This window comes from Ascaphus truei, chromosome 8 (genome assembly GCF_040206685.1).
Source record: "Ascaphus truei isolate aAscTru1 chromosome 8, aAscTru1.hap1, whole genome shotgun sequence".
NCBI lineage: Eukaryota > Metazoa > Chordata > Amphibia > Anura > Ascaphidae > Ascaphus > Ascaphus truei.
In genome coordinates, this window is record NC_134490.1 from 7,967,956 (window position 1) to 8,256,313 (window position 288,358).

A 288,358-nucleotide genomic window follows, 5' to 3' on the forward strand; every position below is an offset into this window, starting at 1 on the left:
TGTTAGTTGAGTGTAGTGCTGATTTTTGACTTTGCGATCTATTTTGTTGACTTGTTCGTGAAACTTGCATACGTAAATCATCAAATAAACTTGTTTTAGCAGAAGTTAGAAAGAATAGATATGGCTGCATATGTTTTCATGCATATCTTTTGCATCATCTAATTAATTTTTGTGAAATTAAAAATGTCTTTTATTCATTTATTTTGGGACATTGTAGCCCAAAGCAAGTACAAAGCCTTAAGTGATATCATTCATTTTCTTCCAAACAAGTCATATTGAACCAGTGTCTGTTTTATGTGTTAAGCATCTGTTTTAGACGTCATTTCCCTGTTCAGAATCATTTGTACCATTTAATAGTAATAACACAATTCTGCTGTTTATTATAATCAATGGTTTGCAAGAACCTCAGAAAATTCTCAGAATAGCATTGTTCTTAAAGACCATTGAAAGCCTCAATCTTAGCCTTCAGGTTTAATTTGCATGTATTGTCCTGCTCTTTTAAATTAAAAGGAATGACTTGGACTTCTGCTACATTAGGATGGGATTGGTGCAAAGAGCTATGAATCATTGCTCCATTACAGCATACCTACACAGTGTCTTTTCTTGACCAGTTTAATGAAAGACTTGAACTGTGGAGTGACTTATTGCGTGGGCTTGGGAACGATGTGTACAATTTTACTGAAACCTCCCAGTATGGAGTCATAATGCCAATGGAATAAAACTGGATCTTTCAGTTGAAATGTTACAAAACAGATGTTACTTAATATTCCAAAAATATTGTATTGTCTTATTCTAGAGCAAATAACACGCATCAAATAAATGAACCAAGGAAAGTAGAAACTGATAGATAAGTAACTCTGGCTGTATTTTAGTCATGTGACTGTCGTCCACTATCAACTCCTATTGCTTTATAAAAAAACACTCTGAGTCTCCAGGTGGAAATAACTATAAGTGAGCACTGGGAAAAAATGCTCGAAGCAGCACATGAACCATTTATGGAAATGTAAACTAAGTGGTGCTAAGCATCCAAAATGCATCCAATTGAGTTGATACTGTATAATTCTCCAATTTGCTCGATATGATTTATACTATTCAAGAAAGGGATGTCATTTTATGTGAATTTGCAAGAGTTTCGTATGTGCATCTGTTTGAGAAAGAGCATGGCTAATCTATCATATCTGGACTTTCCTATTTCAGCTATTATTGACCCCCCACTCCTCCTGACTCAGATCTGCAACTTAAATTCAACAACAAAATCGCCTCTATCTTACATTTCTCATCTCTTTCAGCAGTATTATCATTTTTCCCACTTTGCATGTGCTTCATATTTCTGGAGCCTACTTTAAGAGTCATCCTATTAAATTAATGTTTCATACTCTTGACCTCTTACTACTTGCTTTGTTAATTTATACCATAGCCACCCAGAAGCTTCTTGTGCAATTTTATTTCTTGTTCTAAAATGCTGGGGCATCCTGCTTATTTTCTAGAAGTGCTTATCTTTGACACTTACCCTATTCATCCATAGGAAGGGGGATTACACCTAAAACCAGGGGTTCTCAACTCCAATCCTCAAGACTCCCCAACAGGTCAGGTGTTGGCACATCAAGCAGCTGGCAGAAAAGTTTAAAACTCCACAAGTTCAAATGTAGCAGCTGCAGAAATCAGCATTCGAGCTGAAGGAAGGAGAACGAAAAGTCTCAACATCCAGCTGACTGCCCTGGTGAGTGCTCAGATGGAGATGCAGGTGATAGATTCAATCTATACGCTTGTTTGAGTCCATGTAAGTGACTACGTTTGGCTTGATGATGTCACTACCCTACGCGTTTCGTCAACACAGGGATGACTTCATCAGGGGTGGTGGTCAACGAATGAGGGAGATAAGTATTTATAGAAAACTCAGAAACGGGCAACAATTAACTGATAAAACACAGAAAATAAGTATCCAAGGTTGACACCAAGAGGGATATACCTATCAAAAATAAAATAAACATATAAATGAATTTATTATATATAATTAACAACATAATGATCATAAATATAAAGAATAAAGAATAAACACATGTATATAAATGATTATGAAATAACACCTATATGAAAACTGAACATATCAAATAATATGAATAACTAATGAATACATAATGGCAACAACATTATCAATAAGCATTAAAACATTTTGGTGAGTGACCCCATTCTGGGAGATCATCTTAGCAAGACTCCAGCTGTTATTTACAGGAGAACCAATCTCAACAAGGATATTTGGGCTCCAACGAAATTGAAACTGTCCCAGAGCTCTACATCTATGTTTGGTACTAGACCTCTTGTACAGTATAGTACAGTGAAAAATTAGTGAAAAAGCGTTAGTTAAGGTACTAGACCTCCTGGTAACGTTGGGTGCCATAGAGGAAGATGTATTACATGCACATTTTTAGATCGTAAAAAGGAATTTAAATCTTTCTCTAATAGTGAATCCTTTTATGTGAAGGGTTTTAGAAACTATTTAGCTATCTGTATTTTATATCTACTAACATGCAGCTGTGGCCTTCAGTACGTGGGACATACCACTCACCCTTTATGCACCAGATTCCTTGAACATAGGAGAAATATCATTCATGGTATTACCAGCCATAGCGTTCCCAAACATTTTCTTAATTGCCACAACAAGAATCCTGAAGGTATTGAGATCATGGTACATGAACGCATCCCCCAATCAGTTTTTGGGGTGACAGGTTCAGACTTCTTAGTAGAAGAGAAAATGTCTAGATTTTCATTCCAGAAAGTTTGAATGAGAATCTAGGTACCAGTAAAATAGTATAAATAGATATAATAGTGCACTTTTTCTATCTTGCACTTTAGAGATTTGTACTATCATTATATCATTGACTGTGATATATATCCTTTGCCATCCTTATTGCACTCAACCAATTTATTGCACTCAACCACTTTATTGCTATTTCCATTTATAATTTGTCATATGCTGTTGCTATTTATTATATTTTATTTTGTTGCCATTATGTATTCATTAGTTACTCATATTATTTGATATGTTCAGTTTTCATTGAGGTGTTATTTCATTATCATTTATATACATGAGTTTATTCTTTATTATTTATATTTATGATCATTATGTACTTAATTATATATATTAAAACATTAATTTATATGTTTATTTTATGTTGGATAGGTATATACCTATTGGTATCATCCTTGACTACTTATTTTACCATCTGTGTTTTATTAGTTAATTGTTGGTCTTGTGATATTTTTTGGAATCCGGTTGAGGACTAGCTTTGTCCAACGATGGTCATTCTACTTGCAATACTTTTTTTTTTTTCAACTTTCATTTTTATTTGTGGAAATCCGATCTACAGACACGCACCGCCCATGGGCGTACATTATGGTCAAACCACATTTTTATGAGAAAACAGCTGTCGACACTGACAGCACCAAACGAACCCCAATTAGGGATTTAAGACAGGACGTACTTGACTTACAGGACTGGGGAGGAGACGTATGGTGGAGGGGGAAGAGGGGGGGGGGGCGTTCTTGCGATATTCTGGCGAGGGGTTGAAGCGACTACAAGTAGCTGGAGATTCACTTTGATAGGCCTGTTGCTCATTGTAGTGTGTGGGTGGCCCTAAATAACGTCTCCCTACGTCTATGTCCCGTCTGTCCCATCCAAGGAGAACGCATTTTTCATACTATTAGTGCAAAATTGAGGCGGCGTCCACCCCTGGGATGTTGGTTTGTTCCAGCCACGGGCCCCAGACTTTTAGAAATTTAGCGCCAGAGTCGTTGACCCAACTCGTCAACTGCTCCATCTGGCAGACGTGCCAAATTCGGTTCCTGATTTTGGGGATAATTGGGATCTCATTCTGCTTCCACAGTGCTGCGATCTCGCATCGGGTGGCGGTCGCAAAATGCATGACCAGTTTATGTGTTGTTCTAGACATGCCCTGGGGCCGCCTGCCCACAAGGAACAGCCACGGGTCCAGGGGGATCTCTAAGTCGAGCATCCCTTCCAGCCAGTTTCGAATTTTTTCCCAAATCGGGACCACCCTTGGGCAAGACCACAGCATGTGTTTAAGGTCAGCCAATTCTCCGCACTGTTTAGGCAGAGCGGCGAATAACCTTTGACAAATTTAGATAATTTGACTGGGGTGTGGTACCACCTCATGAGGACTTTATATGCGTTCTCCTTTAATGTGACACATATTGAACTTTTCGCTGCAGTTTGCAATATGTATTTCCAGTCGTCGTCCTCTAATGTCTCCCCTAGCTCTGTCTCCCACTGTCGCATGTATCGTAGGCGGGGGGAGTCCTTACCAGCCGGACAGACTACCTCCCTATACATCCGAGATGTCAGTCCCCGTGTGTCCGTTGGTCTGGAGCACAGCTGTTCAAAATTAGTTCGTGCAGGACGAACAGGAAATTTGTTATAAAATGCCCTGACCTGGAGGAATCTAAATAATTCTGAATTTGGGAAATTTGATGCCTCTTTAAACCAATCGAACGTCTTGATAGATCCCTTACCCCCCAGGTCCTTTAATCGGTTGTACCCTGCCTGCGTCCACTTTACAAATTTATCACTCGACAGCCCCGGAGCAAAGTCCGGGTTGCCCCATAGGGGGGACATTAATGTGTGGGGGGTGGTTAAGTTAGCTTTAAATTTAGATGTCTCCCAGACCGCTAAGGAATTCGCCACTGCGCAGAGCGGCGTTCCAATGCCTTTCTTGCATTGTTTTGGTAGCCAGATCAAATCTTGAAGTGCCACTGGGGCACAACATTCCCTTTCTAGCTCTGTCCATCTTCTGTTTGTGGGGTCCGTGTGCCATTGAATGATTTGGCCTAATTGTGCCGCTTTATAATATGCCATCAAGCAAGGTACCGAAAGTCCCCCTTTTACTACTGGTTTTGTCAGTAGGCTTTTTGCAATTCGTGGGCGTTTTTTGTTCCAAATAAATTGGATGATGTGAGCTTGAAGGGCTTGGATCTCAGATTTAATTAAAGGTATTGGTAGGGTCTGAAACAGATATAACATTTTGGGCAGTAAATTCATCTTGACACTATGAATTCTGCCGAACCATGATATCCCGTACCCCGCCCATACCCTGAGATCTTCCTTGAGCTTCTTCATCATCTTGGGGAAATTTGCCTTATATAAAGTATTATAATCCCTAGTGATGTATACCCCTAAATATTTGATAGCGGAGGATTGCCACTTAAAATTGAAATTTAATTCTAATAATTTTTCGATTGGTTTAGGTAGATTGATGTTGAGCGCCTCAGACTTGGCCTGATTAATCTTGAACCCTGAAATCCTGCCAAAGGCGCCCAAGATCTCAAAGACATTGGGCAGGGTTGTCAGCGGTTTAGAGATGGTCAGGATCACGTCGTCTGCATATAGCGCAGCTTTGTGATGCTGTCCCCCCAATTGGATTCCTGATATATTAGGGCTTAATCTAATGTGGGCTGCGAGGGGTTCGTTAATGTGTGGGGGGTGGTTAAGTTAGCTTTAAATTTAGATGTCTCCCAGACCGCTAAGGAGTTCGCCACTGCGCAGAGCGGCGTTCCAATGCCTTTCTTGCATTGTTTTGGTAGCCAGATCAAATCTTGAAGTGCCACTGGGGTACTTGCAATACTTTTAATACTCTTTGGTTTGTAACTGATTCATAGTTTTTTCTGTCTCTTTGGGTAATACCAAAGATAATACTCTCCACACTTCTTTCAGTTCTTTTAAGCTTTTAAATTATCTTTGTATTAAGTGTAATAGTTTCATATCCATACTGCTGCGGCCAAGTTTATTCGAGCATTTGCCCGTTCTTGGCCGCAGCAGTAGCCTGGCGCGCGCCCGAGGGTGACGGGCGCGCGCCGAAGCAGCGCAAGAGCGCCCTCCGATCGGGGCGCTCTCCCTACCGCTGCCGGGTCCGCCGGGTACCCCGGAACCCCCTGCCGCCGTCCCGCGATCGCGGGACACCAGGGCTCCATCGGGGAGCCCTGGACGCGTGTGCAGGGGGCGCAGGCTCCCGAAGACGCGTGACCGCGCATCTATGACGCGCGGCACGCCGAGGGGCGGCCACTAGCAAGCCGGGAAATCTCCCGGCTTGCGGTACCGGCCACACTTTAATAAAGTGTGTCGGTAGTGTACGTGAGCACAGGCAGAATACACTGGTCAAAAACTTTCCTCTTGAGGAACAGTGGAAGGTTCCCTTGCAAGATTCTGTTGTTTCTTCCAAATGCTCTATTCCATCTTCATTCTCCTATTAATTTCAGTAAAATGCTTAAAAAAAAAAAAAAAAAAAGAACTCAAAAGCCAGCAACTTGGAATACCCCAAAACAGGGGTCTAATGACTCAAAGATAGCAAAGAAGGGTGCAAAGACAAAATATATCTTGGTCAAGATAGAAGAATCATCAAAAGGCAGGAGTCAAGCACATCAAAAAAATAGATCAATTAGGTCAAATCAAATTAATTTTAATCATCATAGCAGACAACATTTTGTGCATAGCAGCCCCTTTATCAGGGCTTGAAAGGTTCCCATTCATTGTTACTTGCCGCTATGGTAGACATAGTCTTCAACTTCTAGTTCTATTCCTCTAATTTTGATCTTTCTAGAGTTGACACATTTGTTGAACATTACTTTGATCTTGCTGAGGTTCATCTGGAGGTCCACCTTCTTACTTGCTTCGGCAAGTTCTTTTACTGGTTGCCGGAGGTCTTCTGAACTTGTGGCAAAAATAACAATGTCATCTGGAAACTTAAGTGACTGAAGGTTTTCAATATTGATCTTGATTCCATTTTTCTTCCAATTCCATATCTTGAATAATACTTCAAGTTTTGCTATGAAAAGCTCTGGTGACACGGTGTCTCCCTGTCGCATTCCCTTGCTGATCCTTATCTTGCTTGCGAATACATGTAGTGCAACGGTTGATGTGGCATTCTCATAAAGTTTCTTCATAATATCAATATACGCTTCTTCAACACTTCTTTTTTAAAACCACTGAGGTGTAGACAGAATCAGATGCTTTTTTGTAATCTGTGAATCCTAACCTGAGTTGTAAATTGTCTCCATTACTTCAGGAAATCTCTTCTTGTACGACAGGAATGTGGTCTATTGTGTTGAATACACTGAAGTCCTGCTTGCTCTCTAGGCTGGGCAAAATTCAGGGTCTGTTGCAGATTAGTGAGTATCTTCATTAAAATCGTGTAAGTGATTGGAAGTACAGTAGACTGATTGGTCTGTAGTCCTTGAAGTCCTTTCGTGTGGATGAGGATAATATGGCATTTCTCCATTGTCTTGGAATTTTATAGTTCTTCAAGTAACGTAAAAAGTTTTGCAAGGATTTTCTCTACTTGTTCACCAACTTCTTTCAAGATGTCACTTGTAATTCTATCTATACTCATTCACTATACCAGTTAGCATCTGTGTATTCCAAGTGCCATCTGGTTTTGTAATTACTTAAACAATAATTTTTTTAAATATTAAAATAAGCAGGAGTTGGAACACTGGAGGAGTTGCGCGCAGCATTGACAATAGCGTATACATCTGCTACAATGTTTGGTGTTGTCCAGTGAAGTGAATGCAAGGCGGTATTGTTACCTACTTGCAGTGTGTACAGCCAAACATCGGGCAAAAATTCTATCACAGAAATGTACAAATCGATTCACCCTCTTATACGTTTTGCTTTTTCTTGTGACTTCATATTAACATTTACTTAAAAAAAAGAAGATACAAGTGGAACATTCTGAGATCACAGAAGGTCTGATATCTTTGGGAACTCCCAAAACTGGGGTTATATTGGGGCAGAAAAAAAAGCATCAGATTTTTTTAAAAATCCAATGAACATTTTTTCTTTGGTAGAGTTTTCCAATGGAGTCTTTGGATAAATAATGCTTATTGATGTTAACCCCTTGCTGCCAGAGAGGCATGACATGCATTGCAAAGCAATGAGTCGCAAGCCACTCTGGCATCAAAGTGCTAAGTAAGTTGCAGTAAGGAAGTAACTAATTTGTGAGCCTCCTTGCAGCAAAGAGGTTTTTATACAGAATATAAAAAGATCTCAACATCAAAGTAGTAACATTATATTTTTTTATTTAGGAAATAGTTTCTGAAACACAACTTTATTCTAACCAGAATGTCAGTCTTACACTCGAGCATAAATCACCTAAAATTGAGTTTTGTTCTAAATATGCATCCCTGCTTATATCTTTTAATCTAATGTGATCTCTTGGTTTGCGATGTTATTTCTCAAGCTTATTAATGGTATTATTGTCAGTGTCAATGTTATTGTCGGAATGAATATTTATTCTCAGAATACTCCCTATATTATTCACAGTTTCCAAACTAACACTTTATATATACATATCATATTGTACAAGTAGCATCTCAATGTTGACAGTTACAGTACCTTCATTTACTAGACGTGTATTTTATGTATTTGTCTTTCACCGAAATGTAAGAGGCGGCAAATAAGAACACATATCTCATGTGTATAGATGCCTTTGTTTACATAACAGATAGAAATGGAAACTGACACCAGATTACAGGAACTTTGACCACCCAGCCTGCCCATGTTTCTATTGTGAAAACACAGGCTCCAAAATCCTTGACTTCCTTCCATATTTCAGAGAGCCTTGTGTCTATGCCAAGCTTATGTTTTATTATGTTTACTGTATTAGCCTCCACAACTTCCGCATACAGGGAGACTATTCCATGAATCTTCCACCTGTTCAATGACGAAGGACTTCCTCGTATTTCCCCTGAACCTCCTGCTTGACCTCTTGTTCTACTCCTTCTCTCTCTGTAATATGCTTTCCGCCTGTACCTTTTTTTAAACCCTGGTTTGAAAGTTTGTAACATAACTGCCCTCTCTCATCTCTTCTCCAATGTGTCGAGGTCTTCAAATATTTTCTGGTACCTTTTTATGATGTTGAGTAGATCATACAACATTTAATTAGTTCTTCACTGTACGCCCTTTTATCAACGCCTTCTTTGCCCTTCTGGGAGATAAGGGGTGAGTTTGGGCTGCAATGTGTTGATTTTGCTATTCAGTTTCCATGACCCTCCGGCATTAAAGGGATTTAACAAAAAGTCAAGTGGGTTCAGCTATGGCACTTACAGTAGATAAAATAAAAGTTGTAGAAATACAATTGGCACGATCAGAATATAACCCTGACATGACAGAACCCAAAATGATTTAGAACCAAAACCAGAACATCGGGTCATGTGCCCAGGTCATCTCTAGGTGATTCTCGACATTAACTTTTTAAATGTATTCAGTTATATTATTTACATTTTCTAATGTTATTTTTTTTTCTGGAACCCAAAGTAAAACACCAGTAAAAGTGCTCACCCTAATAATGCAGCACACAATGGTATCTGCATCAATTTGCCCCAGCAGCAGATGTACATCTTACACTTTGGACAGATACTTTAAGCGCAGCGGTTATATCAAGTAAAGATAGAGAAAAACTGAACCAGTTTTAGGTGCAAATTTTGATACATCCAATATAATATGGCACTGACTATCTGCTCCCCAAACTACTCCTAAAGCACAAAGAACTACTCAAGATGTTACAAGAGGTGTAAAATTGAAGCAAAATCCCTCGATACACTGATGCAGAATCAAAATGGCAGAATTTGCACTTGTTTTGGAGCAAGGCTCCAGTTGCAACACTTGTGTGTATGTATATATTTGTGTTTATAGTGCCATCCATGTGCTGTATATACAGTAGCACTTCACAGCAGTACTACACTTGTATGTATGTATATGTTTATGGGTATAGTGCCAATCTATGTGATGAGTATAGCACTTCACAGCAGTAATACACTTGTATGTACAGTATGTAGATGTTTGTGTATAGTACCACACATGTACTATATATAGCACTTCACAGCAGTAATATACGGGACAAAATAATGGGAGACATAATGGGAATAAGCGCGATAGATATAAAAGTAGATATTAGGAAAATAAGTCTGCTCATAAGAACTCACATCTAGATCTAATCAGTAAGTGGGGAGAATTTACAAAGACAGTAGGTGGGATAATTTACTAGCCCTTTGACACTTGCCCGTAGGCCTGTAGATCAGCCCCCTACGTCTATGCAATATATATCCCTTTCCCAGTTGAGCCTCGGGAATTTTCTAAGCTTTTACATGGATTCAAAGGGATTTTTTTCCTTTGATAAATCTGATACCGTTTCTTTAGCACCCGTCTTACTGACCGAAGACTTTGAGAAATGATTCCCTTTGAGAGCATGTATCAATGTGTGGTTTAGAGACGGGTGTTATGTAGCTAGAGGAGAACTTAAGGTGTTATGTTGAGCTGTACGTGTTGTCCAGTATGTTGCACTGCAAGTTTGCTTGTGAGAAACACTAGAAAGCAGGTAAGCGTGTTGCATGTTAGTCTAAAAGCCTTAAAGCAGCGATACTACATTCCCACTTTATTTTATTATTATTTGTATATGTAAAGCGGGTGACAAAGTATAATTCTACATTCGTACCTAAGATGGCAATCGTTTGTTGCTCCTGTTATAAATTTGTCAAAATCCCGATTGTGTGCCTAACATAATGGCTGCTTCAGTCGGTGTAACTCAGCAGCTACAATGTATCCTTACATTACTAAGGTAACATTATTTATTGTTACAGTTTGCAGCTCAAACTGCTGGGAACATTTGCAACAAATGATCCAAAACAGGAAAGTGTTGCAAAGATCTTGCACTGCAGGGGAGGTGGGTTAAAACCTGCTATAGAAATCAATGGATGATAAAAAAAAAAAAAAACTAATTAAAAACGGCATTAAGAGTTGAATAAAAACAAGAAACAAAATACAAAAAAAAGTCACTATTATGTAATAATACAGAATTGATTGATTAAAAAAAACCCCATAAGATCTCACGTTTTGTGTTGCTTAAATAGGCTCATTACTTGTAAATTAATTTAGCAGAATTTATGTAGCAATTTGTTAACTAAACAGAAGGTGGCAGTAGCACAGCAAGTGCCGCCAACCATTCAAGATGAAATGGAAGCTCTGAGGGGGGAATTTGCATGAACAAGATACTAACACGACTGGCTGCAATTCTGCAGATCTTTGTGAACTGATGAGTGTATATTGGAGCAGGGGCACTCAACTCCTGTTCTCAAGAAGCTCCCCCCCATCACCAACAGGTCAGGTTTTCAGGATATCCCAGCTACAGTACAGGTGGCTCAATCAGTCCCTGCTTCAGCTTATTTGACCGAGACTCTGATTGAGCCACCTGTGCTGAAGCTGGGATATCCTGAAAACCTGTTGGGGGGGAGCTTGAGGACTGGAGTTGAGCCTCCTGTATTAGAGGACAGTGAATTTACACAACATTGCAATATACAGTAGTAGCTGAGACTAAAACAAATAAAAAAGGAATTTACTTCCATTGAGCTCAACTGTTTGAGTCTTTCACTGCCTGAATGTCTGTGGTACATATTGAATATGCTTCTCCCCAAATGTTTGCTCATTGAAATGAATGAGAAGCCCATCATTACATTATTTTGCTGCATACAGGATATGCCAGGGATATGATTTATTTCCTCCTCACCCACTGAGGAAGGCTCACGCTGACTCTTCCAGTACTGAAGAGGTTAAACACACAGCAAATTGCATGAAGGGAAAAAATCGATTAGTTAAACAAATCCTGCATTTGCTGTGAGACTGTTACACTGTGCTGCTGGAACGCAAACAGGGGAATTGTCAGTCTCTGCTTCTACTGCTTACACACTGTTTGATGGAGTGAATGGGGCATATTCATTAAACTCAGAGAAGTGCATTTGTGTGCGAAAGCAGGTTTGCATCTCGTATTCATTAGAATCTGATCACATGTGCAAACCGTGTGATAATGGCTTTTTTGATGCCCTTTTCCTCTAGCTGTACAATTCCCTGCCAGCTGCAAATCTTCTATGCAAGCTCACAAACTTTCATTTTTACTAGCTATTCATTTAGCTGCAAGTTTACTCATCGCCCGGAAAAGCACGGCCAGAAATATCGCCTCCCACTGGTGGGCAAAATAGGCCTTTTATTATAAAGGAGATGCAGGACACACGTGAGCACTCCTAATGCACGTACTTACCTCAAATATGTTCTATACTGCACTAGCTTTATTGTATTCTGTAATTCTCCCATTATTCTATTTAGATTGTAAAATCTGCCAGCAGAGACTCCCTAATTCCTTTTGTTTAACTCAGGGCTGCTCAACAGCAGTCCTCAAGAATCCCCCCAACAGGTCAGATTTTCAGGATATCTCAGCCTGTGCTGAAGCAGGGACTGGTTGAGACACCTGTGCTGAAGCTGGGATATCCCAAAAACCTGACCTGTTGAGGGGTCTTGACGACTGGAATTGAGCACCCCTGATTTAACTCACTTGTGAAACTGTGTACAGTATATTATCTCTTTGTACTGTCTGTAGTATAAATCTGTATGGCACTGTGTACACGGGTAGTACTATATGAATAAGAATATACAAACCTGAGATTCCTAGGAAATATGTAAACTGGAATAATTGTAATATATTTTCCATATTTAAATAAGCTTATTTCCCAGGTATTTCAGGTGAAATTACTTTAATTATTAACTCCTGGAAATTATAATGGCAATGAAGGCATGAATGACCCCTAATATCACTTCATCTAACAATTGTATTTATTTTATTTATAAAATGTTTACCAGGAAATAATACATTGACTTACCTCTTGTGTTCAAGTAAGTCCTGGGTACAGACTCATAATGACAATACATTGTTACACATTACAATTACAGACATTTCATGGACAGTAGGAGACAATATATGTTATGGGCATATTTAACAGTTACAGACAGGATAAAAATGTGAGACAGCTGGAAAGAACTGAAACTGGAGGCGGCTCTGAGAGTCTATGGTAGGTTTCTCCAGTCATAAGGTGCATGGTAACAGAAGGAGGTGCGACCGGATTCTTTGTTAAACTTTGGGAGCGTGAACCGTGAACAATGGCTACTGGCTAATTAGTCAAACATGACTAATAATAATGATACTATTTCACTGGGGGTTTTTGTTTGCCTTCCTCTGGATCAATATACAGTAATGTACAGTAAATACAAATATAGGATAAAGTATCCATCGTCTAAATTTAGCATAGGTTGAACATGATGGACATCTACTATGTAACACATCTGTATACCCCAGCTATGGAATTTGAATTTAAAAAAGCAACACACAAACAGTGATCTCTCTCATTATATATATATCAACCTGACCCATGCGCCCTGCCCACCGGACAGCCCTTTTGACCAGTCTTATGAACTGTGGGTAACGTGGCTATTCGTGGTTTTTTTTGTTCCCACGAGGGGATTGGATCCACATGTTAAAGATAGCTTTGGCCAGTCTATAACTGTGCCCCCCCCACCCCCAGGTATCCCCTGTGTGATTCCTGAATTTTAATCCATGATGTAAAGATGCAAGACTTTGTTCCAGTACAGCAGCAACCAGTCCAGGAGTGAAGGGGTTAATAACCACATAACCACAGGACTTTTAAAACCAAGGCTGCATTTCTTGCGCTTGCAAGCAGAGGACAATTTCTTTTGTTTCAAAGGACAATTTCTTTCATTTCCTTATTCCAGTAAGTGTTATTTTCAAGTGTATTCTGCAGATGTCGTGTGTTTGTCTATTAAGGAAATAAATCAGAATTTATTTTGCAACTTGTTCTGTTCAATCAAGTACCCAGAAATATAAATGTGTTGATAAAAGTTGGTGTCATCGTGACAGGCTTTTAAAAAACTATATATATAAATAAAGCAGAAAATAGCCGTGTTAGTCCAGTTGTGATAGTGCAGAATAAATGAGTTCTTCAGTATTAGGTGATACCTTTTTTATTGGACTAACAATTTATGTCATAGGACAAGCTTTCGAGAGTTCTCCTCTCTTCTTCAGGTCAAGAAAAGCTTGTCCTATAACATAAATTGTTAGTCCAATAAAAAAGGTATCACCTAATACTGAAGAACTCATTTATTCAGCACTATATATATATATATATATATATATATATATATATATATATGTAGAGGTATCAGTACCGTGTTAGCCGAGCTTCAATAATCAAAAAAATAAATAGATGATACCGTTCTGTGGCTAACGAAATGCTTTTATTATAAAAGCATTTCGTTAGCCACAGAACGGTATCATCTATTTATTTTTTGATTATATATATATATATATATATATATATATATATATATATATATATATAAATATATATGTATTTATACATATATATAAATATAAATATATATGTCAGTAAGGGTCACGTTAGTGATCCTAAATACCAGCAGGGGACAGGAGTGGAAAATAGAGTATTTATTTAGTCCAACAAGCAAATATTTAGCTCAATGTTTAAGTCCGCATGGGGACCTTCTTCCTCTCCAGGGGACCAATACATTGGCCTAAATGTTTGCTTGTTGGACGAAATAAATACTCTGTTTTTCCACTCCTGTCCCCTGCTGGTATTTAGGATCACTAACGTGACCCTTACTGACACATTTAGCCCCTCTCTACCTTGTATCATATCTGCTTGTAGAGGCACTGTACTAGTGTGTGCGGTTATCTTACCTTGAGATATATGTATATATATATATATATATATATATATATATATATATATATATATATATATATATATATATATATATATATAAAGAAAATAGTAGTGCAATCACCTAATGTCATAATATATTGGTGAATATTTCAACTGATGCAGTCTCTTCTAATGCAAATACTAAATAGAGGAGCAATAACTAAATATAAAGAAAAATTATGCTTATAACAAGATAAATAGACACACAACAAACAAACAACATGAAACATATAAAAACCAGTCCCAATTGTCCAGTCAGTATGTAGACGATTATAAAGTCCAATCTCAGCAGTGAGAATAGGATGCTGCTCCCAATAGAATAAACCAGATCCTGTGGCTAAACCTAAATATGGGGAGAAAAGAAGAGAGCACAACCCCACAGCGTAACAAGTACATTTAATAGGGGGGGGGGGGGGGGAGGTGCACTTATAAGGTATATAATAATTATGAGCGATTTGTGAATATATCACCGCCAAAAAGAAGGAAATCCTCAGAACAAAATATACTGCACAGCTCTGCAAAGAAACAGTTCACACGCCTAGATGTTAAAATGAACACCCTATAACACCAGCTAAATGAGAGTGAACAGCCTGTACATAGAGTGAGGCACTGTATGGGGCTCCGCCCCTGATGAAGCTCTGCAGTGAGCGAAACGGGTAGGGTGTCATGATGTGATGAACGTCATAACCAGGAAGTTCAGCATACTACTGTAGCTATAGGCAACACATTAGCATTACAGCAACAGATTTACAGATTAGCAACTAAGTAACTTCACTTTCATCATACTGCTGCTGTATTGAATGGCAAGAGCAGCCGTTTGAGGCACTGTTATTAGAGATAATAGATACATAGATTCCACTGGGACTACAGTATGTTAGCTAGTTTAAGGAGCCTGCTCCATACAGGGCATCACTATATCTACAGGCTGTCCACTCTCATTTAGCTGTTATAGGGTGTTTATTTTACCCTTGCTCTCAAACCTTGCCGAGTTGTTAGAACAGGTTTTAGATCTAAGTCCTTCCCGGTTTATTAATGTGCAGGATGGAGGTAATTGTGTGGTTTGTTAACCCATTAGGGTGTGTCACAATTTTGTCCGTGTCCCTGTTAAGCTATTACTTGGCAAATTTGAGGTTATAAACTATTAGAACGCCACACGCCTGGATTGAAACTGCCTGAATTCGTTTGCGGATTTTACACAGCAAAATGCATTTTGAAGGTAACAGAGAAAATCCGGGAAACACATTTGGGCGGATTCGCCCATCTTGAATTGATTGGTCGGTACTTCTTGATGTCGTCTTTGTGTCATTTCTTGTGAAGGAGGTTTTGCTCCATTTTTCTTCACGCAGCGTGTAAAAAGTTTTGCAAGGATGTTTTGTGGTTCCTCAGCTTCTTTAAAGATTTCAGTTTTACTTCTATCTTCCACGGGGACCTTCCTAATCTTCATGTGTTTTATTGCCTTTGCCACTTCTTTTAGGAGGATGGACGATACGCCACTGGTGGTTTCTTGGCTCTCTTGCTCTGCTGGATTATGCCCTGTTTAATCTGTGTTCTTGTGCACGTTCATGTACAAGTCCTCAACTACCTTTTTGATAAGTGCACAGTCTTTAATTGTTGATCAATTATCTTGTTTGAGTCCGATAATTTGCTGACTTTATAAGTCACTACTTTGTGTTTAAGCTTTTATCTTTGATATCAGTTAAATTCTCTCACATCTTCAGTTATACGCTTGCAGATCATCTTGCATAGCTGTGCATATTCAATTCTTGTTATTGCATGTTAGGATTGCTTCATTTCTTGCAGTTTCCTCAGTAACTGATTTGTCATCTGATATTTACTTAAAGCATAAGTAAGACCACACCTTTAATATGGAGTACAATTTTGTCCACCACTCCATAGAAAATACATTATGGAACTAGAAAAAGTGCAGAGAATAGCCACCACATTAATAAAGGGGATGGAAAATCTGATTTATGGGGAGAGGCAAGCTAAATTAGATTTGTTTACATTAAATAAGAGGGGATGTGATTATATACAAATATATTTAAGGTCAATACAAGGAGCATTCAAAAGAACTATTCATCCCTTTGACAGTACCTACAGTACACAGATAGAGGATGAGACACGCACTCAGTCACATAGGTAATAGAGGTGGGGTACTTAGCTGCCAGTGCGCTGGTCCTGGGGAGCTCCTGAAGTCCCAATATGATCCAGTATAATGAAGAAACAGGAACACGGTCTCCATCATCAAGGAGGTTTATTATGCCATAAAGACCAACGTTTCGGCAGTCTAATACTGCCTACAGTACAACATGGAATAATCTCTTAAATTTGGATGAAAAAAGATTTTACTAGCAACAAAGGAAAGGGTTCTTTACAGTAAGGCAGTTAAAATGTGCAATTCATTACCCATGGAGACCATGATGGCAGACAGCAATAGATTGATTGAAGTTGCAGACACCTCACGTGATCCCCTGGCATTTAATTTAAATCCCTCGGGGAAGAGCGCGGGGCCTCTGCAACCGCCCGTGCCCCCCCCCCAGAAAAATCCTGCGCCCTCCTAGGGGGCGCACCCCCAATTAGCGCTTCGCTGCTATATATAAATATAGTGTAAATACAAATTTAGGATAAGTAACATAGGTTGAACTCAATGGATATGTATTTTTGTTTCAACCTCATCTGCTATGTAACATCCTGTATTTCTCCAATTTTTTCTAAACTTTCAACTACGATCTTCATAAGTTCTTCATAATTGATTGTTAATGTGTCCCTACGCAACTGTCTGAAACTCTCTGCCATTATTCTGGATGTTGTTTTTGTATTCTTTTTGGTAAATTTCCTCTTTTCATCTTTGCATCCAGATAATCCAGTACCCAGTAATTTGCAGAGAACCGATCGTTGATCACACTTTGTGTCAAAACGGGTAAGGACTATGCAGTCTTCAATTACATGTTTTTGTTAGCTAGGATATAGGCAATTAAAAATCTTTATTCCATTGGGTCCACGCAGGGCTGCCGACAGATTTCCTGGGGCCTAGGACTAGATCTTTGTCCAAGCTTCCCACTGTGTCGGTGCTTCCCCTACCCCCCCCCACCCCCCCCCTGTCTGTCAGTTTCAACACCGTGCGATCCCACATCCCCTGTTTCAGCGGCCTTGCGAGCCCTCCTCTTTTACACCTGTATTCCTCTACCCCTCTCTCACTTTTCCCATTCTTCCTCACTGCCCCTCCCTCTCTCCTCTATCCCCCCTATGCTATCACTCAATTACCCCCTCTCATTCAATCCCGCTCCCTCAATCCTCCCCCCTCCTCTCACTCATTTCCCTCTCCACCCCTTGCCACACACACAATTCCCCCAATAGCCATGCAATTTTTCTTCCCACACTGCTCATACAACCCTCCTAACACACACACAATACCCCCTCCCATTACAATACTACCCACCCAAATACAGACAAGCACTGTATTTGTGGATAGAAATTAGCAGTGGAGGTAAAAGTATAAAGAAAATGTTTGTGGGAATATGCTATAAACCACCAAATATCTGTGAGACTGAGGACGCTAAAATACTTTTGCAAATGGAGAAGGCATCAAAACTGGGTCATGTTTGCATAATGGGGGATTTTAATTATCCAGAGTAATGGGGGATTTTAATTATCCAGACATAGACTGGGGCAATGAGATTAGCGTTACAACAAAAGGAAACAGGTTTTTGGGGGTGCTTAAAGACCCATTATTTATAATAATAATTTATTGTTTATAAGAATTATATGACCCAAATTATTGAGGAACCAACCAGGAGAGGGGCAGTTCTGGATTTGGTCATATCAAACAATGTAGAAGTAATAACAAATATTCAAGGCCTGGAACATTTGGGTAACAGTGATCATAACATGGTCTCATTTGAAATAAATTATCAAAAAACAGATTACTTGGGTTCAACAAAGACCTTAAACTTTAGAAAGGCAGATTTTAATAAACTGAGGTCTAATCTAGTAGTAATACAATGGGATGATGTTTTTGCAGGGAAAAATGTAGAAGATAAATGGACAGTCTTTAAAACATTGCTAGAAAGCACTCTTATCAGTGTATACCCTTGGGTAATAAGTATAAAAGAAATAAGTCAAAACCAATGTGGCTAAATAAACAGGTAGGGGAGGAAATGGACAGGAAGAGGAAGGCGTTTAGATTATTTAAGTCAGAAGGGACAGAGACATCGTATCAGAATTATAAGGAATTACACATAAATTGCAAAAGGGCAATCAAATTAGCAAAAATGGATAATGAAAAAAGGATTGCAATAGAAAGTAAGGTCAACCCTAAAAAGTTCTTTAAGTACCTTAATAACAAAAAAATGAGAAAAGAAAATATAGGACCCTTTCAGTGTGAGATGGGTAGGCAGATTATTGGAGATAAGGAAAAAGCTGAGGTATTAAATAAATTCTTTGCCTCTGTGTTTACAAGGGAAGAATCAAGTTCAATAGTAGTGCCGCAGGAGGAAGCCACAACCTCCATATTAATGAACAATTGGTTAACTGAGGAAGAAGTTCATAAGCGACTTGAAAAAAATAAGGCACCTGGCCCCGATGGCATACATCCAAGAGTTCTCAAGGAGTTAGCTCAGTAATAGCCAAACCATTATATTTAATATTCAAGGACTCCATTTCTACAGGCTCAGTACCACAAGATGTGGTGTCTATATTTAAAAAGGGAGCTAGATCACAACCGGGAAATTACAGAACTGTAAGCCTGACTTCAATAGTAGGGAAACTACTTGAAGGTTTAATACGGGATAATAGGGGGGGACAGGAGGGGGGGACACAGTGGACAGGAGGGGGGGAGGGGGACAGTGGACAGGAGGGGGGGACACAGTGGACAGGAGGGGGGGACAGAGTGGACAGAGGAGGGGGGAACAGTGGACAGGAGGGGGGGACAGTGGACAGAAGGGGGGGGACAGTGGACAGGAGGGGGGGGTTGCTTAAAATTTCCGTGCCCCTCCTCTCCACTCCCCCTGTATGTTTCTCCGCTCCCCCCTCTCTCTCCGCTCCTCCCCCCCCACATGCACAGCTCCGGTCCCCACCCTACAGTGTCTGACACACACAGTGTCCCCCCCCACACACAAACACAGTGACACACACACACAGTGACACACACACAGTGACACACACACACAGTGACACACACACACACACACACACACACACACACACACACACACACACAGTGACACACACACACACACACACACACAGTGTCACACACACAAACACACAGTGACACACACACACACAGTGACACACACACAGTGTCACACACACACAGTGACACACATACACAGTGACACACATACACAGTGTCACACACACACACATATGTCACCTCTCCGTTTCCCACCTCCCAGCGGTGCCGCCGCGAGGCAGATGCAGGAGGAACGGGGTCCTTCCGGGCACCGTCATCTTAGGCACTCGGCGCCGCGAGGCTGCCCACTGCCTGTCCCCCCGCCGGGGAGGGAGGTAAGTGAGCACAGGGGAGTGAAGTGAGCGCCGGGGAGTGAAGTGAACGCCGGGGAGTGAAGTGAGTGCAGGGGAGGGAGGTGGGTGAGCGCCGGGGAGGGAGGTGAGTGAGCGCCAGGGAGGGAGGTGAGTGAGCGCCGGGGAGGGAGATGACTAAGCGCTGGGGAGGGAGGGAGGTGAGTGTGATGGGGGAGGGAGGTGAATGTGATGGGGGGGAAGAGTGTGTGTGTGTGTGTGTGTGTGTGTGTGTGTGTGTGTGTGTGTGTGTGTGTGTGTGTGTGTGTGTGTGTGTGTGTGTGTGTGTGTGTGTGTGTGTGGCCGAGGGGGAAGAGAGTGGCAGTTGGGTGAGTCAGACCCACCAATCTGATTGGCCAGAAGCTGAGGACCAATCAGATTCACCGCAGATAGCACTAACCTTTTATATATTAAGATAGTCAGCATGGATTTATGAAGGATAGATCTTGCCAAACTAACCTTATTTGTTTCTTTGAGGAGGTAAGTAGGAATTTAGACCAGGGTAATGCAGTTGATGTGGTCTACTTAGATTTTGCAAAGGGTTTTGATACGGTTTCACACAAGAGGTTGGTGTACAAAATAAAGAAAATTGGACTCAGTAATAATATATGCACCTGGATTGAAAACTGGTTAAAGGATAGACAACAGATGCATGTCATAAATGGAACTTTTTCAGGTTGGGCTAAAGCCGTGAGTGGAGTACCTCAGGGATCGGTACTGGGACCCCTGCTTTTTAACTTGTTTATTAATGACCTTGAGGTTGGGATCGAGAGCAAAGTCTCCATCTTTGCAGATTATACTAAATTGTGTAAGATAATAGAATCAGAGCAGGATGTAATTTCTCTTCAGAAGGACTTGGAGAGACTAGAAACGTGGGCAGGTAAATGGCAAATGAGGTTTAATACAGATAAATGTAAGGTTACTTTATGCATTTGGGATGCAAGAATAAAAAAGCGACTTACAAATTAAATGGAGATATATTGGGGGAATCCTTGATGGAGAAGGATTTAGGAGTGCTTGTAGACAGCAGGCTTAGCAATAGTGCCCAATGTCATGCAGTAGCTGCAAAGGCAAACAAGATCTTATCTTGCATCAAACGGGCAATGGATGGAAGGGAAGTAAACATAATTATGCCCCTATACAAAGCATTAGTAAGACCACACCTTGAATATGGAGTACAATTTTGGGCACCAATCCTAAGAAAAGACATTATGGAACTAGAGAGAGTGCAGAGAAGAGCCACCAAATTAATAAAGGGGATGGACATTCTAACTAATGAGGAGAGGCTAGCTAAATTAGATTTATTTACATTAGAAAGAGGCGTCTAAGAGGGGATATGATAACTATATACAAATATATTCAGGGACAATACAAGGAGCTTTCAAAAGAACTATTCATCCCACGGGCAGTACAAAGGACTCCGTGTCACCCCTTAAGGTTGGAGGAAAGGAAATTTCACTAGCAACAAAGGAAAGGGTTTTTTACAGTAAGGGCAGTTAAAATGTGGAATTCATTAACCATGGAGACTTTGATGGCAGATACAATAGATTTGTTCAAAAAAAGGTCATCTTTTTAGATGGGAAAGGTATACAGGGATATACCAAATAAGTATACATGGGAAGGATGTTGATCCAGGAATTAATCCGATTGCCAATTCTTGGAGTCAGGAAGGAATTAATTTTTCCCTTTAAATGGGGTGTTTTGTTTGCCTTCCTCTGGATCAAAAAGTAAGTATAGATATAGGATAAAGTATCTGTTGTCTAAATTTAGCATAGGTTGAACTTGATGGACCTAAGTCTTTTTTCAACCTCATCTACTATGTAACTACAGGCATACCCCACTTTAAGGACACTCACTTTAAGTACACTCGCGAGTAAGTACATATCGCCCAATAGGCAAATGGCAGCTCATGCATGCGCCTATTAGCACGTCCTGAACAGCAATAGCGGCTCCCTACCTGTACCGAAGCTGTGCGCAAGCGGGAGACTAAAGAGCCTGTTACAAATGCGTTATTTACATCAGTTATGCACGTGTATGACATTTGCAGTACAGTACATTCATCGATAAGTGGAAAAATGTAGTGCTTCACTTTAAGTACATTTTCGCTTTACATACATGCTCCGGTCCCATTGCGTACGTTAATGTGGGGTATGCCTGTATGTAACTATGTAACACTACAACCTACCAGATACAAACACCACTACACAGCACCCAAGATACAAACACACCTCAGACGAGGTACAAACACCACTACTACCCCCCTCAGATACAATTACAACTCCCCCCAGATACAATTACAACTACCTCCCTCCCTGATACAATTACCACTATTTCCCCCAGATGCAATTACCAGTACCCCCCAGATACAATTATTACCACCCAATACAATTACCCCCAATACAATTATCACCCCCACCCACAAATACAATTGCCATTTACCTCTGGTTGCCGCCGTCGGGCCCCCGGCTCTCCCCAGCTGCTGCCGCCTCTTCCAACGCTGGTGCGCTCTGGAAGGTGGGCCTGACTTCCGAGTGCACCAAGCTTCTGGTGCACATCGGCGAGAGAGACCCGGCATAGGAAGAGGAGGCAGCAGCTGAGGAGAGCCGGGGCTTGGCCGCAGCAATCAGAAGACTGGCAGCTGGACGCAGAAGTCGGACCAGCCTCTTGTTACAATTTTAGTGTCAACGCTTTATAAATTCTGCAAAACTGTGTGTGACTAAATAGCACAATATTTAATAAGCAATGCTATGCAGTAAGACACCTTGGAATGAGTAGACTGTAATGTGTCATGTGAGTCAACACTGCTTAGTAAGCATGGGCAGATGTATTTGTAATATTAAAGTGCATGTCCGCAATGCAGAAAAGACAAATTAACAGATGAGCATCACTTCACTAAAAATGTCTACCTGTGGCACATACTGATTGTGAAACTTTGGACATCAAAGCTTTTTCAATGATAAGGTTTTAATGTGTACAGTATATCCCAGTATTTGTATTTGCTCTACTGTATTCATGTCTACCATCTCCGCAGTTTGGCTGTTACATTCATATACTACTCTTTCAGCAAAGAATAACCTTCTCACATTGCCTCACTGCATCGCTTGTACTACTGCTGTAAACACAATATAGCATAGCCTGAGTGAATCAGTAACATCCATTCATTATGTTAAAATGTATGTCAGCAAATGCCGAACATCCAGGCCTCAGTGTGACTTTCGTAGCTAACACAAATTCAGATACTTAGACGGTGACCCAGATACTGATTTGCACTTGATATCTGTTATCAAAGGCTTAGCTAAGATCTCAGAAATACATTGACTTATTCATCTAAAGTACATTTCCAAAGTATCTTATTTCTGAGTCTTAAAGTCTGTTATTTTAAACTATGCAAGAGCAAAGTGTGTTCAGGTGCCCTAAATAACAATTTTAAAGGGTTACATTTTGGGGATTCACTTATGCACTTAGATTGTGATGCCAGTATTGGCCACAATAATTCACCTGTACATACAATATATATTCAGCTTCTCATAATTTCCACAACAAACATGCAGTTAAAATCACCAGAAGATATTGTTTTTTACTAGACAGTTGCCTGAAATAATAGCCATATAGTTTATTTTCTTTCCTAAATGTATGAGCCATGTTGCTTTGGGTGAAAGCATTAGGAAATTTGTGAATGGACATTTTTATCCTGATACCCCCTTAGGCTGAGTGCCCGGTGGTCACGGCAGTGCGCGATACGGTGTCTGCGCCACACCAAAGCCCAGCCCTCTACGGGATTCGGAGGGTGAAGTCATCTAAAGGTAAGTAAAAAAATTAAATGTATGTTATTTTACTTTTACAGGTTTTTGATTTTTTTTTAATTGTCTTTGAATTATTTTTGATGCCATTTATTGCCCCTGTGTTGATGTATGTTTCTAAGGATATAACATCATAATGGTTGTTTTTGCAAATGCTTGTTTTGCTTGTTTTGATGTATTTTAAATGTACTGTAGTTTGCTTGTTTGTTTAGAAATGTTGGTGTTATGTAATTTTTATTTTTAATTAGTTAGACGTAATTTTAAGTGATGTTTTAAATAGTTTATTTCAGGGTGGGGAGGGGGGGTTGCTTGCTTTTTAATAGTGGCTTCTTTTTGGTAGTTAGATTTTGTCTGATGGTGGTTACTTTGAGCTTTCATTTATTTCATAATGGTTTGGTTTTGGTGTTATAATTGTGAATTATGTAATTTATTTTGCATTGGCTTAATTGCTGGTAATTTATTTCTGTTTACTTCTTGCTTTGTTTTTTATTTTCTTATTGTTTGGATGGCATTGAATGGCATATTGTAACATGATGCACAGATTATTTGCATCATGTACCCACTGTACCATTCAGTTGTTTGATTGGCATTTTTTATATATTTAATTGGCTATGTGTTGTATTTGATTTTGAGATGTGCTGTATTTGATTTTGCAATGTGCTGTGTTTTATTTGGCTATGTGATGTTTTTATTTGGGCATGTTTATGTAATCCTTACCCATTTCTTTGAATATTGGTTAATCATGCTATATTACTGTATATATTATATATGGGCATGATGTACCCACTGTACAAATTAATGGGTGAAGGGTGGGGGTAGTTGCCTGGGGAGGGTGGTTAGGCCTCCCGGCTGGGTAGCGGAGCAGGGTGGGTTAGCCCCTGAATTACTTTCGCGATTATTAACCGCTATTGTGATTAAGGGGCTAGGGGACATTAGAATGTATTTTTGCTATGTATTTTTCTGCAACAGAGGAAAGGGACCTTGCAGAATCCTGACGAGGATGTCCATGATATTGCAGGGGTAAGTAGCATGGTTTTATTTACTTTATTTATGCTGGTTAATGTGTTTAATAATGGGCAAATAGTTTATTATCCATATCTGGATAATAGTTATTTTGCCCGTTACTGTACTGCATGTGTTTGGTGGGTGGGGGATTATGTATTGAAATGTATGACATGTTTATTTTTTTACATACAGGATTGGTACCGCAGGCCTTCAGGCACCCATGGAGACCACCTGAGGACCTCTGGACGCCCACGGGTACCATCTGTGGACCCACGAGGGACATCTGCGGGGACGAACCATAGTCCCCACAGCTGTGGGGGCCCCTCAGACCTGAATGGACAACCCGAGAGCCCCAGACCCCTGTGCAAATCACTTGAGGGCCCCCAGACACCTGGGGGGACGACCCGGGGACACCCAGGTACCCACAGAACCACCAGTGGACCCCATTGGGGCCTGCAGTGACCTGCGGAGACCACATGGAGGCCCACGGCACCTAGTGGGGACCAGCGTGGGTACCCCATGGGGTGCACAGTGGGGCCTGCAGACACATCGTGACCACCGGAGACTCCCATTGGCCTGGGGTATTAAGCCTGTATGTAAAATAATAAATCATGTTTTTATGGGGGGGGCACAGGGGGTGGGTGGGTTATGTATTGTTTATTAAATATTGTAATTTTTATTGTGGGGCCTAGAAGGTGGTTAGTGGGGCAGTTCTGTGTATTGTTTTTATTGTGGGTAGTGGGGGTGGGTGAAGGGTGTATTGTCCCCAACCATGGGTGGTTTGGCCTCCTGGGTGGGTAGTGGGGGAGGGTGGGTTAACCCCTTAATTACTCTAGCGTTACTAACATCTAAGGTGATTAAGGTGTTAGGGCACATTAGATTGTCGCTTTTTATTGTTCTGTATTGTTTGCAGCACCAGAGGGCATGGACGGGATGAGGATAAGGACGGCCTTCATCGTGGCAGCCTGGCAAGGGTGAGTGCAATATTTATTTACTTTATTTATGCTGATTAATGTATTTTAAATGAGCAAATGCACTATTATCCATATGTGGATAATAGAAATTTTGACCATTACTGTACTGTATGTGTTAGGGGGCGTGGGGGGAGGGGATGTATTTATTTTAAAGTATTGTTTATTGTTTATTTTTTGGGGGCACACCATTGGTACCGCATGCCAGCAGCGACCCCCGGACTCCCGCGGGGATCATCCGGGGACACCCGTCGGCCTGTTGTATGGATGGTGTGCCTGAAAAAAGGTAAACAAAGATTTTTTTCTAAGTCCAGCTCCTTTTGCGCCTGCCTTAACTGGTGCGTTTATCTGGCGGGCTTTTAAAGCACGATTCAGTAGCACTGTTTAGAGAATCCTGCGGACTGTCTTTTTTTGCCTGATCAGGCGGATTTTGCTCGTAGGCCAGAAAAAATGCATTTTAAGGCCAATAAAGTGCTGTTATCACTGCTTAGTGAATCACATAACAGGATGTATCGGGCATAAAAGCCACTTTGCGCTCTTAAAACGACTTATCACTGCTTAGTGCATAGCCCCCATAGTATTAAGGGAGACAGACAGACACAGACAAACAGATACAGACAGACACAGACAGACAGTCAGACACAGACAGACTGACAGACAGACAGAGAGACACACACACAGAAACAGACAGATAGATACAGACAGACACAACTTTGTCATAAAAATAGGGTGACCAGATTTTCAAAATGAAAAACCGGGACACAATAAAAATTATTTATAAAACAAATTACATCACGTGACGCACCCCATTGCCATGACAACGAGACACTAACGTGAGGCGGTGACATGTTGCCATGACAATGTGGCATCACGTGATGCCTCGGCACCATTATGCGTCCCGTTGGTGGGGGCTGCAGTGTGTGTCTGTGTGTATAGGAGGTGGGCCCTGCAGTGTGTGTGTCTGTGTATATATAAATAATGAAGACATTAATTAAACTTAAGACTTAAAAATGTGACCTTCCTAACCTTACACTTTGCAAAATAGGGTCTCTTGCTCTCCTCATGGCAGGCAGTGACATCACTGCCATGCATTGCCGCAGACAGATTTCCTGGGGCCCAGGAAGAACGTTTTCACTGGGGCCCTCTACCCACGTTTCGGCGGCCTTGCGAGAACCCCCCCTTCTCACACACCTCCTCACTCTCACCCCACCTCACCCATTCCTTCCCCCCCTCTCTCTTACACCCCCACCCCCATGTATTTTTCTCCCCTCCCGACACTCAACCTCCCTCCCCAATATACGTACACACACACACACACACACACACACACACACACACACACACACACACACACACACACACACACACACAGCCCCCCCCTTATACTTCCCCCTCCTCTCGTCATACCTGCCCCCTCATACTTCCCCCTCTCCTTATACCTCCCCCTCTTCTCCTCCCCTCATACCTCCCCATATACATCCTCTCCTCATACCTCTCCCTCCCATCCTTTCCTCATACCTACTCTCTCCCCCCTCCTTATATCTCCCCTCCTCATACCTGCCCCATCCCTCCTCATACCTGCCCCATCCCTCCTCATACCTTCCACATCCCGCCTCATACCTGCCCTATCCCTCCCCATACCTGCCCCATCCCTCCTCATACCTGCCCCATCCCTCTTCATACCTGCTCCATCCCTCCCCATCCCTGCACCCCATCCGTCCCCACACCTGCCCCATCCCTCCTCATACCTGCCCCTCCCCTCCCTCCCTCCCTCCCCATACTTTCCCCTCGGCTCCTCATATCTCCCCTCCTCATACCTTCCCCTCCCCTCCTCATACCTTCCCCTCCCCTCCTCATACCTTCCTCTCCCCCTCCTCATACCTTCCCCTCCCCCTCCTCATACCTTCCCCTCCCACTCCTACCTTCCCCTCCCCCCTACCTTCCCCTCCCCCCTACCTTCCCCTCCCCCCATACCTTCCCCATCCCTCCGCATACCTGCCCCATCCCTCCTCATACCTGCCCCATCCCTCTCCAAACCTGCCCCATCCCTCCACATACCTGCCCCATCCCTCCTCATACCTGCCCCATCCCTCCCCATCCCTGCGCCCCATCACTCCCCATACCTGCCCCATCCCTCCTCATACCTGCCCCTCCCTCCATACCCATACCTTCACCTCGGCTCCTCATATCTCCCCCACCTCATACCTTCCCCTCCCCTCCTCATACCTTCCCCTCCCTCCTCATATCTTCCTCTCCCCTCCTCATACCTTCCCCTCCCCCTCCTACCTTCCCCTCCTACCTTCCCCTGCCCCCCTCCTACCTTCCCCTCCCCCCTCATACCTTCCCCATCCCCCCTCATACCTTCCCCATCCCTCCTCATACCTTCCCCACCCCTCCTCATACCTTCCCCTCCCCTCCTCATACCTTCCCCTCCCCTCATCATACCTTCCCCTCCTCATACCTTCCCCTCCCCTCCTCATACCTTCCCCATCCCTCCTCATACCTTCCCCATCCCCCCTCATACCTTCCCCATCCCTCTTCATACCTTCCCCACCCCTCATACCTTCCGCTCCCCTCCTCATACCTTCCCCATCCCTCCTCATACCTTTCCCCTCATACCTTCCCCATCCCTCCTCATACCTTCCCCATCCCTCCTCATACCTTCCCCATCCCTCCTCGTACCTTCCCCATCCCTCCTCATACCTTCCCCACCCCTCCTCATACCTTCCCCACCCCTCCTCATACCTTCCCCATCCTTCCCCATACCTTACCCTCAGCTCCTCATATCTCCCCCTCCTCATACCTTCCCCTCAGCTCCTCATATCTCCCCTCCTTATACCTCCCCCTCCTCATACCTTCCCCTCAGCTCCTCATATCTCCCCCTCCTCATACCTCCCCCTCCTCATACCTTCCCCTCAGCTCCTCATATCTCCCCCTCATACCTTCCCCTCAGCTCCTCATATGACACACACACAGACAGACAGGACACACAGACAGACAGACAGACAGGACACACAGACAGACAGACAGGACACACAGACAGACAGACAGGACACACAGACAGACAGACAGGACACACAGACAGACAGACAGGACACACAGACAGACAGACAGGACACACAGACAGACATAACAGGACACACAGACAGACATAACAGGACACACACACACAGACATAACAGGACACACACACAGACAGGACAGGATACAGACAGGACACACACAGACAGGACACACACAGACAGAGCACACACAGAAAGAGCACACACACACACCTCTTTCTCTCTCACTGAGAAGCAGCTCACTGAGAAGCAGCTCACTCCATCTGGCCCAGTACTAAGCCCCGCCCCCGAGATCCTCTGACCTCAAACCAATCCCCTGCTTCTACTCTCTAAGCCCAGCCCCACCGGCATTCTAACATGAACATTTTTTTACCCGGCTGCCGCATCCTCCTCCTCCTCCTCGGCGCCGCCGCTCGCTCCCCCCGCGCATCGTCGTCGACTCCCCCGCGAACCAGGGAGAAAAACCGGGATATTCCTGGGACGGACGGGCAACTGGGACAGCCCAGCAAAAACCAGGATTGTCCTGGCAAAAACGGGACGAATGGTCACCCTACATACAAACCTACATGTATTTAGCTTTACTAGTCTTTCAGATGAATGATTCATCACCTGAAAGTCTTATCTTGTGTACCTTGTTATGAAGGTGCTTTGCTACAGGAGGGTTACAGGAGGACCTAGTTGAAGACTTATTTTTGGAGCACTATTATAATAGGATGTATGGTTGTGTGTTTTAGGTCTGAAGTCACATTAACCTCTGTGTCTGAGACATCAGAGTCACATGTAAAAAACACAATCAGAGATTTACAGTTAGAAGTGTTAAAATGCCCCTTCAGCAGTAAAGGTGTTTAAAAAAACATAGACATACAAGCAAGGTATTTTAGCCACTCAATCAGCCCAGAGCGCTGTGGTTAAACTAGGGAAAGTTCAAGCATGAACAAATGATGTTATAACATATTTCAGGCATTAATTAACTAGATCATTTATTAATCCCTTCATGCATGCTGTGCTCCACTGGAGAACTGTGGGTCCATCATCTCATATAATATAAGGTATTTGACACAAGTTTGCTAAATTTACAACAGAGCATTTTTTATTATAGAAACTGGTGTTGTTTATGGATCAACTAAAGCAGTGGTAACCAACTCCAGTCCTCAAGAGACACCAACAGGTCAGATTTTCAGGATATCCCTGCTTCAGCAAAGGTGGCTCAGTCAATGACTGAGCCACTGTTTGAGACCCCTGTGCTGAAGCAGAGCCTGATTTGAGCCATCTGTACTGAAGTAGAGATATCCCTAATACCTAGCCCGTTGGTGACAATTGGGGACTGGCCTTGTCCACCCTTGAAATAAAGCATCTTTTGACCCATCTTATATTATAATGTGTGGGTGACCTGCAATCTGCAACATTTTTCTGTGTGAATGATACAAGCGTCTTCAAAAATCAATAGGCATTTTCCATTGAAAGAAGTGGAGTGTGTCTTTTATAATCGGGCTGGACTTTATTTCTAGCTCTGTTCAGCTTTCGTTTTGAACCCTTCTTTGTTTTCCTCTACGCAATTTCAATTGCTACAGAAAATAAAACTTGAGCCAGACTTTTATATCAAGCCTAGATTCCCTATCAGAACTTTGGTTATTAATTCTGTATACGCTTGGGCAGCAGGATGACCTAGGCCTTTGAGTGGCTTGTTAATATTTTACAAGCGATTCCAAGGTCTCTCATTATCGCCCAGTCAGGATGACCTAACTCTTCTTATGTATACAGACTCCTCATTAATAATAAATCCGCTGAGGGAGAATAAAGATAAACTTTTGCCCCTTTGCTGTAAATTGTGGATTTCGTTTGGAAAACATAAAAGGCATTGGTTGGTTGTTCATATCTATAGGTTGTTATAAATAGGCTGCGTCAGTGTTTTTTTGAAGGAGTAACTACTGTAACACAGAGATTCTTGTTAAGGGGTGGTTCATATCATATAAATAATGATTAGGTATTTAGTTCCATCTGAAGAATGTCTCAGTGAGTTCTTCTTGCTGCTGAAGTACAGCCACTTTAATATCCATGTCTTCATGATCAAAAACTGGTATTTACATTATTTTAAAGGGTTGAGGCTTAGGCTATACACACACACACACAAAACACACACGTGTGTGTGTGTGTGTGTGTGTGTGTGTGTGTGTGTGTGTGTGTGTGTGTGTGTGTGTGTGTGTGTGTGTGTGTGTGTGTGTGTGTGTGTGTGTGTGTGTGTGTATATATATATATATGTATATATATATATATAATATAATATAATATATAAAAATAAAAAACCTCTTGGTCTTACTATAATCCTTACGCTCACACACATTTTTAACACCTCCCTCTGCTCTGGAACCTTTCCATCCTCCTTCAAACATGCAACAGTCATACCATTACTCAAAAAAGCAAGCTTGACCCTACCTGTCTTTCTAACTATCGACCTGTCTCCCTCCTGCCTTTTGCCTCTAAACTCCTTGAACGTCTTGTATTCTCTCGCTTGCTCCATTTTCTCAACTCCTATTCTCTCCTAGACCCTCTACAATCTGGCTTCCGCACTGCTCACACAACGGAAACAGCCCTCACTAAAATAACTGACGACCTCCATGCTGCCAAAGACAGAGATCATTACACTCTGCTCATATTACTCGACCTCTCGACCTCTCTGCAGCATTTGACACAGTGGACCACCCTCTTCTCCTTCACATTCTCATAACTCTTGGTATTTGTAACAAAGCTCTATCCTGGATCTCATCCTACCTCTCCCATTGTACTTTCAGTGTCTCTTCTGCTAACACCTCCTCCTCTATTGATCTCTCTGTGGGGTACCCCAGGGCTCTGTCCTGGGACCTCTTCTCTTTTAGATGTACACACTCTCTCTAGGTGACCTAATAACATCTTTTGGGTTTAAATATCACCTCTATGCTGACGACACACAAATGTACTTTTCAACACCCGACCTTACAATTGCTGTACAAACCAAAGTTTCTGAATGTCTCTCTGCTATATCATCCTGGATGGCCCTCCGCCGCCTTAAACTCAACATGGCTAAAACAAAGCTCCTCATAATTCCTCCCAAACCTGGCCCTACTACCGCCTTCCACATTACTGTTGGAACTACGATAATTCACCCAGTAGCCCAAGCACGCTGCCTAGGGGTCACACTCGTCTCCTCTCTCACATTCGCCCCTCACATTCAAAACATATCTAAAACCTGTTGCTTTTTCCTCCGCAATATAACAAAGATACGCCCTTTCCTCTGTTGCTCGACTGCTAAAACTCTGACTCAGGCCCTCATTCTCTCCCGTCTTGATTACTGTAACCTTCTGCTGTCCGGCCTTCCTGCCTCTCACCTGTCTCCCCTACAATCTATCCTAAACGCTGCTGCTAGAACCACTCTTCTCTTTCCTAGATCTGTCTCAGCATCTCCTCTCATGAATCCCTCTCTTGGCTTCCGATCAAATCCTGCATCTCACACTCCATTCTTCTCCTCACTTTTAAAGCTTTACACTCTTCTGCCCCTCCTTATATATCAGCCCTAATTTCTCGTTATGCAGCATCCAGACTCTTGCGTTTTTCTCAAGGATGTCTTCTTTCTACCCCCTTTGTATCTAAAGCCCTCTCCCGCCTTAAACCTTTTTCACTGACTGCCCCACACCTCTGGAATGCCCTTCCCCTCAGTACCCGACTAGCACCCTCTCTATCCACCTTTAAGACCCACCTTAAGACACACTTGCTTAAAGAATCATATGAATAGCACTGTGGATATTCTGAACACATGATACATAAAGCTTGGCCCCCTGCAGACGCACTTACCAGAACTCCCTCCTACTGTCTCTGTACATTCTCCCTACCTACCAATTAGACTGTAAGCTCCTCGGGGCAGGGACTCCTCTTCCTTAATGTTACTTTTATGTCTAAAGCACTTATTCCCTTGATCTGTTATTTATATTATCTGTTATTTATTTGATTACCACATGTATTACTAATGTGAAGCGCTATGTACATTAATGGCGCTATATAAATAAAGACATACAATACAATACAATACTATATATATATACTAGCTGAGAGACCCGGCGTTGCCCGGGATGTAAATGCGTAATAGGTAGTATTATTTATAAATTGTGGAACAATAGGTGAGTATTTGTTGTAAAGGTTGGATAATAATATTGAAAGAAAGATGGAAGAAAATGTAATACGATGTTGTATAAAAATGGTTTATTGTAACCACACCACAGTACAATGTATATTTTGGTGCCATAAGTGATGTAAAAATGTGAGGCATGTGTCCTGCTAGGGTGTGAGGCGGCGGGTGGCGCGTGGGTTGTGAGTGCTGTCTGCGAGTGGGGGTCCTGCTAGGGTGTGAGGCGGCGGGTGGTGCGTGGGTTGTGAGTGCTGTCTGTGAGTGTGGGTCCTGCTAGGGTGTGAGGCGGCGGGTGGCGCGTGGGTTGTGAGTGCTGTCTGTGAGTGGGGGTCCTGCTAGGGTGTGAGGCGGCGGGTGGCGCGTGGGTTGTGAGTGCTGTCTGTGAGTGGGGGTCCTGCTAGGGTGTGAGGCGGCGGGTGGCGCGTGGGTTGTGAGTGCTGTCTGTGCGTGGGGGTCCTGCTAGGGTGTGAGGCGGTGGGACAGTGATGTCGGTGCGTAGGGGCGGGAGGCAGCAGGTGTGTGTGGCGGCAGGTATGTGTCGAGTGTGGCAGGTGTCTGTTGAGTGCGTGCAGCGGCTGTGAGGCGGTGGGTGAAAGGCAGAGGCGGCCGGAGTAAGGGCGGGTGAAAGGCAGAGGCGGGGGTGGGGAGGCGGTAAGGCGGGCAGGAAGGCGAAGGGCGGCGGGAAGGGGAGGAGGGGGTGGTGGAGGGGGGCAAGGGGTGGAGGAGGGGGGCAAGGGGTGGAGGAGGGGGGCAAGGGGTGGAGGAGGGGGGAAGGGTTAGAGGAGGGGGGAAGGGTTAGAGGAGGGGGAAGGGTTAGAGGAGGGGGGAAGGGTTAGAGGAGCGGGGGGGGAAGGGTTAGAGGAGCGGGGGGGGGAAGGGTTAGAGGAGCGGGGGGGGGGAAGGGTTAGAGGAGGGGGGGGAAGGGGTGGGAGGGGGTGGGAGGGGAGGGGGGGTGGAGGGGATGGGGTGCAGGGGTGGAGGGGAGGGGAGGGGGGGGTGGAGGGGAGCGGAGGGGGGGGTGGAGGGAGCGGAGGGGGGGGAAAGGGGAGCGGAGGGGGGGGGAAAGGGAGCGGAGGGGGGGAAGGGAGGCGGAGGGGGGGAAAGGGAGCGGAGGGGGGGGAAAGGGGAGCGGAGGGGGGGGGAAAGGGAGCGGAGGGGGGGGAAAGGGAGCGGAGGGGGGGGAAAGGGGAGCGGAGGGGGGGGAAAGGGGAGCGGAGGGGGGGAAAGGGGAGCGGAGGGGGGGGAAAGGGGAGCGGAGTTGGGGGAAAGGGGAGCGGAGGGGGGGGAAAGGGGAGCGGAGGGGGGGGGAAAGGGGAGCGGAGGGGGAAGGGGGAGGGGAGGCGGTGGGAAGGGGGGGGGGGGAGGCGGTGGGAAGGGGGGGGGGGGAGGCGGTGGGAAGGGGGGGGGAGGCGGTGGGAAGGGGGGGGGAGGCGGTGGGAAGGAGGGGGGAGGCGGTGGGAAGGGGGTGGGGAGGCGGTGGGAAGGGGGTGGGGAGGCGGTGGGAAGGGAGGCGGTGGGAAGGGGCGGTGGGAAGGGGGGGGGGGCGGTGGGAAGGGGCGGTGGGAAGGGGGGGGGGCGGTGGGAAGGGGGGGGCGGTGGGGGGGGGGCGGTGGGAAGGGGGGGGGAGGGCGGTGGGAAGGGGGGTTGGCGGTGGGAAGGGGGGAGGGGATGCGGTGGGAAGGGGGGGGGAGGCGGTGGGAAGGGGGAGGGGAGGCGGTGGGAAGGGGGAGGGGAGGCGGTGGGAAGGGGGAGGGGAGGCGGTGGGAAGGGGGGAGGGGGGGCAGTGGACAGGAAGGGGGCAGTGGACAGGAAGGGGGGGCAGTGGACAGGAGGGGGGGGCAGTGGACAGGAGGGGGATGCAGTGGACAGGAGGGGGGGGCAGTGGACAGGAGGGGGGCAGTGGACAGGAGGGGGGGCAGTGGACAGGAGGGGGGGCAGTGGACAGGAGGGGGGGGCTGTGGACAGGAGGGGGGGGCAGTGGACAGGAGGGGGGGGCAGTGGACAGGAGGGGGGGGGGCAGTGGACAGGAGGGGGGGGGCAGTGGACAGTAGGGGGGGCAGTGGACAGGAGGGGGGGCAGAGGACAGGAGGGGGGGCAGTGGACAGTGGACAGGAGGGGGTGGACAGTGGACAGGAGGGGGGGGCAGTGGACAGTGGACAGGAGGGGGTGGACAGTGGACAGGAGGGGGTGGACAGTGGACAGGTGGGGGGGGGCAGTGGACAGGAGGGGGGGGCAGTGGACAGGAGGGGGGGGCAGTGGACAGGAGAGGGGGGGGCAGTGGACAGGAGAGGGGGGGCAGTGGACAGGAGAGGGGGGGCAGTGGACAGGAGAGGGGGGCAGTGGACAGGAGAGGGGGGCAGTGGACAGGAGAGGGGGGGCAGTGGACAGGAGAGGGGGGGCAGTGGACAGGAGAGGGGGGCAGTGGACAGGAGAGGGGGGCAGTGGACAGGAGAGGGGGGGCAGTGGACAGGAGAGGGGGGGCAGTGGACAGGAGGGGTGGGGCTGTGGACAGGAGGGGGGGGCTGTGGACAGGAGGGGGGGCAATGGACAGGAGGGGGGGCAGTGGACAGGAGGGGGGCAGTGGACAGGAGGGCGGGCAGTGGACAGGAGGGGGGGCAGTGTCACACACACACACACACACACACACACACACGCGACACCTACCTGTACTTCCGGCCGCCGCCATCTTCTCACTCGGCGCCGCGAGGGAGGAAAAGGGGTCCACCATCTTACGCGCCGCGTGGCAGCCTGTTCCCCCGCCGGGGAGGGAGGTGAGTGTAGCGGGAGGGAGTGGTGTGTAGCGGGAGGGAGTGGTGTGTAGCGGGAGGGAGTGGTGAGTGGAGCGCGAGGGAATGGAGCGGGAGGGTGGTGAGTGGAGCGGGAGGGAATGGAGCGCGAGGGTCCGCCATCTTAGGCGCTGCGTGGCAGCCTGCCTGTTCCCCCACCGGGGAGGGAATGGAGCGGGAGGGAGTGGTGTGTAGCGGGAGGGAGTGGTGTGTAGTGGGAGCTACACTGTGTGAGGTAGCGGGATAGGGGGAGGGACATTGGGGGCATGGTGTAGCGGGGTAGGGGGCCTCGCGGTCTGGTTGCGGTAGGGAGATGTGTGAGGTGCAGGAGATGTGAGGCGTGCTGTGCGGTTCGCGGGAGCTACACTGTGTGAGCTAGCGGGATAGGGGGAGGGACATTGGTGGCATGGTGTAGCGGGGTAGGGGGCCTTCCGGTCTGGTTGCGGTAGGGAGCTGTGTGAGGTGCAGGAGATGTGAGGCGTGCTGTGCGGTTCGCGGGAGCTACACTGTGTGAGCTAGCGGGATAGGGGGAGGGACATTGGTGGCATGGTGTAGCGGGGTAGGGGGCCTCGCGGTCTGGTTGCGGTAGGGAGCTGTGTGAGGTGCAGGAGATGAGGCGTGCTGTGCGGTTCGCGGGAGCTACACTGTGTGAGGTGGCGGGATAGGGGGAGGGACATCGTTGCAATGGTGTGTGAGTGGAGGCCGCGGCCTCGCGGTCCGGTTGCGGGAGGGAGATGTGTGGCGTGGAGGGGAGGGTGGGTTTGAAGAGGCAGTCTGCAGTGTTTGGTGTTGTGTGAATGTGTGTGTGTGCTGTGTTTGTGCGTTGTGTGTAGATTCTGTACCTGATTCGGCAGTCTGTGGTAGCAGACGTGAAGGTTTTGATAGCTGTGAAGCGTGGCCCCAGAGCAGGTTGAGGATTAGAGGATTAGGTGTTGCAAAAGCAAAGCGTTCCCAAAACTCAGTGAGGGGTGGGACAGTGTGGAAGTATTAGGGCAGTGGTTCCCAAACTTTTTCGGTTCAAGGCTCCCCAAGGCAATCAGAATTTTTTCAAGGCTCCCCAAGGCGATCAGGATTTTTACGCGGCGCCCAAAGTAAAAACAAAAGTGTACATACATACATAGGTGTACAAACATACCTAACAGTTGCAGTGCGCAGTTGGTGTCTCTCTCAGACACTCTCACTCTCTCTCACACACTCTAACTCTCTCTGACCTCACTCTCTCTCTCTCTGACCTCTCTCTGACCGCACTCTCTCTCTCTGACCTCACTCTCTCTCCTCACTCTCTCTCTCAGAACTCTCTCTCTCTGACCTCACACTCTCTCTCTCTGACCTCACACTCTCTCTCTCTGACCTCACACTCTCTCTCTCTCTGACCTCTGACCTCACATTCTCTCTGACCTCCCTCTCTCTCTCTCTCTCTGACCTCACACTCTCTCTGACCTCACACTCTCTCTCTCTCTGACCTCACACTCTCTCTGACCTCACACTCTCTCTGACCTCACATTCTCTCTGACCTCCCTCTCTCTCTGACCTCACACTCTCTCACTCTGACCTCACTTTCTCTCTCTCTGACCTCACTCTCTCTCTCTCTGACCTCACTCTCTCTCTCTGACCTCACTCTCTCTCTCTCTCTCTCTCTCTCTGACCTCTCTCTCTCTCTCTGACCTCACTCTCTCTCTCTCTCTCTCTGACCTCACTCTCTCTCTCTCTGACCTCACTCTCTCTCTCTCTGACCTCACTCTCTCTCTCTCTGACCTCACTCTCTCTCTCTCTCTCTCTCTCTCTCTCTCTCTCTCTCTCTCTCTCTGACCTCACTCTCTCTCTCTCTCTCTCTGACCTCACTCTCTCTCTGACCTCACTCTCTCTCTCCCTGACCTCACTCTCTCTCTCTCTGACACTACTCTCTCTCTCTCTCTGTCCTCACTCTCTCTCTCTCTGACCTCACTCTCTCTCTCTCTCTCTGACCTCACTCTCTCTCTCTCTCTGACCTCACTCTCTCTCTCTCTCTGACCTCACTCTCTCTCTCTCTCTCTGACCTCACTCTCTCTCTCTCTCTGACCTCACTCTCTCTCTGACCCCCCTCTCTCTCTCTCTCTGACCTCACTCTCTATGACCTCACTCTCTCTCTCTCTATGACCTCACTCTCTCTCTCTCTCTGACCTCACTCTCTCTCTCTCTCTCTCTGACCTCACTCTCTCTCTCAGAAACACAAATAAATACACACATAAATACACACACACACACACAAATACACACACACACAAATAAATACACACACACACACAAATAAATACACACAGATACACACACACTGATGCAGATACACACACACACACAAATAAATACACACAGATACGGGGGGGTGGGGGAGGGTATGGCTGAACGGCCCGGTCCCTGCACGGGGGAGGTCAGTGGTGCGGGGGCCTGTGCCACGTGGGGGGAGGGCCGGTGTGCTGCGGGGAGGGAGGGGGGGGGTGACGCTGCAGTGCTGCTGGGAGACATCTGTCTCCCGGTGCTGCTCCTCCAGCGTGAGCGCCGGGCCTCCCTCTCTCAGCGTAGGCAGCTCAGCGTCGCTGAGCCGGGCTGAACAGATGCACAAAGCCCCTGCATCTGTAATCAACGCGGCTATAGTTCCTCCGGCCTGGGACATAGTAAGCGCTTAGGTGCTGCTGCTCGCTCTTGCTTGCTGCCGCTCGCTCTACCAGGAGCTTTTTGCTGTCCTGGCAGAGGAGACAGCAAGCGCGCTTGGGAGGCGGGTATCACTGTGTGTGTTTGTCACTTGGTAGCTGTGTGTGTGTGTGTGTGTGTGTGTATATTATATAATATTTTAAACATTTTAAAAAAAAAGACATGTGAGAATAAATTATTAACATTGTGCAACTTTGATAAATATATTCACACACACACACACATCACACATATATATATATATATATATATATATATATATATATATATATATATATATATATATATATATATATATATACACACACACCACACATATATATATATATATATATATATATATATATATATATATATATACACCACACATACACCACACACACACACACACACACCACATACATATATATATATATATATATATACACCACACACACACACCACACATATATACATATATACACACACACACACCACACATATATACATATATACACACACACACCCTGCAGGCCGTTTTACACACACACACACACACACACACACACACACACACACACACACACACACACACACACACACACACACGACACCTACCTGTACTTCCGGCCGCCGCCATCTTCTCACTCGGCGCCGCGAGGGAGGAAGGGGGTCCGCCACACACATATACCACACATATATACACACACACCACACATATATACATATATATATATATATATACACCACACATACAACACACACACACACACACACACACACACACACACACACACACACACACTGCTGTCTGGTGGCTTTGTAGTTGCAATGCCGGGCACTGAAGTTGCAATGCCGGGCAGGCTGCAGTCCCATTGGATGGGAGCGGTCACGTGACCGCTCCTCTGCTTCCCCTCAGAGGTTTTTTTTTTTTTTTTTTTTTAAATGAGCTAGCAGCCCTTGTTTCCCGCTGCTGGCGGCCCTGATCGCGGCGCCCCTCTAGCCAAGCCGCGGCGCACCAGGGCGCACAGTTTGGGAAACACTGTATTAGGGCATTGGCGTTGGACGCAGGCCAATGAGAGGTGTGCGGGGGCGGGCATTGGACGCAGGCCAATGAGAGTCAGTGAGGGGTGGGACGCAGGCCAATGAGAGGTGTGCGGGGGCGGGCATTGGATGCAGGCCAATGAGAGTCAGTGAGGGGTGGGACGCAGGCCAATGAGAGGTGTGCGGGGGCGGGCATTGGACGCAGGCCAATGAGAGTCAGTGAGGGGTGGGACAGTGTGGCATTGGTGTTGGACGTAGGCCAATGAGAGGTGTGCGGGGGCAGGCATGGCCTGAGCCGGAGTGACAGGGCCAAGGTCCAATGCGATTGACCCTTGGGACGCAGACATACAGTGATTTCACAAATATATAGTAGATATATATATATATGTATATATATATATGTATATGTTTCCCCTCCTGTCACATAAGTCCTTAGCAGTCAAGGCTGTGACAGGCAGTCTTGTGGGTAACTGACCCCCCTCATGCTCCTCCCTGAGTGACAGAAGAGATGATGATGACTCATGGTCTGTATGTAACCTATTAGGGTACAGATCTTGAGCCCTCCCCTTCTAATTCCTCAGGGAAGCAGTGCCAAAGTTAGTAAGTGCTCTCCCACACTTCCAAGAGAGTGGAGGTCTGTGGCCTGCCTCCTCCCTGTGGAAGAGAGAGGCCAGTCAGGGCCTCATGGCTGGCTGGCTGGCTCAGAAACATCTAAGGCTCCACATTAGAAGAGCCAGCACCATCCAGAGACCTAGTATTCTCTAAGAACCCTGCATCCACTGTATGGATAAGAACTGCAGTGACTGCCTAATAAACCCCCTTCTGTTCTACATACCCCTGCCTGAGTTTCCAGTCTGTTATGCATGGGTGCATATGATTGATTCGGTGGGGACTGCCTCTGATACTCCTAGAGCCTGCTGAAGCTGGAGGCACTGATCACCAGATAAAGAACATCAGCATTTCTCCGAAGAACCCTGCATCTGCTGTATGGATAAGAACTGCAGTTACTGCCAATAAAGCCCTTGTTCCTTTTTACACCTGCCTGCATTCTAGTCTGTGCCCATGGGTGTATGAGAGTTGCTTCAGAGGGGACTGCCTCTAAGATTTTTGGAGCCTGCTGAAGCTGGAGATGCTGAACACTGGATACAAAACATTAGATGACACCAAACATCATATGACACCAAAATCCTCTCCTGGTCTCCACTACAATGCAGACAGCTTACACCACTGACACCTGTACCCGCAACAGTATCTTCCAGAGGGTGAGGGTACATGGGTACATGTGCTATTCAGTTACCCTTTGACACCTCTAGCCATAAAACACATCCACACCGGGGGAAGGACAAGCACAGATAACATTCCAAGAGACACTGTTTTCAAGTTATCCTTGCTTCATTCATTGTAACATCGCCGGAAGAAGAGATCAGTGTATCTCGAAAGCTCGCACAAATAAAAGCATTTCGTTAGCCACAGAACGGTATCATCTATTTATTTTTTGATTATATATATATATATATATATATATATATATATATATGTAACTCCAGAGTATGTTTGGACCTCCCAAAGCAGAAGGTTCCCTGTGCATTCCTGATCGAATAGATAGGGAGCAAGTATGCAACACATAATAGCGGGTTGCTAATCCAGGAGCCCAAAGGGTATGTCTGAAAGGCCCATTCTAATAGTGGTGGGGCATTACTAACTTTATGCAAGAGACTGCCAATTTGGCCTTTACTACAGGTAACAAATCAAATACCTCACCAGCGTAGGAGTGAGAGCTACCAGTGGAGGAAGTGTATACTGTATGTATGTATTTATGTATATATATATATGTATATATATATATAGCTGTGGTCGCCTTTACCCTAGTGCGGCTGTAGCGGCGCAACTCTGATAACCACGGGGAGATGCAGTATGTTTTTTTTTCCGGAGTATATTGCGGTATTTTAGCGCTCGTAATATTAGCATTTTATTAGCGCTGTCTGCAATACTGCAATACCGTCTAAAAACTCAGGGGGGCGTTCGCGAGCTGGAGCCTTCAAAGTCTAATACTTTAGCAGTTCAACCTTCGTCAGTACACAGTCTGCGTGTGCGCGCGCAGTAATTGTAAATATGCATATTTATACATGCATGTGCAGTGCTGTATGTCTCATTTGAAAATTGTTGAAATGCATAGGCGTGTACTGTAACAGTATCACATTTCGGCATATACCGCGCTCTCCCCTCGCTCACCCCCGCACACACACAGGATAATTTACTGCACTGCAGTATTTCAACTTCTTATCTTATCTACAGTACAGTATACCTCTCCCACACCATTCCTTTGAATGTGTGTCTTTCTGGTTTCAATCACATTCCTGCTTGATTACTGCGCATGCATCTGTAACTTCACCACTGCTTGCTTGCGAAGTTCAAGAGTGAGAGACCAAAAAAAAATTATTTTTATTTTCTCCACAATCCTGCCTAAACCATCTTGATATTACCATATTCAATCTGTGCTGTAGCTTTTGCCTGCGACACTGTGCATTTGACTGCACATTGTTGATTTGTGTGCTTTTTATTTATTTGGGGGTGTAGGGATCAAATTATTATGATGACCTGCCTTTTGAAAATATGTGTTTTTAATCGTCCGTCCCTAGCCGAGCATCACCTCTCTGCGTCTGCGTGCCTAATTTTCCTATTGTTGGCTTTGAGTCACCTCTCTGTAATCCTCTTTGGGATGGGAGCTACAGTACATAGCTGATGATTACTGCGCATGCGTCTGTAACTTCACGAAATCCGGCTCAGGCTACAGGTATCCGGGCGGGGACAGATAGCAAGGGTTGTTGGTCACCAGGTTTTCACTGACGGTCGGACCGTTATTGGAAGCCAGGGCTGGTGCTGGCACATTGCTTGCCTGCGACTGACGTTTCTTAGTTGGTTTTAACATGACCTTTCACCTTTTGAAGTCTCCATGATCATAGATACGGGCAAAACCCGGTGATATACACCAATACCCTCCAATAACATCGGGATCAATACGAAAAAAACATGGATCGATACATAACTTTTTTTCCTTATTGCACGCTTCCACACATGAGCATCTGGTGAAAATTTGTAAAAGTCATAGTTTTCGATAAAATACTGATAAATTTGAACAACTGTTGCCATCTTATCATCTGTTGCATTAATCGCGGCCCATATTAAATAAGCGTACGTTCTGTCGGGTTTTTGTAACACGGACTGCAGTTGTGCACTCATCTCTGAACTCTCAAGACAATACTGTAGAACACCAGACACTGCGCATTTAGTTTTAATATGAAAAGCCTAAATTGATACATTATTGTAACTTCTTCAGTCCCAAGGCCAATTTACAATGGACCACTGTGGTATTCTTTTAAACACCTGCAAGTCGACACATTACTGAGGCGCATGCGCATTACAATTCATGAATATCTGCCATCTGTCGGATACGCGAAGAATTGCAACCAATTAAATCGGAACCATTATCAATAAACACATCAACCGAGCATCAACCGCGGGTGTGAATGCATCATGAATGCGGTCAGAATGCGAAAAATTCGGAGATGTTGGAGAGTAAAAGGGGCCGCGGCTGTATATATATATTGTTTGCCACAAAAACTTTCTGTTAAGAATCGAGTATGTTAATATCTGTGGAACATTATTGACCGCTGTCAAATGAAGCACCTTTTTGTTTAATAAAAGTTCTTGGCACCCATGTTTTTCCTATCTCATTCACACCCAAGCCTGCACCTACACATACTTTATTAAATACTAAAAGAACACAAAGGGATATAACGGGTGCAAATAATGGAATACCAGATAGACCCTCGCTGGTGTTCATGCCTTCCCACTTCCTTTCCTGTGCCGTTTGATGTCTCTATTACACAGTGTTGCCCCAGTGAAGATGACCAATTGATGGATTGTACAATGGGGACGATTCATTAAACCCTGAAATAGGATATGGCACGCTGACCCAACTTTAATGGCAGTTAACACCAGATCAAGGTGTGATACCCCACATCAGTGCTTGACGAATCTGCTCTAACCTGCAGTTCCTTTGATATCTTCATGAATCATGTTCATAATCTCTGGTAAGGATGTGCCTGTATACAGTGTATACTGTGATTGCTGTCATCGCGGTGGAGAATTAACGCTGCAGTGGGTCCCATTAAGAAGCATGGATCCCCCACATGCAATCGAGCAGATACTGTCTCCGGCACTGTGGACATTTGCTTCTGTGACTGCAGCGCAATGAGACTGTAAGTATTACTACCTCTATATTCATTTCTAAGCATGTATTATAAACAAATATAACCCCCTGCTCTATACATTAAATTTCTTCGTTTTTGGTTTTGAATAAGTCTTCATCCTATAACATAACTTGTGTGTATACCAAGCGCAGTAAAAACAGTAATTTTCAAGAGCTAGAGATTGAAATGGCTTTGGAAGACTGCTTATAAATCCCCTCTGGCCTAATTACATCATGCCTTGTTAAGCACTGATTTTTCTCCTGTGTCTAAAGAATGCCAAAATGTGACTTTATCTCGAAATCATATATTATGTACCAAAGGTTTTATTTTATGTGATACAGTACAATCAAACCTGTCATCATACAGTATGTTACTTGTAGACGTCTTTTCATGACAATAAAGACCATTTTTCTCATTCTAATTAAAGGTTTCTACTAACAAGCTGCACAAAATAAATCGTCCTTCGTTGAAAATGATTTCTGTTTTAGTCTTAGTCCCTCAAAATTTAAGGCTCCATCCCCACAGCAAGCTCTTCATATAATAATCTGTCTGTGATAATATTCCAGGTATCTTCATTTTCACCTGTAATACCTTTCTAACCTTCAACAGCTGCAAAATGACCTGAAATTCCTGTAATTGGCCCGTGTGTCAGTTATTCAACCTTCTGCGTGTTTTATATCCATATTATCCACTTCCCTAAAGACCGGATTCTTACAAAGTCCCAATAGTTCTTCTCCATTTCTGAAGAAGCTGTTATTTGTATAACTTTACAATAAGTCCTTTATCGCATTCTTTGATATGAAAATTCCTTAACATATTGACATATCCATTATTATGCATCAATTCACAGATTCCTTAATGCATGCATACTGTACTTATATAGGCATTGTCAATCATTTAATACACATACTGTATATTATGTCACACGTACATGCTATGATGCAAAAGGGACAATGGTCCATATTTGCTTAGTGGTGCTATACCGTAAGACACCCTCTGACGCCGGAAGGTATCGTATAGTCTTTGACTGAGTTTCTGATTGAGCCACCTGTGATGAATCTGGGATATCCTGAAAACCTGACCTGTTAGTGGGGCGATGGGGGGTTTGAAGACTGGAATTGAACACCCTACCTTAATCTACAGCACACCAGTTTCATTACTTCTGAAAAAAAGGAGTCTTCCCTTTATCTCAAAGATTAAAACACAGTTAATATATAATGAAGTGACACTTTTTTGAGGGGAGTAGAGACAATTCCCATTTTTTTAGTTATTCTCTTTTTTTATTCATTTAGAAAGTTTCTATAATGTAGTCAGTACAGGGCATGTTGTTGAATGAAGGAATCATTTTCTTTCCAGTTGGGTCTTTTCTCCCTAAATGTGCTGGTTGAAATTAACACTCATTACATTCTTTGAATGCTGTTTAAGTCCTTTTAGAGGCAGCTGAGCAGCGCACGGTGTATTGTGCTGTTAATGGTTTGTCTGAATACATTTTCTCTCTCATTTCAATGGGTGCATGAAGGAGCAGTAAAGGATGTCTGTTGTTGCCATTGCTTTATACCATGCCTTGCATACATTGCAACAATGCATACACAGTCTCCCCAATTAATCTAAACATTCTAACCCATAAAGACCAAAGTGCTTGAACATGCTGTTATTTATTTATTTTGCTTTGAATATTAATTGTTGCCACCAACAGTAAAATGCTAAAAATCCTCGTCAACATACATTTGAGCTCATATTTACTGAGAAGTCTCCTGCCATAAGATACTTTTGATGCTGGAAGATACCAACATTGAACTGAATGAGTTGTAAGGTGTCTCCCAGAGCCCGCAGGGGTGTTATGGCAGAACACTGCTTAGTAAATATGGACTTTGGTGTTATTATGTTTGAGACGATGCTTGATATTTGAGTTCCCATTCCAACTTTGTATCTGCTGTCGCCACTCTACACCACTGTACCACAATGGTACCCTGATGACTTGTTTTTTAGTCACTCCTGCCCAGACTCTCTTAAAATATTAAGTGGTATGAGGACTGTCATATTCCTGCATCTTTTTCTTTTTTTTTTGGAGCTTGAATGGCATTTCCTGCGTGCTTTTTTTGTGTGTGAAAACCAAGCCTCTGCATGAACTAAACAAAGGTTATCATCTTCATGCTGTGCTTTCATGGTTTCAAATTCTACCACCTGACAGCCCAATCTCCTCTTAGTGGTAGGGAGTCCAGAAACAGAACACAGAACCGATGTAAGACCAGGCATATCTGTACATGTTTGTAATCACTTTTGGAATCATGTTAATAAGTGTTGCTATTCTAGCAGCGTTTGTGTGGATTGCTGCTGTTCCATTTTGACAGTGCATTTTTTAAGATGAGCTGCTGCATTTCCAGCTTCGTCCTATTAAAATATACGGAAAATATTACAGAGGAAAACAGAATGCGGGGTTTAGCCAAAACAGCCCAAAGTACATGAGCAGAGGCAGGTATAATGACAGAAAACATTGCCCATATGGTAATAAAATAGCTAGTAAAAAACATACAGAACCATAGCCAGAGTTCCATATGAAAGTGTCAGATCAGTTGAGTCAGTAATGCTCATGTATATGTTGCATTTTGTGTCACAAACATCTTGAAAATATGTGCAAGATTTTTGCATGTAGCAAAAATATTCATGTTTATTCTCCTGTGTTTGAATGTTTCAGATTGGGCCTGAGAAAAAGACAGAGGGGCATATTCTACTAGCTCCAAAGTGCACTTTATAAGGGGATTGGCATGCGTTGCTAGTCTGTAAGCCCGTATTGCATGTCCAAATCGCATCTAAATGGCTTTCTTAGAAGCGGTTTCACTCTGGCTGTGACAATCCATTTGTTTTGTCAAAAACGCCTCAAACCCGCATTCTTTTGCCCTCAACTGCTATTGTCGTAGCTCCGTTATGCTTCTAAAAACGTGCTTTTTTAAAAACATGGTGGAGAGATTGGGATTGCGAGTTACAGTACATCCAGAGGCTGAAATATGGTTTTGGCTGAGAGAGCAACACCCATAAATCAGACTGTGGATGGAGGTAGCACCAGCTCAGGTCATTCCGCTTCTAAAGCGCCATAATCCAGGCGATTTGTCACTTTTTATGAAAGCGGTTTAGACTAAGTGATTTGCAAAGGAGAATACGATTTTATCTCAAATGTCATTCTGCTTCTTGTTAACATGCCAAACCATATTTGTGTCTCCCAACTCCTGTTATTGACAGTGCTCAAATCCCACTGCAAAAAAGGTGCAAAAAATCAGGACCTTATATGCGTTCTCCTTGAGGGTGGTACATATGGAGCACTTTGCTGTGGCTAGAAAAATAGCACTCCAATCCAATCCTGGTACCTTACCCCACTAAAATTATCAAGGTTCGTGCCGGGATCCTCCCCGCGGTGCCCACGCCAGTGTGGAGGATCAGCAGACCTGCTACATATGCTGTGGTCTTGCCCGCGGATCTCCTCATTCTGGGAGACAATTAGACTTTGGATACAGAGACTGTTTGATCTCACTATTCCCCCAGATCCGTGGCTGTTTCTCTTGAACAGACCATTAGCGGGTCTCTCTAAAGCTCACAATAAACTTATTGCTCACTTTGCACTCGCAACGCGGTGTGAGATCGCAGCACTATGGAAAAGCTCAGACATACCAACCATCCCAAAAATTCGGAATCGTATTTGGTTTATCTGCCAGATGGAAAAGTTAACGAGTCTGGTTAACGACACTGGCGACAATTATCTAAAAGTCTGGACGCTTTGGTTGGCACAGACAGACATCCCGGGGATAGAAAGGGCATCAATTTGGCTATGATAGTTTCCAGGTCCGTTCTCCTTGGGAGAGGTGTGCTACACCCATGCTCGGCATAGGATGATCATATTTCAGCCAGGTAACATACCTAGAGAGGCAGCGTAACAACTCTGAGACACACTCACGATCACTAACACCCATCCCTACCCCCCTACTTCAAACCCACTCTTTCCCACCCCCCCTCTTCCTCTTGGATCATTGTTTGTCTACCGGTTTGTCCGTCCGTATGGTTGATTGTTTGTCGGTCTTCACGTTTGTTTGTCTACCCATGTAGTTGTCTACCTGTCTATGTATACGTCGTCTGGATGAGTCGTGTGCCAGCCGGTTAGTCGGCTGGGCGGTTAATGAATCAGTGACTGAGCTTTTGCACCTGATCCCCCCCAATTAGAAGGGGGGTTTGACATCATAATATGGACCTCGGAAAGCGAGCCGTGTCTCGATACCCCTTTAGGCCCACCAGTCTGACCACAGGTTAAAGTTATACTGATATTAGTAACGTTATACTTCCGGATACAATGAGAATCACCATGACATAATGTATTTTGTAATGTATTGTACTGTATAATAATATAAACTAATACAATTTAAGTTACAAAAAAAAAAAAACTGGCACACAAAGAAAATAATATGATGCAAAAAAATGTACTATTAAAAGAATATATGTAGCAATCCAAATGCTACATCTTCTGTTACATTTTGCCCTAAGTGTAGAGTTCATGTCCCCCCAACAATTGTCACTATGTATTTAATGTGAAACTTTGCTTCAACTGTACTGAACTCCGTCAATAAAGTCCACACCATGAAACATGTTTCCACATGGTTAGATTGGCTGTATTGTTAGATTGGCTGTATTGGTTAGATTGGTTGTATTGTTAGTTTGGCTGTATTGGTTAGATTGGCTTTATTGACATTAAATATCTCTAGAGGAAACATTTTACAATCATGGGAAATCCTTATCACTGAAGTCTGAAGGTGAAATGTTAACTGTTCAGGTCCTCTTTAGAAGACCTTACATCTGAAACTATGTATATATTCTCTGTTGGGGTTATTCATTAAATAGCCGTTAAAGTCCATGGGATAGTGCAGTGACCAGCACTAGCCCATGTGTCTCACACTCTTTACCCATGCTACAGTATAAACAGTCTTATATGAACAACCCTACTGCACTTGGCGATCATATGACCACCACTAGGAGCCGTCATGTGACTGCAGCGTCACTGATGACTAGAGATGGGTGAATGTTTTGGGTGGCTTTGGATTCGCCTCGAGCAGTTCCTTTGGTCTGCAGATTTCCATGAATCAGTCTCGAAAAAGGCAATTCGTCTTTCCGGATTTTTTTTTTTTAATCACTAAAATCCAATCCGCAGATTCCGCAATCCGTCGGCAGATCTGTAAAAATCCTCCAACGGATTGCGAAATCCGTGGATTGGCAAAATCCACCAATGGATTGTATCCAATGGCGGTTTTGGATTCAACCGCACAGATTGAATCTGGAACAATCCATCTACGTATTGAGGAACGGATTTTGAAAGGAAGGCTCGGGAAATTCCAGGAAACTGATTTTGACAGTCTCACCCGCCTCTACTGATGATGTGAACGGAAGAGGAAGGAGTTTTGTTCACCTGCCTTGCAAATAGAGTTCTGTGCTCAAAAGGAGCATAGAAAGAGATCTCACCCTAGAAAGAGGAGCTTAAAAGCTATGATATGATGGATACGTCTTTGAGCACTCAAGGGGATACAATTGCAGAACAGCTGACTGTAACTACAAAAACAATAGGACAAATAATGTTTACAAAATGCTGAACTTGCAGATGTCTGAAAGGTGTCTTGACTTTGTGATAATATATACAGGAATATCCACAGATATGCAGTTATGCAGATTTGTATGCAAACATAATAATTTCCAAAATTATGTTCGTAAGAAAGTTTCCAAAGTTTCTGTCGGTTCTGTCCTTAAAATGCCTTGTTTATCACATGAGTTAGTGCAGATGATCAGAATCCATGAAGTACACAATGTGAACAAGAATGAGACATAACCTTTGAAAAAAAAAATAACATTTTGCTGAAAAATATCTCTATTATTTGAAGCAGCTTTGCAGAAAAAGCCTGACCTTCAAAACCCATTTCAGAATATACACTCACATTCAGGCTGGTGCACCAAGGTTGAGCTTAAATGTAATTTAAAATAAAAAAAAGAACAGATTTATTTCCCAAAGAATCAGGGTTACTAATAAGAGAGTAAGCACATTCTTTAGATTTTTAACCCTTCCCGCTTAAGTACTTGGGATGCATGAAATGCTCTTTAATATCTCATGTTACTAATACTGTAACAACCTAACCTTTGTCTCCCCTTCTAAGTGCCACATACATAGATATATATTTATCCAAGACTGCTGGCTTCAAAACTAAAGCAAACCACAACCCTGAGTTTATGACACATAGAAAGTAATAGGATTTTATCCATTTGATAATTCTAGTGCTAGTTTTTTATCAACTTTTCCAGATTGAAGTCTTTCATAAATAAACTGCATTGTCTCTTAGAGCGTATCATAAAGCTGTCCCACAAATGTTCTTTTACCCGTGACTGTCCTTGAAATAATTGAACTGATTTTTATGTGATAGATATTACCAGATACAATAAATATCTTTGCTACTGTAGTAAACAAAAAAACAATTCTATTAAGGTTTTTTTCCATTCACTTCCTTAAATAAAATAATGGTAATCATTTCACATAGAGCGTTTAAATACACAATGAATATTTGACTCGATTAAGTAAACTCTAAGGCCACGGATATAGTAGGAGCTTGCGCAGGACAGAGCACATGGCGTCATGCGTGCCTGTCAGCCAAGTGTTTTGTGGCCTGTGATCCACAGCAACTGGGAGGTGTGGCAGAGGCGTGGCCATGATGTCACGTGAGGGGTTAGCCCTCATTGGCTGAACCGCGCAGGTGATCGGACCGTCGCACGCCATAACTAAAATTGTTTTTCTGAACGCAGTTGCCTGCTCTATTGCCTGCCTCATAGTCGCGCTTTCGCAGGAAGTATGGACGCAGCCTATGGCCAGGATCCACAAAGCTCTGTTAAGCCACTTAACATGGCATTAACCAAACAATGTCATGTTTAGACTAACGGTGTATTCTCAAAGAACAATAACATCATGCTAAGTCATGTTTCCTCCCATAAAGTGAATATCATTAACTATAATGACCATTAGTGATAATGAATGATGTGCAAGTGAAGCATTAACATAACATCGCCGAACCACTGAAGCCCATTATTGCACATTAACACAGGGAGATAACTAAGAAAAGACGAGGTCTCAGCTAAACATAGTACTGCCATCCAGACCGTGAAATAGGACACTGACAGGGTGTGGATGGGTTTAACCAGGACCGTTTTAAGATCGTCATAGGCCCAACACCACGCCGGACACGCATGCCACCACGTGAACTAGTGCATATTGTGATTGACCCATTTATGTGACACACATGCAGTACAGATCAGACGCTACCTTAATAAATAGAATTTTAATGTGTTTCCAACTAAACAAGTTATTGATAACAACACGAAATACAGTGCAAATTTATACACGTGTTATGTTAACCGCTGAAGTTATGGATAATACTGATCCACTTATCCGAGTTTAAGTCTGAGTGTCAGCGACAAATTCCATACACAGTCTTTCTATTCTATAATAGACAGTGCTGTAATTGAGATGGGTAAATGGTGAGCAGCATACTTAACACTATATGAAAGGTTTCATTTTCTTTTTGATCTATGTCCAGTGATGAAGTGGTTTCTAATGCAAGGGCATTCATTGATATATATCCTTTAGATCTCGAAGATGCATTTATTGATGAGTTTCTATTGTTCTCGCGAACGTACTGTATGCAGACAAGAAATGTGTGACAAGTTTTCCAAATGTAAACATTGCTTTTATAATATATATATAGTTACATAGTAGATGAGGTTGAAAAAAGATGTAGGTCCATCAAGTTCAACCTATGCTAAATTTAGACAACAGATACTTTATTCTATATCTTTATTTACTTATTGATCCAAGGGAAGGCAAACAAAAAAACCCCAGAGTCATATTATCCCATGATATCTTATATGGGGAAAAATAAATTCCTTCCTGACTCCAAGAATTACAGTAGCAATCGGATAACTTCTTGGATCAACATCCTTCCCATGTATACTCATTTGGAATATTCCTTTCTAAAAAGATGCCCAACCTTTTTTTGAACAAATCTATTGTATCTGCCATCACATTCTCCATGGGTAATGAATTCCACATTTTAGCTGCCCTTACTGTTAAGAACCCTTTCCTTTGTTGCTGGGGAAATCTCTTTTCCTCCAATCTTAAGGGATGACCCCAAATCTTTTGTACTGCCCTTGGTATGAATAGTTCTTTTGAAAACTCCTTGTACTGTCCCGAATATATTTGTATATAGTTATCATATCCCCTCTTAGACGCCTCTTTTCTAATATAAATAAATCTAATTTAGCTGGCCTCTCCTCATGTTAGATTGTCCATCCCATCCCCTTTATTAATTTGGTGGCTCTTCTCTGCACTCTTTTAGTTCCATAATGTATTTTCTAAGGAGTGGTGTCCAAAATTATAGTCCATATTCAAGGTGTGGTCTTACTAATGTTTTGTAAAGGGGCATAATTATGTTTATTAACCTTTCATCCATTGCCTGTTTAATGCAAGATAAGATCTTGTTTGCCTTTGCAGCTACTGCATGACTTTGGGCACTATTTCTAAGCCTGTTGTCAACAAGCATTCCTAAATCCTTCTCCATCAAAGATTCCCCATTTTATCCCCATTTAATTTGTAAGTTGTCTGTTTATTCTTGCTTCCCAAATGCATAACCTTACATTTATCTGTATTAAACCTCATCTGCCATTTACGTACCAAGTTTCCAGTCTCTCTAAGTCCTTCTGGAGAGAAATTACATCCTGCTCTGATTCTACTACCTTACACAATTTAGTATCATCAGCAAGATGGAGACTTTGCACTTGATGCCCTATAGTTACATCGTTACATAGTAGATGAGGTTGAAAAAAGACGTACGTCCATCAAGTTCAACCTATGCTAAATTTAGACAACCTCAAGGTCATTAATAAACAAGTTAAAAAAGCAGGGGTCCCTGTACCGATCCCTGAGGTACTCCCCTCACGACCTTAGCCCAACCTGAAAAAGTTCCATTTATGACAACCCTCTGTTGTTTATCCTTCAACCAGTTTTCAATCCAGGTGCATATATTATTACTGAGTCCAATTTTCTTTATTTTGTACACCAATCTCTTGTCTGGAACCATAACAAAGCCTTTGCAAAATCTAAGTAGACCACATCAACTGCATTACCCTGGTCTACTGTAAATTCCTATTTCCAACCTCAAAGAAACAAATAAGGTTAGTTTGGCATGATCTATCCTTCATAAACCCATGCTGACTATTACTAATAATTTTGTTTTCTCTCGCACTATGTTCATTTGAAAATTATATCATGCAGGAAATGACATTTGAAGACTTATATGTGATTTTGCTGACAAAAAGAGCCGCAAAGTTAATATTGTTTGAGTTCTGTTAAGATGTATTAGTTTTGTTTAGAGTATAAACATTTAACTATAAAGTAATTACTTTTGATTTAGAAGTCTATTGAGAGTTGTGACATGTTACGTGTCCTAAAGATATTTAATGAAAAAGTTATTCATTTTTTATTTTCCTTTTCCTATTTTCGGATCAATACTTTTTTTCCCCAGGTCTCAAACTTTTTTGTTGGCCCTTGAAAGGCTTGTACGCCCTACAGCAGGTACTCTTCCTGTGCCTAATGGATAAAATGGCCCTGCGTGTAATGTCATATTTAACATTGAATAGAAAGTAGAAGATCACCCCATAGAACGCTCAATAATGCAGCAATTTTAATATATCCAATAGGAAATTTCAAAAATACATTTATATACATGTTCACAGTAAAAAAAAAAAAGGTTAATCTGTGAGGCTTTCAGTAACTCTCTTCGCTTCCTTTCAGTGTTTGATTATCTGAATCCTCTGCCTCTGTGCTCACGAGCACTCCTGGCACTGTCCGACGCCATGTGATGGTAATATCTGGCATCTGACACTGGGGATGCCCAAACTTCAATACCACCTCCTACAGTCTCTTGCTGCCCCAAGCATTCGGGGCAGATCCACAAATCTCAGGTACATCAATAGTTAACGGACGTTAGCTTCACTGAGTTTAACAGACATCCACTAAGCTAAATATATGCAAAAACAACGTCCATTATGGCCCTCATTTGTACATGGCGACGCGACTTTATCCAGCTAACGTCAGGATAAAACACTTTGTGCTAACTGGAGTAATACCGGTTTGCATTAACCATATGAAATTGAAGATACCAGGTATATATTGCAATGCAATATATACATTGCATCTGCCTTCCCAATGAAAAAGTATTGATTAACCCCTCGGAAATAATAGTGGCTTTGAAGGCATGCATTATGCATGCCTTAATGGTTACTAAGGTAGGCAAGGGGTTAATAGCTAGCAGTCAAAGGTGGCTAAAAGGGCTAATGGCCAACATAAACACAATATACAATTACACCCCAAGTACCCCAAAAACTACAAAAATACCATTATACATTGTGTGTGTATATAATATAAGTAGGCCTACATATATACAGAACATACACATACAGAAACAATCAAATGGTTAAAGGTAATTGATTTATTGTCAGTGGGGCTAGAGGAGATCCTAGATAACCACAATCGCACTCAATGGGTAGCTGAAATAAATATTTTACTCAACCCAGCCTAGTTGATGGCCCCCATCTTCAGGCCAACATGTCTCCCACCCCCAAAAATCCACCCAAAGGGGCTAATGTCCAACATTAAAAAGTTTTCCAAAGGTTGATGGCCAAAAAACATTATAAAAGTAAGAAATCGACAAACTAGCAAAGCAAAAATATATCCAGACACCCGATGGCAAAAATAAGCATAAAAAAACAAGAAAAATCAAGAAGTCAATCCAGGCCAGACCGATGTCCTTGATCCTTAATTGCTTAAAGATAATATATCCATTATTTCTTGTAAAATATAATTTTCTTTATCTGCTGCTCTTGACGGCCTCTTTCCTAGCCACCAGATGTGGCCTCTGCTTCAACTTCTGGTCTTCTGTAACAGCCTTGGCCTTTTATGGGGAAGGGAGGGGCAAGGCTGGTGCAAAGACTGGTAATGGCATCACATTGCATAGAAACCAATGGGATTGCTTGCTGCACCATGTGATTGCCACCTTTAATAATGACATCCCATATTTGGCCACACATTTGGGGTCACACATCTGTCCGTATCTTGTGTTATTTTAGCTTTTTTTTTTTAGGTGCCTGTACCTTCTCGTTTGGTAACTTTGTTCATAATACATGTTGCTTATCTCTTGGACATGAGCCAAATGCATAAGTATATTTTACAAAGAAATCAAGTCCAAGATTAAATAGAATAGTACAAATTGTTGTTTATTTTGGCTCATTTGTAAGCAGTGTCGGTGTCGGCGATGGCTACACCCCCACCCCCCTCCTCTCTCAGACACAATGAATGTAGCCCTGGAAAATGACCCGGGTAATGTAATGTAACTGTCTGGCTTTGTTTGTTCTGTTTAGTCATTAAACTTGTAGCGCATTGCTTATAAATGTAACATGCTAAAAGGCAAGTAGACCAGTTGGTGATTTGTCTTTGTTAATTCAATCCACAATCCCAATGAGCAAAATTAGAATTCTATTTTCTTGTAATTTACTCTTCTAATTGAGAGAATTCAAGAAACTAGGTTATTAATGTAAGTAAGGATTTATTTTTAAAGTTAGCTTTGCATACAAATATTACATGTGCCTTTTATTCAGAGGAGTGTTCACAAAGAAAAACAGAAGATGACATTTTTGAGTTTCTTTGATTTCAAGTGGTCTACAGAAAATCCAAATTGGGGGAAGTTAGTTTTTAAACATGTTAAAGTTTTCCTAAACCTTCCAGTATGAAGAGAATGCTATTATGAGTTCACAATGTTTAATTTGTTGTTGGTGTTTGGCCAAAGGAATCATCTCTACAGCCTAAAGTTTTTCAAAGAATAAATCTACAAGAACGCATGCTGTATCACCAGCATGAGAAGACAGACAACTGAATGGAATGGTATTATTGTGCATTTCTCAGTATGATACAGCAGAGACCAACAAGTGACCAACCTTATATTAACCCCTTTGGTATGTGTAACCCCTCTATTTCCACAGTCTATAAGTGCTGTGGGGGACTGGAGTCCTTCCTCCCTTAGTACACAATAACTGGACCAAAAATGGCATGTAGTTGTGTTGCATGCCTGTTAAGGGTGAAACATTGGGAAAGTGCTTGTGTCATTTGAAAAGCATACTCAAATTGCGGAAAGAGCCTCCCGAATGTCTGTTATCAAGTCACACTTTAACAGCCCGGCAAGTATCTGGATCTCTCTTACTGTGGGCTCTTCTCCTCCTAATCCACTTCTCTTTGTGTGTAGGGAAGTCTCACTTCAGTTCTCTCTTTCTCTCTCTGTATAGGATGTGTTTCTGCTGCTGTCTCTTACTTTATTTCTCCTTGGCTAGCAGTCTCCTACTGTCACGCTGTTCTGCCCGCAGACCAGACTAACCCCCAATACTGAGGTGGAAAGTGAGTAACCACGCACCCGCAGTAGTGAGAGCGTGCCCGGAGTGTGGATTTGGCAGTGTGGTCAAGGCCAGGGATACCAGGGTAGGTAGTGTACTTGATATCTATTAAATAAAATGGCCTTTTAGTTTAACATTTTGGCCAAATTGTTGTAGGCCCCTGAGCCACTGCACGGCAGACCACACCTCAAGGGTCCCTACACTAATATAAATTCTTAATAACCTGTGCATTGCCAGGAAGAATGATTTATAATAAATCTGTCAAAATTAGTTGCAAAGTTCTAAGTCTGATTGAAGCTTTTATTAACCTGTACATTAACAGGAAAAGCACTCTGTATTAGAGTTGTCACAATCACACTGCAAGCAGGCAAGTTCCCCTGAGAGTGGGAGATGCAATGGAGTGAGCTTTTAACCATTTAAAAGTGGGAGCGGGTGAGCTTAAATTAGGTAGGAGGTTGCCACCCTCCAATCAGCTAAGACCAGCTGAATAAGAATTTTAACACATATAGAACACCCACAAACTCATGTTGAACCCCCCAAAAAACCACAACATATATATATAAGCATATAAGTGTCACAGAGGAGTGCTACTGAGCATGGCAATATACATTTAAAACCAGAGACTAACATGAAACACAGACAGAGCTCAATGCACATCAGTAGCACTCCTCTGTGACACTTAAAGGCTTATATATATGTTGTGGTTATTTTGGGGGTTCAACATGAGCTTCTATATTAGGTAGTGTACTTGCCAGATCCGGGCGTAGAGAAGGTGCCGTAGTAGGGTCCGAAGCCAGTGGTCGAGGGTAACAGAGTTCCGGGTAGTAGAGGTCCAAGTGCCGAGTTCGAGGGAGTCCGAGAGGTAAGCGATGTCGAGTGGAAGCCAAGGTTGTAGAACCAGAGAGAGCAGGAAGACAAGCCGGTTCGGTAATGAAGCTGAAACAGAGAGAGAGCTGGGCACAGTATGAAACAGCACTAGGCAGACGAACTATGCAGAGCGAGGTTGGAGAGGAATCACAGGGGTAATAAAGTGAGGAGGACCAATGAGAGGAAGGGGCAGAGCAGAGATGCGCCCAGGAGCCCTTTGTGATAGGGCAGGGGTTAATGACCTGGTTTGCTGCAGGTGAATGGTAGGAGGACCTGAGAGTGTGAGCTGATATGACCGGGGGCGGATTTACCCGGCAGGTGTAGTGCATAAATTAAGTTGCACGGCGCGTGTCCTGTAAGAGGAGCGACCGCGAGTCAGCGTCGGCGGCGTGCGTGCGAGCCGCGGGGGGCGGAGGAACGGGCCGTGATGCCGAGCGGGGACAGAGGAGACCACAGCCAGCGGTATAGGTAAGGAAGGGGAGTGCCGCGGGTGGCGTGTGCCCTGACTCCAGACACCTACAAACTGGCTCTTTTACCACAGTGTCACCTGGACTGTCACTCTATGTGCCTCTCAAACTGTTACTACCTATCTCTGTCTCTGTATCTGTCTCAGACTGACAGTTGGTCTCTCTCTGTCTCTCAGTCTGACAGTTGGTCTTCCTCTGTGTCTCTCAGACTAATAGTTGGTCTCCAGATTCTATATGTTTTTCTACTTATCCAATCCCATACTGTATCTCCTGTCATGTGTTGCCAGGCAGATCAGGGACAGTGCCTCTTATTACTTATCACACTCTGATAGGTGGAACAGATAAATTCGGTACTGTCCACAGTATACATATACTTGTAGCAGTGGCTACGTTTGTTTTAAGCACCATTTAGAAAAGCAAATTGACGGGCTTGTGTTTAAGGCAAAGATTTGTACAGTGAGTTACCTACTATTTGCAAGCCCTTACGGTACTGTATGTCCTTTTTGGTTAAAATGGATTACAATAGGAGATAATGGGACCAATCTCCATCCTATGTACCATCCCCCTCCCCCCCACCACCCCCAACCTTAATGGATTTAGCTGTCAGACTGGGCCATATTCCAAACGGAGCTACACTCCATCACACAATGAGCAACCACCTTACCTTCTAATTTCAATATTGTCCCTCATACCCTCTAGATTATAAACTCTCACAAGCCCTCATTACCTCTCGGTATCTGTTTGTACATGTTTGCACTTATTTATATGTAACTGTTTATGTAATATACATAACTCTGTACCCCATTGTAGTTAGCTGCGGAATATGTAGGTGCTTCACAAATAAATGATAATAATAATAATAATGCCCTGGTCCACATTGGTAAAAGGGACTTCAATGGGAGTTTCCGTGTGGTAATTCCCCGATGCGCACTATCACACATGAGATCTGCACTTTTCTAACATGCATGGGTTGAACTTGATGGATGTAAATCTTTTTTCAACCTCATCTACTATGTAACTATATAACTATAAGTAACACTCTAAAGTACTGTATTATGTGTAGTGCATGTGTCTTCATTCCATAGGCACACAGAATACTACAGTAGGAGTACTTCTCCATAGTACTGATTTTTAAAGTATACATTTCCACTTACTAAAGAAAGTCAAAGCTACAATAGAACCTATTTTTATCCGTTCTTGCACCATAACTTTTTTTTAAGTATTCTCTAAAGATCTTTGTACTCCTTTATTTTTAAAGTTTGTGCTCTCCTGCATTCAAGCCCATTCCAGATACTTTTAAAAGTCATGTTTCAGCAACGATACCATAAATATTGCTCATCATTCCACGCTTTGGTTAAACCAGAACCCAATATTTATAATATATATGTGTCATTACACAGTGTCATAATCATGAACATTAGAACGCGCATACATACTGCAATTTTAAGGCAAATGTGAATAGTAAAAACTCAGATGGGGGGTCCATATGATCTTGAACATCACTCAATCGTGTCCGGATAGCATCCAGTCCTTCGGTATGTTGAGTCTTCGTATATAAACTGGATACGTCTAAAGTCACCAGTAGACTCTGTCGGATCAAAGAAAACATTAGTAATTTTTACAAAAAAATCCGTAGTATCTTTGACAAAAGATTCCATGCGCATCACCAACGGTTGGAGAAACCGAATAAATTTATGTATTTTTGGGAGAGCATATAATACCAGCATTTTTGTATGGATCTGTGTAAGGAAATTTGTGTTATAACAGCATATCTCTTTCTTGTAGGAGATGGTCAGATCCCCCTGTAGACGTCTGTACTGACTGGTATTATCTAATTGCTGCTCAATCTCTTGCTTATAATATGCATATGTCAACACGACTATGCTGCCACCCTTATCCGCTGCACGAATAATTTTTATTTTTTTATTTTTCAGTGTCCTTGTAACTTGCTGTTCCTCTCTTGATAGATTGTAATAACTTGTTTGATGACTCTTAATCTCACTACGAGTGTCATTTTGTAGAAGGCTTCATGAAAGTGGAGATATTATGATTAGTAGACTGTGGATCAAATGTGCTCTTGGCCCAAAATTTCCTGTTGTTTATACTATGAGAGCTCGGCATGGGGTCTATTTTATTATAGAAATCTTTGAATTTTAGATGTCGATGAAGCTTAAACATGTCTATTTCCCAATCAAAGAGATTTTGTTTACACGTGGGAACAAAGGAGAGACCCCTCTGTAATACACTTAGTTCTGCCTCTTTCAGTGTATAATTTGAGAGGTTGAAGATTACCATTTCACAGTTGGTTGTTTCATTCCTCTTCCCCCCTTGTTTTCTCGTTCGAGATATCGACAACTTTTGCCCGCCCTTCTGGGCTGCATTTCGGTGTCTGTGCCATGTAGTGGTGGTTTTGTTGCTACATCCGCTGCCTTTCCTAAAAAAAAGCTCCCCAGAAGTATTATCGGTTATGTGGGACAAGTCAGTGTCACTAGTAATGTACCCCGTATGTTTACGCATTTCCCGTTTGGAACGTGACATGTTTCTCCTGTCCCCTCCCTTGCCAATAGCAATTTCATTTAGGCCCAAGACCCAGCGGTAGACTCTATTCTCCTTATCTGCTGTTACCAAGCGTAATTTTTCTTTTTTGTATTTAATTCAATTATTACGGTAAGTGTCTATGGTGGTTTGGATCTTATCCCTCCAATCTGTGTTAGTATCAGTCACCAACATGTCACCGTGTCGTGTCATAATTTCATCAATCTCCTTTCTAAGTTTAACAATCTCATTGCTGGATTGCTCTATTACTAAAATCGTAAGATCAAAAGAACACCCTCTTTGAATTCTATGGTTTTACATATCAGGACATAATAACAATCATCTGTTCCTTAGCATGTCTTAAAATTAGGTAAATACAACCTCAGATGAATAACAACACATGACATATTACACCGTGTCATGATTTATTTAACAAAAATAAAGCCAAAATGGAGAAGCCATGTGTGAAACACTAAGTATACTAATCACTAATCACAGAATCACTAATTATATGCGTTATGTTTTCAATTACATAGATTTCCCATGATTCAGCAAGACAGTGATTAATAGGAAGGGACTCGTTCAAAGTAAGGGAAAACCCAAAGATAATTCAAAGTACCTATTGTTTTAAGAAAGAGCTATTGTGCAAATATGAGGCTTCTATATATTTCAGTGCTTTAAATCCACAGATTTACCCATCATATCTGATCAGAAATAATGCACGTCCCAATCTTGTATATGCTGGATTTAAAAGTCTAACAAGATTGACACTGCTGGTTTAAGCTACAGTTCTTATGCAAAATGAGCTCAAGCTGTTTACTGTAAATGTGGCTGGATCACAGAGCACAAGATCTTACCCCTCTCTGTTACGAGAAGCAGCCACAAACATTGTTGCACTTTACCCTCCAGAGATACTGGATAATTTATGTAGAAAATGTATTTATAGGATGCTTATTTGTATGTTCTTGATACTAGAAACTCTCTACAGTTCTTTTCAAAACAAATAATTAATTGACTTTGCTTTGGTAATATCTGTTATGGATATAGCTATACTTTGCTTTACACTTTGCATTGATGCACATTCTACATGTAAACTATGTCTGAATATGGAATTCCAGAACACATGTAACTGAAAGCATTTGTTAAAGTGGACAGGTGGATGTAAAAGGTGATCATTGAGCAGTAGATAAGAATTTAAAGAGCCTGCAGTAAAGTATACTTATTTTATACTGTCTATTTTTTTTTACAATGCATACAAATTAGAATGGAAAAGGGGGGATGGGGTAGTACAGTATACCTTTTATTATACTTATAAAGGTTTTAATACAAATATTGTTTTCTATTTTATAGAACACTAGACAAGCAACCGGCTGAGAAAATATTGTGTCACTTTTCCCTACCCCTGAAAAATGACACAGCGCCAATACTTTCTGTTCAAGCAGAGTCTATAAAGTCAAGAAAGTCACTGCTCAGTTTTCGCTATCCGTACTGCGTATGGGGCAGAATTTTAACTGGTGGGGAAGCATAAGTAGCATACAGAGCACTCAGCCTCAGGCGGAGGAGCTATCCAGGTGTCTGGTGCTGAATGCTACAATAGTGTTGTTTGCCCAGACTAGCAGTCATTTCCCTGCCTCATCGATGAACGTTTGTCCTAGACCTAATTCCTGTTTGCTTTTGACCTAGTTAACTGCATACACCACAGTATAGTACATCAGCTATCTGGCTATTTGGATCCTGCCTCTAAACTGCCATGTAGCTGGGGGGGAAATTACCCAAAATGAAAAGCATTCAATTCAGCCTGCTTTGTGGATTTTTCCAGCAAATTGCTCAAAATAACAGAGCCCATCATTTTTGTTTGCAAAAGAGTGACAGAGATAGAGACAGAGAGAGGGAAACGGTGAAAGAGAGAGGGAGAGATCACCAAATACTTGGGGACAGAAGCATATTCATTCTATGTGTGAATTTATTTGTGATTTTCTGATTTCTGCTGTGATATCAAGATGCAGACCAGACCAGCCCAGGTTCACCCAACTATCTTAAAGGTCAATACCCATATGCAGTTATAATAGGTCAATCTTCTGGATTGTTCCTACCATAATGAGAATATTTTCCTGACTAATATTGTCTGCCCTCTGAGTGTATGAAATAACCAAACACTGTAATATTCTTACATTGTCTCCCTGAAAATGAGACACCTCTTCAGCTTGCTGCTATTCACGTACTAAATGAAATATTGTTCAAATACACATTTTCTCTGAAATCTTTTGAATTTTAAAATGTATTAATCTTTTTCTCACAACATTAGAAAGAGGCAAATATATCACACCTAATTATTATCCACTAGAGCAGGTTTAATTTAATATTAAGATTGGCTTGCCATCTATCTTACAGTAAGTTTGCAACCTCTCATTACTCTCTTTGTGATTTAATTTACTGTATGCTCTGGTAGAAAATTTCCATTCTCTAAGGTACCAGGCAAGCTCCGTTTAATACAGCGCTGGCAAGCAATCACCTTCTGTGATATGGATTTTGTCAAGCAGTGGTATTGATATCTTTATTTATGTTGGTTAATGAATGATAATTGTGAAACACCTCGAAATGTAAAGTACATTCTATCTCTAGGATAAAGAAAGCAGATCAAGTAAACAGGCTACTAAAAACATAAATCCTGACATCTAGTTGTTTTTTTGTCATTTTCTAAGCTAATCTGTTTTAAGTGCATTTGTAAAGGTGATATTCCTTTATTTTCACTATATATTTTTTGTAGGCTTTCCAGTGATACAGTATACATCCAAGAACGTGAAAATAATCACTCATATAAAATACTTATAGTTTACATGCTGTAACAGCAATGTCACATGCCTGTGTACAAAGGATGTTTGTTTATCTAACTAAACATTGAACTTCTGTAATAGCCCATCGTGTAGTGACTGTGTCATTTTTAATACATGTTTGATCTAGCGTGTCTACTAGGTAATATTTCAGAAAAGGGAAACAAAATGTGCCAAAGAGTCTCTACGCATAGTATGTAAAGAAAAAAACAGGATTTCATTTTGTACAAGTGTTAAAAACTGGTTGAAGGATAGACAGCAGAGAGTTGTCATAAATGGAACCTTTTCAGGTCGAGGTAAAGTTGTAAGTGGAGAATCTCAATTTTTTATACTGGCTTACTGGGGACATTGCTTTTTGACTTGTTTATTAATGACCTTGAGGTTGGCATAGAGAGCAAAATCTCTACATTTGATAATACTAAATTATGTAAGGCCGTAAAATCAAAGCAGGATGTCATTTCTCTCCAGAGGGACTTGGATGGTCTGGACACTTGGGCTGGAAAATGGCAGATGAGGTTTAATAAAGATAAATATAACACTATGCGTTTGGGAAGCAAGAGTAAACAGATTACAAAGTAAATGGGACAGAATTTACCAATCCTTTAAGGAGAAGGATTTAGGAGTGCTTGTAGAACACATGCTTAACAATAATGCACAATGCCAGGCAGTAGTAGCAAAGACAAATACGATATTATTTTGCATAAAACGGAGTATGGATGGAAGGGAAGAAAGCATCATTTTGCCATTGTTTAAGTCCTTAGTTAAACAACACCTTGCATATACAGTTAGGTCCGGAAATAATTGGACACTGATATAAGTTTTGTTATTTCGGCTGTAAAATAAATTCAAGTTAAAGTTAAATAATGAACATGGGCTTAAAGTGCAGTCTATAAGCTTTAATTTGAGGGTATTCACATCCAAATTGGAGAAAGGGTTTACGAATTACATCTCTTTAATAAGAAGCCCCCTCTTTTTCAAAGGACCAAAAGTAATTGGACAATTGACACAAAAGCTGTTGGCTATTCCTTCGTTATTTCATCATCAATTAAGCAGGTAAAAGGTCTGGAGTTGATTCCAGGTGTGGCATTCGCATTTAGAAGCTGTTGCTGTGAACCCACCACATGCGATCAAAGGAGCAATCAATGCAAGTGAAACAGGGCATTCTTTGGCTGCAAAAAAAAACAAAATCCATCAGAGAGATAGCAGGAACATTAGGAGTGGCCAAATCAACAGTTTGGTACATTCTGAGAAAAAAAGAACGCACTGGTGAGCTCTGCAACACAGAAAGGCCTGGACAACAGTGGTGGATGATCGTAGGATCCTTTCCATGGTAAAGAAAAACCCCTTCACAACATACAGCCAAGTGAAGAACACTCTCCAGGAGGTAGGAATATCATTATCCAAGTCTACCATAAAGAGAAGACTTCACGAGAGCAAATACAGAGGGTTCACCACAAGGTGCAAACCATTCATAAGCCTCAAGAATAGAAAGGCCAGATTAGACTTTGCCAAACAATAGCTAAAAAAGCCAGCCCAGTTCTGGAACATTCTTTGGACAGATGAAACTAAGATCAACCTGTACCAGAATGATGGGATGAAAAAAGTACGGAGAAGGCTTGGAACGCTCATGATCCGAAGCATACCACATCATCTGTAAAACACGATGGAGGCAGTGTGATGGCATGGGCATGCATGGCTTACAATGGCACTTGGTCACTTGTGTTTATTGATGATGTGACAGAAGACAGAAGCAGCCGGATGAATTCTGAAGTGTATAGGGGTATATTGTCTGCTCAGATTCAGCCAAATTCAGCAAAGTTGATTGGACGGCGCTTCACTTTACAGATTGACAATGACCCAAAACATACTGCGAAAGCAACCCAGGAGTTTTTAAGGCAAAGAAGTGGAATATTCTGCAGTGGCCAAGTCAATCACCTGATCTCAACCCGATCAAGCAAGCATTTCACTTGGTGAAGACAGAACTTAAGGCAGAAAGACACATGAACAAACAACAACTGAAGACAGCTGCAGTAAAGGCCTGGCAAAGCATCACAAAGAAGGAAACCCAGCATTTGGTGATGTCTATGCATTCCAGACTTCAAGCAGTCATTGCCTGCAAAGGATTCTCGACAAAGTATTAAAAATTAACATTTTATTTATGATTGTGTTAATTTGTCCAATTACTTTTAGCCCCTGAAATAAGGGGACTGTGTATGAAAATGGTTGCAATTCCTAATCAGAAAAAAGAGTGGTGTGATTAGCGCTAAAAAATGTGTACAAATACAATTCAAATATTAACAAAAACGTGATAAAGCTTACAATAGACAAGGCTGCCAGGAAAAACTAACCCAAACACAGTTAGTGGTGAACAAAAAGAAAAACAATACAGACCGGCGCCTTAGAGTCCAAATGGGAGATATAAAAGTTCAATGGATGATTAGAAATGTCCAATGGATGTTGATCTGGTCCAGTGGACAGCAGGTACCTCAACAGCAGGATAATTAGGACATGCAGGGGAGACAAGAGGATAAGATCATAGTGCAATTACAAAAAACACATAGACATAGACAGACATATACATATAACACTAAACAGTAGGCTGACTAATATATGGAGAAATATTTAATGAACAATAAAAAAGCAGGTACTGGTGACAAGCAGGTCTAGGATCCGGTGTTTTAAAATCGGAATCCTACTTACAGCAGGTCCCTAGAACACAAGCAGGTAGGATGTTGTAGGTGTCCGACGGGCAGTGCTGGTGGACACGCGCCACGTGTAGGTGCCTGTGGATGCTTCCCTTCACTCCACGGGATTCTCCTTCGCTGGCGTCCGGAAGTGCGTCACAGCGGGCGGGACTACACACCGGGTACTTCTGCCGATTGTAGCACTTGTATACTGCGGCTCCAGGGGCTGCTGAAAAGGTCTGCTCCTCTGCCAGTAATGCTGCTATATGATTCTCAATGGCCCAACGCGTTTCGTGCGCATGCGCACTTCTTCAGGGGTTAAATGAGCACAGTCCATGGTGACTTTAAATACAGACAGGGCATACTTCATTGGTTGATTAAAGTGTCACTCACAGTTCGTTTTGCAAACCGTGATTGGATGCACTGCCTGTCAATCACGTCCTGTGTATAAGTCAGCCTTAACATACAACTAGACAACATAAATACAAACATTGATACACATAAACACCTTAAAAATACATAAAATTCAACAGTTATTACAAATAATGTATAATACACCAACTTTATCAGATTATAGCAGATAATATAATGGATGCACATAGTGCAATTAGTGCTGTTTTAAATAGCTTTTCTCCATATTGATGTGAACTCCATTGGCACGCTATAGGCTTTAATTGCAGCAGCTAATAATTGCTGAATACCCATTTTGAAAGATCTAATTAGAATATATTATAAAAATATAGATATATATAAAAATGAATACCTTTCATTTGAATTAATAAAAAAAAAATTTTCTTTTAAAAAATTCTTGTTTAAAAAACCCTTTTATAAAATTATTTTAAAATTATTTTAAAAAGACGCCTAGATCAAAATCAATGTTGAGTCCATTAGGTGATAGTGTCTTTAATTCATAGATCCAGTAGGCTTCACGCCTACTGATCTGTTTCAATAAATTGCCACCTCTCCAGTTATGTTGTACAATTTCAATGGCTTGACATTTAAGACCCATCGGGTTTCTGTTATGATAGATGTTAAAATGGTGCGACACACTATGTGTATTTAAACCTCTTTTTATATTATAGATGTGTTCATACACTCTTCTTTTATAACTTCTTCCAGTTCTGCCCACATATTGCAGGCCACACGGGCACTGCAATAGGTAAATTACGAATGTGGAATCGCAGTTGATTGATGTTTTAATAGTGTATATTTTATCTGTAACATTAGATTGGAAGGTGTCCGTGGTATTACTAAATGAACAAGCCATACATTTGGTGCATTTAAAAAAACCCTGTCTTATGCTTTTTGGTTTTAGTTCTAATTTTTCCAATGGACAACTAGGTGCTAGACGCATCTTAATGTTTGGTGCTTTTGTGAAAATTATTTTTGGTTTTTCTGGGAGACATTTAGATAGAGTCGTATCGCACAAGAGCATGGGCCAATGTTTGTTAAAAATCTGACGAATTTTTGGCGCCATCTCATTGTACTGGGTTATAAAAGAGACACCATTGTTTTCATTAGATGCTTTTTTGTTCTTATCTTTATATTCCAACAGTGTGTCTCTCTCAATTTTATCCACCTGAAGGGAAGCTGCCTCGAGTAAATTGTCTGGGTAACTTCTATCGCGGAATTTATCTTTCAGCTCACTCGCCTGGAGCGCATACTCCTCTGAATTTGAACAGTTGCGCTTAAGGCGGGTGAGCTGACCCTTAGGAATGTTCCGGATCCAGCTAGGGTTATGCTGGCTGTCTGACTTAAGGTAGTTGTTAGCCTGGACAGACTTGAAGAAAGTTTTTGTTTCTATTTTGTTGTTACTGATATAATTAGCGAGGTCTAAAAATTCTATATGTTCCTTGTGGTGGTTGAATGTAAATTTCAAATCCCTATCGTTAGAGTTTAAGTATATAAAAAACGACTCAAGCTGTACCTGGCTGCCTGACCAAACGAATATGAAGTCATCTATGAAACGGCGCCAGAGCACGAGGTGGGCCCCGAGTGGACAGTTGTTCCAAATAAAGTCTTCTTCCCAACTGTCCATGAATATATTAGCATAACTCGGGGCAAACCTCGTGCCCATCGCCGTTCCACAGACCTGTAAAAAGAATTGTGAATTAAATTGGAAGTGATTATGTGTTAAAATAAAATTAATGCTGTTAACTAAAAATGACTTAAGTGCTGGTGGTGTAGTATTATCCGATTCTAACTTGCGTGTGATGGCCTGACATCCTTTCACATGATTAATGGTGGTATACAGTGATGTCACATCTGCTGTTACCCAGGTGTATTCGGGTTTCCACTCTAGATCTCTCAGTAACTGGAGGACATGTGTAGTGTCACGCAAGTAGGATCGGATCTGGTGGACTAGTGGTTGGAGATGGTGATCTATAAATAAAGATAAATTTGATGTGAGTGACCCAATACCCGAAATGATAGGCCTGCCAGGAGGATTTGTGAGGCTCTTGTGTATTTTGGGGATGAAATAAAAAATAGGAGTGCGTGAAAATTGTGTATTTAAAAACTCAAATTCTTGTTGTGTGATGGCTCCCTTTTCTAAACCAATGTCTAGCATTCTAGCATAACTATTTTCTTGTTATCCTCCAGTTCTTGTAGAGCTAAGATAAGATCTATCAAAACATCTTCAATATCAGTCAACACACTCTTACACCAGTTGAAAGGAAAGTGTTGGGCAAGGGTCTCACCTTTGCGCCAATATGTGGCCCGAATAGCTTTAACCTCCATATTGATGTTCATAAATTTGCACGCAAATTGGCACTTAAAAAATATTTTTTAAAAGATGCAGTTACCCACCAGCTAGATCATAATCTTACTAATGATGAGTCCAATAAACCGTGCAATAATTTTAAAATAAAATCCACATTTTACCCGAAATTTGCGCAGGGACATCTGGTGAACTCATTTGTAGAGATTGTAACCAGAGAACTGGAGGAGTCCAGTAGGGCATATAAAATACACAAAGATAATCTTAATACTAAAGAGAAATTAGCTCTACAAGAACTAGAGGATAACAAGAAAATAGTTATAAAACCTGCTGACAAGGGGGGGGGGGTATAGTGGTGATGGATAAAGAGTATTACCTACGAGAGTCTATGCGATTGCTCGGGGATACTGCCACATACCTCCCCCTTGCCAGTAATCCATTAAGCCAGTTTGAGACTGAACTCACTAGAATGCTAGACATTGGTTTAGAAAAGGGAGCCATCACACAACAAGAATTTGAGTTTTTAAATACACAATTTTCACGCACTCCTATTTTTTATTTCATCCCCAAAATACACAAGAGCCTCACAAATCCTCCTGGCAGGCCTATCATTTCGGGTATTGGGTCACTCACATCAAATTTATCTTTATTTATAGATCACCATCTCCAACCACTAGTCCACCAGATCCGATCCTACTTGCGTGACACTACACATGTCCTCCAGTTACTGAGAGATCTAGAGTGGAAACCCGAATACACCTGGGTAACAGCAGATGTGACATCACTGTATACCACCATTAATCATGTGAAAGGATGTCAGGCCATCACACGCAAGTTAGAATCGGATAATACTACACCACCAGCACTTAAGTCATTTTTAGTTAACAGCATTAATTTTATTTTAACACATAATCACTTCCAATTTAATTCACAATTCTTTTTACAGGTCTGTGGAACGGCGATGGGCACGGGGTTTGCCCCGAGTTATGCTAATATATTCATGGACAGTTGGGAAGAAGACTTTATTTGGAACAACTGTCCACTCGGGGCCCACCTCGTGCTCTGGCGCCGTTTCATAGATGACGTCATATTCGTTTGGTCAGGCAGCCAGGTACAGCTTGAGTCGTTTTTTATATACTTAAACTCTAACGATAGGGATTTGAAATTTACATTCAACCACCACAAGGAACATATAGAATTTTTAGACCTCGCTATTTATATCAGTAACAACAAAATAGAAACAAAAACTTTCTTCAAGTCTGTCCAGGCTAACAACTACCTTAGGGCAGACAGCCAGCATAACCCTAGCTGGATCCGGAACATTCCTAAGGGTCAGCTCACCCGCCTTAAGCGCAACTGTTCAAATTCAGAGGAGTATGCGCTCCAGGCGAGTGAGCTGAAAGATAAATTCCGCGATAGAAGTTACCCAGACAATTTACTCGAGGCAGCTTCCCTTCAGGTGGAGAAAATTGAGAGAGACACACTGTTGGAATATAAAGATAAGAACAAAAAAGCATCTAATGAAAACAATGGTGTCTCTTTTATAACCCAGTACAATGAGATGGCGCCAAAAATTCGTCAGATTTTTAACAAACATTGGCCCATGCTCTTGTGCGATACGACTCTATCTAAATGTCTCCCAGAAAAACCAAAAATAATTTTCACAAAAGCACCAAACATTAAGATGCGTCTAGCACCTAGTTGTCCATTGGAAAAATTAGAACTAAAACCAAAAAGCATAAGACAGGGTTTTTTTAAATGCACCAAATGTATGGCTTGTTCATTTAGTAATACCACGGACACCTTCCAATCTAATGTTACAGATAAAATATACACTATTAAAACATCAATCAACTGCGATTCCACATTCGTAATTTACCTATTGCAGTGCCCGTGTGGCCTGCAATATGTGGGCAGAACTGGAAGAAGTTATAAAAGAAGAGTGTATGAACACATCTATAATATAAAAAGAGGTTTAAATACACATAGTGTGTCGCACCATTTTAACATCTATCATAACAGAAACCCGATGGGTCTTAAATGTCAAGCCATTGAAATTGTACAACATAACTGGAGAGGTGGCAATTTATTGAAACAGATCAGTAGGCGTGAAGCCTACTGGATCTATGAATTAAAGACACTATCACCTAATGGACTCAACATTGATTTTGATCTAGGCGTCTTTTTAAAATAATTTTAAAATAATTTTATAAAAGGGTTTTTTAAACAAGAATTTTTTTAAAGAAATTTTTTTTTTTATTAATTCAAATGAAAGGTATTCATTTTTATATATATCTATATTTTTATAATATATTCTAATTAGATCTTTCAAAATGGGTATTCAGCAATTATTAGCTGCTGCAATTAAAGCCTATAGCGTGCCAATGGAGTTCACATCAATATGGAGAAAAGCTATTTAAAACAGCACTAATTGCACTATGTGCATCCATTATATTATCTGCTATAATCTGATAAAGTTGGTGTATTATACATTATTTGTAATAACTGTTGAATTTTATGTATTTTTAAGGTGTTTATGTGTATCAATGTTTGTATTTATGTTGTCTAGTTGTATGTTAAGGCTGACTTATACACAGGACGTGATTGACAGGCAGTGCATCCAATCACGGTTTGCAAAACGAACTGTGAGTGACACTTTAATCAACCAATGAAGTATGCCCTGTCTGTATTTAAAGTCACCATGGACTGTGCTCATTTAACCCCTGAAGAAGTGCGCATGCGCACGAAACGCGTTGGGCCATTGAGAATCATATAGCAGCATTACTGGCAGAGGAGCAGACCTTTTCAGCAGCCCCTGGAGCCGCAGTATACAAGTGCTACAATCGGCAGAAGTACCCGGTGTGTAGTCTCGCCCGCTGTGACGCACTTCCGGACGCCAGCGAAGGAGAATCACGTGGAGTGAAGGGAAGCATCGCCATCATCGGCAGGAGCTGAGGGAAGCTCCCACAGGCACCTACATGTGGCGCGTGTCCACCAGCACTGCCCGTCGGACACCTACACCATCCTACCTGCTTGTGTTCTAGGGACCTGCTGTAAGTAGGATTCCGATTTTAAAACACCGGATCCTAGACCTGCTTGTCACCAGTACCTGCTTTTTTATTGTTCATTAAATATTTCTCCATATATTAGTCAGCCTACTGTTTAGTTTTATATGTATATGTCTGTCTATGTCTATGTGTTTTTTGTAATAATCTCACAGTATTGCACTATGATCTTATCCTCTTGTCTCCCCTGCATGTCCTAATTATCCTGCTGTTGAGGTACCTGCTGTCCACTGGACCAGATCAACATCCATTGGACATTTCTAATCATCCATTGAACTTTTATATCTCCCATTTGGACTCTAAGGCGCCGGTCTGTATTGTTTTTCTTCTTGCAATTCCTAATCGTTACATACGATATTTTTGTTCAACCCCTTGAATTAATGCTGAAAGTCTGCACTTCTATTGCATCTTGGTTGTTTCATTTCAAATCCATTGTGGTGGCGTACAGAGCCAAAATTATGAAAATTGTGTCAGTGTCCCATTATTTCCGGACCTAACTGTATGGTATAGTTTTGTGGACCACTCCATAAAAAGACATAAAACTTGAAAATGTACAGAAAAGAGCCATCAAATTAATAAAGGGTATGGAAGGTCTGAATTTTGGGGAGAAGCTAAGTAAATTAGATTTGTTTACATTAGAAAAGAGGCGTCTTATAGGGGATATGATAACTATTTACAAATATATTTAGGGTCAATACAAGGAACTTTCAAAAGAACTATTCATCCCAAAGAACAGTACACATGATGTAGGGTGATCCCTTAAATTGAAGCAAAGAATATTTCACTAGCAACAAAGGAAAGGTTTTTTTGCAGTTACAATGTGGAATTAATTACCCCTGGAGACTGTAATGGCAGATGTAATAGATATCTTTAAGAAAAGGTTAGATGTCTTTTTAGAAAGTAACGGTATGCAGGGAAATACAAAATAAGTATACAGAGGAAGGATCCTGATCCAGGGAGAAATCTTATTACTGGAGTCAAAAAGTAATTATTTTTTCCTCTTATGAGACATCATTGGATAATGTTCCACTGGGGATATGCGAATAGCTATATGAAGTATATTATTTGCTATAACCTCACTTATTTTCAAATTATGCACCTCCTTCCACCAGTCTTCTTATGTCTCTAACTCTATTCATATATCTCCATCTCTCCTTTCTTCCCCACTTCTCAGTTCACATGAACTCCTTTCTTACCTGCACCCTCTGTCACCACACAGCTATACACCCTGCACTAAACCACACCCCTACAAATCATCCTCACACATTCTCTTTCTTTCCATGCTTCTCCTCCTTGCATCTGGGGATATCTCTCCCAATCCTGGTCCCTGCCTTATTTCTACATGCTCTCGTCCTCGCCTCCCACATGCAACTTCTACTCCTTCTGGTTTTAACCCCTCCAACCTCATACCCATCCCCTGCCACCCTACCACCTCTCTCCCTTTCTCCTGTGCCCTTTGGAATGCTCACTCCCTCTCTAACAAGTTCCTCTCTGTCCATGACTTCTTTCTCTCTCACTCCCTGCTTCTATTTGCTACAACTGAGACCTGGCTCACTCAGTCTTACTCTGCTCTGGAAACTGCACTCTCCTACGATGGCCTTTCCTTCTCCCACACTCCATGCCCTGATGGCAGGGGTGGAGGCGTGGGCTCCTACTCTCCTCTCTCTGCCGTTACCAAACCTTCCTATTCCCCCCTCTCTTGCTTTTCCCTCCTTTGAGGTTCACACTGTCCAGATCTTCTCTCCTCTCCCTGTCCATGTGGCGGTCATCTATCGCCTACCTCTACTCATCCCCATTCTGCCTTTCTCGCTCACTTTGAATCCTGGCTCTCTTTCTTTCTCTCCTCAGACTCCCCTGTTCTTCTCCTTAGGGTCTTCAATTGCCACATTGATGACCCCTCTCTCCCTTGGGCTTCCCGCTTTCTTTCTCTAACCTCTTCTTTTGGCCTTCAACAGTGGACTGAAGCCAGCACCCACAAGGATGGCCACTACTTAGACCTGGTTTTCACTAAAAACTTCTCTCTCTCTGATTTCTCAATTTCCCCATTTCCTCTCTCTGACCATCACCTCATCTCATTCTCTCTATCTCGCTTCTCTCCTTCTCCACCTCCATCTACCCCCCAGTTCAGCAGAAACCTGCGCTCTATTCACTTACCTGACTTTGAGTCCACTTTACACTCCTCCCTCTCCTCTCTAAGCTATGCTACAGACCCTGACAACTGGTCAGGAACTACAACGCTGCCTTGTCCTCCTCTCTTGATCTACATGCCCCGCTTTCTCTCTGCCGCACTTGCCCTTCTAACCCTAGACCCTGGCTAAATTCTCACACGCGCATGCTGCGTTCCTCCATTCGTTCCTCTGAACGCCCTGGAGGAAATCTCATACTCTCGCAAACTTCCTTCACTACAAATTTATGCTATCCTGTTTCAACTCTGCCCTGTCGCAAGCTAAACAAGCCTACTTTTCTTCACTAATCAACATGCACAAGTCTAACCCACGCCGACTGTTCTCTGTCTTTGATAGTAAACTCAAACCACCCTCAGCTGCCTCTCCTTCCTCCATCTCCGCTCAGGACTTTGCTGACTATTTTAAGGAAAAGGTGGAATCCATACGTCAGAACATCCCCTCTGTTTCTTCCTCCCATCCTACACCTCTTCCTAACTCTCCTCCTGCCTTCATTGACTCTTTTTCCACTGTCTCAGAGGAGGATGTGTCGCTGTTGATCACCTCTTCTCCCTCTACCACTTGCCCATTCCCTCCCATCTCCTAAACCTCTTGCTCCTACTATAATCTCTATGCTCACACACATTTTTAACTCCTCCCTCTGCTCTGGAACCTTTCCATCCTCCTTCAAACATGCAACAATCATACCATTACTCAACAGCAAGCTTGACCCTACCTGTCTTTCTAAATATCGACCTGTCTCCCTCCTGCCTTTTGCCTCTAAACTCCTTGAACGTCTTGTATTCTCTCGCTTGCTCCATTTTCTCAACACCTATTCTCTCCTAGACCCTCTACAATCTGGCTTCCGCACTGCTCACTCAACGGAAACAGCCCTCACTAAAATAACTGACGACCTTCATGCTGCCAAAGACAGAGGTCATTACACTCTACTCATATTTCTCGACCTCTCTGCAGCATTTGACACCGTGGACCACCCTCTTCTCCTTCACATTCTCCATATTCTTGGTATTCGGAACAAAGCTCTATCCTGGATCTCATCCTACCTCTCCCACCTTACTTTCAGTGTCTCTTCTGCTAACACCTCCTCCTCCTATATTGATCTCTCTGTGGGGGTACCCCAGGGCTCTGTCCTGGGACCTCTTCTCTTTTCTCTGTACACACTCTCTAGGTGACCTATTAACATATTTTGGGTTTAATTATCACCTCTATGCTGACGACACACAAATATACTTTTCAACACCCGACCTTACACCTGCTGTACAAACCAAAGTTTCTGAATGTCTCTGCTATATCATCCTGGATGGCCCTCCGCCGCCTTAAACTCAACATGGCTAAAACAGAGCTCCTCATAATTCCTCCCAAACCTGGCCCTACTACCTCCTTCCACATTACTGTTGGAACTATGATCATTCACCCAGTAGCCCAAGCACGCTGCCTAGGGATCACACTCGACTCCTCTCTCACATTCGCCCCTCACATTCAAAACATTTCTAAAACCTGTTGCTTTTCCCTCCGCAATATAACAAAGATAGGCCCTTTCCTCTGTTGCTCGACTGCTAAAACTCTGACTCAAGCCATCATTCTCTCCCGTCTTGATTACTGTAACCTCCTGCTGTCCGGCCTTCCTGCCTCTCACCTGTCTCCCCTACAATATATCCTAAACGCTGCTGCCAGAGTCACGCTACTCTTTCCAAGATCTGTCTCAGCATCTCCCCTCATGAAATCCCTCTCCTAGCTTCCGATCAAATCCTGTATCTCACACTCATTCTTCTCCTCACTTTTAAAGGTTTACACTCTTCTGCCCCTCCTAACATCTCAGCCCTAATTTCTCGTTATGCACCATTCAGACACTTGTATTCTTCTCAAGGATGTATTCTTTCTACCCCCTTTGTATCTAAAGCCCTCTCCCGCCATAATCCCTTTTCACTGGCTGCCCCACACCTCTGGAATGCCCTTCCCCTCAGTACCCGACTAGCACCCTCTCTATCCACCTTTAAGACCCACCTTAAGACACACTTGCTTAAAGCAGCATATGAATAGCACTGTGGATATTCTGAACACATGATACATAAAGTTTGGCCCCCTGCAGACGCACTTACCAGAACTCCCTCCTACTGTCTCTGTACGTTCTCCATACCTACCAATTAGACTGTAAGCTCCTCGGGGCAGGGACTCCTCTTCCTTAATGTTACTTTTATATCTAAAGCACTTATTCCCATGATCTGTTATTTATATTATCTGTTATTTATTTGATTACCACATATATTACTACTGTGAAGAGCTATGTACATTAATGGCGCTATATAAATAAAGACATACAATACAATACAATATATGGATCTAGCACTAGTATCCTCGTCATCCCAAGGGCCCTTAGACTAATTGGTCTTAAGAATATATTTTAGGAGGTGAGACTCATTTAAATACACTTTATATACCTATTAGCATATCTCCCAGGGTATCTCAGGTGTGTTCCTTTTTCATCACAATTTATTCAAAGTGTAGGTCTCCTCTAGTGATAGAAAGTAGAGATCTACTCACAAGTTCCTAATGCAATTCTCCATTTAATGTGACAGCCAAGAACAGTGGAAAGATAACATTTCAGGTCCCATTTGGACCTATCATCAGTGAGTAGAGCTCTACTTTCTATGTCTGTCTTAGAGGACACTTGCACTTTGAAGAAATGTTTGTCTATTTTGTGTTGGCTGCACAAACAGGATTCTACTCGTCTGAAACTGTTTCCCCGCACCTTGGAATTGTACTACCTTTTTCATTACAGATATCTCTCCCTAACTTATTTGGAGGGATGTTTGAGGTGACATATATTCTAATGGAGATACTATTAAGCTTAAAGTCCTGATTGCTGTCCTCACCATCCCATGTTAAACCATGCGGTTTGTCAGTTTTATAGAAACCGTTTTGAAAATCCGATTGGCAAAAGAGAATACTGTTTTCCTGACATATCATTCTGCTTCGTGTGAACATGCCAAAATGTGTGGTTTGACAATGACAATATTGGAGCTACTAGAATAAGTCCTTAAATTTATATGCACCTCTCACTCCGAATGTAACACATTGAGGGGCTTATGCAGTAGGATAGATATGGAAATTGCGCCATCTTCTGGCCAAAAAACTCGCCACAAAACCTTTTACTCGTGAGAAAATGGCGCGATTTTTAAAATCCGCCAGAACTGTTTTCTGAAGTGTAAAAGTCGCCAAACACGTGGCGAGAACCTGGAACTCGCCATGCTAATATAGCGTGCAACTCCAGAAGGTCCGAATCGCGTGAACGCGCCAATATGTGCCATAGTATGGCGAGTTTTAGGTATCCAGGAAAAGTTGGCTATACAGCTCGCGCTACGGTATGGCAAGTTTAAGGCAAATCGGAACTCGCCGAAATTGACACCACATGTGTAAAAATAGGTAACGACGTTTTCAGCATATGACCTTAAGTAACGGCAATTCTGTGGCTATTTTATTGCCGTTTTACAATTATATAACGTTCCTTTCTGCATAAGCCCCTCAATTGTTCTGTCTTTCAATCCTTTGGGGTTGCAGTTATGATGAATAAAAATTGTCTGGACACACTATGCATTGGGAATCCTATTTGAATATTCCTAATGTGCTCTTGCATTCGAACTTTAAAGCCTCTCTTAGTCCTGCCTATATATTGGGTTCCACAAGGGCACTCTAACATATAGACTACATAGTTGGTTAAACATCTGGTAAAGTGTTTAATTCCATATGGTTTCCCTGTAACTTTAGAATTGAAGGACGTTTTGTCTTTGTCTACTTACTCGCACATAGTACATTTCCCACATCTAAAGCACCCCTTGAGTTTATCTTCCAACCAATTGATGTTTATGTGGTCTTTATTTAGTGGGGTATTGTGACCATGGATTTTATGTCCTTTAAAAAAAAAAGGGAAGTGATCGGAGGGATGAAAGATTTAAGCACTTATTTCTCACAGCATTTCATTTACAGTACTTCAGCATACTGATAATAAAAGAAATATAGTAATGACATTTCCTATGTAGCTCTTTGCTCTTAATAGGTACATTGTCAAACATGTTGTAATGTATGTGTTGATAGCCAAAGAAAGAATATGGAGTTTTAATGATTACAGTTAAATGCATTACTGCTTATGCCCATGCTGTGGGAAGACACATTCTAAGTTCAGCAAAAGTCTAATACAAATGTTATTTTTGTAGGAAAGCAAAACTGGCTATATTTTGTATTAAAGTCTAAAGCCAGTGTCCAATAGAAGAGCCATATATACAAGGGCTGTGGGAAGAGATATTTTGGGGCCTATACTATAAGCCCTCATAAAAAAAATCGCTGGGCCGGTTACACCACCAGTTTTTTGAGCGTTGGTAGGCCAAACCATCCGTCCTTGGGGCACCTAATACCTTCACCCACAATAAACAAAAATATATACAACAACCTTACTACCCACCTCCTCTACCCCCAACAATCCCATCTCCCCCCCCCCCCAAAACATTCAGTACCATAATGGACAAAATAACTATTATCCAGATATGGATAATAGCTAATTTGCCCATTCAAAATCAGACATTAGCCAGCCAGCATAAATAAAGTAAATTAAACTTTCTACTTACCACTGCCATCATGAAGGGCGTCCGCATCAGCATACTGCAGGTCCATGTCCTCCGTTGCCAGCAAGAGTACATGAAAAAATACAATCTAATGGCCCGTAACCCCTTAATCACCTTAGCAATTAATAAACGCTATAGTAATTAAGTTGTTAACCCCCATCCCCCACTACCCAACCGGGAGGCCTAACCACCCACCCAGACCCACTATACTTACCCTCTACCCATTGATTGGCACAGTGGTATATTATACCCATATAAAATCGGCATGATAAGCCACTATAGCACTTAATGGTCACATCCTTTAAACGAATGTGACATATCACAATGGGATTGTCTTCAATCCCACTGGCTGCAATACCATGTGATGTGAGACATGTGAGACTATTTATGTTTATTGTTAGGATTAAATTGTTTGGAATTTGGATGGCTTGTTTTTAGTACATTTTACGATTGGTTGCGTTTTAAATTAATTAACTGTTTTGTTGGCTAGTGGTTTTATTTATTTAATTGATTTGTTGGCTACTGGTTTTATTTCATGAATTGGTTGGATAGGTGTCTATTTAATTTAATTCTTATGTTTTGGAATAACATAATTTTTATTATTTTGCTGTCTTGATGATAGATAAATGTCATTCATGTGGACTTTTTAATTCTTTTATTGTTGGGGTGTTTAGGTGCTTGTGTATTTCTTTTATTCTTGTGTATTTTTGGCCTTAATGTTTTTATTTGGTTGACCATTGAAAAAGATACACACAAAGCGCACCAGGGATTAGTGTCTGAACTCACTAAAGGAGTACAATATACAAGTGCAAGTACAGTACACTAGATACTAATATATAACAATCATCAGACTAATGCACAAAACACTAGACAAACACTTAACATATACAATACAAATAAACACAAGCTAATGAGAACAGTTAATCTGATTTAATAAAATGTAATATCAATTAAGTAATAATCCCCGAAGAACAGGGCATTACTGGCCAATAATGCCCTGGCTGGAAGAGTTGAAGGCCCGAGGCGAAGCCGAGGGACTTTAACCCAGCCAGGGCATTATTGGCCAGTAATGCCCTGTTCTGAGGGGATTATTACTATTATAGGCTAAATGTAGACTTTTTTCAGAAATAATAGACACTTTTGTAAAGTTATATAGATTTTTTTATTAAAATAAAATGGTAAATACATGAATCCACCTCTATATACTTTTACACTGCAGATATCTATATCCACACACTGCCACCCCGTGTACACACACACACACACACACACACCACAGCAGCTCAACACACAACACAGCTGATCTACACACACAAACTGCTGCTACACACACACAGCACCTCTACACACAACACAACACAGCACCTCTACACACAACACAGATCCTCTACACACAACACATCTACACACAACACAGAACCTCTACACACACAAACTGCTCCTACACACACAAACTGCTGCTACACACAAATACAACACAACAGCACAGCACACACACAGCTGCTGCTACACTCCAACACTGCTGCTGATGCTGCTGCTGACACTGACACACACACCACACAGCAGATCTACACACACACAAACTGCTGCTACACACAAAACACACACACAACACAGCACCTCTACACACATCACAACACCTCTACACACAACACAGATCCTCTACACACAACACAGAACCTCTACACACAAACTGCTGCTACACACAAATACAACACAACAGCACAGCACACACACAGCTGCTGCTACACTCAAACACTGCTGTTGATGCTACTACTGACACTGACACACACACACACACACACACACACACAACACAGCAGCTCAACACACAACACAGCAGATATACACACACACAAACCGCTGCTACACACACACACACACACACAACACACACAACACAGCACCTACACACACACACACACACACACACTTGAGCTCTACACACACACACAACACAGCACATCTACACTCACAACTCAGCACCTCTACACACAACACAGCACCTCTACACACAACACAGAACCTCTACACACAAACTGCTGCTACACACAAATACAACACAACAGCACAGCACACACACAGCTGCTGCTAAACTCAAACGCTGCTGCTGCTACTGACACACTGACACACACACACACACACACACACACACACACTGACACACACACACACACACACAAACACACACACACACAGAGAAACTACAGCCAGAAACAAACTGCAGACAGACACTCACTTGCTTTGCAGACTCTCTCCCCCACCAATTCAACTGAATCTTCTCAGTTCAAGGAGCAAGGGGGAGGAGTCAACCCGTGGCTGATACTTTTTAACCAATCCCTTGCCCTGTCTCAGAGCTATGCCTAATTTTAGACCAATCCCCTGCCCTGTCTCAGCTCTTCTGAAATTTGATTGGCTGAAAATAATCACATTGAAATCAGCATTTTACAAGCAACTAAATTTCCGGGCATTACTGATTGGATAATGCACGGAATTTTAACCAATCAGTGGGCAGGAATTTCAATAATGACTGGATTTTGACTGCTTTAGCTTATAATAAAAATTAATAAATAAAAAGAAGAAGGCTTCTTGTAGGCATCTGGTGGTAAAACCAGAATCCTACTTACAGCACAGCAATGATAATAAGTGTGGTAGTCCAGCAATAGCAAAACAGGTCCTGCTCCTGCTCTTTCCTCCATCACCAGGGTGGAGGTAGGAGGGGGGGGTTCTGCAGCACGTCCCACTGTCTGGTACACTTCTGTGTGGAGGGGCAGTTGTAAGCTTTAAAGCTGGATTTTTCTTTACTCCTGAAATGCTGCGCATGCGTATCTCTAAAGTCGCCACGAGAGGTATTCGAGCTATGTGCCCCATTAAATTGAGTTATGAAAGCTGATTCTTTTTTAAGCATAACAAAGCCTTTAATTGCTCCATGTCCAGCATTGGCTCTCTTGTCCTTCCCTATTGTCCTGGAGCCATATTTATACGAAAGACATTTAACTTTTCTTAACTTTCTCCAATGAATGGTCAATCAAGTTCTCCTCATAATCTTTTTGAAGAAATCTATTTTTAAAAACAAAGATTGCTCTTAAAAGTTTTGCTCCGTAGAGCTATTCCTTTTCAGTCAAAGACATTTGTATGGAATATTTCTTATCCATCTCTTATCGTGACAACTTTTTGAATGTAAATAGGAATTCACATTAGTTGCCTTGACCATTGAGTACTATAGTGGCTTATCATGCCCATATTATATGGGTATGATATACCACTGTGCCAATCAATTGGTAGAGCGTTGATATAGTGGGTCTGGGGTGGGTTGTTAGGCAACCCGGGTGGGAAGTGGGGGATCGGGGTTAACCTCTTAATTACTATAGCGGTTATTAATCGTGAATGTGATAAGAGGTTAGGGGCCATTAGATTGTATTTTTTCATGTACTCTTGCTGGCAACGGAGGACATGAACCTGCAGTATGCTGATGAGGACACCCTTCATGATGGCAGGGGTAAGTAGAAATTTTTATTTACTTTATGCTGGCTTGCAAATGTTTTATTTTGAATGGGCATATGAGCTATTATCCATATCTGGATAATAGTTATTTTATCCATTACTGTACTATATGTGTTGGGGGGTGGTGTTTTGGGGGGTAGAGGAGGTGGGTAGTAGTGTTGTTGTGTGCATTTTTTTTAATTTTGGATAGAAGGATAGGGTGAAGGGGGTAGTAGCACAAGGATGGATTTTTATGCCTATCAGGTGGTAGGGGAAGGGATTAACACCTTCATTTCCTTAGCGGTATTAACCGCTAAGTTAATGAAGGGGTTAACTCCACCTGCAACCCCCCCGCAAGGACTAAACACCCAGCAAGGGCCAAATACCACCTTCACCCACCCTCTCTACCCACAATAAACATGGCACTGGTAGTTAACCCCTTTATTGCCTTTGCAGTTAGCCGCTAAGGTAATGAAGTTGCCAGTAAATGCATTTTTATTGCATGGGATTCATGCCGGGGGCCTCCGGAGCTTATATCAACGGGTATCAGTTCCGGAGACTCGCAGCCTCAATCCGATACAGGAAAAATGCATTTTTCTCTCTCACCGCCTTCTCAGCAGGTTCTCCCCAGCCTCAAGCCAACTTTTTCCATTTGAACGAGACTGCAGGGACCCCCTGCTGTGTTAATCCAATGGGCCATTAGTCTGCCTGCAGAAATCTCACAGAAATGTTGCAGTTTATAGGGAGATTGCCCCAGATTTTCAAAGGAAAGTGATCTAATACTGGTGGCTGCATCTGTAGTTTAGCTCAAGCAAAAGATGCACTAGATAAAGATTAAGGTGCTCTACTAAATTCTGAAAATAGTATTGCACTGTTAACAACTGTTCACTCCCATTGTATTGACTGTGAATTTGCTTGTGTCAACAATGCCTTAACAATTTTAAATTCCACATGAAGGAACTGCCCCCCGCCCCCTCCCACTCCCCCACGGCATCCACAGCAACTGCAGTCTTCAGTCTTTTATGTATAACTTTGTATTGTGCACATTCAGTATTACTGTTTTAAAACTAAGTGAGGGTACAAAGCATTAGGCCAATCTTATCATTTGGCAGCAGTTTTAGGAATACTGTGTACTTAGTATTACATTCCAAATATTGTAGTTTCCCCTAACTGCTCACAATAAACCATTCTTACTTGCAGATATTCAACCATTAATTACTTCACATAACAAAACAAACATTCTGATTCATGGTTGTGTTCTGCAGAGATGTTGGCAGTAAGTGAGATAATAGTGGTTTTGTTTGTGAGCTATTTCAATTTAAGGTTTTCTTCTCAGCCTGTTTATGAACATAGAATGTTCCTATATCTCCTAGGCCAATATTGGGCAGTGATATTAAATATAACAATACTGTAAGTGTAACCTGGAATATCAACCTAGGAATTCAATTTTGCTAATTATTTCCGCGGGCAGCATAGAACTGGACATTAACTACTTGTTCCAGCGTTTAAATGTGTATGTGAATTGGAATTTCATGTTTCCCTAATCTCATATTTGCCGTTTTCAATGTAAAAACACATGCAATAATGAAAAGACATTAATTAACATAATGTAGTTGATTATTAAGTCAATTTGGAAGACAAATTTGCCGTAAACTGCAATACTCTAACTCTGGGCACTACTGCACAGATGCAAATAACACATATGTGTCACCAAGGGGCCACGAAAAGATTCCCATATACAGAATTGCACTCATTATGTATATAAGGGTAAGGACTCAATGTCTCCAAGTACCATTGAGACCATTGAGTCCTTACCCTTGTATACATATTACTGAATGAGTGCAATATATGGGAATCTTTGTGGCCCCTTGGGGACACATATATTTTATTTGCTTCTGTTTCTTCCCAATGCACCTCAGCTATACCTATCTTCCACACTATACTTAGTGTAGCCAAGTCTCCATGTGCTACTAATTCACTGGCCCCTCTTGCATTGTAAGTCCCAGTAAAGAGTGGGCAGTGCTGGAGCAAATTCTGCAGGGCCTAGTTGTATTGTTACAGTATATGTGTGTTACCTAATAAAGTTCAGGAGTAGCCTGCTATTACAAGGGGGGCCTATGACTGGTAGGAGGCTGGCTTACAAGCCACTCCCATGGGAAGGAGGGGGTTTCCCTCTAGAAGTTAGAGTAAGGGTTCTGTGAGTTAGTTCTGTGCTGCCCTCCCTGCTATGAGGACACAGCAGTAAGTCTCTCCTGGACAGGAGTTGACTGAGGCCTTGCCCTGTTAGGGGGTAAGGTATGCTGAGGAGGGTGCTCAGGGCTGCAAGCACAGGATACTACCTTCAGGGAATGGAACCTGTAATGATGTACTGAACCTAATAACCTCCAGATATACCCTCTCTGGTGTGATGTCTGGAGTGTGAACACTAAGAAGAGTTGCCTATGAGGTTCATCCTGGCTGCACCAGGATCCTCCTTGGCTGGAGGTGCTACGCTGACCGACGAACCATCCTTGATTGCTTGTCCCGATGCCTCCCTACACCATACCATCACGGAGATCTCAGGCCTTCTGTTCTACCCAACAGGTATGCACCACAATACACTGGTAGCTATATGATCTCACTTAGGGTGGGGGAAAAGGTGCTACATAAGGTATTGGGGTTGAGCAGTAGGACACCTGTTTATATATACACTACCGCACAGCAGTTCCCATTGACTTCAAAATTGGATTTCTGTGCAATTTTTCCTCAATCAGCACTATCACAATCTAATGAATAACCCCAAAGAGTCTTATTTTTATCTTATATCTCTCAAGGGGTAGATACACCGAGCTCTGTTAAATCTGAGCTACTACCGTGACCTCACCTAAATTGGTAAAATCCCTTAGCTTGCCTGAGTTTAATGGGTATCTATAAAGCTAAATATATGCAAATACATTGACTGTTAGTGCCCTCATTTGCATATGGCTACCACAGCATTAGCCAGCTAACGTTGGGCTAAGACAGTCCCCAGCACTAACTGGCTGTAATGCTTGCTCACGTTAGCCATTTGCAAGGTACAGTAATATATACCTGGCATCTGCCTTCCCAATAAAAAATATTTTATTAGCCCTTAGGAGGCCATAGTGACATGCGTTATGCATGTCTTCATGGCCACTAAGGTAGCCAAGCGGTTAATATTAATAGCCTAATGACCATACAACCCATTGTATATCATAGAGTTTCAACAGCTATGACATACAAGTGGTTAAACCCTCACCATAACTCCCCTGGATGGCCTAACCTCCCTCCCTGGGGCATCTAACCCCATAAAGCACATCTCTAACCCCACACCGCCAACCTGTCTACCTCCACCCCACTAGACTAATGGGCAATAGCCCTATTAGGTAAGCATGGGTAATAAGGATAATAAGAATCCTTTTATTCCATTGATTTACATTGTGGCTACCTATGCCCTCAATGGGGGCCTTGAAAGCCAAACTGGCAACATTGTTAACTATAAAAAAATGTTTTCTTACCCCACCTAAAATGAACGCCATTCTCATCTTCAGGTCAATAAAGGGATGATGCCCAACCATTAAAAAACCCATAAAAAACAAATCCTAGACTGATGGCTAACAAAATAAATAAATAACAAAACCATTACAAAAATTCCAAGATCCAATGCATACGTTCATGGCAACTATTGCTTCAAATGGGTTAATACACAGGTCTTTAGTACATTTTTTTTTAACCTAATCCATGGTATTCACTTTCTCTTTCAATATTGTTTTGGATTAGGCCCCCAAAAAAGTTTCCCACTTCAGGACCCTGGACAAGACCAAAGAATTTTCTGCTACAGTACACCAGGTACTGTATAACCATAACCTAACAAACAATGCATTAAGTCCAGCATTAACTTTAATGGACTGCTGTGGATATGTATTGATGTGTTCCACACCTCTTTTGAATATCATTAGCACTAAACTTAACGGCATTGGCATTCCCTTTTAGCTTTAGAACGGCACTTAACACCATGTTAGTGAGCTTTGAAGATCCCATTTAGCACTTAATGATGTTATCTGAAGTTAACGTCTCATTAGATTATTAACGCACTTCTGAGGATCTACACCCTAGTGTCAATGTATCAAGCTCTTCCCTTCAGTTTTTGTCCAATGTGCATCAAGTTGTGATTTGGGAAGTGTAAAAAGGAAGAGGTTGGGAGGAGCTACAATGCTACATGATGACCCGATTGTAATGAAATGTATCAAATTATTAATCACGTTTACTTTCTACAATCTACAAAAACATATCCACCATGTTTAAGGTGGCATCACTTTCTGGCGTCTAATATTCAGCACCAGATGTTTCGTACATTTGATGTAACTGTGCAGCAAAAAAAAAAACACTTTCTCTGCTCCCAAATTACCTTGATTTATAGCCCTGTGTGACTGATCTGAGAGTTGGAAGTATAACAGAGGAGGTTTGCATGCAACAGTACACATGTTATTGGTTTCAACATGTACTGCTGTGTTGAAGCTGTGTTCCTGCAGTATTTACTGTAGCCGGTCAATTTTGTTTACATTCACTTTATTTTTCCTTTTTATATTTTCCATTTTCTAGACTTTACTTTTCCCAAGATATTATGAAATTCATCAGTGGTTTTGACAACTTTGTCATGTAAACTGATATTTCTGTTGTGATTTGCTGTATACTGTCTGTAACTCCATCAGCTCATTGTAACTTTGGAATTGCTTCAGCATCTTTTACCTGATGTTTTCATTAATCCTGTCTGAGCCACCAGGTTGCCTCTTATAATAACATCATGCACTATGGCCCATATTTACTGAGTGGTGCAATTCCATAAGACACCTCCCAGTGCCAAGACAGCTTATGGTCCATTCAAGTGAAAATTTGAATGGGCCATAAAAATAAATTCAAGAAGCTACTAAACTTATGAAACGAAGTTGGAGGTGAGTAAGAATTTAGACAGTTGATGTGGTCTGCTTACATTTTGCTATTACTTTTGATACGGATCCACACAAGAGGTTAATGTATAAAACAAAGGAAAATGGATTCAGTAAAAATATTTGTACCTGAATTAAAAACTGATAGAAGGATAGACAACAGAGAGTTGTCTTCAATCTAACTTTTTCTGGTTTGGCTAAAGTTCTGAGTGGAGTACCTCAGGGATCGGTACTGGGACCCCTACATTTGAAATTGTTTATTAATGACCTTGAGGTTGGCATAGAGAGAAAAGTTCCATCTTTGCTGGTGACACTAAGTTGTGTAAGGTAGTAGAATCACAGCTGATCATTTCTCTCCAAAGGGACTTGGATAGACTGAAAACTTGGGCAGGTAAATGGCAGATAAGTTTTAATGCAGATAAATGTAAGGTTATGCATTTGGGAAACAAGAATATACAGGCAACATAAAAATTAAATGGGGATACATTAGTAGAATCCTTGATAGAGAAGGATTTATGAGTGCTTGTAGACAGCAGGCTTAGCAATAGTGCCCAAAGTCATGCAGTAGCTGCAAAGGCAAACAAGTTCTTATCTTGCATTAAACAGGCAATGGATGGAAGGGAAGTAAACATAATTATGCCCTTTTATAAAGCATACAGTAAGTAAGACCACACTTTGAATATGGAGTACAATTTTTGGCACCACTCCATAGAAAAGACATTATAGAACTAGAGAGAGTGCAGAGAAGAGCCACCAAATTAATAAAGTAGATAGAAAACTGACTTATCAGGTGAGGCTAGCTATATTAGATTTGTTGACTAGAAAAGGGGCGTCTAAGAGGGGATATGATAACTATATACAAATATATTCAATACGATGAGCTTTCAAAAGAACTATTCATCCCAATGGCAGTACAAACAATACAGGGTCATCCCTTAAGGTTGGAGGAAATGAGATTTAATCAACAACAAAGGAAAGGGTTTGTTACAGTAAGGACAGTTAACATGTGGAATTAATTATTCATGGAGACTGTGATGGCAGATGCAATAGATATTGTCAAAAAAATGGTTGGATATCTTATTTAAAAGGAAAGGTATACAGGGATAAACCAAATAAGTAAAAATGGGAAGGATGTTGATCCAGGGAGTAATCTGATTTGGAATCCAGAAGGAATTTGTTTTTCCCCTTATGAGATATCATTAGATGATATTTCACTGTTTTTTCCCCTTCCTCTGAATCAATATACTGTAAGTAAAAATATAGGGTCAAGTATCTGTTGTCTAAATTTATAACAGGTTGAACTTGATGGAAGTATGTATTTTTTCAACCCCATTTACTATGAAACTATGAAACTATGTAACGATGTAAAATTAAATGTAGTAGATAATGGTCCACTGAATTCTTAACTGTATTGCAATTCAAATGTACTTTACGTTATGATGGAACATTTCTATTAAATGAAACATATGATGTTCCATTAATAATATTGTACTTGTTCTTATTGTGCACACTGAATAAGATGGGATAAAATGTGTGCGTATAACTGACTAATCTCTGTTTGCCATTCATGATGACTGCAACATGCATTGTGATTGGGAAAATGCCAAGGTCGTTATCCTGAACACTGCAACATACACAATGCATCAGAAGATCAAGTGCTTCGCTCTCCTCTAGTGAATATTTAGACTGACGTAGTTAGAATGACTTTCCTTGACATCATCATATCTTTTTTACTCTCTAATGTGAAATACTTCATCCTATTTTGTATATACTCTGAGTCCTTTCCAAAAGGAAATGTTTGATTGTCTATGCAAATTGAACCACATGCAAATACTTTAACTAAATAAATTCACAGCAACTAATGGAATGCTATTGTACTAGGAGGTAAAGAATACCTTTTTGATTTATAAACCTACACGATATTGTCAACATCGTCATCAGAGCTCTATCTCATTGATCAACAGGTTTAAGTCATCTTAAAATAAGACACAGAATGACTCATTGTAACGTAGTACAGTACTTTGACCACTGTCTATAGTTTCATTGTGGTTCCTTTATTAATAGATCACAAGGATATGCAGATGCAGCACCACACAAAGGCACCATTTTCAGGATGTGTGTGCAGAGTCACTGCTAGAATCCTGGTTGCTTAGCAACCTCAGTATCTCTGTACTTTACTGACCACTGCAGCACTGGAGTCTTGACACATCCACTCTCACAGGTGTTGCTATGTAGCCTCTCACTGATGCTGGTCCAACCTTGCACCAATGTGCAAGACATTTTGGGGGTGGGGCTTTTAAAGGGGCTTTTAAACTATTTAGCACAGCCACACACTTGCTCTGACTGTATAGACAGAAAGGGGCATATGCAGTAAAGGTTCAAAAAAAATATCGCCGGGCCATTTAAATCACCGTTTTTTGGAGCGTTGCTGTCACCGTAATCAGAAAGCCTTCATTACCTGAATTCCCCAAATGGGCGAGTTGTCACCAGCGATAGGCTCGACCCTCTGAAAAGGCCTAACCCGGCGATTCATTTCTGCGCAGAGAGAGTCGCCTCTCCCAGCGAAAATCTTGTCCGAAATTTATATTTATTAATATATATTTTCATCCTAGTGTAGATGTGTGGTAGAACCACGTTGGTTTTATGTCCAGGGACCCCCTGCTTCCCAAGATACAGGCCCGGTTAGGGGGTGCCAGTATCTCCTATGCATTTAAATGTCCCGGTCACGTGACGTGGGAATCCAATGCATAGGAGATAACAGCACCCCATAACGGGGCCTGTATCTCGGAAAGCAGGGGTTCCCTGGACATAAAACCAATGCAGTTCTACTCCGGAGACCCCCTGCTCATCTAGGATAGGAATAAAATGTATATTAAAAAAACATTTACTAAGCATAAATACACCACCCAACCCCGGGCCCCCCATAATGTAAAACCATGATTTATTTTTTTACATACAGGATTCATACCCCAGACCGACAGGGGTCCCTGGTGGGCCCAATGGGTGTCCACAGGCCCCACAGTGCACCCCGGGCGGTGCCCACAGGTGTCTGGGGGCCTCCAGGTGTTCCCCGCTAGGCACCGTGGGCCCCAATGGGGTCCCCGGGTGGTCCCATGGGCATTTGGGGGTCCCCGGGACATCCCTACAGGTTTCTGGGGGCCCTCGGAAAAAAGGCCTTACTGTACATCTTGCAAACTTTGGGGTAAGCGTTGCTCCCTTTTGTTTTAGTATCAGTGTTACCCTACTGCTGGGTTCTTCTGTTTTTCTGGGTATGCTAAAGCAATTTTCACCATCTAATTTGCTATGATATCCTGGTGAGGGAGAGCTCAGTGGCCGGCATTCATCAAGCCATGACGGGGTATATCTCAGGCCCATCTGGTGGTAACTGCCATTCAAGTCAATACCGCTGAACCAGGGGTGTTATCCACATTGATAAAGGCAGCATCTCACTGCCGAAACGTTGGTTTTATGGCACATTAAATTATCTTTTGCTTAAGACCATGTGCCTGCCTCCTTACTGCATATCTGGCTATTTCTGGGACCCATGGAAATCCCTGGATACAGAGCACCGGCAGCTAAGTACCCCTGAATAACCTATTACTGAGTGCCGGCATTTCTTCTCTTTTGTGTTCTCCCACATTGGACATAATCAGTGGTTGACAAATCACCAAAAAATCTACTCGCCACACAAAAAAATCTACTCGCCACCTAGTACCAAACGTGTGCTGCTTGGGCCAATATTTACTCGCCCGGGGGTTAAATCCACTCGCCCGGGGCGAGCAAATGTATAGGTTTGTCGAACACTGGACATAATTATCTTGGTCTCTATTCCATTTTATAATTTTCTTACCTAAAATTAGGCCATTTAGCAATGTGTGAAAATGTTCATATCAATTAAAACTGCAAAACCTGTTAGGAAAAGAAGAACATAGCCCAGCTTCCCAACATAAAACGTGAAGGAAGGGTAGACATGGTGCGTGAAAAATGCATCCAGTCTTGATCTATCATAATTAGCTCTGCCAGTTCATCAACCCAAACAGTTTAGCCATATGAAGGTTGGTGGGTAAACGTAAAACATTGTACATTTATTATGGGAAAAACTTTGGCTAATGGGTATGCGCTAAAGTTAGTGGCAATTGTTTACTGTTTCGATAAGTCTCCGAAGATTACAGGCAATAGGAAGGATAGTAAAAACGGTGAAAATATGTTTGGCTATTTTGCAATAGACACATTTATTACGAGCTATAAACTGTAGGAATTTCCTTGGTGTTGTAAAGCTAGCAGCACATATTTTGGAAAAGCTTATTTGGGACTCTTGGGATAATGTAGCTGTAATGGGCAGAGGGAAAGAACCATTTAACGCCTTCGAGGCTGAAAACCACAGCTCTAACATCAAAGTATGTTTAATGGATACATCTTTTTTCACTCTCACTGTCTCTTTATTCTACTGTATCATTATACTGTATCTGCTACTAATGAAAGTGTGCTAACATATATTCATATGGAGTAGGAGTGGCTCAGTGAGTAAAGACACTGGGGCCTATTCACTAAGCTCCGTTAAGGGGCTTTAAGAGCGCAAAGTACCTTCTAAGCCCGATAAGGCTGCAGTGAGATTCACTAAGCAGTGATAACTGCGCTTTATCGGTCTTAAAAGGGCTTTTTTTTGCCCTCGGCGCAAAATGCGCATGATCAGGCTATTGCGCTAATTTTTGCCAGTACTACCGATTCACTAAGCAGCGCTAAGTGAATCGGCCTTAAAAAACGCGCCAAACAAACGCGCCAGCTAAAGGCAGGCGCAAAAGAAGATGGACTTAGAAAAAAATTATTTGTTTACCTTTTTGCTGGCACACCATCCATACAACAGGCCCGCGGGGGTGTCCGGGGGTCCCCGTGGGGGTGTCCGGGGGTCCCCGCGGGCATCCACAAGCCTGCGGTAGCAATGGTGTGCCCCCAAAAATTAAACAATACTTTAAAAAAATACCCCCGACCCCTAACACATACACTACATTAATGGGCAAAATTACTATTATCCACATTTGGATAATAATGCTTTTGCCCATTAAATATACATTAATACAATAAATACATTACATACATGTTGTACTCACCTTTGTTCGGCACCCACGATGAAGGCCACCCGCATCTTCCTCCCCGTCCATACCCTGGGGTGCTGAAAATATGCACAATAAGAGAAAAAGCAAAACTAATGTCCCCTAACCCCTTAATGACATTAGCGGTTTTTAACCGCTACAGTCATTAAGTGGTTAAGCCACCCTGACCCGATACCCACCCTTCACCCATTTAGTTTTACAGTGGCTTCATCATGTATTTTTATATATATATACGAGCTTGAGACAAAAGGTGGCACTGAGTGCTCATTTTCATGTCATTTCCCAGAATCCCTTGCTGCAGTGGCAGCGCTGTATGCTGGGCGATAATGGGGAAAGACAGGGTTTATATATATATTAAATATATATATATATATATATATATATATATATATATATATATATATATATATATATATATATATTATATTATAATATATTTATATATACTGTATATGCATGATTAACCAATATACTGTACAAATAAATACTGTACATGGCCAAATAAAAATCTCTCCAAATATCAAACAGCAACAAGCAAAATCAATATCTAATAAATCAAAATACAAACACTCAATTTGACAATGTGTACATGATACAATTAATCTGTGCATAATGTATACTATGTCAACCAATGCTTCAAATCAAATACACTAATCCAAACAAGATACAAATACAATCATTAAAGAAAAACAAAGCATCAACACAATTAAATTACCATCAATTAATCCAATCATCAATCAATTACAATCCAAATCAATTACACACTTCAAATCCTACAAGCAAACCATTGTGAAAAATAATCTATGTCAAAGTAACCATCAAAAAAAAATCTATCTTCCAAAAATAAGCCAATAAAATTATCTATAGCAACCAGCCTTTAACTAAACATTTGCAAAAATGAAATGTACATTAGCAACACATTTTTACACAAATCAGCAAATTGCAATTCAAAAAAACATCCAAACAAGGCAAGCCAACAAGTTTTTATTATACCTGTATGTATGTCTATCTATAGTTGACAGACATAAATACAGGTGCAATAAAAGAGCATTATAAACAATTGAATCACATTCAAAATCAACATACAATACAACCACTGATTTGTCCTGTACGTATGTTTACCCATAGTGACATACATACAGGGCAAATAAATGGACATTAATAAAAAATGGACGCCAGGAAAAAAATGGCAAAAAACCTGTTAAATAAAAATAAAATACATTTTTTTTTTACTTACCATTAGATGAACCACTCACAGAAATCAAGGGGAACCAGAAGCACTGCAACAACTAGTCCAACAGGAACCAGGTAACCATAAAATAATAAACCCTTACAATCCATAAGTGTCTGTATCTTCTTTCTTCTATTTGTAATTCATAGTGGGGGTCTTCTCCGTCTTCTTCTGTCTTCTTCCGGGATCTTCTTATCTTCATCTGCCACGCCCTGGTCTTCTTTCTTCATAGGAGGTCTTTCCTCCTCGGCTTCTAGCTTCAAAATGAGATGACATGGGCTTTTATAGGCCTATGACGTCACATTTTCGTCATATGGTTCTCACGGTCCTGATCCCGTGAAAACCATGTGCTTTGGCCGACCAAAAAAAAATGATGACGTCATTTAAAGGCAATCAGAATGGCAATCAGAATGGCTATGCTTTAATTGCCTTTAAGATGACGTCATGAATAGAAAGAATACATCCCAACTCTGATTGGCTCAAGTACCATGTGACAGGCTTTCAATAACGTCACATCTGTTCTCCCCAAAGCCTCTGCCACATGGTATACTTGAGCCAATCAGAGTTGGGATGGAGTTCCCACGCTTGTTCCCACTGCATTGATTTGTGGCTCAGGGACCCCCTGCTTCCCGAGTTACAGGCCCCGGTAAGGGGCATCAGTGCCAGTGTCACCGCCATCTTTATTGAGCCCACGTCGCGTCTTTTACGCTATAAAGAATTATTTATTTTATTTATAAAATATTTTACCAGGAAGTAATACATTGAGAGTTACCTCTCGTTTTCAAGTATGTCCTGGGCACAGAGTAAAACAAATAATACATGGTTACATGTACAGTTACATAAATGAACAGGGTATACATTATATACAAGACATTACGTGCACAGTTAAAGAAAATATATATTATGAGCGTATGAAACAGTTACAGACCAGGTTAAAATGTGAGACAGCCTTAGATTTGAAAGAACTTAAACTGGTGGTGGATGTGAGAGTCTCTGCTAGGTTGTTCCAGTTTTGGGTGCACGGTAGGAGAAGGAGGAACGTCCGGATACTTTGTTGAGCCTTGGGACCATGAACAGTCTTTTGGAGTCTGATCTCAGGTGATAAGTGCTGCAAGTGGTAGGGGTGAGGAGCTTGTTCAGGTAGCTGGGTAGCTTGCCCATGAAGAATTTAAAGGCAAGACAGGAAAGGTGAACTTTGCGCCTAGACTCTAGTGTTGACCAATCTAGTTCTTTAAGCATTTCGCAGTGATGTATGTTGTAGTTGCATTGGAGAACAAAACGACAAATTGAATTGTAGAGGGTGTCAAGTTTGCTAAGGTGGGTTTGAGGTGCCGAGCAATATACTATGTCTCCATAGTCAATAATTGGCATTAGCATCTGCTGTGCGATACGCTTTCTGATCAGGAGACTTAGGGAGGATTTGTTCCTGTAAAGTACCCCTAGTTTGGCATAGGTCTTGGTTGTCAGGGTATCAATGTGCATCCCGAATGTTAAGTGGGAGTCAAACCATAAGCCCAGGTATTTAAAACTAGTGACAGGTGTTAGGGTGGTGTTAGCGTAGGTTCTAATCAGGAGCTCAGTCACTGGAAGCTTTACAAATTTAGTCTTGGTCCCAAATACCATTGTTACAGTCTTGTCAGTGTTTAAAAACAGTTTGTTTTGGGAAATCCAGTTTTCGAGTCTCAAAAAGTCAGACTGGAGTATGTGTTGAAGGTCAGAGAGGCTATGGCTGTGTGCATATAGGATTGTGTCATCTGCATACATGTGTATTGAGGCTTCCTTACAAGCTGTGGGAAGATCATTAATGAACACTGAGAAGAGTAGGGGCCCCAGAACAGAGCCTTGCGGGACACCACAGGTGATATCCAGGGGGTTGGAGTTAGAGCCTGAGATGGACACATGTTGGGATCTTCCTGACAGGTAGGACTGAAACCAGTTTAAAGCATGCTTCCCTATTCCAGAGCTCTGGAGTTTGTTAAACAGGATAGCATGATCAACTGTGTCAAAAGCCTTTGCAAAATCTAGGAATACTGCACCAGTGAGTTGTCCCTGTTCCATTCCACACTGGATTTAATTGCAAACTTTTAGCAGGGTAGTTACGGTGGAGTGTTTGGGACGAAAGCCAGATTGGAATTGGCTAGGGAAATTTGTCTTGGTATAGAAATCGGTTAATTGGGAGAGGACACATTTTTCCATGACTTTGGATAGAATTGGGAGAAGTGAGATTGGCCTGTAGTTTAAGACAGTGTTTTTGTCCCCACTTTTGAAGATTGGGACAACTCTGGCAGTTTTCCAGGTCTTAGGGATATGGCCTGCAAACAGGATAGAGTTGACTATGGACGCAATTGGTTTGGCAATGGCTGGGGCACCAAGTCGTAGGAACCTAGATTGTAGTAAGTCGGGTCCACATTGGCTGCTTAGTTTTAGTTTGAGGAGCGCTTGTATAATCTCCTCTTCAGATACTGGGCCAAATTGAAAATTGTGGGCAGTGTTGGGAGGGGGTGGGACTATAGGTGTACTCCCAGGATGAGATTCAGGTTTGGGGTTTGGGCTGCGTTTCGCTAATAATTTAGTGGCACACCCCACAAAGTAATCATTGAATGCATTTGCAATGTCAGTGGGGTTTGTCAGAGTAATATCCCCCTTAGTGATATTACTTGGTTTTTGATGGTTAGGAGGCTGGAATATATTATTGATAACCTTCCAGAAGTTAGCTGGGTTTGATGTATTTTGTTGGAGATTGTCAGAGTAATATTGTGCTTTTGCATGCTTTGTTTGCCTTGTGCACATGTTCCGCATGCATATGTAGTGATTGAGATCCTTGGTAGTGCTAGTTACTTTGTAGCTTTTCCACAAGGCATCCCTGAACTGGTAGAGTGCTATAAGGTCAGGTGTAACCCATGGAAGGTGGGCCCCCCGTACCCTTATTTTGCGTAGTGGAGCATGGGTATCGCAGAGTTTTAACAACTCAGATTGGAAATAGTCGAGCTCAGAATCAGGGTCGGGAATTAAATCGATTCTGTGCCATGGGCAGTTGGGAAGGTCATCCAGAAACTGTTGTGGGTTAAAGTTTTTAAATGTTCTAGTGAGGAGAACTTTAGGGCTTGAATGGGGCGGTTTAATTTTCCTTACACAGTACACTATTGCATGGTCACTGAAAATATCAGGAAGGATGCCAGAGGATTGGATTCTGCTGGGGTTTGAGGAGAGAATCCAGTCTAGCAAGGAATGGTTATGCGATTTTAGGTTTATCCGTGTGGGTTGGGAAATGAGTTGCGATAGGTTAAGTGACTTGAGTTGTATCTGGATTTTGTGGTTTTTAGGGTCAAGCCAATTGGAGTTGAAATCCCCAAGAACTAGCAGCTCACTCTTCTCATTCAGAGAGGAAATGGAGCCAAGAAATTGGGTGATATCAGTCAGGGATTGTAGAGGGGCTTTAGGGGGTCAGTAGATGCCAGCAAGCAAGATGGGCTTAGAAAAGGGGAGGCAGATTTTGCCAACTAGAATTTCAAAAGAGGGTGGGCTTGGTGGGCAATTTAACAGTGTAAATTGTAATGTGTCTGCAAAATAAAATAACACCCCTCCTCCTCTCTTTGACCTATCTCTTCTAAAAATGGAGTATCCCTGAATGGCGATATTTGCATCAGGGGTTTTAGGGGATAGCCATGTTTCTGTAAGAACGATGGCTTTGGGTTTATGCATAAGGCACCATGCCCTTAGTTCGTCCAGTTTGGGCAGCAGGCTCCGGATGTTTATATGGGCGACAGATAGCCCTTTTTGGAATTTAAAGGTGGAATTCTCAGGGGCATGGGACAGAGCTGAAATGGGAGGACCTGGGTTATGTTCAATATCACCTGCTAAAGAGAGTAATTGTATGAGTAGAAATTTGGGTAGTTGTTTGCAACTTGTAAATTTGTGGTGTTTGCCATTTGAGTGAGCAGTGGTTGGTGTGCTGGTTTTTAGACTTCTCCACCAACATTCAGTAGATAGTGAAAGGCTTTTGAGTAGTCCAGGGTGTATGGTGATGTTGGGTGTGGGCCAGGATGGAGGAGTTTGTAGTGGATAGAGGGAGTAACATCTCCATGAGACCAGGAGAAAGAAAAAAGTTAAAATACATAGCAGGTTCATGATGCCAGAGATAGGCAGTGCTGCAAGGAGCTGTTGTGAGCAGATTGAGTGTGTGCAGACTAAACAGCAGGTGTGTGCCTGCTCCTTGTCAAATGTTTAGCTGTATTGCAATGCTAGAGTCAATCAGGGTTTCAGTGTATTGTGCAGTGAGTTTTGGGAGAGACTGCAGTGAATAAGTTGTAAAGGGGTGGGGGGTTGAAATATGCAGGTTAGCAAGCATGGGATCATAGTGTGATCTGAATAGCTTATCGTTTGTTGTCTTGAGTAAAAGAGTTTGCAGTAGATCCAGTCCCCAGTCACCTCTAGTCAAACTATAGTCTAACTATTACTTCTCACTTAAAAGCTCACTTTAAATGTCTCACTATATCATGGCAAAGCAGTTCTTGCAAATGCAGGAAGGGTCATAGTTATATACAGCTAAAGCAGTCACATGACCCTCCCCAATAAATCAGCTTGTTCCAGTTGGTCAATTAGCAGCAGAGTTAGAGGGGAAAAAAAACACCTTTTGCTATTCAAACATACTAACTTCTATCAATGCTAGAGGCCAGAGTCAATCTTTTACACAGGTCTTGCATATCAGGAACCTACTTCTATCAATGCTAGAGGCCAGAGTCAATCTTTTACACAGGTCTTGCACATCAGGAACCTACTTCTATCAATGCTAGAGGCCAGAGTCAATCTTTTACACAGGTCTTGCACATCAGGAACATACTTCTATCAATGCTAGAGGCCAGAGTCAATCTTTTACACAGGTCTTGCACATCAGGAACATACAGATGTTGCCGACGCTGGCACCGATGCCCCATACTGGGGCCTGTAACTTGGGAAGCAGGGGGTCTCTGAGCCATTAATCAATGCGGTTCAGCTCAGGGGACCCCCTGCTCCAGCACAATATTATTAAAATGTACATTAAAGCAGCTTCATCACCATAGCGGCGGTCCGCTATGGTAATGCATTATTATTTATTGTTATGTGTTTTTTAATACTAATGTAGATGTGCAGGGGGTCTCCTGAGCTGAACCGCATTGGTTTCAGGTCCGAGGACCCCCTACTTCAGGAGATATAGGCCCCGCTATGGGGTGCCGGTATCCCCTGCACTTTAAAGCTCCTGCGTCACGTGACCGGGACATTTAAATTCTGCAGAGGATACCAGCACCCCAGATCGGGTCCTGTATCTCCTGAAGTAGGGGGTCCTCGGACCTGAAACCAATGCGGTTCAGCTCAGGATACTCCCTACTTATGTACCCAAGTATTAAAAATCATATTTGGACAGCACGATCGCCTGTAAGAGCCGTGCATTGAGACGCAGCGTCTCCATGCAGTTCTTACAGGCTGCTTTGTTTATAATAGTTATCGTGCTAAATACGTTTTAGCACGATATCAGGGGGGAAGAAGGTGATCGCGCTTTGGCCCTTTTGGGCAAGGCAGGCCGTAAATGCGCCAAACAGCCTTAGTGAATAGCGCTTATGGCTTTAGCCTTTTGCGGCCGAGCAATATAACCCATTTTAGCGCTAGTTAACGTAGCTTAGTGAATCGGCCCCACTGACTCTGGCACTGAGTTCTGAAGTACTGTAGGAGAACCTGGGTCAATTCCTTGTGACTTTGGGCAAGTCACTTTATCTCCCTGTGCCTCAGGCAATAAAAACATAGATTGTAAGCTCTATGGGAGACTGTATCTGCAAATGTCTCTGTAAAGCGCCACATTAAAAGTAGCAGTGCTATACAAGAATAAACAATAATTATTAATAATTATAACAAGAATCTGGGAAGCAAAATGTCAAGTTCATCATACTTGATTGCTGTTCTTGTGTACATGCCATGAAAGCTAAAGTCATGTTTTAACCAAGGATTTATGAGTTTGAATCTATGTTCGCGTATTTTGACATTTGATTAAAACTCTGAGTCAAAAAAAGTTTTTTTTTTTCCATGTCAAACTTCATCAAGCAGTTCGAGAATTCAGCATATGAGCCGATCGTCACAATGCATTTTCCAATCCTGCTACATACAGTAGGAGAGAGACTCCGGGGCACCAAAAGAAGCACACCGGAGATACCGGAGATATATGCTATTAGAATATGCAACGTATATTTAAAGGACTCCTATTAGCATATATCCCAGGTATGCTCCTTCTTTGGTTCACAGGTGTCTCTCGCTCTCTCCCACTCCTGCTTTCCCCCTCTCTCCTCCTCTTGAAAACCCATATTTTAAGGTCTAGAACTTGTGGACGAATCGAACGCAGAAACATTCAAAATCGAATGTCACACGTTCACGGACGGTTGTTATGACATTCACAGAAAGGGGGACGGGGAAGTGAAAATGATGGCAGTTTTGAGAATCATTTGCCAGCCTGCAAATATCCGTCTGCGACTTTAACTTTCTAAGAACACCATGAATAATTTTTCACCCATTCTCCCATATCTACCATTGTCTCTGTTGTGGTTGTGTTGAGGGTGGTTGAGGAAGGGGAGATTCCCCAGCAGGGGGAGCGGGTGAGTGAGAAACACCCACCACTGAACAGCTCCAAGGAGCTCTAGGAGGGTCCGATAGCGGTGTACGCTGGAATGCCACCTTGTTCTGGAAGGATTGGGTGAGCTCTCACTTCTAAGTCAGAGAGTGCTTACTCTGCATCTCTGATATTTAATGCACATTTTTGCTAAACTTTTCTTTGCAAAAACATTTCCAATTTTTGTGTGAATTTTTTTTTTTTAAATAAAAACGTTTGCATAAATCTGCACATTTCAATGTTCACACACACCTCTTTTGTTTTGGCAAGTCTCACTTCCTCACTGCGCTTAAGGCATAGAATAATGCCATTCTCAGATTTCTGTGAACACAATTTATTGTGCCCAAAAATGTGGTGATAGAGCTATAGTAAAATAAAAAAATAAAAGTGCACGCCAACTTTTGTCCTTTTCACATAACTATAAAATCTAGGCTTAAATTATACGAGAAATTACAGAAAACATCACATTCCCTATTACAGTGTAAAATAACACTGATTGCTGTAGTAGTTGCAATCATGCGTGAATTACAACTTGGCATAGAGGGATATCAAAGTGAACATCCATTTACCTAAAAGTTCCCTTTTCTTTCTGAACGTACAGTAATTTAAAAAGTTAGTTCTGTTTCATTTGACCGATACATTAGCAGAAGTAGAAAAGGGAGACAAAACTGCTGATTATTGTAGCAGTAGAAGCTTGAGAGCATATAAAACCATATAATAAACCGTGTATTTGTATTATAATCACTGAATTAACAAGGTGGTTTGTTCAACACAATGAAGAAGCTAAGTGCATTTGATCTTGCAAGAACCACCGTACAGTATGTTCCGGCACTGGAAAATTGCACAAGACTTTTGTGTGCTCCAAAAAGATAATTAGACATGTGACATGGCTAAAGGTCGGCTCTAAAAGCATTGGGTCAGATTTAAAGGATTCTTTCTTTCATTGTGAAAAGGAAGATGTTGAATTGGAAAGTAAAAATTGGTATTGCTCATAACCACAAATATATTCTTGGGATGAAGATTTTTGTTCTATTTGTTTGAATGGAGCTAACCTCTTCCCCAGCACTGGGGAGCAGCCACAGCAGGTTGACTAATTCCTTGTACTTCTTTTAAAGACATCTTTTCAATGTGATATGAAGCCTTCTTTCCCATGCTGAAAGTCTGTAGTCCTATTGATGTTAAATTAGGTGAGCTGTTCTCCGAGGGGCCTATTCACACAGCAGTGATAAAATCAGTGCATTTGCGCCCGAATTTGCATTTATTTACCACGCACTAAGACATGAGGCCAAAATGGTATCAACTAAGAATGAGGGCCATTTTTTTAAGGCCGATAAAGAATTGCACTATCACCGGAGAAGTTTTTTTTATCAGTGCTCTCGCGCTATAAATCATAGTGAGCAGCAACTGATATTACAAATAATTGTAATAATTTAGCGCCACACACTGAAGTTTATTCCTCTCATTGCTACTAGAAATAATTGTAGCCTGGAAGAGCTGCATGGAGACACTGCGTCTTCTTCATCTGTATCTTCACCTGTATCTTCCTCTGTGCTGCCCATCAGGACAGAAAGAGATTCCCTTGCACTGAAACAAAAGGTTATGTTTTTCACATGAACTGTAAGAAGCACAGGCCGACATTTAGTATTTGTTGAATCAAGAGCTCCAACGAATGTGTTATTGTGCAAATACCGTCTGATCAACAGGTTATGTGAACTCAGTTGCAGTGACTGTAATATATAAAATCAGAAGCGCAGCGTTATTAATCTTTAGTAGGATTGTAGGAATACTGTGTGGTTATGTGGTCATAGATATAGAAATATGAAGTTTGTCATAATTCTTCACATTTGAGTTGTGTCTAATTACACAAATTAATTGTGTCTAATGGACGGGGACACACACACACACACACACACACACACACACACACACACACACACACACACACACACACACACACACACACACACACACACACACACACACACACACACACACACACACACACACACACACACACACACACACTATTGCTCTGCTGGTGCATATTAGGGTGGGATATATTTGGCTTTTCTACATTATCACCAACTTGATTTCTATGAAAATGCTGGGATATTCTGTGTTGTAAAATAATATTCTGCATTATCTGTAGGTAATACAACTTGCCACTGTACATCTGTGTCTGGGTGAGTGCGAGTGGGCTGAGAGATTATGACAGTTAAGGCAGTGAGTGAGGCAGTTAGTCAGGAGTCAGTTTGTCAGTTAGTCAGGAGTCAGTTAGTGAGGAGTCAGTTATTGAGTTGGAGCCAGGGCAGACAAGGGGAAGGGAGGGTCTGAGTGTCAGTGGCATTCAGACCTGATTAGAAACTCCCCTTAGGTCCCAATAACGTGAAGTGGGTGACTGCATGGAAGGCCCCTTAGATAGGAACACTTACCCATTTTACTATAGTGTCAGGGGACACAAGGAAGACGCCGTGTGGTGATCGCGGTCTGTGGTCTGGGACCAGACCACCGCGGTGTTAACAAAGACAAGTGCACCAACAGTTCACGGGAGAGCGCTACTCCTTACACTTTTGGGTGGGCTGGACACTGGGAAAGGGACAGCAGGGTATTGGTGCCTAACACCCAAAGTACATTTGGGACACTCACTGGTGGTACTGGGTGGGGTGCTCGTTATACTCTGATGTGGTGTTATGTTATGTTGCATAGTTGTTGTTTATAAGTTATGGTTCAGTAAATACTGTTACATATACCCTTGTGGGCAATTACTGACTGTATTGTCTTGGGAGGGGCTATCCCACTGTGTGAGGATCCTTCCCAGGTGGAGGCGCTGTTAGAATATATTTATTACATACACCCCAGGCTTCCAGTGGCGGAGGATCAGGCCTCCTGTTTGCCACTCAGGTAATAGCATCACACGTGGTCACCTTGGACAAGGGGGGAAAGGGGGCTACATATATATATATTTTTATAGATTATTACCTACAGATAATGTAGAATATTATGTTACAACACAGAATATCCCAGAATTTTCATAGAAATCAAGCCAGTGATAATGTAGAATAGCCCAATACTGTATATCCCACCAGAATGCACCAGCAGAGCAATAGCCCTTCTACATCTGTGTGTGTGTGTGTGTGTGTGTGTGTGTGTGTGTGTGTGTGTGTATATACATATATATATATATATATATATATATATATATACGGGACCAGCTAGGGCGGTGCGGTGATTTAGCCAGCAGCAGGAGGCGTAGTGAGGCTCCGGTGGCTCTGCACTGGTTGGCGCCACCATTCGGTCAGGCGCCGCCATGTTGGACTTGAACGCTCGTGCGCGATCGCTTGCGCATGTGCGGACGAGTACGGCGGCCATCTTGTGTGTGGCGAAATGGCCGTGCATGCACAGCAGAGTTCTAGGAGTTGCGACGGCCATCTTAGAGGTGGCAGATAGGGCACAGGAGAAGGTAGAGAGGCAGGAAGGCCCTCTAGAGATTGCACATGCACAGGGAAGTGGCGCGGCAGCCATTAGGATAGCGCAGGCAGAGATAGGAAAAGGTAGGCGGCCATTACAGAGGCCCCCATGTGGTCTCCATAGGCAGGAGCCTCCTTGGAAACTACACTTCCCAGGAGGCATAGCAGCAGGCCGTCAGGTGTTTTAGCTTAGCCAATAGGGCTGAGGGATCCTCCTATTAAGGGGAGGATTTAGTTAGGGATATTAGCAGGTTGACAGGAAGGAAGTCACTCAGGGTGGGGAAGCAGACAGGGAGCAGGTAGGTGTGCAGGGCAGGGACCCATGCACTAGGCCAGAGTACCCTCCCCAGGCCCCAGATTGCCCTGAATCCCCAGTGAGGTACTGCAGCTAGGGACAGACCCCAGATAGGGAGGCTGCCTCTTTAACTGAGCAGGATAGCAAGTTGCAACAGTGTTGTTTGCAGTGCAGCCAGAGTAGTTGGCTTTGGCTGTGTCAGGGAAAGGCCCCTCATAGAAAGAAGGGGGGTTGCTTTCTAAGTTACACAGTGTTATGTAATATCACCAGTGCCAGTTGCACGTGGTGAGCTGCCAGAGTCTGGGATCAGACAGAATCTACAGCAAGAGATCTTCTGCATGCAAGGACTGGGGTATAGGTATACCCCCAGGGCCCAGTTAGTCCCCTGAGACACTGTAGAGGAATACTGTATGTTATAGGGACTGCCTTAGGACAGGGACTCCTTCATCATACTCAGAGAGGAAGAGAAATGCTGCAGGACATTGCCTGAATGCCCGTGCAGCCTGAGTGCAGAAAGAGTATCTGACTCCATAGCAGAGACTGTGGTAAAGGATCATTCCGGCTGGTGATCCCTCCCCTGTGCAATCAGCGTGTGTATCCATTCCTGCAGAGAGCAGCGCAGTGCGGCGTGGGATCACTGTGCGGTGTTGCTGAGTTCCAAGGATTATCCTGATCAGGAGCAGTGATCAGGGAGGTAGTATAATAAGTGCACCACCGGGCCGCAACACAGGGAAGCGCTATCCCTCACACTCACACTCACCTTATTGTTGTGGACACTCAAGGGATAAGTGCCCAAGCACATTATTATCAAAGGGACTGAGGGTGATGTGATGATGGACATGTGGGCTGAGGGGATGGTATGCATTCAGGGTGATGCAATGTTATTCATATGATGTATTGATGTTATGCAAAGAAAGTTTCATTGAAGTTACCGTTCACGCTCAGTAAATACTGTTTATTCCCAATGTGTGTATTTACTGTATGGTTGTTCTGGTGAGGGCACACTCCCACCACATTGGGATCCCTCATCAGTGGAGGCGCTGCACCCAATGTATGTATATACCCCAGGTTCCCAGTGGCGGAAGCTCAGCCCTCCTGGTTGCCAAACAGGTACAGCACCACACTGATAACTAGTCAGATACACCTACCCACCTCAATCTCACTTAGGGTGGGGGTAAGAGGGCTACATATATATATGTAGTGGTGTTCCCTGGCTCTCTCTCTCTGTACCTCCGCTGTCAGGGTCGCACGGTAGATCTGCGGCACATTTGGAAGGTGGGGGCTGTGCAGGAAGCGTTCTGCGGCGGCCCGATAGTACAGGGCACCGCCATGTTGTGTGTCACGCATGCGCAGTGAAAAGCACGCGAACGGCTGGCCAATCACCAGGAGGCTCATCAGTAACCTACAACCCCCAGGAGCCTCAGCAAGGCCACCTGACGCCAGGGAGCGAATAGGATTGCAGGGATTGCTGACAGGCAGGAAAGGGAAGCATGTGGGAGAGACCACGCTACTCAGAGGGCACCGGAGGAGCAAGGGAAGAGGTGGTGTGTGTGCAGGGGTCAGATTTCCCCTCAGGCCCCGGTGTATACCCTGAGCCACCATAAGCTTGTTGTGCTGCAGGGAGGCCCTACTGTATATAGAGAGACACCTATCCCATTACTGTAGCACAGCTAGGGAAAAAGTGTCGCGGAGCTGCGGTGGTGACAGTGGTTTGGGCTCAAGATGCTGGACATGCTTAACTCGAGTGAGAGACTACGCTGGATCGGCGGATCCTTTTTGAAGTCGGTTGCAGGAGTAGCCGGAAGGTATTTAATAAGTGCACCAACACCGGTACCGACAGGCGCTGATCCCGCCTTGGGGGAGGACTCTTTGGGGACACTGGGTTGAGTGACCAAAGGACTGAGCCTATATATATATATCATTGGACACGGTGTGGGGTGCACGCGGTGACGGGTAAGGACATTTCTCTTTAGGAGAGTGGCTGAGCCACAGGTGTTATATTGCATGTCATTCAGTTCTATGCTGGGTTCTATGTATGCTATATGTTAGGAATATGAGATAAGGTTCTGCTATCACATAATAGTAAACGAGTCAAAGGTTGAAGTGTGTTATCATTATTCTAGGTTAGGGGAATCTCACTTATTGGGGATCCTGGGTAAGTGGAGGCGCTGCCAAGACAGAAATATTACCCCAGGCTCCCAGTTAGCGGAGGCCCAGATCTCGCTGAGCCAGCAGGTACATACAGCACTAGTAGTCGCTCTAGAGCAGCAGGAAAGAGGGCTACATATATATATATATATAGTGAGAGAAGTCTGCAGAACTCTCCAGACAGTAGATAAAACAGAATAGATGTATTCAATACATGAGGCAAATCAATGTATCCAGAGCAACGTTTCAGACTTCACTCGGTCCTTTCTCAGGCTCTAACTGAGTTAGAGCCTGAGAAAGGACAGAGTGTTGGCCGGAAAGGTTGCTCTGGATACATTTGTTTGCTTCGTGTATTAAATAAATCTATTCTATTTTTGCTACTGTCTGGAGACTGCTGGAGACTTCTTTCATCTTATTTCTACTGGACCTGCTGGTGATTCCTGTCCTTCTGCCTGCACCCCACCATCTGTTAAATACTTTTCTAGTTGATTTTTTTTCTGTCTGTGCTTAAAAAAAAAAAAAAAAAAAAAAAAAATATATATATATATATATATATATATATATATATATTTATATATATTATCAATAATCTCACACATAACTTTAATACTATCAAATCTGAAGTTTGGGCTGATTTTGGCCCAAAATACCCATTGAATTAATTTAGAATAAGGAGAACATTATCTCTTTTCCAACAAGTCTATTATCGTTATAGAGTTTCATTTATTTTTAAACCTCCCAGTGCTTAAGTGGTTAAAATGATGATTACGCTTCCCTTAACCACTAGTGTCAAAATATATCTCATCAGTGAGCTCAAGAAATGAATTCCTGCTGAATACATGACACCAAATTACCACCTGCCTGGCAATCCCTTTCTAAAACTACTCCCAGCATGCTCTGTTTCCAAGCTAGCATTTTCGCTCCTGTTGAGAATTGAGAAAAAACAATAATAACAGCAAGCAAGCGATTACTGGATTCTAGCATTTATCTACTTGCCTGAGTCATTCATTACCAGAATCTGTCCATCATAAATATTTAAAGGCCTCTCTGAAGAAAGTCTGGGACTGGGAGCACTTAGGTCCTTTAACAGTGCATCCCTCATTCTCTGTATGACTCAGGGTATGAACCATTATGCTCTGACCCAAGCTGGAATAATTTCCATTCATAAAAATAAGTGCATTAACTTATTAAAGGGAGAGTTACACACAGCGGGCAAAAAAAAAGTGCGTGAAACATTTTATCAATGAAATCAGTTTCTTAGACATAGGGAAATGACTATGTTCCTACTATTTATGTATCTCTATCCGAACGTATCTATTTTGGCTAATTATGGCAGCAGTATTAGTTTGCATAGAACAAAGGGAAACGATTAGGAATTAACAATGTGCCTGTATATTAAAGTGTTTGCAACCATTTTATTTCAAGAGAGATTTTGGTAAATGATAAAAACACTGCAAATAACTAGGGTGAAAAATGCTTTTTTTCCCCCCTTAATGGGTACCAGTCATTTACAGTTAACCTGTTAAACATGTCACTGCCACTTTGATCCTAGGCTAGGATTGACCAAATAATTCAGACCATGGTAAAAATATTAAAACAATTGTGGTATAGACAACGGGCAGCAACTCCTTTGATAACGGTTTAAATCCATGGTGCAGAGGCAGACACTTCCAGGTAATAGCACTCGAATAATTACAAGAGACAGTAACCAGAGGTAGGAAGCCACACTGCAACTGTAAATCATTGCTTGGATAAAAGGCTGTTACACCTTCTCTATCAAGCTGCCATTTCCCTTATTTAAAAAGGAATAAATAAGAGTGATATGGTAAACTGTGAACTAGTTCACCAATCCGGCGCTCAGAAGATTTTTGTTGTTGGGCTGCTGAATAATATGCTGCAAAATTCCATATGTCTCCAAGAATCCCATACGCAGGGGAAAGAAAAACGAGGAGCATACAGGCTGACCATGAGTGTGAGCAACAATGGATATGAGTACTCTCCTAAACAACTGGCTTATATGCAAGCTCGAATGTAGTTGTAATTAGACTCACGGTTGATGATCTAGGTACAGCCGTCCTCTTTAGTAGATGAAAATCCTCCGTCCGGGTAGGCACACCGCAACCCGCAGACGACTGCTCAGTCCCGGTGGGTGGTCTGTATCCGGCAGGGTTTGTGCTCGTCAGCCGATTCAGCAGCCCGGCGTGCTTCCGATGACGTCACAAGTAACAGCAGCACTCCTCCCACAGGAAAAATCGGTGCACCGCCGACAGAAAGATGCAAAGGCTGGGATATGTGACTTATAAAACTTTATTGGAGCATGTCAGTGGAGTTCTGGCGGATCCTCCAACGCGTTTCACGCCAAAGCGCTTTGTCAAAGGATCCGCTCCAATAAAGTTTTATAAGTCACATATCCCAGCCTTTGCATCTTTCTGACGGCGGTGCACTGATTTTTCCTGTGGGGGGGAGTGCTGCTGGTATAAATAAGAGAACTGGGCATCAGTAGGAAGCCGTTACCATTTAATAATCTAAGCCAGTCCTCAAGGGCCAGCAACAGGTCAGATTTTAAGGATATCCCTGCTTCAGCGCAGGTGGCACAATCAGTGGCTCAGACTGACCACCCCTGACCTAAACCCTCCAAGAAAAGGTTGTAGGAGAATGTTGGATCTACTTTTGTAAAAAAATGAAACTAATTAATACGATGAAGCATTTGTTAGATTTCTTTCTTTATCTTTGTGTTTAGCAGGCTGTAATTGTGAACACGTTGCTTGCATTACAATTAGAAGCAGTAGGAATTATTAATCACTTTATTTGATATGAGTTAATTTGCCTTTTTAACTGGATCTTACGGGGACGCATTTTAATGTAACAAAAAGCTCACACAATGTACACATAGTAATTATGGTTTTAGATTTGAGTTTCAAATACTTGTTGTCTTGATTACCTACAGATACACTGTACCCATAATAATAACTGGTATTTTGAATAGGTCGTATTGAAACAAGTCATTAGTAGAACTTTTTTAATGTTCTGTAAATAGCTCATACCTTTAACTCAATTTATAACACAATTTATTGCAATACATACTGCTATTTCAGTAGTATGAAGAGTCTCTAACATGCACAGCACTGCCACCCAGTTCATTGTCATCATATACTGCTGTTGTGAACCAGCAGTTGCCGATCTTTGACCTCTGCTCTAATGGGTTCAGTATCTGCAGTGATTGCTTTTTCAAGCTCTAAGGAGGGTTAAGTACTTAGATAAACATGTGATGCTGTGCAAGTTTCTGTTGTTAAATTGCTGCCTTTGCCCTGATATTATGGAGATAAGGCTGGATTTCTTCTGGCCATTGAGCTGGTAAAGTACTTTCTAGGAATCTATTTGCATCTAAGGAAAGATGGTCTTTTCTCATGTCTGTGAAGATTCAAAGTCCCAAATTGCTAACATTTTTGGTCTCTTAGAAAGGATGTGAAGGCTTTTAAAGTAGCACTGCAGGTAAAGATGTGTGAAACTTCTGAACAAGTTCATCACATAAAAATATCACTAGTGGCATTATTTGTTGTACACTGTGCGGTGGAGGGTTTTTAGCACTTTTTTTTTTTTTTTTTACCAACCATCGCTTATTTAATGTTTGTTCATGAAATAGGTGAATATTGGATTTTTTTTTTGCTGCTCTCAAAAATCCACTTAGCAAGAGAGAGCGAGAATTTTTTTGGTGTGAATATCGCCATTTTCAAGACTGCATGCAATGTCCTGTATATTTTATGGTGTTTCCCCCACCCCCTGGGAGATTCCCCTGTTACCAGGTGTGGTGTAGTGATGAGTACCTGCTGGTTCACAGAAGCACTGAGGTGCCGCTTTTGTTGTTGGGGAAGACAGGACAGGCTTTTGGGGTGATAGCTGGTTCTTTCTCACTCGTGGTTCAGCGCCTCCATCTCTTGCAGGCTCCAGGAGTGCTGGAGGCAATCCCTGCAGGAGAACCCTCTGATACTCCCCCCGATAGATTGCAGACTCAGGCAGGAGTATATTATATAACACAGGAACAGCTTTATTGTCCAACAGCAACAATCACCATACACCGCATACACTTGTTTCCAGCCTTGTGATGGTCCCTGGACTCAACCCCCAGGCATGGGCCCCAAAGGTTGGTCCTTAACATTACCCTACTTCCTGATGGAGTAGGAGGTGTAGTCCTCACTCCCACTCTGCAAAGGGAAGGGATAGAAGGTGTCCAGAGCCCTGCACACACTCTTCCATGGGACCAGTCTCTCTCAGGGGGTAGACAACACTGACTAATTTTAGGAAGTGCAGCCCCTTAAGTACCCTGGGGGAAAGTCCAAGGTCTGAGGCCCTGATAGGGCAGAACACAGGCCTTAGCCCGCCTTCCCCTTGTCACTCAAGGGAGCTGCCCCAGAAGAAGCCAATCAAAGATGAAACTAGTTGGGCATTTTGGACTACAGAGGCCACCGTACCAACTCCACCAGGAATCAGAGCGGCTGACGTGAGACTGATGCAAAGCAACCCAGGATACGACTGAGAGACGCAGAATGGGGAACCCATGCACACGGACACGCACACAGCAAGGATCTGAGCCTGGAGCTGAGTCTGGAGTAGGGTTGGAGTGCACCCAAAGTCACTCTCTGCTTTTGACCAGCGGGGAAAGTTCAGTTGTCCTTTTCCCACCTGTGTTGTTTGTCAATGAAAGTAAAATGTTAATGCACCTGTGCTTGCTTGTCTACATGAGGTTTTTCAAGGAATAACCACTTCAGAGGACCCTGTTCCATGGAGTTGCAGTATAAGTGATAGTGTTTATTTGTATTCACTGGGTTTATTGCACAGTTATATTGCACTGTTATATTCACACTCTTGCTTGCGCCACGTACACCAGTTTATTTAGTTTAGATTAGTAGCCAAAACCAGACATGGCTACATATATAATATATATCCTGTTCTCCTATGTAACTATGGATTTGTAACCATGTATTATTAGTCATCATAACTCTGTGCCCAGGACATACTTGAAAACAAGAGGTAACTCGCATTGTATTACTTCCTGGTAAAACATTTTATAAATAAATAACGTGGATAGCCAAGATTTGCCAATATATATATATATATATATATTATATATATTATATATATATATATATATACATATATATATATATATATATATATCTATATATATATATATATATCAAGCAAATGGAAATACTACTGTATGCTCATTTGCATGTCTTAGACAGGTCTGCAACCCCGCCTTTCACCATTATCACCCAGCACACAGTGCTTCCACTGCAACAAGGGATTCTGGGAAATTACATGCAAATGAGCACACAGTGCCACCTTTTGGTTCAAAACCACATCACATGGTCTCCTATAAGCTTATGCTTGCTGCATTTCACAGCTTTTGAGCACAGCCTGGAATAAGATGTATAGCCAGTAAACCTACCCACAGACAGCTGTTTCGACCTTAATTTGTCTCATCAGTGTGGGGTTGGTTATACTGGCCTTGCAAAATGAAGCATGGGATAGGTTTCACCACACTTAGTTAAGATATTGTGGGTAAAATAAGTCAATGGTGTTTTGGTTTTTAAATGTTTTGACATTTTGGATTTGAACAAAAATTATATTAAAAACATTTGGAACTTTTAAACTTTTCATAAAACTTTGAATGTTTTCCAAAGATTCGACAATTTTATTAAAAAAAAAAAAACAACAACATGATAAATTATGACACAGAATCTGTCGATGACAATTTGTTGGGTTTTGGCTTGTATTTCATTCACAGTTTTACATAACATTATTGAATGGTTTGGCTCAGATTTATATATATATATATATATATATATATATATATATATATATATATATTTATATATATATATATATATATATATATATATATATCCACAGTAGTGTTAAAGTTAGCAACAGCATGTGAATATGTACAAATCTTACAAATGTTGCTAACATTTTCGCAAACCAAACTCAGACATTTTCGCACATCACTAGCTGCAAATGGAAAAACGTTTGAATCTAATCTTATTCTGCAATGCCCCCAGCGCTAAATTTTAAGAGCAAACCAAGCAATATCCTACATGTGTATTTTTTAAAATAAACAGTTCTTTTGTATTAGACAGTACTTGCTGCATTTTTTAACCAACTCTTAAAGAGGCATCATTTTGTTTTGTTTTAATATATGCAGCCTTTGATTACCTTTATTGAAAACAAATTACCCAAGCTGACGATCGATTCGTTCTCCCGTGATCGATTAGCAAAAATCCGGCTTCCCAGGGTTCACAAAATGTCTAACTTTCAATTTCAGATCGATCCTTCAGCCAGTGTAACTCAGCAGCTACAATGTATTCTTATATTACTAAATTATCATTGTCGATTGTTACAGTTTGCAGCTCAAACTGCTGGGAATATTGGCAACAAATTTTCACAAACAGGAAAGTGTTACAAAGATGTTGCACTGCCGGGGAATTGTGATAAAACTTGCTATAGAAATCAAAGGATGCTTATTCTATTTCGAATCATTTAAAATGGCATTAAGAGTTGAATAAAAAAATGTAAGTAGTATCTAATACTAACAGAACTGATTTAAAAAAAAAAACATGTAGGATATTGCTTGGATTCCTCCTTTAATGGCATCTTTAATGAGTTTTAATATACTGAGCATCCTCATCTCCAGTCACCAAGCCCTGTTCCCCTATAAGGACAGGTATTAAGGCTATCCCTGCCTCAGCACAGGCGGCTCAATCAGTAGCTTAGACCTGTGCTGAAGCAGGGATATCCTGATATCCTTAAAACCTGACCTGTTGGGGGGGTCTTGCAGGCTGGAGTGGAAAACCCCTGGGTTAATGTTTTCTGGTCAGTAGAGGAGAACGCTGCTTCGATGCATGTTCCCACATTGAAGGAGTGGGTGGTACCCAGGAGCTTGTTTGCTGCAAGAAAGGGACATGCAGTGTCAGATAAAGTACATTGGTGACATCAAAAAAGCCTTTACATCAGAACACATTTCACACTCGAAAACTGACAACACTGTCAATTGCCACAGGGGAAAACAATGTACAGTATCAGTGCTCTCTGGAAGGGTAATAAATAATGTAGCGATACTACTCTTAAATCCAGGGTACGTTATTATTATTTTTTTAATCTAAATATTGTAGGTTGGTCTGTAAGCAGAGAGAAGAGGTGGTGTATCTGCAGCCTGGGAGACTGGCTGAATCTTCTCCCTCAGATTCAAAGGGATATGATTTAATATTGTATCCTGACTTGCAGAAGCTGCTGGGACCACCAGTGTTTCAGCCTATAGTGCTGAAGGGGTTCATTTTTGGAATCAATGAACAGTCATAAATATGAATAATATGGAAATAAATGGCATACATTCACTATTTATTAATAATTTAAGAGAGCAGCAAAGTAACGAAAGCACATTCTATTGCTCGTAACACGTATCCAGCCACTTACAGTACAGCCCAGTGTCTGCCCATAATTATCCTACAGCTCAGTATGTTGAAGTCATTGAATGACACAACCAGAACGAACGTTCCCCGGATGCTTTACACTTCAGCGCATTTCGTTGGCATCTGTTGCATGGCCTTGAAAATATCAAGTGAGCTTTCACCGTCTGCAGGGGATTTTGTTCCTTGTAGGGGCTGATTTGCAAGAAAAAAAAGAGAAGCTCCTATCATTTGCTGAGATGATTCTCCTCACGTAGAGTTGACTTCTAACTGCAGTGATTGTATGGAAACTCGCACTCTGACCAAACTGATCAGGTGGGGTGACAGCAAAACTATGAAGACAAAAAGGGTGTGTTTATACTGTAAATGTTACTCGGGAAGTTTCATGAGGTCACTGTATGCATGTATGTATGTACTGTATGTATGTATGTACTGTATGTATGTATGAATCATACAGATGGATCGTTTTATACTGTTGCAGCTAGGAGACGTTGATAAATCGACCCCATTCAAAAAATAAGGCTTTAAGTTGGACTCTTCGGGACATTGTGTATTGGTTGAATGTGTTCATTGCTGCATAACAAGGTAGTTGCTATAAGTGATGGACGAATCCGCCCAAATCTGTTTCCTGGATTTTCTCACATTCCCCCTCCCCCCCCAAATCCTGTTTGCGGTGTAAAATCTGCAAGCAGATATGGTGGGTTTTACAGTAATCCACGTGGATTCATCAAAAAACACCATTGGAAACAGAGCCTCTGATTGAGCCACCTGTGCTGAGCAGGGACCAATTGAGCCACCTGTGCTAAAGCAGGGACCAATTGAGCCACCTGTGCTAAAGCAGGGACCAATTGAGCCACCTGTGCTAAAGCAGGGACCAATTGAGCCACCTGTGCTAAAGCAGGGACCAATTGAGCCACCTGTGCTAAAGCAGGGACCAATTGAGCCACCTGTGCTAAAGCAGGGACCAATTGAGCCACCTGTGCTAAAGCAGGGACCAATTGAGCCACCTGTGCTAAAGCAGGGACCGATTGAGCCACCTGTGCTAAAGCAGGGACTGATTGAGCCACCTGTGCTGATGCAGGGACTGATTGAGCCACCTGTGCCGTAGCATGAATATCCTGAAAACCTGACCTGTTGGGAAGGCTTGAGGACTGCAGTTGAGCCCCCCCCTGATTTATTCAATTGTATTACGCTATGTGCACTGCTCTCTTTGTCCCATCTCTCGATCTTCTCCGAGTTTCATCCCGAGTCCCATTGAAGGCGGCAGTAAGAAGACGGAGGAGATGTCCAGGAGTCTATAACACTTATCTATTTATACACATCTCTACCAAGATGACTTTCTGTGAGTGCAATACCTTGGAGTGGGGGGTTGGTGGGGATCACATGTTTTCACAGATGACACGCTGTATTGTTTCCTTCTTGCGCTCTAGTTGTTTTTTTTTTCCGTTGGATGGTTTCACTTCACTCTGAATGAGAGGTGCACCTGGGCTGCAGGGAAGGTGAGATTATTGATAGGATATACCATGCTCTGTATTTATTGTGCATTATTTATTCGTTGCTTGTTTCACTCGTAGGTTGCACTATTCTATTTCAGTTTTTGGTAGATATTTTTATTCAAGATTACTTCCATATACCCTCATATACTGTCAATTGCTCAGTGCAGAGTACCTATTTTCACATTTCTACATAGAATTTATGATGTTAGATATTTTTAGAAGCTGGCGCTGGGGTTAGAGCCAGAATCTTCTAAAGACAACGCCAGTGCTATATACCACTAACCTCTCCTCACCGCAAAAGTGGGAATACCCCTTAAAGGTATATTTACTGGGGGCTAAGGGGATCATTCACGCTCCTTTATTATCAACCATCCCTATATATTCACATCAGTGAATAGAAATTATTAACAATGCTTCCCCTCCCTACTGTTTTTTTAGTTTGCTGTCACAGAAGGCAAGGCAGGCGTTTATTAATGGCTGGGACTTTATTTATTACCTTATTTATTGCTCTTGACTTAAAGCATATGCCATTGCTTTATGGTAGTGCTTTTTCAAGTTAACTTTCAGCAGCGCCACAGAGCGCAGCACAGTAATAACGTTAATTAAATGATTTTGTTGGCGTATTTTTTTTTTTTGGTCCTTTTCGTGATGTTAATATGCATAATATATATGGATTGTCTTGCTATCTTGCTTTATGTTACATGGCAACATAAAAGGATTAGATTAATTTTAAAATGATTTGTAGACTCTGGGCTCCCGGTCGCTAGTGCCGATGGATTTCATTTCGCAGGAAGTTCCACGTTGAATAGAGATGGGCACGTGGATGTGTGGGATCTGAACCTACTGGAACCTTAAATGTCAACACCAAATACAAAACCAAAACCCATCAAACAGGCGTGGCCAACTCCAGTCCTCAAGAGCCATCCCAAACTAGGAATTAGGGTTATCCCTGCTTCAGCACAGGTGGCTCAATCAGTGGCTCAGTCATTTTGTAGAAAGAAATATATAGACGGACACAACGCCCAAGACTACAACACGAGTGAAAGTGCCACATTCATTTTGCGAAACATCTTTAGCGTTAAGCTGCCTAACGTAATAAAAAGAGGGACAACTGAATTTCGGTTTCCTCGGGCCCAGAGCCAATGTCTCTATAGCTGAGACGTGGCTTAGTTGTAAACTAGTTGTAAAAAAAAGTTGTTTTGGGGCCAAGTGCAATATATAAATATATTGATTCAATAACACACCCCTGTATCTTGTTCTTTTAAGTGCCAGCACAAGCTCAAGTGAGAAGTATATGATTCTGTGAGTCCTGTTCTCAAATCAGTCATGTATAACCACCCATCATCTTCAGAGTAAATTTGTATGGCAGTCCCAAGTTTTAAGAGATCTAGATATACATGTTTCCAGCCCAGGCATTTCCCATTATTATGTTAAGGGATAAAAGATAATATCAGCTCTCAGACACCTGAAGGTGTTTTAAAAGCTCATATTAGATGTGCTCATCCTGATTAAAATTGACAATAGGTATTATTTTTAAAGCGTGCAGTCCTTAAGTCTTATACTTCCCCTGCATTCAAGAGATTAGCCAAGCTAGGGCTGAACATGCTAGTGTCTGATTGCTTCATAAATTACACACACTGGTTTGCTGGCTATTTTTCTGCCTTTTATGACATTGAGTCTTATCAGCGGCCAATGAGATCTAAGGTACATGTGTGAAATCATTTTTATGGCAGGAAATTACCAACCAGCCGATTTCAGCCAGCTTCATGTAGCAAAGATATTATAAGTTTCATTTCAAGTTGCTAAACCAGTGTTTTTCAACCATGGACATCCCATGCATGGTTCCCTGCAAATTTCTGGTCATTTGAAAATTGTATCAAATACAGAAGAATGTATAATGCAACTGATCACAGAGTTCCTATTAGATAAATATTTTGCCGTGCACACCCCTGCCTCCTCTCCCCCACTGCTTGCACCCCCCCCCTTACCTTGTATCAAGTGTCAAATAAATGCCTTGGGGAAGAGCGCAGGTCCTCTGTAACCCCCCCTTCCCCCCCCCAAAAAAAATCTTGCAACCCCAGTTTGCGCACCCCTGCTTTGAATTTCACTTAAGGTTCCTTAACCAAAAAAAAAAGGTTGGAAATCACTGTGCTAAACACCAGGTGGCTTCTTTGTACAGTTCTTGTTGTATTTGACACAACATTTTGCATATATTTAGCATGACCAGCCTTCCAGGATAATCAGCTGTCAACTAGCAGCGAGGAAAGCAAATTACACCTTACAAACCTCCTGTCGCCTCTGTATTTTATGCCCCATTTCTGCTAGTCATACTCTGTGGATAGAGAGATAATAATTACTCTGGCTGCAGTAACATTACAATAATCATGGCAGTTTAAGAATTGGGAAATCTTGTAAAAAATCAGAAACAATGAGGTGTCCTATTATCTTACTAAATACAATGGGAAAAGCATGGACACTGTCTAAACTGCATTAAATGAAAATCATTTACAGTATATAGTTACATAGTTGGATAATAGATGAGGTTTAATAAAGATATATGTCCATAAAGTTCACCCTATAATAAAATGTAGATAGCAGATACTTATCCCATATTTGTATTTACAGTATTTTGATCCAGAGGAAGGCAAAAAAAAAAAACCCTGGTGAAATATCATCCAATTATGTCTCATAAGGGGAAAAAATTAATTCCTACCTGACTCCAAATATTGGCAATCCAATTTCTCCCTGGATCAACATCCTTCCCATGTTTACTTATTTGGTATATCCCTGTATACTTCGCCTTTCTAAAAAGATGTCCAACCTTTTTTTGAAGATATCTATTGTATCTGCCATCACAGTCTCCATGAGTAATAAGTTCCTGTGAGGAGTCAGGGATCGCGGCGCCCGCAGCCCGGCCCCTCCTCATCTTCTTTACCTCCCGCTGCTGAGGTGCGTGCCCCTCGCTGGCGCCACTTACCTCCTGCTGCTCTGGGGGTTCCCCGTCGTCCCCGGCGGTCTCTCTCCCCTGCTGGCTCTTCCCTCTCCCATGCGGCTGCCGTGTGTCCCGGCCGCGCGCGTGAACAGCGCGCGCCGGGTGAAGATAATTTATTCACTGCTCTAGCAGTGAAACCATGCCCCCAGCAGACGAACAAGACCTCCTGCCAAAATAAGAGCCATCACCTGCCTGCCAATCAAGTGGACCTATCCAAGATAGCTCCACGCACTCCTCCAGGCCTGCCTCCACTTCTGATTGGTCAGCCGCACTTTATATTGCCTGTCCTCCCATTCACTCATTGCTCGACATAGTTTCCACTAGGATTACTACTCTGGCATTCTCTCTCTTATTCTCTCAGGTTACGACTTGGCTTGGCAGACGTCTATCTCTGGCTCTCAACCCCGGCTTGGACAATGACCTTCCGGAATTCTCCAATCCCTGACCTTGACTAAACGGCAACGACAACGGCACTTCTTCACCGGTACCGGCAAGTATTGCTAGCTAACACCACCTGGCCTGGCAACGCCTAAAACACCACACTCCGGACACGCTCCTTTTGCTGCGGGTGCGTGCCCATATACGTTCCTCATCTCAGTAGAAGGGACGTGTCTGGTCTGCAGGCAGCACCGGCGTAACATTATGTCGAGCCCACAAGACGCAGACCAGACAGATGTGGACTCTATGATGACGGCCATGTACCAACAAATCCAGGCCTTGACGGATCAAGTGGCTCTCCTCTCCCAACAGGTACAGGACCTTTCTCTACAGGCACCACCTGTGGCTGCAGCGCCGGCGCAATCAGATTCAACATCCACTTCATCCTCAGGTCCGATGTATCTGGCTCCGAAGCCCTACGCAGGGGATCCCCACGCTTGTCGTGGCTTTCTCAACCAATGTGAGATCCAGTTCGAGATGGCTCCGCAGCTGTATTCTACTGGTCAGAAAAAGGTAGCTTATGTGTACAGTCTGCTCACAGGTAATGCACTGGCATGGGCCTCCCCGATCTGGGATTTGCGCCCCGATATTACCCGAGATTACGCAGCCTTCAGACGAGACATCCGACAGGTCTTCGATACCCCCGCATGACAAGAGACTGCTTCTGATTCCCTGCTGCAGCTTACACAGGGACGTCGTCCTGTGGCCCAATACGCCTTGGAATTCAGGACCATAGCAGCTGAGACTCGTTGGGGTCAGGAGGCCTTAGTCTCCGTCTTCTGGAAAGGCTTATCAGACTCCCTGAAGGATGAATTTGCTTCTCAACCCAGGCCAGGACTTCTGGAGGACCTCATCACCCTGGCCATTCGTATGGACCAGCGTCTTCAGGTACGCCGTGCTCAGCGTCAGCAACCCCGGTCTACGCCTTTCCATGCTCCTTTCTCCAGGTTCTCTACTACCTCGAGACCCGTCTTCTCAACGCTGCCTGCGCTGGAAGCCACAGAGCCAATGCAACTCGGAGTCCAGCACCCTCGGGCACCCTTACGACAATTTCGCTCACCGGAGAGTCGTGCCATCATTGCGGATCTTCTGAGCAGCGTACCCGTGACTGTCCACCATCTCCGGGAAACGAAAAAACCCAGTGAGTACGAAGGGGCTCTCCCTGGATGCTAAATTTCCTTGTCCCCTATCCAGAAGGGAACTCCCTATAAAATTGACCATTCCTGTCTCCCTTTCTGGTCCTACCTTCTGCACCTCCACAGCAGCATTTATCGATTCCGGCGCAGGAGGGAACTTCATGGATCAGACCTTCTCTGAACAAAATCAGATCCCACTTTCTAAGAAGAAGTCCCCCGTTGCCTTGGTCGGGATTGATAATCGGCCACTCACTCCGGCATATATCTCCTTGGAGACCGGACCTATCACCCTTTCTTCTCACTCCCACAAAGAGACCCTGGGCTTTGACGTGATTCATGCCCCAGGTACACCGGTCACGCTTGGTCTGCCCTGGTTGCAGAAGCACATTCCGCGCATCGATTGGGTATCCCCTAATCCCATTGTCTGGAGGTCAAGGTCAGAGGAATCTTCTTCGTCTACGGAACATCCGTCTCATCTACTAGCTAACACATCCAATCCTAAGAGGGAATTACCTCCCCCTTACGCAGAATTTGTGGACGTTTTTAGCAAGACGCAATCTGAGCTGTTACCCCCTCATCGTTCCTACGACTGTCCGATTGACCTGGTACCTGGATACATTTTGCCAAAGTCCAAATCCTATCCCCTCTCGTTGCCCGAGATGGAAGCCATGGATGAATATATTCGTGAGAACTTAAAGCGGGGCTTTATGCATCATTCCAACTCTCCCGCGGGGGCTGGATTCTTCTTCGTCAAGAAGAAAGATGGTACTCTCAGACCGTGTATTGATTACCGGGGCCTGAACCATATTACGGTGAAAAATCGTTATCCACTCCCACTCATCTCCGAATTCTTCGACTGACTTCAAGGGGCCAACCTCTTTACCAAACTTGATCTCCGTGGGGCATACAATCTCATCCGTATCCGGGAGGGCGATGAATGGAAAACTGCCTTCAACACCCGTAGCGGGCACTACGAATACCTAGTGATGCCCTTCGGTTTGTGCAATGCACCAGCAGTTTTTTAGGACTTTATCAATGACATCTTTCAGGATGTCCTTAATCGCTGTGTGATTGTCTACCTGGATGACATCCTTATTTTTTCCCAAAATTTACAGGACATTATCATCCACACGAAGTTTGTGCTTTCGCGTCTCCGAGAGAACCGGTTGTTTGCTAAAATGGAGAAATGCCTTTTTCACCAGTCTACCACTTCCTTTCTTGGGTACATTATCTCCAACAGAGGCTTGGCTATGGACCCAGAGAAACTGAAAGCCGTAGTGGATTGGCCGCAACCCAATTCCCTCAAATCTATTCAGCGATTTTTAGGATTCTCCAACTATTACCGGAAATTTATTTGCAACTTTTCCACCATCATCGCTCCTATCACGGCACTGACCCAAAAAGGTGCAGATCCTTCTTCTTGGTCACCCGAGGCAGCCACGGCTTTTAAGACATTGAAACAAGCCTTTGTCTCTGCTCCCATCCTTTGACATCCGAACACTAATCTTCCGTTCACCCTAGAGGTTGATGCTTCTGACTGTGGGGCTGGTGCGGTTCTGTCTCAGAAATTTTATCCCCGGGACAAACTTCACCCTTGCGGGTTTTTTTCTAAAAAAAATTCTCCAGGGGAGAGAAATTATGACGTGGGCAATAGGGAACTTTTGGCTATCAAGCTGGCTCTTCAAGAATGGAGGCACCTTCTGTAGGGCTCAAAAGTGCCATTCACGATTCTCACGGACCATAAAAACCTGTTGTACATTGAGAATGCCTGTCGCTTAGGTCCTCGCCAAGCCCGCTGGTCGTTATTTGTCTCCAGATTTAATTTTATTCTGTCATATATTCCCGGCACAAAAAACGTCAAGGCGGATGCCCTCTCCAGACAATACTCTTCTGAAGAGAGACCGGAAAAGACCACCGAGTCCATCCTTCCTAAACAAAAGATCATAGCGGTTGCGGCGTTCAAGAATCTTGAGAAGATCATCAAATCACAAAAACATCTTCCGACTAGTCTTGAGGTTTTGAAAGACACCTTGTTACGTAGAGCCCAAGTTCGTTCCTGAGGTATTCGATTGGGGACATGCTGCCCGTTCGGCAGTGCATCCAGGATTCAAGAAGACCTTGGATCTCATCCGTCGCACCTTCTGGTGGCCCAATATGGCCAAAACCATTCTCGAATTTACACGGTCCTGTCCGGTATGTGCATGTAACAAAATTCCTCGTCAGAAACCTCAGGGCCTTCTTTTACCTTTACCTATTCCGTAGCGTCCCTGGTCACACATATCGATGGACTTTATTGTGGAGTTGCCTAGGTCAAATGGTATCAACACCATTCTTGTAGTAGTGGACCGGTTTTCCAAGATGGCACATTTTATCTCTCAAATGATTACCCTCCTCACCCGCCCTAGCTGATATTTTCTCCAAAGAGATTTTCCGGATCCATGGGATTCCTACATCCATCGTATCTGATCAGGGCTCTCAATTCGTCTCCAGATTCTGGAGGAATTTCACTAAGAGATTGGGCATCTCATCTTCCTTTTCTTCTGGATATCACCCTCAATCGAATGGACAGACCGAGAGGGTTAATCAATCCCTCGAGAAATACTTAAGGTGCTTCGTCTCTAACTCTCAGAATGACTGGGCAGAATTACTTATCTGGGCTGAGTATGCCTTTAATTCCTCCAGGAACGAGTCTACCCGTGAGACTCCCTTCTTTATCAACTATGGATTCCATCCGGATCGCCTACCTATTTCTAAAATCTCCTCTGGAGTACCAGCCGTGGACGAGCACATCGCCCTCCTACAGGACTCTTGGTCCAGAATTCAATCTGCACTGCAAAAAGCCTCCTTAACATCTAAAACCCAGGCTGATCATCACCGCCGACCAGCACCCAATTACAAACCCGAGGACAAGGTTTGGCTATCTTCCAAGAACATCCATCTCAAAACTCCTTCCCCCAAATTGGCACCTAGGTTTCTGCGTCCTTTTTCCATCGTGGAGCAGGTAAACCCGGTTTCCTTCCGACTTCAACTACCTCAATGCATGAGAATCCCGAATGTCTTTCACACCTCGCTTCTCAAGCACTTCATCTCCAGTAGCCTCTTTCCGGACCACACTTCTAAACCAGATCCTGTGATTGTACAGGGTAACGAAGAGTATGAGGTCTAGGCTTTACTAGATTCCCGTCTTTCGAGAGGTAAGGTCCACTTCTTGGTCCATTGAAAGGGTTTTGGACCCAAAGAGAGGTCGTGAGTACCCCTTAAAGACATTCATGCCCCCGGACTCCTCAAACGCTTCCGAAAGAAGTTTCCATCCAAACCATGGAAGGATCATCCTGAGGCCGACCCTGAGGGGGGGTACTATGAGGAGTCTGGGATCGCGGCGCCCGAAGGCCGGCCCCTCCTCATCTTCTTTACCTCCTGCTGCTGAGGTGCATGCCCCTCGCTGGTGCCACTTACCTCCTGCTGCTCTGGGGGTTCCCCATTTACCCGGCGGTCTCTCTCCTCTGCTGGCTCTTCCCTCTCCCATGCGGCTGCCGTGTGTCCCGGCCACGCGCGTGAACAGCGCGCGCCGGGTGAAGATAATTTATTCACTGCTCTAGCAGTGAAACCACGCCCCCAGCAGACGAACAAGACCTCCTGCCAAAATAAGAGCCATCACCTGCCTTCCAATCAAGTGGACCTATCCAAGATAGCTCCACGCACTCCTCCAGACCTGCCTCCACTTCTGATTGGTCAGCGCACTTTTTATTGCCTGTCCTCCCATTCACTCATTGCTCGACATAGTTTCCACTAGGATTACTACTCTGGCATTCTCTCCCTTATTCTCTCAGGTTACGACTTGGCAGACGTCTATCTCTGGCTCTCAACCCCGGCTTGGACAATGACCTTCCGGAATTCTCCAATCCCTGACCTTGACTAAACGGCAACGATGACGGCACTTCTTCACCGGTACCGGCAAGTATTGCTAGCTAACACCACCTGGCCTTGCAACGCCTAAAACACCACACTCCGGACATGCTCCTTTTGCTGCGGGTGCGTGCCCATATACGTTCCTCACCTCAGTAGAAGGCACGGGTCTGGTCTGCGGGCAGCACCGGTGCAACAATTCCACATTGTAACTGCCCTTGCTGTAAAGAACCATTTCCTGTGTTGCTGGTGAAATCTCCTTTCCTACAACCTTAAGGGATGCTCCCGAGTACTTTGTACTTTCCTAGGGATGAATAGTTCTTTTGAAAGCTCCTTGTATTGACCTTGAATATATTTGTATATAGTTATCATATCCCCTCTTAGACGCCTCTTTCTGGTGTAAACAAATCTAAATTTGCTAGCCTCTCCTCATAAGTCAGATTTTTAATTCCCTTTATTAATTGGTTGCTCTTCTCTGCACTTTCCTAGTTCCATAATTTGTTTTTTTATGGAGTGGTGCCCAAAACTGTACTCCATATTCAAGGTGTGGTTTTACTAATACAGTGGCATAACTGTTTACTTCCCTTCCACCCATTCCCCATTTAATGCAATATGAGATTGTATTTGCCTTTGCAGCTACTGCCTGACATTGGGCACTATTGCTAAGCCTGCTGTCAATAAGCACTCCTATATCCTTCTCCATCAACGATTTACCTAATTTGTGCCCCATTTTATTTGTAAGTTGCCTCTTTATTCTTGTTTCCCAAATGCATAACCTCACATTTTTCTGTACTAAACTTCATCTTCCATTTACCTGCCCAAGTTTCCAGTCTCTCCAAGTCCTTCTGGAGAGAAATTACATTCTTCTCTGATTTAACTACCTTACACAGTTTAGTGTCATCAGCAAAGATAGACTTTGCTCACTATGCAAATCTCAAGGTCATTAAAGGCAGTCCGTGTGGCACTTAAAAAAAAAATATAGTCATGGGGTCTGGCTCTAGTAGCTATGTCATTATCTTTCTGCTCATTTCTCAAGGGGAGATCGCGTTACGTGATCAAAGAGGATGTGGAACAGAAGGAGGAGTGGGACCCCTCAACTTCCATTGAGGGCACAGGTGATAAAGAGGTCACGTGGTCGGTTAAGGTACAGTACCTTAAAGAAATTAATTACTATCGTCCATATCTTTATATCGTCCATATCTTTATAAATGTGTACATGGAATTTTATTTTACAATCATAAATATGAGTCCTTGATTTGTACATAGCAATTATATAATAATTTGAATTTATAGGTAACAATACCTTTAAGTTACAGGTAATGCCTTTAAAGTCTGTAATCACAATTCTTGGTGTGGGTATAACTATGGTATGTTATTGCATTACCGCAGTCACCAGTTTTACCGTCAATTTACATTATCGGGGGTTTGAAATTCAATTCGAGCTGCGAATTGCCCACCGTGATGCACAAATTAGTGCCTTTACACGCTATAACGGGTGTAACTGTGCTATTCTTCTAGTTTCTAGAAGAGAGTTTCTAAATCTTTTAATGGTTTCTTTATCAAACAGCCTTGGCCCCGGTGACTGCAAATTCTCACATCTATTGTTTCTAGAATGAAACCTTTTCCCATTGCTGAAAGAGAACTCAAATGAGCAATTCAAGTTTCTATTCTTGGCTTGCTGGATGAATTCCCAGTTTTAGCCAAAAGAAAAGGTAAAGAAAATAAAACTGCTCAAAGATGCTTTTTTCCCCCCAGCTACTGCAGGTGCAGAAAGTCTCCCTGTTCTGCAGAATACACCTGGGAGAAGATCCGCAGGGCTCGGTTAAATCAGGGCAATTATGGTGAAGTTACCTTAATAGGTAACACATGTTACTTTTCCTCAGTTTAACAAAGATGCACAAAGTTAATTTGAAGGAAAAACAATGTCCGTTGGGGCCCTCATTACCATCGTGCAAACATGGTGTTAGCTAGTGTAGTGGGGTAGCCCTTGGCTACTATTCTGCCCTAGGACAGGCAGTAAACCCTGGTACTATCAGGTTGCCAGGAGTTGGTATGGGGTTTTCCCCTTCACCTTTGGTAATGCACTTGAGTGACAACAGGGGGTGGTACATCCTGTTGTAGCTTTGACAATTGGGTGCCCGCCTTCTGGCTGTACTTAAGGGCAGGACCGCCCTAAAGTTAGAAGTTGTTCCTTCCTACATGAGGAAGGAAGGTCACACAATTGGGAGCCTGAGATTGGGGCCTACCCATGTGCTCTTCTCTCCAGGGAGAGTGAGTGTAGACCATACCTCTGCCTCTGCTAGGAAGGTGGGGAAGAGCTAGGACGGCTGTGGGTGCCCTTGGCCTGTAGTGACGGTCCAGGGACCATCATCCAGTGAATGCTGCAGAGTGTAATAATAAACCCATTCCTGTTTTGCAATATATCTCCTGCTTGGTGTGTGACCTTACTGGGGGGAGAGGTAATTAGTTCTACCGTGGAAGATCAACTTCAGTTCCTAGAGTCCATGGCAGATGTAGGCGCTGCTAACAATATATGTAGGGTATGAACCCCAGAAGCCTAGTCCTGTGTCCCCACTACCATTGGCCGATGACTCAGCCCTCCTGTTGCCAGCAGGTAAATGCACCATACACCCTGTAATGGCCCCTATCTGCGATTGGGTGTGGGAAACACCATTACATTAGCTAACGTGGGGATAAACACACCGGCGCTGGCTACCAGTAACGTTGGCTAACGTTAGCCATTTTCTTTTTTCAAATTCTTTATTTGTTGTCACAGGAAAGAACAGTGCTTACAAACTGACAGAAAGGCAATACAGATCATTGTTTGGTCAGAAAAATTACTTCCGGTCATTGACATAGAATTTTACATGGGAAAACAGTAAATTATAACATTGGTATAACTTAAGTAAACAATGATTAACAATGGTAAAGTACCAAACACTTTGATAATAAATTATACTATAATATATTTGTAAAAAATCAAGATAAAACATGAAGTAAACACCAGGCTCATGGGAAGTCTCTGGAGGTGGTCCCCCTGGTCCCACCACGCTCAATTTTGTTGACAAAACAAAGGTCTACACCCGATGGAAAACCATTTCCCAGCCAGTTCCAAACAAGAACCTCTGCACTATTATTGTGACAGAAAAGGGGGGTAGAGATATGTGGGAAAAGGGAGGGGGGAAAGGCGGTGCCCAATTGAACGAGCCTTCTAAATCTAAGCTGTTGGATGTAAGGTGTACATCAGTCAGGGGGACCACCAATTGTCAACATTTTCTATTTTCTATCTTGTAGAATATATGCAATACGCTCCATTGTGTAAATCTCCATATCCTAGGGATCCACATCTCAATTTTTGGAGTGGATGTCTGCTTCCATATTAACACATTAGCCATGTTATAAGGAAGATTCCAGGTATACAGTATATTGCAATGCAATATACCTGGCATCTGCCTCCCCCCCCCAAAAAAAAATTGCCCCTTCAAAGCCATAGTGGCTATAAGAGCATGCATTCACAGTCACTAACATAGTCAACTACCTTACTACCCATTGTACTGAGAGAAAGAGAGGCAGAGAGAGAGAGAGAGAGAGGCAGAGAGAGAGAGAGAGAGGCAGAGAGAGAGAGAGAGAGGCAGAGAGAGAGAGAGAGAGGCAGAGAGAGAGAGAGAGAGGCAGAGAGAGAGAGAGGCAGAGAGAGAGAGAGAGAGAGAGGCAGAGAGAGAGAGAGAGAGGCAGAGAGAGAGAGAGAGAGGCAGAGAGAGAGAGAGAGAGGCAGAGAGAGAGAGAGGCAGAGAGAGAGAGAGGCAGAGAGAGAGAGAGAGGCAGAGAGAGAGAGAGAGGCAGAGAGAGAGAGAGAGGCAGAGAGAGAGAGAGAGGCAGAGAGAGAGAGAGAGGCAGAGCGAGAGAGAGGCAGAGCGAGAGAGAGGCAGAGAGAGAGAGAGGCAGAGAGAGAGAGGGAGAGAGGGGCCAGCAACCCTGTCTTTCCCCATTGTCGCTTGGCAAACACAACTTCCATGATAGCCAGGGATTCTGGGTAATGACATGCAAATGACCACTCAGTGTCACTTTTTACATTTTATCCATGTTATCATGGACCCCTATAAATTTATGCATGCTGTATGACACAGCTTTTCAGCACAGCTCAGGTTAAAATATAACATAAGGGATCTTCAGGAAATACAGATGTACCAAGGCTTAATATGACTTACTGCAGGGGTGGCCAACCTTTTTTTCAGTTGGGCCAATAAATGGGCACACATGTTTGGTGGGCCGCTGTCCTACTGCCCCTTACATTCACTGTAAAGGAATAGCTAAAACTAAATTAAATAATGCCAAAAGTAAACAAGGATATGGCAGAAAAATTGTATTGAGAAGAAAAAACTTGAAATCCTAATCTGAATTTATAATGTCTCCATGGGATTACTGAATTTGCATTTCAGGAAACAGTTTCTCAATATGAGGATAGATTTCCGAGGTTGATAACAGACGCAGGCGGCGCCCACGTGGGCGTCAGTCAGTACAGATCTGTACTTATTTTTAACTGAGTTCACTGTCAAAAATGTCTGCTCGCAAACCAAATATGGGGAATAACTTAAATTTAATGTAATAATTTAAATTGATTTGACGCATTTTATGCCTCTACTTGTAAGCTATAACAATTGTGTTCATTTAAAAAAAATATGTTAAATATTCAAAAGTTTCCCCAGTCGATGTTTTGTTAATTTTATTTTTAGGATTTCGTATTGTTCCATAATCAATTTTTCCAGTTGTTTTTTCTTTATTGGCTCCTTCATCAGGCTCGCCATTCTAAATGCCGTGGAGTGCCACAGGATGGCCACAACTGACCTACTGTGTTGCTGTCTTTGGAGCAGCAGCCAGAAAAAAAACAAAAGTCTTTGGCACCGAAGATGGCACCTGTCGGGGTTGCGCTTCCAGATCGTACTACCCGCAGTATTAATCCTATGGTGCCAGGGCAACCACGGTCGTGTCACCGCAGTTTAGCCCGATGCCCGATACAGTTAAGTTTGCTGCATCTGCAAATAAAATATATTGTTATTCCAAAGTACAACAGTCCTATGGTGGTAAATGTAAATGGGTGATTCCTTAGGAAGTTCAAAGTTCTCCCAGGCTTCTTCTCAAGCGAGCTGCCCACTTGAGCTCTGGTACGCGAAAGCTAGAAAAAAAATGGAAGCGCAGACAATGGGAGACAAATAGTTAGGGGGTTATCAAACTCCGTTGCAATGGAGTTAATATCTCACCCGGGGAAAAACATGCTGTCTGCTTTTACAGCAGGTTTATAACTTAAGTTATCAAGATTTCCCCGGAGCAATATTTTTAGAAAAGTTGTGATAAACGGAATTGATAACTGCGTGTTAATTACTGCATCGTGATCCAATGGGGGAGGGCAATAACATATTTGTACCATAGGGTTTTGCGATATAAATTATTACATAACCCAATGGTAGAAATGACATTAACCCATTTGATGCTTGTTGATACCAAGGTAAACAACAGGCACCAAAGCGGTTAATATAAGTAAAACTACACTGCCGACAGACACCCCCCACCTTCCCCTGTGGCTATCTAGCCATTGTTAGTAAAGCTTTGGCTAGTAAAGTTTTACCAACCACCAAAGCAAGCAAGGGGTCCAACCCTACCAGTGCAACATTGCAATGTATGTAGAGATCTCTAGAAAACAGAATGCGCAGAATGTCACAGCACTCATCCAGGAGGTGGAGCAGAAGGGATAAGTGGTGAGAGCACAGGCAGACCGAGGCACCCAGAGACGGGCGAGATAGCGGGGAGGAATATGCGGGAGATGAGCACATGGGAAAAAGACCAAAGCGCCAATCCCAAGCGAGTGTCTCTGGTGTCCAATAACTCTGGCACCAGCGGTGCCTGCAATAGTGCCAGCCCTAAGGTTCCCTCGCCAGTCAGATGAGTGCTATGGCAGAAAGATCTGTGAATGCATTATATTTTATAAAGATCGCATACATTACAATATAAGTCTAGTTTTGTCTGCCGTCACATTTTTTCTGGCTTTCTAAATATCAAGAGGAGCGCCACATGAAACCCCATTAAAGTGTTCTGAGCGCATAGCCAGACTTAGAATTGTTTTATATTTGTTGGGGTTGGATTCTGGGTTTTAAAGGAAGAAAAAGGTAGTTTAATAATGAATCTGTGTGTGTCAGTTTATCACATCTCTTCAATGCCACTGTAAATAACTGCCTCCTAAATCCTTGGTGGATCCTGGCCCTCTATGGCTTGAGTGCTGATCTCCAGTCCTAAAGCCCAAACAGGTCAGGTTTTCACGATATCCATGCTTCAGCACAGATGGCTCAATCAGTCCCTGCTTCAGCACAGGTGGCTCAATTGGTCCCTGCTTTAGCACAGGTGGCTCAATTGGTCCCTGCTTTAGCAGAGGTGGCTAGATTTGTCCCTGCTTCAGCACAGGTGGCTCAATCAGAGGCTCTGTTTCCATTAGTGTTTTTTGATGAATCCACATGGATTAAAACCCACCATATCTGTTTGCGGATTTTACACCGCAAACAGGATTTGGGCTTGAGGACTGTGTTGGACACCCCTGCTCTATGGTACATATAATTTGCATAACATTTGGAGGCCTTGAAGTAAACAAGTTGATGCTGAAAATGGGGGCAGCATGTGATTCTGCAGTAAGCAATCCCCATGTATCCTCTGTGTCTCTGAAGAACAAGAGTGCTAATGAAAGCTGTGTATGTCCTTCCTGCTGCAACGTGGCTAAACCTTAAGACGTGTAGCCTATAAAAGGTCATTAATCTTTCTGCCTCCTACATTGATATCTGTCCATCTGCAGTAAGAAGCTGCTTGTCATTATTTGTGTCAATCTGTAGCATTTTAAGTCATAGGGAAGCTCACAGTGCCAGATGTCTTGTCTGCCTCCTTGGTTTTACCATTACTGAGCACCTGCCTGACAAGTGATATTATACCAGCACAGCGTGCTATCCAAACCACGCAGTCTAACAAATGCACATCAAAGAACATTTCCCGCAATAGGTGAGAAGAAGGGGACGTTTCCAGCAGCGCTTACTTACAGGGTCCCCAAGCTTACGTTCAACCAAGGTTATAGATATTTTATCCGCATTCCTCCCACTCCCCGTTTTGCATTGAAGTCTGAAGGTAAATGTCACAAAGGCATCAATCAATGGCAATCAATAGCCAGTGAAAGTATAGCGAGCCTGCAAAGTACATGGCAGGCAACAGGCCTTATTTCCCCCACTGCCAGGACATGAGACACACAGACACACATTAACACATACAGGAAGTAGCAGGAGAGCCATGGTACAGGAGAGTACAGAATATCTCCATTCTTTATTTATAAACCCCAAATGGATTATTGCAATACATTAGCAATGGCAAACTGAAAAAGTCATTTCAATTGCAACATTTTAGCAAACCAGACAACACAACATTATTACACAATAATAACCCTAACACACACATATATATACATACATATAGCAAATGGAAATATTACTGTATGTTCATTTGCATGTCTTAGACAGGTCTGCAACCCTGTCTTTCACCATTATCGCCTAGCACACAGCACTTCCACTGCAGCAAGGGATTCTGGGAAATGACATGCAAATAAGCACACAGGGTTGCAGTCCTGTCTAAGACATGCAAATGAACATACAGTAATATTTCCATTTGCTATATGCTTTACTGTGGAGGGTTTTTGTCACTTTTTTTTACCGACCATAACCTTAATAAATGTGGTACATACACACATACATGCATACATACATTCATACATACATTCATACATACATACATACATACATACATACATTCATACATACATTCATACATACATTCATACATTCATTCATACATTCATTCATACATACATACATACATACATTCATTCATACATTCATTCATACATACATACATTCATTCATACATACATACATACATACATACATACATACATACATACATACATACAGTGAGGTGGCATTGCCTCCACAGAGCAGCATTACGGTATATAAGAGCATTTAACCCTGTCACTGCTGATGGAACCTCCATTACATTGTGCGGCAGAACCTTGTTTTTTAAAGCAACAATCCCCTCCTCTAAAAAGAAAAAAAGTAAACATAAAATAGGGTCTCAAAGCTCCATTCTCCCCACTAAGAGACCCAGAGTCAACAGGTCTTCAATTCTTATGCCCTGACCATTATTATTCTCAAACATGCTGGAACTACACATTTAAATATCTGATGAATCTATTGGGTTGCCAAAGGGAACACTGACATTGTCTTGCACATGGAAATCCCAAGGTCAGGTGGACATTGTCTTGCACATGGAAATCCGAAGGTCAGGTGGACATTGTCTTGCACATGGAAATCCCAAGGTCAGGTGGACATTGTCTTGCACATGGAAATCCCAAGGTCAGGTGGACATTGTCTTGCACATGGAAATCCCAAGGTTAGGTGGACATGGTCTTGCTCATGGAAACCCCAAGGTCAGGTGGATATTGATTTGCTCACGAAGACCCCAAGGTCAGATGGACATTGCCTTACTCAGAGACCCCAAGGTCAGATGGACATTGTCTTGCTCAGAGACCCCAAGGTCAGGTGGACATTGTCTTGCTCAGAGACCCCAAGGTCAGGTGGACATTGTCTTGCTCATGGAGATTCTAAGGTCAGACAAAAATCATGCCAAACACATGGGAATTCTTGTTTATATGATATACTAGGTCTTTAAATGCCCATTTACTTGAATGCAATATTAAAAGATGTAAATAATGTGTAACAAAGTCGCTTGTGTTCACCTTGTTTCAATTGTAATGTGTTACCAAGTTACACTTTACATTTAAAGGTATCCATTGTGTAGAAGGGGGGATTATGCATGCTATTGTGCATGCTACTGCTAATGAGAAATGACTGAACTATCCTGATTCAGTGGAAAACAGTAAGAGACTGATTGTAATGCAGATGGTGCAGGGAAGGTCTGTCATTGTATTACATGACCAGCAACATTAGCCCTCATTTAGAGGTTGCAACATGATTCTTAAAACCTTTACCAGAGGCACTGAACTAGTCAGCAACTTCTATGTTCAATATGTGGTTCTATTAGGAATCATGCACAGCCTATTACAAAGCTAACCCATGTTTATTACATTATATCAATATTGCATGCCTTCTTCTCACTAACATCTTCAGTATCGCCTCCATTTTCATAGAACACATCAGTTGCCCCCATACTGTATATAACCCTAATTAAAGCCGGAAGAACCTTCACACACACATAAGCTGCTCTAATAAACTTCAATGGTGTATTAAAATAGGACAGGGATAGCCAACTCCAGTCCTCAATGGCAACCAACAGGTCCGGTTTTAAGGATATCCCTGCATTAGCAGAGGTGGCTCAGTTGTTGACTGAGCCACTGATTGAGCCACCTGCGCTGAAGCAGGGATATCCATAAAACACAACCTGCTGGTGGCCCTTGAGAACTGGTTGGCCACTCCTGAATTAGGAGATCTCACACCCATAAGATTAAGAGCTTTGATACAGAGTATGGTTATGGTGTATACAATTTAGGAGAATATGTTAATGCCTTCTGCATATTTTGCCAGGCTGCTCAGGTGAAGCTTCTGAAATATTGACTCTGTCCCACCGGGTTGGATGATGAAAGAATCTGTGCATCAAGGAAATGTTACAGGTAATCCATAGCTAGAAACGAAGATATGCATATTTTAGCAATGATGCGGCTACTTTACCCCCAGCTAGGTTTACCTGCTTATGATTTGGAGAATGGCTTCCATTGCTTTGATATATATATCAAATAAGAAATGAAAAAATGAAGAAATGTGGTATTGCTTCTATAATATATATATATTTAGACTTTGACAGTATGGGTTTAAAGAAGCAATACCACATTTCTTCATTTTTTCATTTCTTATTTGTATAAGTAAAGCATGTGAAAATGTGTAATTCTACATTCTTACCTACAGTATTCTGGCAATCGTTTGGTGCTCTGTCAAAATACTGAATGTGTGCCTAACATAATGGCTGCCTATCAGTTTCAGCGAATCCTTTAGGTTGCGGCCTGTGCTGCATGCGTGTCTGCGAGGCAGGGGTCGCGTGCTGCCGAATTCCCCGGTCTGCAGTGAGCTGCAGGGGGGGGGGGGAGGGGGCGTGATGGGGGCGCAGCCGTGACGTCACCCGGCAGGTACGCCCTCAGTGGCTGAACTGGCGGGGATGTGGCCTAGCGCTCCGTCGCGACTCCTGATCTCAATTTTCTTGAGAGCAGAAGTTTCTGTCGGCGCAGCGGCCCTCCCCTCGCAGCGGGCCCGGCCCCATGGTGGGTGGCTCTTGTCCCTGCAGCGTACGCCACAGCGGGCGCTGCAGTAGCCAGCGGGGAGCTGGCCCTAGTCAGTTTAACTCAGCATCTACATCCTGATATTACTAAGGTAACATTATCTATTGTTACAGTTTGCAGCTGAAACTGCTGGGAAATTTGCCAACAAATTATCACAAACGGGAATGTGTTGCAAAAATCTTGCAGTGTTGGGGATGTGGGATAAACCTGCTATACTGCTATAGAAATCGAAGGATACTTTAAAACTCATTAAAAATGGCATTACGAGCCAAATAATAATAATTTAAAAAAATGCAGTAAGTATTATCTAATACCACAGAACTGATTTATTAAAATAAAAACCATATACGATTTCACATATTTCGCTGCTTTAAGGTGACATGCATAACAATTCACTTTAAATTGGATTTGAAAGCGAGACAGATAAGTGGTTAAATTTACATCTAGAAATCATAATTGCAAATTAATTGCATGGTTTACTCAAAATTATTACCACCAAGCATAAAAGAAAGACAACTTCATATTAGAATACAAAGGGCACAATCAATAGCTAATTTGGTTGTCTATAACTTCGTGAGCAATCGTTGTTTTGCTAATGAACTGTCACACAGAACAAAGGTGTTTCTATTTCTAAACTAGGGTATTTTTGGTGCAAAGCTGAAACCGTGATTTTGTTGTTTACTGGGTGCAATGACTTCATGAAACCTATTATTGTAGCAAAGATCTAAACATTTAGGGCTTCTTTGATACATCAAACCCTGGTAAAAGTGTGTTGATATCGCGTTCCGGTATAAAAAAACAAACCACATGTTAAGACCACAAAAATTAGTAGGCATAATCAATATTTCTATAATTGGAAATAGTGCGTGATGGTGATATCCTAAAAACCTGACCTGTTGGGAGGGCTCGAGGACTGTAGTTTAGCACCCCTGACATAGATGACCGAATATGGTCCTATAGTATTCACCCTCTTGATGCCTCAAACTTTTACACTCTTCTGCTCCTCCTTACATATCAGCCCTAATTTCTCGCTATGCACCATCCCGACTCTTGTGTTCTGCTCAAGGATGTCTTCTCTCTACCCCTTTGTATCTAAAGCCCTCTCCCACCTTAAACCTCTTTTCACTGACTGCCCCACACCTCTGGAACTCCCTTCCCATCAATACCCGTCTAGCACCCTCTCTATTCACCTTTAAGACCCACCTTAAAACACACGTGCTTAATGACGCATTTGAGTAGCTCTGTGGCTGATACTATACACCTCATACATGAACTTTAGCCCCTTGCAGACACACTTACCAGAACACCCTCCTACAGTCTCGGTACGTTCTTCCTACCATTTTCCTAAATGTTACATTTATGTCTGAAGCACTTCTTTCCATTATGTGTTATTTGCATTATTTGTTTTTTATATGATTTCACGTGTATTACTGCTGTAAAGCGCTATGTACATTAATGGCGCTATATAAATAGACATGCATACATACATACAGTACATATATGATGTAGATACTCATATTCGGTCATCAATGTTATAAGGGAGTTTGACAGTGCTGGAGCAGGGAGACAGTGCTGGAGCAGGGAGACAGTGCTGGAGCAGGGAGACAGTGCTGGAGCAGGGAGACAGTGCTGGAGCAGGGAGACAGTGCTGGCGACTGCAGGTGGGTGGAGACAGCGCAGGGAGCAGAGGAGATCAGGTATGTGGAAACTCCATACCTCCTCTCCAGTCGCTCATACAGAAGCAAACGAAGATCCGGTATGGGGGTTATTGCACTGAAGTCAGCAAATGATTACTGCTACAGATGTACCATTCAGTAGCATGGAACCCCACGCAGCATTAATCCTTTCTGTTTTCGGTGCCACAAACCGGGACCACGCGCAATCATGGCACCGAAAACAGGAAGTCTGACTACATCTGTACCAGTCACCTTATGCATTACTAAGCCTATGCGGGGAAAAAAACTAGTTTGGCACTGGTGTGTCCAGGTACCCAGCAGTGCATCCATTTTTTAAATATGTTTGAAAATTAAATCATGAGACACAATTACATTCAAAATGTTTGTATCCACCATTCAAATCTCACATATTTGCTTAGTGAATGCAAACATTTTTAATAGTAATGAGCTCTTGTGATGTCTTATGTGTTATGCCAGCCTCCATCCTCCAACCTCTACAGTGCATTGCATGCAAACATTGGAACTAGTTAATTATATTTGCTATAGACTTATGGGCAGTCGGGTGAAATCATTTTTGCAGCGTACAATATGTGCATGTGTTCCTGAAAGGAACAACCAACCAACATGAGAGCAATATACTGTAGGGACTACCAATCAACAGAGCTTGTCAGATAAAGTCCAAAGCATATTTTTATTAAACATGTTCAGTTCTGTATATGAACTACCATTGCTACAATCTTAACACTGCTACAAAAAATCCCCCCAACTAACTTACAGTAGCTCCAGCTAAAAGTGAGTGTTGAAGGAAAAGCTTGGCGCTCCAGATGCTTGGAAGGTTCAATCGAGACAGATTTACCTGTTGTAAAAATGCAATCTGAGGTACAGTACTTTATGCAAATGAAAACGGGGTTTGGTGATCTCAAGAAACTTCTGTGTTTTTTTTGCCTTGGAGTGATTCCTCCTGAATTGGGCATCACTGTGAATTCCTAATCACTGCTTGGTATGTATGTATGTATGTCTTTATTTATATAGCACCATTAATGTACAAAGCGTTTCACAGCAATAAGTCCCTTATACAGGCAGTCCTCGTTTTACAATGCTTTGCTTTACAACGAATGGCTTATCCAACACTATGCAATGCATACCTATGTTCATTTTTACAACGCCAAAACGGCTTATCCAACGCTCTTACGACGCTTTGCAAAGTTGTTTATGTGTATATAATATATATATTATACTATATAATATATTATATTGTTATTATATCATATATTATGTTATATATTATGTATATACACTATATAATTTAATTTATAATACATATCTTATTGTCTGCTTAAAATATTTGATGTATTTTAGCATTAAAAATGCCTTCAGGAACAGAACCTTTCATTTAAACAGTGTTCCTATGGGAAAACGTGTTTCGCTTTACAACGTTTCGCTATCCAACGCCATTTTGAGTAACACATTGTGTCGGATAACCGTGGACTGCCTGTATTTGGCTTTGCTGATGCATTCTTTTCTAAGGTGCACGTACTGTAGATATAGAAAATAGCTCACAATAACAGTAAATATATATAACATGCATGAATATTTGTCTTGATTAAAGTTGGAACTAGAGATGGGTGAATGTGTCAATTGGAGCCCTACATTTTCCTCAGATTTTTTACCAAAATTCAATTTGTCCATTAAAAATGTGTATGAATGATCCTGAATCTGCCATAATTTTCCTTCACACAAACGACTCTCTGTTTCTCACCCTCTTTCTCCCTCTCTCTGTCATCTCTCCTCTCCAAGCAAACCTATATTGCAAACATTTGAATGTGCATCTTTTAGCCTGATCTGTTAAAATCCCCAGCTAAAACTCCTAAAGGAACTCCTTAGGAACACCTAAATTCGAGGCAGATTTGAATTTCTGTGGAAAATATGCCCATCCTTGGTTCCTACAATCCTAATATATATCATACAGTAGGTGAGACTTTTGTTTTAAACCGAGACTTCTGAATAGAAATGGGCGAACCCACCCAAATCCATGTCCCGGATTTTCTCTCATTTTCACCCCCAAAATCTGTTTTGCAATGTAAAATCCGTAAACGGATTTTGTCGGTTTTAATCCTCCCGGATCCATCAAAAACCACCATTGGATACAATCCATTGATGGATTTGTAGAATGCAATCCGTGGATTCAGAAACCCATTGGCGGATTCTTACAAATCCATCAACGGATTGCTGAATCCGCAGAGTGTATTGGCAATAATAATGGAAAATCTGCAAACCGCAAATTGCCGTTTTTGGAGATTGCAACGCAGAAATCCGCGGACCATAGGAACCGGCCGATCTGCTGCGGATCCAGATCCGCCCCAAAACTTCGCCCATCTCTCCTTCTGACCAGTGGACCATTTTCTTGTTGTAATACTGTTGCGATAAAGAGCACCTGATTTATCAAGGAGAACGTTTTTTCAATTCCATTGCTTTCAAGGTTGTTGTTCTTATACCAGTCTGTTGGTGATTATTTTTTTTCACAACTGTCATACAGTTTACAGACTTTGATAAATAGCCAACCACTCCATAACCACAATCACAAGATTGACCATCTCGTGGTGGGATCCTTAACAACCATTACTACAATTTGCATTGAGATATTTTGGGGTATTGCCTCAGATGTATGTTCTGGGGGATTAATATATAAGCCTTCCCTCTTGCTAATCATTTCTTGACTAGAGCTAGAAAACAGAATCAGATTCATCAACAACCTCCATGGGATAGTTTTCTTTGATAAATGGATATTAAAATGCAAGATACAGTTCAGTAAAAAAAAGGGTAATGTATCAATGTGAAACCATTTTTAAAAGTTTCCTACATGTGACAAGATGTATCAACCAGAAAATGTTACGCCAATTCAGAGGTTTTATTTTTTTAAAGCGAATACAATAGAATTTGAAACATTTTATTATAATCTGTCATGTCACTCCTCCAAAATTCCTCCTACTGACATTCCCTAAGCCCCACGTTTCTGCACATGGAGTAAAGAACTTGATATATTAAGGCAAATAAATGCAAGATGAAAATGATGCATTTTGCATCAATTTGGCTCCAAATTTCCCCCAATGCATCATCTCTGAAGTATTTGTATCTCTTTAACACTTAACTTCTTCATTACCCCCTTATCTTGTGGCATGCTGGAGGCCTTGACATACGGGGGACTTTCTCTTTACTGCAAATTGTGATCAACGATCTGAATTGAGGGGAATGAATGGATGCCCCGTTCCATTGAGGTCACTGCAGTGACATAAAGCTCATGTGATGGTGATGTTCCAGAGGCCAGTTGGGTGGCAGGACTCTCTGGTACTGAAGGGTTTAGGTAACAAGGTGTATTGCGGTGTGAATATTTTCCAAAACAAAATCCGCACAGGAGAAAGTTGCATGACTTAATTAATCCTTTCTTTTGTATAATGAAAGGGCTGCTGTTAGAGTAAAATGAGTGAGAATAATAGAATTATTGAAACCACTCTGTGCTGTTGTACATTTATTTTGTAACAGATGCTTCTATGGACAACTGCTTTTCCATACATCCCATTAGTGGATGTTCCCTCGCCAAGTTAGCCAATCTGCAGACAAAAATCATTAAATCCCATTTAGCAATAACCCTTCTCATGTGACATAACCCATTAAAGCGGTAATGGCATGCTAGATTAGGAACATGCATTATAAGGTTACATACTGAGGGGGTGTCCATCATATACTTTTATTATCCTTTTTTAGCCCCACTGACTGAAGTACAGTAGTATCACACAGGGTAGGTTTTCAGCAATATTGTAACATAGCAACTATATAGCAGGGTGTCTATGGTTCTTTGAGACTGTCATTCCTAACATATGGTGGTTACAGAAAATAAGCGAAACCGAGGTGAAGTGTGGGTCGGTAAATTACCCCTGCAGGGATATTAAGTACAGAAATGGTTAGATCCACCCTCTCTCATGTTATTTTATATATAAAGTTGCTTTTTTCTTTTGTGAACTCTTGACTTTCCAAGATACCTGCATCTTCAGCACTGTATGATATTTAGGGACTGGAAGAGATTTGGAGGAAGCGGAGCAATGGGTGTAATGTACAGTAATTATTCGCCTCCTAAATGTGTCCTTTGTTCTTTGTCATGCTGGTGAATAAAGCAGAATGAACAGCTTGCTGTTTTAATAAGAAATTCTATCTTGCGATTAGTCAATGCATACTTCAATGTAACCCTTTCCTTGCCACAGCAACATACAGGGCTGTCTGCTGCAAAACATTGGTTGTCCCAGAAAGACTAAGGCCCTGATTTACTAAATGCTACTAAGCCTTAAGGCACCTAATTTGTCACAGAAGAAGCAAGAGCACGCACACTCTTAAATGTAGTGCGGTGCTAGATGGACATTTATTGTAATATTTGTGATAGTTAAGGTTAGGAAAAAATCAACACATTGGCGCTGAGGTGGAACTAGGTATTTTTGCAACCAGGTCAAGTTCCACCAACTGTTATTTTTAACTGTATTTGTGAATATTTTGTATGTTTTCCCTCAACCCCCATTATCAATGAGTACACACACACACACACACACACACACACACACACACACACACACACACACACACACACACACACACACACACACACACACACACACTCTTTCCTCTTTCTCCTTTATCGCTTCACCCTTCTATCTCTTTCACCCCAACCTCCCCCATTCTCTCTTACTCCTCCTCCCAACAGACTCTCTCACTACCCCGCACAAGACTCTTATACCCCTTCTCCCCCCAGACTCTCACCTCCCTCCCCTCTCACACCTGCTCCCCCAAAGTCTCTACCTGTGGAGCAGGTTTTTGTCTGCTAAAGTCTTGGGGTAAAGCATCGTAGAATTCTTGGAAGTGGAAATGAGAGGAAGTAATGAGGGACGTGGGGAGATGTAGATAACAAGTGAAGATTGTGTGTGAGAGAGTACTGGACAATGAGACCAGAGATGTAGAGAGGAGCAATGTATAGCTTTACAGATTAGGACGTCTTGATTTTGACTCTGTAGGGTATGGGTAGCCAATGTAGGGATTTACATAGTCGGGCAGCGGAGGGAGATTAGTGGGTAGGGTACCATATATAGCCTGGTATTGCTAGTGGCATTTAGAATGGACTATATATGGGACAGGTGGCAGAGAGGAGATCAAGTTGCAGGTTACAATAGTGTAACCAAAACATAATGAGTGACTGAATACAAATTTTGGGTAACTGTCCAGTGAGGAAGTGGTGTATTTTAGCAACATCGAGGAGTCAAAAATGGCAGTATTTGGTGAGGTACTGAATAATATTTCTTCCGAAATGTTACTTTTATGTCTATAGCACTTATTCCCATGATCTGTTATTTATATTATCTGTTATTTATTTGATTACCACGTGTATTACTACTGTGAAGCGCTATGTACATTAATGGCGCTATATAAATAAAGACATACAATACAATACAATATGAGGGATAAAGGAGAGGGAAGAGTCAAAAATGACACCTATCAAGTTTTTTTTCCTCTGGAAATGTATGTCTCCTACACCCACTATATATGGATCAATGGGTTCACAATCTCCAGATAGAGATCTCGTGGGAAGACTGGGAAGATATATGGGACAATGCAACAAATACATCTATATGCACAACATCAAAACAAAGTTATTTATAAAGTTATTTTTAGATGGTATCTTACCCCTCAGAGGTTGAGGCAGATTTATCCAGGGGCCATGAATCATTGTTGGTGAGGTTGTGGCGGTTTGGGGGATATGGCCCATATCTAGTGGTTTTGCCCAAAAATACAGATATTTGGGGTAATAGTGCAGAACATGATAGGATAAATGATCGAGATATGGATCCCTTTAGATCCACTTACTTTGCCTGGGTGCAAAAATACCTAGTTCCACCTCAGCTCCAATGTGTTGATTTTTTCCTAACCTTAACTATCACAAACATTACAATAACACTGGGGAACACTGACATTTTTTAACTGAAATACAAGCAAATTCTTATTACACATTTTGACCGGGGCAAGGCTTGTAATCTCAGGGGCTTTGAAAAAGTCCCAACACCCCCTCAAGGGGAGAGATTATTCAGAGAGTAAATGAGGTCCAATCAATGGAGAGATTAAAATCTTATGTAAAACGTAACACAAGAACATTTAATAGGTATGGGAGCCCTGGTACTCAAAGAGAAGTTTTTGGGTGGTAGAGAGTTGTATCCCCTTTCAGAGAGTTGATTATTGTGTAGGTTGTTGTTGCTGTTACTGATTGACAATACATTTTTGGTATCTTTGATAAAAATAGGGTACTTCTCCCCCCCTCCCTTTTTTTCTATTTTCTGTATCTCTCCTTTTTTGTTTTTCTAAAATTCGAATAATTTTTTTTTATACTTAATCTGGCTTGGGTATCGGGACAATAGAATGGTATTTTAATGCAAGTGAGAAATCAAGTAGAGGAATGGAGTTAGAAAGAGAGAAAATGATAAGTTATGTTTTTGATATACAGTATTAAAGAGGCATTCCAAGAAGCGTAAAAAAATCATTTTTTTTCTTTTGATATATGCAGCTTTTGATTACCTTTATTGAAAATGCATTACTTAAGCTGCCGATCAATTAGTTCTCCCGTGATCGATCAGCAAATTCCTGCTTCCCAGGGTTCACTAAATGGCTGCCTTTCCGTTTCAAATCAACCCTTCAGTCAGTACAGTATAACTCAGCAGCTACAATATATCCTTATATTACTAAGGTAACATGATCTATTGTTACTGTTTGCAGCTCAAACTGCTGGGAATATTGGCAACAAGTGATCACAAACAGGAACGTGTTCAAATATATTGCACTGCTGGGAAGTGTGCTAAAGCCTGCTATAGAAATCAAAAGATGCTCATTAATAAACTAATTTAAAATGGCATCAAGAGTTGAATTTTAAAATAAAATAAATTGTAAGTATTATGTAATACTACAGAACTGGTTTATTTAAAAAAAATAACACATGCAGGATATTGCTTGGATTGCTCCTTTAAGTTTTAAACAGTTCTAGGAAATCCATGAGGAGATAGCAGTTTGTTACACAAGCCTGATGAAAGTGGAAGAGGTCAGGACAGGAGATGAGAGGTACTGTATGCTTTTCATCAGCAAAAAGGTGAAAAACTAATTTTCCAGTAGACGAAGCAGACGAGTAGAGGTCCTAGAACAGAGCCCTGGGGTTTGCCAACTGAGAGTGGGAGAGAAGAGGAGGATGTGCCACCAAAGGAGACACAGAGGGAGTGGTCAAATAGGTATAAAGTAGACCAGGAGAAGGCAGTATCATGCAGGCCAATGGAATAGAGTGTGTGCAAAAGGAGGGGATGGTCAAACGTTATCAAACAGTTATTCCAGATTGATTAGTATAAAGGCCTGTATTCATTATATCTATCTTAGAGTGAGTGAAGAGGTTAACTCCCTCACTGTTCCAAGCATAGGAGACCACACCCTAGCTTTCAGGTCTGCTAGGATGTTCCAATGAACTCTTGATTGGAACTTAAGGTCAAAAAGACACAGCAGCCTCTCTGGCTCAGTGTTCAGAAGTCCGCTAGGTAGCAGGGCTTCAGTTCCCAGAGGGATTGCCTGGGAACAGCTGGCACTCATTCCCAGCCCCAGAATCAAGAGTTCAATGAACTGCAAGAGAGCAGGGTCACAAAGCTACACAAGCCTGCTAGAAAGCAGGGTTTAAAAATTCCCAGAAGAATAGATGGGACTCACACCCAGCACCAGAACTACAAGCTTCACAAGCTTGCAAGGAAGCAGTGCTTCAGTTCCCGGAAGGATTGCCTGGGAACATCCGGGACTCACACCCAGCACCTACGATAAGGACATTCTATGTTGTTGCAGATCTACTGTATATGGTTTATGTTATTCATTTATACTTGCTTCAGCAGTGTGTTATATCCAGTATTTCCCAGTCCAGGGAAATCAACGAACCTGAAAGTTACGTAGTATGTTTACTCCTCACTGACCCTTGCATTGAAGGCTAAGCCGTGACATTATCTCATCAGCTTAACAGTCTATTTTTGGACCCCCACAGCCACCTTTTGATCTCTGGAGCCCCTGTTATTCACAACGCCTTTGCTGATATCCAGAGATCACTCTGTGCCTATCACAGTCCCATACAATTAGATTGTAAGCTCTTCGGAGCAGGGACTCCTCTTCTGAAATGTTACTTTTATGCACTTATTCCTATAATCTGTTATTTGTATTATTTGTTATATATGATTGTCACGTGTATTACTGCTGTAAAGTGCTATGTACATTATTGGTGCTATATAAATAAAGGCATACATACATACATACTGTAGATCCATTACACAAATCATTAAGGTTACTAACCAACATATATACTGGTTCTTCTGGGCTTCCAGACCTGTGTATTAACACACAGTCTCTCTTTCCCCCGGGACCCAGTTCAGAGACACCCACCACACTGAATTACTAACCAACAGAGAGCCGTTGAGTTTTGGACCTAACTGTACCCAGATTCTACCAATGAGGCAATGGTAGCCCTTTTCCGTATTTGTATTTTGTGTGTCTTTTTGCTCTCCACCAGTATTTTAACCATTGCAATTAGCACTGATTAAAGGTACATTTTATTTATTTATCTCATAACCATCTACACAGCTTATTTAGGGATTACGCTATACACCACCATTTTTCACACATCTGACTATGCAGGACCTACAGTATAATTAAAACTGTGTATCTCTGAGCCCTCTTAATAACTCTACACTTCTACCATCCATGCAGTTATAGAGTGCATACAATTTGGGCTTTTTATTCCCTCTTTATTTCTTTTTGCTATAAGTGGATAAGTATACTGTTATTAGAAACGTCCTCTTCGCCTTTGCTAGATTTCCTACTCTGATTTTTTTTTTTGCAGTTTCTTTATATGTTGAATAAATAGCAGGGATGAAATTGTGAGGAATTAAAAGGAGCTCAGTGTTAGTACCTATTTCCCAGTAGGTGCTACACCTGATGAACCTCTTTACACAGGAGGAGCCTGCCATGCATATACTTTCTCACTCAATATTTCAGGCACCTGACAAGCAGTTTGTTTTTTTAATTCCACTTGATTGGTTGGTTATGTTTATTTTTTTTCTAAGGGTTATAAATGTTATGTGTAATAGCTAAGTTGCTGGTATCGATTCATTGACTGCCTCCTATAATTTTAAGTTGATCATATAGAAAATAACTGATAGTTAATAGGTGTCATTTCTTCTTATTTAAAACCAATCATCAACAGTCTAGATAAAGAGACAGGGATCTATCTGGTGTAAAAAAATGAATGTAAAAAACCCTTCATCTCGGTGAAAAGGAACACATGTCAAAACGCCCCATGAGAATTGAAGGGCTTGACTTTGGCCATAAGGGAAGCCTCATTCCTGGTTCTTACGTGCTTAATTTGGAGAGGGAACTAGATCTGTCAGAGTGGAGGTGCTTATGGAAACTGAAGAGGGAGGCTTAGCTAGGCCTATATACAGTAGCCAATTAACTCTGCCTCCGGCTCGTGGTTCCTTTCTCTTTATCACGGGATGGGGTATTTGTTTGGTGGTTCATTGAGCTTGTTCTCTTAAAAACAAAACAAAAAAGAATGGAAAAAAGAGAAAGCTAAAAGAACTGTAATAAGAGAAAGCTAAAAGAACTAATAAATATGTGTGTGTATGTGTATATGGATATATATATATGCATATATATATGAAAAAAGAAAAGAAAAAGAAACAGGCGCACACCTAGTGCATTACCATAATACAAATTGTATTAGAGGAACATAAAATCTATAAAATGCCCACTCACAAAAGTACAGCAATCAATAGCGTGTATGAGATAGGCTCTCATGTGCCAACAGCTGGATCATCAGTGTCCGGTTCAGGTTAGTGGCGTCGTCACGTGACCTTCCCTCGTGCAGCCGAAACCGGAAACGGAACTCCTCGTAGTCAGTGTTCAACGAGAGAGGTCCCTCCAGGGAACAGTACCTTGAAAGTTCTTATGTTGCCAAACGGTCGTGAAAACACACAGGAGCCAATATCTGACTGCAAGCAGCAGCAATGTTCGTGGGCAAAATGGCGGCCGCAATCTAACCACGCCCTACCCCGAGGACCACGCTATAACGGGGTTAAGCTGTATATATATATATATATATATATATATATTGGGAGAGGAAGTTATTATTTTCTCACGGTGGCAGTTTATTTGGATTTGGTAAGTGGGTGGAGGGGTTGAGATTGCGGGCAGGCTCTTTGGAGAGATGAATAAGTTTGACTAGCAATGCGGCCTACTATATGGCTGAATGAAAAATTATTTTTCTTGTTCTGTCAGGCCTAGTCGGTAAGCAGTTAGTAGGTGTTTCCATGGCTCCCTGATTGGGTTTAGTTAATGTCATTCTTGTGTCTTTATCATTAAAACTGTGGCTTTTCCACCCAATTTCGGAAATAACGTCTTGGGGTTTTAAGGGTGTTTAATTCCAGGGGAAATAGGGTATGTACCTTTCATAAGTCTAAAGTCAAGATGATCATTTTCTCATAAATATGGATGGATTATTGCAATAGTTTTGCAATGAGAAGTGTACAGTGTGATAAAATACCCATACATTTCAATTTCTTATAAATCCAGTATTCCATAAAAATGTCATGCACACAACTCCTAGGTTAATTACTTGTGTATCTCTAGTTGCTATTACACAGCTAGTAAAATAATTTTTCAGCGCACACAACAATACAGGTAAATACATAAACCTACTGTATATACTGGGGTAGCTTTGCATCCAAAACCTCAGACTGCAACTGTGTCCTAACAAGAGAATACCAAAATATTTAATCAATATTTAATCAAAACAACAAAATCTTTAAGCAACTATTTCCTTGCTATAATAGTGGAATTTCAGGTGAAAATTGTGACAAAGTATTTCATTCTTCACTTCCTACTGCAAGTATTATTTTCAGTTTTCTATTTCACCAATTCCTGGTCCTTTCAGCCAATTCATCCACATTTTCTTTAGAGAATTCCATGTTCAGCAACATTTTCTGTGGAAGGACATTGACCTTTTGCTCCATACTAGATTTGACGTCAAAACATATATTATATATATATATATATATATATATATATATATATATATATATATATATATATATATATATATATTTATAAACCAACTGTAAATATTACTGTATGTTCATTTGCATGTCTTAGACAGGTCTGCAACCCTGTCTTTCCCCATTATCGCCCAGCATACCGCGCTTCCACTGCAGCAAGGGATTCTGGGAAATGACATGCAAATGTAGCACTCAGTGCCACCTTTTTGTCTCAAGCTCGTATTACACAAGCAAATCCTCAAGCCAATGTTGGTTCTCTAAATGGTATCCTGATCTCCAACCGTTATACATTTTTCCAAGAGCAGAAAGGCTATAGAACTTTGAACTCTATGAAAGAGAAACTCTGTATCAGTATATTGCAACTCTATTTGGCCAATGTAAGATTTAAAAGGATTATTTTCACCCATAACTTACACTTATGTGCGCAAAACATACATACAGGAATAGTAAAAGGCAGTCGGATTTGCTGATGCCAACATAACATTTTGAGGCTCATAAGGAACCCAGATCTTAGTTCCCTTCCTAGCTGTTTCTTTGACACCATATATTTATTCTCAGCTTGTTTGTGAATGCTTGCTGTAGGGGATTCATTTGTCTTATCGTTTAGACACTTAGCCATGACTTCATGCCACATATAAAACACAGCAATGAAAAGAAAGTCGGAAACCGCCTCCAGATATTTGTCAATCTTCCCAACTGTTTTTCTTCATGACTGACTGGAATGCAGGGGCAAAGGGTCAACACATCCCATATTTACAATGTACATTACATTACTGTTACAGTTACATTTATTAATAATGTCATTACTTTTGAATATCACAAAAAATGAAAAAAGAGCATCTTCAACCCAAGTCCTGAGATGGAAAATGATTCCAAATCGGGCAAGAAAAGAAGAATGATGTGAACTGATAGACTGACAATGAGAAGTCATTAACTCTGCTCTAGTCAAAGACCATACAGATGCAATCATTCTTAGCTTCCAACAATATTTCCTACCTTCCAGCTGTCTTGCAATTTCCACTGAATGTAGTTATACAATACAACTGGGAACTCGCAATTAAAAATAAAAGCTTATGTTAGTTACTCTTGATCGAACGTAAGTTCATCCCATTCACTGCTTAAACCCTCCTTATCACCATCTACACCAATGATCTTATCTCTTATTGATATCTAGGTTCTGATAGTCCACAAAGAAGAGCCTGGACTAGAGCATGCCTAAAAAGGGGATAAAGAGAAGAGATGGTTATTATACAATATTAATATCATGATTCCCTCCCGCAGTACCCCTCGTAGACCTGTAGGGGCCCACAGAGGACTCAAGTTCAGGCCTAGAGCTGGTAAGAACTAGAACAGTTCATGAGGCCAGCTGCCATCTTTGTTTGGGTATAAAACCCCACCCAGTCTGTTAGTTCTTTGCTTGTCAACTTTCTTACAGATCAGAAGTCAAGTAATTATTTTTTCCCTCACGCTGCATATTTTCCTTTTTATCCAGGCTCCAAGTTCTGCATATCTACATTCGCATATCTTTCTTGTTGTCTTGTATTCCCTTTGCACTATTCCCCCCCCCCTGTTTATTATTACTCCCCTGCTACTATAGAACTTTGCATGTAGCGCTGCAATGCTCGCAGCTAACTTTAGTTGGCCCTGTTATTTCCCTTAGTACTATTTACCCTCTGTCCCTGTTTCTTCAATTAGCTACCGTCGCCTTTTGCTTGTAGCTCTTCACACTTTGCAGACTCCATTTTGTTTTCCCAGTCTTGCTTCCTTTAGTGTTAATAATAATAATAAACCCTGGCAGTTTTTACGTCCCATATATCTTGATAATTAATAAGGTTAATAAAAAAAAGTTAGCGTTAGGCATGTGTCTTAGACAGAAAATACAGATATTATGCACTTATTTCTAATAACAAAAGGATCATTGTACAGTCATGGGAAAACTATACAAAAATATTTCAGCTCTTGTTTAACCTGAGAGTGAATGCACCTATTATAGTCTTATTTACAATGATCGGGTTGAAAGTAATTTTACCTGCATGTCTATTAAAATTCTGCTAAAAAAGTCAGCCCAAGTGTATAATGCTGTATCTTCATTCGTGGATAATCATTAAAAGGTTCAATTTGCATGCATAAACCAAGCCTTTCCATCAATACACTATCAAGTTAGACATCCAACTGAAAGCTGACAGGTTCATTATTTAGCTTAGACTACATTTCCAGAACATGCATTCAGCATCCTGGGTCTCATTTGCCTATTTATCTTTTATTACACAAGTCAAGTAAGTAATTATTTAAACCACCATGGCCAACTGGGCACATCTACCTGGAGACAATGACTACTTTCCGGCAATACTATTGCTGGGCTCTGACTGTTTCATAAACACCATTAAGGGGAATGTGTAGACTGTAGAATGTATCATCCAGATGCTAACTTCCAACCGAGTGAACACATTTTATGAGCCTGCAGCCTAGAAATGATTGAACTTCAGTCAAACATCTGTATCATCTCTGGCTTTCCAGCTACATTGATTCCTTGTGATAAAAATTGAACATGGAGGGGACTTTGTTATTGCCTGCATCTGAAAATGAAGCAAGAAAAACACATTTGTTTTGAATTTACACAAACAAATTGATCTATGATTCTTATAAGAACATCTTACACAATACTGATCAGCTCTGCCATTAACCCTAACATTAATATCTACAGTGCAGAACAGTTTGACAGTGAATGACTATGCAGCTCGCTGGCACTGACAGGGCCAAACAGTAAAATGTATATGGTGATGAAACACATGGTTTACATTATTTCTTGAGAAAGGTCTTGAAATGGGACTGAAATGCATAAAGGATACCCTGATGGTAAGGGGATCTAAATATGTAATAATGAACTAGCAATGAATGCAGATAACCAAATAGAAATATAAATTGATTATACTAATAAAAATATAATATTAAACTCTATAAAAATATATATAAACCGTGTTGTTCATATGCTAATAATATGTGAGCAAACAATAAAAATACACACTAATAATAAAAAAATAAAAAAGTGAAAAATTGTGAAACAATGGAAAAAAGATAAGTTCAACGATATTATAAAACATCTGGTACCATTACAACCCGAATGGGTTAACCTTGGTGAGTCGTTTTGGATCAGCCTTCTTACTGGGTTCAACAACCTCCCAATGTGTGACCTAAACAGAGAAAAAAAAAGAAGAAAAAGCGCCCGATCCTAGTGTGATACCAGAGTATAAAATGTAATAATTTGGACATTAACCATTAAAAACTCACAAATGGGGCGCATGCGCGGCAGGAGCAGGGATGGCAGCCTAACCTGAACGCTCCGAGTCCCGCCGGCATTAAAATTACATAGCGCACCGCAAAACTCAACGAAATAAAAAAAAAAACTACAGGAGTTGCTGGCCCTACACACCAGGCATACAGATACATGGCGGCTACGAGAAAAAAATCGAAGCAGAAAGTGGATGTGCGTACATATTTTGTGGGAGCAAAGAAGACACAGGAGACAGATAGCATGGCGGCATCTGATTCCGACTCTGCTCAGGAACCAGACCTGACAGCGGTGAACCAGACGGGAGCCATGAAGAAAGAAATAGCCAAACTCCTAACAGATTTAAAGACCTTCTTTCGCGGGGAAGTGGACTCCTTACGTAAAGACATACTGAACATTGGAACACGCACAAACGACCTGGAGGAGAAAATGGATGAAGCTGCCCGCTGTCAAACAGAAACGGACTCCAGAGTTACAGCCCTGGAAAGGAAAGTGGCAGACCTCGAGGAACGCAACGAGGACAGCGAAAACAGAGACAGGCGAAACAACCTGAGGATCCGGGGGATACCGGAGGAGATCTTAGACCCCGAGCTCCTAATAAACCGCTAGATGTCATCTATCATGCCTGGAAAAACTGAGGCAGAACTAGTAATGGACAGGTGCCATAGGGCACTGAGGGCAAGACCACTTCCCAATAATCCTCCCAGGGACGTCATCATGAGACTACACCACTTCACAACAAAAGCTGAAATAAGCAAAATTACAAGAGCCACCCCCATAATAAAATTTGAAGACATAGAGATGGCCATATACCAAGACATCTCACCGATCACGCTCGCACGACGGCAGGCCCTCCAGCCGATCACCAGGCTACTCAGGGAAAAAAATGTCCGCTATCGTTGGGCTTTCCCTTTCGCCTTGATTGTGCGGCAAAATGGCAGATCACACGCCATTAAACACATCGCAGACGGTCCTGAGTTCCTCACCAAGCTGGGCCTCCCCAATACCTTACCGCAGCCTGAAGCCTTGGATAGCCGTCTACCCCGTCGGACCGAATGGGAGAAAGTGAGACAGCCACCAAAACAAAGACACTCTAAAGCGGGCCCCTCCGGATCAGGATAAAGGCCACACAAGATGGCCCACAGTTACCCCTGAATCACCAGTTACTGTTGTTACTTGGTTTAAACTGAACTATCTACCCTCACGAGCTGCGGTCCTCTGCAAAAAAGACATTACGCAACGCCCCCCGGAGCTTCGCTACCCTGCTGAGCCAAACACACAAGAGGAGGGGAGAGATCAAGTAAAGAAAAGACGCGGCAAAAGTTCTCCCCTGTCTTTTTCTTACCTCGCTCTCCACGCTCCAAAATGGCCTCACGAGATGACGGGCAGGAGAATCCGGCAAAGAAGCGCCAATTCAGAATGGCGGAGGACGATTTGGCGCGAACACGAGGTGAAGCAGAAGACTCCGCCCCCGAGAAACACCAGCCCCCTCTGCAAACACTAGTCAGAACTGCGCGCGACCCGCAGAGGACGTCGGGAGAGAAACTCTCGCGAGAGCTCGTCTTTAGGACCCTGACATCAGCAAACAGCGTCCTCGTCTTGGAGCAGGAACAACGCGAGGCTGAGAGATGAGAACAGCCATCAGAAGAGCGGCAAAGAGGCCCAGAGCTCCCCAGAGGGGTCCGCGCATTCCCCTACTGGGGAGCAAGGCTAAACATAACACGCAGTTGCAGGGTAATCAACTAAAGACTGCATGGTTGATAGGTTTAAACTAACCAAAGTTTTCTTTTCCAGAGACACAAGTTGAGTTATAGTCAAGTTATGTCATAGTGCTTAAGCGCTGATTAATAATAAAAATCAAGATATTCGCTGCCGGCGGGGGGGCGGATGTCTGCCCTACCTGTTGCCTGTTGGCAAGTACCTCTCTGGTTGGACGGTGGCCTTAAGCCACGGCCTAACCAAAGACCAGGGCTTACTCGACTTCAGTGTCCTCCCACAACCCCATACAGGGAACTGGGACGCGCTGGATTCGGAACAGTGTCCCCGGGCAGCAAACCATAGGTCTTCTAAGACCAAAGTGGTTTCCCTTGTCACTATGACAAGGTTGTATGTTTCCTGTCACTCCCCTATGTGTTTCCCTCCCCCCCATCCAGGTATCCCTAGTAGAGACGACTGGGCAACAAAAGACCTGCAGCTCTGTCACCAACAGCCTCCGCAACAACACGAGCCGGGTAAGCAGAGAACACCAGACGCCCATGAGCACCCACTACACACACAAAGATGGCATTAACGTTCATCTCCCAGAATGTAAAGGGATTTAATTCCCCCCGAAAACGCAGGATAGCCTTCGCTGACTTCAAACGCAAAAACACTGATGTTCTTTTCCTGCAAGAGACACACTATAGCCTTAATAATAATCCGAAATTCATAGACAAACACTTTCGAAAATTCTACCTAGCCTCAGCCAAGGATAAAAAAAAAGGGTGTAGCTATCTTGATCCACAACAGAGTCCCATTTGTGCTAGAAAAATTAAAGCGTGACCCTGAAGGGAGATATGTCATTGTGGTAGGCGTACTGCAGCAAACCAGGGTAACCTTAGCATGCGTGTACGCCCCCTGCGATAACAACCCCCAATTCTTTACAGAATTATTTTTGAAGCTACAAAACTGGGCAAGCGGGAATGTGATATTAGCAGGGGATTTTAACAAAGCCCTAGACCCTCGTATTGATAGATCTCCGAGACAGGAGAAGGGGAGACAAACAGGAACCAAAGAGCTGCTGGAAGGGCTACGAAGGGGATGCCTAGTGGACATATGGCGAGAACAACACCCAGGCGAGCGTACATATACATTCTATTCGCACCCACATGACAGTTACAGCAGACTTGACCACTTCTTTGTATCGGGTAGAATGGTCCCACAAGTCTCCAACACTCTGATACATGACATTACATGGTCGGACCATGCATCGATCGAGCTAAGATGCACACAAATTAGACAGGTTAGCCCGGGAGCAAACTGGAAGCTAAACGAATCCCTTATTCTAATTCCGGAATTGGCACAGACAGTCAAGGACGAGATCAGAATTTTTTTTATTACAAACACAGGCACTGTGGAATCCCACACTACACTGTGGGAGGCTCACAAAGCCACAATAAGAGGAACTTTGATTAGCCTTGCAGCAAGACGCAAACGACAAAGGGAGGCGAAATTGACACAACTATATAAGAGGTTACACGAGCTCTCTGCACTACATAGCCGAACAGGCGGAGAGGACATCCTTAAGGAGCTGAAAGATGTAAGAATTGAGTTTAATCTCCTCCTCACATCCCAGGCCGAGAGAGATATCAGTTGGACTAAGCGGAAATTTTTTGAGAAGGCCAACAAGCCGGACACTATGTTAGCAAACAGGATCCGTAATAGGCAGCCGAGTTATAACATACAAACCATAAAAACAAAATCAGGAGAGTTGACCTCCAACCCCAAACGCATAGTGGAAGAGTTTAGGCTTTATTATGAACAGCTATATCGTGGGGAGAAAGTATCACAAAACCCAAAAACAAAAAAACTTTTACAGTCCTTCCTCGACGAAGCAGCCTTACCAGAGGTGAGCAGGCTGGAGAATGAGGCAGTTCAATCTGACTTCACGTTAGGGGAACTGACAGCGGTAATCAAACATCTCAAACCCTCTAAGGCCGCAGGCCCAGATGGGTTTTCTAACCTATATTACAAGAAATTTATAGGGGTGCTAGCGCCACACATGCTCAAATTATTCAATGGAGTTCTTGCGGGGGAACCCTTCTCGGACCAGATGCTTCAGGCGTCGATATCCATAATTTTTAAAAAGGACAAAGATCCTACAAATTGCCAAAGCTATCGGCCAATATCTTTAATCAATTCGGACGTAAAAATTTACTCCAAATTATTGGCCAATAGATTGAGTACGATCCTGCCACGGCTTATACACCCAGACCAAGTTGGCTTCATTAGAGACAGACAAGCGGCCGATAATACAAGAAAGATAATTGATATTATTAACTACATTAACGCCAACGGGATCCATGGAGTAATCCTAAGCTTAGACGCAGAAAAGGCCTTTGACAGGATCGACTGGCCATATATGGAGTCCACGCTTGAGGCATTCGGGTTTGAGAACAAAATTATAAGGGCAATAAAAGCATTATACACATCCCCGACCGCCAGGGTGTTACACCAAGGCTTCCCATCAGATATGTTTAAAATTAAAAGCGGTACCGGACAGGGATGCCCACTTTCGCCCCTGTGGTTCGCCCTATGCATGGAACCGCTGGCAGCACACATTCGGCGCAATCCAGATATTACGGGAGTGCAAATAGGTTCCCAAGAGCATAAAATCGCGCTATACGCAGATGATATTATATTATCTTTGACAAAACCGCTCACCGCATTACCCAATCTGTTCGCTCTACTGGATAAATTTGGCAGAATCTCCGGATTTAAGATCAATCAATCAAAGTCGGAGGCGCTGAGTCTAAATATTCCAAAGGCGACAGAGAAACTAATTGAGATAAACTTTCAGTTTAAATGGCAGACCAGAGCTATAAAATACTTGGGAATTTTCCTAACCAAACAAAGCCATAATCTCTACCAGGAGAATTACCCGAGACTTATAAAAACCCTCATAAAGGAACTCAAAGACTGGTCTGCATATGGGATATCCTGGATTGGTAAAATCTTTTGCGTAAAAATGAACCTCCTCCCCAGGATACTATACCTGTTCCAAACTCTTCCGATACCCGTGGTAAGATCAGATATTATAGAATTGCAGAAAGCAGTTACAAACTTCATTTGGAAAAACAAAAAACCACGGGTAAAAAGGTCAATCATGCAAAGGCCTAAGGAAACGGGGGGGTTGGCAGTGCCGTGCTTGATGGCCTACTACAAAGCAGCCCAATTATGCCAAATTACACAGTGGCATGGGGATCCGGAGCAAAGGCAATGGGTGGCATTGGAGAGGGAGGCTTGCGCCCCGCTGGAGCTGAAATACCTTATATGGTACCCTAAATCCAGGCTAAAAGATCTCAAGAACCCGCTTCCCTCGGTGTTGAGCTTTCTCTCGGTCTGGGAGATGGTTAAAAATAGTCCCTCACTAACCTCAAAACACACTCTAATGACTCCCCTATATGGAAACCCGGACTTTGCTCCGGGGTTAACTGACAGAAACTTCACACTCTGGCAAAAAGGGGGATTAAGAAGACTCAAGGACCTGGAAGGCAGAGACACAATCAAAACATTCGATAATCTACAGTCAGAAACAGACTTACCTAATACAGAATTTCTTAGATACCTCCAGGTCCGGGCATTTTATTCCAAACACCCAAATAGACAACCCCTAACCAATTTTGAAAAGCTCTGTAATCGGGGAACCGATACACGGGGACTCATCTCTGCTCTGTACAAGGTGGTGACCAAGACAAACTCCGATGACGCACACAGACCAAGCTTCATGACACAATGGGAGACAGATCGGACTGGACCGTTAGAAGACAAAGACTGGGAAGCGATTTTTAAAGCTGCGGCTAGCAGCTCGATCTGTACGACGCTGAAGGAGAACTCATATAAAGTATTATTACGGTGGTACCTCACCCCAGTTAGACTGGCAAAATTTGTCGCGGGCGCTTCCCCGCTCTGTCCTAGGAAGTGCGGGGAACGGGGAGATCTGGTACACATGCTGTTGTCTTGTCCTCGAATCATTCCCGTTTGGACTCAAATTAGAGATTGGCTACAAAAGGTTTTCTTGGGCCTCAAAATCCAACTAGATCCTTGGGTTTTCCTACTAGGTAAACCCACAGAAGAGGTGTCTAGATCGGGAAACAAACTTATAGCACATTTTGCGACGGCAATGAGATGCGAGACCGCAGCATTGTGGAATCAGGATGCAATTCCATCAATAGATAAAATTCGGAATAGAATCTGGTTCGCTTGCCAGATGGAAAAGTTGACAAGTCTAGTCAACGACACTGGCCCAAATTTCCAAAAAGTCTGGTCATTATGGCTGGCACAGACCGATATCCCCGGGATGAGCAATACCGCCATCTGGCTTTGATAGTTGCAGGTGGGTTCTCCTTCGGCAGCGGAACAGACACAGGGGAGATAGAACTATAGAAATCCCGACGAACAGGATCAATTAAGGAGAATTATCCCTTTCCCGGATTATTAAACTAGGTGGAACGTTGGACGAGATAGTAAAGAACATGCAAAAAAGAGCCAGGCTTAAGGGAATACATGGAAGAGACTATAATCCATCCAGTCACTCTATGCCCTTCCCCCTAACCCCCCCTTACCACCCCCTCTCACGTCTTCCCCCCCCATGTTTGTTTTGATGTTGTATGTCACAATGAAAAACAAGTGACATTACTGTGATACTGGCATGTACTATCATTGAAAAACCCAATAAAAGAAAGTTATAAAAAAAAAAAAAAAACTCACAAATATCCATGAATAATGAGCATGGTATGAGTAAACAGGTGCCGACCCGTTGTTTTCAGACGCCGCTCTGCTCGCTCCGTCGTGGGGTATCCACCTCCAGAACTCCCTGCAAGTGTCACTGCCAGGAAGGTCCTCCGGCAGCTCGCAGATGTGAAAGAGATTTCCTACCTCTTAGGTTCCCAGTACTTGGATGCAGATCACAGCGTCACAGCATCTTATTCTACCATCGGGATTTGCACTCGCACGGCACAGCCCACACAGCTTCCGTATCTTACTCTCAACACGTGACCCTACACGTTTCTTCCGTCTCACCGGATTTCATCAGGGGACAAACTCTGTTAACACTCAAGTAGTATATATAATCCGAGAGTCCATTTGTGAGTAGTGATATGTAATACACAGAAAGGGTTTATTTTAACAGCTATCTGGTTTATTTTGGAACATAATTATTTTTTGTTTGAGGATCAATATTATTTACAGTTCTGTGGGTTTGCCATGGTCACCAGATTCACCCCCAGTTACACTAATCTCTACATGGGATTGTGGAGAAATCTACATGCTTGGGGGTTGCGGGACTGGTGACGGGTCTGGTGTTCTATGGCCGTTACATAGATAACCTTTTATTAATTTGGGATGGGGAATTAGAAGACCTTAGGGCCTTTTTAACATCATTAGATGACAACAATATGGACTTATGGTTCACATTTGAGATAGATAGGAGGAGGATTGTCTTTCTCGATCTTGAACTTTCGATAGATGCCAAAGAGCAAATCATTACCAAAACACACTTTAAGAATGTTACAGCCAATGGCTATCTCCATAGCACAAGTAACCAATACAAAAAGTGGTTGGAGAATATCCCCCGGGGCCAATTTTTCAGAGTCAAGAGAAATTGTTCATGGCCATGGGGTTACTTGTGTTGCGATCTCCTGGTGGTGAATCACTCCCTGATGTTGTGGATAGAAGAGTAGGTGGGTGCTGTGGATGTGATATCCCCTAGAGATAAGCAAACACATGATGATGTCTATTGGATTGCACCTTAAAGGTTACTGCACCGACACACTTTATTCGAGCAAATACTCAGTATGTACCTGGCAGATACCTGGAATGCGCCACTCCTCACCTCTGACAAGCCCCGTTGTGTTTGCCTTCCCAGCCTGGGTTCATGCCTGGCTGACGGGCGGCTGATCTGTTAAATGATGATGATTAGGATTTAATAGGCTGCAATGCTTCGCGTGTCTACCAGATGGCATAAATTCATGAATTGTATTGCAGTATATATATATATACTGTGCAGTATTGCAGCCAGCGAGAATAAAATGCTTCAATCCCTGCCTGGAAAATAACCCAATGCACTCGGGCAGAAAACAGTCACAAACCTCAATACACCCAGGTATACCCGAATTCGTGGGACTAGCCGAGCTCGAATAAAGTGTGTCGCCAGTGTACAATTAGATCATAGGCTAAAACTACAGAAAATTAGGAAACAAAGCAATCTGATTGGTCTGCATTATGGCCATTAGTGATCTTAGTATGTTCAGAATTATCAACCAGTATCAGCTTCTGCAAACACCAAACTTCTTCCAGTTTTCCTCAGCAGCGATACCTTCCTTTCGCACCTAATACCACCTGGTACTGCAAATAAAATAAATAAACAAATATAGCCGATATTAAAGGATTATTACAGTACATAGTTGCAAAACTGGGGAATAACTGGTGCAAAAAAACAGCACTAAAGTGTATTTATCAAAGAAAATTAATACTGCTGATTTTTCCCTGTGATAAATCTAGTACAATTCTTTAGCGTGGACGACTTTAGAAAATCAATTATAGGATAAGTATCTGTGGTCTAAATTTAGCATGGGTTGAACTTGATGGGCATATGTCTTTTTTCAACCTTATCTACTATGTAACTCCTGGTATTCTAACAACTCTTGGTAAATATTATTTGTCATCAGTATTATTAAAAAGTATGTTACTAGATTTAAAAAAAAAAAAAAAAAAACAGTAGGTACTACATTTTTCTTGTACTCTGAATGTCAGGTAAGCTTATATTCTTCATTACTGAATAAATAGACCACTTACAAGAGGAATCCAATGTAACACAAGGGATGATAAACAAGCTACTGAAGCTAGAATGAAAGATGCGGTAAAGGTCAATAGGTCAATACTGTAAAAGGTTGCCAAGCCAGAGAGTATTTTAAGAAACGGTAGAAATCATTCAGTCTATTCTGCAGTATAGACATGGAAAGCTTTAACAATTGGTTTAACCCATTTGCCGATGAAAAATCTGTAAAGAGATTCCTGCGACAGAAGCCTACCCAAAAGTTAAAACAGGTAAGTCGTGTGTGTGTGTCTGTGTATATATAAATATATATATATATATACAGTGTTCGACAAACCTATACATTTGCTCGCCCCGGGCGAGTGGATTTAACCCCCGGGCGAGTAAATATTGGCCCAAGCAGCACACGTTTGGTACTAGGTGACGAGTAGATTTTTTTGTGTGGCGAGTAGATTTTTTGGTGATTTGTCAACCACTGTATATAGTATATATATATATATATATATATATATATATATTCTAAAAACAAAAATGAGAAGCACACGCTCAATAGTGTAAAAAGATTTAAAAAAATGATTAAATTGATAAAAAGACAAATGCTCACTGACAAGACATATGTTAAAAACTCGCAATCTAGAGTTACCAGGTGTTGGTCTCGCATATGATGATCTTACAGTGCGGATTTCCCACACGGATGCTGCACGTATGAGGAGCTCTTTGCCACTTGGGGGATAATCTTTCAGGGCAAGAAGAAAAGTTTCCGTAGTTGGGTGAATTCCCGGATGTATAACACGAAGACAGCGGCATAGCCGATAGTCGCTCCTGCAGCTCTGTATATCTCCGTGCATGCGCTCTCGCATCTCTCTGTCAATACATGATGTTTTTTAGAGTGTCTTCTGGATGTGGTCCATCTTTGGCCAAGCAACCCCAGACTCCTGAACATACAATGGATATTCCCTACAGACTCTGAATTGTTTAAAGAAGCTTTTTTTGGATCCTTATCCATTTACCTATATTTTTTCCCCGAGTTTCTACTATAAAAATGATGTGCCCATATCTGTACATTTTATTCACAGTATTCACAAATGTGTAGACATTTGGTCTTATATCATTATCATTATAATTGCGTCCAATTATTACATTTATTATAAATTATAATAATAATTTATACCATACCATACAAGAATTGAACCCATGACGCTTCATATGCTAGTAGCAATTCTCTAACTGCTACACCACAGGGTTGGTAAAGTTGGTAAAGTTTATTTATAACCCTGTGGTGTAGCAGCTAGGGAATTGCTACCAGCATATGAAGAGTCATTGGTTTGATTCCTGCATGTGTATTATATAAAATGTATTTACTGTTGGGCTGTTATTGGTCAGAGAAGGGTCATGTGACGCTCCTCTGCGCAGATGCCAGGTAAGTCAATAAAGTATTGAATGTTATAAAACCCTTGGAGATGTTTATAAATCGGGAGCCACACTCAGACCACGTTATAAGCGGATCCGCATTGTAGGAGATCGTGCTATGATGGGGTTGAGCTTTACAGTATGTGTACATTTTATTATATTCACACCAGGGAATTTGTGCACACACAGTTTTCCTCTATAGTAAGGTAACTATGATACTGGCTTTGGACAGCTTTAAATTGCACTACTCACACAAGCATATGCTTTATTTAACTCCTTAAGGGCTTTCGCACATTTTTCACCAGTCCATGAGACAATAATTACATATATTCGCTGTATGAACCTGCAAATTTCGTTATACCTTGATGGGGCTGCAGGCTTAAAACGTTTGGCCAAAGGGTTTAAATAAATAACCTTTATTCATAGATCACCATTTTATTTTAGCCTGATTTGTAAGAGCGCAGGAATCGTTCTTTTTGTTTTACTCCTATATGTGTAGGTAGAGGTGGCAGATGGGTGCAAACTGTCCAGGTGTCAGCACATCTTAAATAAGAAAACAGACACTCCAAGATCCAAAGGTGAAATGTAATCCTCAACTTTTTGGCATCTAACGGAGCCTTTATCAAGAGCACCCAAATGTTTAAGGCTCCGTCAGGAGCCAAAAAATTGAGAAATAAATGTCAACTTTGGATTTTGGAGTGCCTGTCCTGTTTTCTTCTATCATGTGTATATATTATATATATATATATATATATATATATATATATATATATATATATATATATATATATGAAAAAATAGAAACTCAGTTGGCACACTGTAAACAGAAAAAATGCTGATGCTTGCCCCATATGCACACGTCCCTGAGGAAGGTCACTCTTTGATGACCGAAACGTTGGATGTGGTGCCATGTTAATCTGAATACAGTTCTTCTGGATTTCTCTGGCTGTGCTGTCTCGTTTTTCCCGGACTCCTATCTGGTAAAATCTATCTGTGTATATATATTTATATTTATATATATATATATATATATGTATGTGTGCCATGAATGACTATGCCATGAAGTGAGAGACACTTTTAATTATTCCAATATTCCCGTATCAATGTTTTTTTGCTATGGATCTCGAAACGTCACTCAGACTTTTATTGTTTGTACCACACGAAGTGTTGAATAAATGTGTTTTTATACTTTTCTAATCCTGGAGTGCCATGGAAATTGTTTCTATTTTGTATTATTCTGTTCACCCAACGAGCACTTACTTCACAGTGAAGTGTGTATGTGTGTGTGTGTGTGTGTATATATATATATATATAAATATATATATATATATATATTGCAACTGTAAATATTACTGTATGTTCATTTGCATGTCTTAGACAGGTCTGCACCCTGTCTTTCCCCATTATCGCCCAGCATACAGCGCTTCCACTGCAGCAAGGGATTCTGGGAAATGACATGCAAATGAGCACTCAGTGCCACCTTTTGTCTCAAGCTCGTATTACACAAGCATATATATATATATATGTATAATGACTCAGGTTAGAATGCTTCTGCACAAGTAATGTACTTTCATATATTTTACAGTTCCACATAATTAAAGCATGATGCTATCGTTGCACAGTATGCTGCTGAATTTTTGGTAATATTAATTATCTAATGTTATTCATTGGCATATTGCATTGAACTTGATGAAAAAGAAGCTACCTGCCCTCCTCCTTAGCGCTATACAAAGTGTGCATGATACACATTTCATAATTTGAAGCCTGTTTAGAATTAGAATATCCAGGAAAGGAAATATTGTGTTGCACCCACTGTGGAAACATCTTACAAGATGAAGCTGAAATGTGCCTCCAGGGAGATAAACAATTTCATGGCTGAGATGATTGATCATGGTGATAAATTATTTGGCCCTAATGCTGCAAAAACATCAGCAATTTGTTGGAAAATGACTGCTGTTGAAGTATCAAAGAGAGCTGTTGAAAAAAAAACATGAAAACCCTGGCAGGAATAGAAACAGAATACAAAAAAAAAATGCTGAATTAAAACGAAAAAACAAAACAAAAACCCATATTTTTAAAGGGGGTCCTGCTTTGGATCTAGACTGGAGGTGATCAGTTCTGTGGCACATGCGATGATGAGCTGGTGACTCCTTCAAAGAACTGTCTGACATAGAATATCATTAGGTCAGAGATAACCAATGTTGCTCTTTTACCAGATGTGTGAAGGGAGTGAGTCTGAGTAATCATTATCTACAAAAATGAAGGGGCATTACATATGTAAATATTGGAGTCTGGTATTGACGACTGGTAGTTGCACATCTGAAAAATCTTTAGGAAATGCATGGTTGCTGATAACTGAAAAAATCTGTCACCTTTCACACATGTCCTACAATTTCCCCATATACTGTATGCAGGACTAACCAACTTATGCCCATTGTGCAATCGATGGGAGGGAGGCAAATTTTACTTGATCCTCATTTGGCAAAGTAACTTTTTGGGCACATTTTAATCACCAAATGAGACTTTTCAGTATTAGATAATTCTGTTTTTTTATGTACTGTACATAGAACGTTTAGAAGGAAGGGGCTAATTTCAGCCTGTTTCTAAAGTAGACACACAATCCTTTTCACTGTAGCAAAGGATGGTGGCACAGTTGTATGTGGGGAAGCTGATAGAAGTCTTGCAAGAACTAAACTGTTCTTATATAGATTTGGTCAGGCTTTGAGGAATCCAATCCCACAATCTCAGCATTTAAAGGCAGTAGCTCTAGCAGTGAGATAGATTAGATACTGGACAGCTCCACTACTTCAGTGTACTCCTGAGATCGACAGGTTTACCTGACACACTCCTTGGCTTAAGGCTTATTTTAACGTTGACTGTTTCCTTTTTCCTGGCTGGCAGATCACTGTGGTTCAGCCATCTTTTCCAGTCTCTCACAGTCTGGAAACACTTTCTCACTTGGTGTGTTTCTGACACCTGTCTGCAGCTTGATCTGACCTTGACTCAATCTGACCTTGACATGTTCTGACCTTGCTCCTGCTTCCTCCTTTTTATACCATGCTCTGCCTTTTTCCTGGAATTCCTGTATGTCATCTGCCCTGATGCAGACCCATGTTTCACAACTCATCTCTAATGCTACACCCTGCTGTTGAATCAGACCTGCCAACTCCAGCCATTGGGATACACACTCTAGGTCGGAGCCCATTGTGTTCCGGTGCCAGACAGATTTCAGCTTCCAAATGTAGCAGAAGAGGAGCTACAATTCCCACTATTTTATGTGGAAAAACAACTGAAATATGTTAACTTTAAACCGGATAGCAGAAAATGTATATCTCATGACATACCTTCTTATTTCTTTTTATGACATTACTATAGGTTGAAAAATGTTCTGACCAAAGCAATACCTAAATATGCTCAAAACAAGCGGTGGGTGGTCCCGTGGGATCCGACGGCGGAGCACTGCAACTGTAAACAATGGGGGCTGCAAACCAGTTCCGATTATAAAAAGAATTTATTTAGTGGTCATGGGGAGTACAAATAAACACTCTGACGCGTTTACGGACTTTCGCCCCTTTATCAAAGAGTAGATGTGCGTCTGCTAAATTCTCCTTTATAAACTCTTAATCCCGCCCCCAACGATGACGTCACAGGCTCTACAAGTATCGCGTGAGTTGTTGGATAAGCCTGCTCATTGGTGGATGTACTAACCAATAGCGCAACTCATAGGAGAATAGCTTCCCCTGTGGGAGTTGCCTCGGAGTCTTGTGAATAACGGAGAAGCAGCCAAGGAAACAAAACACTAAGTGGATAATATTAAAACATGCTAAGTAACACTATACTAATTAAAGATTAAAAAACGCAACGTTTAAAAACATAAGAGATGGAAGACTGTCTAATATGTAGCACATACATAATTATGCTATTTTCCTGAGGGTAACTCGTATCAAATGTGCAAACAAAGTTATATATCCAACATGATCCATTTAAAACAACATTATTGCTCTGCTTATCTTTTGCAAAAGCTATGTTCACATACCTCAAGTGAATAGGAGGGTAATGTAAGTCTAGGATGACAGTAAATATACATATATGATGATGTCACCTGGAAACAGTATAAAGGAAATTCATGAGAACTAGACATTAGATTCCTATTATGTAGGACCACTAGTTGATGAATGGGAACAGATAATACCACAGTATATTGGCAGTGTTGTTAATATAACATAATGTCTTATTTGTGTATCTGATGATAGCACCAGATGCATATAGGTTTTATACCTTAGTTATTGTACATAACATTGCCAACTGTAAATCACACAAGCAGATATTCAAATCACTTATGTAAATAACACAGTATTCTATGATTACATTGTAGACAGTCATTTTGTATTGGTCTAAAAATCATTTTGATATCCAACCAAAGGAAGGAATAGATGACATAACTCCATAGAGTACATAAGAAGATGTATGTAGCATGGCTATATGTATTCTATGTGTGTAGACACAAATTCTTGTTGCAGGTGGCTTTGCAAGCTATATATGCCATGTTGTTTACTCAAGAAAATGTTTAAGTTCCCAGTCTAGATTCATGCCCCTGGGTGCCAATGTCCCAAGGGCATAAATCCAGAACATTTCTCTTTTATTGAGGAGAGATTCTCTATCTCCTCCACGCACATGAGGACGTATATGCTCAAGTGCACTAAAAGAGAAATTCTGCAAAGAACCAGATTGACATTTGGAAAAGTGACGTGCAACTGGGTATCTCTCATCTTTGTTTCTAATTGTTCTAACATGTTCTACAATCTTCTCTCTTAGTGGGTGGATTGTCCTGCCCACATAGGAGCTGCCACAAGTGCATCTCAATAGATATATCACAAATTTGGTATTACATGTCATCAGGGAATTGAGAGTGTGAGTTCTGTTTGTATTAACATTTATTATGTGTTTTATGGGGGAGGCGTTTCGGCACATTCTACAATCACCACAACTGAAAAAGCCTTTGACTTTGGATTTAAAGTTATTTTTGTTGGGATCAAATAGACTAGGTGAAATTTTATTGGCTATTGTTTTTGCCTTCCTGAAAACTATTTTTGGCTGATCTAAAATCTAAGCCAAAAATAGATCAGCCAAAAATAGTTTTCAGGAAGGCAAAAACAATAGCCAATAAAATTTCACCTAGTCTATTTGATCCCAACACAAATAACTTTAAATCCAAAGTCAAAGGCTTTTTCAGTTGTGGTGATTGTAGAATGTGCCAACATGCCTCCCCCATAAAACACATAATAAATGTTAATACAAAGAGAACTCACACTCTCAATTCCCTGATGACATGTAATAACAAATTTGTGATATATCTATTGAGATGCACTTGTGGCAGCTCCTATGTGGGCAGGACAATCCACCCACTAAGAGAGAAGATTGTAGAACATGTTAGAACAATTAGAAACAAAGATGAGAGATACCCAGTTGCACGTCACTTTTCCAAATGTCAATCTGGTACTTTGCAGAATTTCTCTTTTAGTGCACTTGAGCATATACGTCCTCATGTGCGTGGAGGAGATAGAGAATCTCTCCTCAATAAAAGAGAAATGTTCTGGATTTATGCCCTTGGGACATTGGCACCCAGGGGCATGAATCTAGACTGGGAACTTAAACATTTTCTTGAGTAAACAACATGGCATATATAGCTTGCATAGCCACCTGCAACAATAATTTGTGTCTACACACATAGAATATATATAGCCATGCTACTGTACATACATCTTCTTATGTACTCTATGGAGTTATGTCATCTATTCCTTCCTTTGGTTGGATATCAAAATGATTTTTAGACCAATACAAAATGACTGTCTACAGTGTAATCATAGAATACTGTGTTATTTACATAAGTGATTTGAATATCTGCTTGTGTGATTTACAGTTGGCAATGTTATGTACAATAACTAAGGTATAAAACCTATATGCATCTGGTGCTATCATCAGATACACAAATAAGACATTATGTTATATTAACAACACTGCCAATATACTGTGGTATTATCTGTTCCCATTCATCAACTAGTGGTTCTACATAATAGGAATCTAATGTCTAGTTCTCATGAATTTCCTTTATACTGTTTCCAGGTGACATCATCATATATGTATATTTACTGTCATCCTAGACTTACATTACCCTCCTATTCACTTGAGGTATGTGAACATAGCTTTTGCAAAAGATAAGCAGAGCAATAATGTTGTTTTAAATGGATCATGTTGGATATATAACTTTGTTTGCACATTTGATACGAGTTACCCTCAGGAAAATAGCATAATTATGTATGTGCTACATATTAGACAGTCTTCCATCTCTTATGTTTTTAAACGTTGCGTTTTTTAATCTTTAATTAGTATAGTGTTACTTAGCATGTTTTAATATTATCCACTTAGTGTTTTGTTTCCTTGGCTGCTTCTCCGTTATTCACAAGACTCCGAGGCAACTCCCACAGGGGAAGCTATTCTCCTATGAGTTGCGCTATTGGTTAGTACATCCACCAATGAGCAGGCTTATCCAACAACTCACGCGATACTTGTAGAGCCTGTGACGTCATCATTGGGGGCGGGAGTAAGAGTTTATAATGGAGAACTTAGCAGACGCACATCTACTCTTTGATAAAGGGGCGAAAGTCCGTAAACGCGTCAGAGTGTTTATTTGTACTCCCCATGACCACTAAATAAATTCTTTTTATAATCGGAACTGGTTTGCAGCCCCCATTGTTTACAGTTGCAGTGCTCCGCCGTCGGATCCCACGGGACCACCCACCGCCTATTCATGTTACTGGCGTGATGCACGCACTCATCTGAAGTCTGAGCAGCTGTTCCACTGAGGCTCCAATACAGAACGGTTTATTACAAGGTATGTACTTTGGTTTACTGGGGATTTAGACAGTGCCTTTATGGTATATATAGAGTTCTGTGTCACTCCTCCAGTATAACCTGTACACCTGTCTGCCTATATACCACAGTGAGTCTCATACAGCTCAATATATGCTCAAGTGACTGGATGAATTGTGATTAAAGGATTAATCAATTGTATACCACAAACAGCTGAGCCCTGAAGACCGGGATCATATCCCATACACACAATATGCTCAAAACAAGTCTAGGATTTTTAAGCAAGATTGTATGTCTGTTGTACAGACGTGACTCTCAGATCTTTCCTCAGGACCCTACGCCAGACAAGGTTATTGGGACAACCAAACATGCAAAATAGGTGCACTGTGCCTTTCCATTGGTTATTCCTAAAATCTCATGTATGTTTTGATCACCAAGGGGAGTTTCGATAACCCATGCAGTACTCCATTGAATTGGTTTATGAGAATGAAAGTCATTAAGCCAGCAGATGCACTGAACATATTTATGAACTTGTGCCCATCATTAATAAAAAGAATGGCATCAGCACAGGGGTGTAGCATATTTTTTTTTGCTTGAACATAGTTGTTTTACAACCAGAGTTATTGTTTATTATGGCATTTTATGCTGTTATAAATTCTTGTTTGCTTGGTCAAGTACTTTGATTTATATCGATATGTTTCGTGCCTTCGGTATGAGAACTGCAGATTCACAAAATTACAAGAACACGATCAAGGACAGAACAAAAGTGATTTAATGAGACCAAAGTTAAACAAATAACATACAAATAGCCCATGGCCATTAGCATGTATCATCAGCATTTATAATACATTGCTTGTGTTCAAATGCAATTATTAATAGAGATACAGTATAACATATGAATTAAAGTAACTATACATGACTCTCCCACTCACATTCATCAATGTACTGTACCTACTCCAGTGTTTTTTTTTTGACCTTTTTTTGGTTAAGGAACCCTAAGATTATATTGTGAAAATTTGAGCAACCCCAACCCTTTCTAATAGCGCGTCTGAGATCAGATGCATTGTAAGGAACCCCAACCCTCTCTACTAGAGCTTCTGAGATCAGATGCATTATAAGGAACCCCTACCCTGTTTAATAGCGCATCTCAGATTAGATACATTGTAAGGAACCCTCTCTAATAGCACGTCTGAGATCAAATGCATTGTAAGGAACCCCGACCCTCTCTAATAGCACGTCTGGGACCAGATGAATTGTAAGGAACCCCAACCCTCTCTAATAGTGCATTTGAGATCAGAGGCATTGTAAATTCTTCTGTATTTGATGCAATTTTGAAATGACCTGAAAATTGAAGGGAACCTTTTAGGGAAGCCAGGGGAACCCAAGAGTTCATAGGAACTCCTGTTGAAAAACACTAATCTACTAAGTAGATACATTCTTATCATTCACGTATCACCTATTCATTATAGTAAGAAGTCAAATAAAACACACATAGTAATGCACCAACTTCCACTCACTGAAATGGTGTTTATTAGCTATACCATGCTTCTTGCTGTACTTCATAAGGGGAAAAAGCCAAACTGCCTTAGGAAAACTATTATAATTGCACTCCATTAGCATACAGTACCCAATCAGCACTTTTAGTACCATTAATAATAGTGAGAATATTGTACATATTTTACAGAAATAAACAAACCCACCTGGATCTCAATGCTGACTATTGTATGATTGAATTTGTATTTAAAGTAGAATTGCATGCTTTATAGAGTATATATTGAAACCTGAGTGCATGCTATCTGTATCGCCAGTGTTTTTTTAATGTATTTTTCCATATACAGTAGGTGTCTAATTAAATACATTTTGAGAGGGAAACAATTCGATGTATCTGATGTTCTTGATGTATTTTCCATACAGGTATCTAATTCACCGGATTTTGAGAGATAAAACCAATGCCTAAATCAGAAAATATATTTTCTTTGCACTGGCATATTTTATAAAGCTTCAGAGATGTGCACACGAGATAGTTTTAGACCTATTTGGAAATAAGATTAAATGTTTCAGAACTGTCAGAAAGCATAAAATTATTGTGTCAAAATCCAAGACTTAAAAAAAACGGTGGAAAGACAGACCTGCCATCACTCTGTTTCTTTTTCAACACACATATTGGATAAGTATGATGAGTTTGATAACGAAAGTGGATATAAGCAATTCTGTGATGATTACCGAATGTAGACTTTAGTAGTGGCTTATACTTGGAACACTGTTGCAATCATGCATAGCCATGATGATAACATGCACAGGATTTATCTCTCTCAGGACTTCAGAAGATAGAGAGAAAGATATCTGATTCAGTTACTACTGCTTTTGGTTCTGGTAGTATGTACAATATTCACACTTACACAGACATGCCAGAAACTTTACAATAGCAAAACCACAGCTACTGAAAGTTAGAAATAGCTACATTATGATACTAAGTGATTATCTGAGAAAAGTAGCTTTACATCTATAGAAACATCTACAGATGCAGCGGCCATTATTCAAACAAATCACGGCGTCGATTTCGTGTGCGCTGCTGTACTCCACGCAGCATGAACGCGGTCAATCGCCCCAGGTTCCCGAGGTTATCGCGATTGCTTTGTTAAATTTCATGGATTCTGTTTCTTTGGGTGAAATGAAATGAATGAATTGCAATGTGTACAGTACTATGCTACTGTGCTACTGTGACAATTTAAGGTGTTTAAAAAACAGAACTCTAAAATGCCATTTTCTGCACTCGCCGCACTTGCGTCTTAAGGCGGAAAGGTTGGAAGACATCCCGCGTCGTGACATCGGTATTCCGATGTACACAATGCGTGATTTGTTTGAATAATGGCCGCTGCAGCTGTAGGTTGCCATTCAATGTTTTGTACATACAGGTACATGGTAGCGTGAAGCACCACCATCCCTCCCTACAACTAGAATTAAACTCCTCTGGGATATACTGTATCATTACTTAATTTCAATTGTACATTTATTACACTATAGAATAAGCATTCAGTACAAAGATCTACAAGCCCAAGCGTATCAGGGTCCTGATAGTACAACCATTTATTTGATTGCATTTTACCCAATGATCTTGCATACACAGGCGGTATCAGTGGTAATGTTGTGTATCAATTGTTTAAAATGTTCTAGATTTTTTTTATAGAAAAAATAATTTTACGCAAAAACATGATACCAGTTTAATGGGTTTTGTTTATAATACAGCAGAGAGATCAATATGTACTTACCTGTAGGTAACACTATGAAGAAGAAGTCATTGGATCACAGTTATTATTTCAACAATCTCTCTCTTTTTCTGCCTACAGTATGTGACAAAAGGAACATGACAGTATTACATCTTGATCTACTTCATTTCTGAATTCCTGCGCTTCTTTTAGAAAAGAGAAAGGTGAAGTTAAACATTTGAGATTTGATCTTAATAAAGATATCTTGCCTATTGTATTACTATGCAGGACCCCATGGTGGATGTATGGTTCATTTGCTAAATTACCCATGTGATAAGAAGCTCTAGTATCACCTGGAGCTAGGAGGAACTCCTCCAAAACTGACACTTTCCATTGTGCCACTTTGCATTGTCCTTAACATTGAGAGAAAAGACAACTACAGATAGTAGAATACTGCACATTCATAGCTCATCTAACAACTGTCTACATCTCCATCACCCCAAAGGTGGACACTTGAAAGGGTTCCCAAAAAGCTGCTCCCCTCTGTACAGAACTAGCATGGTAAAGGTTAACATCTGCTTTTGCTAAGTCCTATGTGTTTCGTCAAATGCACTCACTGGAATGTTAATGACCAAGAGGACAAAGCACTTTGAAACCACAGATACTTTCAATCTGTACCCCTTCAGTCTACATCTGCTCGCACCAAAGGTGGACAGCCTTTGGCACAGCCAAAGGGCAGCCAAATGGTGTGAGCCATTTGCTGCCGTTCGCTGTTTGGTGATATTAAAGCTGCTCTATTTCAATCTAAACTCACCAGCCCTTTTATCCCCTGTAACCAATTTTCCAACTTACCTGGCTTATAGATTGCAAGCTCCATGAGGCAGGGCCTCTTCTAACACATTGCAGGCTTAGACTACCTCCTCTAACACCATTTTAATCTTGCCTGTAAAGGTTACATACTGTACGCAAATAACCATATCTTTATCTATGAAATCTCTGTGAATTTACTGTATAACCACTGTTCATTTAATGTAACCATGTACAGTATTGTTATCATAACTCTGTGCCCAGGACATACTTGAAAATGAGAGGTACCTCTCAATGTATTACTTCCTGGTAAAACATTTGATAAATAAATAAATGTAAGTGAATAATACATTATGGTTTATAGACGATATTTGTAAGGGGAGCTAATGTACACTTTCGTCTTCATGAACATTAGTACTTTACTTATTTATCATATTTATTGTACAGTACTTCTTATTGTATCAAAGTTAAAATTATTTGTGTTATTATAGTAGTAGACGAACATCAATAAACACAATAAATTCTGACAGGGGAATATTTGTGCACTTTTAGAGAAGGAGAATAATAACTACAATGACTTCATATTGTTGCTTATTTAGGAATGTTTAACCATCTCTTTCTGGAAAGGCCTGAATCACATCAAAAAGCAATACCCTTATATGTAGGCATTACATATGTAGGTCAGTTTGTACTACCGTATACTATATTTATTGGTCTTTGCCCTCCATTCAATAGAATGATAAAAAATACAGCCTTGTAGACCCTGATGTAGGTAATTTTGCATATAATGGTTAGATAAAATAATAGTGTAGCCCAGTCCCTTTGGACTACTGATTTCCTGGCCTGTAAGATCCCATTTAGTAAGTGGGCAGTGTTAGCAGTAGACTATGCTGGTATGTTACATTGTTCAGTGTGCATGTTCATTAAAGTTCAGGGCTAGCCTGCTATGGTAAGAGGGGTCTATGACATAGTGTAGGCCAGCTTATTAGCCACTCCCCAGGGAAGGAGGGGTTTTCTCCTCTATAGTGTGGCGTAGGTTTAGTGGGAGTAGTTCTTCTGCGATAGACTTCAGAGTGTGCAGACACAGAAGAGAGTTTCTCCTGTTAGAGGAGTATGCTGTGGCATAGCCCCACTAGGGGGTAGGGTACTAAGAAGATAATGGCTAGGCCTCAAATATGGGTACTATGCCAATCCTATGTTCCAGTGTATATGTACTGTGTTCAATAAACCTCAATTATACCAACACTTGGCGTAGTATATGAAGCATGGCTAGTGATCAAAGAAGAAGTGTCCATGAGGTTCATCCTAAAGCCTCAGGATCCTCTAGGACTGGAGGCGCTGTCACCTAAAGAACCACTGTGTGCCTGTCTGTATGTCCTCCCCACAACATCACAGAGATCTCCTGCCTCCTGTTTACCATTCAGATATGCACCACCAACCACAGAACACCTGTAGCAACACCATTTCCCAGAGGGTGGGGGAAAGAAGGCTACAATAGTTATTTTGCTATATCAATGACAGAATATAGTCTATTTTAAGGAAAACATTTATAATATACTGTAAACAGTCCATCTGTTTGGTGTGTTAAAGGTCAAATTTATATAAAGGAACACCCAATACTACCTTAGAGGAATGACACATCTCCTGACATTAATGTTTCTCAAACTTCTTCTTGATGAAACACAGCCAGAACAGATGATTTTAGGAATACCCAATTAATTATCAAGAACACACAAGTACACTTACATCTGAATGTGTGATTGGTTGGTTTCCATTAAACATGGCTGGCTGGTGTGTCCTTGGTACGGGATTGAGAAGCAATGCTTTATATGGTGGTGATGCTGGATCCTGAAAGATGTTCTCTTATTTCAGGGCTCAGAAGACAACACATCTTCTTAATGTAAAGGATGAAATAATGGTAGGTAGATTTTTTTACAACATGGAAATGGATTTTAAAACTGTGCATTATAATACAGGTAGTATGAGAGCTCGTGGGATAAATGAAATTGAATGAATCTTTTCTTAAGCCCTTTGCAGATCAGTGGCTAATTCTCAGCACCATGCATGCAGATTTTGCAAGGGGGGAAAAGGCAAACTTTCCCATTTCTTTGCAAATTAAATTGTAACAGCCGAAGCAAGAAATTGCTCTTGGAGTAAACATTTCATACATAAGTAATGTCCGAATGAGATTTTATCATATATTATGCATATCTTGTCCTGAATTTGGAAGAAATATTTTGAGGAAGGTACATTCATTTGAAATACACTGCACATGTTACCTTATTTAACTGGATAAAGACACGCTCTGGGTATATTAAAATACTTAACATTCGGATGCTTTGCATTAATCATTGATATGGTCAATGAAGAGTCTTTAATGTAGCTCATCATTGCTCCAGCTGATAACAAAATATCATATTATAACGCAGAATATAAGAGTTTCCATGGGCCTCAATGGCTGTGATAACGTACAATATTACAGAATATCCCACCGTAACGTGTCAGCGAGAGCAATAACCGTTTCTTCATCTGTACACGCACTTTTTTTCAGCTTTTGTGTCTGAATGACTCAGCGGAGAATGTTCAGCATTTGCAACTTTCTAACATTACATTGTATACCCAATTGATCATGTACTGAATGCATTGAATCAATATACGTCTTCACAATGGTAGCAATTACTTGCCCATGTAATATATGTACATACTTATTATTTTACTGTATGCTAAACTAGTTCCTTTACATTTTCAGCTTGTTCCCTTTGAATGTGAAATGCTCTTTCAAAGGAAATCTGAACTACCTAATCACAGCTGTGAATGTTCCTCCAACCTCTACACAGGATCCTGAAATGCATTACTCAGCAAGCATATCAGGAGGTACATTGCTCTCCATATAATTAGATACATTGCTGTGCATATATAAAGAGAGATACATTGCTCTGCATCCAGATACACTTACATAATAATCTATATTTAAATTCTAGATAGATATATAAACTGCTCTGCAATACTGCACGCAGAGACTTACACAGGTCTGCATACAGATACATATTGTATCAAATGCACTGTTCTCTCTCTATTTACCAACATTTAATACCTAACCATTTTTAAACACACTCCAGCCTTGGGTGACATTGAGTGGAACTACACAATGAGGTACGGTGGGATGACTACAAATAGATATAGAAGCTGTATATATGCAGACTCCCTTTACCTAGCTACAGTAGAGTGGGATGCTCAATACATATTAAACGATACAGTATCAGGACAGCTACTTGTTCAGGATTCAGACTCCAATGAAAATCAAAATGACTGCACTCCAGATTAAATATTTGAGAGTGTATTGAATAACTTGCTAACCCCCTTGTCAGTCAGTTTTGGGGCCTGGCATTCTAGAGGCACACTGCTTTGGCGGTTTAGGGGAGCTCCCCATGGTCTTGGTGCAAAATACTTTTGTCCCAGGGTGGGAGTTAATCAGCTCCATAGTACTTCTAAAGCAGGGGTGGCCAACTCCAGTCCTCAAGGGCCACCAACAGCCTAGGTATTAGGGGTATCCCTGTTTCAGTTCAGGTGGCTAAATCAGTGGCTCAGTCTTCAACTGAGCCACCCGTGCTGAAGCAGAGATATCCTGAAAATCTGACATGTTGGTGGCCCTTGAGGACTGGAATTGGCCACCTCTGTTCTAAAGCATCCAGCTCTAGCAACAATATATGCCCCATGGCCTATCAGGCTTCCTGGCACCTAAGTCAAGCCCCTTTGCTCACCCAGTATATTTCCTTTGTTGTTTCTAGTTACCTTGACACAAATAGTGCTATGTATAGACTAGACACATTGAATAGGGCCTCTGTGAAACATTACTTGGCATAAGAAGTGGAGATTTGCAGTAATGAGTGACACTGGTTGTGGGGAGAACTAGGTTATTTTTCGAGGAATTAATATAATTTAATAGATCAACCTGAGAGTTTTACCGTTTGGTAAACAGGCAGTAAGACTAGCAACAGCAGTTGAATCAGTAATCTTTCATTGACTAGTCCTTGTGTCATTCAATGAGCACAAGTTGCATGATGTTCTTGATTATTGTGCATCATTTGCAGGTGTGCGATGCACAATTCTTGGCCATTGATGCGAGTTGCAATAGGACATTTGAGAATGTTATAACAGGACACTTTAATGCAATGAGATAGATTTTACGTCAGTCGCTAAACACATCACATTGATTTGGAATCATGAAGCAGGTGGGATTGTGCCATGGACCAACTTTGCTGAAAAATGCCACAGTGACTCCAGCTTTGCAAAGTATTTTCCCCATGAAGATAATAGTAAGGTTGTATTGCTTATAAAATTGTATCTTGTTTTATTTCCCACTTCCTCTCAACGTTCACTGCGCCCAGATACCTCTCTTACAAATACTGTATATAATATTATGTTTCTGCATTTCTGCCATAGCCGATGAAGGACCCTGAGAGGTTGGAAAGCTTGTAACAGATCAACTACTTATTGGACCAATAAAAGGTATCAAACCCCCTACTCCCTCTCCCTCCTTTGATACTGCTAGTGACACCGGTACTCCCTTGCTCAAAATATTGGAGTTAGTTGTATATATATCTTTATTTATATAGCGCCATTAATGTACATTACAGCAGTAATACACGTGACATAATTATATAAATAACAAATAATACAAATAACACATAATGGGAAGAAGTGCGTCAGACATTAAAGTTACATTTAGGAAAAGGAGTCCCTGCCCCGAAGAGCTGACAATCTAGTTTTGATCATCTTGTTGTGCAATGCTGTTTCTCTTCCCTTTAACGCTCGAAGGGCCTTCAAGATGAACAATAAAACCTAAGTCCATCAAAACACATTGATTGTGGTTATTTAGAGTCATTCTACCCATTGGTACATACAGTACCTACATTATTCTATTGCATTTATCCCTTTTCAGTTGATTTTTCAAGGTTAAACTGGCTTTGGCTTTCTAGTGCAGAACTGCTTCTTTTCATTTAGTTTTTCTGAAAATCCTGATGTCTTTTCTGTAATGCAGAACATTACTTTTACTGCTTCTTGTGCCTGCGAATGCAGCTTAGATCCTATTTGTCAATCTGAATGGTACGACTTGTCATATTACGCTAAGAAGCTTTTTTTTTTTTTTTTTTTTAACGATGGGAAACATTTCAATGTTGTCAGTTTCTTTAAAACATTTAACTATGGTGCAAACATTTGTAATCCTCCCTCGTAAAGGTGCGTTTAAAGCATCAAAACATGAAAAATCCTATATATTTTTTTCAATATTCAGTTCAGTAGTATTAGATAATACTGTCTTCATTTTTATTTAACGGCTAAAGCCATTGTTACTGATTTTCTTTTATGTGCTGATCATTCTCTGGTTGCTACAACAACCATTTAGAAAGTCATATCCACGTTCTCTTTAGAAACAGGCTCTGACACGCACCTATTTGAGCTCTGCCCTTTGGCAACAAAGTATCACAGTCAGATCTGTTGCTGTGTTCCAAACAGTACTGTCTATTTCTCAGAAAGCTGTAACAATAATGTGTTACAAGAAATATAATGTTACAAATCAGCTGCATCATTTGACAGACTGCAGCACAAAGTTAGAAGGCAGCCATTTAGTTAGGCACACCATCTTGATTTTTACAGCTTTATAACAGGAGCACCAAACTAGTTGACAGCTTAGGTAAGAATGTATAATTCTGCATTGTCACATGCTGTACATATAGAAATAAGAAAACAAAAAGGGGGGGGGGTTAAAGGCTGGGGGAGTAGTATAATGTTGCTTTAATGCTTAGCAAGAAAAAAGGTTAAACAGATGATAATGCAAAATCAATAAGCATCTTATTCAGCAAAATATATACATGAATATAAAGTGCAGGGATCACTGACAGATCGTTAGCTCTGGGTATCCTACCCTTTCATTTCATATGCTAACCTGGGTTCAGCAACTACATTTAAAGGTGTTTTGCTATTATAAAAAGCAATGGCAACTCCATACAGAGAGGGACAATAATAAGAAAGTTATAGAGAAGGAGGAGAAATGGAGGCGGATTGAAACAGAAGAAAGGGAGAGGGGGAGAGGGAGAGAGAGAGGGAGGGAGAGGATGGGGAAATGAGAGAGATTGTTAGTGATACTGGAGAAGAGAAAGGAAGATGAACAAATAACATGCTTGAGAGGCCGGATTATAAAAGCTGATTGCAGCGCTCATGGAGAGGGAGGATTTGTCTTTAGAGATACCAATGGATATGATTTCACTGTTAGATTGTTACTTTCATGTTCTGAGACACACGGATTCGGAAGAACAGCATGTGAATAACAAGCTGCAGTAAGAGCACAGAAGGAAATCTAATCAGTGTCACACAGCATATACAGTACTGTATATACAACTGAACACAGCATATACAGTACTGTATATACAACTGAACACAGCATATACAGTACTGTATATACAACTGAACACAGCATATGTACAGCACAGTATACACAACTGAACGCAGCATATACAGTACTGTTTATACAACTGAACACAGCATATACAGTACTGTATATACAACTGAACACAGCATATACAGTACTGTATACACAACTGAACACAGCATATGCAGTACTATATACACAATTGAACGCAGCATATACAGTACTGTATACACAACTGAACACAGCCTATACAGTACTATATACACAACTGAACGCAGCATATACAGTACTGAATACACAACTGAACACGGCATATACAGTACTGTATACACAACTGAACACGGCTTATACATAGGGTGACCAGATTTTGAAAATGAAAAACCGGGACACAATTTTTTTTTTTTACATTAACAGTTTATATATTGTATTACACTTATACTTTACTACCATTAGTCCTAGTTACGTGTGTGTGGTGTGGGTGTGTGGTGTGTGTGTGTGTGTCTCGGATGGCCTCACTAATCGAACAAAAAAAAAGCCAGATGTGAATGACTTCTGTACCCCTAAACCATTGTCAGGACGCCCCCTCTTCACAATTTCTAAAGCAGCAATCCCGGATGGGATCTTACCTGATCCGCAGTCCCTCAAGGTACTATACTGGAGGGGAGGTGTTCCCTACCTGTCTTCCGATGTCTCCCGTGTGAAACTTGAGTCAGATCTGGAAGAAAGCAGGGCGGGTTACTTCAGTGTAGGTATACGGCAGTTAAGATGAGACAGAAAGGAGAGACAGGGGGAGAGGGAGAGACAGAAAGGAGAGACAGGGGGAGAGGGAGAGACAGAAAGGAGAGACAGGGGGGAGAGGGAGAGACAGAAAGGAGAGACAGGGGGAGAGGGAGAGACAGAAAGGAGAGACAGGGGGAGAGGGAGAGACAGAAAGGAGAGACAGGGGGAGAGACAGAGACAGAAAGGAGAGACAGGGGGAGAGACAGAGACAGAAAGGAGAGACAGGGGGAGAGACAGAGACAGAAAGGAGAGACAGGGGGGGAGAGACAGAGACAGAAAGGAGAGACAGGGGGAGAGATAGAGACAGAAAGGAGAGACAGGGGGAGAGACAGAGACAGAAAGGAGAGACAGGGGGAGAGACAGAGACACAAAGGAGAGACAGGGGGAGAGACAGAGACAGAAAGGAGAGACAGGGGGAGAGACAGAGACAGAAAGGAGAGACAGGGGGAGAGACAGAGACAGAAAGGAGAGACAGGGGGAGAGACAGAGACAGAAAGGAGAGACAGGGGGAGAGACAGAGACAGAAAGGAGAGACAGGGGGAGAGACAGAGACAGAAAGGAGAGACAGGGGGAGAGACAGAGACAGAAAGGAGAGACAGGGGGAGAGACAGAGACAGAAAGGAGAGACAGGGGGAGAGACAGAGACAGAAAGGAGAGACAGGGGGAGAGACAGAGACAGAAAGGAGAGACAGGGGGAGAGACAGAGACAGAAAGGAGAGACAGGGGGAGAGACAGAGACAGAAAGGAGAGACAGGGGGAGAGACAGAGACAGAAAGGAGAGACAGGGGGAGAGGGAGAGACAGAAACGAGAGACAGGGGGAGAGGGAGAGACAGAGACAGAAAGGAGAGACAGGGGGAGAGGGAGAGACAGAGACAGAAAGGAGAGACAGGGGGAGAGGGAGAGACAGAGACAGAAAGGAGAGACAGGGGGAGAGGGAGAGACAGAGACAGAAAGGAGAGACAGGGGGAGAGACAGAAAGGAGAGACAGGGGGAGAGACAGAGACAGAAAGGAGAGACAGGGGGAGAGACAGAGACAGAAAGGAGAGACAGGGGGAGAGACAGAGACAGAAAGGAGAGACAGAGACAGAAAGGAGAGACAGGGGGAGAGGGAGAGACAGAGACAGAAAGGAGAGACAGGGGGAGAGGGAGAGACAGAGACAGAAAGGAGAGACAGGGGGAGAGGGAGAGACAGAGACAGAAAGGAGAGACAGGGGGAGAGGGAGAGACAGAGACAGAAAGGAGAGACAGGGGGAGAGGGAGAGACAGAGACAGAAAGGAGAGACAGGGGGAGAGGGAGAGACAGAGACAGAAAGGAGAGACAGGGGGAGAGGGAGAGACAGAGACAGAAAGGAGAGACAGGGGGAGAGGGAGAGACAGAGACAGAAAGGAGAGACAGGGGGAGAGGGAGAGACAGAGACAGAAAGGAGAGACAGGGGGAGAGGGAGAGACAGAGACAGAAAGGAGAGACAGGGGGAGAGGGAGAGACAGGGGGAGAGAGAGAGGGAGACAGGGGGAGAGAGGGAGAGACGGGGAGAGAGGGAGAGACAGGGAGAGAGAGAGACAGGGGGAGAGAGGGAGAGACAGGGGGAGAGAGGGAGAGACAGAGGGAGAGAGATGGAGGGGGAGAGATGGGGAGAGACAGGGGGAGAGAGAGAGGGAGAGACAGGGGGAGAGAGGGAGAGACAGAGGGAGAGAGATGGAGGGGGAGAGATGGGGAGACAGGGGGAGAGAGAGAGGGAGAGAGAGAGACAGGGGGAGAGAGAGACGGGGAGAGAGAGAGGGAGAGACGGGGAGAGAGAGAGGGAGAGACGGGGAGAGAGAGAGGGAGAGACGGGGAGAGAGAGAGGGAGACACGGGGAGAGAGGGAGGGAGACACAGGGGGAGAGAGGGAGAGACAGGGGGAGAGAGGGAGAGACAGAGGGAGAGAGACGGGGAGAGACAGGGGGAGAGAGAGAGGGAGAGACAGAGGGAGAAAGAGAGAGGGAGAGATGGGGAGAGAGATAGGGAGAGACGGGGAGAGAGAGAGAGACAGGGGGAGAGAGGGAGAGACAGGGGGAGAGAGGGAGAGACAGAGGGAGAGAGATGGAGGGGGAGAGACAGGGGGAGAGAGAGGGAGAGACAGGGGGAGAGAGGGAGAGAGATGGAGGGGGAGAGACGGGGAGAGACAGGGGGAGAGAGAGAGGGAGAGACAGGGGAGAGAGAGAGACAGAGTGAGAGAGAGACAGAGTGAGAGAGAGACAGAGTGAGAGAGGCAGAGTGAGAGAGAGGCAGAGTGAGAGAGTGAGAGAGAGGCAGAGTGAGAGAGTGGCAGTGAGAGAGTGAGAGTGGAGAGACAGAGTGAGAGTGGAGAGACAGAGAGAGAGAGACAGAGAGAGAGTGACTGTGGAGAGACAGAGAGAGAGAGTGACTGTGGAGAGACAGAGAGAGAGAGTGACTGTGGAGAGACAGAGAGAGACAGTGACTGTGGAGAGACAGAGAGAGAGACAGTGACTGTGGAGAGACAGAGAGAGTGACTGTGGAGAGACAGAGAGAGAGAGAGAGAGAGAGAGAGAGAGAGAGAGAGAGAGAGAGAGAGAGAGTGACTGTGGAGAGACAGAGAGTGACTGTGGAGAGACAGAGAGAGAGAGAGAGACTGTGGAGAGACAGAGAGAGAGAGAGTGACTGTGGAGAGACAGAGAGAGAGAGTGTGACTGTGGAGAGACAGAGAGAGAGAGAGTGACTGTGGAGAGACAGAGAGAGAGAGAGAGTGACTGTGGAGAGACAGAGAGAGAGAGAGAGTGACTGTGGAGAGACAGAGAGAGAGAGAGTGACTGTGGAGAGACAGAGAGAGAGAGAGTGACTGTGGAGAGACAGAGAGAGAGAGAGAGTGACTGTGGAGAGACAGAGAGAGAGAGTGACTGTGGAGAGACAGAGAGAGAGAGAGAGTGACTGTGGAGAGACAGAGAGAGAGAGAGTGTGACTGTGGAGAGACAGAGAGAGAGTGACTGTGGAGAGACAGAGAGAGAGTGACTGTGGAGAGACAGAGAGAGAGAGTGACTGTGGAGAGACAGAGAGAGAGAGAGAGTGACTGTGGAGAGACAGAGAGAGAGAGAGAGAGTGACTGTGGAGAGACAGAGAGAGAGAGAGAGTGACTGTGGAGAGACAGAGAGAGAGAGAGAGTGACTGTGGAGAGACAGAGAGAGAGAGAGTGACTGTGGAGAGACAGAGAGAGAGAGAGAGTGACTGTGGAGAGACAGAGAGAGAGAGAGAGAGTGACTGTGGAGAGACAGAGAGAGAGAGAGAGAGAGTGACTGTGGAGAGACAGAGAGAGAGTGACTGTGGAGAGACAGAGTGAGAGAGTGACTGTGACGTGACCGAGTGTGTGACGTGACCGAGTGTCTGTGACCGAGTGACCGTGACCGAGTGTCCGAGTGACGAGTGTCTGAGTGTCTGAGTGACCGAGTGTCTGAGTGACCGAGTGTCTGTGACCGAGTGACCGAGTGTCTGTGATCGAGTGACCGAGTGTCTGTGACCGAGTGTCTGTGACCGAGTGACCGTGCATGTCTGCATATGTATGTTTTGTTAAACCGTTTAATAAAAAAAAGGAAAACCAATTTTTTTTTTTTATTATTATTATTTTTATTTTTTTCTGGACTTACCTGAGGTCTGTGTGGACTGGTAGTCTGTAAAAAGTCTCCGTTGTGAGTGCCCGCGCTGCAAGAAAAAGGGTGCATAAATATGAATATGAAGTTTAAATCAATATTTAAATGCAATACATGTGCAATACATTTGCACCCTAAATCGGAGTTCAGGACCAGGGATTATAGTGTGTGTGTGTGTGTGTGTGTGTGTGTGTGTGTGTGTGTGTGTGTGTGTGTGTGTGTGTGTGTGTGTGTGTGTGTTTGTGTGTGTGTGTGTGTAACATATGTATGTGTGTGCATGTATGTTTTGTAAAACAGTTTTTTTTTTTCAAAAACAACATTTTTTAAAAATTATTTTTATATTCTGTACTTACCCAAGGTCTGTGTGGACTGGTAGTCTGTGAAAAGTCTGCCTCGTGGCCGACACCACAACGTCCGTTGTGAGTGCCCGCGCTGCAAGAAAAAGGGTGCAAAAAATGTAATTGGAAATCAGCATTTTAATGCAATATAGTTATACTGTATATCTAGACAGCAGCATAAGAAAAAAAAATCATAATGTCTTTTTTACAGTTTAACTTCAACATAAATTCTATTAAGTAAAAAGGGATTTCAGTATCAGAAATGAATAAAACATACCACTTTACTTCGCAGCCTGAAATCTACTTTCTAATCTCTACTGGACTTAATAAAAAATTAACATTAATTAAAATTACTTAAATAATGAAGAGATTAAAATTAAAGAATTTCAATTAATAAAAAATGACCATTAAAATTAAATAATTGACATTAATTAAAATGAAATAAACAATGAATTGACATTAAATAAAAAATGAAGGCATTAAGTACAATTAAGACTTTTTTTTAAATTGAACATTCTGACCTGACCTTGTGTACTACAATTTGCAAAATAAATAGGGGAAATAACAAATAGGGTTGTATTTATATTAAAAATATATGTTGCTACTACTTACAGTAATTATTAGCTCAGCTCTGCTCCTAGGAGGTGGATTTTGAGACACAGTCAGACAAAGGCCAAAGCAAATGTGCAGCAGCTCTCTGACACTTGTTCCTCTCTGATACTCCGCATGGCAGTGAATGTCACGACACTGACATCACTGACATCACTTCACTCCTCCCCTCCCACCTCACCTCTGGCATCATCCAATCCCCTGCGGTCCTGCTGCAGATTCAATACGTAAATTGCCTCCCCCTGCAGGAAACATCCAATCTCCTGCACTGTTATTGTCTCTCCCCCCCCCCCCCCCCCAGGCACGCTGCCTCTCCCCCCCCCCCCCCACCCCCCACCCCCAGGCACGCTGCCTCTCCCCCCCCCCCCCCAGGCATGCTGCCTCTCTCCCCCCCCCCCAGGCATGCTGCCTCTCTCCCCCCCTCCCAGGCACGCTGCCTCTCTCCCCCCCCTCCCAGGCACGCTGCCTCTCTCCCCCCCACTCCCAGGCACGCTGCCTCTCCCCCCCCCCCCACGGCACCCTTCCTTCCATTCACACATACTATACCCAATACCGGGCCTTGGTGAAGGATGATGCCGGGGGCGGGGCTTAATGCTGAGGGGGGCGGGACATTGTATAATGAAGGGCCGCATCCAATCAGCAAGACCCGTAACACAAGCCCAACCCCTGGCAGTAAAAAAAAAAAAAAAAAAACTTACCAGCCGGGCTGCTGCAGTCTCCTCCTCCGCGCCGCCGCAGACTCGCGCACCGCGCACAACGAACCGCCGGCGACAAAAAAACGGGGACACATGAGGAAAATCCGGGACATTACCGGTACGCACAGAAAAACGGTACAGCTCCCGAAAAACCGGGACTGTACCGGCAAAAGGGGGACGGGTGGTCACCCTACTTATACAGTACTGTATACACATCTGAACACGGCATATACAGTACTGTATAAACAACTGAACACGGCTTATACAGTACTGCATACACAACTGAACACGGCATATACAGTACTGTATACACAACTGAACACGGCATTTACAGTACTATATACACAACTGAACACGGCATATACAGTACTGTATACACAACTGAACACGGCATAAACAGAACTGTATACACAACTGAACACGGCATATACAGTACTGTATACACAACTGAACATGGCATATACAGTACTGTATATACAACTGAACACGGCATATACAGTAATGTATATACAACTGAACACAACATATACAGTACTGTATATATTACTGAACACAGCATACACAGTATATACAACTGAACACAACATATACAGTATATACAACTGAACACAGCATATACAGTACTGTATACACAACTGAACACGGCATTTACAGTACTGTATACACAACTGAACACGGCATATACAAAACTGTATACACAACTGAACACGGCATTTACAGTATATACAACTGATCACAACATATACAGTATATGCAACTGAACACAGCATATACAGTATATACAACTGACTAGCACACATTCTGCTGGAGACTGGACTGCACATGTCTACAGGAAATGCTGCATTGATCTAGGAACCAGAAAAGAGCTGAGCAAATGAAACATGAGAAAGCATTTATATATTACATGTAACCATTTCATGGCCCCAGGAGGCATGCAATGCATTGTACAAAGAGCATGTCTGTCATACACTGCAAAGGGTTTTAATGGACAACTGAGTGGGAAATGATTTAAAATGTATTATGAAAATGTAAATGCCATTGTAAATGTCCAGCTAACTTTCTGCCCCTCCTGTCATGTAAGGCCTAATAGCTACAGGCAGTGACAGGCAGTCCTGTGGGGTTAACCCCCCTCACGCAGCCTCCCTGAGCGATAGATAGGTGGTTTCATGGTTGTGTAAATAACTACTCCCAGCTCCAAAATTAGCGGTATAGAGACTCTAAGACAATATCTAAGAGACTCAAATGGAAAAATATATAAAGTATATAAGAAGTCCAATGTGGTTCTAAATCCGTAGCAGTACAGGTATGGAATCAAAGGCCAGTAGACATTGCATGTATAATAGCTATAAGGATATTAACTGGAAGGGAAAGATGGGCAATTTAAGAGAGTTGCCAGAGAAACTGGAGCCAGCCTTAAACCGTGCCCCTAGTGACTTAATTGGCATAAGTGTCTTCGTCCTAACTTCTGCATCCCATAGTGTCCAGAGGTATATATGTAGATACCTGAATCCTTGTGGATGTAGCCTCTGCGATCCCGTGTGCTGAAGCTGTGGCAGTAACCGAAGCCTCAGACCACCCGGGAAGGCTCCAGGCTGACGACGTGGAGGTACCCGTCTCCTGTCGGCGTTCTCCCGTGATGCTTTGCGAATGGCCGGAACCTGTGCTACGGAAGTGCGTCACTCCAATGATGGAACAGTAGAATTGAAAAAACAAATTGGTAGAACAGTGGGAACCAAACAGCACCAATGAACTCACCAGAAGTAGAAAAAATAAAAAAGTTTTATTGAATCACATACTAAAAAACAAAAAACAGACTAACATGAAAAAAGTCTAGCTTCCGTACCATGTGAGGCCGGCCATGTTTGTTTGGGTGACGTCATCTTAAAGGCAAATGAAGTACAGCCATTCTGATTGGCTGGCGTCATTGCCTTTAAATGACGTCATCAATTTTTTATTTGTTTCGGCAAAATCACATGGTTTTCACGGCCCAATCAGGGCCGTGGGACCCATATGATGAAAATGTGACGTCATTGGCCTATAAAAGCCTATGTCGTCTCATTTTGAAGCCAGACGCCGAGGAGGAAGGACCTCCCGAAGAAGAAGAACAGCAGGGCGTGGCCAATGAAGATAAGAAGACCCGGAAGAAGACGGAAAAGATACAGATGAAGACGGAGAAGATACAGATGAAGACCCCAGCTATGGATTACAAATAGAAGAAAGAAGACACAGACACTTTTGGATTGTAATGGTTTATTTTTTTATGGTTACCTGGTTCCTGTTGTTGGATTGTTTCTTCGACACATCCGGTTCAACGGGATTCGGTGAGCCGTTCATCTAATGTTAAGTAAACCAAAAAAAGTATGTTATTTTACTTTTACAGATTTTTTTTGCATTTTTTTCATGTCATCCTTTTTTTTTTGTATGTCCATTTATTGGCCCTGAATTTATGTATGTCACTGGACATACATACGTACAAGACAGTCACTGGATATTTATTTTTAATGTTATTATGTATGTATGTAAACTTTAGACGGACATACATACAGGTATAATAAAAACTTGTTTGCATAATGTTTGCTTGTCTTGTTTTCATGTTTTTTTATTGTAATTTGCTGCTTTGTGTAAAAATGTGTTTGTAATGTACATGTTATTTTTTCTAAGGTTATTTTAAAGGCTGTTTGCAATAGATGATTTAAAAGGCTTATTTTTGGAAGTTAGATTTAGTCACATGGTGGTTACTTTGACATAGATTATTTTTCAGCATGGTTTGTTTTTAGGATTTGAACTCTGTAATTGATTTTGATTGTAATTGACTTGAGATTGGACGAATTAATTGTTGGTAATTTAATTGTGTTGATTTGCTTTGTTTGTATTTAATGATTGGTTTGTACAGTATCTTGTTTGGAATAGTTTATTTGATTTTGACCATTGCTTGGCAAAGTATACATGATGCACAGATTAATTGTATCATGTACACATTCTCAAATTGATTGTTTTTATTTGCATGTCTTAGATATTGATTTGGCTTGGCGATGTTTGATATTTGGAGATATTTGTATTTCGGCATGTATATCCTTAACCATTTCTTTGTATATTGGTTAATCATGCATATATATATACTATATATATATATATATATATATATATATATATATATATATATATATATATATATAAATATATCTATATACAGTGCTCGACAAACCTATACATTTGCTCGCCCCGGGCGAGTGGATTTAACCCCCGGGCGAGTAAATATTGGCCCAAGCAGCACACGTTTGGTACTAGGTGGCGAGTAGATTTTTTTGTGTGGCGAGTAGATTTTTTGGTGATTTGTCAACCACTGTCTATATATATATATGCAAATATAACTGTATGCTCATCTGCATGTCTTAGGCAGGTCTCCAACCCCGCCTTTCCCCATTATCACCCAGCATACAGCACTTCCACTGCAGCAAGGGATTCTGGGAAATGACATGCAAATGAGCACACAGTGTCACTTTTTGCCTCAATAACCATTTTTAAGATATATATATATATATATATATATGCTCAAAGCTGTGACCATGCAGCAAGCTTAAGCCTATAGGGAACCATGTTAAAAATGGTTATTGAGGCAAAAAGTGACACTGTGTGCTCATTTGCATGTCATTTCCCAGAATCCCTTGCTGCAGTGGAAGTGCTGTATGCTGGGTGATAATGGGGAAAGGTGGGGTTGCAGACCTGCCTAAGACATGCAGATGAGCATACAGCTATATTTGCATATTTGCTTTCCTGTGGAGGGTTTTTGTCACTTTTTTTACTCACCATAACTTAACTCAGTATTATGGTTTAGCCTATCTCATAAGCCTCTCTTGCATTCCCAGTAAAATCAACCCCACACTGATGAGACCCATCAAGGTCGAAACAGCTGTCTGTGGGTGGTTTTCTGGGTATGCACCTTAACCCTGGCTGTGCTCAAAGCTGTGACCATGCAGCAAGCTTAAGCCTATAGGGAACCATGTTAAAAATGGTTATTGAGGCAAAAAGTGACACTGTGTGCTCATTTGCATGTCATTTCCCAGAATCCCTTGCTGCAGTGGAAGTGCTGTATGCTGGGTGATAATGGGGAAAGGTGGGGTTGCAGACCTGCCTAAGACATGCAGATGAGCATACAGCTATATTTGCATATATATATATATATATAAACTGAATCTTGTGAGTCTGGTGCTAGATGTGGCGAATCTGATTGGTCCCCAGCCTCTGGCCAATCAGATTGGTGCCTCTATGACGTCACCTAACTGACACTCTCTTCTCCTCACCCGCAGACACACACACAATCCCCCCGCCCCCCCCACCCCTCACCACCCTGCACCAACTCCCGGACGGAGGGGAAGCGCAGCGCGGCCCTCACCCTCGCCGCCCTGCTTCGGCTTCCGGATGGAGGGGAAGCGTGGCGCGGCCCTCCTGCCCCAGCTGCCAACTCCAGGCTCTTCCCCCCTCGCTCCCAATGAGGAACGGAGGGGAAGCGCGGTGCGACCCTCCTGCCACAGCCTGCCACTCTTGCCCTTCCGCATGCCATGGAGATATCAGGGCCAGGAGGGGAATTGTCTGCCACCAGGAACCACCACCCACCCGGTCAAGGTAAGTCTCCCACCCACCCAGTCAGTCACCCAGTCACTCACCCACCTACTCAGTCAAAGTCACCCACTCAGTCAAAGTCACCCACTCAGTCAAAGTCACCCACTCAGTCAAAGTCCCCCACTCAGTCAAAGTCACCCACTCAGTCAGTCACCAACCCACCCACTCACTCAGTCAAAGTCACCCACTCACCCACTCACTCACTGACCCAGTCACCAACCCACCCACTCAGTCACCCACCCACTCACCCACCCACTCACCCATTGGAGATGTGAACTGGGGGGGGGGGGGCAGAGCTGTGAACAGGGGGGGTGATGGAGCTGTGAAGGGGGGGTGTATTTGTGTGAATGGGGGAGAAAGAGAGGGGGGAGACAGTGGAAGGGAGAGATAGAGAGGGGGAGCTAGAACATTAAATCCCGGGCAGCACCGGGTATATCAGCTAGTATATATATATACATATATAAACTGTAAATATTACTGTATGTTCATTTGCATGTCTTAGACAGGTCTGCAAGCCTGTCTTTCCCCATTATCGCCCAGCATACAGCGCTTCCATTGCAGCAAGGGATTCTGGGAAATGACATGCAAATGAGCACTCAGTGCCACCTTTTGTCTCAAGCTCATATTACACAAGTAAATCCTCAAGCAAATGCATGCTGTTATAAACACAGCTTTTAGACAGAGGCTGGGATGAGATACAAAGCCATTAAACCCACTCACAGATATATTTCAACCTTGATGGGTATCATCAGTGTGAGGTTGGTTATAATGGCTAAGCTGGTTTGAGACTAGACTAGGTATTCACTACAGTTATAAAGGTTATCGTGGGTAAAAAAAAGTGACAAAAATTCTCCACAGTAAAGCATAAAGCAACTGTAAATATTACTGTATGTTCATTTGCATGTCTTAGACAGGTCTGCAACCCTGTCTTTCCCCATTATCGCCCAGCAAACAGCGCTTCCACTGCAGCAAGGGATTCTGGGAAATGACAAATGAGCACTCAGTGCCACCTTTTGTCTCAAGCTATATATACACACATGATGAAGCCACTGTACAAATAAATGGGTGAAGGGTGGGTATCGGGTCAGGGTGGCTTAACTCCTTAATAACTGTAGCGGTTAAGAACCGCTAAAGTGATTAAGGGGTTAGGGGACATTAGATTGGCTCTTTTTATTATTGTGTATATTTTTCAGCACCCGAGTGTATGGACGGTGATGAAGATGAGGATGGCCTTCATCGTGGTTGCCGGACAAGGGTGAGTACAAAATGTATTTATTTTATTTATTGTGATTAATGTATTTTTCATGGGCAAATGCATTATTATCCATATGTGGATAATAGTAATTTTGCCCATTACTGTAGTGTGTATGTGTTAGGGGGCGGGGGGATGTGTGTTGTATATTGCAATGTTTATTGGGGGCAATTGTCCCCAATAAACATGCTATTATGCCTTAACCCCTTCATTGCCTTAGCGGATAACCGCAATGGTAATGAAGCTGCTTTAATTTATTTTTATTAATTGTGTGCGGGAGCAGGGGGTCTCCTGAGCTGAACCACATGGATTTGTGGCTCAGGGACCCCTGCTTCCCGAGTTACAGGCCCTGTTTTGGGGCATCGGTGCCAGTGTCGTCGCCATCTTTACAGAGCCCACGTCATGTCTTGGACGCTATAAAGATGGTGGCGATATTGGCCTCTGATGCCCCATACCGGGGCCTGTAACTCGGGAAGCAGGGGATCTCTGAGGCAGAAATCAATGCGGTTCATCTCAGGGGACCCCCTGCTCCCGCACACTATTATTAAAATGTACATTAATGCAGCTTCATTACCATAGCAGATAGCCGCTAAGTTGAGGAATTATTGTTTATTGATATGTGTGTTTTGACAGTAGTGTAGATGTGCAGGGGGTCTCCTGAGCTGAACCGCTTTGGTTTCAGCCTCAGGGACCCCCTACTTCAGGAGATATAGTCCCCTTTATGGGGTGCCGGTATCCCCTGCAGAATGTAAATGTCCCGGTGACGTGACGCGGAACCTTGAAAGTGCAGGGGATACCGGCACCCCATAACGGGGCCTGTATCTCCTGAAATAGGGGGTCCCCGGACCTGAAACCAATGCGGTTCAGCTCCGGAGACCCCCTGCTCATGTTCACTATTATTAAAATGATTTTAGTTAGTGTATGATCACTAACTTTATTTAGTGTATGAGATGGCAAATCTCCATGCAAATGTTCCAAGCGGCTTTTTTTTCTCAGCTAGTGTACGTAAAGTTTAAGAACGCTGGCAGGGGGAAAAAGCTTGCACGCACGATAAGCCAGTTTTTGGCCCGGCCGAGAGAAAATGGGCTCAAGGCCTTAGTGGATCGCGTCTCCGGCTTCACTTTGTATCGGACGTGATTTTTATTTTCAACAGACGCAAAAGCACGGAGCTTAGTGCATAGCCCCCAATGTATTCAGTGAGTATATAGTATACCAACATGTGCTTCTTAACCCTGTGGGGATCTCTATATCACAGGTATAAAAGGCTTTTAAATTACACTCAAATACCTCATTCTTTCACAGTGAGTGCATGTGGTAGGGTTTCTTTTCTTTCCTCTACCAATCCATAATCCCCCAGCATGCAGTGCTTCCACTGAAGCCAGGGTCCCCTTTCCAGGTGAGGCATGTTTCCTGGGATATGGGAGAAACCCCCCTAGATAGGGTGACCAGATTTCAAAAAGTTAAAACTGAGACACACTAAAAAATGATTTCTAAAATAAATAACATCACTTAAAAATAAATATTATAATGGTATTTGTCTAACAGCGACCCCCATTATGTTGTATTATTCATTTTTTCCCCTCCCTCTCCCTATCCCCTCTGTCCCTCTCCCCATCCCCTCTCATCTCTCCCTTCCCACCTCGATCTCCCCCTCCTCCCTCCCCCTTACTTACCCAACCACAAACTTACCACACACACAAGCACTTCCCCGCCCCACACACACACACATACACTTACTTACCCACACACACTTACCCACATACTCACACTTATTTACCCACACACACACTTACTTACCCCCCCACACACACACACACTTACTTACCTAGACACACACTTACTTATCCACACACATACTTACTTACTCACACACACACACACATACTTACTTACCCACACACACATATTTACCCACACACATACAGACTTATTTACACACACACAATTACCCTCAGACACACACTTACTTACACACACACACTTACTTACACCCCACACACATACTTACCCACAGACACACACACACACACACACTCACAAACACACACTCAAAACCGGACATTACAGAGATTGTCGGGACACTGGGACAGTAACTTAAAAAACGTGACTGTCCTGGCTAAACCGGGATGTCTGGTCGCCCTACCTCTAGGGCCATCTTTGCCTGGACGCACCCAGCTCAGTACGATAACCTGGAGCCTCGGTAAGTAGAGGTTGCAGAGGCCTCGCGCGGTCCCCCGGCATTTATTTAAAATGACTGGGGGGAGAGAGCGGGACCTCTGCAACTGCCCGCGCCCCCCCCAAAAAAAATCTCATGCCCCCCCGGAGTCCCACCCCCCCAATTTGCGCACTGCTCCACTAGTATATAAGAGCAAGTTCTTCTGCAGACGGCGGAGCCCTGGGCTGTGTTCTTAGGGGCCCTGTCGGCGGTACCAAGTATTGGCACGCTACCTTGTTGCTCTTTGATTATAGTTTACCTAAACTGTGCAGTTAACAGTCTGCAAACAACTGAAATGTTCTATACACCGACTAAAAAGAAATATTGTACATAATGTATTAATGCAACCTATAAAAGAATTCTGATATTTATTACGTTATATTTCTATAATGCAAGTTCAAAGCAGGCAAACTTACAGCGTTTACTATCTGTTTGAAACAGGAATCCAGATAGAGATGTTTATGAGGCAAAGGCTTAATATTCTATGTAAAATGTATCTTTTCGCCGCGGTAAAAAATCTAATCTTTAGGGACCTCTAAATAGTCCTTGGAAGTTGGAACAAACAATTATTTCTTCTATAACCGGAAAGCTTCACTCGCTATCTGTACTCTATGAATACTAAATGAGAATACAACAGCACAGACACTTTCTGGAATAGTCTTACTTATGGGGTGTAAAATGGGGAGAAGCAATTTTTCCTTTTCTACACAGAAGAAGTCTGCACGAAATAGGAAAAGAAAGTTGTATTCGGCCAATTGTGGTATGGTAAGGGTTTCTGTACTGTTTGTGTTAGGGGCTATTGCAATACAAATACTAGCTATACTAATATTAAAAATGCTAAACACTTACATTTCTAGTATTTATTAATTAAATAGGTTAACAGGAGACAGCGTTGGAATTATAACTTAAAGCTCAATTACTTTTACCAGGAAGATACATTGATAAACAAATCTTGTTTCCATGTATATCCTGGGAAACAAGAAAAGGTAAAGGGGGAGCCCAGGTTGAGGGGTGAAATGGAACAAAATATGGTTCAGGTGTGTTAATCCCTGAAACAATAACGGTGGTGGTGTCAAAGTGTGTATTAACTCTTAACACTTGCACGGCCTTGTGCAAATGCTGTCGCATCAAGGTATCTTTCGGTCTTCTCTATTAAAACTGAATAGACAGTGAGAATGGGATGAATCGTTGGAACCGGACGCGGAGAGAGTTTGCGGTGCACCACGAGTCCTGCATTATATTCCACATAGACTGGCTTTCTTATCCGTTTTGGTGCTGCTTACTCTTATAGTTCACAGCATTTTTTTGTTTACCGTTTTTTTATTTATTTTTTGTTTTAATAAAGACCTTGACCTATACTCCTTGTTGAAGACCAATCCTTACCATTCTGGGGCAGGATTTTATCACTCTAACTTCCTTTTGAACACGGTTTGAAGACTGCAGGAGGAGCAACAAAGATACCATTCCAAGTGTGGGCTCATACTTGGCCGTGTGAGTATTAGTACTCTGAACCATATTTTGTTCCATTTCACCCCTCAACCTGTGCTCCCCCTTTTGCTTTTCTTGTTTCCCTGTACAACTAAGGATCCTGGGTAGATCCTTTTTTGTTTTTGTTTTTGAGTCACAGGAGGAGACAGAGAAGCGGAGTGACACCTTATGAACTCCTAAGGTTGTAACCACACTTTTATTCCCTCCTACCCTTATCATGCACAGAGGTAACGCCCGGGTTTTCTCTTTCTACCCTGTATATCCTGGGCCAGATTTTTGTTTTAAACTCCCCAGGAGTCACTTTATAGAGACAATCTAAGTGCACTTTAAAAAAAATATATATATAATTTTTTGTTTTAATATAGAGTACTTGCTTTTGATCACCTTTATTGAAACCGAATTACCTAAGCTGCTCATTGATTCGCTCTCCCCTGATCGATCAGCAACGATCCTGCTTCCAGGATTCACTAAATGGTTGCCTTTCAGTTTCAATCAATTGTTCAGTCAGTGTACCTCAGCAGCTACAATGTATCCTGATATGCATAACTTTATCTATTGTTACAGTTTTCAGCCCAAACTGCTCCGAACATTGGCAACAAATTATCATAAACAGCAAAGTGTTGCAAAGACCTTGCACTGCTGGGGAGGTGTGCTAAAACCAGGTATAGAAATCATGTAGAAAGAAGAAGAAAAAACCTCTGAAAACCGATGCTCCAAAACAGCCAGGAGAAATATACTTTCAAGAAATAAAGTCTAATGCTGCAACTGATCAGGCTAAATTGAATATTTCAGCTGTGTAGACTCCCAATGTGTGACCGGACTCACCATCAGGACGGGGGTACTATTATGGGTATGAGAGGAACAGAGAAGTCGGTGAACGCACTGTTAGGTGCGTCCCACGGCAACCTCAAAACCTCTCTACCACTGCCCTCCCTAAATCCCGGCGTCACACACAATAGTAAGGTGTCTTAGCTGGCATGTACTCACAGTCTTGGCACGACGTTGATGCCGATGTAGTAGCTGTATAGATATAGCTGAAATCAGTATGCAGATTTGGCGTGCTCCTGCCCAAAAATCCAAAGGCAGAGAGAAATGCTGCAATGGCGGTTCACTGCCGTCTGGTGGGTATAAAAACCCAAGCGCAATCAGTAGAAAAATGAAAAAATGTAATGTGCAAAGATAGCCATACACATAGCAAAGATCTTGCACTGCTGGGGAGGTGTGCTAAAACCAGGTATAGAAATCAAACTGTGACAATGTTCCAGGGCACTAACAAAAAATCCAAACGGACTTCCCACCATTCCTTTCCCTGGTCCACACTTACCTTCCCTCACCGGTATCAGCGCTACTACTCAATAGAAATCAAAAGATGTTCAGTAATGTATATTAAAACTTATTAACAATGGCATTAAGAGTTGAGTTTAATTTTTTTCTATGATGTAGTAAGTGTTACCTAATACTACAGAAGTGATTTATTTAAAAATACGCACATGTAGGATATTGCTTGGATTGTTCCTTTTAAGGTTGGTTTGTTTCTTTGTAACACTCTACAAAGCACTGGCAGAGTTCTGCTACGGTATTTCACATGAGCTTATTTTATCATCACATTCACTTTATGACGAGTATATTGATTTATAAGCACATCGTTTTATTCATTTAGATCACATCTATAATCCTATTCCCCGGAGGAGAGGTTTTCCTGCTCATCACTACAAAGGGACCAGTGACAATAGTTATGTTTATCTCCCGATTGATTTTATTCTTCCAGAGATCCAGCTCTAGTATTCCTATTTTAGCAAAAGGGGTTTGTTCTTTCTTTTTCTTCACTGTGCTATTTCTCTTTTATTTCAGTTTGAAATCATTTATTATTAAAATATACATATTATTCACAGAGGACTCATATAGAATTGGGGAGGTATCTTTTTGAGTGCAGCTTCATGGGGGATACATAGGGGCCTATTCTAGAACATAGCTCTGAAGTGTGACAAAGTGCTGCTAAAGTGCCCTTTATAAGCGGATCGGCATGCTTTGCTATTCTGTAAGCCCTTATCGCATGTTCAAACCGCATCTAAAATACTTTCTCTGGCCCTGACAATCCGATTGATTAACCCCAACTGCAATTCTCGAAGCTCCGTTATGCAAACCGCTTTTAAAAACTCCATTTTTTTAGCACCACCTCAAGGAGGCGAGATTGGGATTATGAGTTACACCCAGAGCCGGAAATATGGGGTTGGCTGAGAGAAAACCCCATAAATCAGACTAGGGATGGAGGTAGCACCACCTCATGTCACTCTGCTTCTAAATCAAGTACAATATGGGCAGTTTGTCACTTTTATTTAGGAGCATGTTAGAAGAAGTGGTTTGTAATAGAGAATAGGTTTTTTTCTCTCAAATATCATAGTACTACTTCTGAATATGCCAAACCATGCGGTTTCTCAATGACAACTTCTGAGCTTCTAAAATAGCCACTTTTGTTTCTTAGTGGCTGGATATTATGAATATATCCCTTACTGCACCCCATCCCCTTTATTATCAATTATACATGAATAAGGCTTTGGAGCCGAGCGCAGGGAAACACATGGGAGGTGGGAGGTGGAAGGTGGAGTTGCATATCCTGGACATACTTGAAAAGTAATATGTCCCAGACAGTGTGTCATTCCAACTTGATATTTTTATATATTCAAATTGAAATCCTCTCTATTAAAAACGCAGTCACCCAAAAGAAAAATGTTTTGCACACAGCATGTCAATGTTATTGGCTTCCATAAACAAACAGAATCATGCTGAAAGCAAACAACTGATTGTGATCTGTGGGGACCTTGTAGGGACATTGCATGTCAATTAGGTGTTTCTTCCACCTAGTGTATATAGCGTGAGACACCACGAGTGCAAGGTCCTGTTCAACACACGAATGTCGTAGTAAAGAGAAGAATCACTGAAATGCTCACTAACCCATTCCTAGTTGCAGCTTAAAGAAACAATTTATAATGTGCTTTTTTTATTTATCATTTTTTAACATAGGAGTAAAGCAGGGGGTCTCCGGCGCTGAACTCCATTAATATAAGCTCTGAGGACACCCTGCTTGCAGAGATACTCACCTCGAAAGGGGGTGTTGGTATCTTGGCAGCGTTTAAAGCTCCCTCATCATGTGGGCTAACAGGAAGCCGAATCTAATGATGTCACAGCTTCCTGTTGGCCCGTACTGTATGTGAACCCTGCCTACCGAGCGGAGTGAGTGCCAGCTTCTCCTACCTCCGAGGTCTGGATCTCCAGAAGCAAGGGGTTCCCGGAGCTGAAATCAATGGGGGTTCAGCTCCTGAAACCCCCTGCTTTAATCCTACGTTAAAAAAAATTGCATGCTTGGGATGCCTTTTTAACATGTCTAGAGACTTTAAATAGGAACTAAGCACAGATCTATACTGTTAATAGAAGAATTAATAGAAGAACAAAAACATTACAGAAATAAGTGTGGATTGCTTTGTTGAAACCTTTTTCCAGGTCAACATTTCAAGATTAAAAACAGAAATCAAGAGATGGGTCAATATTTCAGCAAAATGCTAATTTGCTACAAACCTACCATTTTTTTGCAATGAAGAAAAAAAAGTTACAAAAATGAAAAATGTGCAAATATTATTATATTTTTAATATAAAAAATGTAACATATTATTATATAAAAAAAAGTGTAAGGCAGCATTTTCTCAGAGGAAAAAATAGTCAACTTCCTTTGTGACCGCAAAACTGGACAATTTACCTTGCATTTCTGACCCTGAAAGCTCCACAGGGATGGAGCAACTCTTCCTGTCGCCAGCCACGCAGACGAACAAGCAGAAGGCCACGGAGGTGTGGAGAGCGTGCGCCGCGTTCACGCTGCAGGGATTCATGGTTCTGAGTGGGAAGCCCGCAGCGTTAATCTTTCAATGCGTTCGCGGCACGAAGACTTTAAGGCTTGCTACAGTACACCTGTAAATAGAAAAGTCGACACTTTCACCCATCTCTACGGAAATCACGAGCCACTTCGAACGTTGACTGAAGTGCTGGAGCTGGCACATCCGATTTTGGAAATGTTGACCCTACGAGAGGTCGAAGAATGGCATACTTTGGGGGGAAAAGTTAAAAAAACCTACTCAGCAGGTGCCTTTTATTCCAAGTTCTTAAGGCTCTTATAATGATGAGCAGAGATACACAGAGCGCTGAGAGACAGCTAAAATAGCATACATCCGAACAACAGAAAAGCAACAGTGATGAACAGTTAAAAAAAGAACTTGTACTGTATTCGTCCATTGTGATAAGTGTAGACCATTGATGAATAGAAATTAATTTACAGCCCTGCCTTTTTTTCCCATTCTAATGAAAATTGCACATTTTCAGATATTCCATACTGGTCATTACAATGCTTTATTTAATAATGTCTCTATAGTGCTTAATGCTAGACTCACATTTATTGTAGATTTACAATGAATATGTATGCAGACAACCAGACTGCTTTTGATAACTTGACTACTGCTTATACCTTTACACACCAAACCTGCCCTGCTATTCCAAGCCAAGCTGCCTTTTAATTTATTTTATTCTTATTTTTTCCTTTTAATATGTGCATCGATACAATCCACACAATGATAAGTAATTAGCTAAGTTGCCGATCAATCCGTTCTCCTGTGATCGATTGGCGAAGATTCGGCTTGGGGGTTCACTAAATGGCTGTCAGTGACACAGAAGAGGACCAAAGATGCAAAGTTCTGTGGGGATGATCATGTGACCAAGCAGTCACTAGGTCAAATTGGTGCACTGCTAGAGAGAGGGCAGGGCTCTAAAAGGGGTGTGCCAGAGCCTGTTTCAGAAGAGGAAGGGGATGTGACATTGTAAATGGTTGCTATAGAAACAAAAAATGCTTGTTACATTATAATACAGTAATGTCATTCAGCGTTGTTTATAAAAAAACACGCTACACCTATTTTCTCATAATACAGTAAACAACTGAATTATTAAAAAAAAGACACGAGCGATATTGTTTTGTCTGCAGCTTAAATAAATTCCCTTTGCTACAGTATTTGCAATGGTTTTAATTTACTTTTTAACCCCTACACTGCATGCGCAGTGGCAACAATAGAAAAAGAAGAAAAAACACGTAGGCCTTTTTTCATGTGTGCAAACTACTAGTGTTGGTATTTCATTCTATTTTCAATTGCCTTTAAGAATGCATCATGTTGATAACGGAGAATGAGTGATTTATGGAAGTCCATATTTAACGGCAAACAGACAGGGCTGAATGAAACCCATCGCTTCCAGTGTTAAATAGAATACCTGCAGAATGTAGGTAGCATGTTTTATTTTGTTCTACTGCACAAAATTATGTGTAATAATCAACATTGGAAAAAATAATAATTAAATGAATGCTTCTTCTGTCTGCCCAAATAGTGTCAGATTTATTCATCTTTTGCACCGAAACCTTGTGCGTGATCTATTGAGTGTGTTTCACCTAAAGGCGTCTAATAATAAAGTGTCTAATTTTGATGGGATTCTTTTGTTTCTGGAAAGCAATTACAGAGCAATGTCCCAGGTTTATTACTGTGAAACCATCACTTACACTGACATTCAATGTCTCTTTCCCAACTCTGGAGAGCATCCCATTGCTGTTTTGTTGCTTATTAATTACACTGCCTCTGTCTATTTTCACTGGGTTTTCTAGCTTTTTATTTTTACCCCAAACTAGTGTTTACTTTGAGATTTATGTATTTGGGCAGGGGTGGCTAACTCCAGTCTTCAAGGGCCACCAGCAGGTCAGGTTTTCAGGATGTCCCTGCTTCAGTACAGGTGGCTCAGTCGTTGGCAAGTTTTGAGCACATGACTCCATCAGCGCATCAAAGCCTATGCACCACACACACACAGTCACAGCAACACACACACAATATACAGTATATATATATATACAGTGGCGTCCGCCTTTAGTCTAAATCGGCTAGATCCGCGAATTTCAGATTATCCCGGTTATGTGCGGTTTTGTGTCGTTTTCGCCCGGAGTGAACTGCGTTATTTTCGCGCTCGTGATATTAGCATTTTATTCTCGCTGTCTGCAATACTGCAATGCCGTGTAAAAACTCAGGGGGGCGTTTGCGAGCTGTTGTCTTGGAAGTCTAATATCTTCGCGGTTCAACCTACGTCAGTACACAGTCTGTGTGTGCGCGCGCGCAGTAATTGTAAATTTGCATATTTAAAGTATACATGCATTTGCAGTGCTGTGCTGCTCTACGGTATGTCTCATTTGAAAATTGTTGAAACGCATAGGCATGTACAGTACTGTAACAGTGTCACATTTCGGCAAATACAGCGCTCTCCCCTCGCTCAGGATAATTAACTGCACTGCAGGGTATTTCAACTTCTTATCTTCTGTGCAATGCAGTACATCTCTCCCACACCATTCCTTTGAACGTGTGTCTGGTTTCAATCACATTCCTGCTTGACAGCAGGAATTTACTGCGCATGCGCCTGTAACTTCGCCCACCACTGCTTGCTTGCTTGCCTGAGTGAGTGACCAAAATTTTTTTTAAAAATTATAAAAAAAAATTATTGTAATTTTTTTATTTTTATTTTCTCCACAAGCCTGCAAAACCATCTTACTGTATTACGATATACAATCTGTGCTGTACAGTAGCTTTTGACTGCGACCCTGTGCGTTTGACTGCACATGGTTGATTTGTGTGCTTTTTACGTACTGTATTTGGGGGTGTATTATTATGATGAACAGGAACAAGGAGAGAAGCAAAAACGAAGCACTGGCTCCACTAAGACAAAAGTTAACACAGAGGTGCGTTCCCACAATAAAAGTTTAATGGATCAAACGTACAAAAACAGAACACCTACGCGTTTCGGGCTTATGGCCCTTTCTCAAGGTGAATAGAAATACATAAACCGGAGCATTTAAATACCTTAACTCGGCGCTGGCGTGACCAATCCGCCGCCACTTCCTGGTTCAACGGGGAGGATGACACAGGACGTGACGTGGGACGTGTGACGTCAGTGCGCTCAAGCCATGACAATAAAATAAACTTTATTTAAACAAAAAAAAATGAACAAATGAACGATCCTAAATATGAATGAAAAAAACACAATCTAAACATAAAAGCTATATTAAAAACAAATGTACACAAACAAAATGTATTGGTCTCATGAATAGAGGTGTGTTTATACTTTATTCATAGATTAGTTAAATTCTATATCTCGTCAAACTTTATGTAAACAGAAAGTATAAGCAAAAAGAACAATCCTGAATATGAATGAAAACACATGATCTAGACATATAAGCTAAATTAAAAACAAATGTACACAAATAGAATGTATTAATCTCATGAGCAGAGATGTATTATTATGATGAACTGCCTTTTGAAATTAAATTAAATTATGTCTTTAGCTTTGAACTTCATGCGCCTGTCTTTAATTTTTGGATCTTGCCATTGTGTTTTGAATCCGTCCATAGCCGAGCTTGAAAGCCTCACTGTGCCTGCGTGTACTCTAAGCCTCTTTGAGATGGGAGCTAGCTGCTTACTGCGCATGAGTCACACAACCCCCCCTCTCCACATAGTCATTCGACAGACACCTCCACAGAGTCATTCATTTTCTGAAGTTAGTCATTGTGTTTTTAATCCGTCCTTAGCCGAGCTTCAATCGCCTCACTGCGCCTGCGTGTACTCTAAGCCTCTTCAAGATGGGAGCTAGCTGCTTACTGCGCATGAGTTACCCAACCCCCCCTCTCCACAGAGTCGTTAATTTTCTAAATCTTGCCATTGTGTTCTTAATCCGTCCATAGCCGAGCTTCAAAGCCTCACTGCGCCTGCGTGTGATCCTTTTTCAGATGGGAGCTATTTAGCTGCTTAGCTGCTTACTGTGCATGAGTCACCCAACCCCCCCCCCCCTCTCCACAGAGTTGTTAATTTTATAAATCTTGCCATTGTGTTCTTAATCCGTCCATAGCCAAGCTACAGTACAAAGCCTCACTGCGCCTGCGTGTAATTCTCTTTGAGACGGGAGCTTTGAGGCTTTGTTTACGGCAATGTTTTGGAAAATCCCTTTTCGAATTTGATTTGCACAGAGCATCACCTTGATAATATAATAATATTAATAGCATGTTTTTGTATAGCGCTGTTAGTTACAGTATACTTAGCGCTTTGCAGAGACATTTTGCAGGCACAGGTCCCTCCCTGTCCCGTGGAGCTCACAATCTACTGTATGTTTTTGGTGACTGAGGCACAAAGAGATAAAGTGACTTGCTTTTTATGTACTGTATTTGGGGGATGTATTTGGGGGTTTATTGATCAAATTATTATGATGAACTGCCTTTTGAAATTACTGTACTCTACTCTACAGTATGTAATTTCTTTGAACTGCAGCACAACTAATCCTTCATCCCTCCCCCATGCACACACAAACTTTTTTCGACAGACACCTCCACAGAGTCATTCATTTTCTGAAGTTAGTCATTGTGTTTTTAATCCGTCCCTAGCCGAGCGTCAATCGCCTCACTGCGCCTGCGTGTACTCTAAGCCTCTTCAACATGGGAGCTAGCTGATTACTGCACATGACTCACCCAACCCCCCAAACCCTTTGAGGCTTTGTTTATGGTAACGCTTTGGAAAATCCCTTCTCGAATTTGAAATGTAAATCTGATGTGCACAGCATTGTGAGAATTGAGAGTAAAAAAAACATTAACTGATTCATGTTGTTTTGTCATTCATTCTTATACTGTAGGGGTGGGGGGGAGGGGGTGTGGTTGTTGTCAATGATTATGATTACCAGGAATGTGAATAAATATTTATTTTATTTCATCAGGAACAAAAAATATAAATATAAAAATAATCATGAATAATACATAATGCAGTCTTTATTAAGTTCTTCTGGCAGATTGAAATTGGATAAACATTTACAAAACATTTGTAAAACATGGAGAAACATGAATTATGCACATTTATAAGAATATTATTTAATAATATATATATACTGTAATGTATAATATATATATATATATACAAAATAATATTACTATGTATACTGTATATATATATATATATATATATATATATATATATATATATATATATATATATATATATATATACAGTATACATAGTAATATTATTTTTTCCGCCATTATTTTGTTCCTCATTCTGTGTACAGTACAGTAGTTCATTGAGAGAGGAGAGGTTTTGTGTACATCAATACTGCTGTTTATATACCCCACCTCCCCCCAGGCCACCCTTTTTTCCTGAAACGACAAGAAAACAAAAGATTATAGATGGCTGGTGCTGCTTTCTCTGGAAAGAAAACAATTGAGCAGTTAGTAGGCAGTTACTGTAGTACTGTCAAACTAGTCTATACTGGAACTACTGTATACTCTGACTACTGTTAAATACTGTGTACTGAACCTGATGGCTGGTGCTGCTCTCTCTGTAAAGAAAAAACTGTAACTACTGTATACTCTGACTATTGGGAAAGAAAAAATCTCTGCCATACTTACCTGTATCATACTGTACTTACAATACTACAGCACAGTACTACTTTCCTGATTCTTGCCCATTACGCGCGATGACAATGGGCAACACAGTGGCAATATGGTCTATATATTTATTGCAGCGTTCCACGGTGAGTACATTGTTCCAAAAACTCATTATATCAAAATTTATATATAAATATAAATATACAAAATATATATAATGTTGTAATATAAATATAAATATACAAAATATATATAATGTTGGAATATAAATATAAATATACAAAATATATATAATGTTGTAATATAAATATACAAAATATATACACTGTACTGATATAAATATAAATATACAAAATATATATAATGTTGTAATATAAATATAAATATACAAAATATATCTACTGTTGTAATATAAATATAAATATACAAAATATATATACTGTTGTAATATAAATCAACAAAAATTATTAGATTTAAATTAAAATTTATTTTATTTTAAAGTTGTATAAATATACTTACGCGTTAGTTACCCTTGGTGCTCCTTTGCGGTCTCTGTTTTTTCTGTGTGCATGATAGCTCACGGTGGTTGCTGGCACAACATTGTCAGAAGTAGCTAACCAGCGTTGGATAGCAGCAATTCGGTGTCCGCTCGAGTACATGTCCTTAATTTGCATGCTGAGCTCCTTGGAAATCTTTTTAACAGGCATTGCTGCGAGTAGAAAGAAATACAAACACAAGAATGTATATTCGAAGTTTAGTCGATGTGTATTCAATGTGCAGTGAATCAACAAAATGGATGGTGTATTTATACGGTAATGACTCACATTAGAGTTCGCCCACTTTCAACACCTGTACCTGGTCGCCATGCATAAAAGGTTACACACTTTGCATAGCCCACCACTCGATGATCTTTATCTGAACTTGCCCATGTCCAGATACCGCATTGTGCCACCTGCTTCCATGGAGCAACCCCGATTCTACGGACGCAGGAACCCACTCGCCTCTGCCGTGCCTGTCAAGCAGAAAAAGCGAAAGGCAGTTGCCGTTTCCATGCCAAGGCAAAAGCGACAGGCTAAGGCCAATAAAGAAAACCTTCTGCTGACCCTAAAGGCTAAGGGTTTTCATAGACGTCAGCCTTATAGTCAAGAAGATATACGGTGATGTACTCTCGACGCAAACGATTGGCAGCCAACCCATCGAACCCACAGACCACTTCCTCACATATGCTTCGACGACTCTGCCGCCGCTGTCCCGGAAATCTTCAGCCCGTCTTCTCCACCCCTCGTCCTTGACACTGCCGCCGCCCACACGGAAACCCACAGGCCGTCTTCTCCAGTTCTATCCGACGACGATGCCTCTTAAATCCACGGGTCACTTTCTCGTTTGCTCTTAGACGACTCTGCTTCTCACCCGGAAATCCAAAGGTCACTTTCTCCAACCCTCTTTGATGACGCTGCCGCTTCTCCTCTACCGGATATCCACAGGTCACCTCCTCCACTCTTCTTCGATGTCACTGCCGCTTCTCTCCATGGAACCCCCATCTCATCCTCCATTGCACCCATCCCCCCAGATGTTCACATGCCATGCATAAGAAGCATCTCGTTAGACCGGATGCTGAATGGGATAACTGTGGATCTCCCTGGGAATTCTATTGTGCTAGCAAAGATAGATCTGCTTCTGGAGACAATGCTAAATGTGGAGCAATGGATGCTACAAATGGATCAACGGATGGAGACGATATAGGCTGACATAGCGGGCATACATTATTTGCTCGGTGTTAATGCCCCTGTTTCCCCGACGCTGGAGCAGGGGGTGACATGGATGTGATGAATGGGACCTTCGACCCCCTTCCATCACCAAGCGCACCCCCTCCACCTGAAGATGCAGTGTACATGTATGCCGTTGAGGAGGACATGACAACCCCATCAAGACCACGCCAGGAGACAACACGGTGACCAAGACAGGAGGAAAGCTTCCTCCCAGACATCCTACCATCGCCCGTCGCCTTAAGCACACCCGCTCCCAAAAGACCTACAGTCGCTCGCATCGATACGGTGCCCGACATCACCCTGTGCGATCTGCCACTGGCGCTCAGGGAGAAGTATAGGGTGAAGAGTGCTGGTGCACCCCACAAGTATGCCTTGTTACTTTTTAAGCAACATGTTCCCTACTCGTTGTACTGCGACTGGGCCTTCAAAGTGAACTACGACGGATATCGAATAAAAAAGGCGCTTCCTGCCAATTTAAGACAGAACATTCGGGATGAAATGCGGCGCTTTTATCCAATTACAGATCCTGTAATGAAAGGCATTCGAGACTGCATTAATGGTGTTTTGCGCCATGCAAGGAATCGGCCATGGACGGATAATGCAGAGGACGTTCTGTAAGACCATACTGTTGTGCTGAACTGTATTGTACTCTACATGTTTTCACCTGCTGTACTTAAATAAAGGAGATGTTGTTGTGTGTTTTTTTACTTGCATTTATACAGAAATGTTTTAACTTGCTGTCCACACACACAGGACATGCACAATTCCAGTCCCTGGGGGCCGCAAACAGGCACGGTTTTCAAGGTTGTCCTGAAAACCTGCCCTGTTTGCTGCCCTCGAGGACTGTACTGGTGCAGACTGTTTTGAACACCATCCCACTGTACAGTATACAGTATGTTTTGTTTTGTCGTTCTTTAATAAAGGAGATGTTGCGTTTTTCTTATTTTATGAATAAATAATTTGTTTTTAAAATGTGACTGTAAACCATACTTTCTATACATAAATGTTTTCACACATGTAGCAGTAAACCATACACCTGTTGATGTTTTGAATTGCTGTGCACTTAAAATGTTTCTACATTGTACAGTATTTGTAAATAAATGTTTTTGTACTTACTCCACCAATAAAAGAACATGTTGATTTGTCTTACATTGTTTCCATTTGCTCCTTTGCTACTGTAACAAAATACAGTGTTTCTAGAATGTCGAGGCATACTGCACTGTATACTGTAGGCATGCTCAGTATAAGAGTATTAAAAAAAATAGAAGACACAAACTGTACTGTACTGTATGTACTGGCACTGTATACTGTAGAAGACACATAATACATGTAGATTTAATGCATAGTTTTTATTTTTTCGGGTTTATTACACAGTATACTGTACTGTATATAAAAAAGTATTGTACAGTGTACTGTACGGCCGGAAAACATCAGCATACTGTTTCAGGTACAGTATTCTATCCTAATCAATAACAACGGCAACTAAACTGTAGACTCCGGTACGTGGGTTTTTAAATCCGATTCAGCAATGTGCAGGCATTGTTACACAAAGCAATATTATCCATCGAAATCCCTCCATTAGCCGTTTTCTTTTCTGAGGAAAAACAAAAAGAAAAGTTTTACTGTAATGGTCAGCCCCCTAAAGAAGTTCCCAGCCAGTCCCACCAATAATTTTCTCGGGGGGCGTCTCCTGTTCACATGCGCATGCGCCTACCGTCGATGCGATGACACGCATGTGCGTTTCAAGAAGGCTCCAATGCGCATGCGCCTAGCGTTCCACCAATTGTTCAGCATCTGCAGTACAGTACTGTAGAAGCCGCTCAGCCAATGATATTGCTTACAGGAGAATCGCTTGACTTTTGAATCACACCGATATTGATACTGTATTGTCAAAATAAAAAAACCACAGAAAATAATACGGCAACAATACTCACCATAGTATTTCCCATTCAGCTGGCGCCGGCGCCAGTCCACTGCCAGTCCAGCGTTCTTGATCATCCACGTCAATAGTTTGCAGCGGGACTAGTCCACCTGTAGTCAGCTGATGAGGCTGGAAATTGCTTAGGTACATGCAAGCTTGATCGAAACTGCACGCGAAATCCGGCTCAGGCTCAGGGTTGTCACTGACGGCGGGACCGTCATTGGAAGCCGGTGCTGGTGCATTGCTTGACAGCGACTGTTGTTTCTTAGTTGGTTTTAACACGACCCTTCGCCTTTTGCCGTCATCATGATCATAAATACAGGAAAAAGCCGGTGATACACACCAATACCCTCCAACAAATTGTGGCTCAATACGATAAAAACAAGGATCGCTACATAACCTTTTCCTTATTGCACGCTTCCATGTATGAGGAGTTGGCGAAAATTTGTAAAAGTCATAGTTTTCGATAAAATACTGATAAATTTGAACAACTGTTGCCATCTTATCCTCTGTTGCATTAATCGCGGCCCATATCAAATACGCGTAACTTCTGCCGGGTTTTTGGAAAGCGGGCTGCACTTGAACACTCATGGCGGGCGGGTCTCTGGAGAATACTGTAACCGAAACTGGTCTTTGTCTTTCTTTAATATGAAAAGCCTAAATTGATACATTATTGCAACCTCTTCCTTCAGTCTCAAGGCCAAAATACAATAGCACACTGTGGTATCTTTTTTAAACGAAACACCTGCAAGTCGACACATTACTGAAGCGCATGCGCATTACAATTCATGAATATCTGCCATCTGGCGGACACGCGAAGAATTGCAACCTATTAAATCCGAACCATTCTCAATAAACGCATCAACCGCGCGTCAGCCGCGCATGACCCGTGGCTGGGAACGCAAAATGAACGCGGCATGCACCAGGTGAAGAGCGTCGCATTCCAGGAAAAAGCCAGGGAAAAAACGGCGATTTGTTAGAATAAAAGCTGCCGCAGCAGTATATATATATATATATATATATATATATATATATATATATATATATATATATCAAATGGATATATTACTGTTTGCATGTCTTAGACAGTTCTGCAACCCCGCCTTTCACCATTATCACCCAGCACACAGCACTTCCACTGCAGCAAGGGATTCTGGGAAATGACATGAAAACAAGCACACAGTGCCACTTTTTGCTTCAAAACCATTCAACATGGTTTCCCTATAGGCTTAAGCTTGCTGCATGGTCACAGCTTTGAGCACAGCCAGGGTTAAGATGCATAGCCAGCAAAACCACCCACAGACAGACAGTAATATATCCATTTGCTATATGCTTTTTTGTGGAGGGTTTTTGTCACTATTTTTACCCACCATAACTTAACTGAGTATATTATTTTGAAGCAAAAAGTGGCATTGTGTGCTCATTTGAATGTCATTTCCCAGAATCCCTTGCTACAGTGGAAGTGCTGTGTGCTGGATGATGATGGGAAAGGCAGGGTTGCAGACCTGCCTAAGACATGCAGATGAGCATACAGTTGTATTTACATTTGCATATTTGCTTTTCTGTGGAGGGTTTTTGTCACTTTTTTTACTCACCATAACTTAACCCAGTATTATGGTTGGCCTATCCTTTAGCTTCTTTACATACCCAGTTAACCAGCCCCACACTGATGAGACCCATTAAGGTCGAAACAGCTGTCTGTGGGTGGTTTTTAAAAAAGGTGGCACTGTGTGCTCATTTGCATGTCATTTCCCAGAATCCCTTGCTGCAGTGGAAGCGCTGTATGCTGGGTGACAATGGGGAAAGACAGGGTTGCAGACCTGTCTAAGACATGCAAATGAACATACAGTAATATTTAGAGTTGCTTTATGCTTTACTGTGGAGGGTTTTTGTCACTTTTTTTACCCACCATAACCTAAATGACAGTGGTGATTACCTAGTCTAGTCTCAAACCTGCTAGCCATTAAGACCAGCCTCACACTGATGATATCCATCAAGGTTGAAACATGTATGTGAGTGGGTCTAATGGCTTTGCATCTCATCCCAGCCTCTGTCTAAAAGCTGTGTTTAAAACAGCATGCATTGGCTTGAGGATTGGCTTGTGTAATACGAGTTTGAGACAAAAGGTGGCACTGAGTGCTCATTTGCATGTCATTTCCCAGAATCCCTTGCTGCAGTGGAAGCGCTGTATGCTGGGTGACAATGGGGAAAGACAGGGTTGCAGACCTGTCTAAGACATGCAAATGAACATACAGTAATATTTACAGTTGCTCTATATATATATATATATATATATATATATATATATATATATATATATATATATATACAGTGTTTGACAAACCTATACATTTGCTCGCCCCGGGCGAGTGGATTTAACCCCCGGGCGAGTAAATATTGGCCCAAGCAGCACACGTTTGGTACTAGGTGGCGAGTAGATTTTTTTGTGTGGCGAGTAGATTTTTTGGTGATTTGTTAACCACTATGTATATATATATATATATATATATATATATATACAGTGTTCGACAAACCTATACATTTGCTCGCCCCTGGCGAGTGGATTTAACCCCCGGGCGAGTAAATATTGGCCCAAGCAGCACACGTTTGGTACTAGGTGGCGAGTAGATTTTTTGGTGATTTGTCAACCACTGTATATATATATATATAAAAAAAAAGAAAAAAGTAGCGCCAAGAGGTGATAAATTATGTACCAATAAATGACAATACATGTTAATATATAATACCCTAAAAAATAATTAATTAAATAATACCAATTAATAATATACAGCAAGCAGCATTATTCTAGACCAAACATATGGATACACAAGATAACAAAATCAAAGTCCAATGTCCAAACCCTATGATGAGTCCTGACAGATAGCACCAGAACAAATGTACAGATCCCAGGGGTCCACGGCAGCTCTCACATGGAATAACCAGCTCCACAGCAAATTCTATAGAAAAAACAAAACAGAGAGCGCACACCCCATAGTGTAACACTGTAACATTTAATATGGGGAAGGGTGGATAGAGGGATTAAAAACACTCACAAAGTAAAGGTTAAATTTAAGCAGTATGTGATATATAATGACCACCAGGCATGTCCAAACTGCAGCAGGGAGTCCAAAATTCGCTGGAAAAGGTCACTCAAACAGCGCTGTCCCTCCGGTTCACTTGAAATCTTCCAAAGTCATTTGGTATCAGAGTTAGCCTTGAAATCACTACATGTGCTCCCCGGCCGTAAAGGAGCACACAACGTGATGACGTAGTGTCGTAGGTTACGTCCCTGACGCGTTTCGTCGCAACAAATGCAACTTTATTTGCCTACTGCCTGTCTTCTGCCTACACTCCCATGGTTACAGACACTTTAGTTGCGTCGCCATGGCAACGGGGGATGCCTTAGAATGACTGGTGTGCTCACTGGCTCCACCCGCAGGCGCACATGTGCGGTGTGTCTGGCATTGATAGCTAAATGTAAACAGAGGAGTGGTGAGGCTGAGCTGCTGCACAGTGATGACAGGGCTCTCATGCGCCTACAGTACTCCCATTTTTAATTACAATCAGCTGGTTCTTGATTATGCACACAGGTGGGTGATGGGTATATATGTTTTCCTTGGGCAGTGTTCTCCAGCACCACCCTGAGGAAGGTCCTATACAGGACCGAAACGTTAGATTTATATGTGCCTGCTTTTTTTCAAATACACTTTTGCAATATACCTTGAGTGCTGTTTTTTGTCTCCTTGGTGGGACACCTGGTTTCCTATATATATATATATATACATATATACAGTATGTATATGTACGTGTATGTGTGTGTATCAGTCATACACACACAGTACATACTGTACATAGATACAGTCACTCACATACCATATTTCCTCAATTCTATGACGCACCTTTTTTTCCCCTTTTCACATGATAGGGATGCGTCCTAGAATGGATGTACTAAAAAATAAAAAATCAGCTAGGGGACGCTGCTGGAGATGCCGGCCGGGATCTTCAGTGTGCAGCAGCAACAGCATGGCTCTGATCATACTCCTCCCCTCCCTCTCCATGAGGTGCAGAGAGATCAGCTGGAGATGCCTGCCAGGGATCCTCACATTGCCCAGCAGCACCCTGTCAAATCTGTGTGTGAACTGCAGGAGGTGTAGGGGGAGCTGTGTGTGTGTCTGGGTATGTGTTTCTGGGTGTGTGTGTGTGTGTGTCTGGGTATGTGTTTCTGGGTGTGTGTGTGTGTGTGTCTGGGTATGTCTGGGTATGTCTGGGTATGTGTTTCTGTGTATGTGTCTGTGTGTCTGTGGGTGTCTCTGTCTTGGTGTGTCTCTGTTTGTGTGTCCTTCCATTCTCTCCTTCCCCCATTCATCCATTTTCTCTCTGCTCATTCGATACTCTCTCTCTCCCCCCATTCTGTGCCTGTCACTCTCGCCCCATTCTGTGTCTGTCAAATCAAATCAAATAAGCTTTATTGGCATGACGAAAGAACATTTCAGTATTGCCAAATCGTGAATAATAGGGGTTGGGGTACAATGATTACACAGTACATGAAAAATAGGGATAGGGTACAATTGTTACACAGTACATGAATTGTAGGGGGTAGGGTATAATGATTACACAGTACAAGAATTATAGGGGGTAGGGTATAATGATTGCACGGTACATGGGTAACAGTTACACACAGGGATGTGGGGGTTAGTGGTGTCTCTCAGCCTGTGGCAGGTGCTGATATAGTGTGCAGCCAGTTCTGCAGTGGTTTCATCTTCTCCCAGGAGGATCACTTTTTTTTGGTTATCTTCTATATTATTAAAGTTCTGGTTAAGAGCTGTGAGTTTCTCCAGGTGGGCACACCTCACTTCAGATCATTGTGTGCTACGCAGCAGGAAGTGTGTTTCATCTTCTACCTCTCCTAGCTCACGTCGCTGGCACAGTCTCATCTCCTGGGGCTTCCATTTCTGTCTGTGTCTGCCTATTTCTATTTCCAGGCTGTGGGCACTCTTTCTGTACTGGCCCAAGGTCTGTCTCTGCTTTGGGTCTTTTACCTTCAGTAGGTAGGGTGCCAGAGTGTATTCTCTCTGTAGGCTGTGGAAGGTTTCCAGCTTCTTTGAGCGCTGGATATCATTTCCCCACATAATCACATACTGCTTCTTCATTTCACTGGCGATTGAGTTGATTTGTTTTTTCGGCAGGTTGTTGATCTGTGTGGGGTTTTGTTCTTGGAGTGAGAGGACATTGTTTAATGGCACAGGTTTTAGTGAGGAGGTCCTGGTTTTTCATTGCTCTGTAGCAGTAAGACTGTGGATGGCTATAATTTAGGAGGCCCAGAATGCCAGTGCTCTCTTCTGTACAGTGAGCAGTAGAGGAAAGCGGCCCAGCTCAACCCAGCATGCGTTGTTTGATGTACTCCTGTGTACTTGGAGAAGGTGTTTGCAGAATTCCAGATGCAGTATTTCGGTTGGGCTGGTATCCCATTTGTGGAGTTTGGTATGTCACAGGACCCCACATCTCACTACCATACAGAAGGATGGGTGTGATGATGCTATTGAATATTTTCATCCAGATTCTTATTGGTGGTTTGAGGTGGTACATCTGTTTCCTTATCGCTAAGAAAGTTTTGCGGGCCTTCTCCTTCAGTGTATTTATGGCCAGGTGGAATTTACCTGATGAAATGTTAGACATGTTAGACCAAGGTATGTGTAGCTCGCTGTCTGTTCCAGTGCATTGTTATTCAGTGTGAATTGCGACTCTCTCTCCCTATTCTGTGTCTGTCCCTCTCTTCCCATTTTGTGCCTGTCTCTTTCCACCCATTATGTGTCTGTCTCTCTCTCCCCATCTGTGTCTGTCCCTCTCTCCCCATTCTGTGTCTGTATCTCTCCCCCCCCCCATGGTTATTGAAGCGTCATGTGACCCTGCTGAGCGCTTGGAAATCAAATTTCCATGTCTATTAAAGCACTGAGCTTTGGAGAGCGTACGTGCACAAGCGCTGGGGGAGCGTGGCCATATTTATTGGGAATCACTGAAGTGATCTCGCCAAGCGCGCTCAGCGGCAGCGTGGCCGCAGCTTAAAGTTGTAGTGCAGTAGAGTAGGGTAGTGTTGAAAAATGTATGCTATTGTCTGCTAGTTAAAAAAAAATTCTGTACATTTAATATAGTGGGTTTTTTTTCCCAATTTTTATTTTTATTAAATCAAGATTGCGTCTTAGAATCGAGGAAATAAGGTATATACAAATATACACACAGATTTATTCCTGGTGGTCCTGGTTCTCTCTGGTCTCTTGGTGCTGCCTCTGCTCCCTTCCTCTTTGGGGAGACAGGGAGAGGAAATGATGCACTTAAAAGCAAAATAAATATATAAACTTTGGCAGCAGGAGCAGGCAGTTACTCTTCTGCCAGTGAAATCCATATGTGGGACCTGCCACCCCTGTAGGAATGCCTGGCTTGTTTTGGATTTCTTCGGTTCCCTGGCAGGCCAGTCCGATCCTGTAAATGATGATCAGATTATAATGACATGTTTCCATTGTTGCACCATTATTTTCCCATTTTTCTCCTTCAATCTGCATCAAAATATCTGCCAAGTTTAAGAAGATGTAACTTTCTGCCTTCCAACAACTGATTCTTGTATTTAACAACTGTAACTTGTGAATTTTTCTAATTTGTTCCCATTTTCCGATAAACATGACTCATGCTAGCAGTGCCCATACAAATCCAATTTACATGCTTTCTATACTTGTAAAATATGTTCTATGCTCACGATATATACCAATATTACCCATCATATATTGGGTATTGCTATATTAGAGTCAATGCTACAATACATGCACATTTATTAATCAAATGGACTATCTATGTATAATAAGCATTAAATGTATTCTCCCAACCCAGGGGGAGCCTGGAGGAAAAAACAACAGAGAAAACACAGACAATCAGATTCAATGTTGAAGCATGTGATAAGCTTGGCTCTTATGTGCAGCCTACTCACAAGATAGTAGTAGGGTAAAGGCAATATCAGGATTTGTGGAATCTATGGAGTCTTCTAGACGCAGACAGGATACAACTCACGTTCAGAAGTCAGGTGGATAAGGGCATGGAAGAATAAAGAGAAATCTCCATGGTGCAGGTCAATGGTACAAAAGGATACCTTTATGGTAATGCTAAAAATGCGCACTTACAATATAAAAAAGTAAAATCAACATTTATCACTTAACAAGTGAATGAGGAGTGATAGGGATTATGCCGCAGCTCACATCAGATTAACAGCGGGGGTCCCTGGCAGTCCCATTCAAACTGAATTGGACTGCCAGGGATCCCTGCTGTGTTAATCCTATGGGTCGTTAGTCAATGCAGAAATGCCTTAAACGTGCCTGAAACTAGCCCAGAACATACCCAGCACATACCCAGCACATACCCAGAATGTAACCCGGCTAGTTTACGGCAAATGTTAGAATAAACGTTGCCTCTACTGTAACAATGTATTTAATGACATATAAACAAACACACTATAATAACAAGGCCATGCAAGGCCGTACCCACACAGTACCCACCAACTTGTCCACACCCCGGTGAGGTTCCCCCAAAGTTATGAGGGTGCCCTGGGCATCTAAACACCCGATGTCCACAAGACCGACCCACCCCAAAGTGTATGAGGAGTAGCACTACCCCTGTGTATGTGGCCGTTGGTGCACTTGTAGATACCTCCCTCTACCCAGGTGCCGCTGACAACAAAGGATCCGTCTGATCCCACGACGGATGTCTCAACAAAGCCGCTGCTCCTGGTGTGTCTGGTCCACCTCTGAGGGAGCTCCCGTTGGAGTGTGTCCCTTTTCAAGTGTCTCTTAGAAATACTTGTGGTCTAGTCCCAGACCGCAGGCCGGGCACACAGCGTGGCATCACTCACCGTTACACTGATACTATACAGTTACTGGGGAAGCATCCCTACCCATGGGCCTTCCCTACAGCAACCACAAACTATAGTTAGTCGGGGCATAGCTTGGACCTGGGGGGAAATGTGGCCTAGTCCAGCAGAGCACTGCTCCCTGGACATTACCGTGCTGCTCCCGACTGAAGCGTGGTGCCCAGTGCACCAAATGTATCCTATTCCCTGCTCCGAGAATACTAAAACCCTTTTGGCTCCTGTGGATCACATGGAGGCCTGCCCTAAAGGATCCAGTCTGCCCCGGAGCTCCCTGGCCCACAGCCGTTCCCCCCACTGCGCTCCCGCATCTAACCGGGTCTGCCTGCAGCATCCGGCGGCACCTAGACGTGTCCCGGCAGAGCAGCCGTAGCCATCCCCTTCTCTGCACCCGCATCAGAGGTAAGGGAAGGAAAGTGGGACCTGGCTACACTTACATAAATTGAATCAAATCACCCAGTAAACTATTACTCTGTAACAAATGGTAAATTATCCATTGTCGTATTTTCAACAATTCCATAGAAACATCCAACTACAAAAAAGTGCTAGTCAGTAGAAATAGATTAATTACAGGTCCAGCTCTCAGAGTCTGAGTGATTTACTTAATGCCATATTAAACCGGCTTGTATTTTCCAGCATTCTATGTCCCTTTACATTTTGAAGTTTACAGTATATCACCACTGTTTTTTGCTCTCTGGGACAGAACCTGTCATGTATTAAATGGAATGTCAGTGGGAGAAAGTTTCCAGGAACGGAATTTCCAATAAAAAAAATCTGATGACCTTTGCTCCTGAAGAGATCCTGCCAGCCAATAAAATGAGAAAGCTTATATCTCCAAGAAGGACATCAATCATATTTACTACTGTTCATTCACTTTTAAAGTTACACATCGGTATAAGTAAGCTTGTAAAAAAACAATAGATTTTTATAGAAATTTCCCTGGGGGGATTATATAATTTATAAAAAATTCCACAATCCGCTGGGATATTTGGGGAAATACTGTAAGAAATAGCTGTAATGGATTGTAATAGTATTACTTCAGCAAATTCCCACAAAAGGTATATTTCCATTTATAAAGTTACAACTGCTGGTCATTCTTATGCTGATTTAAATGTCCGCTGACTTCTTAAAAATCATAAACCATAGCAGTTTGTAAGGAAATACAGTAGGTTCATCTCAGATCTAATTCAGGGGTGTGCAAACTGGGGGGCGCAAGATTTTCTGGGGTGTGCGGCAGTTACAGAGGCTCCACGCATCCACAAAGGCATTTAAATTAAATCAAGGGGATCGCGCAAGAAACTTTACTTACCATAACTTTCCAGCGACGCATAGCCATGGCAACCCGGCATCAAAAGATGTCGTAGGGTCACGTGATGTCGCATTGTCAAGACAAAGTGGCGTCACATGACCCCGCGGTGTCATTTGATGCCAGGGCATGTGCAGGGGGTGAGAGCAGACAGGGGGGCGCAGGGAGCAAAGTTTGGGCACCCCTTATCTAAGCAGGTGATATGGTTGCACTTGCAACAATGTTTAGAAGTTAGAAGCATGAGGGTGAAACAGACCGTCAAATCCAATATTGCAGGGGATTGTTATTAAGTAATGCAGATGTCACAGACATCTCAACATATAATGTCACCCGCATGGCATTCCCAGTCTCTCCAGTGTAATTCAGGAAAGCTACTGGCAGGTGTCACAATATCCCTCTCAGCCTGATTACATCTCCCCAGCATATGGCTATTGATCCTTTTCAAAGTCTTCAAAGATTTACCACCCTGTCAATTGACTCTATCTGGTGTGATTCCCTCTGGGCACTTCCCAGGATTTATGTTAAGGCTCTATGTTAGTTACACAGAGCAGTAACTGTGTGATACCACTATATTATCAGCAAGATGCAACAGCTTTACCCTGCCTGGGCAGAGTACTTTCTCAGACCCACTCATTTTTGTGCTCTTGCATTTATTTCTGTGCTCTGCAAGAAACTTGCACTTACAGATGTAGCAGGGTTCATTGCACCCATTGTCGCGTTATGGTTACATAGCCAGTAAACCTACCCAGAGGTCACTGATGAGCAGGGCCGCCAACAGATTTCATGGTGTCCAGGACTAGAGTTTAGACCGGGCCCCCCCATGTGTCGATGGCCTTGCGAGCCCCCGCCGTTCACACCCTTCTGAGACACCTCATACATTTTCCCCTCTCCACGTGTATTTCTCTCACTCTCCCATTCCCCCATCTCCTTCTTCCACCCCTCTCTCTGCTATCACTTAATTACCTCCCTTTCATTCAATCCCACTCCGTCAATCTCCCCCACAATAATTACCCCCTCTCCCACACACACAAAATGCCACACACACAAAAAATGCCACACACACACACAAAATGCAACACACACACACACACAAAATGCAACACATACACACACACAAAATGCAACACACACACATAAAATGTAACACGCACACCTTTGTACCTGACATCACCTCCCCCACCTTGTACCTGACATCAACTCCCCCCCTTGTACCTCACCCCCCCTTGTACCTCACCCCCCCCTTGTACCTCACATCCCCCCCTTGTACCTCACATCCCCCCACTTGTACCTCACATCACCTCCTCTGCTGTACATCGTGCGCACGCCTTCTGTGCAGTGCCTACAAGCCACCGAACGTCTGGGGCTGGGGCGGGGGCGAGGCCTGCATCGTAGGCCGCAACGACAGTGGAGAGAGGCGTCTGCTGCCGCAGGGGAGGAAATCTTGGGCCCGGCACCGGGCAAGTAGGGGCCCAGCAAGAGGTCAGGTCCAACTGTAAGCACCGGCCGGACCCCCCGCAGCCTCCGAGCCCGGGACAACTGCCCCGGCTCTCCCCCTCTGTCGGCGGCACTGCTGATGAGACCCAAAAGGTTGAAACAGATGTCTGTAAGTAGGGTTATTGGCTCTGCTCTTCTTTAACCCGGGCTGTGCTGAAAAGCTGTTTAATGCGGTAGGCAGAAGCTTATGGGGTCCATGTTAAAAGGGATTAGAAGCAAAAGGTGCCGCACTGTGTACTCATTTGCATCTGACTACCCAGAATCCCTAACTGCAGTGGAAGCACAGTTTGCTAAGAGATAATGGGGAAAAGCAGAGTTAGAGACCTGTCTGAGACGTGTGAATGTGCTCACAAGTGGCATTTTTATTTGTCATTGCTGTCGTTACAATTTTACAGACAATAAATCCTGCTACACCTGTAAAAGCAAAAACGCATAAAGCAAAATCTACTGTAAATCACAAAATATATTCAGCGTCACCTTTTAGGATATCAAACAACATACTGTACAGCGCACGTGATACCAAAAGAATGAATGCGAAGGTCACATAAGTTATATATAGGGGGAAGCAACAATTGTATCCAGTAAGCATCAAACAGCATATTTTCATGTATGAAAAAACTACACAAAAATAATATTTTCTCTTAAAATGCTTATAGATTGTTATTAATGTTCACTCAAATAGTACTGCTTTGTAATTAGGTGAAGCATCAGTGTATATAGGTGTCTGCAGTATACCGTACATTGGTAAGCAGTTTTTAGTATACCGTAGTTACAATACAGTTTTTTGAGTGGGGCATCATCAATAAAATATTGATTTAAATGCAAGTAGCTACAGTCACTAGTTATCTTTTTATAGTATTTTTGGAATCACTGAGCCTCGGCTGTGCAGAGAAACAGTTAGGACACAGGGGACAGACAGAAAGCTGTCAGTAACCTAGTACCATTTATTTTTAGACTGCAATAATCTAATTCTGCAGTGGTGACATGTTATTCTAATGTTATTACAACATCACAGATGTGACATCCCGACTGTAAAATTAGGAGTGCAAATTATATTATTGGAAGACTGTAAATGGCTCTTCATATTATTATTATCAATGCGTTCATGATAAATGCAAGGTGGTTGTTGAGTTGCTTATTAATTTTGACTTCAAAATTGTGCACGGCACAGTGCCTTCACAGACAGAAGTAAACCGGTGTTCAGTGTTTGGAAAATATTTTGTTTGCAGAAATGTGAGATCTGAGCGGCTCTGGGGTGTTACAGACCTTTTTATTTATTTTGAAAGCAAATGTCGATGGGCTATACAATCAAGTATAGTATGTCACAGAACGGCCTGACAGTCCCCCAGGATATTTTCACGGGAATTTACTACTGAAACAAATGTCTAGGCTGGCAAGCAAGTCAGATCAATGTACTCTCATTCTGGTAAAAAGATTAGAGGGAATATTGTTTTTTTTTTTTTTTTTCAGGTACAATGTGATTATCCTCTTCTTGTTCCTGGGATGAAATATTAGAACTTCAATGGGTGTTATCAGCACAAGGGAGGATAACCCTCTGTTTTTGTTAGACAATGGCATTTTCAGCACTTTTGCCATTGAAAAGAGAAATGCGTTGCCTGGTAGAAATCTGTTCTGATCATTCATTTCTTTTAGTTCCTACCTTAGATGATTGTCCTTGCTACATTTGTTAGAAAGTCCCTCTATCCCTTGTGGCTCGCGTTCCTCAACTTTATTTGTAAATGATAATATCATAATAAATATATTGTTCCTTGTGTATGCAATATTTTCTCCGCGTGGGATTGCAGTAAGCTCTCTTCCAGGTCTTCCACCACAGGGGGGGCTGTTTCTTAAAAGAACATTTGTTCTATAGGCAATAAACATACTGCAGAATGTCACATTATTTCATCAAATGAAGCAATAAACACCGGACAGAACTTCTTCATCTCCACACATGTTTAGCAAAAGACGCAAGATATTGAAAGACTTAGCAACACATTGCAGAGCACTGAATAAACGAGTGAAGCATGCTACAGGATCCTGGATTGGATAGATCAGTCTATGTTTTGGTAGTGTTCAGCTTATGTATGATCAGTAAAATAAAGTATATATTATTTACTCTTATATGCACAGTGCCCTCAGGTTACCCTGCCTTAGCCAAAGTAGTTCAATAGGTTTATATTTTATCTTTTGGATATTATACATACATAGTTTAAAGCTTGCTGAATTTAAAAAAGAGATGGTGATAAACCAGGGGTGGTCAACTCCAGCCCTCAAAGGCCACCTACAGGTCAGATTTTTAGGATATCCCTGCTTCAGCACAGGTTGCTCACTCAGTGACTCAGTCTCAGTTGCCCACCGCTGTGATAAACCATTGTTCAAAATATCAGAGGCCAGTTTGATATATTCTGCCAGTGAATGTGGTACAGGGGTTGAGGTGTTGCTAAGGAATCACGATCACAAGCTCAGAGGAATCCAGTCTCACTATATTTTCTATTCACTCCGCCAAGCTCACCCAACACCAACATTACTTCTCAAAATTGCAGGAGTACTGTTGTGCATATCCATTTGCTATATTGTGCTATATATATACACACACACACACACACACACGATCACTGTCTCTAGGTGCTGGAATAGTGCAGTTAGAGTGCTTTCCGGTGCACAAGCAGTTAACCTCCAACTGGAAAGCTTGCTGCAACTGCAACTAATAAACCAGGCTGGACTGAAGAAATAGGACTTTTTAAAGTCAGGAAGTGGCCTGCACACAGAGAGTGACTGCTTTTGCCCAGAGAAGGGGGGTGGGAGGAACTTCACCACAGCAAGGTGAAGCTGGATGGCACAGTCTCCTAGGCTCACTGGACGGTGGTCGCAGAGCCTGCTGGGACTGTCTTGGTTGTAAATCCCAGTAAGAAGGACACAAGACTGTGCTGAAGCAAGGATGTCCTGTCCTGGACCATAAAGCTGTTACAGACTCCAGAGGGAATTCCCTAGACTCTCATGGGGCTGAGCCCCCACAAAACAGATATGAACTATTTTCTATATTGTGGTGCCAAAAGACTGTATATATTATTTACCTATAATAGTACATGTTTTGGGCTGATAACCAGCTTAGCTGGTGGTCCCGATAGAGATGACTGGAGCTGCATGTTTAGTTAGTCTCCTATTATTTATTATTTATTTATAAAATATTTTACCAGGAAGTAATACATTGAAAGTTACCTCTCGTTTTCAAGTATGTCCTGGGCACAGAGTTAAGACAAATAATACATGGTTACAAATACAGTTACATAAATGAGCAGGTTATACATTATATACAAGACATTGCACACACATTTATAGATTATATTATGGGCGTATGAAACAGTTACAGACCAGATTAAAATGTGTGACAGCCTTGGATTTGAAAGAACTTAAACTGGTGGTGCATGTGAGAGTCTATGGTAGGTTGTTCCAGTTTTGGGGTGCACAGTAAGAGAAGGAGGAATGTCCGGATACTTTGTTGAGCCTTGCGACCATGAACAGTCTTTTGGAGTCTGATCTCAGATGATAGGTGCTGCATGTGGTAGGGGTGAGGAGCTTGTTCAGGTAGCTGGGTAGCTTGCCCATAAAGAATTTGAAGGCAAGACAGGAAAGGTGAACTTTGCGCCGAGACTCGAGTGATGACCAATCTAGTTCTTTGAGCATTTCGCAGTGATGTGTGTTATACAGTAGTTGCATTGGAGAACAAAACGACAAATTGAATTGTAGAGGGTGTCAAGTTTGTTTAGGTGGGTTTGAGGTGCCGAACCATATACTATGTCTCCATAGTCAATAATTGGCATTAGCATCTGCTGTGCGATACGCTTTCTGACCAGGAGACTTAGGGAGGATATTTTCCTGTAAAGTACCCCTAGTTTGGCATAGGTCTTGGTTGTCAGGGTATCAATGTGCATCCCGAATGTTAAGTGGGAGTCAAACCATATGCCCAGGTATTTAAAACTAGTGACAGGGGTTAGGGTGGTGTTAGTGTTGGTTCTAATCTGGAGCTCAGTCGCTGGAAGCTTTAAAAAATTTAGTCTTGGTCCCAAATACCATTGTTACAGTCTTGTCAGTGTTTAAAAACAGTTTGTTTTGGGAAATCCAGTTTTCGAGTCTCAAAAAGTCAAACTGAAGTATGTGTTGAAGGTCAGAGAGGCTATGGCTGTGTGCATATAGGATTGTGTCATCTGCATACATGTGTATTGAGGCTTCCTTACAAGCTGTGGGAAGATCATTGATGAACTCCTATGAAGGAGGAGATTTTTAATTTATGATTTGCTTTGCCTTAAATGGACGGTGGGCCTGTTATTGTATTATTTAACACCTGTAAATAAACCCTGTGTAAAGGAGTACAATGTTTACTGCCTTAATATGGGACCTATGATACTGTAACGTGATGCAGACATCACAATATATATATAACTACACAAAAGCTTCTCCAGTAGAATTGTGACGTGCTTTGCACCTGAAAGTGATTGTTACTATAAAAATGTTAATATTACTCATCCTTCTCTATTCTTCATTCATTACAGTCTGCTTTTCTGCATTTCTTTGAATCTGGTGTTGACTGTTTGTGCTGTGTTTGGATGATACACACATTTTCATGGATGATTACTCAACTATTCTGCTTATCTATCACAGTAAGCGAAACATGTCAAAATCAGTGCAAAGAGAATGCTTCCAAATTTCATGGAGCATTCATTAAACAAACTGGTATTCAGCATTACATTGTTACATAGTTACATAGTAGATGAGGTTGAAAAAGACATACTGTACGTCCATTAAGTTCAATTTATGCTAAATTTAGACAACAGATACTTTATCCTATATCTATACTTACTTATTGATCCAGAGGAAGACAACCAAAAAAACCCCATTAAGAGAAAAAATAAATTCCTTCCCGACTCCAAGAATTGGCAATCGGATTAATCCCTGGATGAACATCCTTCCCATGTATACGTATTTGGTATATCCCTGTATACCTTTCCTTTCTAAAAAGATGCTCAACCTTTTTTTGAACAAATCTATTGTATCTGCCATCACAGTCTCCATGGGTAATGAATTCCACATTTTAACTGCCCTTACTGTAAAGAACCCTTTCCTTTGTTGCTGGTGAAATCTCCTTTCCTCCAACCTTAAGGGATGGCCCCGAGTCCTTTGTACTGCCCTTGGGATGAATAGTTATTTTGAAAGCTCTTTGTATTGTCCCCAAATATATTTGTATATAATTATCATATCCCCTCTTAGACGCCTCTTTTCTAATGTAAATAAACCTAATTTAGCTAGCCTCTCCTCATGAGTTAGATTGTTCATCCCCTTTATTAATTTGGTGGCTCTTCTCTGCACTCTCTCTAGTTCCATAATGTCTTTTCTAAGGAGTGGTGCCCAAAATTGTACTCCATATTCAAGGTGTGGTCTTACTAATGCTTTGTAAAGGGGCATAATTATGTTTACGTCCCTTCCATCCATTGCTCGTCTAAGATCTTATTTGCCTTTGCAGCTACTGCATGACTTTGGGCACTATTGCTAAGCCTGCAGTCTACAAGCACTCCTAAATCCTTCTCCATCAAGGATTCCCCCAATTTATCCCCATTTAATTTGTAAGTCGCATTTTTATTCTAACATCCCAATTGCATAATCTTACATTTATCTGTATTAAACCTCATCTGCCATTTACCTGCCCACGTTTCCAGTCTCTCCAAGTCCTTCTGACGAGAAATTACATCCTGCTCTGATTCTACTACCTTACACAATTTAGTATCATCAGCAAAGATGGAGACTTTGCTCTCGATGCCAACATCAAGGTCATTAATAAACAAGTTAAAAAGCAGGGGTCCGAGTACTGATCCCTGAGGTACTCCACTCACGACTTTAGCCTAACCTGAAAAAGTTCCGTTTATGACAACCCTCTGTTTGGCATGATCTATCCTTCATAAATCGATGCTGACTATTACTAATAATTTTATTTTCCATTAGTTATTCCTGATTATTATCCCGTATTAAACCTTCAAGTAGTTTCCCCACTATTGAAGTCAGGCTTACAGGTCTGTAATTCCCTGGTTGTGATCTAGCTCCCTTTTTAAATATAGACACCACATCTGCTTTACACCAATATTGTGGTACTGAGCCTGTGGAAATGGAGTCCTTGAATATTAAATATAATGGTTTGGCTATTACTGAACTTAACTCCTTGAGAACTTTTGGATGTATGCATCGGGGCCAGGTGCTTGTTTACTTTAATTTTTTCAAGCCGCTTATGAACTTCTTCCTCAGTTAACCAATTGTTAATTAATATGGAGGTTGTGGCTTCCTCTTATGGCACTACTATTGAACTTGATTCTTCCCTGGTAAACACAGAGGCAAAGAATTTGTTTAATACCTCTTCTTTTTCCTTCTCTCCAATAATCTGCCTACCAATCTCACACTGAAAGGGTCCTATATTTTATTTTCTCATTTGTTTGTTATTAAGGTACTTAAAAAACTTCTTAGGGTTGATCTTACTTTCATTGCAATCCAATTTTCATTATACCTTTTGCTATTTTGATTGACCTTTTGCTATTTTTGTTACATTCCTTACAATTCTGATATGATGTCTCTGTCCCTTCTGACTTAAAGAATCTAAATGCCTTCCTCTTCTTGTCCATTTCCTCCCCTACTTGTTTATTTAGCCACATTGGTTTTGACTTATTTCTTTTATACTTATTACCCAAGTGTATACAGGTATACCCCACATTAACGTACGCAATGGGACCGGAGCATGTATGTAAAGCGAAAATGTACATAAGTGAAGCACTACCTTTTTTCCACTTATTGATGCATGTACTGCACTGCAATCGTCGTATACGTGCATAACTGATGTAAATAACGCATTTGTAAAAGGCTCTGGTCTCCACGCTTGCGCACAGCATCGGTACAGGTAGGTATTGCTGTTCAGGACGTGCAGACAGGCGCATGCGTGAGCTGCCGTTTGCCTATTGGGCGATATGTCCTTACTCGCGAGTGTACTTAAAGTGAGTGTTCTTAAAGCGGGGTATGCCTGTACACTGATAAGTGTGCTTTTCTAACAATGTTTTAAAGACTGCCCATTTATCTTCTACCTTTAACACTGCAAAAACATAATCTCCGTGTATTACTTGTAGATTAGACCTCAGTTTATTAAAATCTGCCTTTCTAAAGTTTAAGGTCTTTATTGAACCCAAGTAATCTGTTTTTGATAATTTATTTCAAATGAGACATGTTATGATCACTGTTACCCAAATGTTCCAGGATTTGAATATTTGCTATTACTTCTACCTTGTTGGATATTACAAAATCCAGTACTGCCCCTCTCCTGGTTAGTTCCTCAATAATTTGGGTCATATTATTGTCTTTGAGAACCCCCCAAAACCTGTTTCCTTTTGTTGTAGTGCTAATCTCATTTCCCCAGTCTATGTCTGGATACTTAAAATCCCCCATTATGCAAACATGACCCAGTTTTGATGCCTTCTCCAATTGCAAAAGTATTTTAGCTTCCTCAATCTCTCAGATATTTGGTGGTTTATAGCATATCCCGACAAACATTTTCTTAATACTTTTACCTCCACTGCTAATTTCTAACCACAAGGTCTCTACATTTTCATCATTCCCTTCATAAACATCGTCCCTTATAATAGGTTATAGATCCGGTTTAACATATAAGCATACTCCACCTCCCCTTCTATTTGTTCGATCCTTTCCGAAAAAGGGAATAACCCTCTAAATTAACTGCCCAGTCATGAGTTTCATCCCACCATGTTTAAGTAATGCCTATGATATTATACTACTCCCTTGCAGCTATTAATTCAAGCTCCCCCATTTTATCTATCAGGCTCCTTGCATTAGCAAGCATGCATTTCAGGTTTTTTTTCAGCCTGTACTATTATCTTATCTGCTCCTTCCTTTAAGTGCCCACTTGATTTAGTCTTTAGAAGTTTTCTAGTATTATCTGTATTTACTATGGGTGTCTCACTGCTTGTCAAACTCACACTTGCCCCCATTCTACCTTCATAACCCCTTGTACCCTCCTCTATTCTATTTAGTTTATCTGTTTCATTCCCCTCCCCCCTCCATCCTAGTTTAAAATCTCCTCCAACCTTTTTAACATTCTCCCTCCTAACACAGAAGATCGCTCTTCATTGAGGTGCAATCCGTCCCTAGAATATAGATGGAACCTCTCAGAAAAGGAGTCCCAGTGCTCTAAAAACCCCAAACCCTCCTTCCTGCACTACTTTCTTAGCCATGCATTAACCTCCCTGATCTCTGACTGTCTCCCTGCGGTAGCGCATGGCACGGGTAGTATTTCAGAAAATACTACCTTGGAGGTCCTTGCCTTAAGCTTTTGGCCTAGATCCCTGAAATCATTTTTTAGGACCCTCCATCTTTCTCCAACTTTGTCATTGGCCATTCTCAATTGTCATTCTATTTTGTATCAGAGAACAGTTGTGTAAATGGGCTCAGATATAATTTGTCTTTGCTTTTCTTTATACTCATTGCTTCTCATATAGAACTCAGAAGGACCATGCTGTATTACCAATAAAATCAGAATTTGAAAAATGAAGTTAATTTCCATCTGATTAATGTATGTTTCTTTAGGGATAGGAATGTCCATTTGTTATAGTGTCCACTTTCAGCTTTGGGGGATGCCTTACCCAAGCCGTTGGGTAAGAAACTTGCCTATAAAGTTGTAGACTCTAGTTGACTATTTTAAGCATGTCACTTAGGCCAGGATTTACTAAGCAATGATAAAGGGTATTGGAGATTGATTCCATGTTAACGGCCTTCGTCTTAAATGGTAGTTAACAAGGGATCAAGTTTTGATACCTCATACTGGACAATAATAAATCTTAGGGCCATATTGTATCAACTTAGGCGGGATAAGCCATAAGTAACCGTGTGGGCCATTCACTTGAACGGGACATAAGGGGGTCAATTTAGAGTTGTGTCATACTCACACTAATTGTGCAGGCACTAAATGGGTGGTTTCATTCTCATAGAAAAGACATCACTTTAAAGTTGGACAAAAGTGGGAGCAACCCCTGTTTACGTGGGGCACATTTAACGAATAACGTGCAGGCAGAGGTGTGACTATGCCTAATTTATTTAAATGACCTCATGTGGGTGTTCCCACATTGAATTGAACCTGTCTTGGAGACCAATTTTGAGTTGGATTAATGACTGTTCTTAATTTAAGAACACTTTTTTAATTATGTGCCAACTTAGCAGGGTAACAGATGTGTGTCCGGACACATCTCCATGCTATGTAACGCCCCCTAAGACCCCCACCTTCAAACCTTAATCGGATCTGCTGTCTGACCGGACCATACTCCAACCTGATGTATATTCCTTAATGAGAGGCCACTTTACCTTTCCTTTTTCACATTGTCCCTCTTTCCTTTTAGAGTGTAAGCTCTCAGGATCAGGTCCCTCATTACCTCCCTGTTTGTGCTTGTCTGTCCTTATTTGTATTTGTATGTAACTCTGTTAATGTAATGATCAAATGCCTGTACCCCCCTTGCACTGCACTGTGGAATTTGTTGGCGCTTTACTAATAGCAAATGATAATAATAATTAGCGAACCCCCCACTTCCAGCACTTTCCATAGAAAGCCATGGCTGCACTTGCTTTCTACCTTCATACGCAGATGCGAATTCCCAATCTTTGCTCTTCTGTACATCCCTAGATCACGCAGAAGAAGAGAAATAATGTATAGAGTAAGAGTTAACGTATTTGGTATCCCAGATGTACTCAATGAGCACCTTGGCTTCCCATCTGTTACATTTCTGCTGTTGTTTCCTCGCCGTGTGCTGGTCGCTTGTTTCTTCCGTCAGTGCTTTCTGAAGCACTAAATAACGGTGATGAACTTACTCCCTACAAATCCAGTCCTTACGCATAGGTGTAAAAATGATGCATAGCCTATGATTCTTATAAAAGAAGCTTATTATAATATTTTAAGAACAGTTGTTTTTGACTGTTGCACCAAACTCTAAAATGGGGATCAACTTTCTGAAAAAGTGATGATAGATGAAGATATACATTCTAAATCAGGATTTAGGTGCAGTCTGACTAACCACCTATTAGAAAATATGATGTTTAATCTCCCTAAGTGCAGATACTCATATTTAATGACATTATGCCACCAAGCTATTTTTTCTTCTTCTAGAAAAGATAGATAAAGTCAAAATCTTAAATATTCTCTTTTCATATGTTTTTTAATAATCGCCTACAAGTTATAAAGAATGAAAAATCCTCACTTCCTAAGAAGACGCATGAAAAACTATTCAAATGCTACATCAATAATATATATTAAAATCGACCTCACTTATAAATTGTAGTCTCTTCATGGTAATTTGCAGGGAAGGTATTGCAATGATAAATTTGCTTTGATCTCCCTCCCCATCATATGAAATAGGGGCTAACATATGCAAAGGTTTAATATCTCCATATGTGTGCACTATGTAAATTATGTATATATATATATATTTTAATTTATATATATATATATGTATATATATATATATATATATATATATATATATACATATATATATATACATATATATATATATAAATTAAATTATATATATACAATAATATATATCATATGTGCAAAATGAAAATACTATACAAAAATAGATATTATGAACCAATAGGCTTATAAAGTGGTTACAAGTCACTCCAGCACCGAGGGATTAATGTGTCCCATTTGGTCTGGTTCTGATAATACTATGCAAGGTGAATTGCAAATGCAGTGGAAGTTCTGAAAAGGTCATTCAAATTGATAACACTCTATTGTTAATTCAAGCACTTACTTGGTTAGAACACATTTGTACAACTCTCGGAATTAAACTCAGTCATTGCACAATAGCATATTGAACCATTTTAACATGCTGCAAGCTGGTGATGTTCCCAAAAGATTCTCGCTGTTACAACAAAAGCTCAATTAATGAATTACCCACCAGTCATAAAAGGTTAGATTCAGAACATGCCCGAAGAAGAGCATTCACAGCATCTACATTATGCAGCTACACTGTTTCAACCGTCCACTGAAAAATGCAAACCAAGCAGACAACTAAAACCTTGCCTTTATAGACTTTCCTGTCACAAGGAAAGCTGTGTTTACTCTCTGCGGAGGTCACAATGAGCTGTTCTATTACAATATCTCTTATTTTCATCTGTCTTGTCATTTCTAGTGGGCCAATCTGAAAAAGCATGAAAAGCTCAGATTGGAAATTACCGTGGATCCCATATAGAATATCAGCAGTACAAAGAGTGTCCCCTTTATCTTACTTATTGGGTGACTAGTAGAATAAAACCAGACAGAAGGAGCCATGAGAAGAGAACAGGTCTGTGTAACTAAGCAAAACGTGTACTCGTTGTCTCTAGTTTCCAAAACGCATATCCCCAAAGCTGCTTAATGCTACGTTATTCAGCCTTTTTCCTTAAAATTAATGGTACCTTAAATGTTATCGGAGCTTAGGCGTCTTCATATGGAAATCATATGGTAATGAGCACTTTACCTACCAGCGGTGACCCTCAGACCTCCCTTACTGTTAACGTTATGCTAACAACGTCACCATATTTAGCACCCGCTGAAAGCTTTCCTTACTTCTAAACCCTGAGGAGCGTTCCGTTATTTCTCCAAATAGCCTCCAAATGGGAAGGGCTTACGTAGTACCCATATGAATGGAGTGAGTGTAGGAATGAACCCTTTCATGATGTGTTATACTAACAGATATATGATGAACATATACATGGCTGAAACACAGCAACAAATAAATATTATTTGGTTGTTTTTTTAAAGGATAAAGTATAATACTGCATGCTTTTTTTTTTAATGAAGTGTATGTTGGATATGTTTATCTGACCTACTATTTTATATACAATTTATCATATGAAGTTTGAGTTTACCAGAAAGAATCTACTTATGAGATAATGATTTTCAAGGAGACAGAAGCAACCAAAATAATATTTAATTACGCACAGTTCAGGTGTTTAAAAAATGTAATGAATTAACATATATAATAAACAACAAAAAGAACACTATACATAAGAGACAACAACAAATCTATATATACATAGTTACAAACGACACCTTCTCTTTGGCGTGGCACTGCCCCCTGCACTTGTCTTCGGGTATAGGGTCTCCCACAGTGAGCAGGTATTGGCAACACTAGTGTGTCCTCGGAAGAGGGATGAGGAAGGGTGGCATCAAGTTTTGAGGATACCCGAGATGTGGCCAGTGACTCGATTCGACAGATGTTGTGGCGACAGATGTGTCCATACTCTCCTGCATTGCCCAGATCAGAGCACTGACTGACCCCATCAACTGGGCAATGCTGGAAGTAACTGCTGCTGTGTGCTGCCTTATAGCACATAGAATTAGCTGACCTTGCCTTGCTGCAGCTTCATCACAGCGTGTGGCAGCCCTCACACTTATTTGGGCATTTATGGCTACCCTTGACTCCAGGCGGGACTGGTGACCCGCTGTGTGCCTGAATCCTGCCCTTTGGATGTCCATTAATTCCTGCTGCATCTCCATCATGACAGTTGATGTTGAAGCAGAAGCAGATGGTGGTGGCCAGGACCCAGTTGTAAGCTCACCCAGAGCTTCACCTGGCTCTTCAGGCTCACTGACCTATGAAAGGACGATGTCCAGCTCCTCTCCCTCATCCTCAACCTGTGCCTCTTCAACCATGTCCTCCTCCTCCTCAACCTGTGGCTCTTGAGCCATTGACGCAGCCTCTCAGGCCAATCACAAGCACTCTGCAAGATGGCTCTGAAAAATCAAAACATTCATAATAAACTTGAGTACATGTACTGTAAGCATATAAGGATTGATTTTCATAGACCAAACAGCCATTTTTAAACATGTCTCTTAAATTATAGACTATTTGGTGACATGATCCACAAACTTTTGCTAAACTTTACTCCCATGACAGCTAAGGCATGCTATAGTTTATAAGTCTTTTTGTTTTGGTATATCATTTAGAGTGATGTCTACATTTCAAGTATGTTCTGGCCAATTAGTGACATAAAGTACTTTAAAAGTAATTATTTCTAACATGATTGCTATGGATAACATTAGAAGTCTAGAATGAATGTATCCAGGACCATGATTTGAGGGACACACATCTTTTGATGGCACACGTGAGCATGTCATACAATATTTAGTTAAGTACTCCTCACGTAATTTCGAGTGCACTGAAAATAAGACTGTAATGGTTGTTTGGATGTTAAAGGATGTATCTTAAGTGACATGTAGAAAGTATATTGGTGTAAGCATTGTACACCTTATCACAGTAAATGCTCCATTTATGTGAAGGTGCTGGGTGCTGGTAATCAGCAGCTGTTCAAGCTGCTCACATACTCGTGGAACTTTGAAGACAACACACTCCAGACCCTTTCCAAAAAACAAACAAAAATCACAACACTAAGTAAACGTTTCCTTGCTATAACCACACCTTCATCAGTACAAAAGTGACATCTATACATGAAATTGATATAGTGTTTTATAAAAGTACTGTATTGTCAGTTTCTAGGTTTCTCCAGATCCTCTGAGTCCCCAAGGCCAAGTAGTCCCACTACCAGTGAGCGGAAGATGACTGAGCTGACCTGCTCCTCCTTCTGGTTCAGGGGCACAGGTGGGCCTCCTCCTGTACTCTTGGTTGCAACTACATGGTCAGCCATTTATTTTTTTTAACTTTGACTTGTCCGCCATTGCTTTATCAGCATCTCAATGGTATGGAAATTATGACTCAGAGCGTTAACACACGCAGAATGCGCCCCCAAATACGCTGCTTTCTGCAGTTGCATCCAATAATTTGGTGTAGTTAGCCACAACTCCTTTAATGAGGATCTCCAGCTCATCATTACATTTTTGGCACCGGATTCCAGCTGTCCCTGCAGCAGTTCTTGTTTCCCCAGTAGTGGAGGTAGAAGCCTAGGTAGCCATCCCTAATGTTTGGCAGATGGAAGTGGCTGAGGTTAGGCAAGTGTTTAAATGTAAAAATTAGAACATGCTCATGGGCGCGGTATTAAGGGCACGCTAATATGCAACGCATCATCAACTAGCGTACCCTAAGGATGTTAGGCGACCTTAATCCCCGTCCATGCAGATAATGTTACTTTGGCCATTTTCCTAGCGGACCTTACTTTCGCATATCGTTAGCATTGAAGATACCCATTAATAAGTAGGAAATTAAGGTCCGTTATCATGTTACGTCCTTTGCACTAAATGAGCGCACATTTGTGGATCTACCACTTGGAGAACTATAGACCCATGACACCTGTTGACGTGGTCAAGTTGGTGACATTTACAATGATTATTTTATAAAATAACGTAAGGTCAACAGAATTTGTGAAAAATGTTCAACATACTTTAATTTCCATTTGTGCTAATCACAGCAATATTGTATACTTTAATTAAATGTAGTCTTTCTAGTGCCATGATATGAACAACTTCTCAATCAAGTATGTTTATAATCAACACAGACAAGAATAGCCGTGTAATTAGTTCTGAAAGGAAATATACAATTACCTTCAATAGACAAAATTGTTCTTAATAGTAGAGTATTGTGAGCACCAGAACATTTTAAATTGAAGGCTGAAAGTAAATTGTTTGCCACCCTATAATAATCTACACATAGAAAGTGAATTCTAAAGATGCCCATTTAAATAACGCAAGTTCTGTTTCATTATTCTGATATTACGGTAATATAAAAATGATGTGCGTCTGGAGTCTTACACCTGAAAAACTGCCATATGTTTTATATACAGTACCTTGTGTGGTTAAAATACATTTGCATTGTACGTTACCCATGAGAGACCCAACACTGCATTTAGAAAAACGCCAGTCGGCCATTTGGGCCACACTAAGATAGTATACTGTACTTATGTCAAGAACTTGGATCCATCTTGACTGGTAGGGGTTACGGCTGGGCGTAACCTTTAATATGCTGGCCACATTGCCCGTACCGTCACAATCCACATAAGAGAAAGATATTTATAATAGGTGGATCACATTTCTCAATCTATTCCAGTATAGTGTGAACTGAATGTTAAGGAGACCGGCAATGCTCCTTAACTATCTAATACCAATAATGGTGGTAATTGCATGGGGAATTATACTGTGTACTGTATGTCTAACTGATGCAGAAAAAACAAACCAATCACTTCCGTACTCCATGGCACTTTTCTTTCTTTCTATAGATCTTTTTAACACTATTAGCGGCATAATTGGTGCAAAACTGTTATCAGGAAGAGATTGCTTTAGTGAAGAAACCTATCGGAGAAAACTTGCCTTTTATTATGTGGTTAGCCAGAGGTGTTAAATCAACAAATATCATATATTGGGCGACCGTCCTAAGGTTTAAGTCAAACATGTTTGTGAATCCTATTTTAATTCTATGAGCGCCTTCCATTAAACCATTGGATCTGTGCCATAGACATTTTGGCATTGATTAGTCATTTTTGTTCTCTGTGTATTACTGTATATTCCATGCAGCAGCTGCATGTCCTTTAGAAATCCTGGATGATTGATCTGAGATTTAGGCTTGCACAGTTATTATGCAAGGTGATTCTTTTTGTTCTGACAATAACCCTTAAGGTTATAAAAAGGCAATGTTAAGTAAGGGCTGTTTCATGAATATGAATGTATCTGCATGGATCTAAAAAGTAACCCCTATCATGCTGTAGAAGTTAAAGTATTGTCTGAGGGGAAAAAAGCAGTTAAACCGATGCTGACAAAATAAGTTAAGCACTTGCAATTCTATTTGCCTGACCTATTAAAGGCTAACCGGGAGATAACATTTTTTACATTTATCTTCTTTATATATTTATTCCTGTTATCTTTGGCGGCATCTTCCTGAAAACTCCCCCTGCAATCCCGTCAACATGGCTGCACAACGTTAAATGGTGCCACGTTGCCATAACAATTGGACTCCTTATGGCGCCAAAGCATCAGGTGATGTCATGTTGTCATGGCAACATCACGCTGTGTTATGTCATGTAGTGTCCCGTTGTCATGGCAACGCAGAGCCATTTGACGTCACGTAGCCATGTTGACGGGAGATGCCGGAATATGCCGCCGCCACCCGGAGATAGGTCATTTAGTTTTGTCCGAAACATGTTAACCATGTACCACATAAAGGATAACCCTTTCAGCAAGTTTCTATACTACCAATTGAATATTGTGTTCTTTGAATTCCTTCCACTTCAAGAGGAAGCAAAACAATTACAGCTGAACCCCGTTATAACTCGGTCCTCGGGATCCATAGAATGAGACCGCGTTATAAAATTTCGTCACGCGAGGACTTACCGGCATCTGCAGCTCTCTCCTCTGCAGCTCTCTCCTCTCTGCAGCTCTCCCTGCTTCATCAGGCTGCGTCCACGTGCACGGCACTTACATCGATTTTTGAGCGCAGAGTAGGGTCACTCACACATACACACACGCAAACACATACACATGCAAACATACACACACGCAAACACACACACTGGGTTCGAATACTGTATGATATGATATCATTTATAAATTATTTTATTTTAATTATAATGTATAATGTATAAATTATTATTTATTCATTTTATAATTTATAAATTATTATATAAAAAAATCATTTATATGTTTCATCATGCCAATCCTGTGGCGTAGCAGGTAGGGAATTGGTACTAGCATATGAAAGGTCCTGGGTTCGATTCCTGCATGTGTATTATATAAAATGTATTCATGTTCAATTCCCACAGGGTGTGTGTGTGTGTGTGTGTGTGTGTGTGTGTGTGCGTGCGCGCGTGTGCGTGCGTGCGTGTGTGTGCAATATAGCATTGAATGTTTAAAAAAAATGGAGGTTTTTAAATCGGGTGCCACGCTCAGACCACGTTGTAGTGGATCACGCTATAACGGGTTAAGCTGTATATACTATAGTCAATAGCATGGGATGTGCGAAATGTATGAGGTGATTAAGGGGTTAACGTTTAGAAGCGCTATGTGTCAAAGGTTGTCTTATATCTACCTTTCTCCTAGGGGAAGAAATCGCTCAATGTCTAATGCATATTATATAGGGGACCGTCAAAATTAGGCCCGAAAGTCAGTCCCGCAGAGCCAAATGTCTACGATTGAGCCACCTGTGCTGAAGCAGGGATATCCTGAAAACCTGACCTGTTTATGGCCCTTTAGGACTAAAGTTGACCACCCCTGGTTTATATCATTATTTTTTAAACAAAAGAGCACAAGGGATGTCGAGAAATATATGCCTGAGTGCAACAGGGCCGAGAAAATATATAATTTTATTAGATGATGTATTTGTTCATTTTAGGATTGATACATCAATTGATACATTGATACATCTCCAGGCCTTAAAAGACGAATTGTGGCCATGTTTCCTTTGGGTTACTGTGCCTCCGTTGTAAGGTGAACGTCACTAGTTATTGCTCTCATGTATGTTTTATGATGATCTCTTTGTTCCCAGAATCAAACGGAGGTTGTGTACTACCTCCATGTAAATAAAAACCTATGGTAAAAGTATGGTATGAAATACATGCACTTGGTGATAATGGTGAAGGACAGGGTTGCAGACCTGTCTAAAACATGCAAATGAATATACAGGAATATTTATAGTTGCTTTATGCTTTACTGTGGAGGGTTTTTGTCACTTTTTTTACCCACCATAAGCTTAATAAGTGTGGTGATTACCGACTCTTATCTCAATTGAGCAAATGCCAGCAACCAACCTCACACTTATGATACCCATCAAGGTTGAAACATGTCTGTGAGTGGGTTTACTAGCTTTGCATCTCCCAAGCCCTTGCTTAAAAGCTGTGTCTAAAGCAGCATGCATTGGCTAAGGGTTGGTCATGTAATGTGAGCTTGAGATAAAAGGTGGCACTGTGTGCTCATTTGCATGTCATTTCCCAGAATCCCTTGTTGCAGTGGAAGTGCTGTGTGCTGGGTGATAATGGTGAAAGACAGGGTTGCAGACCTGTCTAAGACATGCAAATGAATATAAAGGAATATTTACAGTTGCTATATATATATATATTTTTTTTAAACTTTGTATGTTGGTGTCCCTATGGGCAATCTGACTGGTCCATCGGTCTGTCACTCAGCCTCCGGCCAATCAGATTGCTCCGTCAGCCCCCCCACGCCTCTCATTGGTCACACTCACTGCCGCTGACACAGCTACCCACGGCCATCGGCGCGACTGCCTCACCTCTCCCCACCCCCCCCCCCCACCCCCACCCTCACAGCAAACACCAACATCCCTGGAGCCGCCAGCACCGCTACCCACAGGCATCGGTGCACGCTCCTTGGTGCCACCACCTCTCCTCTCCCCACCCCCCACCCCACCCCCCCTCACAGCAAACTCCAGCCTCCACGGCGCCGCCAGCACCGCAATAACGAGCAGCGGCGCACGCTCACCCCGCTTCGCCGACGCCGCCTCTCACACGCCGCCGCCTGCCCTCTCGGCTCTTCGGGCTCGTATTACCGCAGGGAGCGCCGGAGGGCGCAAGCAGGTACAAAATCAAGTCAACAAAACCATTATGTTTTCTATTTAAAATGCTGTTGTATATTTAGTTCCTTAAAGAAATGTATATTTGAATACAGCTCTGATAAATCTGCTTCAGTGCCACGTTTCCGAGATTACGATCTTTGCAAGGTGTTATTTTTTATGATTATTTTCTATTGTTTTCAATGTTTAGTTTTCTTTAGTGTTTCTCAGTCCAAATAGATATTAAATATTTATCAAGAATAAATCCTTCTCAACCATGGACAGCTACTGCTTTGGGTGTTTTATTTATTTATACCTTCTGTGCTTCAGAAACTGCTTTCAGCACTACATTGGTTAAAGCAGAAATACAACGGCTCTTAATCTATAAACTGCGACCGATCGTGCCAATTCGGTGCTGTCGCACAGAGAGACCCACTGACTTCAGTCTTTCCCTGATTCCAAGATTGGAGCTATTATACCTTATAGAATAATGCCCAATGTATCATTGGCTTATTTGCTTGATTTCTTTGTGGCTTTACATATCCTGGACATCCATGGTCTTTCTCTCTGGAGATACGGTTATTCCTACATCCCGCTTTTTCTGAACTTTTGCTGGTAATTTACTTAGGGATGTGATATGGACCATAATACTTTAACATTTATTATGGAATGCATTTTTATTCCTCAGTTTGTTTTACATTTAATTGTACATTTTGGGAATTTAGAGAGTCAGGACTTGGAATTGAAATATAAATGAGCAATAATGTCATAGACATGACGACATCGTCCCCACACCCTGTGGAATAAAAAATAAATTGCTAAGAAATCACACGCCCTAATGTCCTTTGGGATAAAGAACATGCATGTGTGATCAGGGAGAGACAGAATCAGTTTCCTTTCCTGCCTTTTAATTCCCTTTCTGGGCTCGTTACTAGTCCTACCTTCCTTCAGGCTGGGATAAACCACTGCCTGGCCCACACCCAACAGCACTTGCTATTGTAAACAGGCTTGCTCGTGTTATGTTAGTGGTTGTAATGTAAAGATTCTGCATTCAGCCAATAACTTGCTTACTCAGTAAACAGTCCTAGAGATGTAATCATAAAAGGGTTTTACTTAGCTTTGGTTATGTTCGCAGTTACAGTTTTCACAGTTTAACAGCATACAGTACAACAGGAAAATGCTCCAAACACCTAGGGAAACCCCAATCAGTCTAGTCTGATCCCGAGAGAGCGAGGGGAATTCTTGGCTAGGCACCTGCATGGTCCATGGAGAAGCTTCTAGCACTATCTCAGCCTAGGCTCTTATTTATTGCATATTTTGTTACATAGTTACATAGTTACATAGTAGATGAGGTTGAAAAAAGACATACGTTCATCAAGTTCAACCTATGCTAAATTTAGACAACAGATACTGTATCCAATACCTATACTTACTTATTGATCCAGAGGAAGGCAAACAAAAAAAACAAGTGTTATACTGTACAGTATCATCCAATGATATCTCATAAGGAGAAAAAACATTCCCCAAGAATTGGCAATCAGATTGCTCCCTGGATCAACATTCTTCCCATGTTTACTTATTTGGTATATCCCTGTATACCTTTCCCTTCCAAAAAGATGTCCAACCTTTTTTTGAGGTCTGCCATCACAGTCTCCATGGTTAATGAATTCAACATTTTAACTGCCCTTACTGTAAAGAACCCTTTCCTTTGTTGCTGGTGAAATCTCATTTCCTCCAACCTAAAGGGGTGCCCCAAAGTCTTTTGTACTGCCCTTGGGATGAATAGTTCTTTTGAAAGCTCCCTGTACACTCCCTAAATATATTTGTATATAGTTATCATATCCCTTCTTAGACGCCTCTTTTCTAATGTAAATACATCTAATTTAGCTACACTGGCGACACACTTTATTCGAGCTCGGCTAGTCCCACGAATTCGGGTATACCCGGGTGTATTGAGGTTTGTGACTGTTTTCTGCCCGAGTGCATTGAGGTATTTTCCAAGCAGGGATTGAAGCATTTTATTCCCGCTGGCTGCAATACTGCACAGTATATATATATATACTGCATTACAATTCATGAATTTATGCCATCTGGTAGACACGCGAAGCATTGCAGCCTATTAAATCCTAATCATTATCATTTAACAGATCAGCCGCCTGTCAGCCAGGCATGAACCCAGGCTGGGAAGGCAAATGCAACGGGGCTTGTCAGAGGTGAGGAGTGGCGCATTCCAGGTATCTGCCAGGTACATACCGGGTATTTGCTCGAATAAAGTGTGTCGGTGCAGTAGCCTTACCTCATAAGTTAGATTGTCCATCCCCTTTATTAATTTGGTGGCTCTTCTCTGCACTCTCTCTGGTTCCATAATGTATTTTCTAAGGAGTGGCACCCAAAATTGTACTCCATATTCAAGGTGTGGTCTTACTAATGCTTTGTAAAGGGGCATAATTATGTTTACTTCCCGTCCATCCATTGCCCGTTTAATGCAAGATAAGATCTTGTTTGCCTTTGCAGCTACTGCATGATTTTGGGCACTATTGCGAAGCCTGCTGTCTACAAGCACTCCATCAAGGATTCCCTCAATTTATCCCCATTTAATTTGTAAGTTGTCTGTTTATTCTTGCTTCCCAAATGCATAACCTTACATTTATCTGTATTAAATCTCATTTGCTATTTACCTGCCCACGTTTCCAGTCTCTCCAAGTCCTTCTAGAGAGAAATTACATCCTGCTCTGATTCTACTGCCTTACACAATTTACAGTATTATCATCAGCAAAGATGGAGACTTTGCTCTCGATGCCAACCTCAAGGTCATTCATAAATAAATTAAAATGCAGTGGTCCCAGTACTAATCCCTGAGGTACTCCACTCAAGACACTTTCCCAACCTGAAAAAGTTCAATTTATGACAACCCTCTGTTGTCTGTCCTTCAATAAGTTTTCAATCCAGGTGCTTATATTGTTACTGAGTCCAATTTGCTTTATTTTGTATACTAACCTCTTGTGTGGAACCGTATCAAAAGCCTTTGCAATGTCTAAGTAGACCAACTCAACTGCATTACCCCGGTCTAAATTCCTACTTACCTCCTCAAAGAAACAAATAAGGTTAGTTTGGTATGGTCTATCCTTCATAAATCCATGCTGACTTTTACTAATAATTTTGTTTTCCATTGGGTATTCCTGAATATTAGTGAAAGATCAAAGTGAAACAAGTGCGCTACTAAAATCAAACTCTAAAGTTTAACCACACAACAACCACAGTGGTGTGAGTGCAAAAAGGAATGTGAATCAATTGTTACGTGATCCGGAGTGTAATTCAGAGAGCGTCTGCAGCCGTGGGAGCAGGGGTACCTCAATCCACCTAGGCAAGAACAGAAAAAAACACAAAAAAACAGCGCACAACGCTCATGGTGTAGTAAATTAAAATATAATGAGTGACACAATAAAAAGAAGGTATTCTGCGTACATGAAGACAAAATTAAATCGGCATATCAAGGGATAATGTTACCCAAGCGCCAACCAGCAGGAACAAGTCTCTCTGGCAAGATGTCATCGGGTAATCTCTGGGTACTTGCTTCCTGATCCGGAGTCGTCACACTGGTATCCTTGACTGGTTTTACGGTCTGTCCATAACTCAAACACCAATCCTATTGCTAGGTAAAGGGTAAGGCAGGGTCTAATATCCCAATGTTCTATTTCCACTAGTTGTAAGTGGTAGGGAGTCCGTGAGAGGAGATTGCCTGCTCGCGGTGGTACGCTACACTTCCGCATCCACCCGCTTCTCCGTCCACCCGGCAGTGACGTCACTGGATTGCGACGCTGTGTGGCGCGTGTTCGAGCCTCTCACCGATCTCCGATCAAACAGGCAGCAATGCAAGGATGCAACAGTTCATCGATCACTTAGGTCTGGGTATCATCCTACGCGTTTCGAAACTGGCACGTTTCATCCCTGATGAAGAAACAGACAGAGGAACCCCAGAGCAGACAGAAACAGCAGCACACCCGGCGGACAGACAAGGACCATAAACTCTTAAATTGTCAGGATATTCCTGACTGCTTAATTTTTATTTTATTTTTGAAACTCAGATTTGATTGACTTTAAAAAAAAAAAAAAAAAATAGGGATGGGGAATAGAAAATAAAGAGGAGGAGGCACAAGGAGAAATTATATATTCCATCAGCTATGTAAATCATAGTAGGAAACAATGTGCACATTAAACAATGTGCACATTTCGGGATTATATATAAATCTACAAATATATAAATAGAATTAAAAGTCCCCCCCCGCTCCCTCCCCCCCCCCCAAAAAAAGCAGAGAAACAAACGATTATTCCTTAGAGTAAAATGCAGGGGAAAAGGTTCCAGAGCCTCATACCTAAAGGTAATAATACCACATTTTAATGCAGCATTATCAACCTTTAGTGAATCTAGCCCATTGCCAGGGCAGTCGACAAGTGGGCAGAGCTGAGTCTGGGTAGAGGTCAGACCAACTTCTATATCCGGCTTCCTGGCCCCTGATTGCGACTAGGCCCCTAGCCCTGCACAGCTGCTGCGATAGGGTGGAGTGGGAGTTGAGTGAGTGCAAGAGGTGAGTTGGAGTATAGTGAGTTAGGGGGGTTGAGTGGGAGGAGAGTGAGGGGGTGGTGAGTCAGAGCAGAGTGAATGAGGGGTTGAGTGGGAGCAGAGGTGAGTGGGAGTAGAGATGATTGAGGGGGCAAGTGAAAAATGTGAGGTGGGAGAGTGAGAGACAGAAGGGGGGAGAGAAATACATGGGGAGAGTGGAAGAAGAAGGAGGGAGTGAGAGAGAGGAGGTGTGTAAGAGAAAGAGCAGGGCTCGCAAGGCTGCCAGCGGAAGGGGGTGGGGGGTTGCCTTGGTGGAAACTCTAGTCCTGGGTCCTGCGAAAGCTTTCAGCGGCCTTACCCATAGCTACTTAAGTAATTGCAACCACTTCCCTCCTCTTCTGGCAGTGAAGCAGTTAACATTGTTTTGTTTTTTTATTATCTAATAAAAACAAGGCTTTGTAATTGAAATAAAAATGGTATCTGCTATCCCCTGTTAATGATGGGCATACGGTTAACGTAGCTTTAGGAGAGTACTCCCCTGAGAGTACGCTTGGGAATCCTTTACGTTTGTGAAACAGGGGAATACAGTCTAAAAAAAAAAACCAGAATGAAGGTTTTATAAATGGATACATCGGCAAATTTGGGTAAGATGTGGGTCAAATTGTCCTCCCCTGCTGTGATTTTCAATATCTCCTTCTTTGGGCTAGTATAGGATATCTCCACTTCTAGCAACTAAAAGACAGCATAGAAAAATCTGTGCCAGAGCATTAAGAAATGTGCCCCATTGATGGAACAAAACCGCAAGTCTTCGTGTGAACCTGGAGATGCAATGCAGTTTAATTGGATCCACGGTCCTTTGCTGTACAACACAATCATCGATAGATAATGAAAAAACCCAAACTACAGCAAATGTAAATTACAGAGGAGGGAGGCTGGCACAATTCAAGCCTATTCTTGCAGAAAATTACAGACAAGATACTTTATGTAGGAATTGCAGTCTTCAGGCACATATTGTCTGAGATAATTATTGTTTTCACTGGAATTTGTGAGAAAATGCAAACAGTGGTCTTTAGGAAAACTGCTAAAACATGCAGCCTTTCTCTTCCCGTCAAGGAAAATAAAAACATTAACAAATTATGACTAGACAAAAATCAATTGGTTGAGAATTAATTTCATTCATGTTTTGTTTTTTTTGTTTTTTATACCAGGGTGTGGGATAATCATAACACAGCTTACCAAGGAAGGGAATTCCTTAAGTACTCTAACTGCACAGTACTCTACCTGCACAGTACTCTACCTGCACAGTACTCTACCTGCACAGTACTCTACCTGCACAATACTCTACCTGCACAGTACTCTACCTGCACAATACTCTACCTGCACAGTACTCTACCTGCACAGTACTCTACCTGCACAGTACTCTACCTGCACAATACTCTACCTGCACAGTACTCTACCTGCACAGTACTCTACCTGCACAATACTCTACCTGCACAGTACTCTACCTGCACAATACTCTACCTGCACAGTACTCTACCTGCACAGTACTCTACCTGCACAGTACTCTACCTGCACAGTACTCTACCTGCACAGTACTCTACCTGCACAATACTCTACCTGCACAGTACTCTACCTGCACAATACTCTACCTGCACAGTACTCTACCTGCACAGTACTCTACCTGCACAATACTCTACCTGCACAGTACTCTACCTGCACAGTACTCTACCTGCACAGTACTCTACCTGCACAGTACTCTACCTGCACAGTACTCTACCTGCACAGTACTCTACCTGCACAATACATGCCAGTGTGATGAACCATAATTATAGTAGAAAACTCTACCTGAATAAACGGTGACGCAGACAGACACTTTATGCCAGGAGTGGCCAACTCTTGTCCTCGAAGATTGAGCCACCTGTGCTGAAGCAGGGATATCCTTAAAACTTAACCTGTTGATGGCACTTGAGCACTAGCGTTGGCCGCCCCTGCTCTGGTGCTGTAACCTTGCCTATCTTTCCTGTTATTAAACACTGTGTTTTACATTGATTAATTAGGTCACATGACATGACTTAGGAAAGCACCGATAATGATCACTTTCAAAGAGAATGCCCCCATTATTCTCACGCACACACGCCACTTTGTGCTTTCACTACACAGAATGAGCTCAATCACAGCGATGCCCCCATTCTCCTGAGCATAACAGGAGAGTGCTCCACATATTTCATGTTTCTAGGTCTAATTATTTGACCCTTCGCACATGTCTAATTATTTAACCCCTTCATTGACCGCTGATACATTTATAGAACACTATAATTACTCCTTTTGAGTACAAAAAATAGCATTATTAACTACGCTTTTATTTATTAACTAAGCTTTTATTTAGAAACACCGTTCTTGCAGTTTAAAAGAGAAATTCAATTCCTTTAAAAAAAAAAAAAACATTTATTTTTTATAGTTTTATAAACAGGATTGAAGCAGGGGGTCTCCGGAGCTGAACCCCATTAATTAATGTACTACTATGCCAATCAATGGGTACAGGGTGGGTATAGAGGATCCGTGGTGGGTGGTTAGGCCTCCAAGGTGGGTAGCGGGGGAGGGTGGGTTAACCCCTAAATTACTATAGCGGTTAAGGTGTTAGGGGGCATTAGATTGTATTTTTTATGTATTCTTTCTGGCAATGGAGGCCATGGCCCTGCAGTATGCTGATGAGGACACCCTTCATGGCAGGGGTAAGTAGAAAGGTTTTCTTTACTTTATGCTGGCTGGCTAATGTTTTGTTTAATAATTGGCAAATAATCTATTATCTATATCTGGATAATAGTTATTTTGTACATTACTGTACTGTATGGTTTTTTTTTTTTTTGGGGGGGGTGGGGGGTTCTATTTATTGAAATGTAGGCCATCTTTATTTGTTTTTTACAACAGGAATGGTACCGCAGGCCAGCGGGGACCCACGGGGACTACCTGAGGACACCTGGATGCCCACAGAGACAACCTGAGGACCCTTGGATGCCCAAGGGGACCACCTGAGGACCCGTGGATACCCACAGGGACAAACTGAGGACCCCCGAACACCTGTGGGGACCACCCGGGGACTGCTGTGGGGCCCCCGGAGACCACCTGAGGGCCCCAGACACCCGTGGGAACCATCTGAGGGCCCCCGGACACACGTGGGGGTTGACCCTTGGACCCCCAGACACCCACAGGGATCCCCGCTGGCCTATGTTAGCAATCATGTGTTCAAGGTTTTATGTGGGGGCACAGGGGGTGGGTTGTGTATTGGTGCTTACTACTGTACATACTTTAATATATATTTTTAGACTAGTATAGATGAGCAGGGGGTCTCCGGAGCAGAACCGCATTATTTCAGGTCCGGGGACCCCTTGCTTCCCGAGATACAGGCCCCGTTATAGGGTGCCGGAATCTCCTATGCATGTAAATGTCCCGTGTCACGTGACCGGGACATTTCAATGCATAGGAGATACCAGCACCCCGTAACGGGGCATGTATCTCGGGAAGCAGGGGATCCCCGGACCTGAAATCAACGAGGTTCTGCTCCGGAGACCCCCTGCTCATCAACACGAGTAAGAAAAATTAAATTAAAATATTTTTATTTCGGCCAAGATTTGCACAGAGAGAGGCAGCTCCCTCTCTGCAGCAGAATCAACTCGCCGGGTGAGCCCTTTTCAGAGAGGCGATCATTAGGTCGCCGGCTACTCGCCATTTGTTCAAATGTTGCTGTCACTGGTATTCAGGGCTTTCTGCATATCGTGCTAGCAACGCTGTCAAAAATGGCGATTTAAAATTGATGGCATTTTTTTTATGACTGCTTAGTGCATAGGCCCCATAGTCTCATGAGGTAGTATAGTGACTTATATCAGCAACATAGAAGCAAAATAATAATAACATTTTATTACATCTAAATAGAAAAAACTAAGTGATATTATATTTACAGTGATTGTTAAAATCCCCATAGCGGTGTGTATGGCTGGCTAGAATACTGGGATAAAGTGATGAGTCACCCTAATTTGTAAAGAGGGTCCCAGTATCTTAGTCACTCATCCAATAAGAAATAATCACAGGTGGGCTCGCAGAGCAGTTCCTTTCATAGTTGCACTAAGTGGTTCAGGTACCTCTGCTGTACATAGTGTGGCCATATACTAGGTATCGGATGGATACATATAATATTCCAACGGTCCTTATAGGGTCAAGAGACCGAATTAGTATCCTATCAGTATGCCCTTTGCTCAGGACACGTTGTCATAGGACAATATCTTCACGTGCACTATACTATACATAAGAAAATACCTGTATCAGAACCATACAGAGTGTTAAACAATGAGTTGCGCCCTCACACAAAAGCAGCAGTTAAAGGCATAACGTGCAATATTTATTACGTTGTGCTACTCCATAAAACACCGTCCAGCTCCAGTGGACACATTACTGCTCATTCTTGTGAATTAGTCTAATCACTGCTAAGTAAATATGGCCAATGTATTAACATTTCACTGCGGATACCATGGGGACTGTATAACTGTCACCACGTTCTACTATTCTAGCATAGTGCCACTGGATATGTCGATTCTATAACCGGATCATAAATAGTAGATGTTATTGTACCTGCTAATGCAGGGGTTCCCAATTCTAGTCCTCAAGATCCCCTAACATGTACAGGTTTTAAGGATATATCTGCTTCAGCACATGTGGCTCAATTAGAGGCTCAGTCAAAGAAGCAGTGACTGATTGAGCCACCTGTGCTGAAGCAGGGACTGATTGAGCCACCTGCATTAAAGATGGAATATCCTGAAAACCTGACCTGTTGAAGGGGGAAGGGGGACTTGAGGATTGGAGTTGAGGACACCTGTGTTAATGCCAAGCAATTCATTAACACCACAGCAACAGTCATCTCAAGAAATATCGCTGCTCCATAGAAGGCAATGGACACTTTTCAACTTGTTACAGTTCGTGCCCACAAGCAATGGGAATAGCCATTTATTTTGCAGGAGTTTATCCCAGCTCAAGGCTCTGTGTAAGTAAGAAAAATGGGTGACAGACAGGATTTCCACATATTCATCTATCTTAATGAAAGATGCGGCTTGTGTGCTCATAGGTCAAATGTGACGGCCCTGGAAACAGGGCTGGAGAAAAAACATAGATTAAGAACGTTAATTAAGGGGTGCGCAATATTTCCCTGCTGTGCCCCTTGCCTGCTTCCCTCCCTGCTCGCGCCCCCACTTCCTTATCTTCTCTCCAGCGTCAAAATGACGCTGCAGGGTCACGTGACGTCACATTGCCATGGCAACGTGTCGCCGAAGACAAGGTAAGTGAAGTTGCAAAGGCCTCGCGCGATCCCCCGGCATTCATTTAAATTAATTTGGGAGAAGAGTGTGGGGCCTTTGCAACCGCCACGCCTCCCTTGAAAATTATTGCGCCCCCATGGGGAGCATGCCCTCCAGTTTGCGCACCCCTACGTTAAGTTATTGAAAACGAATATTTAAAAAGGAGTTCAAATTAGGCATGGAATTAACATCCATACATGTCCAAGTCCATCAAATGACAAATCAATAACTATGGAGACTAACAGAAATATTCAGTGCAACTATCATGTGATATTTTTACAGTTGATGTGCCAGTGCTGAAACCGTTTCACATAATTAGGCATGGTTAGGGTGACAAGATTTGCCCTGCAAAAACTGGGACAAATGTCATACAGTATATGTACAGGCGGAGCTCACTGACTGTGAATGCGCGAGGAGCGCTTGCCAACCGCGCATGCGCAATCTGCACGTCCCGGCTGCTGCTGGTGCGCATGCGCGATCGGAGCTTGCCGGTCGCACTTGAGAAGCTGGCAAGTGCCGATCACGCAGTCAGCAAGTGCCGATTGTGCATGCTCACGAGCAGCTGGGAAGTGCCAATCGCGCATGCGTACGAGCAGCCGGGAAGTGTCGGTCGCGCAGCCTCACGAGCAGCCAGAAAGTGCCGATTGCGCACGAGCATCCAGGAAGTGCCAATCGGGCATGCGCATGAGCAGCCAGGAAGTGTTGATTGCACATGAGCATCATGGAAGTGAAGATCGTGCATTTGCAAGAGCAGCCGGGAAGTGCCGATCGCGCATGTGCACGATCAGCCGGGAAGTGCCGATCACGCATGTGCACGATCTGCCAGGAAGTGCCAATCGCGCATGTGCACGATCAGCCGGGAAGTGCCGATCGCACATGTGCACGATCAGGCGGGAAGTGCCGATCGCACATGCGTACGAGCAGCCGGGAAGTGCCGGTCGCGCATGCGTACGAGTAACCGGGAAGTGCCTATCGCGCATGCGCACGAGCAGCCGGGAAGTGCCGATCATGCATGCACAAGAGCAGCCGGGAAATGCCGATCATGCATGCGCATGAGCAACCGGGAAGTGCAGATAGCGCATGAGCAGTCAGCCCTCACTGTGGTGAAAAACAATCGGGGCAGAACCCGAAAAATGGCACTGCTAAACCAGGTCAGCCTAGGCATAGTCCAACCACATAAAGACTTAGGGGGCTATGCTCTAAGATCAATGGCTTTGCGTTCTGATTTGGCCAAAAAGCAAGTTCGTTAAAAAATGAAGCCGGGGACACGATGCACTAAGGCCTTGAGGCCATTTTTTAACGTACCTGCTCAAAATAGCTCAAAACAGCCACAGCGTACGGTTTGCTTTTTTCCCCCTGCTAGCGTTCTTAACCTTTCCGTTCGCTAGCTGATAGAAAAAAAAGCCGCCTGTAACATTTGCATGGAGATTTGCTATCTCCATGCAAGACTGTTACAGGCGATCATACACTAAATAAAAACATTTTAATAATAGTGTACATGAGCAGGGGGTCTCCCGAGCTGAACCGCATTGGTTTGAGGTCCGAGGACCCCCTTCTTCAGGATTTACAGGCCCCGTTATGGGGTGCCGGTATCCCCTGCAGTTTAAAGCTCCCGCGTCATGTGACCGGGTAATTTACATTCTGCAGGGGATACCGGCACCCCATAAAGGGGCCTGTATCTCCTGAACTAGGGGGTCCTCGGACCTGAAACCAATGCGGTTCAGCTGAGGAGACCCCTGCATATCTACACTAGTATTAAAACATACATAACAATAAACAATAATTCATTACCGTAGCGGCTATCCGCTATGGTAATTAAGCTGCTTTAATGTATTTTAAATAATAGTGTGCGGGAGCAGGGGGTCCCTGAGCTGAACCGCATTGATTTCTGCCTCAGAGACCCCTGCTTCCCGAGTTACAGGCCCCGGTATGGGGCATCAGGTGCCAGTGCCGCCGCCATCTTTATAGCGTCCAAGACGCGACATGGGCTCTATAAAGATGGCTTCTGCACTGGCACCGATGCCCCAAACCGGGGCCTGTAACTCGGGAAGCAGGGGGTCTCTGAGGCAGAAATCAATGCGGTTCAGCTCAGTGGACCCCCTGCTCCCGCACACTATTAATAAAAATACATTAATGCAGCTTCATTACCTTAGCGGACAGCCGCTAAGGCAATGAAGGGGTTAAGGCACATTAGCATGTTTATTGGGACAATTGCCCCCAATAAACAACACACATCCTCCCCGCCCCCTAACACATACAGTACTGTAATGGGCAAAATTACTATTATCCACATATGGATAATAATGCATTTGCCCATTTTAAATACATATAAATTACAATAAATACAGTCAAAACATTAATCACTTACGTTTTACAGGCACACACGATGAAGGCCATCTTCATCCTCATCTTCATTCTGCCCATGCCCTTACGGTGCTGCAAAACATGCACAACAATTACAATAGCCCATGTAATGTCCCCTAACCCCTTAATCACCATAGCGGTTATTAACTGCTACAGTAATTAAGGGGTTAACCCACCCTCACCCACCACCCGGGAGGCCTACATACCCTCCCACTCTAACCCCCCACCCCGTGAGGCCTAACCACCCTCACCCACTACCCACAAGGGAGGCCTATCACATACTCTTGGTGCCAATACACCCCCTCCCCCCCCCAACACATACAGTACAATAATGTACAAAATAACTATTATCCAGATATGGATAATACATTATTTGCCCATTATGAAACACATAAAACATCCACAAATCAAAACATGAATTTTTAATCTTAAAACCACCACATTGCATGTTAAAATAAATCCAGCAGCCATTGCAAATATAAAAAACCAAACTGCAGCTACACAAATGTCTATGAAATGTCACACAATTGCATTGAGTGTGTACATGATGCAAATAATCTGTGCATCATATAACACTATGCAAAATATATATAACAATAAAATACACTATGAACAATGTCCCCTAACCACCAATGCCATCCTGAAAATCAATTAGAAACTAAGCAACAGCAATACAATTAGCATCAATCAATTAATCAATTTCCTCAAACAATTAAAATACAATACAAATCAATTATACAATTCCCTATTCAATTTCTAAAGCCAAACCATTGCCAAAACAATTCTAATTTAAAGTAACCACCATCATTCTAAGCTTACTACCATAAAGAAGCCTTCAGCTAAATTCAAATTACATTATTCACAACAATGACAAAATAAAGATGCTAAATACATTATCAATACATGAAAAGAACCTAAACATGAGCCAAACAATCAATTATTATCCCTGTATGTCTATCCATACAGATAGATAAACATAACATACAGGGGCAATAATACAGCAAAAAACATACAACAATGCATTTACATAAAAAATTCACATACAATACACCCATTCAGTGTCCGTGAATGTATTATATACATAGATACATTAACGGGCATTAAATGGGAGTGAAAAAATAAAAGACATGAATGAAAAATCATAAAAACCTGTAAAAGTTAAAATAATAAACTTTTCTTTTGTTTACTCACCATTAGATGTCCACTCTCCGAAATCCAAGCAACATATAAAAGCCTATGTCGCCTCATTTTGAAGTTAGTCGCCGAAGACCCCAAAGAAGAAAGAAGACACAGACGTGGATTTGTTATGGTTTTTTATTTTATGGCTTACCTGTGGATTGGTTCCTGTGCTTCCGGGTTGCTTGGATTTCGGAGAGTGGACATCTAATGGTGAGTAAACAAAAGAAAAGTTTATTATTTTAACTTTTACAGGTTTTTATGATTTTTCATTCATGTCTTTTATTTTTTCACTCCCATTTAATGCCCGTTAATGTATCTATGTATATAATACATTCACGGACACTGAATGGGTGTATTGTATGTGAATTTTGTATGTAAATGCATTGTTGTATGTTTTATGCTGTATTATTGCCCCTGTATGTTATGTTTATCTATCTATATGGATAGACATACAGGGATAATAATTGATTGTTTGGCTCATGTTTATGTTCTTTTCATGTATGGATAATGTATTTAGTATCTTTATTTTGTCATTGTTGTGAATAATGTAATTTGTATTTAGCTAAAGGCTTCTTTATGGTAGTAAGACTAGAATGATGGTGGTTACTTTAAATTAGAATTGTTTTGGCAATGGTTTGGCTTTAGCAATTGAATAGGGAATTGTATAATTGATTTGTATTGTATTTTAATTGTTTGAGGAAATTGATTAATTGATTGATGCTAATTGTATTGTGTTGCTTAGTTTCTAATTGATTTTCAGGATGGCATTGGTGGTTAGGGGACATTGTTCATAGTGTATTTTATTGTTACATATATTTTGCATAGTGTTATATGATGCACAGATTATTTGCATAATGTACACACTCAATGCAATTGTGTGACATTTCATAGACATTTGTGTAGCTGCAGTTTGTTTTTTTTATATTTGCAATGGCTGCTGGATTTATTTTAACATGCAATGTGGTGGTTTTAAGATTAAAAATTCATGTTTTGATTTGTGGATGTTTTATGTGTTTCATAATGGACAAATAATATATTATCCATATCTGGATAATAGTTATTTGGCACATTATTGTACTGTATGTGTTGTGTGGGGGGGGGGGGATGTATGTATAGGTCCGGTTTATTTATTTTACATTCAGGGTTGGTTCCTTGGTTCTGCGTGAGACCTCTGGAGACCACCTGCGGTCTCCTCGGGTATCTCACGTGTATCTGGCTGGTGGTTCCACGGGTGACACCTGTGGGGATGACGCAGTGGTCCCACATCTGTGGGGGCACCGTGGACCCGTAGTCTGCAGAGTAGAACACCGCGGTTGTCCCACATCCGTGGGGGCACCGTGGACCCGTAGGTGCGGGGATGAAGCGGTGGTTCTACATCCATGGGGGCACCGCAGACCCATAGTGAGCACTCGTGAGTTCCCCAAATCCCCGTGAGAACCACCTGAGGCCCCGCAGACACCTGTGGGTCTGACCCAGGGCTCCCAGACATCCGCGGGCCTAACGTGGGGACACAATTGTGGCCCACCGTGACCCAGGGATCCCACCTGGGGGCCATGGCGCTTGGCGGAACCCACCAACAGGCCTCCAGAACCTGTGAGAAACAAGTTGCTGGTACCCTGTAGGTCTGTCAGGTGACCCGCCAGCCCGCCGGGGACTCGCGTGGGGCTGGGATATGAACCCTGTATGTAAAAGAATAAATTATGTATTTATGGGGGGGCACAGGGGGTGGGTTATGTATTTAATAAATAGAATGATGTTTATTGTGGGGCTGTGTATTGTTTTTATTGTGAGACTGGGGGTGGGGGGTGGGGGTATTGGCCCCAAGGGTATGTGGGTAGGCCTCCCTTGTGGGTAGTGGGTGAGGGTGGTTTGGCCTCACGGGGTGGGGGGTTAGTGTGGGAGGGTATGTAGGCCTCCCGAGTGGTGGGTGAGGGTGGGTTAACCCCTTAATGACTGTAGCGGTTAATAACCGCTATGGTGATTAAGGGGTATGGGGACATTACAATGGCTATTGTAATTGTTGTGTATGTTTTGCAGAACCGTAGGGGCATGGGCAGAATGAAGATGAGGATGAAGGCGGCCTTCATCGTGGGTGCCTGTAAAAGGTAAGTGTAATATGTTTTGACTGTATTTATTGAATGTTATATGTATTTAAAATGGCCAAATGCATTATTATTCATATTTGGATAATAGTAATTATGGCCATTACTGTATAGTATGTGTTAGGGGGTGTATTTAGTTATAATTGTTGTTTCTTATTTTTGGAGGTGCAACATTGGGTACCACAGGCCTGCGGGTACCCCGGGACTCCCGCGGGGCCCCTGGGACGGCCGCGGGGACCCCAGGACTCCCGCGGGGACCCCCGCTTGGTGATCCGGGGACCCCCGGACACCCGCGGGGTCAGCCAGGGACACCCGTGCGACCCCCGGGCTCCGTCGGGACCCCCGCGGGGTCAGCCAGGGACACCCACCGGCCTGCTGTATGGGTTTTGCGCATGCAAAAATAAAAAGCCAGAATTTTTTCTAAGTCCAGATTTCTTTGCGTCTACTCTGACCTGATATGTTCTGATCAACGCAACTTTCGCGTTTGCTAAGGTTGCGTTGCTTAGTGCATCCCGCTTAAGGGCAGAATTTCACGCAAAAAGGGTTGCGATCGAGCAAAGTTGGACTTAGAAAAAATTCCTGAAAAAAGTCATTTTTAGACCACAAAGTACCTGTTTGCGTAGCTTAGTGCATCGGGATGAGCCAAAAATTATGATCAAAAAGCACTTTGCGGTCTAAAAGTGACTTAACGGAGCTAAGTGCATAGCCCCCTTACACTGCTTTGTAGTGGATTATCTCGTCATGCAGAGAAAAGACTAAGTAAAGACTGAGCTGCAAAGGGAGAAGTAATACTCCATTGCTGCAAAGCGAGAAGTGATACTCTATTGCTGCAAAGGGAGAAGTAATACTCTATTGCTGCAAAGCGAGAAGTGATACTCTATTGCTGCAAAGGGAGAAGTAATACTCTATTGCTGCAAAGGGAAAAGTAATACTCTATTGCTGCAAAAGGAGAAGTAATTCTCCATTGCTGCAATGGGAGAAGAACAATTATAGATGTAGCAAGACGCACTGTCCCCGCTGTCACTGCCGAAGAAGCAAACGTCTGCGGCGCCAGAGACAGGGTCGTGCTGCGTTACGTCCATGCTTCCAAATGATCCCTCCGCGGTGCTTTGGGGCCAAGGTATAAAGACAATTAATAGCACTCAATGTATAGTGAAAGAAAAAAACAAATATCAGCTCAAGGAAGGCAGTAGGAAAAAAATATATAAAGCATATATAAGCTGTATAAGTAGCGGAGCTTCCGACGAGTAAGCAGATATAGAGTCAGGAAATAGGAGATATGAGGAGATGCTGTGAGGTGTATATATGTTGGAATAAATGAGCTCTGCGAGTGTACTTACATAGAGTGAGAGGTGCCCCACTATAGTGTGTACCTCCGTGAGTGTTCCTGATCCGCACCCTGCGTCTCCAATGAGTCCGGTGTGGAGTAAGCATCACTCACTATGAAGCACTGTCGTTCTCTTCCTGCTGCAGTGAGTCTGAGTGATTGATCACACGCAGACTCACCTCCGTGTCCCCCAATGGCGTCCGTCAATCGAAACTCATTGTAACCATATCCCTAAGGAGGAGGTTCGTTGACAAAATGTTCCAATATTTTTTGACGATGGATTTAATTGAGTTTGCTTGGTTACTATATCTAGAAATAAAGAATGGAGGGTCTTGATTTGATCTAATAAAATTGTGACCATCACGTCCACCTCCAGTATTCTTATTCCTGTTGTAAAATTTGGTGGGATCGGGGTCAATCAGGTCCTCTCTCCATTGTGATCTTGCATTAAAGTATGCTTCATTTAGTATTTTTCAATTGTAACCTCTGACTTTGGAGTAACTCCTGAGATATAGAATAGGCTTAAATACCACGATTTGAAGCATGTTTGATAATTTAAATCTCCATATTACATTTTGACTTATAATACTGTATCAATGTATCCTATTAAACACTATTATTGTTATTGTTATTATTATTATTATTATTATTATTATTATTATTATTATTATTATTATTATGTTTTCCCCCTTGTTGACTAAATCATTTGTTTCATATATTCATTTGAACCAGCTCCTTGGACATAATTTAACGTGACGAGGATGTGTCTATCTACAGTATTTGGATTATCATTTGCTAGATTTTGTGGACGCTCAATCTCTGATTATTAATTGTACCATTGTATCTATATATTTCCATTTGTATCTCTAATTGAATTCTATTTACATTAACTGTATCCATATACAATCATTCTTGCTTGGTTACTACTTATATGTATTTTTGATATACAAATATACAATATATATGTATCCTTAATTTAGATTAAAAACCATTCAGTCATTCTGTATCATATATGACTTTAGATTAATGATGTTCCAGACTTTGATATGAGATGTTATAATTCATAACACATTTCTTATTTGTAAAGGAATTATATATATATTTGAATTTTTTATTTATATTTTGATTCACTACATATTTTCCTAAATTCATTTTTGTTTAATTTATTATTATTATGCTCCTGTCTAGTCTTTGTGCTTTTGTTGTGTTTTGTTTTGAGTCACTGCCCTTACTTTGTGCCATTTGTTTCTTTTACAGTATGTCTTGATTACTAATTGCCACCAGTTGTCTATATGTTCTTGTGGGAGGTACAGATTGTACCTTCGAACCCCACCTGCATACTCCTTAAGAAAGCGCCACCATGGGCGTGAAACGCGTGGGAGGAGGATTTTTGTTCGGTTTTGTCCTTTTTTATATACAGTAGCTTAATAAATGGATTTTATTTTTTCAATGCTGGTGAGTTTCCACCATTTTCCCTTTTGGGAGCGGCAGTCCATTCGATCCACACACCTCTTGCACCTAATGTATAGCCTAATCCTTCACATTACTAATGCTAGTTTGCTGCAGGGAGGATTAAGGCACTTCTGACACCTTTATATGAACCCCCAGGAGAGCTCTTCATAGATGAAATAACAGTGTACTGAACTTCACAGATCTCTTCTTTCATGTAGGAGAGTTTTTGAAGGCTCTTTATATTTGTTATTTCATCTATGAAAACATTTGTAGTCATATTTACTAAGATTCTTCTGCCATAAGACACCTTTTGGTGCTAAAAGACAACTAACCCCAAAGCTATGTGCTGGTAGGGGCCTCAAGGTACCTTATTGCTGAAGACTGCTTATAAAATATGGGTCTTTATGTTGGTCTATTAAAGGAGGGATGCTCAACTCCAGTACTCAAGACCCCCAACTTGTCAGATTTTCAGGATATCACTGCTTCAGCACAGGTGGCTCAATCAGTCCCTCCTTCAGCACGTGACTCGATCAGAGGCATGCCTTGAGGCGTCGCCCCCAAAGTTTATAATTTAAGCACTCCAAATGATGGTCCTATTTCACATATGGATCTGATATGAAATAAGAGTGTTTGCTGCTTATTCTATACTTTTTCCATTGAAAATATAATCATCAGCTTCATCTCTAGACAGGAGCTACATACAGTATAGATAACATGTTACAGAGTACATCAGGGGTGGGCAACTCCAGTCCTCAAGGGCCCCCAACCGGTCAGGTTTTTAGGATATCTCTGCTTCAGCACAGGTGGCTCAGTGAAAGACTGAGCCATTGATTGAGCCACCTGTGCCAAAGCAGGATTATCCTGAAAGCCTGACCGGTTGGGGGCTCTTGAGGATTGGAGTTGCCCGCCCCTGAATTACATCCAAGAGGCTTATTCAAAATGCCCAGAAGTGGCCGGTCGCACCACGAATTGTTTTATGCTAAATCTAAAACTACATTTACTATTTCAAAACCCATTAGTCAGCATACTAACCTGCTAAAATATATGCTCAAAATATACAGGTTTCTTGAATGCGTGTACATGTTTATAAAGTTTATGCAAAATCACCTAGAGAATTATTGTTACTATTCTTTAATACCGAAATTGTTCTATTCATTAAAGTGGTACTGTATTGCCATTATTCATTTGTATCTACCATTCACTCAGCCATGTGTTCCAGCGATAGCATACAAGTTAAAGCAGTAACTACCCCCTACTCAATCCCCCCCACCCACCCCATTAAAACCAGGGGGTCACCCGGAGCTGATCCATGCATTTTATCTTCGTAAACCTCATGTATCCCATTATTTAACTTTTTATGTACCGGTGTTTCCTTTGGGTAAACAATATTGCCGTCATCCAAGCCTCATTTCTATTAGCCAATAGTAACCGCAATGTTATCAGAGGATGACATTGTGGTTTCCTATTGGACAACCCTAGAAGTCATCTTTGATTTAACTTTCATTTTATCGATACGTAATAATGTCGGCAGGGGCTTCTTCACCCTTTTTGCCAGGATGCAACATTGTAATGTATTATATTGTTTTATGTTTCATTGTGGCTTTTGTGTCTTTCTGTCCCTCTGTAATATGTTGGCACCCTATAAATAAATGATAATAATAATAAATATCTTGGTAGCCGGGTGGTCCTTGGACCTAAGATCAGCGTGGTTCAGGTCTGAGGGACTGTCATGTAACTGTGCTTCTGTCCTGGTCCTCGTCGGGTTTTCCCGACTGGCCAGGTGCCATGGACCTGCTCTGGTTTCCTAGTTTTACCACTGTTACTCAGCAGAATAAGTTCCTGGTGTAGTACTATAAAAGCCCAGGCAATACTTTGTTCCCTGCTGCTGCAACAGGTTAATTTCTGATGTACCATTTCCCGCTTGCCTAGCCTTTTGTTCTCTGCTGCCCACATTCAAAGTGGCCTATTATAAGTGGCAGGACTACTGAACAACTCAAGTTTAAAAGGAAGTTCAAAAGAAGTGAAGAAGAAGTGGACACCCCGTCTGTCCCTGATTCCTGCATTTGAACTACGCTGGAAAGGAGGATATCATCTATACCAGACTGCATCATTACTGCTGTGATGCTGCCTTTACCATTTATATTTGCTATGACTTCACTTCTTCTCAAATTATGCATTTCATTTTACCAGCCTCAGTATGTCTCTAACTCTATTCATATATCTCCATCTCTCCTTCCTTCACCACTTCTCAGTTCACATAAACTCCTTTCTTACCTGCGTCCTCTGACACCACACAGCTATATCCCCTGCACTAAAAAACACCTCTACAAATCATCCTCACACATTCTCTGTCTATCCATGCTTCTCCTCATTGCTTCTGGGGATATCTCTCCCAATCCTGGTCCCTGCCTTATTTCTACATGCGCTCGTCCTCGCCTGCTAATTGCAACCTCTACTCCTTCTGGTGTCAACCCCTCCAACCTCATACCCATCCCCTGCCACCCTCCCTCCTCTCTCCCTTTCTCCTGTGCCCTTTGGAATGCTCGCTCCCTTTCTAACAAGTTCCTCTCTGTACATGACTTTTTTCTCTCTCACTCTCTGCTCCTATTTGCTATAACTGAGACCTGGCTCACTCAGTCTGACACTGCTCTGGAAGCTGCCCTCTCCTATGGTGGCCTTTCCTTCTCCCACACTCCGCGCACTGATGGCAGGGGTGGAGGCGTGGGGCTCCTGCTCTCCTCTCTCTGCCGTTACTGAACCCTTCCTATTCCTCCATCTCTTGCTTTTCCCTCCTTTGAGGCTCACACTGTCCAGATCTTCTCTCCTCTCTCTGTCCATGTGGCGGTCATCTATCACCCACCTACCTCTACCCATCCACCTTCTGCCTTTCTCTCTCACTTTGAATCCTGGCTCTCTTTCTTTCTCTCCTCAGACTCCCCTGTTCTTCTCCTTGGGGACTTCAATTGCCACATTGAGGACCCCTCTCTCCCTTGGGCTTCCCGCTTTCTTTCTCTAACCTCTTCTTTTGGCCTTCAACAGTGGACTGCAGCCAGCACCCACAAGGATGGCCACTACTTAGACCTGGTTTTCAATAACAACTTCTCTCTCTCTGATTTCTCCATTTCCCCTTTTCCTCTCTCTGACCATCATCTCATCTAATTCTCTCTATCTCGCTTCTCCCCTTCTCCACCTCCATCTACCCCCAGGTTCTGCAGAAACCTGCGCTCTATTCACTTACCTGACTTTGAGTCCACTTTACGCTCCTCCCTCTCCTCTCTCAGCTCTGCTACAGACCCTGAAAACCTGGTCAGGAACTGCAACTCTGTCTTGTCCTCGTCTCTTGATCTACATGCCCCGCTTTCTCTCTGTCGCCCTCGCCCTTCTAACACTAGACCCTGGCTAAATTCCCACACGCGCATGCTGCATTCCTCCACTCGTTCCTCTGAACGCCTCTGGAGGAAGTCTCACACTCTCGCAGACTTCCTTCACTACAAATTTATGCTATCCTGTTTCAACTCTGCCCTCTCGCAAGCTAAACAAGCCTACTTTTCTTCACTAATCAACATGCACAAGTCTAACCCACGCAAACTGTTATCTGTCTTTGATACTCTACTCAAACCACCCTCAGCTGCCTCTCCTTCCTCCATCTCCGCTCAAAACTTTGCTGACTATTTTAAGGAAAAGGTGGAATCCATACGTCAGAACATCCCCTCTGTTTCTTCCTCCCATCCTACAACTCTTCCTAACTCTACTCCTTCTTTCCTTGACTCTTTTTCCACTGTCTCAGAGGAGGATGTGTCGCTGTTGATCGCCTCTTCTCCCTCTACCACTTGCCCTCTTGACCCCATTCCCTCCCATCTCCTAAAACCTCTTGCTCCTACTATAATCCCTACGCTCACACACATTTTTAACTCCTCCCTCTGCTCTGGAACCTTTCCATCCTCCTTCAAACATGCAACAATCATACCATTACTCAAAAACAGCAAGCTTGACCCTACCTGTCTCTCTAACTATCGATCTGTCTCCCTCCTGCCTTTTGCCTCTAAACTCCTTGAACGTCTTGTATTCTCTCCATTGCTCCATTTTCTCAACACCTATTCTCTCCTAGACCCTCTACAATCTGGCTTCCGCACTGCTCACTCCACGAAAACAGCCCTCACTAAAATAACTGACGACCTCCATGCTGCCAAAGACAGAGGTCATTACACTCTGCTCATATTACTCGACCTCTCTGCAGCATTTGACACCGTGGACCACCCTCTTCTCCTCCACATTCTCCATACTCTAGGTATTCGGAACAAGGCTCTATCCTGGATCTCATCCTACCTCTCCCATCGTACTTTCAGTGTCTCTTCTGCTAACACCTCCTCCTCCTCCTCTATTGATCTCTCTGTGAGGGTACCCCAGGGCTCTGTCCTGGGACCTCTTCTCTTTTCTCTGTACACACTCTCTCTAGGTGACCTAATAACATCTTTTGGGTTTAAATATCACCTCTATGCTGAAGACACACAAATATACTTTTCAACACCAGACCTTACACCTGCTGTACAAAGCAAAGTTTCTGAATGTCTCTCTGCTATATCATCCTGGATGGCCCTCCGTCGCCTTAAACTCAACATGGCTAAAACAGAGCTCCTCATACTTCCTCACAAACCTGGCCCTACTACCTCCTTCCACATTACTGTTGGAAATACGATCATTTACCCAGTAGCCCAAGCACGCTGCCTAGGGGTCACACTCGACTCCTCTCTCACATTCGCCCCTCACATTCAAAACATTTCTAAAACTTGTCGCTTTTTCCTCCGCAATATAACAAAGATACGCCCTTTCCTCTGTTGTTCGACTGCTAAAACACTGACTCAGGCTTCATTCTCTCCCGTCTTGATTACTGTAACCTCCTGCTGTCCGGCCTTCCTGCCTCTCACCTGTCTCCCCTACAATCTATCCTAAATGCTGCTGCCAGAATCACTCTACTCTTTCCTAGATCTGTCTCAGCATCTCCCCTCATGAAATCCCTCTCCTGGCTTCCTATCAAATCCCGCATCTCACACTCCATTCTTCTCCTCACTTTTTCTCGTTATGCACCATCCAGACTCTTGCGTTCTTCTCAAGAATGTCTTCTTTCTACCCCTTTGTATCTAAAGCCCTCTCCCGCCTTAAACCTTTTTCACCGACTGCCCCACACCTCTGGAATGCCCTTCCCCTCAGTACCCGACTAGCACCCACTCTATCCAGCTTTAAGACCAACCTTAAGACACACTTGCTTAAAGAAGCATATGAAAAGCACTGTGGATATTCTGAACACATGATACATAAAGCTTGGCCCCCTGCAGACACACTTACCAGAACTCCCTCCTACTGTCTCTGTACGTTCTCCCTACCTACCAATTAGACTGTAAGCTCCTCGGGGCAGGGACTCCTCTTCCTTAATGTTACTTTTATGTCTAAAGCACTTATTCCCATGATCTGTTATTTATATTATCTGTTATTTATTTGATTACCACATGTATTACTACTGTGAAGCGCTATGTACATTAATGGCGCTATATAAATAAAGACATACAATACAATACAACTTGCCTTCTTGCTTTTTGTGTAAAGGGGGATGGGGATGGGATAGAAGCTCTTGCTACAGTCAAAGGACTAAATGATGCCAAGGACCGGGTAAATGAATACAAAACAAAAGTCTTGTAAGAATAAGACAGAAAGTAGCCCTTATAAACCAGCACTCATAGGTGAATGTCTGTATATATGTTGTGATGATAAAAGTAAAACTTAACCTTTATTGGTTGTAGAAGATAAAAAATATAGAAGTGGTGAAAGTACCCCTAATAGAATATAGATGTTGAAGAATGGTATAAAGTCCCAACATTGGATATTTATGTACAGTAGATGAGATCTAATATCATAGAAAGGCACAGTGTTAGAGAGCAAATACCAGGGGGTGGGGGGAGGGTGGTTGAAATCCCCAATTAGTGGTAATCACCTTACATCCTTATACTGTATGTGTGCAGATGTCATTGGATGCGGATTGGTACCTGCATAAAGGGTGAGTTCAGAAAATACGTATAATTATATTACATGTGTACAGATGTCATTGGGAGTAGATGGAAAACCGCATTAAGCTAAGTCCAGAAAAGATACCCTTTAAATTTTTCCCTTTATCCCATTATAGCCCATTATTGCTCATTTACGTTATCAGCAATTAACCTCTTGTGGTGTTTACTAATACACCTTGCTGAACAGGGATTATTTCGCCCAGTTTCATTACTAATTAAGATAATAATCCCTAAATGTTCATGCGGTCAGCTGCTACATTTAAATGGGGCTATCCACCAAAACTATCATTATATAGTGGGTACAGCTTAAATCACTATATATCATGACCATATGCTGAAGTATACCATGCTTTGGCATGGTCTTGCTATCAAGAATGTATACCTACCATTTAAGCCAGCATTCATCTAGCAACCTGCTTCAAGATACGTCCTTCTGGCACTTTAGTAATAAGCCTCAGCCTATTGATTTGTTTGTTCTATGCAAAGGAGAATACAAGATTAGGAACTACCTGTTTTGTTGTTGGCATTCAAAGACAAATTTCAAACTAGGGAGGGTGTCTATCAGAACACCAAGTTTAAAGCCTCTTAACTAATCTACTGCCTACTGTACCGAAACAGCAGATGCCTTATAATGCTCCCATCACTCTGGGAACATAAATAATGCTACCAAAAAAGAAGCTAAACAATTATTTTTGGTAGAGGCATTCTACACCGTTACTGCATCACCATTATCACTGATGAATAGACTGCCATCATACAGTGGAGACCAACTTTATTCGAAGTTGGCTAGTTCCGCGAATTTCGGAATATCCCGGTGATGTGCGGTTTAGTAACGTTTTCTCCCGGAGTGTATTGCGTTATTTCGCGCCCGTGATTTAAGCATTTTATTCCCGCTGGCTGCAATACTGCAATTCCATGTCAAAACGCATGGGGGAGTTTGCGAGCTGTTGTCTCTGAAGTCTAATACCTTCGCGGTTCAACCTATAGTACACAGTGTGTGCGTGCGTGAGCGCGCAGTAATAGTAAAATTGCATATTTAATTTTATTTTAAAGTACAGTACTGTACTGTACATGCTCGGACCCTGTTGGGGTGAAGTGAGGGGGTTCCTAACATCTGGGGGAAAATGAATTTTAATTCTATGGTGAGTACTGTCTTGTTGCCGTATTATTTTGGTGGGGCTGGCTGGGTACTTCTTTAGGGGGCTGACCATCACTGTACATTAAAACTTTTCTTTTTGTTTTTTCTCAGTATACTGTGTAATAAACCCGAATAAATAAAACTACTGTATGCATTTATTCTACATGTTCAGTATCGTGTCATTATTTGTCTTCCACAGTATACTGTACAGTGGCATACAGTGCCTAACATCTATGGGCAAATATAATTTTGTTCCTAGGTGCCCTAGAACAGAAGTTCCCACGCCAATTGCCCGTGAACTTGACCGCGGCCCCAAATTAGTTCCCACGCCAATTGCGCGAATAAAATGTAAAATAACCCGTTCTGTGGGTCTGAGCGGGTTGAAATTTACCTGGTCCTCATGCGGGGGGACCCTTGCCATAGTGGCAAAATATCAGCCTTGCACGACCTCCAGAACCGGAGGTACAAAAAGACAGTTTAAAAGCACATTACCAATGTGGCTTTTTTTCTGCCATGCAAGTCAATGGCAGAAACCTGAAATTTAACATCACCCTTACTCCGTTCTGTTGCCACGAGCGGGTCGCAATTTGCCATGCAATCCTGCCGCAACTAGGACTACATGGTGACCGAATCTGAGCCCTCTAGGTCGAACAGAACCGAAGTTGTGGGTTCCAGGTTTCTGCTCATTCTGACTTAGCCGGTTCAAAGCTTTCTCCGCCATTACGCTCAATGGTAGGACCCTCCTCGCCGGCGTGACCCTTTCTCGCCGCCATTACTGCTCGGACCCTGTTGGGGTCAAGTGAGGGGGTTCCTAACATCTAGGGGCCAAATACATTTGATTTCTAGGTGCCCTAAAACAGAAGTTCCCACGCCAATTGACCTAGTTCCTACGCCAATTGCGCGACCAACCAGTTAAAAAACAGTGCAGCAAGCCTCTACAGTACATTTGTTACACTGGCAAAGGAGCAAATGGAAACAATTTGAGGCAATTCAACTTATTCTTTTATTGGTGGAGTCAGTACAAAAACATTTATTTACACATACAGTACAGTACTGTACAATGTTGAAACATTTAAAGTGCACAGCATTTCAAAACATCAACAAAACATTTTTGGTGCATGGGGCAAAGGGAGTTAAAGTGACATTTTAAGTAACATCTCCTTTATTAAAGAAACCCAGTACTGTATACAGTACAGTACAGTGGGATGGTGCGCAACACTGTCAGTCAGACCTGCACCAGTTCAGTCCTAGAGGGCAGCAAACAGGGCAGGTTTTCAGGGCAACGTTGAAAACCGTGCCTGTTTGCGGCCCTCAGGGACTGGAGTTGTGCATGTCCTGTGAAAAAAAATACACATCAACATCTCCTTTGTTTAAGTACAGCAGGTACTGTAGGGCAAAACATGTACAGTACAATACAGTTCAGCACAACAGTATGGTCTCACTTACAGTCCTCCACATTGTCCATCCATGGTCGATTCCTTGCATGGCGCAAAACGCCATTAATGCAGTCTCTAACGCCTTTCATTACAGGATCTGTAACAGAATAAAAGTGCCGCATTTCTTCCACAATGTTTTTCCTTAAATTGGCAGGAAGGGCCTTTTTAACGCGATTTCCTTGATAGTTCACTTTGAACACCCACTCGCAGTACAACGTGTAGGGAACATGGTGTTTAAAAATGATCAAGGCATACTTGTGGGGAACACCAGCACTCATCACCCTATACTTCTCCCTGAGCCCCGGTGGCAGATCGCACAGGGTGATGTCGGGCACTGTTTCGATGCGAGCCGGTGTAGGTCTTTTGGGAACGGGTGTGCTTGAGGCGACGGGCGATGGTAGGATGTCTGGGGGGAAGTTTTCTTCCTGTCTTGTTCGCCGTGTTGTCTCCTGGCGTGGTCTTGACGGGGTTGTCATGTCCTCCTCAACGGCATACATGTACACTACATCTTCTGGTGGAGGGGGTGCACTTGGTGAAGGAAGGGGGTCGAAGGTCCCATTCATCACATCCATGTCACCCTCCTGCTCCGGCGTCGGGGAAACAGGGGCATTAGCACCGAGCAAATAATGTATGCCCACAATGTCAGTCTCTATCTTCTCCATCCGTTGATCCATCCGTTGCTCCATTTGTAGCATCCGTTGCTCCACATTTAACATGGTCTCCAGAAGCAGATCTATCTTTGCCAGCACAATAGAATTCCTGGGGAGATCCACACTTATCCCATTCAGCATCCGGTCCAACGAGCTGCTTCTTGTGCATGGCGTCTGGACATCTGGGGGGATGGGTGCAACGGAGGATGAGATGGGGGTTCCATGGAGAGAAGCGGCATCGATGGAGAGTGGAGGAGGTGACCTGTGGATACCCGGTAGAGGAGAAGCGGCAGCGTCGTCGAAGAGGGATGGAGAAGGTGACCTTTGGATTTCCGGGCGAGAAGCAGAGTCGTCTAAGCGCAAAGGAGACAGTGAACCGTCGTCAGATGGAACCGGAGAAGATGGGGGTGGAGAAGACGGGATGAAGATTTCCGGGACAGCTACAGCAGAGTCGTCGAAGCATATGGGAGGAAGTGGTCTGCGGATTCGATGGGTTGGCTGCCATTCGTTTTGTGTCGAGAGTACATCACCGTATATCTTCTTCACATAATGAGGTTTACGTCTAATAAAACCATTAACCTTTGGGGTCAGCAGAAGGTTTTCTTTATTGGCCTTAGCCTGTCGCTTTGCCCTTGGCGTGGAAACGGTTCCTGCCTTTCGCTTTTTCAGAATGACAGGCACGGCAGAGGTGAGTGGGTTCTTGCGTCCATAGAACCGGGGATGCTCCATGGAAGCAGGTGGCACAATGCAGTACAGTATCTGGACAAGGGCAAGTTCAGATAAAGATCATGGAGTGGTGGCCTATGCAAAGTGTGTGACCTTTTATGCATGGCGACCAGGTACAGGTGTTGAAAGTGGGCATGTGAGTCATTACCGTATAAATACACCATCCATTTTGTGGATTCACTGCACATAGAATACACATCGACTAAACATCGAATATACATTCTTGTGTTTGTATTTCTTTCTACTCGCAGCAATGCCTGTTAAAAAGATTTCTAAGTATCTCAGCATGCGAATTAAGGAGATGTACAGGAGCGGACACCGAATTGCTGCTATCCAATGCTGGTTAGCTACTTCTGGCCTCGTTGTGCCATTAAACACCTTGAGCTATCATGCACACGGACAAAACAGAGACCGGAAAAAGGCACCAAGGGTAACAAACGCGTAAGTATATTTATAAAACTTAACAAAAAAAAATATAGAAAACTGTACTGTAAATCTACAGTACAGTTCTGTATCTACTGTAATACTGTTGTTATTTCTGTTGATTTATATTACAAAATACAGTAGTTTGTTTTTTTATATTTCTAGCACAGCAGTATACATTTTTTGTATATTTAAATTAATCTTACAACGGTATATACTGTATAGGATGTACTGTATATTTATATTTATATTACAACAGTATATTTATTTTGTATATTAATATTTATAGTACAACAGTATATATATTTTGTCTATTTATATTTATAGTAAAACAGTATACATTTTTTGTATATTTCAATTAATCTTACAACGGTATATACTGTATAGGATGTACTGTATATTTATATTTATATTACAACAGTATATTTATTTTGTATATTAATATTTATAGTACAACAGTATATATATTTTGTCTATTTATATTTATAGTACAGCAGTATACATTTTTTGTATATTTCAATTAATCTTACAACGGTATATACACCAGTAGGATGTATATTTATATTACAACAGTATATTTATTGTGTATATTTATATTTATAGTACAGCAGTCTATATTTTTTGTATATTTCAATTTATTTAATATTACAACATTATATTTGCAATATATACATTTTATATTGCAGCATATTAAGAAAACAATATATTTTCTTTACATTGTAGGGAGACAACTCTTCTGGTGGACAAAATAAGTGAGGAGAATGATGAGAGGAGTGCATTAAGGGTTAAAAACACTCTGCAGGAAAAGCACAATCTGACTGTATCCGAGACCAGCATAAAGAAGATGAGACGCAGCATTGGATGGAAATATGGACGTGTGAGGTTAGTACTGGACAGTACAGGAGGTAAAAGTGTTGTTTAGCAAACTGTACTGCACTGTGCCGCTAAAAAATTTTTTTATTCCTTGTTATTACAGAGTGTACCCCATGATACGGGACGCAAACAAAATCAAAAGAGTGCTCCAGGCCCAGGCATGGATCAACAGTGGGGAGACTTTCCAGGATTGCATCTTCACTGATGAGTCTACTGTGTCGCTGGAGAGATTTGCACTATTTGCGTTCCACAAAAAAGGCCGCTTATCTTTGAAGCCGCGGCCAAAACACCCTGTGAAGCTGCATGTGTGGGGTGCCATCTCTAGGCGTGGACCGGGATGCATTGTCATCTTTGAAGGTAAAATTTATCAAATATAATGTCGCCTAATGCACTGTACTTGACTAGTGTTGCCTTACCATATGCACTCTTGTGCAGTTTTTTGAGCACTTTTCTTTTCTTGCTATAGGAATCATGAATAAAGCTTTCTTCCAAGACAACATTGTGCCCGAGTGCAATACATCACACGCGACTTTCCCCATGGTCACCGCTTCTACCAGGACAACGATCCCAAGCACACTGCGTCAACGGCGCATATCCTTGAGCGCGGCATCAACTGGGTGAAGACGCCAGCGGAGTAAGTGCAGTAGACCATGTCCCATTTTTGTTCCCCACTGTTTTTAGCTCTTAAACCAATTGTCCTTTCTTTCCAATGACAGGTCGCCAGACTTCAATCCGATCGAAATGGTCTGGCATCAGCTGAAGGACCATATCCAGAAAGAGGTGAAACCCTCCAAAAAGGACGAGTTGTTGAAAGGCATACTGAGTTTTTGGAACGATGTACTCACCGTGGAACGCTGCAATAAATATATAGACCATATTGCCACTGTGTTGCCCATTGTCATCGCACGTAATGGGCAAGCATCAGGAAAGTAGTACTGTGCTGTAGTATTGTAAGTACAGTATGTTACAGGTAAGTATGGCAAAGATTTTTTTCTTTCCAGATAGTAAGAGTACTAGTACTGTATACAGTAGTTAGTTTTTTCTTTACAGAGAGAGCAGCATCAGCCATCAGGTTACAGTACATAGAATTTAACAGTAGTCAGAGTATACAGTACAGTAGTTCCAGTACAGTAGTTCCAGTACAGTATACAGTACACTAGTTTGACAGTACTACAGTAACTGCCTACTACAGTAACTGCCCCATTTTTTTTCTTTCCAGACAAAGCTGCACCAGCCACCTACAGTAGTTCTGCCATAATACAGTACAGTAACTGCACAAATTTTTGGTTTTCTTGTCGTTCCAGGAAAAACGGTGGCCTAGGGGGATGGGGGCGTTGTGTCCAGTCAAATCTGCTTGTACAGTCAAATGTACAGTATATTAACAGCAGCAATGATGTACACAAAACCTCTCCTCTCTCAATGAACTACTGTACTACAGACAGAATGAGGAAAAGATAAAGACTAAAGAAAAATTAATTTTACTATACAGTATATACAGTACCGTATATTATACAGTACATTACAGTACTGTACTGTATATACTGTAGTATTAAATAATATTCTTATAAATGTGCATTACTCATGTTTCCCCATGTTTTACAAAGGTTTTCCAAATGGTTATCCAATTTCAAGCTGCCAAAATAACTTAATAAAGACTGCATTACTGTATGTATTATTCCTGATTATTTTTATATTTGTATTTTTTGGTTCCTGATAAAATAAAAAAAATATTTATTCACTTTCCTGCGAATCATAATCATTGACAGCCACACCTACAGTGGGTTGGGGGAGGGGGGTGGTGTGATTAGACGCAGGCGTACTGTGTTTGTAGCTCGGCTATGGGCGGATTAAGAACACAATGGCAATATGCTTGACTAGGGAGGGATTAAAAACTCTGGAGGTGTGTGGCTGAAATAGTTAACAGCAGTGTATTTTCAAAAGGCAGTTCATCATAATAATTGGATGAATAAACCCCCAAAGACAACCCCCAAATACAGCACATAAAAAGCAAGTTACTTTTACTCCCTTTGCCCCATGCACCAAAAATGTTTTGTGGCAGAAGAATTTAATAAAGGCTGTAGAATGTATTATTTTGTGTTGATGTTTTGAATTGCTGTGCACTTTAAATGTTTCAACATTTTACAGTACTGTACTGTATGTGTAAATAAATGTTTTTGTACTGACTCCACCAATAAAAGAATAAGTTGAATTGCCTCAAATTGTTTCCATTTGCTCCTTTGCCAGTGTAACAAATGTACTGTAGAGGCTTGCTGCACTGTTTTTTAACTGGTTGGTCGCGCAATTGGCGTAGGAACTAGGTCAATTGACGTGGGAACTAGGTCAATTGGCGTGGGAACTTCTGTTTTAGGGCACCTAGAAATAAAATGTATTTGGCCCCTAGATGTTAGGAACCCCCTCACTTGACCCCAACAGGGTCCGAGCAGTAATGGCGGCGAGAAAGGCTCACGCCGGCGAGGAGGGTCCTACCATTGAGCGTAATGGCGGAGAAAGCTTTGAACCGGCTAAGTCAGAATGAGCAGAAACCTGGAACCCACAACTTCGGTTCTGTTCGACCTAGAGGGCTCAGATTCGGTCACCATGTAGTCCTAGTTGTGGCAGGATTGCATGGCAAATTGCGACCCTCTCATGGCAACAGAACGGAGTCAGGGTGATGTTAAAGTTCAGGTTTCTGCCATTGACTTGCATGGCAGAAAAAAAGCCACTTTGGTAATGTGCTTTTAAACTGTCTTTTTGTACCTCCGGTTCTGGAGGTCGTGCAAGGCTGATATTTTGCCACTATGGCAAGGTTCCCCCCGCATGAGGACTAGGTAAATTTCAACCCGCTCAGACCCACAGAACGGGTTATTTTACATTTTATTCGCGCAATTGGCGTGGGAACTACTTAGGGCCAAGGTCAAGTTCATAGGCAATTGGCGTGGGAACTTCTGTTCTAGGGCACCTAGGAACAAAATTCTTTTTGCCCATAGATGTTAGGCACTGTATACCACTGTACAGTATACTGTGGAAGACAAATAATGACACAATACTGAACATTTAGAATAAATGCATAGTTTTATTTATTCGGGTTTATTACACAGTATACTGTACGGCCAGAAAACATCAGCATACAGTACAATATTACCCATCGAAATCCCCCCATTAGCCGTTTTCTTTTCTGAGAAAAAAAGAAGAAAAGTTTTAATGTACAGTACAGTACAGTAATGGTCAGCCCCCTAAAGAAGTACCCAGCCAGCCCCACCACAATAATACGGCAACAAGACAGTACTCACCATTGAATTTCCCATTCAGCTTGCGCCGGCGCCGGGCCACTGCCAGTCCAGCTTTCTTCATCATCCACGTCGATAGTTGGCAGCGGGACAAGTCCACCTGTAGTCAGCAGGTGAGGCTGGAAATCGCTTAGGTACATGCAAGCTTCATCAAAACTGCATGCCAAATCCAGCTCAGCCTCAGGCTCAGGGTTGTCACTGACAGTGGGACCGTCATTGGAAGCCGGTGCTGGTGCTGGTGCTGGTGCATTGCTTGGCAGCGACTGTCGCTTCTTAGTTGGTTTTAACACGACCCTTTGCCTTTTGCCGCCTCCATGATCATAGATACGGGAAAAATCCGGTGACACACACCAATACCCTCCAACGAATTGGGGCTCAATACGGTGAAAACAGGGGTCACTACATAACCTTTTCCTTATTGCACGCTTCCACGTATGAGGAGTTGGCGAAAATTTGTAAAAGTCATAGTTTTCGATAAAATACTGATAAATTTGAGCAACTGTTGCCATCTTATCATCTGTTGCATTAATCGCGGCCCATATCAAATACGCGTAACTTCTGTCAGGTTTTTGGAAAGCAGGCTGCACTTGAACACTCATGGCGGGTGGGTCTCTGGAGAATAGTGTAAGACAAACTGAAACTTGTCTTTGTCTTTCTTTAATATGAAAAGCCTAAATTGACACATTTTTGCAACCTCTTCCTTCAGTCTCAAGGCCAAGGCCAAGTTTCAATAGCACACTGTGGTACGGTATCTTTTTTAAACGAAACACCTGCAAGCCGACACATTGCTGATTCGGCGCATTACAATTCATGAATTTATGCCATCTGGCGGACACGCGAAGCATTGCAGCCTATTAAAATCCGAACCATTATCAATAAACACATCAACCGCGCGTCAGCCGGGCATGACCCTGGCTGGGAGCCCGGCATGCTCCGGGTTAACAGCGTGGCCATCCAGGAACATGCCAGATACAAGCCGGTGATTACTTCGAATAAAAGCTGCCGGAGCAGTATTTTGGGTAATTCAACCCATCTTGAGTCTTATGGCCGTCCAGTTTTTACATTTTCTTTCCACTAGGTCATCCGGTTAGGGTTCCTTTATATCTAGATGGCCTAACCACTATATTAAGTGAGATCACTTTCATGTAAGCAATCTATTGTCCACATGGCTATTTCAGTCACTGTATTCCTATCATTGCTCACACGTGGCTAATCCAGTGGTTCATTCAGCTCGACATATTTAATACTTTGTTTTAATCACCTTATTGTGATAGCTCGCTAGTGATATCAGTTTGTCCTCCTTTAATTTTATTCAATATCATTACCAATAAAGGTTGAGTTTTACTTTTATTATCATAACATATATACCGACATTCACCTATGAGTGCTAGTTTATAGGGGCTACTTTCTGTCTTGTTCTTACAAGACTTTTGTTTTGCTTCTTGCTATTTGGACTCTTCCATTTCTGCTGGACTGACGTCCCGATTGCGTGCCACCCGCCTGTAACTGTACCTGTCTCACGGCCTCTTCACTGATGGACCCCTGTACTCTTCTGGACCCCTTCTTGCTCCCAGACCCCTATTTCCTTTTACTGCTCTCTCTGCAAATTCCACCACTGCCCCTGGGTGCAGCACTTACCCTGTGTGTGTAATCAGGGGGTGTGGGGGGTTGCTCCTGGTTCGCTGCAGTGGTTATCCATCTCCTCCGGTATGCTCGGATGTCTATGTTATCACGACCAAAATAAAGAAAAATACAAATACGGGGAGGACGGCTACTATAATTTGCCAAAAGCAATTGATGCTATTACACTTTAGTGAATAAACCCCCGAGTCTTTTCCTTATGCATTTCTCAAGATGATTCTACTGTGTGTCATCTTAGAAAACACATTTTCAGCCATGGCATAATATTAGTACTGCAAAATGGTGGCATGGAGTGTCTCAAAAGAAGAGAGATGTATCGCAGTCAATGTATACACAGTTAAAATGTATTTCCAAGCTACCAAACAAGAACAGTAAGTCATTTTTTTAAATTACACAACTCAATATCTTAATGTTTGCCATGCTTCAAGGATCTTATCTTATTTTACCTTCGCTACTTCATTTGCAAGCTCTGCTTCAGCTGGAATACAGTAACTACAGCTCAACCTCAGAGACAACATTATTAGGAATACTCGTGATGTGTCTACTAAAGTCATAGCAAAGCTTGTACAATCACATACCATATCAGAATTTTAGAAAACAAATCAGTCATGTGCACAAGTTGTCCAGACATAACCTTGGTTCAGCTATCAAACAAAGTCCCTTCTATTACGGTGATCAGTGATTTAAGAGATGATGGAGGTGCTGTGGGGGTCCCAAAAACAGGTAGGCACAGATCCACATGGAAAGCGCTGGCACGGTCCAACATCAAAGGTATTTGAGCATCATATAGATGCCCTTGTAAAGGACACATGGTCACATATATTGGGGACATTGGTGATCATGTACAGACCACCAGGCAATTGTAACATTTCAGACAAGGCATCAGACCCATACAACTTGGGTGTCTAGTCAGTATAACCACAAGTAAAACCATCCATGGACATATATTTTAGCAGCTTGTATGGCCTGGAGGTCAGACAGATACCACATATAGGCATGTTACAACCAGAAGGCGAGTACTGGAGCTGTTGCTGGGTCATTCATCTAAGGTGTCCTGGCATCACACCAGTTTGGTAACAACAGACACAGGATCGCCTCAATTCTTAACACCATAGACGTGGAACCCAAAGCTATGTAGCATCTCAAATCCAAGAAAGAGACAACAGGGATACACACATAGAGTAGACAGGATTGATCTAGACTTGACGATTAGTCCTTATTAGTCTCCAATCAAGCAGCCCAATTGTAAATTATCAATCAAGCCTCTCTGGGCTAGTTCCATAGTTCCATAGCTATGTTTAGAAAAAAAGATCCAACAAGCTTCAAGTCATAATGAGAGTTTAAATTGGATGCTATCTCTCCGTGGTTGATGTGGCAGATCCATTAGTGCAGGTGTGCACAATCTTTTTCCTCTGCGCCCCCCTGCTGGCTCTGCACCCCTACTCGTGCCCCCCTCCTTACCTTGGATCCCACGTTCTGATGTCACGACCTGGCAACGTAGTGCCAGAAGCCGACTGAGCCAAGGTAAGTGAAGTTACAGAGGCCTTCGCTGCTACCCCGGCTTTTACTTTAAATGTCTTCGGGAAGAGTGTGGGGCCTCGGTATTAAACGCCGTGCTCCCGCAGAGAATCTTGTGTCCCCCCTTAGGGGACACACTCCCCAGTGTGCGCACCCCTGCATTAGTGTATACTGCAGCATAGGGCGTTGGTAGCCAGCATGGAGAAAGTGTTAAGCAACTGGGGTTCTCTAAATGCACTTTCTGCTTTACCCGCATGGTATAACGCACATGGGCAGGTATTTACATACTGTAGATGACATATTGGATTTTCCATATTAACCTGTATCTGATCTTATTCAGAAAACCTTGGTGTGGACGTTTAAATGAGGAACCTGAAAAGATGCATCTGCTACTTTGTTCTAAATGCAAATGTTAGAAATAAAGCATCAGTGCAAATTTTCCCAATGAGCACAATGATATATCACTCTCTGTTTTGCCAATAACTTTAGAATTCTAATTTTAGACAGTAGTAGGAATTATGGTGGAATCTCAATCAGCAGGAGGGGGCCGGGGTTCAATGACAGCTGTTATATACAGCGGTGAACATAGCAGAATGTTAGGTGGGGAGCTTAACAAATCAGGAGCGAGGTATTAGCATATAATTGTACACCTTCCTACAGTAGATGGGACTAATTACAGTAAATCTGTACTTATACTGTACTGTAAAAATATACTTTTCATACAGTCATTATCAAAAAAGTTCCACCAGATGTGAGGTGACTCGTTGCAACAGAGTATTTAAATGCCATGGCTAATCACTAAGCTACGGACATACGTACAGTAATGGCCTCTTTTCAATGTACTGCAAAGTGATCGACATATTTTAAACATTGGGCCAATGCTATGTGATCTGTATTTTAGAAAAATTTCAACAACATTTGTTAAAGATGGGTTTACGGGTCCCAAATACGAACTGCGCAAATTTTGGTGTTCATTGAAATGGCAAACTTTTCAGTTCAGAAATGGAATACTTATGTAGACAGGTTAGAATTGTGTTTTTTTTTTTTTTTTATAAATTGGGAAAATTTGGGGATTTTTGAACAGAAACATCCAAATTTATCTACAACATTTCAAATTTCAAAATGTGTGCCCCAAAGTTCGAAAAAAATGATCCAGTATGTTTTTAATTTGTTTCAAGAATGTCTTACAAATCAAATATTAACATCAAAACACTCAAATATATTTAGAACCCAAACACTATTGAAAGTCAACAACTTGACTGCTGCCCTTCATGAGGACTGAAAGATCACATGCATTTTAAAACCTGAACACTATTTTCAAGCTAAAATGGCAGAGACACCCATGCCAGTAAAGAACAACTAATCAGCCTAGTGTCTGATGAAATGCAACACTTGCTGAAACTGCTAATGCTATACCTCCGAGCACTTCTGCTTCTCTATCAACTACAGCTGTTTCTACTACAGCTGTTTCTACTACAGTATGGCTTTTAGTGCCAGTCAGGAATTAGCTAAAAAAAAACTTCCCTATTTTAAACATAGGGACATTGTGACAGACTTTAATGAAAATGGCAGATTATTCTGGTGCTTCTGAGGCTTACTCAGCTTCTATTATGTTGGAGGAAATTTTAAAGATGAAAGAAGCCTTAACATAGCAAGGGCAGTCCTTATACATACTAGTGTAACCATGCTGTAAAATGGCTGCAGTCATCTCTCCTGCTGACAGTAAGGCCTGGTAAGTTATGGGCATGCCAGCAGTAATCATGGAGGTTTGCCCTCACACCCTGGTGAGGTGCCCTATGTATGGATGGGAGTGGTCACAGGCTCTGACTCCCTGGTTGGTGATGTCAGAATTGTGTCAGCCCCCGGAGGATACATAAGGCACAGCACTGATCAAAAGTTAGGGGTTAGTCTAGGTTCTTCTGAGGATTAAGAGTTCAGAGTTAGTATACTAAAAGGACTGATGAGACTGTGACCAGGGACCTGGCACAGGTGAAGTATCCCTGCGGGGATAGGGAATCCCTACATTAGGAGGACATACCTTTCAAAGGGAAGTACGGTGAACAATGGAGGGCTAATCACATCCATTGTGGAGGGCAGCTGGCCCACCGTACTAATAAAGATCTTCCTGATTAACAACACTCTCGTGTGCAAGTGTGGAGTTATTGCACAGAGAGGATCACCACAGAGGAGTTCCTCATCAGACTCATCCCCAAGCGGACGCCGGGATCCTGATGAGGTGGAGGTGATGCACTGGATATAGGTAGGACTCAGCACACTACCTCAGCTGCCTGTCTGGGTTGGCAAATCCCCACACACCATCATGCGGGAGACTCAGGAGTCCTGTAGCCAACAGGTGCACCACCAGACACTACACCGTAATGGGGACTGGTTAGACCACAGGAGCCAATATGAGATTGGGGGGGTCAGACCGGTACAGAAAACCTGTTACATTTGGAGGCGCTGCTGAGATATATGTCGACCTGTCAACTGGATAGGCTTTATCTAGGCACACTGGGAAACAGGGAGAAGTGTCTGCTGCCACTTTGTGCTGCATTGGGGCGGACCTAGGGGTAGTCAGGGGGCTGATGGCGTATGTCAGTTCACAGGGATGACCTAGGGACCTGAAAGGAGTTGGGGGTTTGGAGCCGGGCTATAGCTGTCCTAGTCACCTTGAGGTAGTGCTAGTTGGTAGGATGCCAGAAAGGATAGCCTGTTAACGTGGTCAGGAATCCTGGAGAGGGTCTGCGCTAGGCTAACCAAGACAGGTAGACGCCCCAGTACTGCATGGAAGCCCCAGAGTACTCTAGCCCATTCCAGACCTCTTACCGTAGGGAGCACAAACTGGGAGGAAGGAGATACAGCAGACACTGAGAGAGTGAGCCTAGCCTGAGGTAGTGCATACATGAGTCCAGCCTACATCAGGTACACATGGTGGTGCATCAGGGAAATCTTTATTGTACCGGTGAGGTGGCTGCCCCGCAGAGAGGAGCCCCATGTACGATAACTGCTACGAGAGAATGCCGACCGCAAGAATGGAGGGTCCGCGCGGTGTGGATAGTCCAAAATGGCGACCGAAGGTTGATGGGGAAAGCACACCTGGCGTGCGCCCCACTGAAGAGCAAGCTGTTGCTGACATGTCTTTTACAAGCCTGCTCTGGAGTGCAGCGAAAGCTGTGGCCACACCGTTTTGGTCCTGCCTAGGACAACGAGGCGCCACCCTGGAGGACAGTATTGAGGACATTGTGATTGGGACTGACAGTGCTACCCAAAATGGCGGCTCCCGCTTCCCTGGGAGACCGCGTGGGCCGATGGCAGACTATTCTGCAAATACACCAGTTGAAAAGAATTGGCCAGAAGTGGCGCCAACAGGAGAGCCCCGCCCGCAAGGGGGGTATGGCGCGAAAGTTGCGGCCGTGCCTTCTTGGACAGTGACTCACTCAGCCCCGGTGCTGAGTCAACCACTTAGTCTGTGGGACCCTCCCCTAATATCAACCAGGGGGAGTGGTTTCCAGCTATGCCCCGTGGGTATGAATCCCACGGGCCCAGGAGCCGGTGCGCTGACGGCCCCATTACCAGAAGTAGTTCCGGCAGCTGAAATTGGGTGCAAGAAAGAAGGATACTTTGCACGCAAGGCAGCTGAAAGACAACGGCTGGAGTTGGCGGCAAAAGAGGAACCCCACCCTGTTGGGGATAAGCGCGCGAAAGCTGTGGTCGCGCCCTCTAGGACTGAAAGAGGTGCGGCCTCAATTAAAGAACATCCTATCCCATTGTGGGACCCGCCCATAATTGCTACTACTGGGGGCGGATTCCAATTGTGTCAGATGAGGGCGGAGCTAAACCAAGGAGTGGCTGATCATTCAACCCCTGTTGGCCACTCACGCGGAACCAGCTTTCAGGACAGACCAGTGTTACGAGTGGCTCCCACTAAGACTATGGCCTGCTCCCCAGATGTAAACCGGATGGTTTCGACTCAGCCCTACGCATTACCCGGCGGGGTACTGGTGATCCGTGTAGGTGGCACGGAGACAGTAGTGGGCCTCTGCCTGCAATGCCGACTGCCCGGCGGCGCCATGGGCACGGCGGCGCACTGTCCCCAGTGTGGCACACAATATCTGTGGCCAATGCCCACCTTCGTGCCCATTCAGAACAATGACCCAGGGGGGAATACGGCTATGCTGTCCGCCGAGTCCCCCGGTGCACTATGGACCAAGGATGTGGATCCTGAGGAATGTGACGTGGTCGGTCCAGCAACCGACAGAGAGAAAAGAAGGCGGTCGCCGCGCTCGGCGACCCCAAGTACCCTAAGTGCGGATCCCTCGGACGAGGGACCCAAAGAACCAACAAGTACCCTGGTCTGGCCGGTGGCGGTGTCCGGTGGAGGGAATGGGATAAAAAGGCCACTTACCGGAAGTGACAGCGGATGGAGCCGGGTGTCACCGGTGGAGCAGAAACCGGAGAGGCAGAGCCCAGCTGTTCTCGGGACCGGCGGGTCCAGTGGTAACGGGCGATCCACGCCCAACCTGCGGACTGGTAAGGATAGCCCTTGTCCTTGCCAGGCTCCGATGCCATCGCTCGAGGAGGAGAGGCCGTGCCAGGCCAGGACAGCGCACGTGGACGCAGAGGGACTTCCGGACCTGATTATGGAGGAAGAGATCCCACATGGGGGTCCATCCCAAGATGGCGGCACATCCGATTCTAGTGATGACGGCGTTTCCGGCAGAGGCGGCGGAACCAGCGGAAGCAGAGGACACGCGTCTCAGCGATCGGTTGGTGGTTCCCGATCAACTAAAAAGAACCGGAGTAAGCGGAGACCGGAGAAGGGTGAAACGCAACCGGCGATACCACCGTCCAGTGGTACGGGACAATCCAAGGAAGGCGAACGGGTCGGAACCCCGCGGCTGCCGACTGCCTATCCCTACGCCCATCCCCACACCCTAGGTAATGCCCCTGTCCCCTGTTACCGGGGATCATCATCCAGTGTGTGGGTGTCGGAAGGATCTTTGTGTGTTGGTGAGAACCGGACTGGGGAAAGACTGAGCAGCTTTGATTCCGGGGAGGGCTCAAAGGGAGGAGGACAATTGGGACAGGTATCTAAGTCCCGGTGGGTGCCTAAAGAGGCGGATATACCTTCTGGGGAGGCCCCAAAGCATGAGAGGTGGTCCAGGCCCCGTTATGTAGGGACTTCCGGGGTATGCTCCTGGGGAGGTACAGAGGAGGGAGACTCTCTAGAATGGAACGAGAAGCCAAGGGAGACCCGTTGGTGGGCGCCCTTATTTGAGGGGTACGTGTGCTGGATGGACCGCACGCGGTTCTTGTTACAAAAAGACGACATCGTAGATTACTGGTGGGCTAGAGGGGAGTTCACGCCCGCCAAGAGGAAAAAGGAGATGCAATATCGGTGGCTCATGATAGACCAAAATGAAATAGAACCCATGGGCCCTGACATATTGTCTGACCCCTTAGATCCGGATGAGCCCCTATCATGGGTATTACCAGGGAGAGCAGGGAATGCCAACCTAACTAGGAGTAGTAGGGCTGAAAGGGCGATCGTTGCAAAATACAAGTACTCCCATGGGTTGGAGTACCCGTACGTTCCTGAACCCCTCAGGGAGGAGATTGAGGAGAATAGGGATAGGTGGTTAAGGGAGACCATAGAGGAGTACATGGTCAACAAAGGGGGTGCCATTACGGGTAATAAGGCAGAAGAAAGGATCGAGCACCTGATAAAGGTTTGGAGTATTGGGAGAAGTGTATACAAACACAGGGTAGTATACAGGCCGGAGAGGGGGTTGCCGCGTAGCTATCATGTAACTGTTTTGGACATGGGGGGTCGGGAGGTGAAGAAACCTGATCCACGACACTACTATTAGGAGGTACTGGTTAGCATTGCGCAGGCTAAGTGGCTGCTGGTCAGGGCTTGTCTGGCACCTTGTTACTGTGAAATATTTGCTTACTAATTATGTGTGCATATTTCCATTTTATAGTGCTTCATGACGAAAGGTGTTCAAATTTAGGTCCCAGCCGGGGCCGGTGGGATTCACCAGGGGGAGAATGTAACCATTCTGTAAAATGGCTGCAGTCATCTCTCCTGCTGACAGTAAGGCCTGGTAAGTTATGGGCATGCCAGCAGTAATCATGGAGGTTTGCCCTCACACCCTGGTGAGGTGCCCTATGTATGGATGGGAGTGGTCACAGGCTCTGACTCCCTGGTTGGTGATGTCAGAATTGTGTCAGCCCCCGGAGGATACATAAGGCACAGCACTGATCAAAAGTTAGGGGTTAGTCTAGGTTCTTCTGAGGATTAAGAGTTCAGAGTTAGTATACTAAAAGGACTAATGAGACTGTGACCAGGGACCTGGCACAGGTGAAGTATCCCTGCGGGGATAGGGAATCCCTACATTAGGAGGACATACCTTTCAAAGGGAAGTACGGTGAACAATGGAGGGCTAATCACATCCATTGTGGAGGGCAGCTGGCCCACCGTACTAATAAAGATCTTCCTGATTAACAACACTCTCGTGTGCAAGTGTGGAGTTATTGCACAGAGAGGAGCACCACAGAGGAGTTCCTCATCAGACTCATCCCCAAGCGGACGCCGGGATCCTGATGAGATGGAGGCGCTGCACTGGATATAGGTAGGACTCAGCACACTACCTCAGCTGCCTGTCTGGGTTGGCAAATCCCCACACACCATCATGCGGGAGACTCAGGAGTCCTGTAGCCAACAGGTGCACCACCAGACACTACACCGTAATGGGGACTGGTTAGACCACAGGGGCCAATATGAGATTGGGGGGGTCAGACCGGTTCAGAAAACCCGTTACACTAGATTGAAAAAAGAACTAAGTGGAAGACTGTTTTCAGAGTTACTGTTTCAGCTGTCCAGCTTCAAGTGCCCGCTCTAAAAAAAATATTTACCTCAGGCATCGGTAGACTTGAAACTTGGAGTCTTTCGACATGTTTTTGGAATTTGTTTTAGTTATATTATTTTGTTTTCCTAATTGTTTTTATGTTTGTTCCAGGAACCTTTTCATGTTTTAGCATTTCCCTACTTATGTTAAGGTTTTTTTTCCTTAAAAACTCAAATTAAAAACATGTTTTTTAGAACTGTAGCCAGTGAAAGCGCCCTTATTCCCTTATTCTATATCCACCGTATAGTCACACTTCAACTATTGCCACTTTCACTGTAAATTTCACAAAATGCCTTAACTTCATAGCTACATACTGTAGTAGATGAAGTTGAAAAAAGACATACTGTACGTCCATCAAATACAACCTATGCTAAATTTAGACGACAGATACTTTATCCTACAGTATATTTGTACATACAGTATATTGATCCAGAGGAAGGCAAACAAAATACACCAGTGAAACATCATCTAATGATATCTCATAAGGGGAAAAAGAAATTCCTTCCTTACAAACATCTCTGAGAATTCCTTGGAATATCTACAGAAGTACTGTAGCAGCTTTTATTGCTTGTGCTAGCTTATCATGGAGGGACAGACACAATGCCCCAGAGGGAGAAGCCATCATTCTAAATAGATTATTTGCGTGTGAAAAAGGGGCAGAGCTGACACGCGCCAGAGGGTGTAATCACGCCTGCAACCTCTGCACTAAAAGTGCTTGTTAGGAAAATCCAAAATCATGCATTGAGGTCTGATTAAAGTAAGGAAGGTATGCCATAAAACGTAAGGTTATTGATTCCAATTTGCGTGAACTGCTTTGTACTATCTCACAGCTTGCTCATTTGTCAAGAGAACTTCAATACTTCTATTTAAGGAACTTGCCGTCACTGTCTCAGCTCTTAGTCTCTCAAAAAATCATTAATGCTCTTGCACTGAAACTTAAAAAAAAAAGTTGCCTCAGTCATACAATATGCAGGAAAGACTAACACTGAAGAGAAGGACATAGCAAATCTGGCTTTGCAGAGTAGAAAACTCGCCCATCCCTGAATTAAGTGAGATAATAAAAGGTTGTAATGTATTGTATGTGTAACGGGTCTTCCCTCCTGTCTGACCCACCCAATCTCACATTGGCCCGTGTGGTCTAACCAGTCCCCATTACGTGTTCGTGTCTGGTGGTGCACCTGTAGGCAACAGGGCTCCTGAGTCTCCCGCTTGATGGAATTAGGGGATGTCATCCAGACAGGCAGCTGAGGTAGTGTGTGCGAGTCCTACCTATATCCAGTGAAGCGCCTCCACCTAATCAGGAACTGTGCTTTCGCAGGGAGATGGTCCTGGTGAGGAACTCCTTCTTGGTGGTGCCATCCACTGCTGAGTAACTTCACACACACCCAGTGGAGGTATATGCGAACAAGACATCTTTATTGATGGTATGGGCAAGCTGCCCCTCACAGATAACAGCTCAGCCGCTCATCTCTTTGCAGCATTCCATTAGGAAGGTCCCTTCTCCTCTAATAGAGCTGCTTTCCACCTATCCTCTCAGAGAGATTCCCCAGCTTCTCTGGCTGCTGTAAGCTCCTCTCTTGAGCTGCTTTGTCTCTCTCAGCTCCTCTAACTCTGCTGCGTATGCTCACTGACTAACAGCTAGCATGAGACACTGCAACACTGTTGCAAACCTTCACGTGCCTCTCACTGAATAGAGGCAGCTCAACAACAGGAAACTGAACTCCTAACTTTAGGCAGTGCTGTGTCTTATATCACCCCCCAGAGAACAAACCTGCTCTGCACTAAGTGTGGACACAATGCATGTTGTCACTTCCTTTGGGATATATGACACCTCACCAGGGTTTGAGGGCAAACCTCATGATTGTTGCTGGCAATCCTGCATACTTACCAGGTTTACTGCCAGCATGAGAAAGAGATATGTACACCAATCTTACACTTGGCTATATCCTCCCCCTGGTGGAATCCCAACGACCCGGCTGGGAGCTAAATTTGCGGAACCTTCCTTCAGGTAGCACTGCAAAACATAACAACACATTATTACAGTACATATCTTTTCTCATAAACATAATAACAGATACATCCTAACGTAGATGTGTAACAAACAGAATTACCCCCTGCTGTAGTATCCATTACTGGTACCCCCATACCCTCTTAAGGTGGCCTGCGCTCAGCATGGTCCACTGGGTTTAGAGCAGCAATGCTGTAACACTCTAGGTGACATACTGGACACCCACAATCAGCCCATAATTCTGGCATGGATGCTAATGGACTGAAAGGATCATGCCCATACACCTCCCTAATGCTTCTCCTGGAGATGTAGCATATCCCCCCTTGACCACACCACTTCTCGTCTAACCCGCCAGGATCCCAATTTTCTGCATCAAGGGACCCCATTTCAAACGTAATTTCGCCCTCCCATGGATGGTGAAAATTAAGTAACCACTTTTGGCGATTCCTACTAACTCTGGCCGACAGTGGAGGCACATAGGGGATTCCCCGGGCAATAGGCACAATATGAGCAACATTACCCAAATTCCCAAATGAAACTCCCCATGTTCCTGGGGACCCAAATTATAACCCAATACTCTTAGGATCACACCACACCATAACAGTACGATTGTCATCATTAGTGCAGTATAACATTCTTTGCATAGACATTTCCCCTCCCGACCCATCATCAGATGTAAAGCACTCGCCCCAGTCCAAGTTTGCCCCAGTCCGTTCTTCCGAAGTGGCTCGGGACTCCCCAGACAACCCTTGGCTAGACTGGGACCCAGATGAGAAAGTGACAGGGGCAGGGTTTTTAACTATGGCCGGGGGTTGGGCATAGGGAAACACTGCCAGCATACGCGGGGCTACGACCCGCAACTTCTCAATACCTTGCCCGGTGCCATCGGACTGGCACTCCGGTTCACCCGTGTCCTTGTTCCCAGGCTTCCGCAGGGCCTGCCGGCTCTTCCCAGACCCCGTTGACCTGGTACAGCTGCTTGGCCGCGAGGACGCGGCCATCTCGCGGAACTCTCCGCCACCTTGCGTTGGGTTCCCAACCGGAACCTCTTCCTCCAGAACAACGTCCGCCGTCGGAAGTGATGGCTCTGCTCTCCGCTCCGTTCGGGCCTGGGCTAGGCCTTTCTCCGCTATTGCCACCACCAGCGCCTGTGGAGGGTACGGATGTATCTCACCCCTTTGTCGGCTCGGGATGGGTTCCTCTTCATCTGGAACACGATCAGGTAGGTACGGGTCCACTCGCACCACTGGACAGCTACCTTCTAAGTAGGACACCTCCGCTAGGACGCGATGCAGAGGGGAGCCCTTCACCCTGGTGACCAGACTTAAGGAACTATCGTGCTCCACGGTCACCTGGAGGCTCACTCCCAACACCCCTGGGGCAGTCGACTCACCCTTGTCTTTGTTTGGTACTGGTCCCCATTCTAGGACTGATGGTACCATCGTAGTAGGCCGGACTGACCACTGTAGGGCACACGGGCCCACAGCAGGGTCCGCAACATCTGGATACACCTCCTCTAGGGCACACGGGCCCACAGCAGGCTCTGTATCCGCCGAAATAGTTGATTCGATGATTTCACTAAAGGAAGACGGGGGTATAGACACCTTACCCTGTGATTCCTCTGTCTCCTCTGTATCACCGCTGGGGTGGTTTGCCGGTAGGCACATCGCCACCAATGGGACTTCAACCTCTTCCCCGGAGGATATCACGATAGGATCCTCCGCCCAGGAGTCACCGGGGTCTTCTGCGATACAGTCAGTGGTTGTTGGTACGAAGCTGGCATGCTCCGGTACCTCCACTGCGGTCGCGCTCTTCTCCGCCAATCGTTCGCTTGGCTCCTTAGCTGGCTCTGTAGGCTGGGGTACAATAGGCATCAAGAAAATTGCACCGCAGCAATCACATTTGGGCTCCCACGCCAGTGCGCCTCTAGAACAGTCACAGGTGGGGCAAAAGCACTGTGTACACGGTTCCCCATCCACCTCGGTGATCTTGAAGTCTATTGGTAACTGGGACATGTCGGCTCCCTCGTCATAGGCTTCTTGCAAGCAGGGGCACATTAGCATAAGGAGATCTATTCCTGGTGCTCGCCAGGGCACATACACATTAGGGTGTATCCCCTGACAGTCTATCTCATCCTCATCCTCAGAGAACAAAGAGTCTATTACGGCATCGACGTAGGGTTGAAGATCACAGTGCTTGCTTCCCCTGGTGGAATCTGAAGGAAGGGCACTTTCTACAAGGGAGTGATTTTGGCTCTGCACTGAGTCACTCACATCACAGGGGAGGGGCTCTGATTTTCACGCCAAACTCGGACAGATTGTTGCAACATCTTTCTGTGCAGGTTGGCAGTCAGCAGCACGTGCGCTCTCCTGATTTGGTGGGAGACGCCATTTTGCTTGGTCTGCGTAGACTAGGGGGTACCCCTCAGACGGGGCCCCGGGCATAAACAATGCGGATGGTGCCTCCGTCAGACATAAATCTGCAGTGTGGGTTACCACAAAAAGTATGGTTTTCCATGTGGACGTGGGATCTTGTTCTTCATCTAAGACACATGAGTACGGCCACCCAGGAATTTTACACATATACTCCCGGACCTTGATTGCGGGTATAATTACGGGAATGCCTCCTACCGCCACTACCTGGCCAGGGTCTAGATATTGCCTCAAAGCCCGGGCAAGTACCTCGTGTCCAGACTTTACAAACATGGTGACAAAAATAGGAACGGGACAATTTGGAAAAAAATGGAACAGGGCACCCCAGGTGGTATCTTAGCAGCGCCTCCAAATGTAACGTGTATTCCACCCCACCCAATCGCATATATAGTGTGGGTGCGTAGAACATGCGGTGTTACCAGGTGTGGTGCATATACCTGCAGGCTCACAGGAGGCCTGAGCCTCCGCTAGTGAGAGCCTGGGGTGAATCCTCTGGAACGGTCTCGGTTTCAGCGCCTCACCTATGTAGGATTCTATGGAAATGTAGAATGACCCTAACATAGGAACCCACCCAGAAACCACATACACCAGTATTATGGATAACAGATTTACTGAATGAATAAACAATAACAATACATCACAATTGTACTCATAACATCACCACCATATAACATCCGCACAGTGCCCACAGCCCAACCCCCTTTGTCCCGTGGTCAGCGCTGCCACTATGTGTTAACAGAATGTTATGATCTTGGTTGGTGCACTTATAGAGTACCTGCCGAGTGCTCCTGCACTCGGACCTGCAAGGACTTCACAAAGGATCAGTCGTAGGATGGCGTCATCTGATCCCCAACCGGCTTCCTTGCACACGCGGACCGCCAGGGGCGATCCCAACCTGGAAACAGTCTCTGCGGACCCCGACTTGGATCCGAACCTCTTAGCAGGAACCGAAGCGTCCGCTGAGTCCCTATCTAATCTACCCTACTGTGACAGGATCCCTAACATAGGGCCTGTCCCTACAGCACTGCAACCTGTAATGGCTTTGGGGGAAACTCCTAGGGGTCTACAGGGGTTAATAACCTGCCCCACTCCCTTAACTCTTCCCAGTATGACTACTACTTAACTTATCCCAGCGCCAACAGCAACAAGCTGTGACCCACTGGATGCTCGCAGCTAAAGTGCTGAGCAACAAGGTGCCTGCGTGTCAGACCTCACAGCACTGACAGCCGTGACTCTGACAAGACAGCACTACACTAAGGGCAGCATCCCTATCTTGAGCGTCTACCTACTGTTGGCTAGCCTAGTGCAGATCCTCTCCAGAATTCCTGACCTCGTTAACAGGCTATCCCTTCAGGCATCCCACCCCTAGCGCTACCTCAAGGTGACTAGAACAGCTATAACCCCTTTCCAGACCCAGTAACTTAATGGGGAGTTGGGGCCTACCTGGGGTGTGGGTACCTATCTGGGTGCAGGAGCTGCACTCACTCCCCGCACCTTCCTTCCCTCACAGCTCCCTGACTCCAACTGACTGCGTAGCTGCAGCCCAAACAATGTATCCCTTCTCCTCTACCAAGTCATCCTAAGCCCTATTGGCTCCCTGGCATCACGTGGTGCGTGCAGAGGCTCATGGTACTCGTAGTCCCTGCTCAGAGCCTTTCCTAGTAGGCTAGGGCTTCGCAGGCTTTCTCTCTCCTGATTTGCACCTGCGCAAGCCATCTGGGGCTGCCTCACTGTTCCCTGGCCTTTCCCTACAGTCGCGCGACTTCTCCCTACCTCTCGCAGCCTCCCTGCGCATGCACGAGCTATCTGGGGCTCTCCTGATTCTGGGCCATCCCTGTGCATGCGCGAGCTAATGCGCAATGGGGTTGCCCTCACGTGCCCGGCCCGAGAGTGCCGGATCGCTGTGACGCGAGTGCGGCCTTGGCAACCGGCCGCACGCGTCCCCGGCAACCCCCGAGCCGGGACCTGACCGCCCTCACCCGCGCGATTGGCTTGCGGGGCCGCCTTGGGACTTGGCGGTACCCGCGATCGCGCTCGAGGGGAGGGGGTGCTGACAGCCAGAGGAGACCTGGTTACATATGTCTTTATTTATATAGCGCCAAAACTGTACTCAGCGCTTCACAAAGAATACAGTACAGGGAATTAAAAAGTTACAATAAGTGCCGCAAAATCAGACAATAGGAAAGGAAATCGCTGCCCCAAAGAGCTTACAATCTAAGAGGTATGGTGGGAGACTTACAGAGACAGTAGGTGAGGGAATACGTGCTGTATGGCAGTGCTTGGCCACAGTGGGTGGTAGGAGTGGCTGAGTGTGGGACAGTAACCATGAGTGCAGGCTGTTGGGATGCTTAACTTGTGGGGTAAGTTTTAAGGTTAGTCAGTATTAAATCAGAAGGTTAACACCATTTACAGGGGAAGAGATGGCAGGCTGCATGGGTGATATCAGGTGTGTTACTTGGTTCAGGCTTAGAGTAGATCCCCAGCAGCAGGAAGGAGTAGATAGAGGGTGTGAATAGAAGATTTGTGTGGGTGCTTTTTATTGAGGAGTAAAGAAGTTGTTGGGAGAGAGGTGTATAAATAATGGTGCAGTGGGGAGTGGGAAAATTGAAGTTCACAAAGTAGTGAGGAAACAGTAAGCAAAAAAAGCAATAGGTAGGGCATGGTGAGATGCAGGATGAGACAGTCCAGGTATTGGAGGATAGGAAGAGTTTCTAAAAGCATTTTAGAAAATCAAGATCTCACAGCTGCAGAGTTGTTGTTGTGCAGAGTCCAGATCTTCCTCCAATATTAACCTCCAATTTCAACTCCAAAATTAACTCCAGACACTTTCAATGTTACACTTTAAAATGTTGCACAGGGTTTGTAAATGTTATTACATGAATTTGATGAAATTGCTATCCCATACCAGGCATGTTGTATTAACTATTTGGCTGCCATTCGAATTTAATTTGTGTATGTTGTGACTGGGGATTAAATGGTTATAAAAAAAAGTCATAAGAACATTAAGGGACAGATTTACTAAGCAGTATTCTACCATAAGACGCCTTCCAGCTCTGGAGTCTGGAAGACTCATTTCAGTGTATTGATTTGAATGGGCTGTAATAATAATAATATGTTCTTGTATAGCGCTGCTAGTTTTACGCAGCGATTTACAGAGACATTTTGCAGGCACAGGTCCCTGCTTAAAATCTATGGTTTTGGTACCTGAGGCACAGGGAGATAAAGTGACTTGCCTAACATCACAAGGAGCCGACACTGGGAATTAAACCAGGTTCCCCTGCTTCACACTCAGTGCCAGTCAGTGTCTTTACTCACTGAGCCACTCCTTCCCATATAAGGTGTTTTCCAGGACTAGAAAGTTTATTTTGGCAGAAGACTTCTTAATAAAGATGGCCTTGAATGCATGCAACCAAGGACATTGTACCAATATGTTAAACGTGGTTCCTATCTTTACCAAAAAATTTGAATATTGACACATACTGTATGCAGAGGCATTTTTTACTATCCCTCGTTGAATAGTTACCTCCATCTCTTCAAAATTCCCTGACATTTTCTAAAAATCCAAGACCATCTTAACTTTAAGCATCCTGCCTTTGAAATCACGTTCATTTTGTTTAATGCAACATTTTCTGCTTTCATGGAACCTGGAAAATACTTCAAAATGAGATATGTAAAACGTATTTTAAATAAGTAAATAAAACACGCATGAGCGCCTGGGAAACACTCTCCTCAAGAGTGTCTTTCCAAATTAAAAATAGTTTACAACTGTTCATTTAAAATTTCCCATTCAGGTTTTCATTTCATAGGCTGGTACATCTTCTCTTATTCCCTATTGTATACGTCATTTAAATTACCTGGTGCGGAGATGCAATATTGCTTCACAAGGAGAGAAAAAACCCACACCGAGCTTCTGATTCTGGCGCGCGCCAGGCCTCTCGGTCAGCGCGAACCGGAAGCAAGCTGGGCTGTACAATAGGAACGCTCCTTCTCCGGTCACATGGTTCCCGGCTCCTGCCAGCAACAGCTGTGTGCTGTGTTCCGCTGATCCCACCGGCTGAACAAGGACTTCTGCTGCTGTCACCACCACCAGGACGTCTGCTGCTGCTCCAAAGATGTCGCTGCGGTCCTCCTCACCCTCCGCAGCAGTCTTCCTCACCCTCCATCGCTAGCTGCAGGTAAGTGTTGAAGTCTTTTTCAGCTGCTCCGAAATTGCCCGGCGCCGGTTTCGGTCTCAGCCACCTGCTGCCAGGTCTGGGTAAGTTCCGGGTAGCTAAAAAAGCGCCGGGTAAGCCAGAAACTGGGTAATTTCCGGATTCTTGGTACATCACTAGTCAGCACACTTGTGTGCTGAGGAATCTCTGGTCTGTCCCCAGCAGGGATTTTTTTACACTCCTCTGATAACCCAGGTGGAGACTGGTTAAATGCCGGGCTGCAATCAACCAGCTCCCTGCTGGATTCCTCAGAGCGTTTAGAGGCAGTTTTACTTAAACAGGGATAAGTCCCTGTTACAATATGTTTTTGGGTTTTTTAGATGTATTTGGGAGGTGGGGTTTTTATATACCGGTATATATATTTAGAGGGGCTAATATATTATTTAAGGGGTGGGATTTTTTTATATATATTTTTGGGTCTGCATTTTTTTATATGGATTTGGTGTGTGGGGGTGAGGTTACATGTATTTGGGTGTATTTTATTACATGTATTTAGGGTTTGGGAAGGTTTTTTATATTGGGGGTCGGGGGGGGTTTGCGGGGGGAGGGAATGAGAAAAGAAAACAGGGATTAAGGTTGAGGCACAGGGGAGAAAATACATGCGAGGTGGGGAGGGATTGTGTGAGAGTGCGGTAATTGGTAAGAGGGGGTGAGTGAGGAAGTGAGGGAGTCAGACGGAGGTAAGAGAAATACATGGGAAAAGAGGGGAAATAGAGGGGACTCGCGAGGTGTGAAATGGGGGCCTCGCAAGACCACCGACATGGAGGGGGGAGTGTAACTCTAGTCCTGGGCCCCGGGAAATCTGTCTGCAGCCCTGGTAATATGTAATTGTAAAAACCACCATTACCAACATTTGGTAGAGAAAATACATTGTCACTGGCTACATTGCAGCATTACAGAGGAAGCCCAGTTAAGGGCATTCTTCTTAAATAGTAATGTAGCATATTTCAGTATATTTCCAGATGCCATCATTCATTATTTTTAATGGGGATATTTACAAAAGAACCACAGCATTTCATCATCTAACACCCCCAAATTGAAAGCTGGTAACACTCTGCATGTGAACGACCCTTATTACTTTCTCCTAGTTTCTCTGACAGAAGTGGCATGCAATCAACTAGAAAAACAGGATTGTCCATTTAACTTATTACTACAATTTCTCTATTACTATATGAGACTCTATCCATAACCAGTTCTGCGCCGGAGAGGTATGAAACACAAGGAGAAGAGGTTAACATTTTAAATGTCTTGTAAGCAATATCTACAGTATAGTGGTGTTCAGTGCAATGATTATACAAATGTTGGGTTTTGAGATGCATCAGCTAGTTTGTGTTGAATATAAATGTCAGAAATAAAGCATCAGTGCAAATTTTCCCAATGAGCACAATGATATATCACTCTCTGTTTTGCCAATAACTTTAAAATTCTAATTTTAGACAGTAGTAGGAATTATGGTGGAATCTCAATCAGCAGCAGGGGGCCGGGGTTCAATGACAGCTGTTATATACAGCGGTGAACATAGCAGAATGTTAAATGGGGAGCTTAACAAATCAGGAGCGAGTTATTAGCATATAATTGTACACCTTCCTACAGTAGATGGGACTAATTATAGTAAATGTATACTTTTCATGCTGATCTCCAGTTCCTAAATGACATACTGTAAAAAAATACACTTTCATACAGCCATTAACAAGAAAGTTCCATCAGGTGCGAGGTGACTCTGCACCAATGAGTTTAAAGTTAAGTTCCGGACATACATAATGGCCTCTTTTCAATGTACTGCACCGCCATCTTACTCCTGCTGGAAATTAAGATTTTAGGCTTATACA